At 38.8% G+C, this 281,213-nt stretch overlaps 26 protein-coding genes and 4 long non-coding RNA genes across 57 annotated transcripts; 17 read left to right on the top strand and 13 right to left on the bottom strand.

Annotated features, from left to right (window-relative positions):
- The first annotated feature begins 2,034 nt into the window (after window positions 1-2,034).
- On the top strand, window positions 2,035-3,041 carry LOC131298868 (uncharacterized). Its single transcript, XR_009190563.1, has 3 exons — window positions 2,035-2,288; window positions 2,413-2,457; window positions 2,912-3,041. It is a non-coding gene; the product is annotated as an uncharacterized LOC131298868 (long non-coding RNA).
- LOC131298864 (polygalacturonase At1g48100) lies at window positions 2,510-5,714 on the bottom strand. Its single transcript, XM_058324369.1, has 7 exons — window positions 5,415-5,714; window positions 4,901-5,032; window positions 4,565-4,789; window positions 4,122-4,166; window positions 3,774-3,981; window positions 3,446-3,636; window positions 2,510-3,246 (listed from the first exon to the last, which is right to left on the bottom strand). Exons 1-7 carry the CDS (start codon window positions 5,703-5,705, stop codon window positions 2,851-2,853), a joined length of 1,488 nt encoding a protein of 495 aa, XP_058180352.1. The 5' UTR covers window positions 5,706-5,714; the 3' UTR covers window positions 2,510-2,850.
- On the top strand, window positions 3,717-5,171 carry LOC131298869 (uncharacterized). Its single transcript, XR_009190564.1, has 3 exons — window positions 3,717-3,909; window positions 4,521-4,810; window positions 4,926-5,171. It is a non-coding gene; the product is annotated as an uncharacterized LOC131298869 (long non-coding RNA).
- A 10,299-nt stretch (window positions 5,715-16,013) lies between the features above and the next one.
- LOC131298863 (DNA (cytosine-5)-methyltransferase DRM2) lies at window positions 16,014-25,933 on the top strand. Of its 4 annotated transcripts, none has more exons than XM_058324366.1 (11): window positions 16,014-16,286; window positions 16,400-16,459; window positions 17,787-17,828; window positions 18,460-18,597; window positions 20,076-20,175; window positions 20,246-20,292; window positions 20,632-20,748; window positions 23,100-23,199; window positions 23,649-23,746; window positions 23,955-24,701; window positions 25,229-25,933. In XM_058324366.1, exons 1-11 carry the CDS (start codon window positions 16,020-16,022, stop codon window positions 25,652-25,654), a joined length of 2,142 nt encoding a protein of 713 aa, XP_058180349.1. In that variant the 5' UTR covers window positions 16,014-16,019; the 3' UTR covers window positions 25,655-25,933. The 4 variants fall into 4 exon arrangements, with proteins under 4 accessions (XP_058180349.1, XP_058180348.1, XP_058180351.1 ...); XM_058324365.1 differs by having other exon boundaries at window positions 18,460-18,603; XM_058324368.1 differs by lacking the exon at window positions 17,787-17,828.
- Window positions 25,934-29,893: 3,960 nt separating this feature from the next.
- Window positions 29,894-36,135, top strand: LOC131298867 (uncharacterized). Of its 5 annotated transcripts, none has more exons than XR_009190561.1 (5): window positions 29,894-30,035; window positions 32,398-32,531; window positions 32,776-32,862; window positions 33,113-33,200; window positions 34,414-36,135. It is a non-coding gene; the product is annotated as an uncharacterized LOC131298867 (long non-coding RNA). The 5 variants fall into 5 exon arrangements; XR_009190560.1 differs by lacking the exon at window positions 33,113-33,200 and having other exon boundaries at window positions 29,901-30,035; window positions 33,604-35,049; window positions 35,331-36,135; XR_009190558.1 differs by lacking the exon at window positions 33,113-33,200 and having other exon boundaries at window positions 29,897-30,035; window positions 33,604-36,135.
- A 449-nt stretch (window positions 36,136-36,584) lies between these two features.
- On the bottom strand, window positions 36,585-44,432 carry LOC131298495 (uncharacterized). Its single transcript, XM_058323982.1, is given in 9 exon segments — window positions 36,585-37,241; window positions 37,776-37,797; window positions 37,800-38,085; window positions 39,670-39,797; window positions 39,800-40,088; window positions 40,588-40,716; window positions 41,619-41,781; window positions 42,441-42,655; window positions 44,358-44,432. Coding segments are annotated over 9 exon segments (1,578 nt in total). The 3' UTR covers window positions 36,585-36,970.
- Window positions 44,433-70,413: 25,981 nt separating this feature from the next.
- LOC131298862 (ATP-dependent RNA helicase-like protein DB10) lies at window positions 70,414-78,808 on the top strand. Of its 3 annotated transcripts, none has more exons than XM_058324362.1 (9): window positions 70,414-70,582; window positions 71,587-71,947; window positions 72,103-72,258; window positions 72,366-72,434; window positions 72,973-73,242; window positions 74,773-75,123; window positions 75,352-75,629; window positions 76,902-77,273; window positions 77,881-78,808. In XM_058324362.1, the coding sequence occupies exons 2-9, from the start codon at window positions 71,618-71,620 to the stop codon at window positions 78,464-78,466; spliced, it is 2,412 nt and encodes an 803-aa protein (XP_058180345.1). In that variant the 5' UTR covers window positions 70,414-70,582; window positions 71,587-71,617; the 3' UTR covers window positions 78,467-78,808. The 3 variants fall into 3 exon arrangements, with proteins under 3 accessions (XP_058180345.1, XP_058180346.1, XP_058180347.1); XM_058324363.1 differs by having other exon boundaries at window positions 70,426-70,582; window positions 71,590-71,947; XM_058324364.1 differs by having other exon boundaries at window positions 70,439-70,591.
- On the bottom strand, window positions 78,044-85,212 carry LOC131298865 (phosphoenolpyruvate/phosphate translocator 2, chloroplastic-like). 3 transcript variants are annotated; one of them, XM_058324371.1, is made up of 10 exons: window positions 84,449-84,623; window positions 82,937-82,958; window positions 82,650-82,772; window positions 81,788-81,940; window positions 80,707-80,792; window positions 80,509-80,593; window positions 80,305-80,424; window positions 79,954-80,031; window positions 79,440-79,569; window positions 78,044-79,353 (listed from the first exon to the last, which is right to left on the bottom strand). In XM_058324371.1, exons 3-10 carry the CDS (start codon window positions 82,695-82,697, stop codon window positions 79,283-79,285), a joined length of 771 nt encoding a protein of 256 aa, XP_058180354.1. In that variant the 5' UTR covers window positions 82,698-82,772; window positions 82,937-82,958; window positions 84,449-84,623; the 3' UTR covers window positions 78,044-79,282. The 3 variants fall into 3 exon arrangements, with proteins under 3 accessions (XP_058180354.1, XP_058180353.1, XP_058180355.1); XM_058324370.1 differs by lacking the exons at window positions 82,937-82,958; window positions 84,449-84,623 and adding an exon at window positions 84,631-85,212; XM_058324372.1 differs by lacking the exons at window positions 82,937-82,958; window positions 84,449-84,623 and adding an exon at window positions 84,671-84,808.
- Window positions 85,213-87,391: 2,179 nt separating this feature from the next.
- Window positions 87,392-88,493, top strand: LOC131298861 (uncharacterized). The gene has a single exon (XM_058324361.1). The coding sequence runs from the start codon at window positions 87,469-87,471 to the stop codon at window positions 88,132-88,134; it is 666 nt and encodes a 221-aa protein (XP_058180344.1). The 5' UTR covers window positions 87,392-87,468; the 3' UTR covers window positions 88,135-88,493.
- Window positions 88,494-88,670: 177 nt separating this feature from the next.
- On the bottom strand, window positions 88,671-94,626 carry LOC131298860 (uncharacterized). 4 transcript variants are annotated; one of them, XM_058324360.1, is made up of 5 exons: window positions 94,440-94,626; window positions 93,129-93,254; window positions 90,317-90,810; window positions 89,450-89,694; window positions 88,671-89,300 (listed from the first exon to the last, which is right to left on the bottom strand). In XM_058324360.1, the coding sequence occupies exons 3-5, from the start codon at window positions 90,763-90,765 to the stop codon at window positions 89,053-89,055; spliced, it is 942 nt and encodes a 313-aa protein (XP_058180343.1). In that variant the 5' UTR covers window positions 90,766-90,810; window positions 93,129-93,254; window positions 94,440-94,626; the 3' UTR covers window positions 88,671-89,052. The 4 variants fall into 4 exon arrangements, with proteins under 4 accessions (XP_058180343.1, XP_058180342.1, XP_058180341.1 ...); XM_058324359.1 differs by having other exon boundaries at window positions 93,133-93,254; window positions 94,440-94,625; XM_058324358.1 differs by lacking the exon at window positions 93,129-93,254 and having other exon boundaries at window positions 94,440-94,623.
- Window positions 94,627-96,799: 2,173 nt separating this feature from the next.
- LOC131298859 (uncharacterized) lies at window positions 96,800-98,508 on the top strand. Its single transcript, XM_058324356.1, has 4 exons — window positions 96,800-96,907; window positions 97,250-97,355; window positions 97,479-97,556; window positions 98,184-98,508. The coding sequence occupies exons 1-4, from the start codon at window positions 96,833-96,835 to the stop codon at window positions 98,297-98,299; spliced, it is 375 nt and encodes a 124-aa protein (XP_058180339.1). The 5' UTR covers window positions 96,800-96,832; the 3' UTR covers window positions 98,300-98,508.
- A 2,963-nt stretch (window positions 98,509-101,471) lies between these two features.
- LOC131298858 (isocitrate dehydrogenase [NADP]) lies at window positions 101,472-115,461 on the bottom strand. The gene is made up of 15 exons (XM_058324355.1): window positions 115,097-115,461; window positions 114,653-114,696; window positions 114,284-114,393; window positions 112,730-112,767; window positions 108,904-108,981; window positions 108,280-108,333; window positions 108,087-108,188; window positions 107,875-107,963; window positions 107,685-107,788; window positions 107,490-107,558; window positions 107,284-107,399; window positions 106,000-106,034; window positions 105,763-105,905; window positions 104,722-104,844; window positions 101,472-102,124 (listed from the first exon to the last, which is right to left on the bottom strand). Exons 1-15 carry the CDS (start codon window positions 115,317-115,319, stop codon window positions 102,031-102,033), a joined length of 1,422 nt encoding a protein of 473 aa, XP_058180338.1. The 5' UTR covers window positions 115,320-115,461; the 3' UTR covers window positions 101,472-102,030.
- A 702-nt stretch (window positions 115,462-116,163) lies between these two features.
- On the top strand, window positions 116,164-124,676 carry LOC131298857 (polyribonucleotide nucleotidyltransferase 2, mitochondrial). Of its 3 annotated transcripts, none has more exons than XR_009190553.1 (17): window positions 116,164-116,618; window positions 117,015-117,170; window positions 117,266-117,436; window positions 117,784-117,909; window positions 117,989-118,150; window positions 118,308-118,427; window positions 118,955-119,092; window positions 119,219-119,381; window positions 119,541-119,666; window positions 120,035-120,165; window positions 120,470-120,689; window positions 120,800-120,883; window positions 121,947-122,026; window positions 122,158-122,301; window positions 122,849-123,340; window positions 123,981-124,509; window positions 124,622-124,676. XR_009190553.1 is itself a non-coding variant. In XM_058324353.1 (16 exons), the coding sequence occupies exons 1-16, from the start codon at window positions 116,286-116,288 to the stop codon at window positions 124,083-124,085; spliced, it is 2,751 nt and encodes a 916-aa protein (XP_058180336.1). In that variant the 5' UTR covers window positions 116,164-116,285; the 3' UTR covers window positions 124,086-124,676. The 3 variants fall into 3 exon arrangements, 1 of the variants encoding a protein (XP_058180336.1); XR_009190552.1 differs by having other exon boundaries at window positions 123,981-124,515; window positions 124,629-124,676; XM_058324353.1 differs by having other exon boundaries at window positions 123,981-124,676.
- A 394-nt stretch (window positions 124,677-125,070) lies between these two features.
- Window positions 125,071-127,256, bottom strand: LOC131298856 (putative cytochrome c oxidase subunit 5C-4). The gene is made up of 2 exons (XM_058324352.1): window positions 126,335-127,256; window positions 125,071-125,354 (listed from the first exon to the last, which is right to left on the bottom strand). Exon 2 carries the CDS (start codon window positions 125,346-125,348, stop codon window positions 125,160-125,162), a length of 189 nt encoding a protein of 62 aa, XP_058180335.1. The 5' UTR covers window positions 125,349-125,354; window positions 126,335-127,256; the 3' UTR covers window positions 125,071-125,159.
- On the bottom strand, window positions 127,185-135,170 carry LOC131298494 (DExH-box ATP-dependent RNA helicase DExH17). The gene is made up of 27 exons (XM_058323981.1): window positions 135,025-135,170; window positions 134,392-134,575; window positions 133,792-133,953; window positions 133,396-133,633; window positions 133,232-133,268; window positions 133,088-133,134; window positions 132,823-132,860; window positions 132,630-132,651; window positions 132,306-132,518; window positions 132,058-132,214; window positions 131,913-131,964; window positions 131,644-131,715; window positions 131,312-131,361; window positions 131,082-131,199; window positions 130,921-130,984; window positions 130,763-130,846; window positions 130,548-130,673; window positions 130,268-130,464; window positions 129,985-130,173; window positions 129,626-129,877; window positions 129,447-129,496; window positions 129,224-129,244; window positions 128,956-129,038; window positions 128,662-128,863; window positions 128,290-128,330; window positions 127,858-128,211; window positions 127,185-127,567 (listed from the first exon to the last, which is right to left on the bottom strand). Exons 1-27 carry the CDS (start codon window positions 135,090-135,092, stop codon window positions 127,185-127,187), a joined length of 3,504 nt encoding a protein of 1,167 aa, XP_058179964.1. The 5' UTR covers window positions 135,093-135,170.
- A 5,090-nt stretch (window positions 135,171-140,260) lies between these two features.
- Window positions 140,261-148,252, top strand: LOC131298852 (protein MICRORCHIDIA 6-like). 3 transcript variants are annotated; one of them, XM_058324345.1, is made up of 15 exons: window positions 140,261-140,373; window positions 141,858-142,223; window positions 142,797-142,871; window positions 143,006-143,040; window positions 143,394-143,472; window positions 143,580-143,669; window positions 143,750-143,825; window positions 144,302-144,380; window positions 144,828-144,962; window positions 145,679-145,777; window positions 145,871-145,972; window positions 146,067-146,210; window positions 147,343-147,435; window positions 147,766-148,001; window positions 148,112-148,252. In XM_058324345.1, the coding sequence occupies exons 2-14, from the start codon at window positions 141,866-141,868 to the stop codon at window positions 147,826-147,828; spliced, it is 1,428 nt and encodes a 475-aa protein (XP_058180328.1). In that variant the 5' UTR covers window positions 140,261-140,373; window positions 141,858-141,865; the 3' UTR covers window positions 147,829-148,001; window positions 148,112-148,252. The 3 variants fall into 3 exon arrangements, with proteins under 3 accessions (XP_058180328.1, XP_058180327.1, XP_058180330.1); XM_058324344.1 differs by having other exon boundaries at window positions 145,667-145,777; XM_058324347.1 differs by lacking the exon at window positions 142,797-142,871 and having other exon boundaries at window positions 145,667-145,777.
- A 43-nt stretch (window positions 148,253-148,295) lies between these two features.
- LOC131298854 (protein MICRORCHIDIA 6-like) lies at window positions 148,296-158,762 on the top strand. The gene is made up of 5 exons (XM_058324350.1): window positions 148,296-148,374; window positions 148,553-148,663; window positions 155,117-155,196; window positions 157,600-157,642; window positions 158,374-158,762. The coding sequence occupies exons 1-5, from the start codon at window positions 148,357-148,359 to the stop codon at window positions 158,455-158,457; spliced, it is 336 nt and encodes a 111-aa protein (XP_058180333.1). The 5' UTR covers window positions 148,296-148,356; the 3' UTR covers window positions 158,458-158,762.
- On the top strand, window positions 148,661-150,503 carry LOC131298855 (protein MICRORCHIDIA 6-like). Its single transcript, XM_058324351.1, has 4 exons — window positions 148,661-148,711; window positions 149,033-149,112; window positions 149,864-149,906; window positions 150,109-150,503. The coding sequence occupies exons 1-4, from the start codon at window positions 148,694-148,696 to the stop codon at window positions 150,262-150,264; spliced, it is 297 nt and encodes a 98-aa protein (XP_058180334.1). The 5' UTR covers window positions 148,661-148,693; the 3' UTR covers window positions 150,265-150,503.
- Window positions 150,696-154,975, bottom strand: LOC131298853 (UPF0481 protein At3g47200-like). Of its 2 annotated transcripts, XM_058324349.1 has the most exons (3): window positions 154,028-154,975; window positions 152,273-152,973; window positions 150,696-150,895 (listed from the first exon to the last, which is right to left on the bottom strand). In XM_058324349.1, the coding sequence occupies exons 1-3, from the start codon at window positions 154,673-154,675 to the stop codon at window positions 150,871-150,873; spliced, it is 1,374 nt and encodes a 457-aa protein (XP_058180332.1). In that variant the 5' UTR covers window positions 154,676-154,975; the 3' UTR covers window positions 150,696-150,870. The 2 variants fall into 2 exon arrangements, with proteins under 2 accessions (XP_058180332.1, XP_058180331.1); XM_058324348.1 differs by lacking the exon at window positions 150,696-150,895 and having other exon boundaries at window positions 151,818-152,973.
- A 1,513-nt stretch (window positions 158,763-160,275) lies between the features above and the next one.
- LOC131298492 (UPF0481 protein At3g47200-like) lies at window positions 160,276-162,204 on the bottom strand. Its single transcript, XM_058323980.1, has 3 exons — window positions 161,505-162,204; window positions 161,394-161,462; window positions 160,276-161,039 (listed from the first exon to the last, which is right to left on the bottom strand). Exons 1-3 carry the CDS (start codon window positions 162,009-162,011, stop codon window positions 160,422-160,424), a joined length of 1,194 nt encoding a protein of 397 aa, XP_058179963.1. The 5' UTR covers window positions 162,012-162,204; the 3' UTR covers window positions 160,276-160,421.
- Window positions 162,205-168,353: 6,149 nt separating this feature from the next.
- Window positions 168,354-173,664, top strand: LOC131298851 (high affinity nitrate transporter 2.7). Its single transcript, XM_058324343.1, has 3 exons — window positions 168,354-169,332; window positions 169,724-170,014; window positions 173,255-173,664. The coding sequence occupies exons 1-3, from the start codon at window positions 168,476-168,478 to the stop codon at window positions 173,502-173,504; spliced, it is 1,398 nt and encodes a 465-aa protein (XP_058180326.1). The 5' UTR covers window positions 168,354-168,475; the 3' UTR covers window positions 173,505-173,664.
- Window positions 173,665-179,571: 5,907 nt separating this feature from the next.
- LOC131298850 (glycosyltransferase BC10) lies at window positions 179,572-187,297 on the top strand. Its single transcript, XM_058324342.1, has 11 exons — window positions 179,572-180,053; window positions 181,470-181,586; window positions 181,931-182,031; window positions 182,306-182,377; window positions 182,538-182,619; window positions 182,732-182,812; window positions 183,273-183,311; window positions 183,902-183,967; window positions 185,611-185,760; window positions 186,681-186,809; window positions 186,961-187,297. The coding sequence occupies exons 1-11, from the start codon at window positions 179,817-179,819 to the stop codon at window positions 186,994-186,996; spliced, it is 1,110 nt and encodes a 369-aa protein (XP_058180325.1). The 5' UTR covers window positions 179,572-179,816; the 3' UTR covers window positions 186,997-187,297.
- A 2,134-nt stretch (window positions 187,298-189,431) lies between these two features.
- Window positions 189,432-195,669, top strand: LOC131298848 (uncharacterized). The gene is made up of 3 exons (XM_058324341.1): window positions 189,432-189,932; window positions 191,517-191,795; window positions 194,315-195,669. The coding sequence occupies exons 1-3, from the start codon at window positions 189,669-189,671 to the stop codon at window positions 195,422-195,424; spliced, it is 1,653 nt and encodes a 550-aa protein (XP_058180324.1). The 5' UTR covers window positions 189,432-189,668; the 3' UTR covers window positions 195,425-195,669.
- A 3,249-nt stretch (window positions 195,670-198,918) lies between these two features.
- LOC131298847 (zinc finger CCCH domain-containing protein 41) lies at window positions 198,919-209,228 on the top strand. The gene is made up of 6 exons (XM_058324340.1): window positions 198,919-199,199; window positions 203,104-203,913; window positions 204,644-205,837; window positions 206,244-206,594; window positions 207,303-207,792; window positions 208,824-209,228. The coding sequence occupies exons 2-5, from the start codon at window positions 203,161-203,163 to the stop codon at window positions 207,759-207,761; spliced, it is 2,757 nt and encodes a 918-aa protein (XP_058180323.1). The 5' UTR covers window positions 198,919-199,199; window positions 203,104-203,160; the 3' UTR covers window positions 207,762-207,792; window positions 208,824-209,228.
- Window positions 209,229-209,846: 618 nt separating this feature from the next.
- On the bottom strand, window positions 209,847-210,597 carry LOC131298846 (oleosin H1-like). Its single transcript, XM_058324339.1, has one exon. It carries the CDS (start codon window positions 210,525-210,527, stop codon window positions 210,054-210,056), a length of 474 nt encoding a protein of 157 aa, XP_058180322.1. The 5' UTR covers window positions 210,528-210,597; the 3' UTR covers window positions 209,847-210,053.
- An 11,478-nt stretch (window positions 210,598-222,075) lies between these two features.
- On the bottom strand, window positions 222,076-225,095 carry LOC131298845 (LOB domain-containing protein 25). Of its 4 annotated transcripts, none has more exons than XM_058324338.1 (2): window positions 224,828-225,079; window positions 222,076-222,845 (listed from the first exon to the last, which is right to left on the bottom strand). In XM_058324338.1, the coding sequence occupies exon 2, from the start codon at window positions 222,843-222,845 to the stop codon at window positions 222,330-222,332; it is 516 nt and encodes a 171-aa protein (XP_058180321.1). In that variant the 5' UTR covers window positions 224,828-225,079; the 3' UTR covers window positions 222,076-222,329. The 4 variants fall into 4 exon arrangements, 2 of the variants coding, with proteins under 2 accessions (XP_058180321.1, XP_058180320.1); XM_058324337.1 differs by having other exon boundaries at window positions 222,076-222,854; window positions 224,828-225,077; XR_009190551.1 differs by lacking the exon at window positions 222,076-222,845 and adding an exon at window positions 223,297-224,731 and having other exon boundaries at window positions 224,828-225,095.
- A 6,805-nt stretch (window positions 225,096-231,900) lies between these two features.
- LOC131298841 (mitogen-activated protein kinase kinase 3-like) lies at window positions 231,901-275,111 on the top strand. Of its 5 annotated transcripts, XR_009190548.1 has the most exons (12): window positions 231,920-232,158; window positions 233,359-233,481; window positions 233,576-233,830; window positions 234,359-234,577; window positions 234,658-234,795; window positions 234,942-235,109; window positions 235,677-235,790; window positions 237,138-237,245; window positions 237,502-237,593; window positions 237,815-238,204; window positions 238,520-239,035; window positions 275,054-275,111. XR_009190548.1 is itself a non-coding variant. In XM_058324331.1 (11 exons), the coding sequence occupies exons 2-10, from the start codon at window positions 233,380-233,382 to the stop codon at window positions 238,173-238,175; spliced, it is 1,557 nt and encodes a 518-aa protein (XP_058180314.1). In that variant the 5' UTR covers window positions 231,919-232,158; window positions 233,039-233,379; the 3' UTR covers window positions 238,176-238,204; window positions 238,520-239,109. The 5 variants fall into 5 exon arrangements, 4 of the variants coding, with proteins under 4 accessions (XP_058180316.1, XP_058180315.1, XP_058180314.1 ...); XM_058324331.1 differs by lacking the exon at window positions 275,054-275,111 and having other exon boundaries at window positions 231,919-232,158; window positions 233,039-233,481; window positions 238,520-239,109; XM_058324330.1 differs by lacking the exon at window positions 275,054-275,111 and having other exon boundaries at window positions 238,520-239,109.
- On the bottom strand, window positions 239,997-279,407 carry LOC131298491 (receptor-like protein EIX2). The gene is made up of 6 exons (XM_058323979.1): window positions 278,982-279,407; window positions 278,086-278,843; window positions 250,652-250,683; window positions 242,339-242,614; window positions 240,990-242,062; window positions 239,997-240,650 (listed from the first exon to the last, which is right to left on the bottom strand). The coding sequence occupies exons 1-6, from the start codon at window positions 279,405-279,407 to the stop codon at window positions 240,564-240,566; spliced, it is 2,652 nt and encodes an 883-aa protein (XP_058179962.1). The 3' UTR covers window positions 239,997-240,563.
- LOC131298844 (uncharacterized) lies at window positions 253,049-255,844 on the bottom strand. Its single transcript, XR_009190549.1, has 3 exons — window positions 255,446-255,844; window positions 253,703-253,978; window positions 253,049-253,616 (listed from the first exon to the last, which is right to left on the bottom strand). It is a non-coding gene; the product is annotated as an uncharacterized LOC131298844 (long non-coding RNA).
- LOC131298843 (mitogen-activated protein kinase kinase 3-like) lies at window positions 267,866-274,367 on the top strand. Of its 2 annotated transcripts, none has more exons than XM_058324336.1 (9): window positions 267,866-268,077; window positions 268,172-268,426; window positions 269,007-269,225; window positions 269,316-269,453; window positions 269,600-269,767; window positions 270,303-270,416; window positions 272,244-272,351; window positions 273,624-273,715; window positions 273,923-274,367. In XM_058324336.1, exons 3-9 carry the CDS (start codon window positions 269,205-269,207, stop codon window positions 274,281-274,283), a joined length of 1,002 nt encoding a protein of 333 aa, XP_058180319.1. In that variant the 5' UTR covers window positions 267,866-268,077; window positions 268,172-268,426; window positions 269,007-269,204; the 3' UTR covers window positions 274,284-274,367. The 2 variants fall into 2 exon arrangements, with proteins under 2 accessions (XP_058180319.1, XP_058180317.1); XM_058324334.1 differs by having other exon boundaries at window positions 269,007-269,233; window positions 269,324-269,462.
- Window positions 279,408-281,213: the final 1,806 nt, after the last annotated feature.

Raw genomic sequence — 281,213 nt, 5'->3', positions numbered from 1 at the left:
TTTTTTATATTGCTCAAATAAATCACTCAAACTTGATTAACATATCAATGGTGACTCCAACTATTATCGATTAATTTTCAGTTAGAATCCTTTGAAAAATCTAATAGGCGCGTAGAGCGTAACACTACAATTTACTAACTTGAGTGGCATATGGGTCCGAATTTCAAATTCACAATGATTCAATTTTAGTCTTTGTTTTCTGTAACGTTTGCTCAACCCGTAATTATATTGGCAATAAGCCAATTAGTAATTTGATTTATTAAAACTGCAGTACTTAAGATAAATTTTGTACTCTAATAATTCATAAAAGGGTAAGTATTGATTACTTAATTTTAACATAGAAAATCAACAGTACGAATGCAATTTGTATATATGCCAACGCATTTGATTCAATTCTTTTATCATATTTATGTTTCTAAAAATTATTTTATCAAAAATTTTATTGAAAAAATCAACGTAGATGATTCTTAAAACTTAATTTGACTTTTCTACAACTCTTTCAAATCAGATTTTGTTTGTTTATCCATAAAATATGCGTCATGCAAATCATACTCCATTGTCTGTTTGTTTGAATTTAACATTTTTATAGATTAGATTAAATTGAAAAAAAGATATGGCGTGCAAATCATACTCCATTGTCTGTTTGTTTTGAATTTAACATTTTTATAGATTAGATTAAATTGAAAAAAAAATATGGAGGGCCTGCCACATTGGTAGTCGACGTTAGGCCCCACTGCCCTCATTGCCCGTTCGGACAAATAAGCCATAATGGCTTATTTTTTGTCTTTATTCAAATTTTTTTCATATCACTTGGCTTATTGTCATTTTTTGGGGGATTATTGCATCCTCACGACAAGAGGAATCTAAAAAGTAAAAAATTTTGACCGAAATCCAATTTTTTTTTAATAAAAACGAAAAAATTGGCTTATTAATTTTTTTTCGTCTTTATTCAAAAAAAATTGGATTTCGGTCAAATTTTTTTACTTTTTAGATTCCTCTTGACGTGAGGATGCAATAATCTCCAAAACAAATGACAATAAACCAAGTGATACGAAAAAAATTTGAATAAGGACAAAAAATAAGCCAAAGTGGCTTATTTGTCCGAACACGGTGTCACATAATTCGCATGCGCGTGCATGAACGAGAGCAAAAGCGCGAGCGTAAAAGCGTATTCGAAATATATTCTAGACTAAAATTTACGAGAGCCATGATTGAGAATGCGAGCACAGAGCGAAAATTAAGAGCGGAGTAGTTTAAAGGGTCCCTCACTTACTTGGACACAAAGACGTAGCTTCACGTAATCGTGGGACACCAATCTAACGGTCAACTAGCATCTGAGAGGTTTCGAATCCAAAGAAGTTGATAGCAAAGTTTCAAACCAAAGATTTTACCCCTAAGTCCCGGACCTTTGATCACCAAGTCAACCCCTGGGATTAAGATTACACTTAGCTTGTGAACTATACTAGCAGCTGGCACATTATATATTGCACTTGTATTTTGCTGGGGTATGAATTTATGCGTAGTATTATTGATTCCAGGTGTTGATAATCTACTTAAACAGAGAGTTGTAGCCGCCTTAAATGGTGCTATCACTCTGTTCATTTTGCTAGTATGAAATCTGCAACTATGACTAAATCATAGAACATGGCCAACATGTCAGCTAATTTGCAGAAAAGAGTTGTCTCCATAAAACAACTTATCCATACTGTTAAGGGTATAAATTAAAAGTTATATGAAGTTATACCTCTCTTTTAACGGTTAAAGTTTTTATGAGTTGGTGGTTAACAACCAAAAATGGTATCAGAATTCAGAGCAGACAATAGATCATGAGTTCGACAATAGATCATGAGTTCGAATCTTGAAGGCTTATTAAATACTTGCATGAGTTTAGATAGGTTATGGAAAGATAGCCTAGCTACATGTGAATGGGCGTGTTAAGGATATAAGGAGGAAAGTTACCCGTTTGTGCAATTAAAATATATACTCATCCTGACTTGTATAAAAGCTATATACACTCCTTAGTACTTCATCTCAATCTACCATTGTTGGTACTTATTTGCAAACATCTTGGTCATTGTCGTGATTATGTATCGGCTTTGCAATGAACTAGGAAGAATTGTTTGATCGGTTCTTGCTCAAGGTACTGTCGACAAGTTTTGGGCAATAAATAGAAGAAACTATTGAAAATCTGGTCCGAGAAGATAGCTCTAGACAAGTAGCAAGGTCGCTACAGCTTTAGGAAAAATCATGAGTTCGATCTGGGCTTCAGCTGATGCTTCAGCCTTCAGGTTTCATTCTCAAGGACCATTCCCTCTCTTCTGCTTGACTGTGTCCGCTTTGGCTTCATTATTGCACTCAATTTTGTGTGATCATTTAGTATGTAAAGCCCGATGCTCAATTTATTTGATGCAGGTACGGGCAGACCAGGAATACAGATCAAGTTCAAAAAATGCAATGGTATGGGTACTTTAACTAGCCTTTGTCGTACTTGCATTAGCATTGTTTCACACTTTTCAGGTTAACAGTTTTTAGCATAGTTTCTAGGTATTAGAACCTTGGATGTAGCTCCATATCTTCAAACTATTTATTCGAAAACAAATAGGTCATCTAAATAGCTTACCTGCGGCTGCATTACATGTCCGATGACTGGACAGTATAAAACTCTTGCTTAAAATATGCTCTAGATAAGGGGAAGTCCTGCATCCTCAATGTCCTAGGAACCTCTCTACCTTTAGCAAGGAAGAAGCATAACTCCTATAAAGACTTGTGGCACACCTATACGGCATAATATTGTGCCCCATAAAACCTGTCATCTCATACACATATGTGCTAAATTACCTTTATCTAAGTTCAACATGAGTCCACATTAGACTGAATTTGATTACTTTTTGGCTTGCCCATCTTCAAACAGTCAATTGGAGGGGTCGTGACGGTTTTTAACTCTCCATATGTCTGCCAACAGAATGGTCCACTCAATTTGTTGCTTTCTGATTGAAGTGCTTTGAGCTCTATAGTGTTTAAGGTTACGCCTGTGCATGGCAAGTTGTCGCTGCATGCAAAATGTACGGGTTTTACAGTGTAAGTCCCTTTTATATTTTGGTATGATATGCCTGAGACAGCCACTGCTGATGTTTTGTTTTGGCACTTGCTCCCTTCACAGTAAAATTGATCTATCATGATTGGAATTTTAACTTCAGAAACTTGAATATTGGAGAACATGATTCCTTGCACAGAGCCTGAACCGCCCTACAGTAGCGCCCAAATGAATTTTTGTCAATGGTTATATCCAGAAGAAAGAATATCAAAGGTTTTTGAGTAAGCTCTCAAGGGAGACTAAGCCCATGCCCAAATTTCTGGGGTGATTTGCAGATTTATATGCAGTAATTTACGTAGATATTTCTGTTTCTTATGACTGGAGAAGAAGGACGAGGGGTAGTTTATGTACCTGCCATGTCTTTATCCTTACACCTGTTAACGTGTCATGAATTGCGGTGTCTCTCACAGTAATGTTTGAGACACAAGCTTTGGTGTTGTCTCTTCCTAGCCCTCCAATGCTGATTCCATGTCCAGGTCCGCAATTCACATTGTGTATGTATACACCTGAGCATCCGGTCTGGATGGAGACACAGTCATCTCCTGTAGTTACACAAATGGAAAACAGAACTTTCTTGTTATCGGGGAGATTTGCCCTGCTTCCTAGAAATGTTTGCCGCTGTGTTCTATACTGTGACATGGAAAAGATAAACACCCATATATTGCATTTGTAGAATTACCACAAGCAATAGTAGTGCTGTAGATGACAACATCTTTAGAATTCTGCAGGTGGATTCCATCTGTATTAGAACTGTCACCGGGGGATGAAACACGCACATCAAAAACCTGAACAGCCGTGCAAGCATCGAATTTGAGGTGAGTTTTTGGGCTGCTTTGGATTGTTATTCCGGTCACTGTAACATGTGAACTACCATAGAATCTGAGTGCCTGCACAACCACAAGCAAATTTCAGTGTCGTAATACTTAATGCAGATGTCAATAGGTTAATACGATTATGTCAGACGAACGAACATGATAGAATTAAAAGAAGAACAACTGTTATAATAGGTGTAGTAAGTGGTACTTACTGTTGGTCTGGTGCTTGGCATCTTTCCAGCGGCCTCAATACTCACCTGCCAGGCGTTGGAGCAATCAGAAGGCACCGTTAGTTCACTGTGCCAGTTCTTATGTGGCAATGGCTGCTTAGTTCTAGAAAAACCGTTGGCCTGGCAAGCTTTTTATGGGGTTTCATTTTTGTGTCGTATCTTAATAAAAATTTCAACTCCTTTGGGTTAGTCATAAGCATTTATTCGTATTCTGATTGACTTTTCATGATACGAATTTCAACTCAATCCTATTTGAACTGAAGAAGTCTAGAACATTTTTATGATCGAGGGCAAAAGTCATGACCCAAACAGGTATAAACTAGTTGGACTTGGGTTAAACAACTTCTATTGATCAGTTGTGCTTTTCACCCATTATTTCAGGTTCGAACTCCGTCTTAAGTCTGAACAAAGTTTGGGTAGTTTACCTCCTGTGAGCTGCTATAGTTTGATTCTTTTGCTGAAGATGCAGATGATTCTAAATCGTTTGTGGGATTGTCCACGGGTGATTCATTCCACCATACTGAACCTTGGCCGTCGATGGTACCACTACCTCTGATGGTAATCCCGTTGAGCTTCGTGAATTCAAGCCATTGCAGGAGACCAGATCCCCAGGCTGCAGAGCTTGTTGGAGCAATAATCTTACCATCCAGCTGCAGACAAATTAACCTCAGGTATAAATCTTTGAAGTTTGAAGAGCTAGATGACTTATCAAACCGCTAGAGCACATACTATGTTCAATATAATTTCCAATTAATAGACACCTGAAAAACAATGTTCGGTTCGCAGTTAGTGCCTGAGAAAGAGATGGGGTTGAGTAGGAACACATGCCCTGACGGCACCACCACCGTTGATGCCACCACTTTACAAGCATCCGCCCAGGCAGCTTCAAACGCCTGCCATGCATTCTGATATCTGTTATTACCCATGTGAGCTTTTATTTGGAGAAAAAAAGCACTCACATAAAGGCAGGTATCATCTTTAATTAGCTTCTTGTCTATTTACTTTTCCGGTAATACAGAAACTAAACTGAGTAGTTTTATTAGAAAGAAAGTAAAAATCGAATTGAGAAGAACAAGTTGGAAAGATACCAAAATGATTCCTTCAAAATTTTGGACACTATTTAGCCGGAAAATCAATTTGGCATGATTTTGTCTTCCAGAAAACAGTTCTGAGAAGTGTTGTGCAAATATTTCTTTTGAAAGAAGCTAACAAGTTGTCATTTTTCAGAGCAAACCATTTCCCCCATTTCTGATAGTAAGAAATTGTATTTGTCACCTTTGAATCATCTGTTTTACCATCACCTCTGGCCCCATGGTCCAACACATTAAAGGTGGCCGACTTGCCACCATTTTGTTGCTCCATCGTCGTCGGCTCTGCTTGTGCGGTGTCACTCTCTTTCATCAACCTCCAAACCCGGCCGCCTTTGCGGTGGCTACCGCCATGACTACGCCCTTGGCTTAAAGAAAGGATGGATTGGTTTTTGGCTTTCCCTTCTCCAGCAATGCAAGTTTCATAGTTCAAAAACCAGACAAGGAAAGCACTGAAAATCATAAATGCTGGATTCATCTTTTTATGAGAGAGAGAGGTGATTGAGGAGAGGATATTCATGGTCTATATATAGAGGTGGAAGTTGAAATGCACTATGAAGTTTGATATCACGTGAAGCTTCCTTTTTTCTTTTCTTTTTTATAATACGGGGTATTCCGAGCCATCTTACACGCATTTCGAATGTGAGGCGAATCTTGTTCTTTCTTAAACTTGTAACCCCAGCAATACATTTTAGGATAACACGCCTATAGTGCATTAAATCATTTTCCTAATTCATCTCGGTAAAGTTGTAGCGACTGTTGACGTAATCCATATGATCAGGTGATCAACCACATAAATGGTTTATTCTCTTGTGAACTTGTTTTTTTAATTTATTACGCGTTTGTATTTTACAAATTTTAACAAAAATAAGCAGAATGTGTGTGTATATACATATAGAGGAATTTTCAAGTGAGGGATCCATCATTTTGTTAAAATGAGGGACTTTCATTTTCCGATTAAATTTTGAAAATCCGAACCGTTCAATGTGTGCAAAACGTAATTTTAAGGGTCCTCACGAGAAATCAGCAAAAAAAATGACCGGAAAGGGTGTCATCCGAGCAGTTTTTTTAACCATTCAATGAAAATTGCTCGGATGAAGCCCTTCCCGGTCATTTTTTTTGCTGATTTCTCACGGGGACCCTTAAAATCACGTTTTGATCACTTTGAACGGCTCGGATCATCGAAATTCAATCGGGAAGGGGAGTCCCTCATTTTAATAAAATGAGGGATCCCTCACTGGAACCTAACTCTATATATATATATATATATATATATATATATATATATATATATATATATATATGCTTGTAGAGTACTGTGCATACACGAGCCATATAGTTCGATTGTTTTCAGTTTGGCTGCTTCTGTAGTTCTGTTTAACTATTTCCATTTCGTATGCATGCAAGCAATCCATTAGAAACCTTGACAAGTGTCAAGACGGACTCTTGCAATATACTCGTACTTATACCAATGTTGTACGTAACACATCCTTTTCCTCGAAGGAGCAGAGAGACCCTACATAATTCCTTGTGCACGTACGTACGAGACTAATCCCTACGGCTCCTTTCGAGATCTCGTTCACTTGGATATTTTGGCATTGACAGGATATTTATCGTATGCGTACAAGTTAGTTGAAGGTGTTGAGAATGTTGTTTTCAGGGCCGAAATCTGGAATTCTTTTGGTAAAGATCGAGTTAATCGGAGCTCAATTTTTAATCTTATGTCTTACATAAATCCAACGGTCCAATTTTATTCCATCTACATAAATCTCCACCTTTTATTCTACATTCCATTTAAATTTTACACATTTTTTTGATATGGGAGAATACTAAACATATCAAAGAAATTCTGTTACCTAAGAAATGCACTAATTATGAGAAATAAAAGTCTAATCCTGTTTCATATCCGGCCACACTACAAAGAGTATAAATCAACTTCGTAGGCTGGGGTAGTCAACAGTTTCGTAATTCATTTTAATTGTGTTCAGCGCAAACCCTAGTTGATTAATATTATAGCACGAAGACTGCCCTTTAATGATTAGTGGCGTTTGTTTCACTCTTAAATATTCTTGTGTGTACGTAATATCAGTCGAAAATGAATAGCTTGAAAACTAAAAAGCTTCGAAATGGATGCTATATAACTTTTGCTTATTTATGTAACTAGTAAATCTGAAATAAAGTTTTTAACAAACCGAACACGACGAGAGCCCTATTAGTGATTAGATATTTGTTTCATCTAAATATGAGATGTGTGCGTTTTCCTATTAATTATATTCAGATGTATAGAGTTTTCAAGAAAATGAAGACATACCTATATGATAAGGAATTGTATATGAGAAAAATTTATTTACAGAGGGTTTTGTAAATAAGTAATTACGGAGTCCAATTATGACTGTCCAAAAGTATTTTGGATGGTCCGAATTGAAAAGCAATTTTAATCGGTCAAAATTGAAAAACAATCTCAATTATTAATTACATGAATGGACGGACGAAATTGCGCGGGACTGTGAATAACTTATTCCGTGACAAAGTTTCTCCCTTCCAATATCTAGGTCCCTTCAAATCCGGGTGACTTGTTCATGAAAAATACGAGGGCTACATCAGGTAATGACATGTGAATCTCATCGAGATTTCACGAATATTTTAATCGTACGTGCACGGTAATGTTCAGATGTGATATAAGGAGTGTTATTATAGCACACTTAAATACTTAGGGGCCTTTTGGCTAAATAATTTAATTGGTTTTTTTTCTTAATTTGTTAGTTTCACTATAATTTATTGTGGATTATTAGTTCGACTCGACAAGAGAAATCGAAAAATAAAAAAATTATGGTCCAAATGTAAATTTTTTTGAACAAAGCCGAAAAATCTAGCTTTCTGATTGATTTTGCGTTGGTATTAATTTCCGAAAGTCTTGTCTTCGGTCCGCTATTGGGGTTAGAGAACATGCATGTGATGATTTTCGATCAGGTGCAAAGCCAAATCCTGTTTTTCAAACTTGACACGATGGTGCATGTGGAAATATTCACCTGAAAAAAGCCCATAAATGCGGCTAGATATATGGTAGGGCAGGCAAAATCTTTTGAGTAGAAGAAATAAAATGAGAGAGAAGAATGACAATTCATATGATGAATATGATCCAACCAATTACCTAAACTAGACTGGAATTAATCGTGGTTTGTTTTATTACTGATATAAAAGCTAAATACCATGAGAAATGTCTTTTTAATAATTCATTGGTTCATAGAAGAGGAGCCGTTTATTCATCTCAGTTTGTTCCATATGTCATGCCATGGCTTTGGGGATTGTCTTCTTCCTTCAAAAAACAAAAACAAAAATAGAGGGATGTATGTTAGGAAACATGACAAAGGAAAGTGTCGTCCGTGAAACAGAAATAAACGATTCAGATTCATGGTGTGGGGTTTTGAAATATCTGGTTCACCTCTCCTGAGCTTCTGGTTCGAATGGATTTAGCCCCGATCCCTTGAACCTAATTACCTACACCAAGAAGCACGACTAAAAGACCAAATTGGAGGAGCTCCGGTATGGTCTTCCAGCTTGAGGATGAGAAAGGGCAGAGAAGAAAGCCAAGGACTAGGGTTTGAACGGGAAAGATAGCTTGTACCTCTTTAGGGCTTCATCCTTTAGTATTTATAGAGTTCCCTTTACTTGCTTTCCAAGTACATCTATTTGCCTTGCACGCGTCTACTGACGTCACATTCGACATCACAGATAAAGTCCGATAACTGTTTTTGGTATGAGTTGGCACCCTTATGTGCGCTCATCATTATCCTTTGGCGGAATTGTCTGGTGTGACGTCACACTCGTCACCTTGGGACAAGGTAGGTACTTCTCACGTGGACATGCTGGCCCACCAGAGCATGGCCGATCCTAAGAGCTCAGCTCTGGGCGAACGACGCGAGTTCTGGAGAATGTGGAACACAGAGCATCCTTCGCCCGATCGCGGCTATAGCCGAACCCGAGAGTACAACGGCTAGTCGAGCTCTACGGTGGACATGAGGAAATGACCCCTGATCGTCAGCGCATAACTATTCCGGCCTAGCCCCGTGATGAGCCTAAAAGCCCGTCAATGGTTTGACCGGTCTTGGTGGTCCGAGCCACAATGTTCGGCCCACTACACATTGGACACTTTTATTCCGTTTCATGAACACTTTCATATAAAGTTGTCATGGACATTTTCGAAAAAATTAACAACCCCAGTAAAATACATTTCGTTCCAGTGTCGTTGTACACAAGTTTGACTGTTTGAGGTATGAAAAAAACGATAGAATTTCAGACCTGGACGAATCCGGATTCGTTGAACTTGGGGTTTCAAATTCATCAATAAGGTTTTATCACAAGAAAAACAATACCGTTGATTGGATACAAAAATGCTACAGGTACCGAAATTGGGGGACCGAAATCGGACCGACGGCCGCCGGCGGGCCGTCTCCGGCCACCGGACGGCCGATCCGAGCCGTCCAAAAATTCTAAAAAAAAAAACCGAGGGGGCCCACGCGGGAATCAACGTCATCCGAGGTGTGTAGGGTGCTTGATCGGAGCACCCCTTTTCGTGTGTATATACACATATACACATATACACACGAAAAGGGGTGCTCCGATCAAGCACCCTACACACCTCGGATGACGTTGATTCCCACGTAGGCCCCCTCGGTTTTTTTTTTTAGAATTTTTGGACGGCTCGGATCGGCCGTCCGGTGGCCGGAGACGGCCCGCCGGCGGCCGTCGGTCCGATTTCGGTCCCCCAATTTCGGTACCTGTAGCAACACTCGATTGGATAGTCGTCGGATTCGTTAATTATTAACCAAGTACTTGATTTTGTATACTACAGTAGTTAGGAGGAGTTTGGGCTAAATGAACAAAAAAAAAATAGATCAAAATTATTTTTGCTGTCAACTTTTTTTTTTTAACTTTTATAAATATTTGAACTTTTTGAATTCGTCTTAACGGCCCCATGCATATGGGGCGGTTCGGGGTAATTTTCGTTCTCTTTTTCTTATATCTAGGTTATACTAGTATAGTCTTTCCATATACAAAAAAAAATTCGAATGACGCTAAATCAGTGCCGCCGTTATATAACTTATATTTGCATTTTGTGGGGTAGCCAACAATCTGAGTCTTTTTTCCCCTCATCTTTACGCTCGCCGGTCAAGTCTTCAATCTATAAATGGTGGGGGCTATTTACCATGATTCCTTCAGGAATTGTGGTTTGGGATTTGCGTGGGTCAATTTCCACGGATTACGAGATCTCATTTTCCAAAGAGCGCCAAGAGATTAGTCGAGTTGGTTGGTGGGTTTGCTCTTCACATAACTCATTCTATTCTTGGAGTTAGGTCGTATGAAAGTAATTTCGTGTGAATTCTCTAATCTCGGCGTGAATGGCATATGCCTTTGACTAAATCGGGAAAAGAATTAGTCGAGATGTGCGTCAGATAACTGAGACCTTGACCATCGAAGAAAAAAAAAAGTTACAAGCTCTGAATGCCCATAATGTTTGGCATTTTCAAGAATGCGTGTCATTTTTAAATTGCATATATCTTTCAATCCATAATGTTTTAGGCAATTTTTTGAATTTTGCATAATAGAACAAATTAAACTCTATCAAACAAGATCCATATTGCTTATAAAAAAATATTATGGATTAATAAATATTGTTAATTTTTTCATAAGGCTGGAATAGTAAAAGTGCCAAACATTATGGGACAGAGGGAGTAAATAAATGCTAATTTGATCTTCTTTCACTACATAAATAATTTGATTAATTGATTACACCATTGTAATCTCCTTGGGATACTAGTTAGGAAGAGTTCGGACTAAATAAACTTATGTTTTTTAAATAATAAATTATTGTTTTCGTCAATGATAGGAGTAGTTTTTTTTAACTTTTGGTAGTAAATATTTTTAATTTTTTAAATTCGTCTTGACCCCATGCATAAGAGAGTTGTATAGTCAAATAAACGTAGTAAATGCTCTGTAACAAAAGTCTTAGGTGATGTACTATGTAGTAGAAAAATGGACGGGCACCAATTATGTAAAGCTCTGTTTAAGCCCATAATCCATTAGGCCCAAATCGGGACAGGGATGAAATTGGACTAGAAGTCTTCGTCTGGCTTACGCTTTGTTGTTAGCCAACAGGCCCATAACTCCTTTGATATCGGGTTGCATTCAGTGTAATTTTCCGGTTAAGCACACAAATTATATGTGAGACTTTTTTTTTTTAAAAAAAATTAGAGGCCGGTCCTTCTTTTTATGTTTGTTTTGATCTCAATCCTGAATATTATTTCCGAACCTAGATAGGCTTGGTTATGTTGAATAATGACTTTTTTGCCCGGTCCAACCACAGCCGGCCCAGACACAAAGCTCACAAGGCCCGGGCCTTGGGCATCCCCAATTTTTGGGGCACCCCAATTTTTTTTAGTATTTGGGTTGGGTAAGACTCTTTTTAGAAAATGCTCAGTCCAAGTTTTAAAAGCAAGGCCCAGTCTCTTGAGCATTGATACTGAAGCAGTAGAACTTTATACTTATAAAAGATTATTTGTCTCCATTGTTTCCTTTAACTAGCAATGTGGGATTATAGGTGGGAGGCTTTGTTTTGCAACTTGTTTGTCCCACATCGACAGAGGAAATGCTCAATTGGCAAAGTGAATTTAATACTATAGTTTTGGCATTCTTTGACTGTTTTTTTTTTTTCCGTAAAAATTGTCAAGCGTTTAAGACACCATTCTTAGAATAGGCCTTGGGCACCCAAATACCTTGGGCCGGCCCTGGGTCCAACCCAGACGAAGAAAATCTATTCTCTCTCCTCCCTTCCTCTCTCTGCAACCATACCCGCGCACACACACTCTCTCTCCTCCGCTTATCTCTATCCGCTTTGCAGTTCACAGTGGGCATTATCGTAGCTAACAAGATCTGCAATTCCATTCACCGGAAAACCACCAACTGCTCTGATTGTCTTAGGAGCTCGGTCATCATCAATAACGTCGATGACCAAGCGCGCATACGCTCTCTCTCTCTCTCTCATCAAACACAAAAATCCAAGAACCTCAGCTTGTAAAAGGTCAGTTGTCTAATGATAAGCAAATCGAATCGAAACCTACGCCTGCGGTAGCGGCAACATCGAAGCATTTGTTAGAATATAATAATTATATAATATCATAATCATGTGCTGATATGATTACGATAATATATGGTGGTCTTGATTTTATTTTGATTGTAATTGATTACGATTTCATTATAATTAAGATTATTCATTTTCATAGTTTGGCTCCCTCCCATTGAACGATGAACGAGTCAAAGAAGTCTGATGATGCTGAATCTTCTCCGAGGGGCCCCTCTCAACGCCACACACGGCAGCATTAGAGGATGCGAGTTGGAGGCAACGGCGGCGGGTCTGAGACCAAGTGTAGCCGGTGGAGCTGTGAATAAGGGAAGGGCAGTCGTGGCGGCTCTTTCTAAGAAGGTGATTGGAGTTAGTGGACATGAATTTGATGGGGTTTGATTTCAATTGATCCATTTGGGAGTCGTTACTGCACTGTTTCTTTATTCCCCCGTTATTTAAGTACTAGTATATCAGTGACCTCCCTTCGTCGTCGAATCCAATTGTTTCCTCGAGGAATCTAATTTTCTATTTTAGTGTGTATTCGAGTTACGTGAATTGTATGGTGGGTTATGTAGATTATGTGTGTTAGGTTTATGTAAACTGTGTGTTTTGGAGATTATGTAAACTGTGTATTTTCGATTATGTGAACGGTATAATGAACTATGTGAACTGCTTGTATTGAGGTTATGTGAACTGTTTATTTTGAACTGCGTGTATTGAGGTTATGTAAACTGTTTATTTTAGTGTGTAGTGATGTAATATCCCAACTTAAGGGGAATAATTTTGTTTTTCTTTTGTGCTAGTCACTTTAAATCTATTGTGAAGGAAAGAAAATGGGATGGTTGGAATTATAAATTTGCATAGAATGGACACATATTAATCTTTCACGTTGGTTATAGCCATACATGGATTTGCATCAGTACGTGGGCTAAAGGCCAAAGAGAGTGTAAAACAAAAACCACAAAGAAAATAAAAGAAAGAGCAAAACAAAAACACAAGCTAATAGGACAAAGTGTATAAAAAGGATTAGGTGTCCTCACCACTGGAATGCATGCACAGGCGTATACAAGAGAGGTGAACATGTGTGAAAGAGGGGCTGGGAAAGGAATAGGAAAATTTTGGGAAGAGGATAGGGGTGCTCGGTAAGAGTGGGAGAAGCCGAATATTGGGCTATTTATTAGAATAGTTTGATGTATTAGAATAGTTTGATGAGAGTATGGTAACACCTTATTTTCTTGAGATTATATGGAATTCGGTTATGGGGTGTTACAAGTGATATTATGTGAACTGCGTATTTTTCAGTTCACATAGCTTACTTCTCATAGAGACAGTTCTCATAGACAATTTTCTACGAGAATTGTGTATTTCTATGAGAACTGTCTATGAGAACTATGTATTTTCTATGAGAACTGTGTATTTTTCTATAAGAACTGTATATTGTCCATAAGAACTGTGTATTTTCTTTGAAAATCGTGTATTAGCCAATTTTCATAGACAGCTCTTATAAATAAGACAGTTCTCAAAGACAAGCCAATTCTCATAGTCAATTTTCTATGAGAAATGTCTATGAAAATTGAGTATTTTCTATGAGAGTTGTGTATTTTCTATGAGAACTGTATATTGTCCATGAGAACTGTGTATTTTCTATGAGAATTGTGTATTAAGCAGTTCTCATAGACAAGACAGTTCTCATAGAGACGGTTCTTATAGCAGTTCTTATAGACGAGACGGTTCTCATAAACAATTCTCATAGAGACAGTTCTTATGATAAATAGTTCTCATAGGCACTTCTCATACAGATAGTTCTCAGAGTCAAATGATATTATCTACTTCAAATAACCTTTTTTTTTTATCTTTACATAATTTCATATTCAATATGGATCTTGTTAAGTAAATTTTGCCGAATAGATTCTGAAAATGTAATTTAAAAAAAAAATTGAATATCTACGATAAAAGATATTATAATTTGAAATTTAAAGAATGAATTACTACTTACATAGATGGATATGTTTACACGTGTCTCTTTATTTGTAAGACGTCAAAGTCAGGAGGGAAAAAAGAGGGGAAAAAGCACTCCTGATGAATACAAGAAATTATTCAATGGTCTTGAAATATCTTGAAGTATTGTTTCAACCATTCCTCACATGCCACATATTAACTTGTTGCTCAAATAAATAAATAAACAAGTAAAAGGTTTCTAACATTAACCAATCCTACATTAGTGGTGCACCATATGACAATGCTCCATATGCATTGGATAACTTTCTAATATTTAGACGCGCCATGCGCATGCGTGTGAGGAAGTTCATTGGAGCATATTCGAAATAATAATCATTTCAGGACTATTTCGAGCACGCAAATAATTGTGCGGGGTTGATTTCAATCTAAGCCTAATTTTCGGGCCGGCCTCCACCCCCGCTCCTTTTTTTTTTTTAACGAAAGAACAGCCCTAGCCACTTTAATGGAACCGTGTGTGCAATCCAAAGCAATCACATTCCCTCATTTACTTCAGAGTATTCACTATGTGGGTAATCGAACCCAAGATCATGAGGAGTACTATCAAAATTTGGACATCCGCACAAACCACTAAGACAACCCTAAGGGTGTATTATATGTGAGACTTCATTGCGTAAATTCGCGAGATTATTAAATTATATACGCCATATGTGGTGTGAACCCTTGGTCCGGGCCTTCTGTTTAATGCTTGCAAATCCGTAATTCTAGTTAAAGTTAGAAAATCATAGTTGAAAATTTCCAAATCTACACGGGTTGGCTTCCGAAAGTTACGAATCACCATTTTAGACCGATAGGCCTTACACGGATTCAGGGAGCGTGCTGCACAGCTACGTGCTGTGCAGCGTGCTGCGCAGCCTCCGGAGCAGCCTTGCCGCATCGGCCCGACGATCGGAGACGTCCACTACGTAGAGCTCGTCGAGTACTACAAGTGTACTAAAAATCAACCCAATAAAATATCGTTAACTACTTCATCGGAATACATATAATTTGGAAAAAAATGAATCCTAATGGATATGAAACACTGGATCAAAACCACTGAATCCATTCTTTCGAATTATATGTGTCCTGATGAGGCACTTAACGATATTTGATTGGGTTGATTTTTGGTACACTTGTAGTACTCGACGAGCTCTACGTAGTGGACGTCTCCGATCGTCGGGCCGATGCGGCAAGGCTGCTCCGGAGGCTGCGCAGCACGCTGCACAGCACGTAGCTGTGCAGCACGCTCCCTGAATCCGCCTTACACACTTCAGTAAATAGCTCCCTCTCAATCGATTTCGGTTTTACCGAGTTATTTGCAACCGACTATAAAAGTCATATGCTTCGAGCTAGACACCCATAAATACTATCTTTGGTCTCAAGCATAGATCTCTTTTGATAAAATGTTAAACCCTAGCAAAAAAATTTTAAAAAATGAAAATTTAAATGAAAATCATGTTAAGTAAAATCTCTAATTAAAAGAGATTAACTTGTTTACGAAGGAGGTGCAAACATGGGGTTTGCCCCCATGCGTGGCCCCATCGACAATTTACCTCTTAATGGAACGGGTTTAAGGAAAATAAGTATGGAACACACCCTAAGTTTCTTGCACTTATTAAAATAAAAAACAGAAAATTTTATTTCCATTATCACTTAATATTGTGTTGGGAATTGATTATGGAAATTATTAACTACCATACTACTACTTTTACTATTATTGAATTACCAAATGCATGCTTAGCAAATAAAAAAATCCCAAATGTATTTATTATCACTAACTCCAACGATAAGCGAGTAACTGATTTTTCCACCCTGGCGGGTACCTTGTCTCCCTCACTCTCTCTCTCCTCTCTCTCTCACTCTCTCTCTCTCTCTCTCTTAAAAATTGTCAAGATTCCTTCACGATTCTGTCTCTCTGGCTTCTCTGAGCTCTCTCTCCAATCTGTACGTACACGTGAATCTTCTCCGGCTCTTCACGTTTTGTCGTCGTTTTTCATGCGTTTTACAATTGTGTGTTGTCTATACTCAGAAACCCCTTCCATTCTTGTTCTTTACAGTTGCAGGAAAGCTTCTGCCGGAGCGAAATTCAGTATCAGTATAGCCTGAGTCGGTCTCAGGTTCGCATTGATTCTCTGTAACTGAGATTTCCGTTGAAACAGTTGAATTTTGCTCGTCTGTTGCCAATTGTTTGAATTCAAAGACCTTAATTCATGTATATACATCCGTCTGCGTGTATCTATTTTGTTTCTGTAGGTTGTGGAATGTGATTTGTTTGATGATACGCGTTGATTCTCTTCAATTGAGATTTTTTTTTTTTTCTATCATCACTGATTGAGATTTCGTTGAAACAGTTGAATTTGGTTCGTCTATTAAGGTTTTTTTTTGTTATATCAAGAGGGTAGTTTTGTTGTTTTTTTTAAGTAACTCAGGTGTCGGAGCCACCTTACTCGCACATCACTAATCCTGTGAGTCTGTGACCAATCCCACCCGTTCCCTAGCGAGGCCCAATTATAGCTGGTGCAAATTTCAAGAGGGTAGTTGTGCTATATTAGCCATTTTTTGATGGATTGAAGCTATAATTTGGCTTGTAATTGTTCTGTTACTTTAGGTTGTGGAATGTGATTTGTTTAGAAGATCACATTGATTCTCTAGAATTGAAATTCAGTTGAAAAGGCTGAATTTGGTTCATTTATCACCAATTTTTTGATTTCAAGAGCGTATTTAAGCTATATCAGCTGTCGTTTGATAGATTGAAGCTATAATTTGGTATGTATATGTTACTTTAGTTTGTGGAATTTTCATATTCAAGATCACGTTGATTCTCCATAACTGAATTTCATTGAAACAGTTGAATTTAGTTTGTTTATTACTAGTCTTCTATTATAGAATAGCATAATTATGGTATATATGACATTGTTTAGATGGATTGAAGCTATAATTTGGCTCGTATTTGTTCTGCCACTATTGATCGTGAAATTTGATTTTGTGGATGCTTTGATAAGCGTGATATAGTACTAAAAAGAGCTGCTAGCGTGCTAATTCTTTCATTGTTATTTACTTGTTTATATTTTTGAGGTTAGTGTGTTTAATTTGGTGAAACTAACACGTAAGCTGGCTTCGACACTTGAGATTTCTTTTTTGGTGAAACTAGGTTTATGGGGTTCAAGAGAGGGACTAAAACTTGTGCAACAGCAAACAGTTTTTTGGCAAAATCTTTGGGTTGGTTTCATAATTTATATCTTTTAAACTAACAGGTGTGTTGTTGAAATTGTTATCATTGTACATGAGATAAAATATGGTGAACAATTTAGTTAAAGGAAGCATAAGCACAATTTGGTTTCCCTCCCTCAATTCGAACCCACAAAGAGAGCCATCGCTGCTTTTGTGACATTTTCTGTATTGGCTATTGTATGCCTTTATGTCCTTCATACATTTTTAACACAGGTTGGGAGCTGTTTGGTCCAAACCAGTGGTTTCTATAACATGGTATGTACTTCTTCTTGCAAGATCTATATACATGGAACCCAAACTTCGATCTTCTCCTTTTGCACAACAATATATCAATGTTGGAAGAGGAGTATTATTTGGTGTTTTATGTTGGAAAGGATTTTCAGTAGAGGGAAGAATACTTGAAGTGGGGAAGGAAGCACTTCTATTGCATTTGAACTCAAACTTTTTGGCTTGGTTCAAAATGACTAGAACCCATCCCTATTTATACTTTTAGATATTTTCATACAAGATAATATCTAGTTAGTTTCTAGATTTACACGTGATTTTTACTTACAAAATATCTAGAAATTTCTCAAGATATTCTAGATCTTTTCGAGAAGCTAGATTTTCTATAACTTCGGGAAACTAGATATTATTTCTCCTTTCATAATATTTTTAATTTTGGGCTTCTTTATTGGACTTGACTTGGGTTTTATTTTACTGGGCTAAAATACCAAATCAAGGTTATGCTCCAACAATCAGAACCTACGAGTTAAACAAAGGCCCAAAGCTTTAGTTCTTGTAATCACTGTTATGCTGGTTCATAATCAGATAAGATTGCTCGTATTATCAGAAATGATCTCTGATGATACCTCTTTTCATTCTCGGGGTGCTTCAATTTTTGTAGGATGGGAATGCCTCGGGCGAGCACAGTGACAATGTTGACTGGGATACTGACGATGAGCAAGAAATTCAGAACTTTCCGGTATCTTCGTGTTCAAGTTTGAGACAGCTTGGTGGGGAAGCTATTGTGGGTTCTGCGGAGGTAAATGTAAGAGGTTTACAGCAAACATGCAGTGTTCCTATTTTGCAGCACCTAGTTTGTTGACCCATGACTGGCGGGTGAATTGCTTACGTCTAAACAAAAAACTTACAAGTGATCATAGTCTATGTAACTGATCATTACCGTTTAAACTGATGTGGTTAAAGTTGCGTAGTTTATCTCACAAGATTTGTTGAAGTTTTTGGAGAAATATATTCCACTTGTTATAGTATATCAAGAAGAATATCACAGGAGATTTTGATAGCGGAATTTCCTTGTATGTACAACAAGTCACAGGGCCTGATAATTGAAATTCTTGAACTAAACATTCTGAACAGTAAGCTAAAAAAAGTTTTCAGATGTTTTATTTCCCTGGTTACCAGTTGTGAAGGTTGCTTGTATGTAACATGCATTTATCTTGTATCGTCTTTTGCACCAGTCAAAAAGGAAGGGGGACATAATATTACCCGTACCTGAACAAAGTTAAATATGGTTCTTTGCTGGCTTGAGGTAAATTTAGCATTGGCAGATGCTTGCCAATGCTGGTGGATCTTGTAGATGCATTTTCGCAATTCTCTATATTGAGAAGAGGCTTCTGCTTTTCTGAAATAATCTTAAATCTTTCTCACGTTAATTTTAGAAGCAAAAACACTAGTGACCCTTCTAAATTAGTATGATTATCAATTGGAAATGTAGCCATAATTGACTACCATATAGGTGGCATAAAGTAGGGATGACTTCTCTGCAATGGGAAAACTGAATAATGACAAATGCACTTGGTCAATTTCAGTCAGAACACTTATTGATTTATTTCCACAAAAAGAGGACCATCAAATTGGCATGGAATTTATAGCATTAATTTCAGATTATGTACCCTTAAACCAATTACCCCGTAACATGTTGTATTACCCTATTCCAGTTCCTAGGTTACTTGCACTTTGCTACCATCTTTGCAGCATTATTCAGTGAACATGTCAAGAGGATGCTCAAAAGATCTTGTTTCACATAGAAATCATGCATTTTCATTTGCTCAGTAATGTAGAAGATACGAAGGCCACCTTTTCCGGTGGAACGGCCTTTTCCGGTGGAATTGTTCAAAGCTTTGTTACCTTACTAGTGCAGCATTTCCTGCAGTAATAGACATCTCCCTTTAGCAATACCCTGTCGGCTTTGGTTAATTCTCCCAGTAAAGAGTCAAATTTCAAGTCTCCATAACTTGCCTATATATTGCAATTATAATTATATTGCAGGACATGGGACTCAATTGGTTCTCTTTGAGAACTCGGCCTTGGTGTTTTCTTTTCCAATTCCGTTATCATGCGTGTGATTTCATTTTCCTTTACACTTCACTTAATTCACAAATATTCTTGCTCTCTGAGTGGCAAACCCTACACTTTTGGTTTTTGCCCATCCAGTTCTCTTCCTTTAATATTACTTGCTTCATGACTATGTTCTCATACATATTCAAAAATTTGATCCAGGCAAGCTCATCAACAGGTTCTTCCCACTCCAAATTGATTGATCATTTTGTAGGAATGGGGTTTCCTGAGAAAATGGTTCGGAAAGCTACTGAGGAGAATGGTAACTGAACTGTTTCTTCTTGGAGGATATTTTTTAGCTTGAAAGCAGCTTATATTTCAGCAATATGCAGGCGAAGGAAATACAGAATCAATCCTAGAAACTTTGCTTACATACTCAGTGAGTTTTATATGCCTCATTCTCAGATTCCATCCAATATTGTCTTGAAAATAGAGTTGAACTGGATCTCCCCCTTCCAAAATATAAAATTAGTCCTACAAATTTGCTTCACAGCGAGCGTTATAAGCCTCACTCAGATTTCATACCCAGTCATTGATAGCTTTGATCATAAGCCACTCAATAGAGTTGAAATTGCCTCCCAGAACTATTTGACCTGCCTAAAACTGTCATCTTTCCTAAACTAAACTGATGTTCCCTCTTTGGAATTGTATTTTTTCGCTTAAGGAAATTGTCTCCATTTCGGCATACTTAAGTTATTTCCTTTCCTATTTCTTGCAGGCTCTTGAAAACTCTCCTCAACTGCAGGAACCTGTCAATTTTGATCACAGTTCGTCGGAATATGATGAGACATTTGTAGATGATTTCTCCGATTCAGATAGTTTTTCTGGAAATGCGGTAGATGATTTCTCCGATTAGATAGTCGTAGATGATTTCTACTATATTGAGTACTTGGTCTGATTTGTTGTCTTGATCAATCACTTTAGTCAACTAACCTACCAGTCTGCTAATATCTAACTACCAGTAAAAGTTCATTTAGTACCTGTGTTTTCAATTTGGCCGGTGTAATGTCAAGCATCTTATATGTCTTACAAAGCCAAGCACAGATAAAGGAGGAGGGTTGTGGACTGGTGACCGTCGTAAACCATATTCAAATCTATTAGGTCATGGATCCTAAGAATTATTTTGTTAGACATTCTGTACTTGAAAGTTGCAAAGTAGGGCGCTCCTTCGTCCCAAGTTCCCAACTAATAGCAAAAGAAAACCGGCTGCATTGGAACCTCGGTGTAGTAATAAAATGGTAACCGTTAGTTAGGGATTCACCGAGTGACTCCCCCGCATGTGAAAGGCCAACAAAGGATCAGGAGAAGGCTCAGGAGTACTGGGAGGAGCAAAGAGTACTCAAGCCAGAAGAATAGATGTGACAGACAAGGAGATAGATCAGATCCCTAGAAGGTGGATATGCACAAGGTAGTGACATGGAAAGATTTTATCCGCGAACGAGTAGTCAATCTGTGTCGGGCCTTAGCTGTGAAAGACGTAAATGCGAGGGTGGTCCATGATCAGTGGCGGAGTCACAACAAGACCTTTTATGTTTTAATTTTTTCAGTTCGACTTAGAAATGGTCCTTCATACTTCACTCTTTTTATAACTTCAATACCTTTTGTATCTCACTCTTTTATCTCATCTTAGTTTCTTTTTTTGTTACATCTTTGTTTCAACATTAGAGTGGTATTAATGAGATGTCAAATGCAAAAATATCCACCACTCACTTTGTAGATCTCTCTAAACTATGACTACTGTCCAAAATTCGAAATGGCCAAATCAAAGGATATTTGCATTATACTTAGTCAATCTCTGACATTAGTTACAATAGTTTCATCCATTTCTCTTTTAATAGAGCCCATAAATGCAATTTGAAAGTGACCTTTTAGGGGGAAAAAATTGCAAGCCAACATTGTTTTCAATTGGAGCAAAATTGCTAATTTTTGACGATTTAGTAATTGGGATGAGGTTATTCTTAGGCTCCATTGACTAGGACAACCACCTAAAACCTAGTGGTGGTTCATTATAACTAGTTGTGTTAGTAACTCTAGTTCATAATTTCTAGCTTTGACATAGCTTTTGGTCCACAGAAATGTTTTCATTGAAGTAAGTTTTAAATTTACCCTAATACTAATTTCTGGATCCGTCACTGTACGATGGGGTGAAAAGTGGGAGATACATCAAACCTAAATATTGGACAAGGCCGGACTGAATCGTTGACATGCAATGCGTATATGTGGTGAAACATAGGCAAGGGGAAGGGTTTCTGCACTTTAACAAGGATGCGTGTTGAAAAAAAAATTTCTGGTCCGAGAGAGTTGGATACAATTAGGAACTCCATGCCAGCAACATTTAAGAGATGGAATCAGGTAGACACAATATCAAGAAGGAGAATTACCATTCATTGTTAGCATGACGCTGCATAGGTAGGGGAAAATCACTGGAAATTACAAGTATGATATTGTTTTGACATCTTTATTTGTGGAAAAAGCGTATAGCAGGGTTCCTAGAGAGAATCAGCTTGACATAAAATGTGTGATGCAGCCATGAATAGGGTAGAATGTTCCGGAAAATAATGAATGCCAATAACAAGACATTTACATCAAGGATGAATGCTAAGTCCTTAACTGTTTTTGCATTAGCTGTGAATGAACTTGTCGGGAAGCGGGAACATTCAAGGGATACTCTCTTGTGTCCTCACCATTCAATGTGGCTGTAATGACTGGTTTTGATAGAGTGGAGGGTGGTAAACCTAATAAAGAGCATCTGATTTTACTTCTGATCTTAATGCAAAATATCATTCTTAGTTGTTACAACAAAATACAAATGACATGAAATGTAATTTCGCGTGTTACTTTATACTGCAGCGTTTCGCTTTTCATTGTTTTTTTGGCCCTGATAGAAGGATATGACGAACTTTGTTGTTGCAAATATTGGGCTGCTTGTATCCAGCAATGGTTTTGCAACAACTGCAACTGTTTGGCCACTTGTGATTGTTTTGGAACTCTAGTAGTTATTTTTCCTGAAGGCATAAGAAAGTCTTGTTAGTTTATGATGAGCATAATCTCTTCAGTTTTTGAGAAGTAGCTGCTTTTCTACCCTTCAACATGTGTAGGACATAACACCTATGGATTTCAATTGGGAATCCTTCCGGGTTTTAGGAATAGTATAGTTGGGCATTCTTAATTGGTTTCTCTTGGCAGGAAAATACAGATCCTTTGTTGGATACAGGGAAGACAATGTTATTCTTAACAAATATGGGGTATACGGTGGAAGAGGCTTCAATGGCAATGGCTAAATGCGGTGTGTAGATTACATATATTACTTCCATGCTCTGGTAACCTGTTGCTTTGTCAGATGTTTTTTTTTTTTTTTGGGTCAAACGGAAATTCGCTTTGTCAGATGTTATGCCATTGTAGTAGTGATGTTTGTTCATCCTGAAAACCTTCAGTCTCTGCATACACTTAATTTTTTGCGGTTTCCTTTCTTCTTTGCCTTCTAATTTTTTTTTCTTGCTTTACTTCCCATGTTGACTTTTTAGTTCTTGCATTTTCCGAAGGTTTTATGATTAACCGACCAGATTAATTTTTGTGTTTTGATGTCTTTTCTTACTATGTTGGTCCTTGATGGTTTAAGTCGCCATAAGAAATTGTGTTATCTAAATTGTACAATTTTGCAAAAATTATCAATACATCCATGGCTTTTCCTAACTAATTTGATTTGGTACAATAATTCATTCTCTAATTATGCAGGTCCGAATGCCTCAATCGACGAATTGGCAGATTTTATATGTGCCGCTCAGATGGCAACATCATATGCCTCTCTACAAGACCCTCCTGAAGAGATTAAGGTTTCCTTTTGTAATTTTTTTCCTTCAGTGAAACACAATGTGTTCATTTAAGCCCATTTTAGGTTGGGGAAACAATTTTTTTACATCTCTTGTACGTATTAGGGTGCTAGTTAATTTTCCAGTAATGCATCAGGATCCTTGCTTTTTTATTGATGCTGTTCAGACTCTATAAATTTCCGCAAGATTGATCATCTCCTGATTTTCACAGCCCAAGCTGGAGCATATACCCAGTGGCAGCGGTACACAGAAGAGGAAATATTTTGAGAGTGAATTTTGGGAAAGTAAAAAACAGAAGGGGTATGAGACAATGAAGATGAACGGTGATGATGAGACCATTCGTATTCCAAAACCAATGGTTGGCTATGGAGTCCCAAGAGGACAGGGCCTAATATTTAACACCAGAAGCCTGCCGGAGGCAGCCATAGGGCCACCATACTTCTATTATGAGAATGTAGCACAAACTCCGAAAGGAGTGTGGGACACTATCAAACGGTTCTTATACGATATTGAACCAGAGTTTGTAGATTCCAAGTACTTCTGTGCCGCCGCAAGGAAAAGAGGCTACATCCACAATCTCCCCATCTGCAATAGGTTTCCTCTACTTCCACTTCCCCCAGACACCATAAATGAAGTGTTTCCTTTAACAAAGAGGTGGTGGCCCAAGTGGGATACAAGAACAAAGTTGAATTGCTTGCAGACTTCAGTTGCAACTGCAAGCTTGACAGAAAAGATCCGCAAGGCGCTAGAAGGCGGGGATGGTGAGCCTTCTCCGGAAAAGCAAAAGCATATACTTGATCTGTGTAGGAAGTGGAATTTGGTTTGGGTGGGAAAGAATAAGGTTGCACCCCTGGAGCCTGATGAAGTGGAAATGCTTTTGGGGTTCCCGAAGAACCATACAAGAGGAGGTGGGATAAGTAGGACTGACAGATACAAATCACTCGGTAACTCGTTCCAGGTCAGTATTTCTTTTCTATAATTGTTCTTCCTTGCATACGTTTGTAAACTGAACCAACCTGTTTAAAATTAGGCTGCATTAAAATGTTTGGGAAAGGAAGGAAATTGAAATAAGATAGTTTCCTTTTTTTGTATGCTTATGTTAGGAAACTCGGGCACTGGAAAAACTACTAGAAAAGGCCCGGTTCGCTTAGGAAAATGGAAATGGAATTCGCGTATAAGTAGGTACAAGATAGAGCGGAAATAATTAAATTTTTTTGTTAACTTCTAAAACGTAGGTAGAGATTCTCAGATACCATCGGATTAGGTCCCATCAGATTAAGTACTATATGAACAGGAATGACGAAACCGTAGTATGTTTTCTTTGATTTGTCGATAAAGAGAAAAAACCAACTCTCTCTCTCTCTCTCTCTCTCTCTCTCTCTCTCTCTAAGAGAAAAAAACAACTCTCTCTCTCCCTCTCAAGAAGCATTTTCTTGCATAAAATTAGCGTAATTGGATGGTGTGTTACGCAATACATTCTTCCAGGTTGACACAGTAGCATATCACCTCTCCGTCTTGAAGGACCTGTACCCAGGAGGCGTTAACATTCTTTCTCTCTTCTCCGGAATTGGTGGAGCAGAAGTTGCCCTTCATCGGCTCGGCATCCCATTGAAGAATGTCGTATCAGTTGAGAAATGTGAAGTTAACAGAAACATTGTGAGGAGTTGGTGGGACCAAACCAACCAGAAAGGAAACCTTATCGAGTTTGCTGATGTGCAACAGCTAAATGCCAACGAGCTGGGGCCGCTTGTTCATGCATTTGGTGGCTTTGATCTTATTATTGGTGGAAGCCCGTGCAATAACCTTGCTGGCAGCAACCGAGTCAGTAGGGACGGGCTGGAGGGTAAAGAATCTGCACTTTTTTACGACTATTTTCGTATTCTGGATTTGGTTAAGCGCATAATGGAGTAACCGCAGTACGGTTATATACTAGAGGGGCCTCTTGCCTGATAGTAGATCCCTTCGAGCCTTCTCCTCTTATCAAATTTTGCGTATGGTGACTTGTATAGCATTTCCTAGTCGAGATAAAAAAAACAAGTCGAGAAATATTGGAATAAGGAAATTCTTGACTTTGTTTTGTTGGTAGAAAATGTGAAGAAAATAATTATGTTGGACTCAATGTATCGGAAATTCTTGACTTTGTTATGTTGGTTGAAAATGTGAAGAAAATAATAATTATGTTGGACTCAATGTCTCCTTGAACCATCTTGGACTCCATGTATCCTTGAATCTTTTCTTCCATGGCGTCAAGTTTCGCTTCATAGTTTCCTTGACCTAATTAATAAGCCCCGGTGGATAATGGTGATGGAGATGTATTGCGGCCTTTTCCTGTTCATCAAGTCGAACCTCATTCTTATGCAGTTGATGTTACGAATCAGCCTCACTCTTTAGGCCAGCAGCTTTGCTTAGCATCTTCTGCACAACTCGTTTTATTCAAGGCAACCACAGTCTGTTACCACTACTCCAGAAGATCAGCAGTACCGAATCGGAGTGGCAAAAAAGAGAAAGAGACCTAAGTTGCAGCTCTGACAAAGAGCGACGGAGGACCATGGCGAGGAGCGACAGTTGTGGCGGTGGTGGACGATGGAAAGGATTCAAAACCTGAGTAATAGTTCATGTTTAATATTATTTCTATTATTTGCTTTAGAAAGGGATCATGTGATGTGCTTTCATCTGGAACTACTGGAACAGGGGTGGTCAACTATTTTGATCATATAGCTATCGATTTTTTTAATTAAATTAAATATTTGAAGTATAGCTCGGTGCCATTATATACATGTTGCACCCTATGCTGTTTTTCTAAAGTCAGAAGGTTTGAGAATCTGATTGAAAGAGAGAAATGGAAAAAACGCGTTCAAGACCTAAACTTCGAATCCTGTGGGAGAACTCAATCTCGTTTCACTCTCAAGTTCGAAAAGTATAACTCATAACTATAGCCCGTACCTGATTGAAACAAACCCACGCCCTTTGTTTCCCTCTCAGACGTGGCAAAAAGTTGGGAGATCAAAAATAATTTTCGAAGAAGATTTGTCTATAGAAGTTTTTTAAGTCTTGGTGGCTACTTAGAAAGCATGTGAATTCGGTGTTACTCACATTCGAGTCTTGGAGATCCAAGTTGTGAATATGTGCAAGGGTCTTTTTTGTGCCAATTTTTGTTTCTGGTGGCTAATGGGAAACTTTTGGAGGTGTTCTTAGTTGGTCTATAAACTGTGATGTGCTTGTTGCAATGCAGTCAGTGTAATGAGTAGTTATGGTTTTGAAGTCACAAACTGTGCATTGTAATTTTGTTGCGTCTGCGCGTTTTCACAAAGTACAGGGTGTGCAAATGCACAAAATTGAACCTAATAAGGCTTATGCGCACATAGCCCAAGGGGATATAAGTGGAATTTGCCCAATTTAAAAACACACTTCCTACTGAGTAATTATTCAAATGGTCTTATGGCACATATTTCTATGGGATCCATACATTTAGAGGTAGACCCAATAAAAATGATCGGTGTTTGGGTGTGCATTTGTTCATGGCAGTAGAATTATTACTAATGCAAAATGAAGTCCACTGGCAATCTCATTTTTGATAATTCAATCCGTTCATTTGTAGGCTTCCATCTTTCTGTTAACTTTCTAATCAACTCACATGCCTTCAGCAAAAAGGGCAGCCAAAGTCTTGAACTCTTTGCTTGGATGATCTAAGTAAAACCACATGTAAACGATTTGAGCTCTATATATTATTCACGTGAGAGAATTCAGATTCATTTCAGGCTTATTCCTACATATGTTGACACGATGGTGTTAACAAAATACACCAACAAAACCACCATTCATTTTTGGCGAAAAGGGGACCTTCATAGAGATAAACAACTTAGAAGTAGAACATAAGACTTTCAGTTAATACACCAACAAAACCACCATTCGTTTTTGGCAAAAAGGGGACCTTCATAGAGATAAACAACTTAGAAGTAGAACATAAGAGATTTAGTTAATTATAGAACCATATTACACACAACAGAAACATAATATAACCAACAGACCACAGAAACATAGGAACGATAAAAGGGAGGAAGTTCCAGACCCTAAGAAAAAATGCAGATCTTGCCTTCGAACAAGAGCGGTTTCGCAGAAGTAAAAGTGCTTGAGCCTAAACAACCAAAAAGACAGAATACAAAAGGTCAAAAAATGACAAAGGCTTAGAAATGCTTGTACCACAACTTCCTGCAATATTGTTCTACTTGATATTCATAGTTTTGAAAGAGGTAAATATTCTACTATGGTAATATTTAGAAGTAATGAAACACAGCACAGCGTTGCACAACAGGAAATGTCCATGAACCCTTTAACTTTTTGTTCTGTACGAGAACAATCCCCCTTCTGCGTACGAACAGAGGAAATAGGAGGCTTCTGAAAGAGGCTGATCAGGAAGAAGAGAGAGAATGGCAACACGGGAGGGAGGAACATAATCCAAAAACACCACCCCAATGTGAACAAGTAGCCCACACAATGGAGAATTTGAATCAGAATGGACCAAGGAGCTGTGTAATGCAAATCCTTTAATCTCACCAATTCGAGGGGCATCCTTTTTGAGAAATCAAAAACTAGATTGAATATTGGATAAGGAGCAGACAGGTCTAAGTAGCCTGCACTTTCATCATGCAAGCCTCACGAGGATAAACAAGGGTAGAACCACAATTACACCTGAATAATTGGTTCCAAATATCAGGACGTTATATCTATGGCTGTACATGTGAATCCATCAGGTGTAACATTGTACGTTTCACAGCAACAATACTTGTGTGTGGTACGCAAATCATGTTTCGTTTTATGGATTTTGTGTGGTATATGAATGTTGGGAGTGATGGTGTGCTAACCTAGATGAGATGTCCGCTGCTCATTGTGCCCTTAGTCCTTTTAATTTTTGTAATCTAATTCTTAAAGAGTAATTTCTTTCGTTGATAGAAAAACAAATGATTGGGTATGCAAATCCCATTTGGTGGTTCATTCTAAAAATTAAGAGACAGAGCCAGAAATTTTGCTTGGATCGAGGGGGCATGTTAGAGTTCAAAAAATATTTTTTGATCAACATTCATAGAATTAAGAAACTTTTACCCCGCCTAATACTTCTCCACCCCCAAAAAAGATGAAGTAGCCGAGGTAGCAAGTAACAATATTGAATCAAAAGACTTCACAAAAACCATGGGCCGGAAAAGGACTTTCTTCAGAAGCCAAATGTCAAACACGTGGGAAGCATATACCTTGCATCGATTTCTAATGCCGTAAACCATGTAAAATCAAAACCCGAAAAGCTATTAGAATGTGCGCCGATAGAAATTGAATTAGATGCAATAACCACCCATTGTACCTTAATTCGTTCCTCACATTCTTGGGCTGCAAACACCTGTTGTTGTAGAGAGAGAGAGAGAGAGAGAGAGAGAGAGAGACGATGGATGTGGCCGCGTGGATGAGTTTACCAGCTCCGAGCGCCCGAGTCGCGGACACCCCTCCGCCGGTGATCGGAACTCGGATCGGCCACGATGGAGGTCGACTTGTATCGGCGACGTCGTTATAACAGACAACGATCAGAAGGAGAAAAAAAAAGTCTTTTAAAAGTTGTAATCAAGTGCTCCCGACTCATTTTTTTTCAATTTTTTTCGACGTATATCTTTTCCGATTAAATACCAAGAAGTATCCGATTGACTTGATATGTTACAAAATCATTGTAATTGACAAGTTCTGCAACATGGACAAATCGGATAACAAAAATAATTCGAAAGTAAGGTCGAAATTTTTAAAAAACAGAGGAGAAGGTGAATCCTTCTACTAGAGTTTCATAAGGGTTATAATCAAGTATACTCAGCTAACTTTTCTTCATCTTTTTTCGGAATCTATCTTCTCCGATTAATAACCATTTGATGCTCAATTGAATTCATACTTCACATAAATATTTTAATCAACAAGGTATACAATGAGGACAAACCGGATCATCAAACTAATCTCAAAATGAGTTTCAAAATTGCCAAAAAAGGGAGAGAAGCCTTTTTCTTAAGACTTCGCAAGTTGAAGATGAGAAGTCTGAGTCGCGTTTTGTACGAGCGCGTTTCTTATTTCTCGGACACATCGTATTTTAAAGACTTGATCTTACACCAATACCGAACTCGCGCTTACGCAACACGCTTTCCATAGAACGTATAATATTACATCGTAGTTTAATTTTGCTTTTCAAGATTTTCCTCCTCCTCGATTTACTTTCTGATAATACAAGTCGAACGTCAAAGCTTGGATGACAGGTTCATGGCGTTGGGTCGGTATCCATTCGGATCTCCCTTTGGTTAACAAATAATCCTCTGGATTATATCCTCTTATGATTCCATTTCGTTGCTGAGAAATTGCCTGGAAAAAATGACTTTTTTGGCCTCTGTTAACGGATTGAAAGTGAATTCTGGGTTACCCTTGTGAATTCTGGGTTACCCTTAACAATGGAGGAATCTATGGTACACAGGGTATACCGTATGCCTAAATTATGACAATTTGTGATTTTTCTTATGCCAATTTTTGGTTTTTTAATGCATATTTATGATTCTAGTTACGACTTGTACATTAAAATTTACCTGTTTAACAGGTCATTAGCAGGTTACCTATAATTAAAAAATATTGTTATTATGTAACCATAATTATTCGTACTGAAATCCATAATACTTGTACCCTAACCAAATATATACGTACAATATCAAAAATTAAATAATGTTACTCACAAATGTTATAACAACACCATAAATTGGCATTATCTTATCACAATGAATCGTACCAAATTTTTTTTTACTCGTATGATATTCCGTTACAAAATCAAAATATGTCGTACCAGAATCAACAATTGTTATACCCAAGCCAAAAATATTTGTAAAATGCCACAAATTTTATACAATAATCACAATTATTATGACAACACCTAAAATTGTCATTTTCTTAACACAACGTGTCATATCAAAAGAAAAAATATTTAAATACCACAAATTTTATAACAAACCATAATTGTTATGACAATACCATAAATTGACGTTTTCTTACCACAATGTGTCGTACCAAAGGAAATTAATTAAAATATTCCGTAATAACACATGTCTAAAATACCACAAATTCAGTAATATAACCAAATTTGTTTTGACAACACCATAAATTGACGTTTTCATACCCACAACGTCTCGTATAAAAAAATTCAATCAGAATGTTCAATTAACGATAGTTATAATCAATAAAATATCATACCTCAAATTCAGTAATATAACCAAATTTGTTATGACAACACCATAAATTAACGTTTTCATACCCACAACGTATCGTATAAAAAAAATTCAATTGAATGCTCAGTTAACGATAGTTATTATTAGCAAAATACCATACCGCAAATTCAGTAATATAATCAAATTTGTTATGACAACACCATAAATTGGCGTTTTCATACCCATTACGTGTCGTATAAAAAAATTCAATCAGAATGTTTAGTAAACGATAGTTATAATTGACAAAATACAATACCACTAATTATTTTCAATTCCCGCCACGTTATTTTTTTAAATTTTAAAATTTCCACCATATTATCTTAATTTTCGATTCCCTCTACACTATTTTTTCAAATTCTTATTTGTCCCTACACAATATCTCAATAATTTAAACTAAAAATGAAGTTCTCGCACAAAATTTTCATCCAAGAAATTCACCAAAAAGTAAGTATTATACCCAAATTTTTGAATACAACTACAATTTTCTCTCAAAATATTAGTCTAAATCAAATTATTTTTTTACAAAACTTAATTCAAAAAATCAAAATTCCTTCGTGGAAAAATGAGAGGTCACGAAAAAAATAATTATCCAACTATTTCAAATGCATACAATTTCAACACTAAAATGGAGTACAAAAAAATAAGTGTGAATATCAAAAAATAGAGTGTGAAAATTACTCTCTTTTTTGTAATTGGTAAAATTAATTATATTAATACCCAATATTATCAATATTCAGGGCGGTGCACTTAACAATTGGCACTATATATTTGACACATGGATCGGTGTCGAACCTTCACCCTATGCGTACCAATCCAAATTTAATGGTGATCCTTGGAACTAGGTCGTGGAAGTAAAATCTAAATAATTTTGTAAATTTATTGTCATTGTACTTTCTTTCAAAAAAAATTATTATAGTTGACATTTTGATTTACACCAATGACGTAGGCTATAATATTGATCTACAAGTGTAGGCCCAGCACTAGGATGGCGGCATTTGAGGCCTCTGTCTTTTCAAATTTTCAGCCTGAAAATAAAGCCCTTACATACAAGAAAATATTATATAATTAATAGCCTTTAGAATTACAAATTCTCAATTGTGTACCATAGTGATAAGGTGTTAGAGTTTGGACATTTATCTAAAAGATCTGGGGTTCAGTCTTAAACCCTTCGTTCCTTTTTTTTTTTTTTTAAAGAATGTTGTTATTTTTTAGGATAAACCTGTTACCTGCTAAGCCCTTTTTTTATTTTATTAATTGATTTAATAAATGGATGGTCTGGATTATTTATTTTGAAATCCAAAGGTTTAAAATCATGATGCGTACGGTACACCCCCGAATAAAAGGTGTGTACCATAGGACTACCCTTTAACAATATTTGAATTTTAGGTGATTGATGATGGTGGCTCAGAGTATAAAGGAAGACTACAGGGTTGTTTGTGTGGCCGTGTAGTATTGTTCTTGCTGAGTATGTTTGACAACAAAGATTACCCTTTTTCCGGATTAGGGTTAGCGTAGTTGAGGTGAGAAAAGTACTCCTATCTACTTGCTTGTCATTGTTTTCCGCTTTAACATTCTGTACACAAATCTATTGTGCTGAAATTGAGCCCACTATTTTTGTCTTTTCCTAAGTTGTTTAGCCTAATAATCATGGTATGTTAAATGCATTTGTAATTTTGATGGCTATTTTCGGTGAATACAATGTAGTACCACTTTTTACTATTTAATTGTGTGTGGTTTATTGGGTTATATAATTGAAATCTACAGCTTGGAGCCAGGACTTCGTTACCGGGGTTAGTTGCCGCGAAAGTGAGCTCAGATGTCACCCTAACCGATGATGCAAACAGACCAGAGGTATTATATCTCATATTCAGTTGAATCAAAGACCCCCATTTTTGGAAAACTCAGACATTGCCATTGTCACTTCAGCTATACAGAACTCCCAACTTTCGCACTAATTTTCCGTAGTATTATTGGTTCATGGGTCGTCATCTCCATTACCACCTCCTCATACTCGTGACTCGTATTATTGATTCGACTAGATTGACGATAGACTCCTACAGCAAACTTGTATGGATTTGTGTGCATGCATTGATTCGACTAGATTGACGAGAGACTCCTAGCAACAAACTTGTATGGATTTGTGTGCATGTGCATGGACAACACTATTCAAGACCCTTGACTAGTAAAAGGTGCGCGTTAGCGCTTTTTTATGCAAGAGAATTTTCTGGATCTTATTAAATTATATAAAATCTTTCTTTGAAAAGTACGCCTGAGAGGATCTTGGTTAACTTGTTTTGGCTTTACTGCCTGGTCAAATTTAGTTTTGACCATGTGGTGCTACATATAAACATGGTAAAATCAGATTTTAGTGATCTAATGTATGATAGAATGCTCAGATTTAAGGACTATTTACTCCTTTTTCACATATTGAGACCCAAAAGAAGTTGGTCTAGAAGATTTTGGCCAAATATGGCACTTAACCGGAGATTTTTCTCATATTCGCTCTACATGGCATGATGTGCACTTGTTTCTTCAGTTTTGTCAGTATGTAGTAAGTTTGTATGCTTGTCTTAGCCCTTTGTAGAATTTCAGGATGTGCCCTAAAATTCTGTGCTAAACAAATCGGAATTCCTCCCTCCACCTTCCTCTGCTGGATTAAATGTCGAGATAATGAAGTGGCTTCATGCCTATAGAGCCATCTTCTTCGCGCTTAGTGATCCACCAATTGATTAGTTTTTACGTTGTCAATCCCATTTGCAAATTGCTGAGAAGAACGATTCCAGCAGCTATTCCTTGGTCGTTTTGAGTCTTTAGCTTTCAGCAGATGCTGCAAATGGTCAGATTGGGTACTTGATGCACCTTATTGTCAATGAAGGGTCTGAAGGCCAACTTGGATGCCCCATATCTGTACTAAAGGGCTGTCAGCATTTTTCATCCTTATAGCCATGCTAGATATGCTTTCTTTCCCAGTATGGGAAGATTTAACCACGGAGACTAGTTGGGGTGTGCATCCTCAAAAGTTAGATCCTCAAAATCATCCAAGGTTTCAACTACTGTTCCACTACTTTTGTTTGGAGAACTAGATTTATGTTGTAGGTTTTGTTAAACATCTATCGACAATGGCAAGGATAGGCTCAACCTGTGGTTTTGCCTGCGGCAATTTATCTTATACCGTTCTTCCAATCGTACAAACTAGTAATCTAATTCTTGTCAACTTGGGATCCATGGGTATTCCTTACTTTCCCCGCTGCATCCATGATTCAAACACATGTGAAAACATATATATGAGATTTTGGAAATGGTTTGAGGGCATATTCTGGTCTACAATGTTTGTACAGGTATTTTTCCTGTTGCTTGCGCAAATAAAAGTTATTTTAACATTTCTCTTCCAACAAAACGTAGGAAGGAATGGGGGAAGAAAAATTGCGACCGGCAACAACGAGACTTGAACCCAAATATCATGTCCAGTAAAAGAGCACAGGGTCTAGTTGTCTATTTGGAAGTTCAAGTTCTGATGCTGTAGATGATATTTACCTTGACTCATAATTGGCTATGGATTTGGCTTGGCCACCTATGAGTATTAGCAGTGGAAGTAATGCTGCTTCAGATCTCATACATTTGTGATATGCACTTGGAAAGTTTTTGTCCCTTTCCTCTGAATCCTCTCACAGGTGAAGAACAAAACCACGTGTATCAATCCCATCCAATGGGTTTGCTGAAAATCTTATTTGTACGCAGGTATGGCCGGGTGGTTGTTTTCATCCTGTTTGCATTGCCGGAGAATGCCCCTTGCCATCACTTACCCAAATAAAAAGTGAGACAGAAACATGAGATGAGAAGTACCTTGGTTGATATTCTAGTGTACTTCTTTGGATATCTCATCTTATTCCTTGCTCAATACAAGCATGCATGTGACTATTTTTCATGGTTGAAAAGTTTTTTCCTGTGCAAGGCTTGTTTTAATGTTCTGCGCCAATTAGGTGCCTAAAAATGCTCGGCACCGGAGAAAAATGGAGGAAGTTTTTCGAAGAACAAAGAGTATGCTGTTACGGACATGAACTGCCCTCTTTGGTTCAAATAAGACTGGCCTTTGAAAAACCGCTGCCGCAATGGACTTCATACCAATAGGAACCATCTTAACCATGATAGTGAACCAAGTCTAAAATGAATTTGACTAGTTTTTCAATTTTCTCATGTTTATGCGATACAATACTTCCAGAAATCAATCATCATAAATGAATAGTTGTGGCCGATGGTTGAATTTTTATTTTTATTTTGTGGAACTTGTTTGACGTTATTGTCATTCTTGAACTCTCCAGGGTCAAAGAAGTGAAGAATGTAAATGGTAAGAGCACCTGTTCCCATGGAACTTAATGAACAAACACAAAGCTACTTGGTGAAGCAGGAGAGATACCCCCTTTGCTTGAAATGGCATCTGGAAACAGCGAATCTAAAGAGTTGGCTTTATCTGCGTTGGTTAAGCTACCAGGCTGCCATGTAAACAAGAACCGCGTCTGCACAGCTGGTTGGGTTCCTCTTCATCTGAAGTTAATCTTTTTCGTTCCATCTACGCAAGTCATATTCGCAAAATGCTCTGGAGTCCTTGAAACACTTGCTTCAAACGGAAATGGAACTATATTCTTAATTGATGAAGCCAGGGCGCCCCAACTTGAAGTACTGCCCATTATCACCAACTTGTTACTTTTGCATCAAAAGCCCAACACCTCATATATTGTGAGGAAGCCAGCCTTGCGTTTTGAGAAGAATTTGTTTAGATTTCTGTTCTCACTTCAAATGGGTTATCACTGATCATTACTCTTCTTGATGACTCCATCTTGGATCCATGAAGTTGCAATGAATCTTCTCTTCCTCTTCTCACAATAAGAGCCAGAAGGAGTTGTGGAATGCCTTCTCAAGCCAAGAAGACTTGAAGCTTTAGTCAATTTTCTAGAAAACAAGACAAGATACCATGTACAAATGGCTGCAGCTGGTTTACCAGCCAATTCACTTGGTTAAGGATTTTTAACTTCCTTGTTTGATAGGTGTGTTAAGGACGTTCGAACCTGAATCTCTTTATTGGGTGAAGGTTTTCCAAGCTATTTTCTCAATTTTCTCTTTTTTATTATGAGTTGCAGCCTGTATAAATGTGCATTCTAAAATTGTCCCTAAAGATGTTAATCTTTAATACCAATGCAGAAAACTTCATGACTGGGTATCGTACCGTTTTCGATCGTGAAGAGATGGTTCAGTGCGTTTTGCAATTGACATAAATATCCACATTGATATATTTAAAATCGTCTAATATACATCAAACGGCTCTTGAACACGTGTCTGGATCTATGTTAGGACATTTGTGTTCTAAGCATTTTCCATTCGTATTTTCTTTTCCCATGGTTTGTCTATATGACCAAACAAAGGAAAATGAAATGCTAATGAATAATGATTACTATTTGAACAACTAATTAGAAGATGCAATTGCCAAACCAAAAAAAAAAAAAAAGACCTTCTCAATCATAAGCAAGCAATTGCATGTTTGTACTAGTATTTCTTCTATTAAGCCGAACCCGAAAAAAGAATGAAATCATCTAACTTGCGTTCAAAATTTTCTCAGCTACATTGCTTAAAGATGTACTCGAGAGACAAAATCTTATAAGAAAGCTTCAACTTCTCTAGAACTTAGCTTTCAGGCTAGAAATTCTGGTTTCCAACCTATTGCCGCACAATGAAGATCCTAACATTCAGCAAATCCATTCTAGATCACTGATAAAACTAAAATACATATTACAAGAAAACAGTAATAATCTCTCTCTTATTGTGCAGCCCCTTGGTTACTTGATGCACCAGTTCCATTTCTTTTGCTTTGCCTCCATTACAAATCCAAAGCAATCATGTCTTCCAGAGTTTAATTTAGCAGAACTCCAGCCTACCTTGCCAACCAATCAAAAACATCCTTCTTTTACTATCTGGCCTTGGATCCCGATTTTCCAGTTTTTCCTGAGATCTTATTATCGGTGGGTATTTGAACTTGTTTCAACTTCGTCTTAATTTACCTAACAAGCGAAGATAGTTCATACTGCTCTTTTTTCTTTGAGGACATATCATCAGACTGTACAAACTCATTTTTCTCTGTCTTTAGGTCATCAGAAGGCAACTGAGCTTGTTTTGACCCTAGTACTTCTTGGTCACCCTTGCGTTGCTTCTGTGCTAACTGCTGAGCATAAGTCGCACTCCTGCAAAACAAAACTCAGTTCATAAGCAATAAATATGCGGTAAGGAACTCCTGGAATAGGTAGCAATGATTGGTAATTATTTATAAGTTCTTCCAAGGATCAGAAATCAAAATAGTTATTGACAAGGATCAAAATTTTGGTTCGGTCTGTTATTTCAGTTAGCTAGGAAAAGGAAATGTTTCGAAAACATTCTGATGTGTTTCAGAAATGTAGCCTGAACATAATGGAAATGTGAAAATGACTTGGGGATGTATCAACGTGCCATTGTTGAATAATTCTAATAGGCGTCATAACAGCTCAATGTTTCGGTATGTTTCACACAATTCCAACATGTTTCAGTAAGTTTCGTCACGTGTCAGTGGAAACACTGAAATTTTGCAATTCCACTTATATTTCGTTTCAGTCTCCAAGGAAACACAAACATTTTGACCCTTTTTTGGAAACGTAACTAAATTTTGTTCCTTGATTATCAGAGACCAGAGCAGATAAATGTTAAGGAAAACCAATTGTAATGTCACGAAAAGTTGGATATACCTTTTGAATTGGGGATCCGTGTGTCCAAGGCAAAAAGAGGTGAGGTGAAGATAGCTGAAAACCTTGGATCATCGTAATCAACACTAGGTAATTTCCCCTCATCGGGAATTTCTTTTTCCCTTCTTTTTTCCTTTCTTCCCTTCCTACCCTTCCCCTCAACCTTTTTGGGTTTTAAATTATATCCCTTCAAGCTGGCGTCTGCTCCATTCCCGTCTGCCAGTAATAACTCAAGCTCTGCTATGCTTGCTGCTTCTGCTTCTTTAGCTGTTTCCTCGTTCTTCTTCCCCTTTTTGTCACTATTACCTTTACCCTCTTTGCTTGCCTTAACCATGGTTCTTCAATGAAAAAATCATCCACCTCTTCTTTTGGTTCCCTATCACTATCACTACTCTCATCATCTGTTAAATACTTGGAGCTATTTTTCCTGGCCATCTTTTTTCTCTTCTCTTCCTTATTGAGCTTCCCAAAAATGTTTCCGATTTCTTATCCTTCTTTTCTAGCTCATGCTTGCTTATATCTTCTAATCCAGTGTCAAAAGTGACCTCCATATCCTAACCATCTTCATTGTCCTCATCAGAATCTTCACCAGACTGGAGTAGAGTGATAGGTGTGTAAATATGCCTATTTACGCCCCCTAACTTAAGTTTGTTATGTCCGTTTAGTGTGCTACTTGGAGTTTGATACTTGTTAATTATGTTTCAGGACTCTTTGAGCCGATGAATAACATTTGGAGCTAAAGCGCAAAGTCGAATTTTATTTCGTGTCAAAATAAAGCCGATCGTCAAATTAATTAAAGCTCGAAGCGGCAATTAATGAGTATATGGCGTGGACTAGTTTTATTTGGGTCAAAACCCATTGTGACCCAATCATGATTGACTGGGAATTGGACAATTATAAAGTGGGCCCAATAATTGAAGGATTGGTGATACTTTTAGAAGCCGAAGAAAGTCTCGGCCTTATTACTACAGCTGGAGTGGTCCACTATTAAAGGAAGAAAAAAAGGGTTTTAGGAAAAAATCTTTTCCCACGGCAGAAACAAGAGAACGGGGGCTGCCATCCTATATTACTTTTCCACGCAGAAACAGAGGAGAAGGGTGCTGCCATCATCAGGATCTCTTTCTGACACATAACAGAGAGAGCACGACAAATACGGCAGAAGCTTCAATGGGATTTTATCTTTGCACGATCATCCTCTCCTCCATGCACGGCTAATCTACTCGACTAGGGTAACGAAGATGTCTCTCCAAATAGTGTAGTTGTTAGATTTCTAGGGTTCTATATTCAACTTGATTGTATGACTTGATCGATTCATAACTTTTTATGAAGTTTTATATTTTTCCAATAATCGAATGTGTTTGTATCCATGGTTTCAAGCACTGTCATGCAATGATTTTGAATGTTTCGAGATAGGCTTTGAGATAGTTTATACGACGTGAGACGGATCGTGCCGTGGTTAAATCCAATGAGACAATCCGTGCCGTGTTGAAATAACTTATACGGAGTACGAATCTTGATTATATTTTTGGGGATTATCGATAGGAATTGCTACCCTACGGTGATCTGGTTGAATGTTGAATGTGAACCCTAGGTTTCGAAATAATTGTGTTACAAGGGGAGACTGAATCGGAAACCCTAGTCTCTTCTCTCATCAGTTTACAACTCCTTTAATTTGCATTCTAGTTTAATTTTAGGTTAATCAAATCCAAATCAAAATCCAACTTCTTTTAGTTTCAGAATTAAATTAGAAATTAATTGAAAGTACCGTAACTTAGCTTTTTACTCCCTGCGGACGTTCCTGGACTTAACCACTATTCTTCAGAATACTAGTTAATTCCTTGGTTTTATAAATTATATTTTTGGTACGAAAACGACAGACCAAATTTGTCACTATTACCTTTACCCTCTTTGCTTGCCTTAACCATGGTTCTTCAATGAAAAAATCATCCACCTCTTCTTTTGGTTCCCTATCACTATCACTACTCTCATCATCTGTTAAATACTTGGAGCTATTTTTCCTGGCCATCTTTTTTCTCTTCTCTTCCTTATTGAGCTTCCCAAAAATGTTTCCGATTTCTTATCCTTCTTTTCTAGCTCATGCTTGCTTATATCTTCTAATCCAGTGTCAAAAGTGACCTCCATATCCTGACCATCTTCATTGTCCTCATCAGAATCTTCACCAGACTGGAGTAGAGGGATCATATCCTGTTTCTTATGTTTCTTTTGAGGTTTGTCTTCTGTCGCATTGTCATTTTCATCTTCGTCAGATTCACTCTCATCAGAAGCCAGAAATTCTTTCAATTCCATTTCGGCCAGCTATAGGGAAACATAATTGGAATCAGAAAGGGAAAGAAAAGGCAACAGTCCCTCCATCCCATTTTGTTTGTTCATTTTCACTCAATACAAACAAAAAATTTGTCCATATTATCCATATTCATCTTTTCTCATATGATTTGAAAAACGACTGTCTATAGAACTAATAATGATCTTTTAATTGAAGTACTACAACAAATATTCATCGAATATGTTATTTGTTGATCCAATTAATGGCACAACGGGCAAAAAATGGAGTAACAAAATAGGAGGATAGATGATCATACATGAAAATCTCTTCAAATTAAGATCACACAAAGGTGACTATTTTGAGTTTCAAAAGTCTCTCCTCTAAATTTTTTTGTTGCTTCTTACCATTCTAGTCCTTATTTTAAACAGCCATCGATGGAAAAAATTAGGCACGCCCAGATACAAGTGCAGAGAAAGTGCAGAAATTTGGGATAAAAAACAGACACTCAAACAGGAAAAAAAAAACACCGACCTGGTCATCATTAAACTTCCTCTTCAATGCCTTCGCGCGTTGTGGCTCATCGTCCTCCCATGTGAGATGAATGTTACTTCGCTGTAATGCTCGAGTCTTGAAATCTAAACCTTCATAGTTTGCTGAGGCCTAGCCCAAATGTAGAAATGACAATGTAAATAATAACTTTGAGGTTAATCTGAGGCAGAGCAGGCTCACAATAGCCTAGGTGAAGACCGAAGAACAGAAAATATCATTAGAAAGAAAAAGAGCTGCATGAAACGTACAGGTTGCGGTGATGCCAATTACTGCCTTCAAAATACCAAATCTCGAACCGCTTGCAGGACGATTGGATATCTTAATGGAACAGTAAACAACGTGATTTCTATATACATCGGCTGGGGAGCCATATACAAAAGAAAGATTGAAGTGAGACTCGGTAACTGATTGCATAGAGGCAGTTTGATAGAAGGTTCATAAAAAGAGGAGAGTTAATCAGGAAATGAACAAACTAATTCATCATTCATGACATAGAGAAGAAGAAGGATTTTGGAAAGCCACAAATACTATAGCTATCCACCGGATATTAAGTTGACCATTTTATCACAATAGCAAAAATATGAAAAAACTTTGTATTCAGCAACTAAGAGAACGCAAAGTAAAACAAGTGTATCTAAAATGAGAATGTTAAGGTGCATGTGTGGTGAGACAAGGAGAGATAGAAGCATAAATGAAAACATCTGTCAATTAGTAGTGGTAGCACCAATTAAGATATAAAAAACAAAAGCAATTACTAATTTCTATTGGCGTCTACACATGATTGTAGGCTTGTAGCACAAGTAGCCGCCATCTACAGGATCAGACCTACATCTTTTCCAAGAATCACATTGAGAGCATTAAAAAATCAATATTCTGTCCCCAAATGGGACCCACTAGTAGCTTCGATTGCATTCCCTGACAAACTTATTCAGTCCAATCACCTAAACTTTCTTATCAGAAAATATCAATGTTCTTTTTTTCAAAACAGATCATATAATAGCTACAAAAATTACCTCAGTTGTGGCATCACGAGGAGGATGTTTAAATTCCATGGAGTCCGGAATAAACCTCAAGTCTAGCTTATTTGATGATCTTTCGAACTAAATTCCATTGTAACTTTTATAAAGATAATCTGCAGTAGCTATGGAATCGCAATCCACGACTGCATAATAGTACCTGAAAAACATTACAAGATGAACATAATGAAAGTATTATATGGTAAGCGTTGCTCAATTTATAAGATAACAAGATAAGATTATTTCCTTGCATGTATGTCAGAAAAATGATCAGGAAAAAGAGCTAGAAATTTTACGTCTCCAATTAGTAAATAGGCATAATCCATTAAGGTTCAATGAAAGGACTTCATTGAGGAATCTTTCTTAAGCATGAATCCTTCTGTAGTCATAACTTCAAAATACAAAGAAACGACTAAAAGGTTTAAACTTCCTCCAGTTAAAACAAAAAATGGAAAACCCTCCAAATTTGTAATACAATAGTTTCACCAAAGCTCTCCTCAGTTCAGAGCAGAAAAATGTCAGCAGAAGCATGATTTTGGTTAAACCTTTTTCCTATTTACATAATGTTTTTTTCTTACGAGGCCACAAAACATCAGAAAGGAAGAGGTTTTAAATTTTCGTACTCTTATCTCACATCTCATATGTCACAGATTACTTGAGCAAAAATACGAAGCATTAGTAACCATAAGAGCACAAGACAGTAGTTTATTTTCTCAGATGAACAAACAACGAAACGATGTTATGTACCAGTATGCTAGCAAAGCTAATACTAATCTATATATCTCATGCAAGGGAAAAGCAACAGCATCAGGTATTTACCTTAGCCTACTTAATTCATACTCACGCAGTTTCTAAACATCAATTTCATCATCACTTTCATTCTGCTCTTTGTCGTCATCAAATAGGAGTACTGGACCACGCACAGCTTCCTCTTCCATGCGCTTTAGTCCAAACTCAGATGGATAGACAGCAACAGATATAATCTGTCGCCCTTTAGGAAGAAATGAGCTCAATAATACTTACAAATCAACTGCCTATAGAGCAAAGCAATTTTCTCAGCAGAGGACACTGGACACCAATACATTTCTGACTACACAAGTTTGGAATTGTCTTCTCTTCACAGCTAGTTTAGTTGCCCAAGGAAAGGACAATTAGAAACTAAAGCACATAATATGCTAACTAATTAAGTGATGCTGAAATACTGCTAAGAAACTACAGCATGTCGAGTAAACAACACATATAAATGACGATAAAAAAAAGTACAAAAACCTGATTTCTACTATGGGAAGCTTTAACTCAAGTGAAACCAACATAAAGAAATGTTGGTCCTTGTAATTGCTTAATTACTCTCTTAAAGGACATATATACATGAATACATCTAAAAATGAATAAGTCTATAGAAACAAACACACTACAAATATTGGTCTCCCTAACTTGTGTTATTCAAAACCATCTCTTATAGGATTTCTAAATCCGAAAAAGATCTCTTACTATCCTGTTACTGTAAGAATGAAAAAAGCCAGGGTACTCTACCGAAATTAACTTCTACGAAAACATTTCCAACTCATAAATCGTTCTCACGACTAAAAAGTCTATATGCAAATACCAAAAGAGAGAGTTTTGCATATATAAATTCTAACCATATCACATTGCTAGGTTGTTCCCTATTACAAATCGACCTGAACCATGGTTCATTCTTCTTCAAATACTGCTGTAACATTTTACATTGCGGGAAAGGGGATAAGTTAAGAAGGCTCCTTCCAAGAAACTAGGCCCAGGTTAAAGAACAAAACCGGTATGGTATTCATATATAACTTCTAAAAATGTCAAAGTCAAGGAGGACCTCAAACAGTGGTTTCATCAACTCTAAACTCCACACAACAGGGGTTTATAATGTTCATCAAGACACCATACAACTTCAATGTGACATTTACGAAAGCACGTCAGTCTATTGCAAAAGTACTAGACCACAATACGTACAAATCTGGGAAAAGTCCATTTTACCGGCTCTTTACCCCTGAGGTTTAAACTTGACCACATAACCCCCACTTGGTTTAGAGGTCTCTATCCATTTTAACAGTTCATGAGCCATACGCAGGTAGTTTGCAAAAGTTTATGTCAATGAGCATTTTCCCTCCCAAATGAAGACCAAAAGATATCCTTAGGCTATAAACAAAAAAGAAAGCCCCAATGTTCTCCTCTTCTCCACGAGTAGCAAGATTCGGTCCCACCCACACATATTACCATGTATACTACAATGTATTCCCTCATCTCCTCTCTCTTCAAAATCGAACCTTCTATTCATTTTTCTCCTCTTCGGCCCATTCCTCTGCATTCGAATCCTTAATTTTTGAAGAGATTGTGTCAGTTTTCAAACTCGTTATTGAACCTAGTTCTTTAATCGATCTCGTTAAAGAGTATAAGGGAAAGAGAAAGAAGAGAGGAGAGGATGGTGGGGCAATCGGCGCCGATGGCCATGGCTGCCGCTGGCTTTCCCTCTTTCTTTCTTCTTTTTTTTTTAAATTTTTGATTGATAGAAATGGGGTGGGTAAAATGACGACGATACCCCTCATTTTAACAGATGGGGCTCACGGCGTTAGACCTGGGGACTTGATTGGTTCAAAATTAAAACGTTGGGGACCAAATGTCTCCAATGTTTACATTGGGGATGAAAATGAGACAAAATAAATACTTTGGGGACCAAAAAGGTTAATAAGCCAACTTTTATTATCTAACATCTCCCTTAATCCTGTAGACGAGAGCTACGCTATTACTGGTTGGGCAATCAAGGATAGGTCCACAACATACCATTTAAAGTGAAATTCGGATCGCCATTCCATATTATCAAGAAATATTTAAATATTCATCCTCTTTATCTATGCCATGTAAGAATTCATCCTGCCCTTTTTTCATGCTTATGTTTTCATCCTCTTAGTGTGTGAATTACCTTTCTTACCATTTTCACTATGATATACATATATATTTATGTTATATTAATGCTTTCCTAATTTAGTGGGATTGGATTGAATTGTTTTCCCAATTTAGTAGAATTAGATTAGATTGTTTTCCTAATTCAGTGGGATTTGGTATTAAATATAATTGATTATTTTTATTTTTTATCCTATTACTTTTATATTTCAAATTGAATCGCATCAAAACAATCATAATTCATGATTTTTTGGTAATTTTAATATGATTGATTACTTTTATATTTCAATGATAATATTTTGGGAGTATGTCATGTTTATTAAATCGCGGTTTCAAGCTAGATTACGAATGGTCATGAAACGTTGAAATCGACATGGTAATTTAACCATAAAACATTGATCACGATAACACTTGTTTTGATGGTAATTTAACCATATTTCATGGAACAAGATCAATTAAAAATATAATTTTTGGTTAATACGTGAGCATTTTAACATTATCAATACATGCAAAAATGTGGTCAACTTATCATGAAACAATTATTTCAAATTGAATCGAACCAAAATAATTACGATTTAATTAATACACCATGATTTATTTAAAACATACAAATACGAGTCATGATTTTGCACCATGATTTAAGCAAAAAACATGAATAAACCATGAATGTACAAATCATGAATAAAATAAATCATAAAATATATAAATAAATAAACCATGAAGTATATTTGAGAACCAAATAAACTGTGAAATACATTTCAATTATTGGCTCTAAGAGAGATAGAATCAAGTGGAAACGGACCCATTAACCTGAACAAAGAAACGGAAGGTTCATGGAGCAATGAAAGTGATAAACATAATAAGATATTCCATTCATCTAATGGGACCCATCTCACGGAAACTCATCGGGATCATCATCAGAAAACATTCAGTTCCAGAAATTCTCTGAGACGGTTCCCAATAAAAGCTTCTGCAACATGTTCACGGCGGCAAGCTTCTGCAACATGTTCATGGGCGCCATCGCAGGGGATCAGTTCGGGTTTTGGCCATGACTGAACCCTCTCGGAGCAGCCGTGGCGGCCCAGATCCGGTCGAGCAAAGCACCGAACCCTCTCAAAACACCTGGTTCTAGCCACTGCTCGCCACTCTCATTGACGGTGGGCCGGATGAGTTGGGCAACAGCAGTGGTCGGCGGCAAAATCCTTGGATTTGCAGAAGGGAGCGTGGACTAATTTTGGGGATTTCTTAGTTTTAGAAAAAATGGGAAGGATGGAATGTTTATATGGTGGGAGAGATTTTTGGGATTGGAATGGCGAAATTAACGGGGAACGGACGCCGAATTATCGGGGCGACTGGATTTTTATGTTGCCGTCCCCTTTTCCAATGCTATATATATATATATATATATATATATATATATATATATATATATGTTTATTTAAGGGCACTCTTGGTATTATGAAAGATTGAGGATGAAAACATAAGTGGAAAAAAATGGTAGGATGAAAACTTAATGGAAGTGGCACCTGAGGATGATTTTTTAAGTCTCCCTATTATCAATTAGAGAAGAAAAACCAACAAGAAATTAATTAGGGGGTGAATTCATGCATAGAAAGTAAAGGTCAACCGAGAATTCGTGGACAAACTACAAGTAGAAAATTAACTAATCCTGCAGTAACTTCATCAATTAAGCATTAGGAAAGTGGAGTACATTTATGTTAACAGTCGAGACTCAACGATGGTAGGAACTGTCGTGACAATTTCTTCAAGCTTGAGTTTATACAAGATGGTAGTCTTACCAGTAGCATCAAGACCTACCATGAGAATTCGAAAGTTCTCCTTCTCCATCTTCTCCTTATCCTTCTGCCCTAAACCAAGTTTGTCAGCAATCTGTCTAATCTTATTGTCCATACTTTCCATGTTTTTTGGCATCTCAGATAAATCGACATCTCCTTGTGATCCATGGTTTTGACTTTTTGTTGGATCTTCAGCAAGTTCTTTTCCAATTTGCGCGATATAATACACGTATTCTATTGCTGCAAACAGTATGACTTCAGCAAAAAGTACATCAAAGTTTCTGGAACCTTTAACTTTCTGTACACTCTTCAATTCATCTTTACTAATTTCAAAATCTATTCTAACATTCTTCATTTCAGTTAGGTAGATCAAAGTGTTTTTCCTTTCGCTGCATGCTGAGTGGAGTAGGAACGTTGGGAAAGCTTATTTTGACTGTACTTTTGTTGCTTTGCAACTCCTCTATCACTAGTTTGCCTTCTTTGTTCAACTGTCGAGCCAAACCAACAAAACCTAACAGTAGAATCAGTAAAAAAAAACAGGTAATATTCAACACCGAATTCTCTTTAACACTTGAACACTTGAACATGTTTGGAACATGCCATTTTAAACCTGTTTGGAACATGTTATTGCACTTCAAGTGTTCAAGTGTTAAAGAGAATTCGGGGTTGAATATTACCTCTCTTTTTTTACTAATTCTGCTGTTAGGTTTTGTTGATTTGGCACGACAATTGAACAAAGAAGGCAGGCTAGTGATAGAGGAGTCGCAAATCAACAAAAGTATAGTCAAAATAAGCTTTCCCAACGTTCCTACTCCACTCAGCATCCAGCGAAAGGGAAACACTTTGATCTACCTAACTGAAATGAAATGAAGAATGTTAGAATAGATTTTGAAATTAGTAAAGATGAATTGAAGAGTGTACAGAAAGTTAAAGGTTCCAGAAACTTTGATGTACTTTCTGCTTAAGTCATACTGCTTGCAGCAATAGAATACGCGTATTACATCGCACAAATTGGAAAAGAACTTGCTAAAGATCCAACAAAAAGTCAAAACCATGGATCGACTAAACAATGAGATGTCGATTTATCTGAGATGCCAAAAAACATGGAAAGCATGGACAATAAGATCAGATAGATTGCTCACAAACTAGGTTTAGGTCAGAAGGATAAAGAGAAGATGGAGAAGGAGAACTTTCGAATTCTCATGGTAGGTATTGATGTTGCTGGTAAGACGACCATCTTGTATAAACTCAAGCTGAGCTATGTATCAATTTTCCTTTGGACGCACACATCGTAAGATTTATTTAGACATCAAACATGTTCAGAGATATGAACGATTTTACTTTTAATAACATGTTCCAAACAGGTTTAAAATGGCGTAAGTGCAGAAAATGCAGAGAACAATACAATGTAATGAATGGATGCAGAGAATATTGTGTGGCCCGTGATCTCTTGTGGCTGATGAAATTTGGATCGACCCCCGGCATTTCGTTGGGGGTCCAGGCGAAGACTTCCATGTTTTCCTTGAGGTACTGAAACATTTCTTCGCGGTCGGTCTCGCTGATGGAAGAGCTGATTAGGAAAAATCGGGAACCATCCTCGTTGATTGGTATTTCGACGAGGTCCTCCTCTGCTTTGTCTTCGGCCTTCTGGCCGACGTCGTCGATCACGGCCATGTCTGGGACCTCTACCCACTGTACTTCTTTGGCTTTTGTTGAGTTGTGAACGGCCGAAACGTAGCATTTTTTGGAAGCTACTTGGTCACCTCTCAGATCTTCTTGTCGTCCGCTAGAGCCGATGAAGCGAACAACTTGGTGGTAGGTTGAAGCGATGGCTTGCATGTTGTGAAGCCAGGTTCGGCCAAGAATTGCGTTGTATGGGCTCGGCACGTTGACGACGATGAACTCGACGGTCAACGTTTTTGAACCTGCGACGACCGGAAGGAAGATTCGACCAAGTGGCCAAACTGGTGCCCCGTTGAATCCAATGAGTGGGACTTCGGCGGGTTGTAGGGCTGACTCTGGAAGGTCGAGTTTCTTGAATAAGTCGTAGTACATCACCTCTGCTGAGCTTCCCTGGTCGATGAGAATTCGCTTGACGTCATGGACTCCGATTTGCACGGTGACGACAAGAGCGTCGGAATGTGGAGTTTGTACGAAATCGAGGTCGCGCTCTGTGAAAGTGATGGTCCACTTTGGTGTTTCGTCCGGACGTGGGCGTTTTGACCCAGGTCTTACCGCAAGCACCTGTTTAGAAGTGGAGGCGCGGTCGAGGTCGGCTTTGAGATCTGCTTCGGATTCTCTGGTCACGGGACCGTGAATGACATGTATCGTCGGCCGCGGCTCGTTGGGGTTGGGATTTCCGACAGGTGGGCGGGCGGGCGTCTTTGTTCGATCAATGTATTGGTCAAGATGGCCTTGGGCTGCCAGTCGTTCCAACAATGCTTTGTATGGAGCACATGCCGTCGTGTAGTGGCCGAGCTCATTGTGGTATGAGCACTTCTTTCTTGGGTTCTGATCCGCCTGGCCGTTGTCTGTACCCAGTTTGCCTTGCGGCCACTCAAACCATGGTTGCCTCATGATTTCCTTCAGGAAGGACCAGATGGGTTCCTTGAAGTGGGTGGTTTCAGCCACGTAGTCGTGCTCCTTTGGCTGGCGTTTCTTCCCTTCCTTGATGTTGTTGACGTGTTTCTTTGGATGGGATTGTTGAGTTGCGACTGGTGTCTGCAGCTGGGGGGTTGTCGTCGGTAGGCAGGCTGTTGAGTTGGGAATACCCTGAGCGGCCCGGTCCGCGTAGAACTCTTCGAGAGCACAAAAGCGTTCCACCACACGCATTAATTCTCCCATGCCGTGCGGTGGTCGAATGGCCAGTTCATCGAGTATTTTGCTCCCAGATTCCAACCCATTTTTGAAGGTACGCGCGGCCCAATACTCATCGATTCCGGGAATTTCATTGAAAAGTTGCCAGTAACGCTCCGCGTAGTGCCTGAGTGTTTCATTTGGGAGCTTCCTCATTTGGGTCAAGGATTCAGGCTCCTTTGCTGTTCTATTACTGGTGATAAAGCGGGTGTTGAAGGCGCGTTCAAGGTCAGCCAGGTTCCGTATGGATCCAGCGGGCAATTTGTTGAACCACTGGAGTCCAAGAGAGCCGAGGCTGGATGGGAACGCTTTGCATTTGATCTCGTCCTTTGTAGTGCACAACTCGATGGTTTGACGAAAGTGAATGAGGTGAGTGTAAGCCTCACAGGTGCTTGGGTCGAACTTTGTGAATTTTGGTAGGTGGAAATTGGGTTCTGCGATGGTGTTGATGATGTGGGAGGTGAAGGGTGAGATACCGAGGTCTTTCAGTTGCCGTTCGAATCCAGGACGCGGCGGTTTGCCTAGCTCGTCCGTCCGCGGCCTCTTCGGGTGCTTCTCTCGTTCTGAGGTTTTCTCGCGTACACGACTGCGAAGCTTGTCCCGTAGGTCCGTTGTCTCCCTACGGGGGTGGCCAACCGACTTCTCTTTATCGTAATGGGTTTTGTTCTCATTCTCCGCCCCATCGATCCGTACGCTTTTGCCGTTCCGCCGAACGTCGTTTTCATTATCCAAGTTTTCTGGTGGTATCCTCCCGAGGCGTTCAGAGACGTGGCGCCTGGTTTCGACGGAGTCTCGGCTTCGGCATGAGGCCGTCGTGCGAGAGAACTCCGCGCGACCAGTCGAGTACGTGCTCGTGAATGATTCGGTGTCCCTGGTGCGGGTCCACTCGTGGTGGGACCTCGAATGGTGTGTACCAGATGTTGCAGGTCGTTTGTAGAGGATAATTTCCCGGGCGTCTCCCTTTTCTGGCGTAAATCCTAGGCGGTCTTTGACGGAGACGCGATGGCCCGCCTCGTTGGTGTGGTCCCGCGGCGGAGGGGGAGGAGAGTTTCTTCGCTTCCGTCGTCCGCTTCCGGTGGATCTGGAGGCAGCTGGGGTTGCGTCCTGCATATGTTGCTTCATCTGGGCCACTTCCGCCCTCAGCGCTGCGAGTTCGTTGTCTCTTTCGTCGTCTCGCCGTTGCAGAAGGCGGATGTAGGCCGTTGTTATGTCGTCTGCGGCCGGAGAGAGCCCAGAATCCGGTGGTAGTGAGATGGACATGTGCCTTTCTGCAAACGGTGGGAGGATCGCGTTTCCACTGGCGTCCTTGGCTCCAGAAACTGAGACGTTTGGTGGATCTCCGCCCATCGCCGCTGAGTTTTCGTTCGTCTTTTTGAGAGGAAGGCTATTTGAAAGAGCGTTTGAGCCGTTTGGATCAGAGGCTGAGAAGTTTCACGTCGGGTTCACCAATTGTGTGGCCCGTGATCTCTTGTGGCTCGTATCCTTCCTCCGTTGGTTCAGTTTTTGCCTAGCCTTCTCCACGCCGCCTGCACAATGAACGCACGACTAAGACCTGGCCGGGGGTTGCCCGGCAAGGCCCTCCGGCGAGAGGATAAGTGCGTGTCGGAGGAGAGGAAAGAGACTAGGGTTTTGAATGGGTAGTTGCGTATGAGAGTGCGTACCTTTTCAAGGGCGTTATCCTTCAGTATTTATAGAATTTCCTTGACTTGCTCCCCAAGCACGGGCACGTGTCTTGCACGAGTCAGGCAACGTCGTCATGACGTCGCAGGACGGATCTGGTAACCGTTTTGGTGTGAGCTGGCACACTTCACGTGCGCTCATGATTATCCTTTGGTGTAACCGCCTCAGCACGCGGGACGCACGTGAGTGCGCAGGTGGCCGAGCCCGACTGGTCGTGCGGGTAGCCGAGCATAAGGGTAGCCGAACCTGAAGGGACTTTGGGCCAAGCAAAAGTTCGTCTACGGGTCCACCTCTCCAGGGTGGCCGAGCTTGGCACGGTTCTTTCCGTTCTGAATGCAAGGTGACGGCAACAACCGACGACGACCAACGATAGGTGTGGCTAAGCTGTTGCCGAGCACAACGAAGCAAGAGTCGAGTTCGGTCCTCGACAATAGCCCCTCAATCTCTACTGACGCCGAGCGCGTAGTAGGGATTGACGTGAGCTCCACTGGCCGAACATACTTCTTTGCCGATCATGAAATAGGGTAGCTGGACAGAATTTCGCCGAGCCCAATATTTTACAAACCGTCACAAATCATGGACTAATGTAGGAACGCCAGGTGTCCATTTCTTGTTGGGTACGGCTGACAGGAGGACGGTTGGCACGCGTGAGGCTCTGTCAAGACATCTCATCACGCCACGCGTCGAGTGCTCATTGGATGCAGGTTCGGCGGTGCAGTGATTTGGGCGGGAAATTTGGACCCCAAACCCTACTTCTATATAAAGGGTTAGGGTTAGAGAGAGAAGCCACCGTCGCTTTCTCTCTCTAAACCTCCATTGCCAGAGCTCTGTCACACGCTCGTTCTCTTTCCAGTCTTGATTTCTCAGCGCCTTGCCACCAAACCTTGCTACAGATCTCAGGTATGAGTCCGCTTTCTGCCTCTCTTCACTTTTTTTGCTATTTCTCCAACTCTTTCTCGATCTTCCTGGGTTTCTTGGAGCGTTTCCTGTTCTATGTGAACAGTACAAGACCTGGGGGTGAACGAACTGTTCATCTTCCCTTCAACCTGTTCTTCCGAGCCCCAGCTTCGTTGTGGGCTGGGCTTGGCCGACGCCGAGCCCCAACACAAGGGCTGTAGATTCATCCGAGCTTGAGTTCTTCATAGGACAAAGATAGGGTGGGCCAGTAGGGTAGCCGAGCGTAGAGAGATCTTCATCCGTCGCCGACGATAAGGTTTCTCATCTTTTTTCTCTGTGTGATAGGTCTGGCTCACCCAATTGTAGTCATTTCTTCCGACTCCGAAAGCTCGAGTGGGGATTCTGGAGATTCTGTGTTCCGCGAGTGGCTGGAACAAAATAGACGCCGACAACAAATTTCGTCCATCGCCTCCAATATGTCTACCGACACCAATGACTCGAATGCCGAACGTGTTTTCGAGTACGGTGCCGACGAGTTTGGCACCGATCCCGAGATCTCTTTTAGCACGTCGACGCACTTTGAGGCCGAGCCTCGCCCTGGGCCAGAGGCCGAATCCAGATTCGTGTCGTATGCCGACGCTCCATCTTCCATCCACTCCGGGTACAGTGAGTCTCACTCTGAGGGTAGAGGGGTCGCCGATCTCTATGAGAGGGGCCAAGTTTGCCCCCATGCCCATTTTTTCTGTGGAGACGCTAGGGAATACCAAAACTTTTGCCGAGAATACAACATCCCCGACGATGTTGTGATCAATCAAGTGGCAAGCAACAGAATAAAGGACACAAGGGAAGACCACCCCGAGCACATCACCGTCCCTCTTATGGCGATATGTGAGGCAGGGTTGAGATTCCCTCTGCATCCATTTTTGAGGGAAATCCTTGCTCGGTTCAGCATCGTCCCTCATTATTTTGCCGTCAACAGTTACCGAATAGTGATGTCGGTAATAAAGTTGAAGGAACTGCACGACCTCGAGTTTACCGTCGCCGACCTTTTCCACACATACATCATGTCTAGGCACGGCCAGACCGAGCGTCGGTATCTGTCGACACGTAGTAAGAAACAACCCCTTGTTGACGGATTGCCCGATACTGACAAATGGGCGAATTTTTACGTTGAAGTGAGCGGTAACTTTGAGTTCGGCAACCAGTCCAACCGTAGGTTCACCGTTCCAAAGGTCAAAGACTTTAGAGGTAGGTCATCATCATTTTTTTTTTTTTTTTTTTTTTTTTGGTCAGCCGAGCATATATATTTATGCATTTCTTAATTTGTTGGTTGTCGTTATTCTGCAGATCACCGAGCCATCACAAAAACTCAACAATCTTTGTCCATTGAGGCGCACGTCGATATCCTCTTGTCTCAAGCCTGTAGGGATGCGCCGACGTTGCTTGGTTACGAGCCGTCTTACAGGGGTAAGCTCAGAAGAAAGGGAGGGGAGTCGGCGCCGAGCACGGAAGATCAGGACCGAGGAAGCCGAGGTAACCGAGGAAAAAAGGTGAAACCGTCAAAAGCTAGCAAGCAGCCGAGGGTTAAGTTGCCAACGTTCCGGAAGCCAGCAGAGTTCTGGTTCCAGGAGAGTCGCCCAGCCGAGCAACCTGGTATTCACGTTCCCCTTCAAACCGTCGTTCAAGAACCTGTGAACGAAATGGGCCGTCGCAACGTTGTTCGGGTGAACATCCGGGACGGAAAGGCCGTGCACCAGGGGTCGGGTTCTGCTGAACCTGCGGAAAAGCGACAGAAGGTTACTCACGATTTCTTTCCCACCAAGCCGCCGAGCTCTCGCCCCAGCGAGCATGAGAAAACTGAGTCGTCTGCAGCTGGTGGCTCAAAGGTAGCCGAGCACCTTTCAGGTTCGGCTGGCGGTTCTGCTGCTCAGGAGTTCGCTCCATCTTATGCGCTGGCCGAAGGTAGAGTCGTGACGGTGGAGGACTCGGTGAAGACTGAACCGGGGCTGGCATCTGCTATGCTTCAAGGCCTGGCCTTACCGAAGGACATGGCCAAAATTCCTCAGGGGCTTCAGCCGAGCTTGATCCACGCCGGCGCTTACCTTGTTCAGGTATGATCCGACCCTGATTCTTCGATTATATTCTTTACGTCACCCCAGGCCGACGATCTTTTGTTTGATAGGCTGGGCAGGCCATTCTTCGCTCTACAAAGGATGCCGAGCTCGCCCTTGCCGAGCGCGCCCGCTTTCTCGATGAGTTACGGGTCGAGCGAGAGAAGGTGAGGAGCTACAAAGGGAGCTTGAAGACTGTGAAGGCCCAGGTCGCCGAAGTTGAAAAAGAGAGGGATGAGATGGAGTTGAGGATGAAGAAGGCCGATCAGGAGTTGGCCAAAGTGCTGAGGAGAGAAAAGAGAAAGATGAAGGAGGTTGATGGGGCGGCTTATCAGGCTGGCTTTGACCGAGCCGGTGCCGAATACATGCGGGAGGCTCGGTCAATGGTCAATGACGCCATTAGGATGAGGGTCCCCATCGCCTACCGAGGGGGATACAAGGACGGCGTGACGGCCGCTTGTGGAGTTATGCAGCTGGAGGCTGATACGAATTTGATGAAGTCGATTCCAGCTCCCTCAACTCCCGAGCTCGTCCTTCCGTATACTGAGGAAGAGTGTGCACCTCTCCCCCCGGAGGAATTTCCCGAGAGTGACGACGACGTCGAAGATTTGACCGACGCCGACGTTATTGCCGAAGGTCCTTCAGCCGTGGGGGATGGTGTTGGCGACAAGGCGGATGCTGTCGCCGAGCGAGGATCGGTGAACGTTGATGAAGTTGCTCTGGCCAAGGATGCGGCTGGTCTTGGTGGTTCAGGTGCAGTTGGTGCCGAGGGTGAAGATGCTGCCCAAGTTTGAAGTTGTTGCCGAGGCTGTTGCTTTTTGCTTTTTACTTAGTGATTTTCTTGTTTTGGTTTGAACTTTTTTGGACCGGGCGGATCCGAGTTCGGATTTTATCGTGCCGGATGTAATGATTGTTGGATATTTTGCCGAACTTGAATGGATGCTCTCTTTAATGGATTACTTTGAACTTTTGCAATGCTTTCTTTGGCATATTCTTGCTTGTTTTGTAGTTCGTAGTTAACTGTAGCCCCCGCTTTGGTCTATGTTCGGCTGAATAATACGGATGTTTGGATCAACTTTGTAGTTGCTCAGTTCATGCCGAGCTTTGACCAAAGTAGTGTATGAGAATGGTATAAAGAATGTGCCGAGCATGGTGTTGTGTTCGGTTAAATTAGCGTGGCCACAGGTTTCTTTCATGTGTTTTGTTGGGTTTTGGCCATTTTTGCTTACGTGATATATATCCGTGGCTTCCACTTTGGTCTACGTTCGGTTGAAGCGTATGGATATTTGCTCGACGTTGTAGTTAATAGCTGTAGATTTGCCGAGCCTGGACCAAAGTTGAGTGGAAGTATGGAGAGGAGATAGTGCCGAGCATGTAATTTTGCTCGGTCGTTAATTAACTGATGCGGTTGTGGGTGGTTTGCTCACCAAAATGTGAGTGTAACCAGGCTTTGGCCGACCTCAGTGTCTTGCCGAGCCGAACCGGAGCCCGAATTCCAGCCAGACTGTTTTTGGGCTCGGTGGACCTGATGTCCGTTTTGCTTCTTTTGGGCAGTAATAGTGGCCGAAGCGGAGGCGTAATAGCCGTTTGTGGGTGTGACCGAGGTCATCGTTTGTGGTCGGCTGATATGTGCCGAAGAAAAGCAAAGAGCAAAGATTTGGAATTTGCAAATGACTACTGTAAGATAAGTTTCTTTGATTTCCCAAACATGGAAGTACAAGTTAAAAATAAAAAGACTTGGGCCGAAGCCAACTTAAAGGAAAACAGGATAGTCAGTTGCCGAACATGGAGTACATTGTTCGGGATTTCAATTACATGTACGCCTTCTTGAGATTCTGTGCATTCCATGGGTTAGTGAGTACTTTCCCATTCATGTCCTCCAGCATGTAGGCACCTTCACCAGCAATCTTGACGATACGGAAAGGTCCCTCCCAGTTAGGCTTGAACTTTGTTTTCTTGTTGGCTTGCACAACTTTTCGCCAAACCAAATCGTCCGGCTTGAACTTTTTGATTCTCACGCCACGATTATACCCCTTAGCCACCTGTTGCTGGTAATCGGCAAGGTGCAGGCGAGCGTCATCTCGCTTCTCCTCTGCCAAAATTAGTTCCTGTGTGATGGCGTCGTCGTTTGTTTTCGGGTCAAACGTTTCTGTCCTGAGAGTTGGAAACTTGGACTCCAATGGGATGACGGCTTCCATGCCAAATGCCATTGAAAATGGTGTTTGGCCCGTTGATCGCCTTGGTGTCGATCGGTAGGCCCATAAAACGCGTGGCAGTTCTTCAGCCCATTTTCCTCTTTTGGAGTTCAGTCGACGCTTGATGCCGGCACAGACGGTTTTGTTTGTGGCCTCTGCTTGGCCATTTCCTTGCGGGTAAGCTGGTGTGGAGTTGAAGAAACGTATCCCAAACTCGGCACAAAGGTTTGTGAGGTCCTTGCCGACGAATTGAGTGCCGTTATCAGAGACGATTGCGTAAGGCACGCCGAACCTGGTAACAATGTTTCGCCATACGAATCGTCGAACATCAGCCTCAGTTGTTGTGACGAGAGGTTCAGCTTCAACCCATTTGGAGAAGTAGTCTGTTGCCGTAATCAGAAACTTGAAGCCTCCAGGAGCTGTAGGTAGCTTTCCCACGATGTCGAGCCCCCATTGGGCAAAGGGCCAAGGACTTGTGATGGGTGAGAGATCCTGGGCTGGCTTTTTTGGGATCGGTGAAAACAGCTGGCACGGTCGGCATTTGCGGACAACTTCCTCGCAGTCTTTCTTCATGTTCTTCCAGAAGTAGCCTTGGCTTATGGCGCGTTGACACAGGGAGCGGCCGCCAGAGTGACAGCCACAACTTCCTGAGTGAAGTTCGGTCAGGATTTCAGGTACTTGGGTGGGGTGGACAACGAGGAGGTACGGCCCGGAGATGGATTTCCTGTATAGTTGGCCGCTTTCAGAAAGCCAGTAGTAAGCGGCCTTATTTCTCACACGGTAAGCTTCCTTCTTGTCGGTGGGTAGGTAGTCGTGTTTCAGAAACGCAACAATCTCGTCCATCCAGCTGGGACCGAGTTCGATATTGAGTACCTCTGGAGTGGGTTCAAAGGACGGGCGGTCAATGCTGCCGAAGTTGATGGTCCTGAATTCTGAGTCTGTGGATGCCGAGGCGAGGCCTGCAAGTGCGTCCGCGTGAGCGTTGTGCTCACGGTTGACCTGTTCGATGCTGAAATTGTGGAACTGGGAGATGAGCTTGGCTGTTGCAGCTTGGTATTTCATCATTCGAGGGTCCCGAGCTTCATAGTCGCCAAGTACTTGATTGACGATGAGCTGGGAATCGCAGTATACAGCGAGGCTGGTGACATTCATTGCGACGGCTGAGCGCAAACCGGCGAGGAGTGCCTCATATTCTGCTTCGTTGTTGGTGGCTGGGAAGTCGATGGTGAGGGAGCTTTCATGAAGTGTTCCACAAGGTGAGACCAAGACTACCCCAGCCCCTGCTCCGTTGCTGTTGGATGCCCCGTCGACATTAAGCCGCCAAGTTTCTCTTTGAAAAAGGTGCCACTGTTTGGTTGGTGGGCTAGTATCTTTAGCTTCCGTTGGGGTGGGAGCGTTGAGTGCCACTGTGTCTTCTGGGGTGAGTTCTGCTATGAAGTCGGCCAACACCTGGCCCTTAACTGCTGTTCGCGGCTCAAAGCTAATGTCGAAGTTTGCAAGTTCGACAGCCCACTTGGATATACGGTTGGAGAGATCTGCCTTTCGAAGGATAGCTTTGAGCGGGTGCTCCGTTAAGACGACAATGGGATGTGATTGGAAATAAGGCAGAAGTTTCCTGGCCGCTGTGACAAGAGCAAGTGCCAATTTTTCAAGTGGTAGGTAGCGTGTTTGAGCTGGAAGGAGCGTCTTGCTTGTGAAGTAGATGGGTTTGTCTTCGGCGCCTTCCCGCCGTATGAGCGCGGAACTTGTTGCGTGGGCGGACACGGCGAGATAGAGATATAGAGTTTCGAACTCTTTAGGTTTTACCAACAGCGGGGCGGAATTCAGATAGTCTTTGAGTTCGGTCAGAGCAGATTCGCAATCTGGGGTCCATTCAAAGCTGCGCCGGCTTTTTCCTTTCAAGGCATTGAAGAACGCGTGGCACTTGTCCGAGGATTTGCTAATGAATCGATTCAAGGCGGCTGCCATCCCAGTGAGCCTTTGTACTTCCTTAATTGTTCTTGGTGGGCGCAATTCTTTAACAGCCTTGATTTGGTTAGGGTCGGCTTCAATACCTCTTCGAGTAACAAGGTGCCCGAGGAACTTTCCTGCGCTTACTCCGAATGCGCACTTCTCTGGGTTGAGTCGAAGTTTGTGGTACTTGAGGATTTCGAAGACTTCCGCCAAGTCTCGCAAGTGGTTGGATTCCTGCTTGCTCTTGATGACCAAGTCGTCAATGTAAGCCTCCACGGTGTAGCCAATTTGTTCTTGCAACATCTTGAATATTGCTCTGTTGAACGTTGCACCAGAATTCTTGAGTCCGAAGGGCATGACGCGGTAGCAGAAGATGCCATAAGGCGTGATGAAAGCAGTTTTCTCCATGTCGTCAGGATCCATGGCAATTTGGTGGTAGCCACGGTATGCGTCCAGAAAGCTTAGCCGAGCATGGCCTGCTGTTGCATCCACAAGTTGGTCGATCTTTGGAAGTGGGAACCAATCTTTTGGACAAGCGTCGTTGAGATTGGTGTAGTCCACGCAGACTCGCCATTTGCCGTTTTTCTTCTTAACGACAACGGTGTTGGACAGCCACGTCGGGTATTGCACTTCTTGAATTGCATTTGCTTCTAGCAGACGCTTGACTTCTTCGACGACGGCGTCGGCATGTTCGGCTGCGGAGCGCCTAGCCTTTTGGACGACTGGTTTTGCGTCTTTCTTTATGTTGAGAGAGTGGCTGATGAAATTTGGATCGACCCCCGGCATTTCGTTGGGGGTCCAGGCGAAGACTTCCATGTTTTCCTTGAGGTACTGAAACATTTCTTCGCGGTCGGTCTCGCTGATGGAAGAGCTGATTAGGAAAAATCGGGAACCATCCTCGTTGATTGGTATTTCGACGAGGTCCTCCTCTGCTTTGTCTTCGGCCTTCTGGCCGACGTCGTCGATCACGGCCATGTCTGGGACCTCTACCCACTGTACTTCTTTGGCTTTTGTTGAGTTGTGAACGGCCGAAACGTAGCATTTTTTGGAAGCTACTTGGTCACCTCTCAGATCTTCTTGTCGTCCGCTAGAGCCGATGAAGCGAACAACTTGGTGGTAGGTTGAAGCGATGGCTTGCATGTTGTGAAGCCAGGTTCGGCCAAGAATTGCGTTGTATGGGCTCGGCACGTTGACGACGATGAACTCGACGGTCAACGTTTTTGAACCTGCGACGACCGGAAGGAAGATTCGACCAAGTGGCCAAACTGGTGCCCCGTTGAATCCAATGAGTGGGACTTCGGCGGGTTGTAGGGCTGACTCTGGAAGGTCGAGTTTCTTGAATAAGTCGTAGTACATCACCTCTGCTGAGCTTCCCTGGTCGATGAGAATTCGCTTGACGTCATGGACTCCGATTTGCACGGTGACGACAAGAGCGTCGGAATGTGGAGTTTGTACGAAATCGAGGTCGCGCTCTGTGAAAGTGATGGTCCACTTTGGTGTTTCGTCCGGACGCGGGCGTTTTGACCCAGGTCTTACCGCAAGCACCTGTTTAGAAGTGGAGGCGCGGTCGAGGTCGGCTTTGAGATCTGCTTCGGATTCTCTGGTCACGGGACCGTGAATGACATGTATCGTCGGCCGCGGCTCGTTGGGGTTGGGATTTCCGACAGGTGGGCGGGCGGGCGTCTTTGTTCGATCAATGTATTGGTCAAGATGGCCTTGGGCTGCCAGTCGTTCCAACAATGCTTTGTATGGAGCACATGCCGTCGTGTAGTGGCCGAGCTCATTGTGGTATGAGCACTTCTTTCTTGGGTTCTGATCCGCCTGGCCGTTGTCTGTACCCAGTTTGCCTTGCGGCCACTCAAACCATGGTTGCCTCATGATTTCCTTCAGGAAGGACCAGATGGGTTCCTTGAAGTGGGTGGTTTCAGCCACGTAGTCGTGCTCCTTTGGCTGGCGTTTCTTCCCTTCCTTGATGTTGTTGACGTGTTTCTTTGGATGGGATTGTTGAGTTGCGACTGGTGTCTGCAGCTGGGGGGTTGTCGTCGGTAGGCAGGCTGTTGAGTTGGGAATACCCTGAGCGGCCCGGTCCGCGTAGAACTCTTCGAGAGCACAAAAGCGTTCCACCACACGCATTAATTCTCCCATGCCGTGCGGTGGTCGAATGGCCAGTTCATCGAGTATTTTGCTCCCAGATTCCAACCCATTTTTGAAGGTACGCGCGGCCCAATACTCATCGATTCCGGGAATTTCATTGAAAAGTTGCCAGTAACGCTCCGCGTAGTGCCTGAGTGTTTCATTTGGGAGCTTCCTCATTTGGGTCAAGGATTCAGGCTCCTTTGCTGTTCTATTACTGGTGATAAAGCGGGTGTTGAAGGCGCGTTCAAGGTCAGCCAGGTTCCGTATGGATCCAGCGGGCAATTTGTTGAACCACTGGAGTCCAAGAGAGCCGAGGCTGGATGGGAACGCTTTGCATTTGATCTCGTCCTTTGTAGTGCACAACTCGATGGTTTGACGAAAGTGAATGAGGTGAGTGTAAGCCTCACAGGTGCTTGGGTCGAACTTTGTGAATTTTGGTAGGTGGAAATTGGGTTCTGCGATGGTGTTGATGATGTGGGAGGTGAAGGGTGAGATACCGAGGTCTTTCAGTTGCCGTTCGAATCCAGGACGCGGCGGTTTGCCTAGCTCGTCCGTCCGCGGCCTCTTCGGGTGCTTCTCTCGTTCTGAGGTTTTCTCGCGTACACGACTGCGAAGCTTGTCCCGTAGGTCCGTTGTCTCCCTACGGGGGTGGCCAACCGACTTCTCTTTATCGTAATGGGTTTTGTTCTCATTCTCCGCCCCATCGATCCGTACGCTTTTGCCGTTCCGCCGAACGTCGTTTTCATTATCCAAGTTTTCTGGTGGTATCCTCCCGAGGCGTTCAGAGACGTGGCGCCTGGTTTCGACGGAGTCTCGGCTTCGGCATGAGGCCGTCGTGCGAGAGAACTCCGCGCGACCAGTCGAGTACGTGCTCGTGAATGATTCGGTGTCCCTGGTGCGGGTCCACTCGTGGTGGGACCTCGAATGGTGTGTACCAGATGTTGCAGGTCGTTTGTAGAGGATAATTTCCCGGGCGTCTCCCTTTTCTGGCGTAAATCCTAGGCGGTCTTTGACGGAGACGCGATGGCCCGCCTCGTTGGTGTGGTCCCGCGGCGGAGGGGGAGGAGAGTTTCTTCGCTTCCGTCGTCCGCTTCCGGTGGATCTGGAGGCAGCTGGGGTTGCGTCCTGCATATGTTGCTTCATCTGGGCCACTTCCGCCCTCAGCGCTGCGAGTTCGTTGTCTCTTTCGTCGTCTCGCCGTTGCAGAAGGCGGATGTAGGCCGTTGTTATGTCGTCTGCGGCCGGAGAGAGCCCAGAATCCGGTGGTAGTGAGATGGACATGTGCCTTTCTGCAAACGGTGGGAGGATCGCGTTTCCACTGGCGTCCTTGGCTCCAGAAACTGAGACGTTTGGTGGATCTCCGCCCATCGCCGCTGAGTTTTCGTTCGTCTTTTTGAGAGGAAGGCTATTTGAAAGAGCGTTTGAGCCGTTTGGATCAGAGGCTGAGAAGTTTCACGTCGGGTTCACCAATTGTGTGGCCCGTGATCTCTTGTGGCTCGTATCCTTCCTCCGTTGGTTCAGTTTTTGCCTAGCCTTCTCCACGCCGCCTGCACAATGAACGCACGACTAAGACCTGGCCGGGGGTTGCCCGGCAAGGCCCTCCGGCGAGAGGATAAGTGCGTGTCGGAGGAGAGGAAAGAGACTAGGGTTTTGAATGGGTAGTTGCGTATGAGAGTGCGTACCTTTTCAAGGGCGTTATCCTTCAGTATTTATAGAATTTCCTTGACTTGCTCCCCAAGCACGGGCACGTGTCTTGCACGAGTCAGGCAACGTCGTCATGACGTCGCAGGACGGATCTGGTAACCGTTTTGGTGTGAGCTGGCACACTTCACGTGCGCTCATGATTATCCTTTGGTGTAACCGCCTCAGCACGCGGGACGCACGTGAGTGCGCAGGTGGCCGAGCCCGACTGGTCGTGCGGGTAGCCGAGCATAAGGGTAGCCGAACCTGAAGGGACTTTGGGCCAAGCAAAAGTTCGTCTACGGGTCCACCTCTCCAGGGTGGCCGAGCTTGGCACGGTTCTTTCCGTTCTGAATGCAAGGTGACGGCAACAACCGACGACGACCAACGATAGGTGTGGCTAAGCTGTTGCCGAGCACAACGAAGCAAGAGTCGAGTTCGGTCCTCTACAAATATGTTCCAAAACCAGCTCCAAATGCTCTGAAACCAGTTCCAAAAGTAACCGAAACCAGTTCTAAACCTGCCCTAAACGTGAATATAGAAACAGTCACAGTCATGGCCAAACAAACTGCTCTAGAGTTGAATGCACATTCATCGAATGCTCAGAACTACATAAACAGGTCAGAAACAGGATACCACAAAGTACAGAAGTTAGCTATTACTTCATCATGCCTCTATGAGAGTTTTATGCAATGGCTAGATCCTAGAGGGAATGTTGGATCTGTTCAACAGAAAACAACCCCATATTCAACTGATCAATCTCCTCTATAAGTTTGATTTCAATCAAATTATGTATTGTTTCATATCTCTATCATGTAGTATATCCCTTGTTGAGACCCATTATTCCCTTTTTTCCTCTTGAAATATCATATGAAATTAAAATACTTGCTTGCCAAAACACAAAAAGGAAAAGAAAAGAAAGGCGTAATGACGTTGGAAGCCAAACTTAATAAGTCACAAAAATTGTGCTCAACATTTCCGAAGCTAGTTACAGTAAGAACAAAACATTTTCAACAACTGAAGTTGCTAAAAAACTTACAAAAAATGTAATTCGCAAAAGGAAGCCTGTTGGAGAGCTTGATATGCCTTGTTGGGCCTATTTCTTAACAGCTTTTAAGACAAATGGTGATTTAAAACAATAATTCTAACACCACACCCAACTATACACCCAAATATCGGCCATTGTTGGAAGCTCACAAGAATTCGAGAAAATGTTGAGGCACGGAGGCGCAGCAATGGCTGGTTTCAGATTTCTATGTCAAAAGATCAAAAATGGTGAGCAACTAATTTGGACAAAAGAAATTGATAAAATCACTGGAAATTGATTTTCGCGCTCCGCTTTTGTACACAGACGCTCCACTTTGTACTGGATGTTACTAAAATCCGTGGAAATTGATTTTCGCGCTCTACGTCAGATTGAAAGATGTTGGAAAGGTAATATAACCTAATTACTTATAATATATATATATATATATATATATATATATATATATATATATATAACCATTTCATAACACAAATTCACAAAACGGACCATCAATACGTGAGCTAATTCTGGATTACAGAAGTTACCAAATCAAAGCAATGGAATTTGCATTACGGTTGTATCTAGACTTACTTTTCCAAAGACTCACATGCTATGTTGTTAATCTCCCTCTTGAGAAACCCCTAAACATGGGCTGCTGATGGTGGAAGGAAGATTTCTTAGCTTCCTTAGTAGGAAAGGAGAAATTCTCTTTCCTGAGATTAACATCGACGCGCTACATATATTTTACAAAAGAGATCTAGTCGTCCTTCTTCACATGGCGTTCAAGTCCTGTAAGGGAAACTTTTCACTAAACAAAATCAAAATTTCAGAAAACTTAAACTGAGGTAAAGCACAATTCTTCCTTTGGAGGTATGAGACCTGAAATAAGGCAGAACTATCACACCAAACTTCTCCATGTCCCAAGTTTTGTTCACATATCTACAGAAAACCTAATTCTACAAAGTAATCAAACATTTTCTATTTACGACAGTTAATTGTTAACTCACCCTTATCATCGAAGTCTGGACAATTTTCGGGCCTCTTCCCCAGAAAAAAAAACTAAAGTTGAAGTTTTCCTTAATCACGCACTGCACAATACAAAAAAGAAGATCAGATAGATGTTGTAAGCAAGAGGTTTTGCCCCTTCACACAATATGATGTAGAGCAAATATTCTAAACTAACTTAATAGAAACTCAGGATTGCGTTTGACTGAAATAAAGATTCCTAGAAAGAAATAATTTGCAATTAGAATAAAAGCATTACAGCATATATCACTTTCACTAGCCATTCCAATTGCTTCCATACTGTGAACAATTGTACCTTTTTGTAGAGCTACACAAGGCGATCACTTTTAGGGGCTTTGACAAATTAAAATTTGCACCAAAAAGGTTCGCTCCCTTCACAAATACAGCTGCTAATCTTGATCGTTTACAAAGAAAATAGAAAGAAGACATGTGAATGAGAATGTGTGTACAACAAACTGATGGAAAGGTAACATGTCAGCAAATACATCCAAGCACCAGCAGCAAAAGTGAACTACATGCGCGCACGAGAGAGAGAGAGAGAGAGAGAGAGATTAATAACTTAAACAAGCGCTTATATTACCCAACGATTGGATGGGTTTAAAGTTAAAACAGATTGTAGTGAAGAACATGCATGCGATATGCCAGACAAGTGAAAGGACGGGAAAAAGAACTCACCTGGCGGAATGGAGCCAAAACCCAAGAGCAAATCCAATTGAGGGTCTCTCGATTTGAACCCTTCCTCAATTTATTTGCAGAGGAGACCAGAAACCGTCCACCTTTATTGGAGGTGGTGATGGGAGAAACAGGAGGGTCGCTCTGGTGTCATCGTCGTCTTGTACGGTACTGGTTCAGTTCGAACCCTGACTTTTTTAAAGCCTGAAAAGGTTAGACTGGTAAAATTGGTAAAAATACCATCACCTTCTCTTAATAATTTTAGCTTTAAAATGTTCAAGTTTATTCTTCAAAGGAATTGATTCTTAAGGAATGCGACATTCAACTCACTATTTCATTTCAATTCATTTCTTTTGACGAACCATCTTGAACGCGGCCATTGTTGCTCTATACTTAGTCATTTTTCTCAAATTTCTTGATAACTAAGCATCTTGATGACTAAGTCTTGGAGCAGCAATGGCCGCGTTCAGAATGCTATGTCAAAAGAAATGGGGTTGAAATGAAAAATGGTGAGTTGAAGGTCGTGATTTGTTATTAAGTTGGACAAAAAAATGCATTTCTTAAGAATCGATTCATTTGAAGAGTAAAAAATGAATTAGTTTCAGCTTTAAATGTGGCTGCTAATTGAATGTTCAAGTTTGTTTGTTAATTTTTTAGCGATATCGAGTTCAATTCCAAAAAAAAATTGGCGAGCCGAGTTTCGATCGGGCCAAACTGGCACAAGCTTTAGTCAAGCTGAAACTTGTTCGCGAGCCTAATCGAAGTGAATACTATGAGGTTGATGTTCGACTCATTTATTAAAGAGGCTCGAGGTTGGTTCGTCAAAAGAAATGGAGTCAAAGCGAAATTGGTGAGTTGAAGGTCGTGCAATGTGTTACTAATTAACACATCCCTTAATAAAATGAATTAATTTCAGCTTTAAGTATGGCTACTAATGAGTCCAATTGAGTTAAAGGTTCAAGTTTGTTTGTTAAGTTTTTAGCGAATTCGAGCCCAATGAAATTTGGATCAAATTGGCCCAGGCTTGAGTCCAGCTCAAGCTTGTTCGCGAGCTTAATTTTGAAGCGAATATTGTGAGGTTGATATCGGCTCATTTAATGAAATGAGCCTGGAATTGAGGCTCATTTATTAAAGAGGCTCGGGGTTGTTCAGCTTTAAATATGGCTACTGATAGAATGTTCAAATTTGTTTGGATGAAAAAATAGGTAAGAATTGAAGATGCTCTAAGGGTAAGAACATATTTTAGCCATTCGAGTAACAACTCCATAAAACTAAGGTCGTGTGAAACTACATATACTCTGCAAGCACGTTAGTCATGGATTTAATTAATGCAATAGAAAATTAAATAAATCATTCATTTTCAGTACCGAGCAAGTATAAAAGTGTTTATCTCAAAACAAAGATATTTTCAGCTCACTTACAAAATAAAAATCCTACTTTTTTTTAAGGGTTTAAATAGATTGTAGTCAAGAACATGTATGCAATCGATGCCAACTGCCATTACTGTCGGTGATGTTGTATGAGATTTTTTATCAAGAGGATAGAGCGTTTGCATTCTATCCTTTTAAGAAAAAATCCCATAATTAATAATAATATCATAATATTAAAATAACAGCTAAAACCAACACCTTGTGATGCATTCACTTAGTTATGCCTTTATGTTTTATTACAAATTATTGTTCATGTTCGATGCAATTAGTAACTTACCCGGAGTTCGGGGCCGATCTCATGGATATGACAATTTTGTGACTGGAATTTAAAGTCTACCAAGACAACCATATGTCCATTGATGATATTTGGCGGACAAAATGAGAACATAAACGCCAAATTTTGAATCGATTTGTGACAAACAACAGTGGCATAGTAGGGGTTTGCTATAGATTTGATGATATTGGAGGAGTAGCAAAAGAAAGAGGCTTGATTAGTGACAAACAACAGTGGTGAGAGTAGGCTGTAGCAGTGGTGGAAGTAGAAAAACTCTGGGAGTGAACTTTCATGGGTAGGAGAATTTCTGGGCGAAGGAGCTCTTAAAAATGAAAGCCGAGGAGAAACCAGAATACGATGGAGTATTCTAAAAAATTAGTGCTCTGTTTGGAAGTTAAGGAATGTGGGAAAAGGAAGGGAAAGAAAAATGAGAGGAAAAATGTACTGTACATATTTTCTAAAATTTTCTATTTTCTCTCCACTATCTCTTCAAACCCAACAATGTGAGAGAACCTTTTTTAATTTTTCCTTTCTTTCTCTTCTTTTTCCGCAGGTTCCAAACAAAGCCTAGGTCTAATATTTTCCTTCCGGGGGAGGTGGGGGTTGTTTAGGTTTTCTTTGCTTGGTGTTATTTTTGATTGGTGTTGCATCTTGCCAACTTTCCCTTCTTGAATTTTGGGTCTTCTCATTTTTGTTTAGGGGTACATGCCATCTTTGGTTGAGATATACTTTAATTGCTTGAATGTTGTGGAGCTTTTGTACCATTATCTCGTGTGTGTTTCGAGATATTAATAATTAAACCTAAAAAAAAAAAAAACAGTGGTGAGAGCAGCGGTAGACGAAAAATTTCTTCAAAATATGGGTGTCACGCCCTCGATTTTTAACATAATAATAATAATAACTTTTAAAAGGAAAACCACCGCGGTATACTTATAATAACCCAAAAGACTTTCTCATATTCATTTATTGAGTACGATCCAGTTCAAAAGATTACAACAATGGCACTCTGGCCCCAAAGTTTCAAAGTTTAGACAAAGATAAGGTAAATAATTACAATACTTTTAAACCAAGGATTTAAATGAAAATTACAATTTATGTCTTCTCAAAAGAGTTTACAAAGATATCTGAGTTGTTTCCTTGATGTTCACTTTCAAAAGGATGAGATGATATGCACGCCAAGTACTCCATGCTAATGCTCTTGAGTTGTACCTGAAAGAATGATAGGTTTGAGCAAAACACATGCCCAGTAGAAAAATCTCTACAAACGTTATATGCAAATGAGGAGGTTTGAACATAAAAAATGAAGTCGGAGACAATGATAGAGAATGCAACCATCGTAACTTTATGAAGGAACTTAAGGCTCAAGAGCACTTCACTTGTCATTAATCGATCTATTTGCCATCCTTTTTTTTTTTTTTTGTCCCTATTGATCAATTTCATTTTGTACACTTCTACGGTTACTGGCTTACATTCCGGGTCTTAAGGACCCTGTACATCTCTCATTTACTTCCAATATGAGCTCAGATAGCTCTTCCTCCATTAACGTACCGAATAATGAACTTAAGAGATTTTCCGGGTCTTAGGGCCCCATATACCCACAATACATTTCCGGGTGCTCATGACCCCGTACATCCAATTTACATTCCGGATGCTCATGACCCCGGACATCCGATTCAAGTTCCGGGTACTCATGACCCCGTACATCTGACCACAACTCATTTCATTGTTTTTCGACATATGTAGTTCTAAGGCTTTGATTGTACGATTATAAATAAAGAGAGAGATTGATATCGAGTAAACGGTCCACATACCAATTCATATTTCCAGTTTATTTCCAAACTTGTTATTTTCGTACTATATGGCATCAAGTGTCAAATTCTCGCATTGTGTCTCATGATCTATCTATCCTCCTATCTAACATTCAATCTTATCAACACCCACATTTAGCTCAAGCATGATCACTCCGTCTATCTTAGCATCTCACATTACCACTAATAGTTAAATGAATGCATCAACAAAGCATTAGGACGATAATTTATTCCATTTGATATTTGTGTTCAACGCGACGAGAACCAACGAATGAGGATGACCAAGGGATCATTAGAGTGCGAAAGACTATGTTTGGAAGTGGTTTAGAATAGTTAGAAGTGATCGGAAACCAAAACGGTGAAAAATGAAGCAAAACAGCAAATGCTGGAGATAAGCAACAGGTATCGATACCATTTGATCAAAAATGGTTCCAGACGCAAGGGTATCGATAACAATGGCAAATGTTATCGATAACAAGTGATTTTTTGGGTTTTGGAACACAATGGTATCGATAACAAATGCTAAGGTATCGATAAAAAAGGCTGTTCGAGCAGATTTTCTGCAGATTTTCATGGGTTTCTCAACAACAACAACATCAACAACAACAACCACGGTCAAAGACACGATTTCATGCACAAAACCAACTCAAGAACATATAAAGAGTGAGAGAAATCCCTAACTCGAGTGTTAAAGCTGAAACCCAAGGATTTCCCAAGCCCTAGAACTTCAAACTTCTTAACCAAGCCGAATACGAACCACCGAGCTCTTATGAACGCGATTCGAACTCTAATATACACAAGGATGAATGATTGGAAGGTGTATTGTATGGGTTTTGTGTTGGTTTGGAGGAATTTGAGTGAGAGTGAGAGATATATAGAGAGAGCCAAGAGGGAGAAGAGAGGTTGGGAGAGAGAGGGAGTGGGATTTGGAAAAAAAAATGATTTTCCCCTCCCCCAATACACGAAACACACATACATATATAGCATATATCACACACACATCCTCAAGTTTACAATTCCAACACTTTAGCCCCAAAATCAAAATCTTCCACCAATTCCTTCATTTTACTCCACATAACACATTTTAAATTTATTAAAAGAAATTGCGGGTCTCTACAATGGGTAAAGGGGTGGAAATGCTTAGACAAAAAAGATGAGAAAAAAAAAGAATGGGGATGCTCACACGAAAGGGAGATTTCACTCAATTCGTTGATAAAAAAAAACTGTGAGCAAGGACCGGAAATTTTGATATTTTATTGTCCACTCTCAAAAAATTTAAAATTCTTTGCTTTGTTTGGTTGGTTTTTTGAAAAAAAAAAATTCAACTTAAAAAACATTCATTACCCATATATCTAATTATTATATCATTTCTCTCTTCTTTTATTACACATATCTCCAATTATTATTATTATTATTATTATTATTATTATTATTATTATTATTATCATTTCTCTCTCTATCTCTTTACTCATTACCCCTATCTCCAATCATTACCCTAATTTCTCTTTTCACTCATTATCCCAAAAATTAAACTCAATTTTTTTTTAAAAACACATCATTAAATGAAAATGATTTTGTCACTTTAAATTTAGCCATTGACACCTCACTTGTTGTCTTTATTCTTTGTGGAATTACCAAATTACTACATTTTATTTTGTTAATGTTTATCCACTTGCTCACACATAAAAAAATATTGTTGTAATTTCAAACAAGTAACAAAAACAAAAGTAGAGGGCCGATGATTAAAAGCGAAGTGTCAAAATCAAATTCCTTTTTCAAACGGAATGAGAAAACATTAGTAAGTAAAATAAAAGAGTGGTGCTACTATTACAGATTTTAAATCTGTAACAACGAGTACAAATGACTTTTTGGGTCTTTTTCGGGTCTCAAAAAAATGATCGGAACCGCTCATTTTATTTAGAATACTTTGTTTATGATATTTGCAAAAAATACGTTCAATCCGATATTGGTAAGGGCATTTACAAAACATCCAACTTTGTTATAGAATTCAGACCTGAATTCTAAAGCAAAGTTGGATATTTTGTAAACGTCCTTACCGGTATCGGATTGAGTTTATTTTTTGCAAGGACCATAAACAAAATATTTTAAACAAAATGAGCGGCTTCGATATTTTTTTTTACCCAAAACATGCCCAAAAAGGCATTTGTACACAGTATCATTTCTGAAATAAAAAGGGCCCAGTTAAAAAAGAAAAAGAAAAGGTAGAAAGGGCCAATAAAAGGGCCCATTTAGAAAAAGAAAAAGAAAAAGAAAAGGCAGAATATTTTTTTCGTAGAAAGTGTGCGCCCATATAGACCGTCCAACTTTCGATCTCCTCTGTTACGCTTCTGGACCGCCGGAAGCGCGTAGTTTTCCCTTCTCCGCTGTCGTAATAGGGGAGAGAGAGAGAGAGACGAGGTCCGTCGGAGCCCTAGACCATCTCTTGCCGCATCTTTCCGTCCGTTTCCAGCCTTTCTCAGCGGCGTCTTCAGGTACTATCCGTTCTATTAGTGTCACGTGATTTCTAGGGTTTCTTTTCAAACTGCTTCAGATCTGAATAAAACGCTTCCGTACGTGGTTGGGGTTCAACTGCAGTCGATGATATTGTAGTCTAGGGTTTTGATTAGGGTTTTGGACTTCGATCTCTGTTGTAAAGTCTACCATCCGAAGCACAAGTCTTTTTTCGGAATCATTGTATCGGTGAGCTTGAGGAATATGTTTGGGGTTTTCTCGTACTTACTATGAACAAGTTTTCCTTCGATTCGTATTCGTAGTTATTGTACTCTGGGAATCGTATTTTGGTTTGGCAGTTTGGCGTGGTGGGGCTTCTTTGTTTTTGTTTTGTTTTCTGTTATAGAACAAAGAAAAACTTGTTTGGTGAACTTATTGTCGGGTGATACATAGTTATTGCACTTTGCGAGTTACATATTGGAAGGTTCTAAGATTGTGAATTGCGTGTTGGAAGGCGATCTTCTTGATTACCTAGTATGTCATATAAGGTTCTTGAACTGTGATATTTGTGCCTAGTGTCTCTTTAATTCTTCATTCCATTGTGATTTTTTGTTTTAATGAACAAGTATCTGATTGTTATGTATAGATTTCCCTGGAATTCTCTCTGTATGCATGGGACTATTTTCCTGTAACTTGTTTACATTTTGGTCATTGTGAATAGAGACGTGTCTTGTTTCGTGTGTCAAACTAATCTATCACTAGATCACCCTCAAATTCACACTTTTGGTTTTTCCTTGTTTGTTGTTTAGCAAATGCAGGTATTCATGTTGTAGTACTGTATATATTGATTCATGACAACCTTTGCTCTAGTTAGGGTCTGCCGGATTTATACTTGATTGTTTTCGATTACTGAGTAGCAGTTCTCTAACACGTATGTGAAATGTTTGTTTAATAATAACTTTGTTGGTTAGCGAATTTGCTGAAAGGTCTTTTTAACAATTTGTTTGGCTTTATGTGCAATGTTATTTTTTTAATGTGGGTGTAGAAGATTGAGATTAAAGATCTGCCCTATTGCTATGGCATCTGCAACCGCCACTCCCCGTTATGCTCCTGAGGACCCAACTCTTCCCAAGCCTTGGAAGGGCCTAGTTGATGGTAAAACAGGTTATCTTTACTATTGGAATCCGGAGACCAACATTACTCAGTACGAGAAGCCTATTGCATCTTCACGTACAGGCTCAGCTCCACCACAGAAGTCATCTGCTGCCACTATAAGTTCTTCTGTTCAAGTTCAACAATCCTCTCAAGGAAGACATCGTGACAGTGGCTATGATGATGATGACGACAGGTATAGCAGAGGTGGCAATGCCACATCAAAGCTTGCATCAGGAACAAGGAGTTATCAGGTGTTTGCTTTACTCATGTTTAAAGTTCTAATTTTCTTAATGGAGTTGGTGGTTCTTTGCCTGTGGTCTCCACTTACCTTTATGATGATTTGGTCCATTGGTCTCGGCTACTAACTGGTGTCTCTCCTCTCTCTTTTTTTTCTTCTTTCTGTTAGAGTGGGAAAAGAGGATCAGATCATCCTTACAAAGTTCCTAATGGGGAAATAGGTGCTGGACATGTAGCTTCTTCTGGCAGAGGCCAAGGGCCTTCAGACAATGGGAATGGTCCATCTGCGGAGTCTTATCGCCGTCGGCATGAAATAAGTGTTAGTGTAAGTATCTGAAGAATTCGTTTTATATGCAAGGTTCGATGGGATGTTATGTACATTTAGTTCTCAATTATGTTTTTTGATGGTTTTTCAATTCAACTTTTTATCAGGGAGATAAAGTACCCGCTCCTTTTACATCATTTGAAGATACTGGTTTTCCTCCGGAGATTCTTAGAGAGGTATTTAATTTGGTTATTTTCATTTTGTTGTCTCTGTGCTGGCTAAAAGTCTAAGTTAGTTTGACTGACCTGCGCAAGCTGAGTGTTTTCTGTGTAAAGTTCTGTGGTTGATGGAGGTCTGCTGGCAAGCTTGAGAACTCATGTTCATTCTTTTTCCATCTGTCCTTTTTGTCGCAGGTGCGATATTTGCTCCTGGGAGGAGCTAAATGTCGTACGCTGTGCCGCCCTCTTTTGTGGGGGGGTTTTGCATGTATTTGGAGCGCCCTGACACGGTGGACCAATTTGAGAAGGGCTTTCCGAATCACCCAAGTTCGTGGCGGAGACTTCCGTTGGCGATGATTCAGTCTGCCATTGGTCCGAACAGAAGAAGGGGCCTCCTCCTGCTCTAGCTTGCATCAGCAAGCATTGTCTGCCTGCATGTGGGGGATGATGCTGCTTCTTGCATTACCACTCGCACAAGAGTTCAAAAAGAAACCAATCAGAAATCTTGAAACCGGTACCTCTGCTTATGGGGGTTGCTGGTTTTTGCTTTTTCCAGGTACACAAAGCTGGGTTTTCTGCACCTACTCCAATACAGGCACAGTCATGGCCGATTGCTCTTAAAAGTCGTGATATTGTTGCTGTCGCCAAGACAGGTTCTGGTAAAACGTTGGGGTACTTGCTTCCAGGATTTATGCATCTGAAGCGCCTCCGCAATAATCCTCAACTTGGTCCGACTGTTTTGGTTTTGTCTCCAACAAGGGAGCTGGCAACGCAGATACAGGAGGAAGCTGTTAAGTTCGGAAAATCGTCAAGAATATCGTCCACGGTATGATAATTATTTTTTAACATTTGTACCTTGTGTTCTTGACCACGATGTGATTTTGATGCATGTGTCAGAGGTGCTATGCCGTGATGTTGAAATTATTCGGGAATCAGTATTTGCCTATTTGGTTCTGCTCGTTTGGTCTTGGTTTACACTAATATAATGGTGGAGGAAAATTTGCGGTGGATTTCAATAGTGACCCTCTGATACGAATGTTTCATTTCCATTAGGCTATATGTGATGTTAATTGCTTCGGAAAGATTTATAATGTTGTCATTCTGATGGGTCTTTGTATCTTTGTTCATTTTCTCATCTGCAACCTTAAACCTTAACCCTTTTGCCGAGAAATTATGCGGTAGGTCTGCAACACCACGTCACCAGAGTGTTGTTGTGCCCAACCAATTAAAAGGTTAATGCTTTGAATATTCCAAATCATTGAAGGATGTTGATAGCCAATTTCACGCTAAACTAAACTCACCCCAAATTCTAAGAAAAGGGGTAATTCATTACTGATACATTAACTGACTAGTTTTCAATTCAAAAATCTGAGATTATTATTTCTTTGGATTATTTCTGTTTATTTCGTAACTTATTATATATTTCTAAAATTTTCTATAAAAGCAAACAGGGGCCCCATTTTCCAGGTGGCCCTATAATGTTCAGGGTCGGCCCTGTGCATGCAAGATAATAGAAATTAAGTTTTCATGACAAGTGAATACATTAAAAACTATTTTGTTTACAGGCAGGTTCATCAATGATTGGGAAAGTGAGTTACAGTTCATGATGTGAGGGTTCATGGTAATCACTTCCCCCTTTCCTGAGTACTCTGTATGGGAAACATTAGACGTGTTTGTATAGCTAATGGATACATCAAATTGTGATGGGGTTCAATATATCATCATTTAAAGAGTCCAACAAAGTTGGTGCATTTTTTCCTCTATGATATGCAATCAAAGGTAATGGCTTGGGAGGAATTATTGTGTACCAGTATTTTCCACATAAAAAATGTTAGGATAAAGATTGTACTTATTTTTTTTTGTCAATGCAGAAGGTAAAATTCACGTTGGAGTGGATAAAGTAATTAAAGAAAGGAGTTGACTCAATTGAATTTCGCACACCTTCCGTTTGCCATTTAACTTATGTGGAGCATTCACGGTAGATGGGAAGCGGGCAGTTTTTTATCGGTTGGGCACACCACCTCATTTTGGTGACGTGATCTTCCAAAACTACCTAAACATAACCTATTTGATGAGCACGGCGCAGCCTGCATACGATAAGATCTTGCTCTTCAATCCTTTGAGGCGGGATTGGAATTATCAACAATGAATTTCAAATAGTTATCTTTATTTCAAAACAAGACCAAAAATAATCTCTCCCTTTAATCAGCCGTTTGTTCTCTACATTTGTTTTATTCATGTCATGTTCAATATGGCCTTAATGGCAATGAGGCTCCAAGTGATTTGCTTTAATGTTCATTATGCACTCCTACATTATATGACTTATGTTGGTTTTTATGTGATTTTTCAATTTCAGTGTTTGTATGGAGGAGCACCAAAGGGCCCTCAATTGAGGGATTTAGACAGAGGTACAGATATTGTGGTTGCCACTCCTGGCCGCTTGAATGATATTTTAGAGATGAAAAGAGTGAGCCTCCGTCAAGTCTCTTACTTGGTGTTAGATGAGGCGGATCGAATGCTGGACATGGGCTTTGAGCCCCAGATACGCAAGATTGTGAAAGAGGTGCCTTCTGACCGGCAGACCCTCATGTACACTGCCACATGGCCCAAGGAGGTTCGCAAAATTGCGGCTGATCTGCTGGTCAATCCTGTTCAGGTTAACATTGGGAATATTGATGAGCTCGTTGCCAACAAGGCTATTACCCAGGTAACAATACCCAGCTTCATGTTCCTCCTTTCTCCTCCCACCCTCTTCTTTTCCCCCTATCATGTTGATTTCCACTTTGTTTAGTTTGGTTGGGGTGGATTGTCTTGCTGTATCTTGGTGCACATAAGAATTCTCATCAAATAGCTGCCTTCTAGATTTCTATTTTTATGTGGTAATTTGTATTGTCTGTTTATGTAGTCTAATAGTATGTTTGTTCATTGGTTGCAGCATGTTGAAATAATGTCTCCCATGGAGAAACAGAGGCGCCTTGAGCAGATACTGCGATCTCTAGAGCCAGGTTCCAAAGTCCTTATCTTTTGTACAACCAAGAAGATGTGTGATCAACTTACTCGTAGCCTAACTCGCCAGTTTGGAGCTGCTGCTATTCATGGAGATAAATCTCAGGGTGAGAGAGATTATGTGTTGAACCAATTTAGGAGTGGGAGGTCTCCAATTCTTGTAGCCACTGATGTTGCTGCTCGTGGATTAGACATCAAAGATATCAGGTTGGTTGTTCGTTACTAGCAAATGACTGTTTATACATTGTGAATATGAATATAAAGTGAGGCTGGGTGAATTGCCTGTTGAACATGACTGTTGATTGTGCTTATTGTGTTCCTAGATTATCTTTTGATTTCTTCCAAGTTCATTGCAAGAGCTCAATAAACCCACGCAGAGCTGTTCTTCTATTTTTTTCTTATCCACCAAGATCCACCGTGCTAAGAAGCGTGGATATGTCTCTGGGCCTTCCACATTCTTATCCCAGTCACGGACACATTCCTGACACGTTTCCCACACTTGAAAATGTGTCCAAAATTTATTTCGTAGTCACACGTATCAGGTACCCGACATGTAGTGGACATGTGTGGACACATTTTTTGGGTCATAATGTAATTTTTAAAACATAAAACTGGGTAATAAATATAATATTTGAAATGTGAACCGAATTAAAGCCTTATATTAAATAAACTTAAGGATAAAAATTGTAATATTCTGTGGTATTTTAAGAAATATTCTTGATAGGATTAAGAAATACGAAAGTTATAATCTATGTTATGGAGAAAAGCTAATATAAAACGAGCATGCTCTCAATGGATGCCTTACTCGCAACTCGCAAGTCATATTAATCTGATCAACGCCTATTTCTTCTAGATTCAACTCAATAGTAAAGCTTATTAATTCATTTCATGAAGTGAGGGAGAATAAAAGTGAGAACCAAGGGGGGTGTGATGTTTTTTTTTCCCCGGAAGAGCGAGGAACCTACTTTTTAGCTGGTCGTGGATAAGGGATATCAGGAATGAGGAACATGGGAATTGTGTAATGAAAATATTCTTTTCTTTTTTTTTCCTAGGATTTTTTTTCTCTTTAATGTGGAAAATCTATTTATTTGTGTGAAATTAGAATTTTATATGTTTGTGTATGTATCTGTATGTATTTAGCGTATCCCCCAACCTGCCCATGACCTTGTTTTTGGGAAAATCACGTATCCTTGCATCTGTGTCTCGTTGTGTCGTTCTTTGTCCCGTATCTGTAACCGTGTTTCTTAACTAAAAATCTTTTTTTCCTAAACTATCCTTGCTGATTGCATTGATTTTATCAAAAAGTTGGGATACAGGGGAGATCGAGGGAATTAACCCCTCTCAAATTGAGTTTGATTCAATTATTTGTTGTCCCCTTGAGAAGTTGAATTCCCAGAAGGAACAACACATATGGGATGGAAGGTGTATAAAATTGTAAAGATTCTGCAACGATGGATGTTTATTCATTTTCTGAAACAGGATGGTTATCAACTATGACTTCCCTACGGGAGTAGAGGATTACGTGCACAGGATTGGAAGAACTGGGAGGGCAGGTGCCACCGGGGTGGCTTTCACATTTTTGAGCGAACAAGATGCAAAGCATGCTTCAGATCTCATTAAGGTTTTGGAAGGAGCAAACCAGCGTATTCCAGTTGAACTTCGCGATATGGCTTCACGTGGTGGTGGAATGGGCAGGCCTAGGCGTAAGTGGGGTTCTGGCTCTGGTGGACGTGAGGGGGGCCATGGTGGACGTAATGGTTTGTCCTCCAGTGGAAGGGATGGGGGTAGGGGCAGTTGGGGGATACCAGACAGAGTTGGTGGCCGTGGTTTTGACCGTGACTCCAGGAATAGGTACATATCTTCGTTCCTTGTTGTCTATATGTATAATTCTTTTGTCTGGCATTATGCGGAACTCCAATACCTTCGCCGATTACAATTCTGTATGTGCAAGACGGTACACCTTTCCAAGACCATGAATTTTGTCATTCCAAAGTGATCCCTAAAGTTTTACAAACATCCAACGTGATTAATTTAAGATCTAGAGAATGGAGTATGCTCCCAGAAGTGTGTTTTGCATGAATAATTTGGAAGAGAATTTTTTTTGAAGGTAGAAGAGATTGTTATGCTTTATTGGTTGTTATCACTTGAGAGACACACATGTTCCAATTTTTGTTAGCGATAAAATCATACACCTATTGTACTTGCCTGTTCCTATTCATGTTCCCTTCTCATTTCTCATATCATTATGGCAGGATTAGGGTATTCCTTGAATCAAGTATTATAGCATCTGATGAGAGTTTGTTCCGATGATTGAGTGTGATCACTATATTTCTGATTGATTGCTATGTGTCATTTACTCGAATGAAATATTATTTCTACCTGACATTTCCCACCAAACTCCTAGCATTCTTATCATATTTTTTGCTAACTAATGGTGGGATGAATGTCTTCCTGACAGTGACAGGTATGGTCGCAGTTTCAATGATGATGTGGATCTTCATGGAAGCTACCATAATCGGGTCCCTAATGAAAGGTTGGTTCGAGCTCGAGATGGTGATCACAGAAGCAGAAGCCGGAGCCGAAGTAGAAGCCCAAACAAAGCCCTCCACAGGTTGGTTCGAGCTGGGGATGGTGCTGACCGAAGTAGTAGCCGTAGCCGAAGTAGAAGCCCAAAAAAGTTTCCAGGTAGGGGAGACTTTCGGAGGCGGGCCGAGAGCCGTAGCCGTAGCCGTAGCACTGACAGGTTTGATTGGGTTCTGCCAGCCCGTGAACGTTCCCCAATCCGCAGCTCTCAGAAACATTTGGCACCTTCATACAAAAGTGACACTGAAAGGGGATTCAAAAATTCTGTGGACCCACCTCCACGTTCCTCATCTGGTGGTCGTAGGAAGGAAAATCTCAAGGGATCAGATGACGATGAGTGGGGAAAAGCAACAAGAGGTGGACTGAATGGAACTGGGTCTTCGTACTTGGGGGAGGAGGGTGAATTGGAGGAAGGCATGATTCCAGCGGATGAAGAAGGCATGATTCCAGCGGATGATTAAGATCCTCGTCCCTCTTCTCCATTAAGCTGTATGACTGCGGATTACCATCGATTGGTGGTTGTGTTGTATTTTTTCTTCTCTTCTTTTTCCTTCGATTCTCAGTTGTGGTGGGGGCTCGGAGACGGGGGAGATGTAACTGTAGCAGTGGTTTTGAAGTTGCCCTTTTGGGGGGTGCATCCTGGTATTTATAGATTCAAAAACTCAATAGAGCAGACATCTGTAATGGATTAGTAGTATTTTCACGACGTTATGGTGTAACAAGATTGAAAATTATGTTGTCAAAGCTGATGTCCTTAAGTGTTCATCTTATTGAAGAATTATGGAGTAGCTATTTGACAGTAATTATGTTATCTATTTTTGGCCTCTCAGTAATATTCATAGTGGTCGGCATTGAGAATCTGAGGTGTCTAAACTGTTTTCTTTTGCTTTTTTCTGGGTGGTGCTCTCTCTCTCTCTCTCCCTCCCTCCCCGTGTGTGTGTGTGTGTGGGTGGGGGGGGGGGAGAAATTATAGCACTGATTTTGGTAGTTGATTTAAAAGGTGGGCAATTTGTCGCTAGTTGATTTAAAAGGTGGGCAATTTGTCGCAAATAAAAATCATTCTTGAAATTGTAAGGAAAATAATATGAACTATACAACATTTGCAATCAATGTATGTATCAATAAATGCTATCTCAACCAGGTAACTTGGACTTAAATTGACACCATTGATCTTGGATTGAGCAGGTGAAATAGCGGGTATATTGCGCGGGTTTGGGTTCCACTAATCACATTGGAGTTTCTGTTAACACACAATTTACACTCTTTCAACATTGAAGTCATGAGGCCTTCGGCTTTATGCGCTTTGCTCTCGAATACAAGAACACACCAGCAAGAGCCACCGCAGTTCCTGCAGTTAAACTCAGCCGGTTATTAACCGAGAAATGCCATGACGGCCATCTTTTTAAAAGCAATTATCGACGATATGGGGTTTACCAAGAGAGTTGATGGGCGAAACCGGTGTTTGGAAGAAGATAACTGAGGATACAATGACCACAACTCGCTTCACACAGTTTCCCACTGAATGGGTTACTGGGGACACCATTTGTAGAATCATATATGAAACCTGACAGTCAGAATCCAAAAGAAAAAGCACAAATAGTTACAGTACAATTCAAGTGGAATAGACTCGTGTCCACATGAGTGTCCTAAAGGTCCGATTCATCTAAAGTCGATGTCATCTAAAGTCGATGTCGGCATTGCTTGATTCCAAATTTTTGAATACTTCTCGTAATGTTTTGCGGTAAGATACTGTCTAGTGTCTTCAAACTAACAGAGGTTTTCATTTATAAAATGAGTCCGTGAATAATTTCCAAACTCTTCCATGGCATTACCGCAAACTACTACATTCATGCATAACTAATTTCAATACCGTGGTCCTTTTAAAACAAGCAAGCATGAGATGACTAATTCACAAGGTAAATGAAAACGCAAGACACAGAAAAGCCACCTGTTGATAAGTATGGAAGCAGAAACCAGCCAGGAGAGATCTCACACACAACTCTCTTACATTCAACCCTTGATTTGCCTGAAATCAGGTAGAAACAATCATATCAAGGGGAAAATTGGATAAAACCCGTAATATTGAAATACCTGTTATAGGAAAGAAAAAAAAGTTGCATTGGGTTATGAGTTTGAGGAAATGTACTGAAAGGACAACTGACAAGGAATCCAAATTAATATCTTAAGCTCATTCAATCCATTATTTTCCTATCTTTCGCTTTCCCTATATCTTTCCATCCACAATTTGGTGATCCATGCATAAAATAAGGTAATCTAGCTTGTTACACATGGAGCTTACAGCAAACTGCAGGTATGATGGACTAAACTTCACTCCTTCCGTGAGAATGGCAACCGGAGCCAGTAGAAGAAACGAAATGATCGTTATAATGGAGAAGAGATTGATATTGTCCAAAGCTTCCTGGAAACGCAGATTGCAGGTTATAACTAGAAGACATTGCTTGAATAAGAAAATAGAAACCAGTATGGTGTTAGGCATACTTACCTCTTTATTGACCATGAATTTCTTGCTAAGTACATTTCGTGATTGGTTGGTCAAATTGGAAGCCATTGCACTACTGAAACCTATCCTGTCCCAAAAGAAAATACAGCATCCCATGTCAGAGACTCAGAAACATACTTCAACTTTTCTGCCGAGAATGAGTCTTTAATTCCTTTATAGAGCCATGGATTATTGTTGTACCAGTTAAAAGACACCTCAGTGAACGACGCTAATGCCACTCCTCCAACAATTGGTACAAGGGAAGAAACTACCCAAATACTGGGCCACTGTATGCACAAGACAATCAAAGAAAGAGTTAAATAGCTCCCTTGATATGGATTATCCAGTCAAACGTCTTCAGGAAATAAAACCTTGGCCTAAAAGAAATGATCGAAAAGTCTGAATCTTCAGTAGACACAGAACTCGTAAGAATGGGAAAATGGTGTAGCAACTAGTCATTTCCTTTTTCACTTTCAGTTTAGTCACACAGGGTCATCAATTACAGGCAAGAGGCAAACACTGAAACAAGCATAAGAATAAAGCAGAAAGGAATCATTCCCATGCCAAACAAGTCCATAACTATTTTCCAGAGAGCAAGAAGCAATATACTTTCCATCTAATATCCTGACACATGACAGCCTGATTAAACTTCTAACTTGACATCGATTGTTATCCCCCACATGAACTTTGTATTGGAATACCCACTCTTAGGCCTTAATGCCACGTTTGGATCTAAGATTGGTGAGGGAAAGCAAGAGAAAGGGAGATGAAATTAGTCTGACAGTAGACATTAACGGATACCAAACAAATAAAACAAAAGACCTTCTGAAAAATTGTTATTCCTTTCCTTAGCTCAACCAAACACAAACAACTAACTAATTAGCTTCTCTCCCTCATTGACCATCTCCTTCTGCTTTTTCCTTTCCTTTTCAACTCCCTTCAAGAAATCCTATAACCAAATCAAGCTTTACATCTCCTCCATGTCCTAAATCCAGAATGTTTTGTTCAGTTACTCAGCTGTCCTGTTAATTCTTCAATTCGCACCAAATAAATGAAGATAGAGCTCAACCATCTTGCAAGGGGATCAAAGAAGTACATTAAACAACATTCTTTGCTGATCTCATGGATGCATGGAAAATTACCAATTTCTATTTTTCTATTTATTTGTTAGATCTCCAATCCAATGATATCTCATCACTTGTGTTGTTGCACTACAAAATCCACAACATTTAGCCACTCAGCCATGCCGATTCAAAGAAGTAAAAGAGCACAAAGCCCTTACCTCACCAATAAAAAGGGCAGAGAGGACAACGGTGAAGAAGGGCTCCATAGCTTTGATAGTATGAGTAAAGGAAACAGCAACTTTTCCAAGACTTATGTTGGTCAAGATATTGCCCATCGTGTGGATCACAGCTAATGGTAGGATTGCTGCAAACTGAAGAATGAATATACAGAAGTAACATGTAATAGATTATATAATCAGTGCAACAAAGAGAGGAGCATAGAGAATAAAATGGCTGATTAGAAACCTATTAACTTCAAAACAAAAGGTACCCGTGGAAAATTGGTTAACAATTTAACTGCACAAACGTCACCTTCACATTGTTCTGGTGGAAGATTTTGCAAAAAAAATTGGAAAGCACGGAAATCATAATAATAATCCCCAAAGTTTATGCTACTAGGGAACGGGCAAAAACTTAACATAAACCTAACAGTGGTCTGAGTGTTCCTTGAATGCATAAGTGCGCTGTTGCATGCATGAAAACAATCATTGTGCCTACACTGAAGCCTTAGACCCAAGGCCTCCGGAGCTTTATATATATATGGTAATTGGTAATTCACTAGGTATCTGGAAAAAAGAAACACTTTATTTACTTACAAGGCCTGTATATGATCATCGGAATAGGATTGGACTATATATCCAAGGAGACCACGTATAAAAGGTGTTTGGCTTAATATATTCAGGGACCGAATTGAACATGGGTATATCGTATACTATATCACTAATAGTAATGCCATCAATAGTTGTCCGACGGGATTACATGCCCTTCACTATTACTCCGGTCAAATAAACGGGCCCATGAGGTCTCACAACTTGCATCAAGCTAACTAAGGGAAAACAAGACAACTGGTCACTGAGATACCTGTGATCTAGTAACATTCGGTCTTGGATACAGATTAAGTCCCCACATTAGAAGAACAAGCACAGTCCCACATCCGAATTGAAACGCTGTTACAGTTGCTGGAAATGGGTACACCTTCAAAACCTGTAAACATGCATCAGTAGTAAAACTCTCTCTCTCTCTCTCTACACACACACACACCTATACATACGTATTTATTATCATAATATAAAGGAACACTCATTGGTGTGAATGTGGCTGACACCTTTTTCACCCAAATGACCCCTGTAGCTACCTAAAAAACTTACCAAGAAAGAAGAAAACCACTGTTGTTTACACCCATTTTTGGCCAAAAATCAGAAAATGAATTTATGGGTTAAAAAGAGGCCTTGAAAATCAATCTATGGCCTTGAAAAAACCTTATAACTAGTTGCCCACGAAATGGGGCTGGTTTGGAAGCCATTGATTGAATGGAGTTTTGCAGAGGCTTGGGTTATATTAATTATCACAAGCTCAAACCCAAGACAGGCCAAAGGCGTGGGTTGACCCACCAAATCTGGGCGTTTTTATCCAGGCCTAGGCCAGTTCTTAAGAAATAATAAGGCCTTCTAAATAGGTTCAAATCAGTTAAAGCCCAAGTTTTCTTTTCAAGATTGGGCTCACAAGGCTTACAAAGAGAATGGAGGCCTATGATTCACCTCAAGTTCAGGCCCAATTGATAGATGGGCCTACTTCCTTAAAAATGTCACATATGGCCCGTTAATTGGCAAGAAAAGGCCTTAAGCTGCTCACAAGCAGCTCAAAAGCCTAGAATGTTCTTGCTGGGTAGGTCTGGACAAGCTGCTCACAAACAGCTCAAGGTCTGAGTGACCACCATCCTTTAGCATGAAGCAAGGCCAAGGACAGGTGGCGTACATGCAGCCCTTGGAGCTGCTGGTGAATGACTCGTGTAGACCTAAGCAAGCTGCTCACAAGCAACTCACCCAGGTCTGGTTGATCCTTTGTTTCTTGATTCTTCTTCCATAAGAAATCAAACTTAGAGGAATAAAGGGCCCACAAAAGATGCAGGGACCAATATAATGGTGGTAAGGCCTGGAGAAGTCTCGGTCATCAGCATTGGTGGGCCTAGAAGATGTCCATTCAAGCAATAGCTTGAGTGTTGAAGCAGTTCAAAAGGCCTGAATGCTTAAAGGGCCGAAATTCCTTTTGCCCTTTTGCAAAGTTTTATGCAAGAAAGAAGGATTTTTCTGGCCTTTGCCATTTCCTTGGAGTGAAGAACACGTTTTGGTCAAAGAACAGCCTCTCATTGGAGCATTTTGAAGCAGCTCAAGAGGGCCACATGGCAGGCATGCATTGAAGCATTTGAAGTAGCTGAAGGCCTAAAGCTCCTGCCTATAAATTACAGTTTTGAAGGCCTTGGCCAGGGTCCACGACCTCAAGAGCTCAAAGCTTATGCAACTACATTTTCATTTCTTTCAAACTTTGCTTGTACTCACTTCATAGTAGTTTAAGTTTTTATCATAATCCTTGTATCCAAGCTTCGTTAAACCGTTAAAATAGTTCGTTTGATCCAAGTTTAGCCTCGTTTCATCTTTATTTCCATTTTCCTAGCAACGGTCAGAAAATTTTAAGTCCTTAGCTCGGAAAGGCAACCAACAAACCATCGCGAGGCCTTACCCTTTCGGCCAAGCACAATCACTCAAAAGGAGTCAGATTTTGAGGCACGAAGGCCTTAAAAACAACTCGGACAACAATCCTGTCCTGGCACGCCCGTAATACTAGCCGAATTGGTTTTGCACGTTTTTGTGGAAAACAACTGTCAGTGCCAATTTTTTCTCCCCTCTTTTCTCTTTTCACATCCCAAATTTCATTGCAGATTAATCTCAATTCAAGATTTTCCTCTTTCCATAACACGATCTACACATGCATCGCGTGCGCAGTGCCCGGACCCGGGTTATATATGCATATGAGATAGATATGTATGAAAGAAACAACGAAAGACCTGTTTGTTGTAGATGTTGAAGGAGATGTTCAGTAGATACCAGATTGCAAACATGGAACCAAGCTTCAACGTCCTAACCGAATCCTTCGATTGCTGCGTTTCGCCCGTGTTTCCGGGAACCGAAGCGGCTCTGACCTTGTGCCCATTCCACCTCTGGTTTGAAACAAACAACGAAACAGAGGATTTTCTGTTGAGGCTCGAATCAGAATGCAGACACAATTTTCCGCGACAAGAGACGAGACCCAGTTGAGGTTTAGTGTTTCGGCTGGTGGGTTTTACTGATTTGAGGAATGGGGTCAATGGGTAGAGAGCTAATGCGTAGGCATAGCTCTCCATTTTTCTACTCTGCTCTGAAACAGAGGAGAGAGAAACGCCTGTGTAGAAGAAAATTGGCGGTTGGGAAAGAAACGACGACGGTTTGTGGTGATTGTATAGGTGTTGTAGTGCATGATTAATTGGAGCCTAAGAAAAATGTGGGCGAAATGTTTTGGAAGTTCTGATTAAGATTAAAAGTGAGGTGATGGGTGGATAAGTCAATTGACTTCATTTGGTTTTTGGATGGAAGTAATGGGTGGTGGAAGAGTGACATAGGGGAAATGGATGGGAAATTGGCATGAATTTGAAGTGCAAAATTGCTAGGGGACCAATAGAGGGGGACCGATTGTGTACTAATCTTTTGCTGATTTCCCTTTGGATTTCCCATGAGCGATTCGCTTCGAGACATTCATTTTTGTTCACGATAATTTTTTAGTTTGACTTGTAAAAAATCAATTCATTTGAATATTGATAGTGACTTGATCAGTTTTTTCAATTTTGTGTTTACAATTATTGACATCTAGGTTTGAACCAAAAATTGAATGACTTGATCAATCACTGGGAATAAGTTAATTTTTTGCAAGGCACATTAGAAAAGTATCGTGAACAAATAAATGTCGCGGATTATTTGTTTAGGACTTGATGGACCGCAGAAGGAGATAAGTGCATAATCACTACCCTTTCATCGGCCCCGATAGTCAAATTCTTTGACTAGTCATCTTTACCCGATTCACTAAATATTATTTTGAGAAAGAACAAACACAAATTACACGGATGAAATACTGTCATAACTTACACAGCTCATAGGCCTAACAAAGATAAAAGGGAAAATTTCACTCAGACCCCCTAAGGTATCTGACAATGACAGAAAGTACCCCTCAGTTTTCAAAAATGACAGAAACCTCCCCTATTTCACAGTTTGGGTTTCATTCCGTTAGTTCCATTAGTAAAGTGGACGGAAAATGTACAGAAAATGAAATCTTCAATTTTATTTAGTTCTACAGCTATCTTAGGGCTCTCATTGAAAGTCCTAGAGCCAAAAATTAATTATGACCATTTAGGATAAAATAATTAAAAAAATAAAATCTTCGTATTGATTCAAACGAATTAAATTTTGGAGCATTTAAAATTTTACTCTTTATTTGATTTTAGGGCTTTCAATGAAGAGCAAATACTTAAAGTGCTCCAATTTTCAATCCATTTGAATCGGTGCGAAAATCTTATTTTTTTGATTATTTTATCCTAAAGTGCAATAATTAATTTTTAGTTCTAAGATTTTCAATGAGAGCCTTAAGATAGCCGTAGAACTAAACGAAGAGGAGATACTTAAGTGCTCCAATTTTTAATTCGTTTGAATCGGTGCAAAGATTTTTATTTTTTTATCATTTTATCCTAAATGGTCATAGATAATTTTTGGCCCCAAGGCTTTCAATGAGAGCCTTGAGAGAGCCATAGAACCAAATGAAGAGAAGATACTTAAGTGCTCCAATTTTTAATCCGTTTGAATCGGTGCGAAGATCTTATTTTTCTGACCATTTTATCCAAAAGGGTCATAATTAATTTTTTGCTCTAGGACGTTCAATAAGAGCCCTAAGATAGCTGTAGAACTAAATAAAATTGAAAATTTCTTTTTCCGTACGTTTTCCGTCCATTTCACTAACGGAACTAACGGAATGAAACCCAAACTGTGAAATAGGGGAGGTTTCTGTCATTTTTAAAAACTGAGGGGTACTTTCTGTCATTGTCAGATACTTCAAAGGGTCTGAGTGAAATTTGCCCAAGATAAAAATCTCAATATATGAAAAAGCCAAAAAGCAAAACCTAACATCTAATCACCAACAATATATAACAATTGGGACCTAGGTGATTAGATAGATTTCCGATCCTCACTGTTTTTTTGCAATGAAAAGGACGTCGTTGAAGCTTGCTGGATCTTCGCCGGAGATTTGTCAAAGTACTAGTTAGCTTGATGAAAACCACCTACGATATTACAGCGACAAACACTATTTTAAGGGGTAGCGGTAATCTAATAAATGAGTGAATATGTATACAGCGAGTTGTAAGAGTTGATTTGATTGACTTTTTTTTATAGACGAGGGAATGTGCATATACTAGATTGTTTTGGAGTGGGTATGAGATGAAAATACAATTAAAGGGAGATGTGTCATTTTTATAATTAAGTGTTCATTTACAAGGCGAATACAACATGGATACGGGGAGGGAGGCATTGCTATATCAGGCCACATGCGATATATACAATCCAGATATATTATATCCACCGTCTATATCCAAGTGACAAACATCCTGAATACAAGTAATTTGAATATACTACTATATGGGCTCCCCAACTATAACGGCCCCTAAAGTTGAGTGTTAGAAACGACACATTTCAAAGTACAGGGGCTAAATAGAGCCAAGGGAAAAACTAGAAGGACAATGCTCGTAATTCACATTACCTGTATTTCGTTCGAACTATACCATTTGCCCCACCAAATTCTCTCCCTCTCTCTCTCTCTCGCAGAGATGTCGATGTCCCTCGGTCAACACCCTTCGATTTCTGTTCGTACCCCACCCTCTCACCTTCTCCAAAATTGGTCCCAAATCATCCCAACGAGAAGAAGCAGAAACAACACATCAAAGCTGAACCAATTCTCCCACTTGGGTCATCACCACCATCGTCATCGACGACCACAACCATGGCTTTGCAACGCAGCAGAAAACGATAACAACCCGCCAGATGTTCGAGAAAATACCCCACCCAACAACCCACATGAAGAAGGCCCACAAGATCAAGAACCGTTTTGGTCCACCACGCAGATCATAACCCGACTCAGAAAATACGGAATTGCTGGAGTACTATCATATGGGCTACTAAACACTGCTTACTATCTTATTGCTTTTCTATTGGTATGGTTTTACATAGCTCCGGTGCCCGGGAAAATGGGGTATTGGGCAGCAGTGGATAGGTTTGTGAAGATAATGGCGATTGTGTGGGCTGGGAGTCAAGTTACTAAGATTGTTAGAGCCGGTGGGGCTCTTGCTCTTGCGCCGTTTGTGGATAGAGGGTTGTCTTGGTTTACGGTCAAGTTTGAGTTTGAGTCTCAAGGGAAGGCATTCATGGCCATTGTTGGGTGTTGTTTTGGATTGGCTGCGTTGCTGTTTTTTGTTCTGACTTTGCTTTGGGCATGAACGTATCGGCAAAGCTTTGGAAACATGTGTCCGGACATACAGACGTATTCGCACTCGTTTGATGATTGTGGGTTCCATGTGTATTGTTGTGTGAGGCTCACTTCCACCAAAGACTTTGATGATTGTGGGTTCCATGTGTATTGTTGTGTGAGGCTCACTTCCACCAAAGACTACGCATCTGTGTCCTGATTTGGGTCCGTGACACTACTCAATGGATATTTCATTGAGATCAGTTATTTGAATTGCTTTTCAATTTCGCCAGTGATTCATTTTTTTAATTCTCTTAAATGCACACCTTCGGGCTTCTTGAATTGATGCACAGAATGATATAGTCTTAATGCATATGGAAATATGTTCAATTAGTGCTGTTGTAATGCATATGGATGTGTTTCATTCAGGACAAAATATCTCAGAAGGCCGCGTATCTTGGTTTGGTCAGATCAGACTTTCGTGCTGGATGCTAGGCCTAGTCTGTAATCTATATGTTGTAGGTTCTGGAGGTATTTTGAAATACTGGTACAATGGTGTACATATTGTACAAGAAGAACGACAAAGGAAAACTTACTTGCAAGAATTACTTTCCGTGAAACAGTGTTTCTTAGCGGTTCCAAACCAGTAGTATTGGTACAACGTTGCAAAATGAATCAAACCAAAAGTGACTCTCACTTGCCATTCTGCCTCGAGAATAAATATTACATGCGGGAAAAAAAAATGGAGCCAAAAACTACACGTCAAGAATTTTATCCTATCTTTTGCCCCCTCGAGAACTCAAGAAAGGAAATTAAAGAAAAGTGATTCCCTTGCTAATAGTGAGTGAAATGGGGTGGCCTAAACTGAAACAAGTTGTCAATAGACTTAAACAGAAAGGGAATGCAAAACTGCTTTCTCATACACTAATACAAGAGTCTGTCACAGTCGTTATGAAAGGCATCTGAGTCTTGCAAAAGTTAGATAGCCAGTGTGACCTTTCGACTCAGGTGATGGTCTAGCCATGATGGTTGTGGGAGAATTGGAAACCTCCCTTCCATTGCTACCTACTTCACCTGAACGCTGCCTCCTCTTGCGAGAAAGGGACAAAATAGACCCACTTTTGTCAGCTTGGCAGCTCTCCATTTTCCCTTCTTTGACCTCATATGGGCGGAGGAGAACCTCAAATGTTCTTATATCTACAAAAGCACAAGATGATTAACAGAAGCCATCACTACAAATTTGACGTGGAACGATAATCCAATAGGCAACTAAAAACTGCAAAAGCATGATATTAATCAAGCACGCCATTGCTAGTAAAAGATGAATTAGCTGTAGAAGTGCTTACCAGTAAAATTTGCTCTGAGAGTTTCGCAAGATCGTGACACTTGCTCAATGCATGGTGAGAAGGAACATAAAATCCCATCTTGTTTCAACATTTTTCCAGCAGAAGGAATGGCCAACCAAGGTTGGGGTAGGTCAAGGAACACAGAATCGGCCTTTCCACAAAAATCATCAGGAAAACCGTCACCTTGAATATCTCTGACTCCCACAGTCACTAAGTTACTCAATCCTGTCCTTTCAAAATCTTCCCTATCTCAACAATAAGTTAACGAAGTTAGAAAGGTCGTGTATGTGTATTCATGCGGTTCGAGCATATAAAAGCAACCTCCTATCATTTTGCTAGGATTAATTTGGCATAAAAGGTGGAAGTCACACATGCAAATGCTGTGATGAGTGATGACTTTGTCTAGACAGCCAATTTTTTAAGCAAAAACAACAAAATGCAACATTACTTACTTTACAAACAAACTTCAACTTATAAGAACCAGTAGAAGTATGGTACACATTGAATTATATTATGACTTGACTCCAGTTGGGAACTTTGAGGATGTGGTCTCCTTCCATTCTTTCAGTGAGTATGTTAGTGGAAGACAAGACTGATGCCATTCATCAACTACCCAGCTACAGAAATATGCTAAGAAACAAAAAAATTGCTTAAGATCATTTTGTAATATTTGTTTTAGGTTTCTTATTGAGGCTAAAAAGAAATGACCTAGATTTGCATAGTCTTATAAGAGAGCTCTGCTCCTTCAACAGATCAGTCAACCTAAACTTGTAGAAAGAGACAAAGGTAATTTATAAAATCATATCAACCGTGTATCCAGAGATGACATACTTAAATGATTGACATACAAAAATATTGAATTCTTACCTAGCCGAAACAGCTCTCTGTTCATGGAAATCAAATGTATAGACATGTCCTGTGGGGGCCACAGCTCTGGCAAGCGAGGTAGTTAAAGATCCGCTCCCAGTTCCAGACTCGAGAACCAAACAGCCAGGAACTACTTCCAAGTACATAATAACAAGACTAATATCTGCAATGTATAAGATCTGAGTTCTGTGGCTGAGAACCAGAGTCCAAAGCTCAGGAGTTGGAGCTAACAAGTAAACAAATCCACCCTTGTCGCTTAACACCTTGGAACCAAAGGGTCTCCCTATCCAATCTGAATGTTTGAAAACACCAAAACGGTTTTGGAGAACTGAATTCTCACTTACTTTAACAGCCTTCATGATATCATGCCTCTCATACACAATAACCAAATCTCCATCAGTAATGAATCGGGTGAAGGATAGTTTTTGAGCAGGATCAACAGGCAGCATCACTGAAATCTTGTAGGCAATAGTCAATGTTGCAAAAACAGTTCCCTGACAAAATGAAAATAGTAAGATGAGTAGTAGGTCACCAAATTTCCAACATTGATTTAGGTTTGGATTTGGCAGAGAACGTTGAGGTAAATACAGGGAAACTCATTCTATATGCACCCGCCGATTCTATTGCTCTCAAGAAAATCGTTCAACATACAAAAACAGAGGGTCCTAGCTACAAAAAAAAGATACATAGGGATACAAAAGCACACAAAAAGACTGATTTCTAAACATTAGTTGAAAGTTGAAATAAAATACAAGACAGAGAGAGAGAGAGATCATATACTCAGTCACAAAGTTAAAATCAGAGCCTGAAGGACACATCGAGAAGTCTCGTGTAAGCAATGAAGCATCGGCAGGGGTATGGGGTACGAGATGCAGCAAAAACCAAAAAAAGTAGGGTACAGGTACGGCGGGGGTACGACAATTTTTTTTTATATTTTTGGCATGCTTCATTAGATATATATAACAAGTATAACATAATTTACCAATAGAAGCAAAATAACAAAAGCTAATTCCATAAGCAAAAGCACAGTAGTGCAAGTCATTAAGGTACAAACCATTGTTTTAAGCCAAGAGGAAGGGAAACACATAAAGAAGTCCTAAGAACAACTGTCATCAAGTTTGTCTCTAAACAATACAGCTTCAGTCTCTGGGTCATCAAGTGAAAGACTTGCAATTTCCAGCAAACCAGCACCTTCCATTGAATCAAACCCATCTCCACAAATGTCCCACAACTTAGTCTCCCCCTCAGTATAGTGATGACTGATGAGTCCTTGATGGGAGACGGAAATTGTTGTGCACGAAGAATAAATCTTCACATCGTTGTGGTGTCAATTTGTTCCTTCTCATGGAGTGAATAAAATAGTAAGTTCTCCAATCATTGAATCCCACATTTCATAAACTAAGTGCAGACAAGGTTTGTCGGTGTCACAAACTCTAAGCATCTCATAAATTGGCAATGTGAAAGAGAGTATATAATCTATCTTATCCCACCAAGAATCACTCAACAATTTTTCCCGCACTAATGCCGCTGTTTCCCTATTATCCTGTTCATATGAAGTCCATCTATTCACTGACCACCATAGATCAAAGGCCATGATATATGAGCTTGAACCTTTTTAGCATAATAATTGAAGCAAAGTGTGTGTCTGCAACTGAAAGCAACTTCAAGGGCACAAATTCATTAAAAATGGCCAATCTCATATTGGTTCATGATTAAGTTTTTTTATATCAGTCACATCTTGGACCACAAGTGTAATCCAATGCTATTTGCAAAATGCGGAGGCAGCAGCACCAGTTTCATTTGCAGCACATATGTTCTTAAAAGCAAGATTAAGTGCGTGCACTACACATGGTGTTCAAAAGATCTTTGAATAGCTGGTTTCAAGGATTGGTCCAGCAGCACTACAAACAGGAGCATTATCAGTAATCACTTGAACCACATTGTGAGGTCCAACCTCATCAATTACTTCACCAAATTTGGCAATTTGGTAATTGTCCTTTACCTCACCCTCACAGTTAACAACTGTCATGAACATAGCTCCCCCTGCTGTTGCTGCCATAAAATTAATAAGAGGCCTCCTTTGTGTATCAGCCCATCCATTGTTAACAACACTAAAAACCTTCTCCTCCCATGATACCTTAAAATGTTTGTCCTTTCTTTTTTGAGTAGTGTAGTTCACAACAAGCTATAACCAGGAGGAACATATCCAGGAATACTATTCTCATAAGACCAAATGGAAAGGCAAACCAGCAGAATAAAACATGCGAGCAATCAAAGAACTTAAATGTTCTCTAGCACCTATATTCATTGCCTTCTTGAAGGGGTTATTGCCCAATGGCCACTGTCTTCCTTTTCTTTGTCTCATAAACCGCACCCCCCCCAAGTGGTTGTAGATGGAGGAGGTACAGGAACATTTTTATGCTTAGCCATATTTTTTTGATTCTCCGCTTCCTCATATACTTTTCTTTTTTCTTCAAGAATTTCAGGCCTCTCCATCACAAAGAGCACAATCTAATTCTTTTATCTTTAGTTAGCAACAAATGGCTTTGAGTCTACGGTATGACCCCTTAGATTCTATCTTACACAAAATGCACTTGAGTTTTGTGTCCCCACTACCCTTCACCCCTTTCTGTTATTTTAGTCACATAATTCCAAAGGGGAGTATTATCATCTTGATCAGCAGAAGGGGTACAGGTAGCACTTGAACTTGAACCCATACTGCTTGAAGAACTAGGAAGATCTCACAGAGTAACGAGAGAGAGAGAGAGAGAGAGAGAGAGAGAGAGAGAGAGAGAGAGAGAGAGAGAGAGACTAACGAGGCAGGGGAGCTGTGGCTGCCGGAGTCAGAGTCGCTGGAATCGTTGGAGGAAGATCGGTGGAGAACGACGGACAAGATTCAGTCGCTGGAGCAGCTCCTGCTCTCGTTTAAGCCCTAGATCTAAGTATTGGTATTGAGTTAAATACTCCATGTCAATGAGGAATTCATATTAAGGACAACAATTTGAGTTTATGCACCCAGAACCTGTGAAGAATTAAAAGGAATATGCTCAAACGTACCAAGAAAAGTATTGCCATACCCACAAACCGTACTCAAAAACTTAAAAGTACCCAGTGCAGGGTTTTTTTCGAATGGTGCCATACCCGGTAATCGTACGGCATCATTTTCAGAGTACCCGTTTGGCGTGAGAGGAATTCGAGATGTTTCAAAAAGCCTTTGTTTAAAATTAAAAGTTTCGTGGTTAGTAGTTTGTATAGTTGGGACTTGGGACAAGGGAGAATGTAATCCCTCCCTTGATCTTTTTCTAGATTGGTTTGAGTTGTTCATTTCACTTGATGGTGTATAGGGCCTTTTTGTCTTGGTGGTCTTTTTTTGTATATGGGTGGCATTCCCTTAATGCCCTTTTTAATATAATTATTTACTTATCAAAAAAATAAAAAATTCAGAGTACCCATGCTTCATAGCATGTAAGCCACAAATTAGGCATCAAATTCTCTATAGAAACATGGCATTGGAAGGAAGACGATCCCTTATATTTTCCCTAACTAGTCATCCAATGACTGGTATTTAAATATGTAACAAAAAGTTGCTCAAACTTCACCTGTTGTCATTCATCCTTTCAGTAGTTTACGATTGCTAATATATAACACCAACGGAAATCCTGTTAAAATTTCTATGATACGATCAGGGCGAATGCTCTGGCAGCTAAACGATAAACAAACTGTTCAGCATCATTCGAGCACTTAATATGCTGAATAAAAACAACCATACATGAACAAGTCAACAGTTCATGGCACTTAAACCATCAGGAACGAGGGTTCTGCTCCCTCTTAGATCTCAGGTTTGAAACTTTCTAGGTGCTATCAATAGCACCCGCGAGTCCATAAGGGCCTCCGTCCAACATTAATTGGGACCGCAATAGCACGGTGGGGACACTTGTGAGTTTTCAAATAAGTATTCAGCATTAGGTTATTCCTACAAGTGAGAAACTACAAATTGACAAAGCTACGAACCAATACAGACATTACAGCTACATAAAAGGATTATAGCTCCCACAAGTTCATACAATCAGGTACATCAATCCATTATCAAAACATTATGAGCCCAAGACAAAGAGACACTTACTCCGAATGCAGCGTTAGTTGAGTCGATTTAGAGAGAGAGAGCGAGAGAGAGAGAGAGAGGCCTTCTTGTTTTCCTCTCAGTGAATTAGGGTTTATGAGAGGTTCTGATACTGTGGAGTTGATTTTGGTAACGAGTTCTAAGAAGACGTCACGTGTACCATAAAGGCTCCACGAAAATTATTCGGGTTCCTCTGAAGTTTGGTTATATGACAAATCACTACCCTTATGTTTCGAATATTACATGAAAGGTGCGTTTAGATTAAAAAGTCAAGTGACTTATTTTTTTTGTCTCTATTCTTTACTTTTTCTTTTTTGCATTTTTTTGTTGTGACTTATTGATTCTTCTTGTCAAGGGGAATTGAAAAAGTAAAAAAATATGATTGAAACTCATAATTTTTAAAATAAAGACAAAAATAAGTCAATAAGACAACTTATTTTTGTCTTTTTTAAAAAAATTACGAGTTTCGATCAAAATTTTATACTTTTTCGATTCCTTTCGCTGAGACGAATCAATAAGTCATAAAAATTTTATATAAAACTAACAAATGCAAATTTTTTTTGAATAAAGACAAAATAAGTTACTGTTTGACTTTTAAAGCCAAATTAGCCCGAAATTCAATAACTTCTACTTTAGAGATTTGTTGGGGTCATGTACGTTTATTTTATAATCAGGTATTCGAGCCAACTTACATGTATCTCGACTAATCTTAAGGGATCAATCCCACCATTCACTAGAGGAGACCCCATTTAAAGCTAGAGCAAACTCCATCGGAATAATGTGCGTTCTTCAATTCATCCTTGCTAAAATAAGGAACATAAAAATAATTTTCAACCAAGAAAAAAAGTAAGTAATATTTAAAAAAAAGAAAAGAAATACGCATCCAAATTCTCAACTTACATTATCTGCATTTTGCGTGGTTTTTTGGTTATTACTCACAAATTGGCCAAAAGTCTTCCAGTTTGATTATAAGTCAAATATTGGGCTTCTTGCTTAATTGACCACTCTTGCACATCCCAGTCATTCATGAGGTTGTCTTATTCACGGAGGGTTCGTAAAAGAGATTTCTGCGCGTGCCATCTCGCCGTTTATTTTGGTAATCGATGGTTCAGATTTTAAAGAAACTATTCGAGTTTATTCGCTTGAATAGTTTATTTAAAATTCAGACCGCCCAAAAAACTTTTGGACGAGTGAGATCATTTGTCCCCGTGAAAACCTTCTTTACCGTAAAGAAGTTTTTCTCATCATTCATAATGGCAAAATTTGTTCGTTTTTGCATACTCTATTAACATGAAGTTATCATCACTTAGCTTGTAGTAATTAAGATGGATAAAGTCGTAGTTTGTTGGACTTATCTTAATAAGTTGTTACGTGTCGATGAATTTTCATATATAGCTCAATTTAACGTAGCTCCCATGCACATATATAAAAGTGCTTTTTTACTGGTTGACAAGGATTAATTCGACTTCCTAGTGAGAAATTTATCTGAACACTAGATTTCAGCTAGGAGGTTCGGGTTAAAATGTTTAATTATTTCCGATCAATAAATGTTTAATTACTTCTCCCTATAATGGGAGTTCTTTCTTGAGCTATATTTAAAAGAAATTGATTTCTATACTCTCTTTTTTTAATATTCACACTCCTTTTTTGTCTTTTAATAAAAAAAATTACAGACACTTTCAACATTAAAATCCAAAAAAGGGAGTGTGATTATAAAAAAAAAATGGAGTGTAAAAATCAATTCCCTATTTAAATTGAATAAAGTTCTAGTTTATGGGGTTGTTTTGTATATAGTAAATTTATGTTGTCAAGACTTCCTTACATAGTTCAATGTCCAATTTAATGTAAGCCAAGTAGCCAACCCAAGCTAGGTTTCGACCTCACTCACATAATTCTTCAAATGCATTGCGCTCTCTCGCTCTCATTAGTTTTAATAATAATAATTTAGGATATGTTTTAAGGACCGTTTTCCCATTCCTGACGCACACCAATGTTCATTGAATTAATAAGGCCTTCTTCATGTGGCCAGGTACTAAGGCCAATTTGAGTAGGTGAAAGAATTGATTATATGGGGTACACATTTTGCAGGCATAGAATAAGGTCACCGTCTTTATTTGCCCATATAAAGGAATGCTCACAAATGTCTTATCACTTTGCGGATGAGGTGAAGCCCTTCCTTTTGGATTTCTCATGCACTTTTGACCCTTCACTTAGATATCTGTGGATAATACAGCCAACGTCCACCACTTTGTATATAAAAAAGCACCCACAAATATCTGGGGCACAAATATCCCACAATTTACGTGACTTTTCTTGTACAACTCTTTTTGGTCCAAGTGAGAAGAAGAAGAAGAAGAAGAGAGAGAGAGAGAGAGAGAGAGAGAGAGAGAGAGAGGATGATGGCGTGTGCATGTGATCACCAGCCTCACCTCCCCTGTTTGCATTGCCAACCACAGAGCTTCATTACAATGGTAATTAGTCGTTAGCCAACACATGAAATTAAATGCTATATCGATCGAAAATAATACGGGAGAAGAAACTTCGATCTTACTTCGATTTATCGTTTGTCACTTACGAGTTTAGAATTTCAACGGCTCGGTGATTGTGGGAAACAATTTTCTTTTGCTTGTTTTCGCGCTTCACCATCATCTCCAAAAACATGGGAATTAACGTAGTAGTACGGTACCCATGTGGGCCATGTGCTACATATTAGTGGCTAAGTTGTTTGCTGCTGTTGATCTTCTTCTTGTTGTGATGATAATTCAATACCAATGGAAAGCCTAAGAAACTTTTTCTCGTGGTATTGAAATTAGGTGCAACATATGATAGAAAGGTGCTTGCTCTTTCATATGACCAGAGATGACTGCATTAGAGCACTTGCCAAGAATGCTGGCATCCAGCCACTCGTCACCAGTACCGGTCCGATACTCTCTCTCTCTCTCTCTCTCTCTCTCTCTCTCTCTCTCTCTCTCTCTCTCTCTCGCTCTGTGTGTGTGTGTGTGTGTTGTGTTTTGACAATTTGGATACTGCTTGTGCTTACAGTTTGGGAAGAGCTAGTTAAAGAGAACAAGGGCTTCTTCCAAGCATACCACCAAGCTCTTTCTCCCAGGAACTTCAACTGTAAGCCCCCAAACTTTCCATGCAAATGTATCCGGCTATTACCAAGGGAAGGTGACAAAATCAAAATTACAAAAAGGGAAAAAAAAAAATATACGAGTTGGCCTTCGTAAAAGAGATTTCATGTGATTTATAAATGTTTTATTCTTTGCACTCTTTCCAGTAGTTGCCAAGAACTTTTTTTTTTTTTCCAGTAGTTGCCAGAAGTAGTTGGCAATATGGATCAAGGTTGATAAATGACAATACTGTACCACAACCAAGTTTCTACGATTGTTTCTTACTACATAGAGTGAAAATACAGCTACCGCCGTTACAGATGTCGCCTAGATGGAACAAGTAATGCTCCATTCCGCTAAGGTTCTTGTTTTTTAAGTACTTATTTCCCTCCTAACGAGACAGATTATTATCTCACAATACATCACATTTTGTTCAAAAAATAAGTACTTGTTACTTATTTTCCTTAGCGGGACGGGCCCAAATATGGTGTTATTGCGTGATATTGGTTTTGATTTCTAGATTTTGTGGATTGCCATCAACCAAGATCCTGTCTCTGCTTCCTGGAAAATCTTTACAGTTGTATATTTGCTTTCGGTACAATGTATTACCTGATCTCAATTTGCTTCCAGACAGGTCAAACGAGCTTACGAGAGGGTACTCATGAGTCTCACGAGGCGGCCGCAGTGGAGGTGAACGAAAAAAGTCCCGGTCGAATTCATATCGTCCAACCAGAAGAATCTCAGTTGTAATTAGATTTAGGGCTTTTTAGGGCACATTTACCTTGTCAAATTAGTAGATACAGTAAGTCTCTTAACTCTGTCTCAAACATAGTAGAGAGAGTACTCTGTCTTCACTATAGTACAAGGCTTCTTAGAAGATTAAGGTAGTTTCCATTACAAATGCCAATGCCTATGTTGCTGAGTACCATTCAATTGATTGACATTACTACACTTTTAAAGTTTGAGGTCTCAAATTCATCTTCAGTAGAATCAGTACGTCGAGTGGTGATTGGTGTGGTGAACGTTAAATACGCGACTTTCACCTGCACAAAAAAATATGCTGCACCGCGATTTTTCTAAAACTAGTGTGGCACAACAAGCTGCATAATTATGGCTCAAGGATTCTGCCTTTCTTAAGATCTCAATACTCTGTGACCTCAATGGCATTTCCAACTTATGCCGCCAACGAAAACTAGCCCTCACAGAGCACACAATTACAACCACCATGAAGGCTAAACTCTTCGATCTTTCCCCGCGAGGCCCTATTAAGACCCATTATATATCAATAAAACGCACATATGTCCCTCATTTTAAAAAAGATCAAGACCCATTATATATCAATAAATAGAGTTTTTGAAGTACTAAGAGATGATGGTATCCAACGATACAAATATTCAAGTTTCGTTTGTGAAAATTGGGTAGAAAGTAGACCACTACAAAAATCTTCAAGGCCACCAAAGCTAAAACACGTTCTATGTTTTATTCGGTGATCAAATCCCTAGTTTGTACGTATTTCTTCATTGTTTAAGTGTTTCAAAGTTCATAGAGCATCTACACTTCATCGAAGCATAGGAGAAACCGTTTCATCATCCACATTTGCTCAAAGCAAGGCTTAAATAGTTTTAAGCCAAATTTTGGAAGGTACGACCAGCAACACAATGTAAAATTGAAATGTTCCTATCCTCGTTTGGAAACATTCTCATTTTGCTGGTAGTAACTTCCAAAATTTATCTTCGAAACTATGAACGTTTCTTCTGCGGTCCAGGAGCGTGGTCTGAAAGCTTTTTGCATCTTTAGCTTTGATGGCGGAGTGTGTAGCAGTTCTGGATCCTTTGCGATGGGCGCGAGACCGGAGATTTTCTAAAGTTGAAATTCTCACTGATTGTCTGGTTATGGTTCAAAGATTAAGAGCTATGTTTGTGGTCGTAACTTGTGTCATTAGAACTTTTAGATTTGGTCAAGTACAAGACGAAGATGCAAAAAGCTTTCTGAAAACGTTCTCAATTTTACGTTACGTTGGTGGTTGTAACTTCCAAAATTTGACTTCGAAACTATTTAAGCCCTGCTTTCGGCGAATGATGAAACATTTTTTCCAACGGTTCGATGAAGTGTAGATGCTTTATGAACTGTTTGAAACTCACTTAAGCAAAGAAGAAATACCTACAAACTAGGGATTTAATCACCGAGTGAAACTAAGAACGTTTTTTAGCCTTAGTCGGCTTCACAATTTTTGTAGTATTTTCTTTCTACCCAATTTTCATGAAAGAAACATACATATTTTTATGGTTGGATTGCACCATCTCTTAGTACTTTAAAAACTCTAATTATTGATACAGAATGGGTCTTCATTCGATTTAAAATAAGGGACATACAAGCGTTTTACCAAAATGAATTATTTTTTTGACCCACTGAGGGTAAAATGGTCACATCTCTCTATATACAAATGATTTTTTTTATCAAACTACTTGGAGGAAGAAAATTGAACAAGCTTTTCAACGATTCAAACCACGCGCAAATAAGAGTTTGGGAGTGTTCAAGACAACCCTTCAAAGTTTGACCTTTTTTGAAGTTTTATTGCTCCTGAGGTGCAATTCAATGCGCCCAGGCGCACTTCAATGCGCCCCAGACGCATCCTCCACATTCCAAAACAAGTCAAACTTTGCGAGCTTCATAAGGACACTCCCGAAATCCGATATGCGCGTGATTTGAACCATTGAAAATTTTATTCAATTATCTTTCTAACCCAATGAGTTTGGATAAAAAAAACCATTAGTATATGAAGAGATGTGACCATTTTACCCTCTGTGGGTCAAAAAAAATTATTTCAGTAAAACTCTCGTATGTCCCTATTTTAAAAAGAATCAAGACCCATTATATATGTCAATAAATAGAGTTTTTGAAGTACTAAGAGATGATTGTATCCAACCATACAAATATTCAAGTTTCGTTTGTGAAAATTGGGTAAAGAAGACCACTACAAAAATCTTCAAGTTCACCAAAGCTAAAACACGTTCTATGTTTTATTCGGTGATCAAATCCCTTGTTTGTACGTATTTCTTCATTGCTTAAGTGTTTCAGAATTCATAGAGCATCTACACTTCATCGAAGCATAGGAGAAACCATTTCATCGTTGACATTTGCTCAAAGCAAGGCTTAAATAGTTTTAAGCCAAATTTTGGAAGGTACGACCACCAACACAACGTAAAATTGAGAATGTTCCTATCATCATTTGGAAACATTCTCAATTTGCTGGTTGTAACTTCCAAAATTTTGCTTCGAAACTATGAACGTTTCTTCTGCGGTCCACGAGCATGGTCTAAAAGCTTTTTGCTTCTTCAGCTTTGATGGCGGAGTGTGTAGCAGTTCTGGATCCTTTGCGATGGGCGCGAGACCGGAGTTTTTCTGAAGTTGAAATTCTCACTGATTGTCTGGTTATGGTTCCGGGATTAAGAGCTATGGAGTCGGTTGATGTTTTAGTTAAACCTGTGTCGTTAGAACTTTTAGAATTGGTAAAGTATTTTGAGTTTGTGGGAGAGATGCTATCTCGGAGTGTGTAAAGGCCGCACGGTCTCTGGCAAACTCAGTAATTACTGATCAGTTATGTGAATGAAGTTACGTTGTTTGTTCCTGAAAAAAAGAAGGCTGGAGCAAAATTTAGGGAGTTTTACTTAAATTTTGGTCCCGAGTTTAAAATAGGGTAAGGGCTAGAGATGCTCTTAGAAGCTACTCCAGTAGTTGTAGTTCCATTACAAATGCCAATACCAATGTGGCGTTCACTTGGCTGTACAATACCTAAATTTCGAGGTCTCAAATTCATCTTCAGTAGTGGTGAATGATTGGTGATCAATCACCAAGACTTCCAGAAACTGAATTAATTCTCCTAATAATTGCAAATTCTACCCTAGAAGATGATAGGGAAAAATTTAAGCGAATAAACTAAAAGACAATGGTGGAAATTATTATAGTCATGTGCCAAATCCATGCAAGGCGTCTAACAAAAGTTTTCGGTAGATATAGAATCGATTAGCATGCAAAGTTGCAACCACTCTTTGATAGACAACCATCTATTGAACAACCCAAGTCCTTTGTCTTCACAACAAAAACTACATCTCAGATGCACTTGGGTAGTCTTTGGTTCACCGGAATGATTTTGACAAGGAACGAAATGGCTATTTCCTTGCCACCCAATGGGATGACCAGTGAATGGTGATTCCATCCGAAAACGTACATCCTGTCATTTTCAGCGAACAAAACGTCTGAATGAGCATTTAACAAGAATGACCATTGCATTTGAGCTTCATTCCAATCAACCAAAAACTGTCTAAGCAATTTCCTCACAGGCCAGGATCATTTCAGTCCTTTCGGATGCCTTCGCCAAACCTTGTGTGTACTAATACAAACTATACCTGATCCCCATGGAAAATGTTTTTCGAAAAGATCTGTTCTGTAGAGGTTCTCAGCAGAATGTACAGCAGATCAACTTAAACAACTGCCGGCGTCTGAAGCTTTGAGATCAATTCCTCTGCAACAGCATCAATGAACTCTTCTGTGTTCAGGTAGAACTCCCTGGATGCCCTGCATATATCAAAAAACATTTGAAAAACAATGGATGATAGCCTAGAAATTCCGAAAAACTACCAGAAAAAGTAAATATTTGGAGCTAGTCATCAAATTGTATCTTGAAAATAGTACTAAATATTAAATAGTTAACACATAGGATTGACCATGAAAATAGGAGCCAGTTCTCTAGTTGGTTCAACCACCCGAAACAGATATGAACCCATCTAAATAGCAAAATCATTGTTATATCTGTTTGAGTGTTCATTGAGTCTTCCACTTCTCATTGTACACATTCACTTCCACTATATGACATTATGACTTCTTGCATTTTAGTCTCCTTGCAAAACTCCATATGTTGAAGCTTTCCACAATTGTGTTCATTTGCAAAGTTATACTATTGCCTTTGAAACACTTATTTATCTCAACACCCAGTTTCAGATACACTCCTCAGAGGCACCATTTTGTGCAACCAGAAGTTCAGCTACTAATATCCTTGTTTTCCAGAGTGGATAGAAACCATGGTTAGTGTGTGCCACCAACTAAAGAAGGACCAGTTGCAGGAGTTAGTCCAGCATAATCATTTTTGACACAAAGCAATTATTCAGCGGAAACCAGAGCAAAGAATTATTAATTTAATGGTTGCGAGTTTAAGAAAAGGGACATAGTGTACTACTTAAGTTATAGGCAAAATACTAAAGGTACTTTGTTTCTCTTTTCACACTAAACTCGACCTTTTGAAACAACTGTACAAGACAATCTGTGAAATTCAAAAATTCATTTCCCACATTGAAAACATCAAAAATTACTTCATTGATAATTTGACGCAAATAAAGAAACTTCTGATGCTAGTAGGTTTTTCTTATAACCATTCGAAGTCTAACCTCAAAAATCAATACATCTACCATAAAAAATAGAGGGCTTCAATTTCCCCGTCCTGGCCAGCAGCATTTGACAAAAAAACTTTCAAATGGGAATTATACCTTGTTCTAGAGGCGCAATTCCTTGATACGTAAACGTTACATATCGAGGACATGGCAGACATGTGAAATCGGAGGAAGAACTCAAGTGTTGCAATCCTGCCAATCTTCTTCCAATGGGGGGAAAAGCAGTGCATGTTCAAATATTTCTCCAATCCTAAGGGTTACAATTGGAGAGGGCAGGAATGATTTTTAAAAAAAAATGGAGCTGCAATGTTCTAAAAATCACTAGGCGCTAGTCAGGCAGAAAAAGGCCGCCTAGCGCCTAGGCGGTGACTAGTCGCTCACTAATCAGTTGCCTAATCTAGGCATTGAACTACCGCTGAGCGCCTAGGCAGGGACTAGTTGGCCTAGGTGACCGACTTTTAGAAGGCCAGAAGCAGAACAGTAAGTGCAACTCTAGGCTTCCAATGGAGGCCCATGTGGTGATGGACAACATAAAAAACTTCAGCGTCCAGCAGGAGGAGGTTCACAGCAAAGAAGCTAGTGCTTAAACTTGTAATATTGTCCACACTGGAATTGCATTTTCCGGACATCACCACACAAGTAGTCTCGAGCGGAAATTTGTTTTCTTTTCATTCGACCCCATTGACGGCTGTTTACCTATGGTTCTACACACGGGCAAAACATTATTAGCAAAACATTATTAAATTGGTTAGCTTGTCCTGAATACTCTTTGGATCTATGATACCTGGAGCTTTCTAAATGTTTCTATCGGACACTCTAGGCAATGAATGGAACATGTCTATGATATGTAGTTTGTGACAAGTATGTCTATTAATCTGAGTTACTCTAAGCATGCAACTTCTATAAAATGCATGAAAATGAACTGTCACCTTGTAAACCCCATTACACTCTTAAAACAGAAATGATGTTAACAACAACAAGTCAACAACAACAACAGAACTCATTTAGTCCCGAATCACTTGGGGGTATGGGTGTGGGAGGAAACATGAAATTTAATCCTTGCCTCATGTCCTTAGATGATTGACAGCGTTTTGAATCTAGTTCAAATATTATGAATCAGATACAACTGTGATCATTTGTATTTCATTGGTTGGTAAGACTAGTCAAAGCTGTCCTACCGTTAGGGGAGCGAACGTTCGTTGCCATCCCCAAGAGTGGGGAAAATAGTACTTTGTTCATAAAATTAAAAAACCCCACTAATAACAGGAAAAATGGAAATAGCTGTTGAGTTACCAAATGCCCCCAAAACTTTACATTTTGAGAAATGGGCCCAATAATGTATATCAAGCTATCTAACACACTCCCTCATGTGCAACCCGTCTTGCACATGGATATACAAACATTCATAAGAAAGCAAAAGGGAGGAACATAATGCAAACGGAGAACAAACGCAAAAACTAGAAAGAGAGACTTGAACCCAACACCTCTCATAACTTGAGCTCTGATACCATGTTAAGTTACCAATTGCCCCAAAAGCTTAAGCTGTTAGGAAATGGGCCCAACAATGTAGTATATCAAGATATCTAACAATTGGAAGAACAATCAAGTTGGCAACAAAAAGGGAAAAAGGAGGGGCTGGGGGTTGGAATTGCACAGAAGTTTAATTCCGTTTATAAGCACAAACACTCAACTACTCAAGACAATAGTGAAATGGAGCATGCCACTTACTTGGGCCCATGGACCAAAATGGCAAGATCCTTCGTCATTCTCCCAGACTCCACCGTTCCAATGCATGCAGCCTCTAGCTTGTGAGCGAAAGCCAACAACCTTTCGTCCTTATCAAGTTTAGCCCTGACAAAGATTTTTGTGCCAAATTCATGTATCAGGATAAGCTACCTTACAAGTAAATATGTAGCACTAATGCTTCCAATATGCTGTAAGACCAAAAAAATCAAAAAAAAGGGGTGGGGTGGGGGTGTGGTTAAGAAAATGCCTTGCAGCCGAATTAAAAAAATAGATAGCAAAGCAAAAACACAATAAAACGAGTAATGGTCATTGTACTGTAACAAACAACCTTGTTTCTATTTATCTCAAGGATTCTGCCTTTCTGAATATCATAAAAAACATTCCAGGAAATTCATATGCTCCACAGACGGAGCAAAAAGTGCAGTCTTGGTTAGACCAAGCCACTCTCTGTGACATCCAAAGCATTTCCAACTTGTGTCAATTGCCAAAGAAAACTAGCCCTCAAAGCACATAATTAAAACCACAATTACTGCTAAACTCTTTTTTCCCATAGAGGCCCTATGACTTCTCAGTTCTCTTCGCTTTAAACACGGGTAAGTTTATGATAATTACTCAGTAAACAAACAACTATGACAAACATGAAACCAGTAAGATTATACTTAATATCATTTTAAATACCAAGATATTATTGATTCATAAGCGTCAGTGTTGAAATTCACTGGGAGGTCAAAGGTTCGAGTCTTGCAGTAGGCAAGATCCCCTTCCTCGGGCTACGGCCTCCCATGTAATGAAAAGGAAAAGAAGATTTATTATTGTTGCTGGTCAGCATACATCCATAGACCTTCTTACTACTGTATGACTCAGTTCTTTGGTCCAAATGAACAATATCATAGAAAGCTGTAAGAAAAGAAGATTCATTATTGTTGCTTGTAAGCATAAGTCCATATACCTTCTCACTACTATATGACACCAGTATTTGAAATTAGTTACCAATTCAAAAACTTCTCTTAGAACAAAGTTTACCTATGTTCTAATCCACGTGTCCATGCAAATATGGAAGCAATACTGTTTGTACTGGTTTCTTGTCCCTTCTCATGCTGCCGATAATGGCGGGTTACAGTTCCATGAGCTGCTTCAGCTTCTAGTGTCTTCCCATCAGCAGCTAACTGCAGCCATTAATTAGCGAAATTGATTTCAGGGTCACCAAATAAGAAAGAGGTTATCATGAAATAAACAACTAAAGAGTGAGGCAACACTCACCAATACAGAGGTCATCAGACCCAAAGAACCAAATCCTGCATAAAGAAGAGAAACTTTTAAGGATAAGTAAACATCCCAACTGTATGCGAACTTGACTTGAGTTTGCATTCCAAGAATCTATCTGTCTATTATCTATTATAAAGGGAGAGCCCTTTTTGGTGTGAACAAAAAACTGAAGCTGGCTCACACTTTAACTATCCCAAAATACCCAATAAAAACAGTTTTTCCTCACTCCTAAGGCTTTTTTTATTTCAATTACTGTCAAGGCTAAAAACGGATAAACAATCACACCCTCAAATCCCCAACTGCCTTCATGCGGTTACCAAATTTTACAGTACTCCGAAAGCCTTCTTTGTTCCTCTCTCGGCAACATTCCCAACCTTATCCCTGATAAAATTGCACACACATCGTGTGTGCCTCGGACACTGGTTATAACTAAGGCGGAGTACATGAGCTATCATGCAAGATAACAAATACCAGATTCACCAATTATCCACCCACCTCAGAACTTCAATTTTATATACAAACATTACCCCATGAAGATGATGCCCAAAAAGTGTATACAACAGAAATATTGCAAAATTACAGCAGCACATATCAAAGTAACGCTGGGTCTAATCAAATCAAGTTATTTTTCCCCCCTAAAGCATACCGTGTATGCTAAGATGCCAAAAAAGCCGGACTGTCAGGGGATGAGTTAAGGTGTCCATTCTACATTCCCTTGGAAGGCTATTTTGGGTGGCCATGTCCCAGCCAGGGTGGCATTCTTTCTGTGGTGTGTGGTTGAAGTTAAGATTCCCATGATTAAAACCAATCATTTTCCAGTAGCAGGGGAGCTTTGGAGCTCAGTTCTTTGTTGGTTTATGGCGGTCTAGGTAGCCCTAGTTGGCATGGAAGAGTTTCAACACGATTAGCAAGGGACCAAGCTAGGAAATATAAAGAAAAAGGAGATTTGGAATTTGATTCCTCTTTGTTTGATGCGGCTCAATTTCCCTGAAAGGAATAAGCGCCGCTTAGATGGCTTGAATGTCCGTTGTACACATTTAAAGGCCAAGAAATGTAATCCCTCCCTTTTGATATGATAGACCTTCTTGACACGTGAAAGTGTTTAGGGCCCTTTCGCCTATTGGCCTCTTTTTGTATACGGTGATACTCCCTTAAAGCCTCCCTTTTATACTGAAATTTCTTACAGACAACTATACAAGGAAAAAAAATTCCTAGAAAAACATATGGTCACAACATATTCCATGACAAGTGTTCCCAGAGTTTAGGCATCCCCATCACCTTGAGCAAGTAAATCACTCTGGACATCTCCATCGTAGTTCTTGCAAGCCCAAACATATCCGCCTTCACTTTTCATTGCATAAGCCACCATGTCATCAATTAATCGATGTTCATACCTGAATGTTACCAATAGCATTCCCACAAGCATTTCAACAAACTTGAAGAAAAAAATATCACTCTACAATTTGCTACACATGCCACCTAACCATATTGAATGTTCCTCAAACTTCTGTTTCCACTTCTCCTCATAAATCTCCTGAAATATATCTTTAAACCTGTAACATGCAAATTGATTAAGAAAATGTGGGCACTGCATCTCTCTCCCTGAATTGAAAATCTGCATGAATAAAACTTCAAAAATTACAAACAAACCTTCTTCTGAAAAGAAAGCCTACAATTACCTGCCATCATACTTCTTGAGTATTGTATTTTTGGTGCTCAAGTAAAGTGGCCATTTTTTGGCAAATGCCATTGACATTGATGATTCGGCAAAAGTCCTAATAGACTTACAAATTACACTTGTGTCAGAATAGTGAGATGAGAAAATGCAATTTTGAAAGCTGACTGAGAGCCAAAATTAACTAGACAAACCTCATCAACATTGTACATAGCAAGTGCAATGCCAGGTCCTTTAAAATCATAAATATCTAGTTCCACTGGCATGTCACCACTTTCTGGGACTGAACAAAAAAAACGCACAGGTTGGTAACCATTCACACTTTTTCAGTGCTTTGAGAGAGAGAGAGAGAGAGAGAGAGAGAGAGAGAGTGAATTCAGTCTAGTTGACATATGAATCAGCTCACCAAAGACCAGTTTTAGCTTTCCGGGCCCTTTAATAACCGTATCAGTGGCACGATACTGATCTCCAAAGGCATGCCTGCCGATACAAATGGGTTTCTTCCAACCTGAAAATTAAAGAAGTCGTCCAAAAACTGATCCATAAACCTCATGCCTGATGTCCACTAAAGATGACAGATAATACTTCACAAGGGTTACCAGGAACAAGTCTTGGAATATTCTTGCATATGATAGGTTCACGAAAAACGGTGCCTGTAAGAAACAAAAGTTAGTAACAAAGAAAAATAGATTGGAAAACATTGAAGAATATAAAAATAAAATATAAGGAAATGGATAAAGAAAAGCAAATCCATGCCGAATAAACACAGGTTTGTCTGCCAGCATCTACATCTGACTAACTTTAGAAAACATACCATTGTGATGAATCCACACCAAAACAGATTCTCAAACAAACAGAATCAAGTATTTTGTTTTATCGATACTTTGTTTTAATGCTAGAAGAGTTGATGTTAATTGACCAAGCAAGAATTCAATTAGGGACATGCAAACTCAGGGATGGCTATAATCCCCATCTCCTAACTATAGAACGACATCTTTGCAAACTAACACCCCATTAAAGCACAACATTACTGCCGAGAATACTATGCATAGAATAAAGAGCTGTTTTGCCACTTAGAGACCAACTATTAGTTTTCCAAAGGAGGAGGAGACAAGGAGTGAAAACTAGATGGAACAAAAATTTCAAACATGCATATCAACAAAATCAACAGCATATACGTTTTGCCATTCTAACAGAGTAAACCCAGCATATCAAACACCAACCATTCAATATATTTCTGATTGTGCCGTTAGGACTTGGCCACATGCTCTTCAGTCCAAATTCCTTGACTCTGGTCTCGTCTGCAACTCGAGCAATATATTCCACACAAATTAGACAATGCATGCAATAGCCCACAGGCAAATAAAGGACATAACAAATCAAATATCTAGCACAAATACCAAAATCTCAAAAGTTAGCTCTAGGGCAGGCAAGATATTTGTAGAGGTCAATTAAGAAGTAATATTTCCTTGTAATCCCTTCAAAACTCTCACTTTCAAAATCAATAACCCAGTGGCTCAATCTGAAGTAAACTGCCCAAGCATGTGGGGAGCACCAATTGTAGAGAAGTATTCATGACTCAAGTACTGATGCAGTTATTCGTATCTACAAACTGTTCAAGGTAATTACCCGACATCATGAACATAAAACACAGAACTAATAAAGGAACAAAAACTTCAACCTCCACAAGTTGCACATCCTCCTCTGAAGTCTCTCACAAGCACTAAACTTCAAGAAATAACCCCTGCCTAGAGACTGTAATGAAACTAAGACCTAAGCAAAAGAAAAGTCCAGAGCACGATAGGGACGGTGGCATGGTAGTGGCCCTTTTCATTGGATTGACTGGCTGCCAACTCTTTGATCATTAAGAAAAAAAAAAAGCGAGGAATGACTGCAACCACTGTGCTATCAACAGTAATTAAAACTTGATAAACTATTACACAAATAATTCATGCTTTGCTGGTTATATAGCCAGACCTCAAACCATGTTCCCAGCAAGACAATGGAAACCTAATACCCTCCTCAATGACTCAGGTATAGCTGTATAGGTACCCTTCCGTTGAAGGTCGTTCAAGCTTTTTCTGAGGGTATGGCATGGTTGCATCAACGCCGTAGTTCCTGGCACTTGAACATTGGCTCGAGGCATTTTCTCGACACCTTTCTTAATAGAGTAGCTCTAAATTTTTCCATTCATGAGTTAACTTCCATAAAGACTTCTTCCACAAGTGATTCTAGTGTTGCTTGTTTGAATAGCAAAGTAGCAAAAGCCGTACTCTTTGTACTAAAAATAGGTTCTTGCAGTACAAACAAATATTACTGAAGAAGAAACGATGCTAAAGAAGGGTTTGGAAAGATTGCAAAGTTTGAAGAGATTAATTGGAGACGAAAGTCTAGAAATTTGTGGCTAAAAGAGGGAGAAAGGAATACCCGTTTCTTCCACAGGATGGCTAATTGCAATAGGAGGAACAATTTCATTGGAAAGATCAAAATAGGAGATACTATTCTGGAGAAGGATGAGGAGAAAGAGTTGGAATTGCTAATTTCTATGAGGGTTTGTTTACAGAGACGGGGGCGAGTCGTCCTCGTGTTGATGACATGAATTTTGATGTTATTTCAGTAGAGGCGTGTTGGTTGGAACGACCGTTTGATGAGGTAGAAGTAGTGGCGGCATAGAAGTCTTTGAATGGAGACAAGGCGCCTGGCCCTGATGGTATGTCGCTGGCCTTTTTTCAACACTGTTGGGGTGTGGTGAGGGGGGAAGTGATGGGGATGTTCCAACACTTCTGGATGTATGGGGAGTTTGAAAGGAGCTTGAATGCTTCCTTTGTGGCTTTGATTCCGAAAAAGGGAGAAGCGGAGGACATTCGAGATTTCAGGTCTACCAGTCTTTTAGGGGGAGCGTACAAGTTGTTGGCCAAAGTGTTGGCAATCTGTTTGAAGAAGATGACGGGGAAAGTCATTTCAGAGTCACAAAATGTTTTTGTTCACGGGAGGCAAATTTTGGATGCGGTCTTGATTGCCAATAAATGTGTGGATTCGAGGTTGAAAAGTGGAATTCCGGGAATTGTGTGTAAGCTGGACATCGAAAAGGCATATGATCATGTCAATTGGGACTTTTTGATCTATATTATGGAACGGATGGGTTTTGGGGAGCGGTGGAGGAAATAGATTAAATTTTGCATAGCTTCAATCAGAATGTCAGTTTGGGTGAACGGACTCCAGCTGGGTTCTTTCAGACATCTAGAGGCATACGCCAGGGTGATCCTCTGTCCTCTTTTCTTTTCATTCTAGTCATGGGGGTGTTCAGTAGGTTGATTCAAAAAGTTATGCAATAAGGTTTTTACAAGGTTTTGAGATGGGAAGAGAGGATGGTTTGGGTTTGATGGGGTCGCAAATTCTATATGCCGATGATACTTTGGTGTTTTGCGATACGGATCCGACACAAGTGGGTTATCTCAGGTGTGTCCTCTGCTTTGAAGCGGTGTCCGGCTTGAAAGTAAATTTGGGAAAGTCAGAGATGATCCTAGTAGGAGCGGTGGAGGATATTGGTGCTCTTGCCCAGGTTTTGGGTTGCATGGTGGCGCAATTACCGGCGTCGTATTTGGGTTTGCCGTTGGGCTCATCCTTCAAATCAAAGCAAGCTTGGGATTCAGTAGTGGAAAGATTTCAAAAGAGATTGGCAGGGTGGAAGCGCCAACATATTCCAAAATGAGGTAGATTGACTTTAATCAAAAATACGCTCTCAAGTTTACCCACCTATTTTATGTCTCTCTTTGTCATCTCAGTTTCGGTTGCTAAGAGACTTGAGAAGATACAAAAAGACTTTCTTTGGGGGGGCGAGCGGCGAGATGCGATGGAAGTTGGCTAAATCAGGATCGTTTGAGGTGAAATCCTTTTACCAATTGTTATGTGATTTAGGTAATACTTCTCTCCCTTGGAAAGAAATTTGGAAAACTAGGGTGCCTTTGAAAGTGAGTTTTTTTGTGTGGTGTGTGGCCCAAGGCAAGATTCTTATTATAGACAATTTGATTCGAAGGGGGAGAATCATTGTTAATTGGTATTGTATGTGCAAAAGGGATAAGGAGACGGTCGATCATCTCCTCATTCATTGTGTGGTGGCATGGGAGCTTTGGTACTTGGTGTTGTCATGGTTTGGGTTGCTATGGGCTATGCCGAGGAATGTAGTGGAACTCTTAATCGCGTGGAAGGGCTTCAGAGTTGGGAAGAGTAGACAGCATGTTTGGGTCATGGTTCCCCTTTGCTTGATGTGGATTATATGGCGGGAGAGAAATTCGAGATGTTTTGAAAGAATAAAAAATTCATTGGTTAGACTTAAAGTTTTTTTGGTGAACAGCTTGTATAGCTGGGAGAAAAGAGGGTGTAATCCTTCTCTTGATCAGTTTTTAGATTGGTTTGTTCTTTTCAATTTACACGGTGGTGTATATGGCCTTTTTGTCTTCGGCCTCTTTTTGTATATGGGCGGCATTCCCTTAATGCCTCGTTGCTAATATAATCATTTACTTACAAAAAAAAAAACTAAAATATCAATTAATAGCATGGTAAGCCTACAACTTTACCTATCACTTTCCACCACAAAAAGAGAAAAAAAAAAGGAAAAAAGAAGAAGATGATTTAAGATAACGAGCCCCCCACTATCTGGGTAGCAACCCTAAACTCACCTTGCTAGTATTCATTTCACTGTCTTTCATAAAATGAACACTGGTGAGATGTATACGTCTGTCTCTGAATGCAATATGACTGATCTACATATCAAGGGACTACAGTTACGACATGCTATAAGAGAACTACATGAACTTACCATTACTATTGCTTCAATGTCTCTACTAACCTTCCCCCTTTTTCAGATAGTAGTTACAACAAGTCAAAACTATCAGTCTAAGTGTCCCTTGTTACAAATCAGTGAGCATAAAATCAGTAAAATGAAACACATTCATCTCTCAGCAAACCCTGCACTCCGATTTACTATGTCTGTGGTCTTCATCATAAGACATACCCATGAAAAGTAAGAAAATGACTGGAACAACTAACCAGGAGTTATGGTAGCACATTTCACAGCAACATTGTACCTGCAAAACACTAAGGGTTAGAATGACAATATAACGAGGTTAGATAAAGTTTTGATTCAAATTTTTCCTCGGGGAATGAAAAGAAATAGAAAATTGCCATGTAGGACCATTACAAGCTGCCATTTTTCATTTTTCTGTCTCCATTACATACTAAAAGAATCCTTCACAGATTTTCAAAGAACACAATGCATTACCATTATCTTGTAAACCATTTTAATAGGTCTTTTTTAAATAGATATGCATTACCGACATATCTACCATTGCTCTCATAACTCCAGTCTCCATATAAGAAAACTCTCCACATTTGAAATCCGAAACTCTTGGTTAGCCCAAAAAATGGGCTAGATCTAGGAGGTGATCAAGCCGGAATAGGTTTGGGTAATAGTATCCAAATTGTTAACTCTGTCTATAACTCATTTGCATCAAAATTCTAAAATTCTGTCTGCATTGGTCTGAATTTGGGCAAGATACAACTTTTCAGTCAGTATAGTCTATCTCGGAATATTTATCGGCTCTTTTTCTGTAAACCTCTTTATTCATCTTACCAAACTTTGGAATAATCCAAGGCACCTCCCAACTATGTCAACCTGGCAAGACAAGTGCTTGTTGCCGGGCTAAGCAAGGCATGACATGACTTGTGCTTGGTTTTTTTTTTGTAACTCAACCATTTCATTGCACGCAAACAAACTCAAACACAAGGCATACCCTTTACAAGCAGTCAGGCCAAAGCAAAGTAAAAAAGCAAACAATGCTACAAGAAGCAACAATACTCAACTCCTAGGCAAGACTAACTCGAAGCCAGAATACTGGAATGCACATTCCACCTCCTGACCAGCAGCCTATTCTCATCGTTGGACTTTATCTTCCACCAATAACGCATACAAGCTCTGACTTCATCTGCAATCTTGGACCACAAACTTTCATCAGAAGTGCTAATTCCTTGGAACACCCCAGCATTCCTCTCCCTCAATATCCAGACAGAAGGCCATGCCCCATCTAATACTATCTACTCATCGCTGGAACTATTATTCTTGCAGAAATAGCCACACTCAGTGGTACCAGTTGGGACACTCATATGAGCTTGATTTTTTTCCCATTGCCGCTAGTACAAGTAAATACATTATCAAGCTACTTCCACTAACCACCTAGACTAAGCACATTAAATCACCAATTGTATTCATACTCCTGAAATCATAACACCTATGTAACAAATGCCCATTTTGAGTCTACAAGTTCCACCAGATCCAACACTCCAGTCTGGTAGGAATGTGAATGAACCCCACCTTCTGCAGTATAAGCATAAAGGGGTTTCTACATTCATAACAAACATGCTCATGCTTCCCAATCGCAATCTCTTGCCGTGGAACCAAGAAATTCATTCTAAATCCATATCCAACCCTCAAATTGAATAGTTTAGCGAACCAATTACAGAATTTTACAAAAGAAAAACATACATCCACGGTGAAAGGGATGAAAAAAGAAGATAGAAAGTGATCCAACTCCAAACAAGTCTTACTTGAGAGCCGCTAAAGCAGCTTCTACAGTGACTCTATCATCCGTCGCATCACGATTCAGTATCCCTAAATCAAAATACTTTATATCCAATTCCAAATGTGGAAAGATAAGCTGCAATCATAGAGTACAAACACAGCTTCCATAAGCATCAATCGAAAATGTTCTAAAAGCCGCTAGGCGCTAGTTAGGCGGAAAAGGGCGCCAACTAGTGGGCTGACTAGCACCTAGTGGACTAGGCCCCACCTAGTCAGCTGCCTAACCTAGGTGTTGGACCATCGCCTAGCGCTTAGGCGGGGAATAGTTGGCCTAGGCAGCACTTTTAGAACACCGATCAAAATATTTCAAAAAATATTGAATTTGGAATACATACTTTGTCTTTGATCATCCACCATATGACTCTCGCCATTTCATCGCCTGTAATTGGAAAACGCAAAGGAGTGCAAATTAAAGTTCCATTAAGGGTGAGTTTGGCCAGAATCAATTTTTCAATGCAACAGACGATGATATTATTTACTTTTAGTGATCTTTTATTTAGCGTTACCATATAGTTTTTGGACTAATCATTCGTCACACTTCAAAAAATTTTAAATAATATATGGACAGAAATAAAAAAAAATAACACAAACAACAATAAGAACAAAATTTTGATTCATCCTTAAACTTCTTTTACTTTTGGTCGCAAACTTGATACAAATCCGATAAAAATTCAGAAAAAAAAAAAACCGAGCGAAAATAACAAAAGTAAGCCCAGAAAGCGCCTAATTATACAAGTGGTGTGTGTGTGTGTGTGTCAGTGTGTGTGTATGGGTAGTACCGTCCATTTCGACGATGGGGTTCTGGACTTTGACTTTCTCCATTGCGGCCGAAGAAGCGAAGCAACGGAGGGATGATTTGGCGAATAGAGAGAGACGGTTATTGGGGTGAACGGGAGTGAATGAGAAGATAGGGTTTCTGAGGGGTAGGAGTGGTTTTGATGACGTTCTGGGAGATAGGATAGCAGCGGCAGTGGCGGTGGACATGGCGCGGTGGCGGAGCATGCTCGAGTGTTGGACTTTCTGGGGACTGCTAGTATAGTACAATCCAATGACTTATGACGGTTAACCCGGCATTTTGTGCGTTTTGTTTTTTTGACTTATTTCAGGAAGCCGGCCGACTGCCGACAGAAAAAGAAAATAAACAAACGCGACCTTCTGTTTGGTTTGGATTGGATTTTTAAGGAAAAAAATTTTGAATAGTGAGTGAGAAAAGATACTCCGTATATAAAAAAAAAAAATTGAAGAGAAATTTTATTGGAATACGTTGTCAGAGACTCAGAGGGAGAAGTTGGTTTTACACGTCTAAACCGAACACAGTATTTTGACTTGACAAGCTTGGGGGATTGAAACACTAATGTGGTTGAGCTTTATAAGTGAAGGCCCGAGCATCGCTGTAGTGGCCTTTTTTACCATACATTTTTTTGAGGTGAGTCTCAAAAAAAAATGTGGTATGGAAGTTTCCTAACACAAGGTGAAACACCTAAAAAAAATCATAGTTCACCGCACATTAATTTCGTTGATACAAGTTGCGCACAAGTCCAATCTTATGTGCCCTGCTTCAAACCCTTGAGTGTCACGCGGTGCCCTTGACCCATCTCAATTTTCTTTTCACAAATTGTCTTAACCCCAACCACAGTACGAAATGTAAAAGAACATCATTGAATAAATTTTCGTGGAAAAGTCAACATATACAATTCTGAATACAATTGAGTTCGGAGACATTCGATGCAAATGAATTGATGTACATCGAACACTTTCAAACGCAATTGCACCATAATTGTAGTCGAGAGTTGTACATGCAGCATTCTGCTCCCGGTTGGTAGCATTTACGCCACGAACGAAGCACCAAATCAAAACCCTTTAAACTGCTACTAGTGCCAAAAATTTCCAAAGCTCACACTCACTCCCTCTCTCTGGCGCTAAAACCCCTCCCTTAAACCCTAAACCATCGTCTCTCTCTCTCTCTCCATGTTATCCCTCGCAACCAAGAGAACCCCCGTCCTCAAATGGACAAACCTCGGCCGCCGCACCATATCCACCAGTCGTCTCCACTTAGCCCCGTCCGCGTCGGAGTCGCGGTCGCTGCCGCCGTCCGATTACGCGACCCCCGTCGCCGGCACTAAGGTCCTTGAGTCGTTCACCGAGGAATTCGAAATCGGGTCAAAGAAGATCACTTTCGAGACGGGAAAGATGGCTCGGTTTGCCAACGGTGCTGTCGTTTTGGCCATGGAAGAGACCAAGGTTTTATCCACTGTTGCTTCGGGTAAAGGCGACGCCGTTCGTGACTTCCTGCCCCTCACTGTACGTTTGACGTTTCCTTGTGCACTTGCATATTCATTCATTTCTTATGTAATGAGAGGATTGTATGTTTTTACCCCATCTAGAAACAGAATGGCAACGGGCGGGGCGGGTTTTGTTGCATCTGATTATATTTCATCTATTGATAAGTTAATTTCCCGTCTCACATTCGAAGATGTTGTTTGGCAAGCTCCTGAATTAGTTAGTGTTATGTCTCTTGGGTTCGATATGATTAAGACACTGCCTCTGTTCTTCTCCGGGCGTGCTCACATGGTCCTTTTTTGTCTGTTTACTTGTATCAATTGCATTTTGAGTGGTGGGGCGTAGGTGCGGGATTAATTATTTTCTTTCTTGGTTCCTTGCCTTCGACGAAGTTTTATGGCTTTTGCTTCTCTAAAGGTTGATTACCAAGAGAAACAATTTGCTCAAGGTGTGATTCCCACCACCTTCATGCGAAGAGAAGGTGCACCAAAAGAACGTGAACTTTTATGCGGCCGCCTCATTGATCGACCCATACGACCTCTTTTCCCGGCTGGATTATACCATGAGGTCCAGGTATGGTATTGGTTTTTGGTTTCTGTGGTATTCTGCTTGATTTTTGTTCTCTCTTTTTTCTCTTACTCTCTCAATCACTGTTGATTGATTCATAGGTGATGGCAAGCGTTCTTTCTTCTGATGGGAAGCAAGATCCAGATATAATGGCTGCTAATGCAACATCTGTTGCTCTTATGTTATCAGATATCCCTTGGGGTGGCCCCATTGGTATGATTCGCATAGGGCGGATTTCCGGAGAATTCATTGTTAATCCAACCATGGATGAGGTAACACTCCCTTCTATTTGGTAGAGGTGCCTATATGTTCTTTTTATTGAAAAAAAGTGGTTAGCCGATACATTTAGTGGTAAATGTCTGCTAGATGCGGCTATGTAAGGTTTTCTTTTTTGAACTTACATATTAAGTAATAGCTGAAAGTTTGGTGTTTATCTATTCTGCGGCAGTGGTTCTTGAACTGATACTGATGGAAGTCCCTTAATACTTTGCTTCTTTGGTTCCTCATTACTGCTCATGGCATGGTTATATGTTGACCGTCTTAGTGATCTGAAACGCCTCAAACAGTTAAAGTGTATATGAATTTGACTAGTACTGGCAACATGTTAAATTTCATGCAGCTCAACATGAGTGATCTCAACTTAGTATATGCCTGCACAAAGGATAAAACCTTGATGATTGATGTGCAAGCTCGTGAGATATCAGAAAGAGATCTGGAAGCGGCCTTAAGGCTTGCTCATCCTGAGGTAAGTCATTAGCCTCGTAACAACTTTCAGGAGTGAACTACTTGTAAAAGAATAATTTTAAATGTCTTCGAATAATCAGGCAGTTAAATATCTTGAGCCTCAAATCAGACTGGCGGCCAGAGCAGGTAAGCGGAAGAAGGAATATAAACTGTCCATGATGTCAGAGATGACATTGGAAAAAGTCAGGAACTTGGCTGAAGCACCTATTGAAGCTGTCTTTACAGATCCTACGTATGGGAAGGTGTGCACCATTTCTGTACAAAACCTGCTGAAGATCTAATTGGTTTTTAACTTCCTATGTACATGCCTATGTATGAGATAATACTTCTGCATGTGGTTATGATAGTGTATCTCTACATGCCTTGTGTTAATTTTGTTGATGTACTATTTACATCCAGTTTGAACGTGGAGAGGCCTTAGATAGGATTACACAAGATGTGAGAAGAGAACTCGAGGAAGAGGGTGATGAAGAAAGCTTGAAAGCTCTACCAAAGACAGTTGACACAGTGAGGAAAGGGGTATGCATCCGTGAGTTTATTATTTGTGTATGGTATTTTAAGTTAAGTTCTTAGGTATATTAGTGTTTGCAGAAAGGATTCTGTATGGTTAAACATTTTTATTGATAAGAAATGCATAAACTCCTCTGGCCCATGATCTGTCACTGGGTTATGTAGGCGTCTATGACTCTATATCCTATTTTGTACGAAGTTAGTAATGTAACATCTTTCTTGATTGGCAATAAAAGAAAATATTGTTACCAGCGATGTAGCTTTCTTATTTGGCAAATTAAATAAGAAATATTTTACAGCTGGTGTATATTTTTTCTGTCTTTAAAAGAATTCATGATGTGCACAGCATCTAAGTAGACCATTAAGAGTTGAACTTCTTATATGGCAAATTGCTTGTAAATGAAATGGATGATCTTTTGTTGACCATTCATTTTATATGTTTGCCATTTTTTTGGCGTTGAATCTCATCTCTATATATTTAGTTTTTGCAATTTCCAATGAGCTGTGTCTCTCAAGTTTGTAATAAATAATGGCAGATTGTTCGCAGAAGAATTATAGCTGAAGGACTTAGAGTTGATGGGAGACGTCTTGATGAAGTTAGGCCTTTGTTCTGTGAAGCTGGTAATCTTCCTCAATTGCACGGATCATCACTTTTCTCCCGTGGAGATACTCAGGTCAATGCTATTTTTTTTTACCTGGCGTTGGTCGATTCTGATTAGTTTGTTATGGCGACTAAATCTGCCATATGTCTACATGTTTAAGTTCCAACTCTCTAACCATATGTTTGATCCTGTCTACAGGTGCTTTGTACTGTGACCCTTGGAGCACCCGGAGATGCCCAACGTTTGGATTCCTTAGTTGGTCCCTCAACTAAACGTTTCATGCTTCATTATAGTTTCCCACCATTTTGTATAAATGAAGTGGGTAAAAGAGCTGGCCTGAATAGGCGTGAAGTCGGGCATGGTAAAGCAAGATTTTTTTTACTTTATGTATCTTATGATGTCATGTCAGCACCGAATCAGGATTGGCTGTTAAGTTTGACCGCTAGAATATGCTTCCTACTGTACTCCAATGACCCTGTTCCTTGATTTTAACTCTTTCTGTGTTGGCTACTGCATTTAGGTACTCTAGCTGAGAAAGCTCTGCTAGCTGTCTTACCTCCTGAAAATGAGTTACGATATACAATTCGAATTAATTCGGAGGTCATGGCTTCTGATGGTTCAACGTCAATGGCAACTGTATGTGCAGGTATATTTTTCTAGCCTAGTGCACTTGCTTCTATCAAGCGTTCCACTCTCCCCTTCCCATTCATGAAGAATGATTTTCGTCATTCTTCGCACTTTAGTTCCTGTACTGTACTAGATTGTCTATCACCACTATTTTCCAGTGGTGGTTGACTTGTTTTTATCGGGTGACATATTGAATGCACATTTTCCTATATTCATTATTATATGTCTGGGGCACTTGAAGGTCGTGAAGACAAATTATATATTTAATTGGATCATCATACCTTCAGCTTTGATAGGGCCATGCTTGAAAGCTGGTCATATTTTAGACTAAGATTCATATTTCATTAAGCAGGCTTTTATATGCTTTTTGATTCCTGTTTACTGCAGGCAGCATGGCTTTGATGGATGCGGGAATTCCTTTACGTGAACATGTAGCAGGTGTTTCAGTGGGCCTTGTGACTGATGTTGATCCCTCAACTGGCATCATCAAGGATTACCGCATATTGACTGATATTTTGGTAGGAGTTCACTTTGTGCTTTTTTGTTTGTTCTTTGTTTGAGTCATTTTTACGATCAACGTTGGAATGCCTTCTGTAGTTAATGGAAACAAATAAAAACGAACAGTGGAATGTTAGTTAATTTTTAGTATTGTCTGTTTAGAATGTTTTCAATTTTACTCTTTTGATAATCATTTCTTTATTTTTTTGGGTTTTTTGGGGTTCTATCTTGCTATTTTTCCAGCACTAATCTGGTACTATGTTCTTCTAATCTATTAGTTATAGGCACTCTTTTGACACCTTGACTTGTCTTACCCTCTCTTAGGGCCTGGAAGATCATTTGGGGGACATGGACTTTAAAATTGCAGGCACGCGGAATGGAATAACAGCAATCCAATTGGATATAAAGCCTGCTGGAATCCCTCTCGATATTGTATGTGAGTCTTTGGAACCAGCATTTAAAGCCCGGCTTCAAATCCTTGACCACATGGAACAAGAGATAAATGCACCACGTACTCTGGATGAAAGGAATTCTCCTCGAATTGGTATGATGCTGCTGTCATAAGCTATGTTCTGTAGAAGCTTTGTTGTCATGAAACTTCTGACCGTGAGTTGTACTTTGTGCATTTGTCTATCATTGTGATTGGTATTGCAGTTACCTTGAAGTACAGCAATGAAGCTCTTCGCCGCTTGATTGGGCCTCTTGGTGCCTTAAGGAGAAAAATTGAGGAAGAAACTGGTAATACTTGAGTTTGGGAATACTAAAGACTTCTACTACAACGTTTGATGTCACTCTCATGAGTCATGAAGGACTAGAATTTGTTCTATATACAGCTGCTCATTACCTTTTTGTCTTGGATCAAATTGTTAAGTAAAATCTTGTGCCTGTTGCTGATCTTGACATCTCTGGAGGTTCTTGCTACACAATCCTTTTCTTCACGTGATTTGGTTCACATGGATCTGGAATGGTAGTTGGCTAGTTGCTGCTGGGACTTCCTGTAAAATTGTGGTAGATGACATTCTCTGTGGTCACCATTTTGACTATTGACTTTGGAATTTGGATATAGTGATTCGATAGGCACACTTGCCACCATTTTTACCACTTCTCAGCATCCAAATGTTATTTTTGATTACTATATAGTTCTTTTAATCTGAGTCTCGTCTACGATCTAACTAAGTTCCTTTGTCCATTCATTCGTTGAAGACGGAAGTAAGTTCATGTCTGAGTGATGATTCTGTCTGCTAGATTTGGTTTTGAGCATTGATCACTTTGGCAGACACGAGAACGCTTCTTGTGAAGATTAGAATTACAAGAAGTTGATTGAATGCAGGTTTAAGGTTTGGTTTCTATTGAGTGGATACGTGAATTGCTGAAACAACTGTCACATGCCAAACTCGTACAAGTTGAATTTTTCATTATCCGGAAATCAACCACCCACCCACACCTATATCAAGGGCCGAAGAACTCCAAATTGTCACATATCGTACTTAAAGGGCTTTGCTTTGGCCTACTTTTGGAGTCTTGATGGAGACTTGGGAGGGTCTCTTCTCTTGGGCGGAACTGGATTAAGCAGCCTGGCCTCTGTCTGGCCCATTATTTAACTGACATCTCGTATTCATGCCCACCTTTGACTGTCACTCCTGTTATAGTTGTAGATACAATAGTCTTAGTGGGTTGTTGGCTGCATCTGTTTTCTCCTTCTAGGACATGCTGTTGTCATTATATGCATTTTTTGGATAACTTACTGTGGTCTACATGCATAACCCTTCGCTAACAAACTCTATGAACTTCTTTAACCCAGGTGCACGGATCTCTGTGAATGATGGATCACTTACAATAGTTGCTAAGAACCATGGGGTACTGGATAAAGCGTTAGAAAAGGTAATCCTTCTTTTTGTTGATCTATTCTATTTCTCTGTTGTATTTTTGTGTTTATCATCTTCTTTTAAGCATTCTTAATGATCAATTTGTTCTCCGAGAAATCCAATTTGCTTATATTGTGTGGTCCTCAGGTTGATTTTATAATTGGTCGTGAGATTGAAGTTGGAGGGATCTATAAAGGCGTCGTAACATCGATCAAAGAATATGGTGCTTTTGTGGAGTTTAATGGCGGCCAACAAGGCCTTCTACACGTATCTGAATTATCTCACGAACCGGTATGTAGTTAGTGGTTCTAAGATAGTAAGCTTTTCTTTTCCCTCCATCCAGAATTGAACAATTTCATTGTGTTGTTATTGGGTTTGAACAGTCCTGTTGCCTATCATATCTAACACGTAGTTAGTGGCTTGATCGCTTCTAAGCCTCGTTGTTGGAGCATCCATCAATGACTGCTGGGGAAAAAAATAGGACGGCGTCATCTGGTGTGACAAAAACCACCCCAAGACTGACCTTCTTGTTGGGTTCGTCTCTTTCTCTGATGTGATTAAAGTTTTGGGACTTCGGCAGATGGAAAGAGCTTTTAGTCATGCTGCCTTTTGACTTTATGGATACCTGTAGATCTTGTCTGTGCATTTGCTTGTAGGAGTTAACTACAGGTTTCATTTGATTGTGGCATTTAAAATTTTTGCATCTAGCTTCTTGATACTCTTTGATTTTGGGTTAATTGTCACTTCTTGTGGTGACTTGGGCATAAGTTTATAGTACTTTTATCCAGTCGTTTTCTATTGTTTTATCACTTCACGAAACTATTTCCTATTTCTACAGGTTTCCCGAGTTTCAGATGTGGTATCTATTGGCCAGCAACTGCACTTGAAGTGCATAGGTCAGGATATTCGCGGTAACATTAAACTCTCTCTTAAAGAAACTCTACCAAAACCAAGATCTGGAACAAATAATGTGGTTGAAATCGAAGGATCTTTTTCACAAATAAAACAAGCAACTGATTCTTGGGCATCGGTTGGGAGCATTCCTACTGAGCAAGAAAAGCAGCACTCCGCTGTGAGTAGGCATGAATCTAGCGGGGTGGCATCTTCTTCTTACTCATCACCATCTATTCTAATTCGAAGTGCTGCACAGTGTGACGAGGAGGAAAAATCAGCCGGCTTGAAACGGAATTCAAAAGGTGGCTTTGAGGCTCCAATGAATGCGAAAAGTCTAAAAATTGGGGTGGAGGCAACATCTAAGGTTCATCAAATCCGTGCACGGGGATTAGTTCTTGACTTGGGTGGTGGAATTCGTGGGATGTATCGGTTTGAGGTACATGTTCACCCCCTTGTGTTTTTTTCAGCATTTCTTTTTTTAAATAGTTGTTCCTTGCTCTTTCTGATGACCAACTATTTATCCACTTGGAACTTGGAATCGAAGTTTTTGCATACAAGGGGAGCAGCTTGGCTGTTTGGGACGGTATAAAAGAATGAAGATGAAGAAACGTTGCGTGTAAAAAAAGGAATCCGAAAAGAAATACGATGAAGCACGGACGAAGCATGATTTTCTTTTAAACCTTATTTATATACATGATTTTCTTTTTCTATGTACGGGTCAATTGGTGAAATACAAATCGGTGAAATACAAATCGAGCTTTTACTTAATGCTATTCTTTGAAAGAATGTTAGAAAAATTCATGGAGTTTGAGGAACTCCTCTTGGTCAAAATGACTGAGTATTAGCACATCAACATTGGATTCATGGAGTAATCAACGAAAAAAGATCCAGTTGGTCAAAATATAGAATGGGGATCGTATCCATTAAATTTTACACTCTCGACAAGTATAACCTGTTTCATTTTCGATAGTGGTTATTATATTCTGGGTAATATAGAACTAATGAGTCAGTTTATTGAAGCTTACTCATCAGTTCGTTGTGTTAAAGATATTGGTGCTGTTTTTTGTGCCTTTCAGACTAATGGGAAAAGAGACTTTGTGGTCGGAGACGAGTTGCGAGTTAAGTGTTCGAGTTTTACAAGCAAGAGAATTCCGGTAATGTCTATGGCAGAAGATGATTAGTCTTGGCATCGCTTAATATCCTTCGTGAGAATAGAAGTTGCGTGCCAGTTTCAACAAGTCAGAACATTTCTGAGATGGAATATCACATACGAGACGCTCATAGTTTGTTGAAAATAGTGTGCTAACTGTGCGGAACGTGTGCATGGATCGAGGCATGTGATGCGGAACTTGGTGGGCAAATGCAGCTTTGGTTTGACCTAGGGTTTTGCGGCCGCTTCTGAGTAGAGGGTTCGATATTAAGCACATCCTGAACTTCCCCTGGAATTTCCTGATTATTTATGCAGGACACATGCTTCACAATTTTGATTAGCTAAGCACATGCGTTCCGTATCGTCACTGTATATTTTGTGGTTTATTATTTATTTTCATATTATTATCGCTCACTTGTTTTAGAAGGCACACCGATAGAATTTACCAACGCAAAGTTTCAGTTTTTTTCTGGGTTGAGGAATATAAAGGCTTACCAACGCAAAGTTTCAGTTTTTTTCTGGGTTGAGGAATATAAAGGCAGGCCGATAGAATTTACCAATGCGAAGTTTAGAGTTTTTTTCTGGGTTGAGGAATATAAAGTGTGTCGCACATTGTCTATTATCAGTGGCATTTTGTCTGTGTATATGTGATAAAATACTTGATCAGAATTGTAAATGTTTTAGTCAAAATTGTACATCGATTCTCTAGTGATATCTGATCGAATCTGATGTTTGTGTCCGATCAAACACCGGATTGATCGATCGAACAAAGCTATACAAAAACTTCCTAAAGAACTCTTGCAAGAGTTTAAGATCGAACAAAGCTATACAAAAACTTCCTAAAGAACTGTTGCGGAGCTTAAACTCTTGCGGAGCCGTCTTTAAGCCTGCTAGAAGCAAAAATGCAACAGCAAATAGAAGTGCATAGATTTGGACACAGATATGTCTGGAACCTGAATGATCCCGAACACCTATACCCGGATCTGTGCATGCATTTCTATCTGTCTGTAACTACATTGACATCCAATGAAAAAAACTTAAGCTCTCAAAAGAGTAGTTCATTACCTCACGTACACAAATGTTCTATATTTACATCAAAACCATCCTACTCATCTTCAACGACGACGGTGATTACACCTTTCTCAAGCAAATCATAGAACTCCTTGGTCCTCTTCTTGTTGTTCCAATGATGCATTTTCCAAAGGCCACCGGCCGCGAGGCCAAGGGTTATTCCGTAAAAGATCTCCTTCAATATACTTGGACCATGATATGCAGCATGTCGAGCGGCCGCCATTCTCTCCTGCACAAAAATTATCTTTCCATTTCAATCCAAAAACACATCCATAGTTAATTCTTCAAACTTTTGCAACATCATAATCGCCTAGTGCTCAAAAAAATTTGAGACCACACGTATAAGTAACAATCGTGGTAACGCGCAAAAGAATGCTAAAAAGCACATGCCAAAATGAATTCGATACTCTGATTCCATTTAAACGACAAAGCACAATCTGCACCACAAAATTCTGATGAATTATAAGAAGAACCCATTAAACTTGATTCAATCATTTCCTCCATTTTGCGCATAAGATTTAGATTTGTTTTGTGCTCTTTACGCATACTAGCTGGAAATTTCCTGACGCTTAACTACTAGTTTCATTTTTGCAGCTGGAAATTTCCTGCAGACACTTGACTACTTTATTTTTCAACGTTAACTAGCGAATTTTTTTGGCAAGTTAAAATTCTGTTAATAAACCACAAGCCTACAAGCAAAACGGGGGCATAACGCTGAGCGTGAAACAAACAAGGCCAAGGAAGTGATTTATTTTAAGCATGATTGATGTTCTTGATGAATTCTAAAAAATTAACGGACCCAACGAAAAACGCGGACACGAATAGGGCCCAATGATGACCATGAAATTGACTGAGGAAGTGAGGAGGATACTTTTAAAAACTCAAACGTGCAGAATGCATGTGCATGAGCAATGTTTCTATTTTTTTCAGCAAAAGGAAAGGAAAAAACACATGCAGACAATTAGGAGTATTGTTTGCCTGTTTGGCTACTGAGAAAGCGCAAGAAAAGAAAGTGGACTTAGAATTTTAGTATTTCATGGCGCAATAATTGCCTCATGCAAACGATCCTCCACTGCAAGCGCATTTCTGCTGTATTCTCAATTTCCTCCGCTTTCTCATGAACCACACAAAATTCAAAAGGAATAAAAAGAATTCCTATATTAGTAATATTTGATGGAAATTTATTGTAAGCGTTAAAAATGTTAGTACCTGGATCGCTAAAACAGCAAACAATTAAGAAACCCACCGAAGCTTGGCGGGGAGAGAGAGAGAGAGAGAGAGAGAGAGAGAGAGAGAGAGAGAGTACACACACTGGACAGCTGGATGCTTCGTGATTTCAGGGTAATAACGGTGGAGGTGGCGGTGGTGAAATAATCCAGTGCGGTGCAGCATACGGATACGGGTATAGCATACTTGCGTGGCTGTTATTTTCTACCGTTGATTACGAAATATAGTGCAAAAAACGCCATTTGATTTCGTTCTGCAAGATATGCAACGGCCCACATGTTACGCAGTCAAGCTTGCACGACATCGTTTAAATACACTGAAACTTTTGCAATCTTTTTCTTTAATGTCAAGCGATAGAAGATTTATATTAATAGCGATAGAATATTTATATTAAAAAATTTAGTAATAGAAAAATATTTCAGTAAGTAATAGGGTCATTCCTGACGATTTGGGCACCTGATACGAGCTTTAAAGTTGAGACATCTTACGGTTCGGTTACGGTTACTGTTCGGTTCGGTTATCACCTAAAATCCGAACAGTAACCGAATCAGTCTGTTTTTAAAATTCAATAACTAAAACCACGGTTAAAATTCTGGTTAAAAACCGTATCAAGTGGTTCGGTACAGTTGAGTTAACCAACGGTTCGGGCGGGGTTGCCATCCCTACTCTAAAAGCACTGGTTCTTTGACTTTCATGACACCGTTAGAGTACTGCACAACTTAAGGCAGTGCAGAATGGTGAAATATTATTACAGACTAAAAGAGATGTAACCAACAGATGAGAAACCCTTATAGAAAATGTTACTTCATACACCAAATGATAGGTTCAAAAATCAGAGGAAGGAAAACACACTCTTAAACCCAAGAAAGGAATCCACTTCCCCAGTTTCCCTCACAGTAGACTCAGAACTTGACACACTGGGAGAGGACGGCTGTTTACCGATACCTTCAGTTGAGCTTCCAAGGATTTCTGAGCTGAAACCAATGCGAGACGTTTGATTCGAAACCTTCGGCTCCAACAAGTCGAAAGCAGCATTCCTGGACTCGAAGTGGTTCTTCCAGAAGAGTTCTTTTGCCATGGTAAATGCTTCAGACTCCACGGATTCCAATTTGTTTACCTGTGGGAAGTTTTTCGCCTTTTTCCGTATGTGATCAAATATCTTTTCTTCAGTTGAGGTTTTGGATGAGTTCTCTTCAGATACAGGAGGAACCTCACCTGCAATACATAATGGAAGAGCTCAAAACCCCAATAAGAAGCAAAGATTGATAAGTAAATAAGCATATCAGCTACTCCCTTCCTCCTAGTTTATCTATCAGATTTTTGAAAATTAAATTCTTTGATCGGGTCAAGAGTTAAAAGTTTTATCTATCAGCTACTTCCTTCCTCCTTCTCTTGAGAGGTCCCCTTCTTGGAAAGTTCCCAAAGGAAGAGATATAGATGATCTTTTGAGATTACCTAAATAATGAAATGTTATAAACAAATTGGGAGAAAGAGTTAAAGTTTACCTCTGCAATTCACTGCGTAAATGGTTTCAAAAGATTTAGAGGGATTTGAAGGTGAAGCTTTCCCAATGTCACTCCTACGTTCTTCTCTTTGATCTGAAGATGTAATAAGCCCACTTGAATGTTGAACTTTATTGCCTTCTGTTTCTCCCATCTCTTCAATGCCATTGCTGTGTTCAAGCTGCTTCTCACAAGTCTGTTTTCCGATACGGAGCAAGTCCTCAGATGATGGGGAGAAAGCATTACATGATGTAGCCAATGACGGGAAACTCTTTGCTTTTTCACGGATGTGGTCAAATACTGTTCTTGGTGTTATGATTCTGCACTCACTTTCTTCAGTTTCGAAACTAGGCCTTCCTTCAGTAATTTAAGACAGGAGCAGGTGAGAAAAGGCATAAGCTTATGGGAAATGCTTCAGAATGTCTTGGTCTATACCTTCTTCCAAGTCCTCTTCGCCTAGAAGATTGAAATTTGGCCTGGATTTAGAAACAAAATTGGCGTAAGTGTCAGATTATGTAACAAGTTTCCGGGTTAAAAAGAGACTTATAACAATACTAAGCAAAAGAAACTAATGATGACAATATGGATCCATTCGGATATATGTGGATTTCAAATGAAGAGCTTTCACATAATTATTTGACAGGAATAGGAGATTTGACAATAGCATAAAATGGAAATAGCTCAAGTCTAGAATTGATAGTCTGCGTGGCAATTTTAATATTAATTTTGAGAGCTCTATCTAAAACAGTAAACCAAAACCTGCTAGAGTACAATATGTAGTCGAAAAAAGAAAGAATAAGCACTTACATGAGATCACATTCACGTGAGGATTTTTTCGAGTAGTGAAGCTGTTCAGTTGGGGCACAAGATGTGAAGTCATTGTCATCCTCTATAACACACACATCCTTGGGCTGAGGGAAACGGGACAGATGCTTTTTTCCGTATTTCGGGAACACATTCGAGTCTATAACCTTCTTCAGTGTGTAATTTTCGTGCAGGTCAATTCCAACTGCATGAATATCAGTTTGTCACAGATTAGACAAATAAAAACCAAGAACAAAAATTGAAGCTCTATGGTCGCTTATTATGACAGAAGCTTACTGAAATCTTCAAAAATCAGATCTGCCTTAGCAGTCAGCTTTTCTTGCTGAGGATTTGACATCAGAATGGTTGCACTATAAGGGCTGCAACAGTAACCACCAAATTTCAAGTGCAAAAAGACTTAGAAAATTACATTTTGGATCCATCTATATGAAGAAAACATGATGAAGTTAAGACCATTGAAAGTTGAATACGCCATAAGAGTACCCAGCTTTCTAATTGCTGAGGTGAACAAAAGGAAATGACCATGGAATTGAAGTTTTCGTACCTGGAAAACTCATCCACTCTGCTACAACCAATGAAAGGAGTGTTATTTCAGTACATAGACAGAGAAATGCCGAAATATTCAACAAAATCAAGTAAAAATGCTCGTGGATCATTTGTCAGACAACCAAGTAAATGCAAATCATCTAGAAGTTCACTAGGCCAAAGAGCCAAAAATATCAAAACTATTTCTTAGTTTGGGGGTTCTTGGCAGAAGATAACATCACCTTATTTTCTCATGAAACAGAATCAGGTTATCTTCTTCTACAGCAACAACCTGTGAGGCGAAAAAAAATCTTATTATCAACTTTTATAAAGAAGGAATCAACAAAATAAAAGCAATAAAAACGTATGTTCAAATATAATTCTGAAAATCAAATGCTATGAAAATTGTCTGCCTACGCACCATATCAGCATAATGTCGTTTGGTTGATTGAGCAGATTCCGATAGCCTAGTCAAAGTTACCACTACCATGGAGTTTCCTTGCCTTTGGCATTGAGTTTCCTCAAGCTTCATTTCAATTTGAGGGGGTAGCAATAACAGTGCCTCCTTTATATGATTCCCAAATGGATATTTTCTCCCAGTGACTATCTCTATTTTCCTTGGATCAGCTTCACGAAGGGTTGCAAACGATTTTACTCCCATGGAATGCAGTGCCTGAGTACAGCACTTATTGTGTTGGTGAAAGAAAATTTGGAATTTGAGTAATCAGCAAAAAGATAACAAATGTTGTCAAATAGCTCGTTAAAGGAAGTAAATGGAACCTTAGCAGTCACCATTCCAATGCCAGGTAATTGCTTCAGCAAATACGGGCTGTCATCCCAGAGTTTTTGATGTAAGGATTTGGCTAGATGAGCCGAATTCAAAGCTCCTTTGTAACTCTTTCTGCAAATGAAATACTCCTTCATGCACTTGGCAATTCTACATCCATTTGAGCATATAGAATTCATGTCCTGTGACATGGCACACAAATTCATTATCAGCTGAACAAAGCGTTGACCGAATTAAACTAAATACGTACTCTACAGCGACTAAAGTTGGTGAAACCTGGTTCATGGATAAGTCATGCAATGACGGATCCCCAGTCAAGCAGTCATTCGCTAAAACAAATATTTTCTCCTCTCTGGTTTGGATACGTTTTTTCCTTTTCCCTTTTTCTCCAAGGATGTGAAAGCGAAGCTTTCCATCTTTATCTGTATTTGTGTCACTTAAAAGCTTCTTCTCATTGCGCCTGAGCTGTATCCCTTCAAGTCCCAGGAAATAAACAGTCACTCTCACACCTTTTAAATTCATCTCCAAGTAGTGCCAGCATATTGATGATACATACAGGAAACTTCTTCAGCCCGGCAGACAATGTGAAGAGCATCTTCCATACTGCAGTCTGCATGTGCCTGCATAATATTTTTCATTGTGTTGAATCTCAAATAATACTTTGTCATCAGTCTCCCAGGCTCTGTACATAGGAAGAGCAAAAGGTTCAGTTTGGCAAAATTTATGTCAAACCTGAAAACAGAAAGAAACTTCTTTACAAGTACAAGGTACCAAGTGGCTTCAAGAGGAAACCATCTTCATCGGTCCAGATCATTTGATTTCTTGATAACTCATTAACTTTCTGAACACAAATCTCTGCCAGTACATGCGATGAATCAAGCAACAGAACACCCAAAAAAAACTATTTTATCCAATAATTACTATACTACCTTGCACGTGCTTCTCTATACGGTCACCGGGAATCCCTTTCTTTATTGCGTAGTTCTCAGGGTTCTGATTATGCAAAAGAAGTTTCAGATACGAAGTTAAGAAGAAAAAAATGTCCAAAAATAAGTATCCAAAGCCCAAAGGTGTCTCTACTTGAACATGCCTTTGTCATTCTGACATACAAGAAGGAACACTTCATCCATTCGATTGCCCGTGTTATATCAGATATTGTAAGTTGTACTATCTCAGCTGTTAGATGCTCCGTCATGCACGAAAGCAATCTGAGAAGGCAGGAAACCATACAATGTAGTTAGCTGGTAAACATAACATTTCACAACATATATCAAATTTTTATGGCACTACATCAGTGTGAGTTCAAAGTAAAAGACATACTGTGATTCTACCATTTCACAACCACTCAGGAGATTCTCATACAAATGAACCTGACATCATTAAAAGAGACGATAAGAAGCTACATTGCATCTTCCTTTATATCATTGCGCAGGGCATATAATATTATGAGCTTTTGGCAACCCCCAACACTATTTTGAAAAGAACTACTTCAACTGCGAGAGAAGTAAAACAAAATATGAGCATGGTTAACTTATGTTGTGCATATGTTGCAGTTTTTTACCCTTCATTTGTGCTTGTGGGGTGTGTGTGTGTGTGTGAGAGAGAGAGAGAGAGAGAGAGAGAGAGAGAGAGAGGAGGGGGGAGGGAATAACTGTTTCTCTTCTTGTCATAATTATAACCATTCCTGTATCATCAAAAGGTGGACGACCTGCTCTCCCACTCATCTGCATAGAAGAGAGCCAAAAGTAACCTTCAGCAAATGAAATAAATAAAGAAGACAAGAATGTACGTGTAGGAGCATGAACTGTATGAACTTAAGTGCATGTTCATTGAGTAAGAATTTGAGTCTACAAAAATGTCTTTGGAAATTTTAACTAATTGCAAAGGCTATTAAAGAGAATATGAGATACGAATAAAATACCTGCAGTACCATTGATCTTTCATATTCCATATAGAGCCCTTTTACCTTGTTGCTGGCAAGAAGCAAGTTACATTGCATAAAACACGAAAAATATCACTATAACTTTTCTAAAAGGATGGTTATCAGCAAAACCGGTTCGACGTACAAATACTGTGTTGATTTGATCACAACTGTATGAGCAGGTAGGTTGATTCCATGGGCAAGAGTATTTGTAGTGCACAGAACCTGCAGATCACCTTTAAGGAAAAGGCCTTCAATGAGGTTGCGATCCTTCAGGCAAAGCCCACCATTATGAAAACCAACTGCATACAGGAATCAAATTAAAAAACAGCAATGTGGACATCATTTTCAGAACAACTCAAGGAAAGATTTGTAAGATAACGTAGCGCATACTTCCATAAAGGATATATGACTGCATTTGTTTGTCGCTGCATGATAATGAAGCTTCCCTTAGCCTTTCCTGTTGCTCTCTGTCTTTGATGAACGGATTTGAGTGACCAAAGGTCATGGTGGCCTGAGACAGTCGCTGGGCTGCTTCTTGTGCTCCTTTTCTAGTTGAGCAAAAGATGAGAGCAGATTTTCCTCTAGAATATTGCATGAGAAGATCTGCAATCCAGTTTTGGCATCTTTAAGTACTTACTAATACTTCAATTTTGAAAATCCAAATTCAATGCAGAAAATATTGGTTGTCGAGTTTGTCCAATAGTTCTTGCTTACCAAAAAGATAGTTCTGAAGGCGCTGGATAACGGAAAGAAAGGGTAAACAATCAGATTGAGAGTATGTAGAATGCATCAAACAATGACAAAAACTTATTGTTTCTCATACATAATTAGTTTAACACAGAGAAGAGATTTAAACTCCAAAAACATACTAGCCACAATAAAGCATATGCAAACTATTAGCACTTACTTTTTCAAATAGAAAGTCATTCTTCGCAGGTGTGTAGCCTGCAAGCATGAGTTCCCATGATAGGCAAATTGAAAAGAAAAAAGTTCAGTAAATTGTACACTTAAACAAGTATATCATGCTCTTAAACAATTTCCACAATCATTTAGATTGCAAAAAGTATGGAACCATCTCAATATGAAACCCTCTACGGCTTACATAGTTTATCGTAACCACAAACTTAAGGAAAACAAGAACAGGAGTGGAGATACTGCAGACTAATGCATACCAAAGACTCTGGTAGTCAACTTTACTGGTCTCATTTCTTCACCAAACCTGTAAAAATGTTTTGGGAGCAGATAGAGCTGAATGGGCACTAACATCAAGGATTAAAAAAAGGCAAATTATCCCAATGAAATATATCTAGATGTACCTTTTGATTCCGTGGATAGGAACCGCAAGCCATTCAGCTGCAAAAGTTAAAACAGTAGGGATGAAAGTTAAATTTAAGTACTCTGAAATTTAAAGGTCCGATAGCGACATTGTCATCACAATGCCTTGTGTGATGGACTGATACAAATATCATCAGGAAATTACCCAGGTCACAAATATTTGGGATAGTGGCAGAAACGGCTAGGAAACGGACACAAGCCAGAGTGGTTGATTTCATTTCAGGATTACAAGCGAGCATTTTTATTCTGCTAACTATTGCCTCCAAAGCTGCTCCACGTGGGTCATTCAATAGGTGAACTTCATCAATTAGCAGAAGTGCTATATCACTGAAAAAGCTCAAGCCCCCATCTTTTACACGGTATCGAGTCACTGCATCAAATTTCTGCATAAAGGAATGGGCAGCTTACTAAGCCATGCCTCAACAATAACTCTCTCTTGTTTTCTATTGGTTCCCCTAACAATTAGGTTCAGACACAAACAAGTGAAGAAAATGATTGTTATTCCGAGTAGAAGATATGGATTAATCGTCTGCATACTGACTTCAGGAGTTGTCACAATAATGTCTGCTTCTTGTATGTTCCTTATGTTGTAAGATTCATTGTCCCCTGTCAGTTCTAGGCAATTTATGCCCCACGACCCAAGTTTCTGGTTCCAATCCCGGAGCTTCTCTTGTACCAGAGCCTTGGATGGGGCTATATAGATCTGCATAGCACTTCACATTAAGGAGAAACACAGTGTAACAACAAACTCACAATGCAGAGAGACAAGTAGATCTATTTCTAGCTTTAGGAAACTCAAAAGATGGAGAAGAATGGAAATATCTATAGGTGGTGACATCACTTTGACGATCAGAGTGCAAGAATATAGGAAAGGATTTCCACAATTGGAGCAATTTACACAGTTATAACTTTCATAATGAACCTCATCAGCAGATAATGAAGTATTACATGCCATCAAGAGTCTGATCCCGCCCACCCCACCCCAACACCTCCGTACACCAAAAAAAGAACAAGAACCACAAGATATGTATACATGTATGCGTGTACCAGGATTTAGATCACAGTAAATCATTAACAAATGCAAGTGAAACACATGAAGAGTATTAATGGTTGCTTGGTGCAGGGGTCAATGAAAACCTACTGTTTTGAGAGTTCCCTTAGCGTGATGAAAGCTTCCCTCTGCAGAGAAGAACCTAGAGAGCAGCCTCAAAATGCAAAGCTCAAAGAGTACTGTTTTTCCACTTCCAGTTGGTGCCGAAATAACCATATTCACATCGGAGAGGAAACAGGAAGAAAAACATTCGCTCTGCAGAGAGTTGAAGTACCTGTCCGACAAATACAGATTATAAACGTTGATCACACCACTTATAGCAAGATATTCGTATAATCGGGCAATTTAGGAAGCCATTTTCCTAAAGAACGTGCCTGATGATATTAATGGTTAGATAGCCACCTTACGGAAGGCGAAACTATCATGTTACAAGACAAGATGCGCGCAAGCTGGCCCGGGACATGGTGCATTACCGGAAAAAAATTTGATTGAACGACAGAATTAACCAAATGTAGATGCCACATACAAGCTCGTAGACATTAAAACCTAAAATCTCTTCGAATGATTAAGGAACTCATTTCGCGTAGGGCAAAGGCAATGACCACATCTGAACTCTCAATCCATCGAATTGAAGTGGTAAAAGAAAATAACAGTACAAATATAATCAATACTCCATTAAACTACAGAACTGCCAGATTACAATTTACAAATTGATTCGATTACCTGAAACTGAAGAACGAACGAAATGGAGGGGGTAAATCTGATACGGACTTCAGTCCATACGGATCCATGATGCAGCTCCTTTATCACTCCGCCGAGGAAACAAAAGACACAATCTCCACGATCAACTCCTATACAAGCATACATACATATATATGTATAATACAAGAGTAAGACTGTAAGAGTACAATTCTATGGGGTAATTGCTGCAGAAAATAAATCAGAGCAATTCTATGATTCCATTGGTTGAGGTAGAACGCGTCCGTATGTGTGTAGATATATCGATCTGATGCTTATATTCTCGTAACTCATAGATTCAACTGGAGAGAGAGAGAGAGAGAGAGAGAGAGAGAGAGACTTACAGTGGAAACGAAATTTCGTAGCAGGACTGGAAACGAAATGGGGGATATTTATAGGTGGGGTCGGTTCTGCTAGGATTCTTTGGCGGGAGATCGATGTCGAAACGATGACGTTTCATCGGGGGTCTGGACGCTGACCGAGGAATATATGCCAGGCAGTGGGCCTGCTCGACCAGCCCAGCCCAGTGTACTTATTTAAGGTTTTTTTTTTTTTTTTGATCCTCGTACTTATTTAAGGTAGTGTTGGCATAAATAATTCTTAAGAAAATTACCAGAGAGAGAGAGAGTGCGCGTGCTCGCTGGGGGAAGATGGAGTTGAGTGTTTGTGTGTTTGCTCACGCCCTACAAGTGTTGCAGAAGAAGGGTATTATCGTCGTTAAAAATGTCAAAATCCTTACTGGTGCTTTTTGGCGTCGTCCAGAAGCTACTGGTGTTTTGATCTAGTTTTTTGGACCGGCCGGTTAGTCACTCATAATTCTTTCAGAGTATTTAGGATGTAATTTTAGGACCATGATTTTAATTGTTTTTTTTTCTATTTCTATAGCTTTTTTCTTTTTTTGAAACAAACTACTAAAACATAAAAAAAAAAATCGCCTCAAAACGAACAAAAACAAAAATAAATATTGAATAAAGAAAAAAAAACTTAGAATAGATTCAAGGTGTTTGGACTCCCTAAAGGATGGATTCTTCATTTAGTTTTGTTGATATCCAGATGTGAAAATATTTTTAAATATTAAACTAGTGTTTATTTAGGTAATTATTTTAAGTTATTTTTGCCTTGGTTTCTATTTTTATTTCTTTATGGTTTTTCTTGTTGAGGCGAACTATTAATTTTAAAAAAAAATTGACAAAAATGTAGAAAAGGCAAAAGAGTTTGGATTATTGGCCAAAACACCCCTAGGATGAATTCAGATGTGTTTGGAATCTCTAAGAGATGGGCTTTTGGTGTAATTCCTTGCTATCCCGAAGCGAATGTCTTTAAGAAAATTATTTAGCTTTATATTTAGATAATTTACCTTTATGCACGAAAAAATAATTATTTTGGAATGAAACTAAAAAGATTATTCAAACTGTATGTACTACTTGTACTTAAAAATAAAAACTCATTTCTAAAACAATATTTATTTTATTTTAAAGAATTTTTTTAGAATTATAAAAAAGATTAGATGCGTTAAAAAAGATGCACTTTATTTTGTGAGTCCATTCCAATCAAAATAATAATTCAAATAGTTCACCTTGTAGAATTTTAAAAAAAAATGTTTTTAGAAAAATGCTATAATCATATAACGATAAGCATGTAAACAAGTTGCACCAAAATAGAAATTGAAGAGATTAAATTTTAAGACTTTGTTTGAAACTTGGGGAAAAGAAAAAAAAATTTAAAGAAGATAAAAATTTAAAAGCTTTATTTTTAGTATTTTTCTAGAGAAAGAAAAGAGAGAGTTTAAAAAACAAGTTGATTTTTCTCTCAAATTTCTTTTTAACTTTTCCTCTAGGTTTTTTTTATGTATTATTTTTCCTTCCTTTCTTTTGCCAAGTTCCAAAATACTAAAATTGTCCAATTGCGGGACTAGTTTTGGGTGTAATCTTGCATACCTTACAGGTGAACAGAGGTACAGACATTGTGGATACAGTTTGGTTGAGGTGGCTCAACTGCAAATGAAACGAAAGGAAGAACAAAGTTAATAATTCTATGGATCCCGAAAAATTTCTCTGAAAATTTCTTTAAAAATGAAATTAACAATGATGTATGCGGTCCAAACATTTAATGAATTTGAACAATTGATTTCACAAACTATTCACTTAAATGGTTTTTTTTTAAAATTAAATCATTAATTATAGCAACGAACGGCTGAAATTTCACAACTCCGTAAATAAATTATTTGTAGCCGCTCCGAAAACAAGTTTCCCCAAACTTTCCTAAACTTTTCGTCCCATGCATTCCTTTTAAAGTTGAGAGGAACTGATGGGTAGTCCTATGGTACACATCCCTTATTAAGGAGTGTACCGTACGCATCATGATTTTAAACCCTTGGATTTCAAAGTAAATAATCCGGACCACCCATTTATTAAACCAATTAATAAAATAAAAAAATGGCTTAGCAGGTAACAGGTTGTTCTCTCTTCGTTGACTTTCTCTCCCTCTCCCTCATGTGTAAAATACTACAAATTATATAATATAACCACAATTGTTATGACAACACAAAAAATTGACACTTTCTTACCACAATGTGTTGTACCAAAAGAAATCGATCAAAAAATACTAGATACAAGACCAAAATATATCGTTGCACAATCAATAATTATTATACCCAAACAAAATACATGTCTAAAATATCACAAATTAAATATTGTATAACTTAACATCCTAACAGTCCTGATCGATCATTTTAAAAATACAATCACTAACGACATTTAGATTGTACAGTCAATTTATATTTGGTATGAAACCTAGTCCTCTATTGTAGTTGAATGTAATGTAGTCATGCGACTGTGACACAATAATGACGATCAAATCCGTTGAATTTTTTATGTTTGTTGATTAAGTCACCTACGTAATTTTTTGTCTCAATCAAGTTTAGGAAACTCCATCATCGGCACGCAAATTGAATAATAGAATGATATTTTTCATCCAATTAAGTGTCTAGCTATAAGCCATCAACTTCATTCTTGATACGAATGACCTAATTAATATTATGTAAAAGATAGACGATTTTGATAAAATAAAATATAAAATAAAATAAACACCTTACGTGGGGCTCAGATGGTGCATTATTATATTTTAATGTTGTATTGAAATTGAACGATGAGATTTGTTGAATTATGAAACTTCAAGGACTAACTATATGATTTATTCTAAAAAATAATAACATTCTTTTAAAAAAAAATAGGAACGAAGGGTTTAAGACTTGAACCCCAGATCTTTTAGATAAATGTCAAACTCCAACACCTTATCACTATGGTACACAATTGAGAATTTGTAATTCTAAAGGCTATTGATTATATAATATTTTCTTGTATGTAAGGGCGTTATTTTCAGGCTAAAAATTTGAGAAGATAGAGGCCTCAAATGCCTCCGTCCTAGTGATGGGCCTGCACTTGTAGATCATATTATAGCTATGTCATTGGTGTAAATCAAAATGTCGATTATAATAATTTTTTTTGAAAGAAAATACAGTGACAATAAATTTACAAAATTATTTAGATTTTACTTCTACGGCCTAGTTCCAAGGACCACCATTAAATTTGGATTGGTACGCATGGGGTGAAGGTTTGACACCGATCCATGTGTTAAATATATAGTGCCAATTGTTAAGTGCACCGCCCTAAATATTGATAAGATTGGGTATTAATATAATTAATTTCACCAATTACAAAAAGGAGAGTAATTTTCACACTCTATTTTTTGATATTCACACTTATTTTTTTGTACTCCATTTTAGTGTTGAAAGTGTATGCATTTGAGACAGTTGGATAATTATTTTTTCGTGACCTCTTATTTTTCCACAAAGGAATTTTGATTTTTTGAATTAAATTTTGTAGAAAAAGAATTTGATTTAGACTAATATTTTGAGAGGAAACTGTAGTTGTATTCGAAAATTTGGGTATAGTACTTACTTTTTGGTGAATTTCTTGGATGAAAATTTTGTGCAAAAACTTCATTTTTAGTTTAAATTATTGAGGTATTGTGTAGGGACAAATAAGAATTTGAAAAATTAGTGTAGAGGGAATCGAAAATTAAGATAATATGGTGAAAATTTTAAATTTTGAAAAAATAATGTGGCGGGAATTGAAAATAATTAGTGGTATTGTATTTTGTCAATTATAACTATCGTTTACTGAACATTCCGATTGAATTTTTTTTATACGACACGTTGTGGGTATGAAAATGCCAATTTATGGTGTTGTCATAACAAATTTGGTTATATTACTGAATTTGCGGTATGATATTTTGCTAATAATAACTATCGTTAACTGAGCATTTCAATTGAATTTTTTATACGATATGTTGTGGGTATGAAAACGTTAATTTATGGTGTTGTTATAAAAAATTTGATTATATTACTGAATTTGAGGTATGATATTTTGTTGATTATAACTACCGTTAATTGAACATTCTGATTGAATTTTTTTATACGACACGTTGTGGATATAAAAACGTCAATTTATGGTGTTGTCATAACAAATTTGGTTATATTACTAAATTTGTGGTATTTTAGACATGTGTTATTACGGAATATTTTAATTAATTTCCTTTAGTACGACACATTGTGGTAAGAAAACGTCAATTTATGGTATTGTCATAACAATTATGGTTTGTTATAAAATTTATGGTATTTAAATATGTTTTCTTTTGATATGACACATTGTGTTAAGAAAATGACAATTTTAGGTGTTGTCATAATAATTGTGATTATTTTCTAAAATTTGTGGCATTTTACAAATATTTTTGGCTTGGGTATAACAATTGTTGATTCTGATACGACATATTTTGATTTTGTTACGGAATATCATACGAGTCAAAAAAATTTGGTACGATTCATTGTGGTAAGATAATGCCAATTTATGATGTTGTTATAACATTTGTGGTAACATTATTTAATTTTTGATATTGTACGCATATATTTGGTTAGGGTACAAGTATTATGGATTTCAGTACGAATAATTATGGTTACATAATAACAATATTTTTTAATTATGGGTAACCTGCTAATGACCTGTTCAACAGGTAAATTTTAATGTACAAGTCGTAACTAGAATCATAAATATGCATTTGAAAACCAAAAATTGGCATAATGAAAATCACAAATTGTCATAATTGAGACATACGGTATACTCTGTGTACCATAACTTCTTCCGGAACTGATCCCACGAAAATATGGGGAGTGCACTTGTGAATGAGCGGGGGCAGACTTGTTTCTTCTATACGTATCGACCCGAAAATTTGTCAATCCCTGTGTCATTGGGTTTCTGTAATTCTCGTTTAGAACGGGTAACAATGTGTCGTTTGCTCAAATCTTTGCTGATTTCTGCTAGATTTTGCTTCTAGGAACTTGCATTTTGTTGAAACCGTCTCAAAAATGGGTAAATGGGTTTTGGATTTGTTGTGCATGTGAATGGTTGAGTAGACTGGTTTTAGTTTTCATGTTAAAATTGTTGATGGGGAAATTGAATTTCTGGCTGTGGGCGCTGAAGTTCCCATGATCAGCTAGTATTAGTGGATTTACGTCTTGGGTTATGCGTTGTATTGGTTTGATGAACTCATATAAATGATTCAGGCAACTCAACAAGCAAATTATACTCCTATTTTGGTAGCCGATGTTACACCGTCTCCGTATAATGCTTCAGTATAGTCCTTCCAGTCGTCAAATGTGGAAAAACCCAATCGTCCAATGTGAAAAAAAAAAAAAATGGTTATGGATGTTAGGTTTTTTTTATAACTCAGCATCCGGGTTAACTTATGCACACTAATTTATCCGGGTTAACTTATGCACACTAATTTATGTGCACGACTAATCAAGGTTTCGACCTGAGATCTTGAGGGGTTTCGAGACCATAAGAGTGAGCAAAGCCCTAAATCCCAGGCCTTGATTACTAGGCCAATCCCATTGCCGCTTGGGGATGCTAGTTTTTGTTAAAGTAGTTTGTTAGGGTTAGACTTATGGGGTGGAAATTATGAAGGAAAAATCCTTTTCAGATGCTAGTGTTTTGTGTTTCATGGCTGTGCATGTTAGTGGTTAGTGTGGGTTCTTTAAAGCCTTTGGACTAGTGGCCAGCATTCGATGATCCAACTCCGTGATCAGTTGACGGAGTTGCAGGGGTGAGTTGACGGAGTTGTGCAGGAGCATCGCCTTGTTGAAAACTATGAAAAAACACAACTCCAGAAACAACTGTATCCGAAACCGTATGAAACAACACATCTCCGGAAACAACTGTACCCGAAACCGTATGAAATAACACAACTCCGGAAACAACTGTATCCGAAACCGTTCGATGCATAGACCCATCAAACGGTTCCCGACATAGTTGTGTGTGAAGTTGTTTTTTGAAGTCGTGTCCGGCATTGTGTTTTGAAGTTGTGTGCATAGCATTGCTCATGTGATGTGAAAATGGGGGGTTGGGACGAAATTGCCTTTGGATACTAAGGGAACTGTGCTCTTCTTCTTGTTCTTTTTCTATCGAAAATATAGTGAAATCTCGTATGAGCCTAGGCATTTTTGCTGTACCACGTACATATATGTTAATGTAGTGTTTTTTTTGGGTATGGTTTGTAACCCAATGGTGTGGTATAGCAACAGTTCTTCTGTAGGCCTGCTGGCTTTGATTCCTTGGAAAGCTCTTTTTGTATTTTCGTCCTCTACTTCTATATTTGTTTTATTTTGAGCTGTTTTCACTTCATTACTAGCTGTAATCATCTACAGTATTTCAGGATTTTCATTTTCTTGCCATCTAACTCATATTCCCATTCTTTTGCAGTATCCAAGATGAGCTCTGCCAACGTTGTAGAGTTGTCTGCTGATGACATGATTGGCAAGTCAAGAGGGAAAAAAAGTAAAAGGAGGCTGGATTCTGCCTTGGGAACAATCGAACATGAATGGAATACCCAGACTAAGAGCAAGAAAGTTCGCCGAAAATCTAAAATGCGACAAGAACCCGAGGAAAACATAGTCTCAGTTGCAAGTAGTACAATTCAAAATGACTCAAGTGCTTTAGATCAAGGGCCTTCACCGGTTGATGAGTCAAGCCCTTCTATTCCTGCTTTTGGTCCAGCTCCAATTTGTCGGCAATTTTGGAAAGCTGGGAACTACGACATGGGAGAGGGTTCTAAAACCCAGCATCAAAGTATGCAGCAGTTCAATTTTACATATTACTAGTATTTGGCTTTCCATTATTCCTGCACTATATTAGGCACTTATGCAGACTGAAAAATGGAGGATTGAGTAGGATTTTCAACATTGTATTGGCCAACCAATTAATGTGACCTTTTTTTACTTTTCAAATTGCTAGGAAAAGATAAGAAGCAAGAGTAGGTAAATGAGTTGTGAAGGTGACGCTAGTAAAAACTGTAGGTACATTTTTTTTGATAACTCATGTGATTCGGCCGGCTTACGTGCACCCTTGACTAATCTTGGGGGACCAATCCCACCATCTACTAGCAAAGCCTGGAGTCTGGACTGGGCCCAAAGGAGTTGATAGCTCTTTAGAGGTTTCGAACCTGAGACCTTAGGATAGAGCGAACCCTTAAATCCCAAGACATGACCACCAGGCCAACCCCTTAGGGCTAAACAACTATAGGTACATAGGAGTAGAAGATACGGTAAACTAAATAAAGCAGCAGTATAAGCAATTTAGAACTATATAGTTGTGTCTGTGTTGGCTACTGATTAGATTGTTTTCTGAGTGAACCTTTTACAGAAGGGGCGAATCATTTACATGTCCACCCAATGTTCCTTCACTCAAATGCCACCTCACATAAGTGGGCATTCGGTGGTACGTTCCTGCTTTGAATCTGTGACAAAATGTTAACCATTATGCAATGTAAATCGTATTTAATCTATTTACCCCCCAAAAAATAGTATTTAATCCACTATTTTGCACCTTTTCTTGTTGATCCTTGCTTGCAGCTATAGCAGAGTTGCTTGACAATGCAGTTGACGAGGTAAGTTCATATTTGTTCCCGCTCAACTGCTCCACTATATCTTGAACTGTTTAGATTAAGTCCAGTATCTCATTGAGCTATACAAATCCAGCTGGAACTGTATTGTATTAGATGTTTTATTTAGAACCTGAGAGGGTATTAAAAGTTTTTCAGGCCAGAGTTTCTTTTCAGACAATAACTCCTGGGATATGCAATGTTTAACTCCAAGTTCGCTCTTCATTTGCTTTTACTTAATTGCTATTCTGTGTCTTCATAAGAACCAAAAAAAACATGTTATCTAAGAGGTCATGTCATATCATACACGTGCTCGTGATGCTGTATGTCTATTCAATGGTGTTCTTTCTGTGAAGCAGGTACGAAATGGGGCTACTTCTGTTGTTGTAGACAAGACTACAAATCCACGAGATGGAAGCCCAGCTTTGCTCATTCAAGGTAATTCCTTTGAAACCTCCTCAACCATTTTGCTGTCCCACTAAAATGAACGTAAAATTTCCCTTTTAGTTAACTTTACTTGCGGTGTTATGCCTTGCATGTACAAGATGATGGTGGTGGAATGGATCCGAAAACTATAAGGCGTTGTATGAGCTTTGGATTTTCTGATAAGAAAACGAAATGCTCCATTGGGCAGTGTATGAATACTATCTTGTTAACTTGCTTTCCCAAAGCTTTCTTTCTTGTGGTTACTAACTGGGTGGCTTGAGCCTTTTAGATGGAAATGGGTTCAAGACAAGTTCTATGAGACTTGGAGCAGATGTTATTGTGTTTGCCCGTCGCTTGAAAAAGAGGTTTGTGCATAGTAACATAGTTGTTTACCTCCATCTGAATTTTTCTCAGTGAGTTATTCCTTTATCCTTCTGTGTCCTGTGTCCCCCTAATTAATTCATATATGAAAGGAGAGCAAGAGAGACGCTATTGTATGATAAAGATAGGATACTTTATGGACTGTAAACCTTCTTATTTGGAATAAAGTTTTAAACTCTTACTTGTTTCGCAACATAAGAGGGATTTCCAGGTACTGCGTAGTGGGTACTCTCTCTTTCTCTCTGCTCTTAAATTACTCAAACACATTGTAATTTGCGTCCATGGCTATTAGACATGTCCATGAAAGCATGACTCTCTATCCAACTTCCTTTAGGTCAAGAATAATTGCTTTTAGACCTCTCCAATGTAGAAGTTTGTGGTCATCTCTGGTTATAGCGTTTGGTTATATCTTGTGAAATTGGAATTCTTCCATTCATATTTATACTGCACTAATGACCAGGACAGTGTCTCAAAGCGTTGGACTCCTCTCATACACATTTTTAAGACAATCAGGACACGACAGAATAGTAGTGCCACTGGTAAGTTGGACATTTAAATAATTTTCTTTCCCCTAAAGATTCTTTCATTATGCCTTTATCCAGTTCAACCTATTTCCAGAAATCTGTGTTACTATTGTAAAATATGTTCTTCTGCTACTTTAAATGACTATTACACATCTGGCATGCTTTGAAACAACCTTTTGGGGAGTTCTTCTCTCTTGGAGATCAAGTATAACTGGCTGATAGCTACTTATATTGGTTGATTAGAATTTGCGCCCGGTTTCCAAATTCACTTGGTCAATTTTCTTGTTGAGATTCACATTTTCTTTGCTTTTTGCGGTACCTTCTCTGGGATCTGCTGGAGATTTTTTTATCAGATATAGCAATGTGTCTATTTGTATTGTAGCTGAACTGTGGTCTGCTTTGACCACCATAAAATTTGCCACCTCTCTACTCAGTCATGAATTTTGCTCAATTTCATTGCAGTTGGATTATGAGTTCAATCCATCAACTGAGAAGTTGGGACCCATATTTTCTTACGGCAAGGAACATTTTTCGTCCAATCTGTCGGTTCTGCTGCAGTGGTCTCCATATTCAACGGAAGAAATGCTGTTGAAACAGGTAAATTAAGAAACATTTGCCTCTGGACTGAACCAATGCTCGTAGCACTTGTAGTGGTTTAAGTTTCTGATTTGTATGGTGCTTTTGCTGATGACAGTTTTGAAGTTGCTAATTTATCTTCCTTGCTTAATGACACTCAGTCCCCCTCTCCTCTCCTTCTTCATGTCTGTTTCCATTGAGTCTAGATTTCACTACCAACAATCACTTACCCTGCCACAGATGGGCATATCATATCTGCAATGGCTCCTACTCTAAATTAGGTTTTCGAATTCTATATATTATTTCAAAAGTAAAAAGCAGAAACATGCGGAAAAGTGAAAACATGCTTTCTAAGTCCTAACTTACTCTAAATTTAACTTAAAACATAGAGAACTTTTTTGCCTGTTCATTGTGGTATCAACTACTTCAACAAGGAAATTGTCAGCTGTAGAAAACTTGTTATAAGTCCTTCCAGATTAAGAGTGAGTATGTTTTTGCTGTCATTTCTTGCTTATTTATTCCTTATACCTGTTTACTCTTAATATACCCCAATGTAGATGTTCTTTTAGGTTACTAGCTACCTATATGCTTTAAGTGTTGAAACTCTTCCATTAGGGCACTATGCAAGAAATTTGTTTTTGTTTCTTGATTTATCTCTATGACTCTATCCCTTGTGTCTTGCACCTTTTTGAACTTCATTGTGTTCAATTTGGTATCCTTATTAGTCCAGTGGGCAGTTTGATGACATAGGGCATCATGGAACAAAGATCGTTATATACAATCTTTGGTTGAACGACAATGGAGATATGGAGCTAGATTTAAATTTTGATGTGGAAGTACCTTTTATCGTTTTTCTGCTACTTCTTTTAGTAACACTTTTTTTGTCATATTTACCGTGTTGGTTACCCATAATTAACGCCGTGTTGCAGGATATTCGTGTGAATGCAGACTCAAAGCTGCTTCAGGCTGGTTCCTTGAAAACTTCAGCTTCTGACCACCATATAGCTAACCTTTACCCTTTTTCACTCCGTGTAATTTTACTGTTCACATTGTGTATTTGATTTACCGATTAGTCTCTCCTTTGCTCCCTAGTTTTTATGGTAGATATTTTTTCGAGCTCCACAGGTATATTCCTCCTTTTTATACCTAAGGCTTCCTCAAGAATTCAAAATAATTCTTCGGGGACGAGTTGTGGAACATCATAATATTGCCGATGATATCAAATTTCCTGAGTTTATACTGTACAAGCCTCATGGTCAGAGCAAGGAGGTTTGTGTTTACTTGGATATGAATGTCGATTATAAGTAAACTGGTTATAAATGCTGTGAACTTTTTGTGTAGCAGCATCCTGTATGGCTCCATGCATAGTTAATTAAGGATTTACAAATCTGATTGATTCCAAGTAATGTTCTTAGAGTTGAGTGTGGAAGTTAGTATTGGAATACCTGATATGGCCTTCCCAAAATATGGCGGACACAACAATAGCTCGAGACCACCGGAAGTGGAGGAGGAGATAGCTCCAGGCAGCCTTGAGAGAGATGGATGGCAGTGGAGAGTGGTTGATGAGAGATTGATGTACTATTGTTCAAGTGTAGTTGTATGCTTGGACCTATAGGAGGGTACAGCGCATCTGAGGACCGGTGGCCCCTCCTCATTGGTTCAATAGGTTCTGCGAGTCTTGGGGCCAGACCTGAGCTTGCGAGGTTGTGGAAATTCGTATCACAAGCTACCAGACAGTAGGTCTGATACGTGCTCCGAGATGTCTGTGTTGGACATATTAGTCGGCGCCCCCTCTTTGTATGACGGGCTCAACCCCCTTGATAAACACTTTGCTCTGGCTTCCAAACTACATACCTATTTTGGTCAGACGTCTTGGCCTTGGGTGATGTTGGAGTTGCCTTTGATAGCTACCTCTGAACTCTGAAGGTTCAGGAGTTTGGCAATGCCTTATGGATTGGGCAGAATTATCTGCAAAAGCAGGCTTGCAATTTCTAGAGATAAGTGAGCACATTTAGAAGCAAGGTAGGAGATTGAAGTTCCGCGGGCAATAGCTGCATTACCATGTGACGGAGGACTTTTGGATACCCACATTTAGAAAACAGTTTAAGGGCATAAGTACTCATAGGTGCCTTCTGATTCTTCTCTTTGATTTTCAAATATAGAGTCCTTTTGTGCATCATTTTTTGAATAAGAGCAACAAAGCCTTTTCGATGCATATGTGTAATGTAAAATATGCTACTTTGCTGAAAATAGCTGCTGTCACAAATATTCAGAGATCGGACATAGAATGGACGTATAGGTTGACTAGACTAATTACGTTGTGTTGTTGTTAACAGATTAATAGTTCGTTTTCTCCACAGGAAGCCCCTTATCTAACATTGCCTGTTTGGTTCATTTTCAGGCTGCAGTTGTTACTACTATTGGATTTTTGAAGGATGCTCCTCGTATGAAATTCCATGGGTTTAATGTCTACCACAAGAACAGTCTTATATTGGTTAGGATTATTCTTTGACAAGTTAAAATATAAGATAAGATTCATTTGAATTACAAGTTCCTTTATGTGATTCTTTTTTTCTTAATTATTATCTTTATTCTGGTGTTTTCATAGTGTTACTAGTAATTTGTCTTCACAAGTTTGAAAGAGAGTAACATAATGTCATGTGAAGGCAAAACATGCAAAACGAATAGGACACTCGAACAGGATCTATACTCAACACCATTCTATTGATTAAGCAATTTTGGGATAAGGGATTTGTTATCGCCCAATGGTAAACATTTTGGGAAGGTTTTTGTGCTTAACTTGAATTGTTATCTTCTTTGGCAGCCATTTTGGCGTGTCAAGCATGCAACCAACAATACTGCGAGAGGAGTTGTTGGTGAATACTGACTAAGCCTTAGTCCATTTATCCTGTTCGATCACATTTTTTGGTTTCCGAGTTATATTTTGTTAGGTTTTAATGAATAGTCCATTTAGCCTACTCACGATAAACAAGATTTTGAGAAGACACCCATTTTCCAAAAGCTTGAAGCGCGATTGAAAGACATGACAATGGAATATTGGTGAGCTTCTATTTTTAAGGTCTTATCCGGGTGAAAATTGTGGTTATTAATAGTCAAAGTTTTCTTTAATTCATGCAATATCTGAAGCATTTATCCTTTAACTGTGGTAGGCATTTCCATTGTGGATTGATTGGTTATCAGCTAGTGAAAAAAACTCAAACAAAGCCCAAGCCTTCTCAGGAACCCCTTTTGTCAAAAGCTAATGGGTTTCTCCAACCGTTGGTACTGAATCAGAGGTCCTCTGTAAGTGTTGATGCACAGCCAGTTTCTCCTTCTGTTGAATCTTTTGAAGCTGTTGGGGCCACTCCTTCATATATTTCGACTAGGAGGCCAGAAACATTTATTAACAATCACAATGTTGGATCCTGGCAAGGTATAATGTTGAATAACTTATTTTTTTCTTGAATATCGAGAACCTTCTCGATTGGTTCTCTGGTTGGTGTTGCTTGAATTTCTGTTTCTGGAACCAATTCCTCAGTATAGATGAATGAGGACTGAATCTTCACATACCTTTTTTTTTTTGTCTTTTTCTGCTCGGTAATTTTGAGAAGGGCCAAAGGGAAGGAGGAAAGAACGAAACCCTATGGTGGAACTCGAGAATGGAAAAATTCACAAGGTATCAAGGTCTTATTCAAGCGACACACCAAAAGGGAGTAAAACAGGTCTGCTAAAGAAGTCAATCCTTAGTTCTTATGAATCCCATCTTATGCGTCAGTACTTGACTCAAAATACTCCCTCCGTTCCCATTTGTTAGTCCTTTTTTGACAGTTGTGCCTTTTAATCGTGTCAACAAATAATGTATTTTCGTCAAGACATTACAGTATTCTTCTACCAATAAAAGGCTCTCACTATGTTCTTGTAGATAGAATTTCAGAATCATTTATACAAAAATAAATTTGAAAGCATAGACATTCTTTTGGTGCAACTTGTATGCATAATCTACAGTCAACCTCTCCCTCTCTTTTTTTATAACTATTTCGGCTATCTACTGTAGCATCAATGTCTCCAATACTTGCTTGCTTCTATAATAGGCTCCACAGAGCAATGAAAATCAGTTGCAGGAGCTAGAGTTTACCAGCCTGATGCAAGAAAATAAGAAACTCCGTTCGAAGTAAGTGCAGACCAGCTGTAGTTTACATTATTGGTTTTGGAGCTTGGAGTAGATTGGGTTATTTTGTTTGTAATGTCAACTTGATCCTCGTACCTTGACAAACTATTTGTAACAAGAAGTACATGGAGCAGGAGACAGAGACAGTAATTAGTAGCCTCTTCTGAGGTGAAACAATCACCTTTTTTGCTCTTTTAGTAGTGAACCAGTGGTTGAAATAACCCTTTTCCGGATATCAGCTAGGGGCGTGCCTGCTTATGTGTAGCTTGAATTAGCTTCAGTTTTTGCTTGTTAAATTTATCTTTGCATAGAGCCCTGATGGATTGCATTAGTGAAAAAAGGAGTTATGTAGTTGACCACCTATAAATAAGAGACTTTGGGGCAAGAGGTCTACACGTCTCTCCCCTACTTCTTTGCTCTAGTAATACTAGTCCTCTTTGTGTATACATCTCCTCCACCAATCTAGTATCTCTAATAGCTTGTGTCTAGTACCTTGATCCTGTTTTCCAATTGTTTCCTTGGGACATAGGGCGCAGAGCCTTATACTAGTCATTGCTTGTGGAGAGTGTCTTCAAATACATATATCAAGAAAAATACTGTGAACAAATACTCGCGTCAAATTATAGGACAAATTCTCAGCATGGCCCGCAACTAACTTGATGACCTCTTGTTCTATATTTTGTAGATACACACACCCTTCCTTCTGTATCCTTTTATTTTGTCAATTCTTCATTTGTGCTTATGTATTTCCCAGGTTACTGGAATTGGAGAGAGGGGAGGAAGATCTTAATCTAAAGGTACTTCACAATGTTCACTCTGTAAACAATAAATCATTGATGAATTGCAAATCAAAGAAATTTGAACTCATTTTGATCTGCTTATCAGCAATGTTTTTTCTCACATGGTATTTGCAAAACCAACCTAACTTTGGTGCTCCTAGAATGGGAACTTCATTAAATTTCTTGTTCTTCATTCATCAGTTCCTTTGTTTTGCGGCAGGCGCAACAACTTTGGAGCGGACTTGGTGATCTCGAGTCTGAGTACATGGGAATGTTGGTTGAATTGGGCGTTATACAACGATTAAAGACGCAAGAAATACAATGGATGAGTCTCTCTTCTTCTTTTTTTGCATCTAGAGAGCATGATGTTTTGTAGTTCATGATTTTGGGTAGTGTACCACGAAATCCCGCAATCCTTTTGGAAGAATTAGGTTGTAAAGAGCAGGTCAGAGTTTTTGTTGCAGGAATCTAAGTTCTGTTGTGGTGTGTAAATGTGGTAGTCTTGTGTAAATCATGGGGTAGAACTATAATTATGTGACATATGACATTTTGTTTGGACAAGTTCCATTGTATGTGCAAATTTCTTTGATCAAGTTTACTACAATTGCACACACTGGCTCTTTGTTGCCCCATAGGATATATGGTGGAGATGTCCTTTTCATTTGAGGGCATCCTTTGTTCTTCTTCACAATTACACACGCCAGTACACACGGGGCGCTTATATTAAACGAACACAAACACAATCACACACAACACCAAAATATATGTGGTTCCCCAAAATTCGGTTACTCCAAAGGGGCAGCAGATTATATTGGTTGGAGGAGGATTACACCATCCGCTCAAACAATCACAATACACAGCCTCACTAACAAGTGTATCTCTCTGTCCCTGATTTCTGATACTACAAACAAGAACCCAGAGCTTCATTTTGTAGGACCAAACTCCATGATGCTGAGAGCTGAGCTGATTTTCTCCAATTATATCATCTTCGGTGTGCTTGTGAATAGCTGAAGATCGAGATAGGCTGAGTAAGAGAGGAGGGAGCCACAAGTCCCATGAGTCAACAAGAAATGCTCCGATTGATTGTATTAGCACACATATTGAAGTATGTGGTTCCCTCTCCCTTTGTGAGTGAGTCTAAGTTTGTGTGGTTGAGTTTTCCCAACTTACAAACTCGTTTTCACACACGCTCACATATTTTATGAGGTCCCCACACACTACGCGATGCAGTATGTGTGGACCCCGCAAAACATGTGAGTGTTTATTTAAGTAGATGTGCAATTTGTGTGTGAATCTGAAGTTTTTTCACAACTTCATTGGGCTGGCCTAATGGTCAATGCTTGAGACTCAGGAGTTTGCTCCCTTCTTGTGTCTCATGTTCTAAATCTCTTAGGTGTTATCAACTTATTTAGGACCAGTTCATAGAGAGTTTTGCTCTAACTTCAATTGGCATCCCTTGCACCCTCCCGTAAGTGGGCGGCAAGATTGGTCTCCAAGATTAGTCGAGGTGCGCGTAAACAATTCCAAACACTTGAGTTTGAAAAATAAAATCAGAATTTTTTCTTGCTGATGTACTAGAATTTGGAGGTGGTATGCATTTACCCTTTTTTTTTTGAAAAACTAATTTAGCATTCCTTGCATAGTGATGGTGTTTCTTGTCCTCTCAAAACTTTCAGGCCGGATCAAAAAGTCACTCATATGGCATAGCTATGATGCCCTAATTGAAAAGGCCATTTTTAGTCACCTCACCAAAGTCTAAATATTCAACCAAATCTTCCAAACATCAAAATATTATTGGCGTACATAATAAGCTTTAATATTTATACTTACCTTGACGCCCAACGGAAGATTAGCATAAATGAAGGATATTGCCAAAAATGGAGGGATGTCCATTTGAAACCAACCAGAATTAAGCTCATGATGACCAGGGAAGAACACAATAGTATACAGTAGCATTTTGTGGACAGAAATGGAAATGATAGAACAACAATACACATGTCTTTGCTCGGCTTTATCCTTTTTACAAGCAAGTAATCATGCAGATACATAGAAATTAGTACTCCATCCCATAAAGTTGGTATCGTACGAAATTACGTTCAATTTTCAAACTAAAAAATAATGTATCGTATATATTAAAATAATTATTTATTTTTTTTTTCATTTTTCAAAACATCTCATCAAAATCTATCAAATAAGATTCATATTATAAAAAAATTATTTGGATAAGTACATTATTTTCAAGCTTGAAAATTACACGTAATTTCATAGAGTATTAATTTTACTGGATGGAGGAATGGTATATATTAATGAAAGAGTGACGAAGCAACCAGTTCTCCGTCAATCTCAATTATTTGCGTGGACGGTAATATGGATAGATGGTGTACCAAGTTTGAAGAAAGGAGAGGATGAAAAGGAGAATGGCGGCAAGGATAGACAAATAAGCCAAGGGACTCCAATTGGTACTCTCGTGGTAGGCCTGAACAAGATTTGCACGGAGTCTATTCTGTGGCTTGCGGCGGTAGTCCAGGATTGGTTCATACACATCATTAAACATTTTCGAAGTAAATGGGTTGAGGATCGGTACTTCCTTAGAGAGCGAGTCGAAGAGTTGGATGATAGCTTCGTCACTTCCGATACCATTTTCTAAGATACGACTGGATATCAACAAGCGGACATCTCTAGGGCTTTGTATCAACTGCCGCATGAAGTAAATAAAGGAAGTCACTTCGCCCTGAAAGCCCCAAGCATGGAGGCCGTCAAAAGCTATCAAGTTTAGAAATATTGATTCCGTGGCATGGTCCACCTCCAAGCGTGGGAGTCTCAGGACCCCATCGTCCTTGTGGAACGAGATTGTCTCCCCCGCTTCCAACCTGATCCCGGCTTCCGTAAGTTCAATTGCTGACGAGAATGCATGTGTTTGGCCAGAAAAAGTCGGGGGGTTTTCGGAGACATATCTCACATCCCAAATTAGGGTCTTTCTATACATGTCCAATACGTGCAAGGCTTTCCCCACTGGCCGTGGCCAAATGCCGAAGTAACGTACGGCGACACGATTTTGGATGAACTCCTGGCGTAGCTCACCACCCTGCAATTGTTATGATCGAACGTGAAACGATATTTAATTTTATTTAGGACAAATTTTCGTAGTCGTCCCTTTAGTTTTACGGTTTTTTCAATTTTGTCCCTCTAGTTTCAATTGTCTCAATTTCGTCCCTGTAATTTGTTTTACGTTCCAAATTGGTAAAATTGTTAACACCGTTAATAAAACAAACGGAAAAATATGAGTGTTCCAATTTTCAATCCGGTTGAACCGGTGTGAAAATCTTATTTTTTTATCATTTTATCCTAAATGGTAGTAATGAATTTTTGGCAATAAGGCCTTTCAACAAGCACTCGAAGACTCCTTATTTAGTTTTCGGGTTCTCTTAGGATGCTCATTGAAAGGCCTTATAGCCAAAAATTCATTATGACCATTTAAGATAAAATGATCAGAAAAATAAGATCTTCGCACCGGTTCAAATAGATTAAAAATTGAAACAATTAATTTTCTAACTATATTTTTTAATATGTAAATGGTGTAAAAAAATAAATATTCCAATTTTCAATCCGTTTGAACCGATACGAATATCTTATTTTCTGATCATTTTATCTTAAATAGTCATAATGGATTTTTGGCTCTAAGACCTTTTAAAAGAGAACCGTGAAACTAAATAAGGAGTCTTCGGGTGCTCGTTGAAAGGCCTTAAAGCCTAAAATTCATTACGACCATCTAAGATAAAATGATCAAAAATATAAGATTCTCACACTGGTTCAACCGGATTGAAAATTAGAGTACTTAATTTTTTAATCATATTTTTCTATTAGTACCATTAATGATTTTACCAATTTGAAACGTAAAGCAAACTATAGGGACGAAATTGAGATAATTGAAATTAGATTGACGAAATTAAGACAACCGTAAAACTAGGGAAATGACTACGAAAATTTGCCTTTTATTTATCTCGTAGAGTTAAGCAATCAAGCCAGAAACATTAAAACAGAACACATGAATTTTTTTAGAGAGAGAGAGAGAGAGACTATAGAAAAACACATTTAGAAAAAAGAGAAAGAAAATGAATGAGATGAATCTGTCTTCTTACGTTTTGCACTTGATCGATCTTTGCGAGAACAAGCATGGGCAGTTGATTTTCAAGAAGGAGCATGTCGCGCTTGAAACCAGCAGTTTCCATGTCACCAAAAACTGGTCCAGGCCAATATTCCGATAAATTCCCACCCAAGATACGGAGCATGAAGCAGCCATCTAGGACCATTAGCTTCAAGAATCCGCAGGTATCCGCATTCCAAGAAGGATGGAGTGCATCGTAAAAGTCTTTCAAATCTTGGACCACTGGGACCAGAGCATTGAAATATGATTCGAGAGGCTTCTCTGATCTCTTGAGAAAATGGAGGAGCGTGTTGAGCTTGCGCTTCTCCATTGGCATCAAATGTTCCTTCCCATAATGGTAAGGACCAAAGGACACCATTTGAGGTTCGTAGGCTTTGTCGTTTAGGTTTTTCAGGAGAGCCGGCACTTTGAAGATGGATCGCTTCTTCGAGTAGCGATCCAGCGCTGTCGAAATCGAACCATCATCCAAGAGCTTGACTCGCTCGGATTCGTTTCTTATCTGTACGACCCACTCCTGATTTGCCCGATTAGTAGTCCACTGCTGCACATCCAGCACGGACTCAACTTCACTCGAACTTGAACCATCATCCAAGAGCTCGACTCGTTCGGGTTCGTTTCTCATCTTTACGACCCACTCCTGATTTGCCAAATTAGTACTACTACACTGCTGCACGGGCTCAACTTCATCAACACCACCTGCATGCTATGATTGAATCTCCCGGCATTTTGCAACACTCAAGGATTCACCAATGTGTATTTAATGAGATATATTTTTAAATATTTGTGCCCTTCTTCTCTCTCTTTTCTTCATAGTATTAATTTATGCACCAAACAAATCAGAATGACTATGAGGGACTCATAATCTCCTCTCTGAAACAGAATAACTTTGTCCTTGTATCTTTTCCCTTTGTGTTTCCTAAACAACCAAGTAAGGTACTCTAATTAAAAACAGGAGGAATCCATGATGATGGGCCATAGTTTTGCCCCCCCTTTTTTATTAATTTTTATAAATATGAGTCCGGGTAGCTTGCGGCACCTTGACTAATGCTTGCTTCTATAATAGGCTCCCCACAGCAATGAAAATCCGTTGCAGGAGCTAGAGTTTACCAGCCTGATGCAAGAAAATAAGAAACTCCGTTCGAAGTAAGTGCAGGACCAGCTGTAGTTTACATTATTGGTTTTGGAGCTTGGAGTAGATTGGGTTATTTTGTTTGTAATGTCAACTTGTCCTCGTACCTTGACTAAATATTTGTAACAAGAAATACATGGAGCAGGAGACAGAGACAGTAATTAGTAGCCTCTTCTGAGGTGAAACAATCACCTTTTTAGCTCTTTTAGTAGTGAACCAGCGGTTGAAATAACCCTTTTCCGGATATCAGATAGGGGTGTGCCTGCTTATGTGTAGCTTGAATTAGCTTCAGTTTTTGCTTGCTAAATTTACCTTTGCATAGAGCCCTGATGGATTGCATTGGTGAAAAAAAGGAGTTATTGTTTCTCCACAAAAAGTGCAAAAACGGAATTGGCTTGGAATCGCGGGCGTGCCAGGACTGGATTGCAGTCCAAACTGTATTTCAAGGCCTTCGTGCCTCAAAAATCTGACTTCTTTCAAACGATGGTGCTAGGCCCAAAGGGTAAGGCCTCGTGATGGTTCGTTGTTCGCCTTTGCTGGATAAGGACTTAAATATTTTCTAACCGTTGTTAGAAAATGGTTAAAAGAAAAGGAAAGGACTGAAAGGTAATGAAGGAACGAAAACAAACTTTATTAATCGGTTAACAAAGTTTGGGTACAAGGAAATAAAATGACATAAAATCTAGTCCGTGCTAGATTGAACAGCAAAATAAAGACAATTGAAAGATAAATTGGGTAAGCCGTGGGCTTGATTGGTCGTGGACCTTGGCCAAGGCCTTCAGAACTGTGATTTATAGGAGCTACAGGCCTTGAGCTGCTTCAAAAATGCTCCAATGCATGGCTGCCAAGTGGCCTTCTAGCAAAGGCTTGGGCTTGAGCAGCTCCAAAATGCTCCAATGGGGGGCTTCTTCCTGAACAAAACGTGCCTTATACTCCAAGAGTATGGCAAAGGCCTGAGAAGTCCTCCTTTTCTGTGCAAATCTCTGAAAAAGGGCATAAAGAATCTCAGGCGCCCTGCAGCACCCAGACCATTTTGAGCTGCTTCAATACTCAAGCTACTGCTTGCATGGCCATCTTCCGGGCCCACCATAGCTGCAGGCTAAAAATACCCCAGGCCCTCCCATCATTTTATTGGGCCTTCAACTCCTTGTGGGTCCCAAAAAACCCTTTGAGCTTAATTCTTTACGGAAGAAGGATCGAGAAAAAGATCAAGCAGGCCTGGGAGAGCTGCTTGTGAGCAGCTTGCTTAGGTCTGCAGGAGTCATTCACTATAATCTCCATGGGCTGCATGCTCGCCACCTGTTGCTGGCCTCTGCATTATCCTGAAGAATGGGGTCCCGCCACTACAGACCTTGAACTGCTTGTGAGCAGCTTACCCAGCCTTGTCCAGCAAGAATATTCTAGGCCTTTGAGCTGCTTGTGAGCAGCTTCGAGGCCTTTGAGCTGCTTGTGAGCAGCTTGAGGCCTTTGAGCTGCTTGTAATCAGCTTCGAGGCTTTTGAGCTGCTTGTGAGCAGCTTGAGGCCTTTGAGCTGCTTGTGAGCAGCTTGAGGCCTTCAAGCCGCTTGTTGAGGGCTTTTAAAGATGTTTTCTTAAAGCAGTGGGCCTATTCATCAATTGGGCCTGGACTTGTGGTAAATCATGGGCCTTTGTCTATTGTAAGCCTTCTGAGCCCAAGCCTGGTGAGAAATCCAAGGCTTCTACCAATTTGGGCCTATTTTGTAGGCCTTGTTACTTATAGGAATTTGGGTTAGGCCTGGACGAAATACTCAGGCCTGGTGGACTGATTCAAGCCTTAGGCCTTTGACTGATTTAGGCCTATATGGAAGGCCTTTGACTGATTTAGGCCTATATGGAAGGCCCATCATTTCTTAAGAACCGGCCCTAATTCGTGGGCAACTGGTCATAAGGTCTTTCAAGGCTAGGGCCTCGACCCTCGAGGCTACCTTTTAACCCGTAAATTCGCTTCCTGATTTTTGGCCAAAAATGGGTGTAAACAGTTATGTAGTTGACCACCTATAAACAAAAGACTTTGGGGCAAGAGGTCAACACATCTCTCCCCTACTCCTTTGCTCCAGTAATACAAGTCCTCTTTGTGTATACATCTCCTCCTCCATAATTCCATTCTAGTATCTCTAATAGCTTGTGTCTAGTACCTTGATCCTGTTTTCCAATTTTTTCCTTGGGACATAGGCCGCAGAGCCTTATACTAGTCATTGCTTGTGGAGAGTGTCTTCAAATACATATATCAAGAAAAATACTGTGAACAAATACTCGCATCAAATTGTAGGACAAATTCTCAGCATGGCCCGCAACTAACTTGATGACTTCTTGTTCTATATTTTGTACATACACACACCCTTCCTTCTGTATCCTTTTATTTTGTCAATTCTTCATTTGTGCTTGTGTATTTCCCAGGTTACTGGAATTGGAGAGAGGGGTGGAAGATCTTAATCTAAAGGTACTTCACAATGTTCACTCTGTAAACAATAAATCATCGATGAATTGCAAATCAAAGAAATTTGAACTTATTTTGATCTGCTTATCGGCAATGTTTTTGGTCACATGGTATTTGCAAATTCGGGAAATTTATCTGGTCAACATTTTTGTCACAAGCAGAATAGTGCTCAAGCCGAAAGTAATAGTTTTCACAATTCTTTCCGTTCAGCAATGAAGAAATTATTTGGCCGACTTTTTCTCGCAGCAAGTTAAAAAACTGTACGTGTCGTTTGCATCCCGACAATTTAAGAACGATTTTAATCTTGTCTTTTCCATTAACATGATGAACAATGTTGACATGGTTTACCATTGGCTTGTGTTGAAGATGACATGGACTTTTGAAACTCGAAACATTTCGTAAGGACCAAATAAAAAGATAAGCATATGCTTTATAAAAAGTCGAAACAAACGAAAATCACTGTCCAAGTCCCAGCCGAAACCACGTTGGGGAAAGAGAAATAATGGCTATGTTTGATATCTGATTCATGGAGGGATTTGTGGAGGTAAAAAGAAAACCAAAAGGTAAGGAGAGAGGGGAAAAAAACCCTTCACGAATCACTCTCCTTTTCTTTTCCCACTGCAAGTCCCTCCATAGTGCCGAAATCCAAAACCAACCTAACTTTGGTGCTCCTAGAATGGGAACTTCATTAAATTTCTTGTTCTTCATTCATCTGTTACTTTGTTTTGCGGCAGGTGCAACAACTTTGGAGCGAACTTGGTGATCTCGAGTCTGAGTACGCGAGAATGTTGGCTGAATTGGGCGCTATACATGATTAGAGATGCAAGAAATACAATGGATGACTCTCTCTCTCTCTCTCTCTCTCTCGGTGTCTAGAGAGCATGGTGTTTTGTAGTTCATGATTTTGGGTAGTGTACAACGAAATCCCGCAATCCTTTTGGAAGAATTAGGTTGTAAAGAGCAGGTCAGAGTTTTTGTTACAGGGATCTAAGTTCTGTTGTGGTGTGTAAATGTGGTAGTCTTTTGTAAATCATGGAGTAGAACTAGAAATGTGTGACATCTGACATTGTATTTGCAAGTTTCTTTGATCAAGTTTCCTATGGTGGAGATGGCCTTTTCATTTGAGGGCATCCTTTGTTCTTCTTTACAGTTACACACATACTAGTAAGAGATGAGAGTCCCATGAGTCAACAAGAAATACTCCGATTGATTATATTTGCGCACACATTGAAGTGCGTGAGGTTCCCTCTCCCTTTGTGAGTGTGAGTCTGAGTTTATGTGGTTGAGTTTTCCCAACTTACAAACTTATTTTCACGCACGCTCACATATTTTATGAGGTCCACAAACACAACGTCATGCAGTATGTGTGGATCCCACAAAACACGTGAGTGTTTATTTAAGTAGATGCGCAATTTGTGTGTGAAACTAGAGTTTTTCCACAATCCCATTGGGTCGGCCCAGTGGTCAAGGCTTGAGACTCATGAGTTTGCTCTTTCCTAATGTTTCAGGTTCAAAATCGCTTGTGTTATCAACTCCTTTAGGATTAGTCCATATAAAGTTTTGCTCCAACTTCAATTGGCATCCCGTAAGTGAGCGGTGGAATTGGTCTTCAAGATTAGTCGAGGTGCACGCACGTAACCAATCCCAAATACTTGAGTTAAAAAATGAAATCAAAATTTTTTTTCTTGCTGATATACTAGAAATTGGAGGCGGGTATGCATTTACTCCACCTCTTTTCGTAAAAATAATTTAGCATTCCTTCCATATATAATGATAGTGTTTCTTGTCCTCTCAAAACTTTAAGGCCGGATCAAAAAGTCACTCATATGGTATAGCTATGATGCCCTAATTCAAATGTAACCCATTTTTAGTCACCTCACCAAAGTCCAAATATTCAACCAAATCTTCCAAACATCAAAATATTATTGGCGTACATAATAAGCTTTTGGAGTAATATTTATACTTAATTACCTTGATGCCCAATGGAAGATTAGCATAATGGAGGATATTGCCAATGCCAAAGATGGAGGGATGTCCATTTGAAACCAACCAGAATTAAGCTCATGATGACCAGGGAAGAACACAATAGTATACAGTAGCATTTTGTGGACAGAAATAGAAATGATAATTGATAGAACAACAATACACACGTAATTATCGGCTTTATTTTTTACAAGCAACTAGCAAGTAATCATGCAGATACATGGTAGAAATTAGCACTCTCTCCTTTCCATAAAGTTACGAAACTATGTGCAATTTTCAAATTAAAAAATAAAATGTATTTACTAAAATAATTTTTTGCACCGTTCAAAATATCTTGTTGAGATATATAAAATAAGATTCATATTGCACAAAAAAATTACTTCATTTGTCCTTTTTTAAGTGTCTACTACAGTTTTGCGTGCAATTTTCAAAGACTTATATCTCTCAATGTATATTATGTTTTATGTTTTTAAAATTATCGTCTTATCGAAACAACTGAGATTTATCAGAACAAGATCTATATTGCATATTTTTAACACTATACGTTAAGAGATATAAACAATTGAAAATGACACGCAAAACCGTAGTAGAAAATTAAAAAGGAACTGAGAGAATATTTTGGTAAGTACATTATTTTTAAGCTGAAAAATTACACGTAATTTTGTATATTACTAACTTTACGGGACGGAGAGAATAGTACACCGTATATATATATATTAAAAAAATGAGGGTGGAGATCTCGGAGTAGATTGCTAATTCCGGTACAGAGAGAAATGGCAATTCTACCCCAAAGGCCCAGTTATTTGCGTGGGTGGTAATATGGATAGAGGGTGTACCAAGTTTGAAGAAAGGAGAGGATGAAAAGGAGAATGGCGGCAAGGATAGACAAATAAGCCAAGGGACTCCAATTAGTACTCTCGTGGTAGGCGTGAACAACATATGCACGGAGCCTATTCTGTGGCTTGCGGCGGTAGTCCAGGATTGGTTCATACACATCATTAAACATTTTCGAAGTAAATGGGTTGAGCATCGGTACCTCCTTAGAGAGTGAGTCAAAGAGTCGGACGATAGCTTCGTCACTTCCGACGCCATTATTTACTATGATGCCTCTGGCTATCAACACGCTGACATCTCTAGGGATTTTTATTAGCTGCCGCATGAAGTAAATAAAGGAAGTCAGTTCACCCCGTAAGTCGCCAACGTGGAGGCTGTCGAAAGCTATCAAGTTTCGAAATATCGATTCCGTCGCATGGTCCACCTCCAAGCGTGGGAGTCTTAGGACCCCGTCATCGGCGTTGAACGAGATTCTCCCCTGCTCTACTGCGATTGACGGTTTCAACCTGATCCCAGCTTCCGTAAGTTCAATTGCTGACCAGAATTGAAATGCTTTGCCAGATGAACCAGTATGGGAGACATATTACTCATCCCAAATTAGGGTCTTTCTATACATGTCCAATACATGCAAGCATTTCCCCATTCTTAAGGGCTGCGGCAGTGACCAAAAGCCCCAGGGACCTAAGACAAGCTCTTGGATGTACTCCTCGCGTGGCTCACCACCCTGCAATTGTTATGATCAAACGTGTGAAGCAATATTTAATTTTAATTTTCTTTTAGAGGTAACCAATCAAGCCAGAAACATTAAAACAGAACACATGATTTTTTTCTAGAGAGAGAGAGAGAGAGAGAGATCATACAAAAATTAACTACAGAAAAACACATTTAGAAAAAAACGAGAAAGAAAATGAATGAGATGATCAATCTGTCTTCTTACGTTTCGCACTTGATCAATCTTTAGGAGAACAAGGATGGGCAGTTGATTTTCAAGGAGGAGCATGTCCCGCTTGATGCCAGCACTTTCCAAGTCTCCAAGAAAATAAACTCAGTTAAGTCCGTAATGAGACTCACGATCTATGAAATGGAGCATGAAGCAGCCATCTAGGACCATTAGCTTCAAGAATCCGCTGGTATCCCCATGCCAACGAGGTTCGAGTGCATTGTAAAAGTCTTTCAAATCTTGCACCACTGGGGCCAGAGCGTTGACATATGATTCCAGAGGCTTCCCTGATCTTTGGAGATAATCGAGGAGCATGGTGTGCTTGCGCTTCTCCATTGGCATCAAATGTTCCTTTCCGTAATGGTAAGGACCAAAGGACACCATTTGAGGCTCGTAGGCTTTGTTGTTTAGGTTTTTCAGGAAAGCCGGCACTTTGTAGATCATGGATCGCTTCTTTGAGAAGCGTTCCCGCAGCGCTGTCGGACCATCATGCAAGAGCCGATCGAGTTCGTTTCTTATGTCTACGACCCACTCCTCATTTGCCCAATTAGTACTACCCTTCTGCACGGGCTCAACTTCATCGACACCACCTGCTGTGATTGAATCTCCCGGCATTTTGCATGCAACACTCACGGATTCACCGATTTATATTTGGCGATTGAGATATATTTTTAATTTGTGCCCTTCTCTTCCTCCTTCTCTCACTTTCCTTCATATGTATATGTATATATTATTGTATGCACCAAACGAATCTGATCAATGACTTATGAGAGACTCATAATCTCCTCTATCTCTCTGAATTAAACCAGAATAACTTTGTCGTCCTTGTGTCTTTTTCCCTTTGTGTTTCCTCAACAACCAAGTAAGGTACTCGAATACCCCAAAACAGGAGGAATCCCAAGTATGCGCAGCTTCTGTCCCGCTTCTTTTCTCTGTTTACGTGCCCAAGTGTCTCAAAACACAACCCCTTTGCTGCCCTTTTATTAAGTTGTCACCTTATAATAATAATAATTTGAACACCACCGTAATAAAATATGCGTTGAAGCCCAAATCCCCTTTAAGCAGAATTACGTACTACTCCACTTATAATAATAGGCTACAACTTTGGGGCCATATTAAAATACAAGTCAAACCCAACCTTTGCATCCTTGGATTAATTAAGTGCCATGCGTAATGGCGTAATGCCCAATCCATTCACCTTCCAATACCAGCTAATTTCTATACCAAATTAATCTCTGATGGCCTTTAACCACGTGCATGGATGCTAGCTTCTGGACTTTATATTTTGACATGTAGTAACCCGGCCGCAAGATTATGGATATTAATTGTTTGTTGTGCACTTTTATCTCCAAATGCTATCCACTTGTTTTTTTTTCTCGGCAAAAAGAGATTTATTAATTAATCTTTGAAAAAAGATACAAAGATTGAAGGGACAATGGCAAGCACAAGCAACCCGAGACCCAAGAGAAAAAGTTGGCAAGAAACCAACAAAAAAGAGACTAAAAGACTAAAAACAACCATACCAACAAAACTCAGCCACCGAGACCAACAACAAAAAACAAACACCAAGAAAAGCAATAGCAGCAAACCAGGCCAACGTGTTTCGACTCTAGAGAAGATTTGTTGGTTTAGACTCTATTAAGTGTGAGAAAAGTTAAAGAAGGAAGGTTTAAACTCTTTGGATTGGCTTGGATCTACATATAAATTGTAATTATATATATTTTTAGTTGTTGTTTGTTTTTGTCGTTTAATAAAGGGTTAAACTTATAAACTACAAAAATATTAAAAATTACTTATAAGACCAGAGAGAATTATTTCTTGTTTTTGTATAATCATCATCAAGAAAAAGAGAGATAGGAGCAATTGTGTCCTTTTCAACTAAAAAATTCCACAAAACAGATATTAAGATGGCCAGAAATCATGACAATGATAATATTTTATTTCCTTGCCGCTGCATAGAGATTTCCCATATTTTTTCCTTGGCTACAAACCTGCAACGCCCTGGACTTTGGAAAGTCCCCGCCAAATTGGGAATCCTTAATTCTCCATCCGTCTCATTTTCGTTGTTTGTGCCGATCTTTAAACGCTTATATCTCTTAATCTATAATATTTTTTATAATTTCGAAAATTTTGTATGATAGACCTAATCGAATACTATCAAATACGATCCATATTACATATTTTTGGATATTCATATTAGAAGATATAAGCGATTGAAAACTGACACGAATATCAAAAAAATGACAAAGAAAATGGGATGGATGAAGTATTTAGACACTGAAATATTGGAAAAATCATGAAAGTACGAAATGTTGGTGATATTTCTCTATTGACCAGAAATTCCACATTAGGATATAGTTTTGGAATTCATACTGCTGTTTATGTGAGTATATATATAGTTACTTCTAATCTAGCTCGTTGATATGATCAGTGACTTGAATCTTGATTTTGTCTACTCATATTTGTTATATACTTTTGGGAAAATGACGGCCAATGACGTGTTTTGATAATTAATACCCCCGGCAAGGACATTTTCAACATTAACAAATGTTCTTAGTTTGTCCTTGACGGGTATTAATTATCAAAACGCGTTCTGAGCCATCATGTTCCCTATACTTTTTTGTGAGTAAAAAGATCATCCCAGTTATGATCTCCCGGCCCATTAGTTCAAATCCAGTTAGGTATGGAATATTTCTACAATGTGAAATTTAAAATCTCCAAAATGTAGCAACTTTTAAGACCACACAAGAGCCTCATATAGAATTTTGTCGTCCTTTTACTCGAGATTGGTCATTGTAGAATGTCTAAATAGTTTATGATGAGATCAAGTCATGCAGGTAGAGTGCCTTTATCGTATAAAATTTTTGCTTGTAAGATTCACATTAGGTAGATATACGTACGTACGATAATGAAATTGAAGTAAAATATAGTGCATAAAAGGGATTGATGCCGGCCATCACATGTATCAGGATACAATAAATCTTGATCAATCAAGATTTCATGTGAATACTACACCAAATAAAAACGCATTCAAGTGATCAATGCCTTGTTCGGATTCAAATTTGAGTTTTTTTGGCTTTGATTTTTGGATTAATAAATGGAGAGAGAAATTATGGTAATAATTGAAGATATGGGTAATGAGTGGAGAGAGATATAAAAAGAAATAAGAATAATGATTAGAGATAAGAGTAATGAGCGGAGAGAGAAGAAATTAGAATAATAATTGAGAGTAAAGATAATGAATGTTTTTTGAGTTTGAAATTTTTTTTTTTTCAAACTAAGGCACAAGAAACCCTAAATGGGCCAAAACTAGATGGTTTCGTCGCAAAGTGTCTCTTAAATGGGTCAAAAACTGGATGATTCCGTCGCAAAGTGGATCTCAATCACTGTCCAATTGCAAAAGATCTTCTCAACAACCTTGTCAGTTTAACTTTAGCAAATTAGGCTTCTAGTATATGGACATAGGTACATTAGGGTCCATGTGCAATCGGGTCCATATAAAACCATCACCAGGAGAGCCACATAGCAGCCTGGCAAACTACCCCACCTTGCAACAAAAAACAGGACGATAGAGATGTTGCATGTGTGTCTCTTTGCTTCTATTATAGAGTGGGCTTTGGTCTATTTTTGGTGGTCAGGGTCGGGTTAGCTGACGCGCACCTTAACTAATCTCCTCACTGTTCTGCTCAAAGGGTAGTTCATCGATCCACGACAGGGCTAGGGTATTCGCAAAAAATTACCTTCTTGCTGCCGTAGTACTTCTCGAACGCTGATCACCTGTGTGGAGAGAGCAAACCCACCGACCAACCAAACTAACCTTCGGCTGGCTTTGATCTATTCCCATTGCTGGCTAGTGAGCCAAAATGCATATGTGGTGTGTGTGGCACATTATGACCTAAGAGACAAAAATGTCGTTTTAGCATGAGGAAATCATGTCTTGGACGCAAAATGGTTGGAACAGAGACAATTAACCGAAAAATGGAAAAAAAATTACATATTGTCTCAGTTGTGAATTATTTTTTCCCAAAATAGAGTAACCCAATGCATCTAGAGACTTTTGTTCATCGTAAATATAGTAGCTAGAGTAGTTTTATTAACTTCCTATCGGCTAATCCATGTTCCTTTGGCGTTTTAAAGCTAACTTGGCTTATGCTTTGTTTGGATTAGAGTTTGAAATTTTTTTTTAAAAATAGTAGGAAATAATAAGTGGAGAGAAATAGAGAGAGAAATATTGGAAGTAAGAGAAATTTAAAGAGAATTTTAGAATTTTTTAAAAAATTCTTTTTGAATTGTGAAGAGAACAAGGCATTAGTTTTCCTAAAAAAATCAACTCGGTTTTTCTTTTGTCTTTATTCAATTCTTTTTTGCGTCCGCTAATTTTTGTTAAACTTTTATAGATTATCGGTTCGTTTCAACAAAAAAGTAAAAAAAATTAGAACGGAAACCCAAATTCTTTTGAAGAAAGTTTCTCCTTTTTGTTACTCCATTAATCAAAAGTGAAAAGATGAAGTACACCTTAATATGCAGATAATATATATATATATATATATATATATATATATATATATATATATAGAGAGAGAGAGAGAGAGAGAGAGAGAGAGAGAGAGAGAGTACACCTTAACACGTACTGGGGGCTCATTAATTCCGAAACTCTACACAAATTGATTTTAATTAGTTTTAAAATACATAGAGTATACCGAATTGTTATATATTCTGGAGATAAACACAAAAAAGAAGCCTCGAATATAGACGTCAGGATTGTTATTTGATTATCTATCTATGACCCCTAACAAACGGGTTTTTTCTCTGTTTTGTTCTTTTTTTTTTGTTTTGTTGTATTTTCTTTTATTATTGTAATTGTAATCTTTTCTTTTTAATATAAATGGGATAATCTTGTTCGTCAAGAGGGTGGGTATGTTAAATGTGGAATCCAAGGGTGGAGGTGTGTAGGGGCCGGGGGCAGCTCCCCCGCCCCGACTCCCTAAGTGTCTGAGTTTTAAATTTTTTATTTTATATGTACTTGCTTTTAAATATTATTGATAATTATTCGTGTATAGTTACTTATAATCTTAATAATTTCGCTTCGACTTGATAAAAAACTGATTATTTTACATTCTCATTTCTGAATTTCTTTCATAAATAAATAAAAGCATGTGACAGTTGAAATAACTTAAAGAATCAATTCAATGTATAAACGTAATGAACTGAAAAGTAAAAATCTTATGATAATATAATTATATGTTCCGATAAAAAATACATGTCTATTAAGCCGACCCTTGATAACAACATTCTAGCTCCGCCACCGTAAAAATCTAAGCAAAAAAGGTATGCCACTGTCACCCAACTACCCTTTGTCTCAAAGAATGATTGATTAGGATTATGAATTAGAAGATGAACTATAAAGTGAGCGTCATAACCCAAAAGGTTGGCATGATGATCAAAGTTTGGGACGAGTTTGCTTCTTTCTAAGTATGAGGATCGGAATCACTCAAGTGTTATCAACTCTTGTGAGATTAGTTTATGCCGAGCTTGCACTCAACTTTAAATGCCCCAAACTAATCGATCAATCGGTGCTCAAATATATTTTAATCGAAGCACGCGTAAATTGACATAAAATAATACTTGAGTTATATAATAAATATAACGTATAACTTTATATTAGAAGTACTGCTCATGCGATGGAATATCTGGTTCAATCATGTCTCATGATTAATTTCCAATAATGTTATTCTACTATGAAGTGATACTCCAACATGAATTAGTATCCTGCTTGTACTAGTATATCGTTAGAAGTGTTCGATATCATTTGAAATTATATACCTTAATTTCCTCAAATCGATCTGTTGAGGAATGGCTCAACCCCTCCGGGGCGAGGGCCTCTTTTCCTCTTAAAAGTCCTCCGATTATATCTTCCAAATCGTCAACACTAATAATCCATTCTTCTCCCCCCAAAATTAACCACATGAGAAATTAGAGCCCACATATCATACTGTAGATGTACCTGAAAACCTGAGACCAAACAATTAATACACTAATTTACATAGCACACCCACACATATACAAAGGTTTTGGGTTTGAGATTTGTATGTATTTATTGGTATAGTTCATCCGTTTTTGTTGAATGCGAGATTTGGTGATTTCTTTCTCTTTATTTGGTTTCTTTCTCGAGGAGACTTGTGTTGGATCAATTGGAGGATGGTGTTGTGCAGTAATGTGCGCAGCACCATGTTGCGCACTTTTAAGCAATCGGATCGTGCATCCGACTGTTTAAATCTTATCTCGGTAATAAACGACTCTCGATCATTGATTGCCAAGATGAGATTCGAGCCGTCGGATGCACGATCTGACAGTTTGGAGGGCCGCAGCATGGTGCTGTGGCACCAACCCGAAATCCGTGTTGGACTACGTATGGGTCCAATAGACGAAAAGAACTAGATCCCAAAATACTAATGGGGGGGAGCATAATGAGTCTTGATTGTGGTGAAAACCTAGTCCAGACTCACATCCCCACGATCATCGGTTCTACTATTTGGTTGAAATTGGAACTATTCCAAAGTGTCCAAACTTCAAGCAGTCGTCTCCTTGTTTTTTCTTCCAAATGCATGTCAAGAATGTCAGTTAAGTTAATTAAGTAATGACAACGAATTTCGTTGATATTCTGTCGGCACAAATTCAAAAACTCCCAGCAATTAATACGCAATCAACTGGGACCAAGTTCTGGTCTAGTTTCAAACCTCCGAGTCCTCTTTTGTGCCCTTGTGGGCTCACCCTGGTCCACAACCGTGATAAGAATATTTGTGTAAAAGTTATTTTTTTATTTTTTTTTATTTTTTTCGTTGAGACGAAAAAAAATTAAATAAAAACTTGTTAATCGGTGAAAACGCTCCTAAATATTAAATTACAGTCGTGTACGTGTGACAACATATGGGTTGGAGACGAGTGGAGAAATAAAATTGCTCATCCTGATATTCAAAGCATGCAACAGAGATAAACAAAACATTTTTCCAACTCATGTGCTAATACACACTCTCTCTCTCTCTAAATACCGCCGCCGCCGCTTCTGCACTGCATCCACCATGGAAGAACCACCACCACCCAAACCCACACTCCACTTCTCTCTCCCGGTCGATGCCGACCACAAAGCCACCGAATTCCGCCTCTTCTCCCTCTCCTCTCCCCACATGCTCGCCTTCCACCTCTCCTGGCTCTCTCTCTTCTCCAACTTCTTCTCCACCTTCTCCATCCCCCCTCTCATCTCATTCATCCGCTCCGACCTCCAACTCTCCTCCACCGACATTGGCCGCGCCGGCATCGCCTCCTTCACCGGCTCCATCTTCGCCCGCCTCGCCATGGGCACCGCCTGCGACCTCTTCGGCCCCCGCATCGCCTCCTCCACCCTCTCCTTCCTCACCGCCCCCGTCGTCCTCTCCGTCTCCTTAATCCAATCCCCCCCTTCCTTCATCCTCGTCCGCTTTCTCATCGGCTTCTGCCTGGCCAACTTCGTCGCCAACCAGTTCTGGATGTCCTCCATGTTCTCCCCCAACGTCGTCGGCCTAGCTAACGGCTTCGCCGCTGGCTGGGCCAATGTGGGATCCGGCGTGACCCAACTGCTCATGCCCCTCATCGTCACTCTCCTAACCGACTATTTCCAAATCCCGACGTCAACTGCCTGGCGCGCCGCCTTCGTGGTCCCCGCGGTGTTCCAGTCCGTAACTGCCCTTCTGTTACTGATCTACGGCCAGGATCTCCCCGATGGAAACTACAGCAGTAAAAAGAACTCGCCTAAAACTTGCGGCAGCGGTAATAACTTTTTCACCGTGTTGTTTAGGGGGCTTAGGAATTACCGGGGGTGGATACTGGGGTTGACGTACGGGTACTGCTTCGGAGTCGAATTGACCACGGATAACATAATTGCGGAGTACTTTTACGACAGGTTATTTCTCTTCCGTTGTGATGCCGTTTTTTTCCTCAGAGGTGCGATGTTCACCGCATGAGTCCGTCACTTGGTCCACGAACCGCACGCCTATGTGAGGCCCACCCTGGGCCCGTAACTTTTTCTCTTACGAATTCAGAAAACATACCTACCGATATGCGATTGAGCTGATTTTTACAACGCTTCATAAAAAAAAAATTTAAAATTTCTGGATTTTTTAGAATTTTTTTTGGAATCAGAGTGGGTCCCACGTAAGCATGCGGTGGACTCGTGGTGCAGTGAGTGTGTAGACTTAATGTTTTTTCCTTTGTGTAGACTTAATGTTTTTTCCTTCCTTTTAATAATTGTATCCGTTACAAGTGATTGATAAAAATTTCTTTCTTTACGACAGGTTCGGGGTGGATGTGGACGTGGCGGGGGCGATAGCGGCGAGTTTCGGGCTGGCGAATGTCGTGTCGAGGCCGGCGGGAGGGGTGGTGTCGGACGAGATGGGGCGGAGGTTTGGGATGAGGGGGAGGCTGTGGAGCCTCTGGGTGGTGCAGACGGTGGCGGGCTTGCTCTGTGTTTTGCTTGGGAGGGTTGACTCGCTGTGGGGTTCTGTCGTTGTTATGTGCTGCTTCTCGGTGTTCGTTCAGGCGGCTTCCGGGCTTACGTTTGGAGTGGTGCCTTTTGTTTCCAAAAGGTATGTTCCTAACTTCCTACTTAATTAAAGACAAACTCAACTTTTGCTTCTTCTTTTTTTAACCCTTTTTTCCTTTTTAGATTTTTATATGAAAATTAATAAATAGTGAAAAAAATTATTATGGTCAGTGAAATAGGAGTATGAAAATACTAAAGTTAAGTCAAGACTCTGCAAATTCAGTCTTAGCACACTTCACAAAATGAACTTTATGAAATATTCATCTGTCCAACCATTATAGTCTGTTACAGAAAGTCTTTTAATTCTTGAATAAAAGATTAATTACTTTTTTGTGCAAAAAATTTTCAACTTTTACACCAGTTTAAAAATCTAATTTAAACTGATTTTGCACAATTTTAGTTTTTGATATCCAAAAAAAAAAGAGCGCGAATTTTTACAATACAACAAAAGTTTAGACAATTACTTACCTTTTCTTTATGGAAAATTCTAAAATCAGCTCAGGTGTGTGAATGTGTATTAAAGAGTATAAATAAATAAACAAAAATTCATATTTTTCTTACCTTTTAGTGTACTTATCGTCAGCTCAGTGAACTGATAATAGCAAGACCGTTTCTTTATTGGAAAACAAAGTACACAAGAAAGGGGGCAAAAACTAGAGAGTCTGTTTGTATAGAGATATTAAGGACTATTCTTCTCCTTAATTGGATTCTTAATGAGAGAACAAAAGAGAGATGAAAAACATAATTAATTAGTTTTATATGTTTTCTTGGATCTTAGTTCTTTTACTAGCATTATTTTAATGGTTGACAAATCACGTATAAACGGACAACAAACGTGTCCAAATGACTGATCCGTACGTTGGAGACAACAAAATTGATGTTGAATAAATAGCTAACAAATTACAGTAAATAACATTTGTCTAACTTGTTTGATGATGCTACCTCGTTTACCTAACTTGTTGGATATTTTATAAGGGAAAGACTCCAATCTATAGAGATCTATTGTCCCAAACTCCAGAAATTTTTGGGTGCCGAGCGGGTACTACGTAGTGGTATTCATCTGCAATTTCAGCCATCTAAACGTGTTTTGGACAGTTTAGATTTATTCTTTCTTTCTCTCCTCATTTGATCACTCTCTTTTCTTTTTCTATCTCTAAAATTCGGACCATCAAAAATAAGTTTGAACGGCTAGGACCGCCGACGGGATACCACGTGTGTGGTACCCGTCTGGCACCCAAAAACTTCTCCCCAATCCCTCTTCTCGGTGCCGGCCAGATTTTCTTTTTTGGATAACTTGCGGAGCCAGATAAAAAATATGTCGGGTGAAAATCTATTCTTCACAGTGGTAATTCTTTAATATTTCTTGAATCAAATATCAAAATACCGGCAAAAACATTTGTTTCAGAAAAAAAAATTCCTACGCATCCGGGTTGCTTGACCCACTTTTCAACATCTGATCCCCCGCCTTTGCTTTCCCCTAAAGAGATTAAAATTGCATGGTAGAGAAATGATTTTGTCCCTTTTTCAGGGAAAAAAATCATGATTTTGTCTATCTTAAGAGTGTGTTATCTTGATGATCGAAATTGTTCACTTTTAAACTTCGTTGAAAAAGACAGTCATGCCAAAATCATGTCGATTGAAGATTGTTTGATATGTCTTCGAAAAAAACATACACTATATTTTATAGAAATCCGCACTAGTATATATCTAAATATAAAATCAAACAACATTTGTTAAAACATGATTTGCGCAGTGTCTGATGTTTTTAACAAGATTTAAAAGATGAACGTTCGTAATCACTAAAGTAGATTTTAAAAAGACCCGCAAGCGAACCAAACCAGACCGCGAACCCTATTACGAGACCGGGGAGGAATCAAATCCTTGAAGACAAACACATGGAGCCCGCGGAGTTTTTATTTTCAAGGATGATGATAAATTTCAAAGATGCAAAAATTCCACACGTGTCTTTAGATATTTCCGAGGTTGATCTCAAAATGTGAAGATATTTAACTTTGAGATGCTCCTATATTGATTGAGATGGTCTCAGTCTCTCAGACCACATACCCATGACCGACGCTACACGTACAGTTACAAGTGGGGATTAATCCACATTAACTTTAAAATGTCACTTGAAAAATACTGATTCCTACTTCTACTTTTACTATTTGACCTTATCTTAAAATTCAGATTTCTATTTTCCGATTCGTCTCTACAAGATGAATAATAATCTACAAAAGTTTGATGCAAAACTAACAAATACAATATATATATATATATATATATATATATATATATATTTCGATAATGCAAATTAAACTCAAAAAGCCGAAAAAGCTCTTAGAGGAACAATGACACGGGGGAGTTGTTGTCCCTTTAAAGGGCAGCAGCCTGTTGTTCCGGCCGAGTGGGACTCGATCCGGTCTCTTTTCGATGATCGAAAATGTTCACTTTGTAGAGCTCATCGAATAGAATAAGTGTACCAAAAATTAGCTTGATCGAATATCATTAAGTGTCTTATCGGAACATTTTTATCATGAAAAGAATGGATCCGAAACACTGGATCAAATCCACTGGAACCCATTATTGACAAGTTATATGTGTTTCGATATTCAAACACTTATGATATCCGATCGAGTTAATTTTTGGTACACTTGTTCTACTTGACAAACTCTACGAAGTGAACGTTACCGATCATTGGAGCGAGACCAGAGCGAGCCTCGATCGACCGAGACAACAGGCGACTACCCCTTAAAGGGACAGCAGCTCCCTGCCTCCGAGGAATAGGGCCAGAATTGCTATCAACAACTTTAACTACCAACTCTTTTGGGGTCATTTCACGTTAAGCTTTCCTATGTCTTCAAATGCCCAACTAATACTAGATGGTGGGATTAGTCCCACAGAATTAGTCGAGGAGAGCATAATTTTGGCCTAAGCAACTGGTTATCCAAAATATAATATTGACTTTGTTCACTTACAAGTTTTGAAAAAAAAAAATTTACTCTATGCACAATGCTCAATAACCATCCAAAATATAATATTGTCTTTGTTCACTTACAAGTTTTGAAAAAAAAAATTACTTTGTTCACTTACAAGTTTTGAAAAAAAAAATTACTCTATGCACAATGCTCAATAACCATCCAAAATATAATATTGAAATTTACTCCATGCACGATGCTCAATAACCAAACAAAGTGACTGTACTCTTCAACTAGTTGCTGTGTTTTATTTATGACGTTTTTTTATTTTTAAAATTTCATCAGATTTTTTTTCATTTTTTTTACAGGTCAATGGGAGTGATATCAGGAATGACAGGGAGTGGTGGGACTGTAGGAGCAGTGGTGACCCAACTTCTCTTGTTTTCAGGGTCCAACCAATTCTCAACCCCAACCGGCATTTCACTCATGGGCCTGATGATGATTGTCTCTACTCTCTCGCTGGGCCTCATCTATTTCCCAAAATGGGGTGGCATGTTCTGCGGCCCATCTCTTGAGCCCAACTCCCAAGATGAAGAAGATTACTTTTTGCTTGAATAATTAAGCCTGTGATAGATATAAGAAATTGATTTTCGCGCTTTACTTTTTACTGATGGCGCTCCAATTTTAACGTGAAGTTACTAGAAACTTCATGAACAAAGTGTGCTTCGTTCGCTCCGATATAAGGAATAACGCCCCAAGCGTAGGGCTTAATACGTCAGTTGAAGCATAATAATCCGGAAGACCGAGATCGTACCCAAGGGAAAAATTAATACGGCTTTGCTGGATTTGTAGATGCAAGTAAGGGCTTTTGGCTTTTAGGCAGCCAACTGAGTTTTATGTTTGTAGTGGAAAGTAAATGGAGCTAAATTGAAAAGCGAATAAACTAAGATAAAAAGCAGGTTAGGTCTAGGAATTACTAACACTCACGACTCAAGTTAAGCTACATTTTTCACCTAATTACGCAGTTCAGGGTACACAATTAAGGTCCCCAAATCGAAAAATAAGATGGTTCGATTACCAAGCTAGCTCTAGAATTTATTTAGCAAATGCCTCGGGCGACAGAGCTCCAAGCATCATGTGTGGTAAGTAGGCGAAACTCTTACCTACACATGATCAAGAAGATTAATACCTTAGCGATTTGACAAATAAACCCGAACCCCACATCGATTCTCGAACCAAAGGTTTAAACTGTATGGTGAAGAACGCAATTCTACTTAAGCCATGAGGTGCTAATCACCCCATGACCTAACCTTGGAAAACTACTCACACATATCTATTGAGATAGGAGCAAGTAAAAATCTACTTAGCATTATTGAATTAACAACACTAGAAGAAAATTAGATTAAACGATAGATCGAGTAATTTGCTACAACTTTAATAAAGACGACAATATCAAAAACTATCTAACTAAGACAGAAAAATAAAGATTCAAAACTGGAAAATTGAAGAACATTCAAGAATAATTCAAAATCTAGATCTCAATCTAAAAATAATGTAATCAAATCTATTCTACTTGTTTGTACAATGACATCATGGGCTTTTATACTCCAAGGGTCGCGCACAGAATATTCTTAAAAGATGCTCTGAAAATCTGCTCTAAGTCCCTCGGTATCGATAGCAAAGGCCTTACGTTGCTGTGCTAAGAGCTTCGGTACCGATAGAAGGAATTACTTGGTATCGGTACCGAGTTGCTTATCTGATGTCGCTGGAAGGGGTCTCGGTACCGATAGGAGGAATTACTTGGTATTGGTACCGAGCTGCTTATCTCCAGCACTTGGCTTTTGGTCCTTGCCTTGGCCTTTCGTGCCGTCGGGTCCTCTTCGGGTCTTTCTAGCCTAAGCTTTGGGACTTCATTATCCTGATCTTAATCATCTTTGCACTTCGAATAATCTTGACAAGCTTTGACTTTCAACAATCCTGCTCTGCATGATTTTTTCTACAAAACTAAACTAAACTACCTTTCACGCAAAAGCAATTAAAAACCACTAAATTAACGGAAGAAACAATTAAAACTAGCCAACTAGCGCACCCTTAATGTCATTGTCGGGTGCTTATCAAAGTGGAGCGCCATCAATAAAAAATGGAGCGCGAATATCATTTTCCAAGATACATAGTACAGTTGGGTAGGTCAGTGTCAGTCAATCATTTCTTGTTATGCTGTCTTAGGCGAGCCGTCTTAGCCGCGAGATCAAAACAAGAATCGAATGTAAGTTGGAGGAAGAGGTCGGGAACAATACTTTAAACGGAGAGTGACAAGAAGGAAAAACCTTATTGATTAGGGTTTTCAATCAAGTCATAAGAGATAAGTATAATTCAAAAATAAATAAGAAATATAAGCAAGGGCTACCAAATATGATTGAAATTTCCCCTCTTTTGCAACAAGTTTTGCTTGAGTACTTGCTGCTCTCTAACTAATTGTCTACCCTTTTCGAACGTGATTTCTATGGCCCTCTCAAACACAATGGTATGACTCCAACAAAGCCGCTGCTTAAAGTGCTTCCGTAGTCACGAGAACATGATCATGACAGGTTGATCGAGACTTCCATTCCGAATTGGGTGAGATGACAGGGTTGGTCCATGGATATCTTTTCTTTCCTTTTGCCGCATTTTCACTCAAAGAGTTGAAAGCTTGGAGTGGTGGCCCAAGATGGCATTTTTGGGAAGCCCGTTTCCACTGCGCTTACGGCCCGTCTAGCCTACCAGAGAAGGCCTTTCGTTTTCCCTTACGGCCCGTCTAGCCTACCAGAGAAGGCCTTTCGTTTTCCCTCCGTTGTCGGCCCTTGCCAGACTCAAAAGCTAAATAACTTGGGAGCTTGAAGAGTGAATACCACTTTCAAGTAATTGTCATTTACTTCTTTTCCGAACAAGAAGACGAGGAACCCTTCCAAAATCTTCGTTGATAATTAGAATAGATTCATAGATCGTCAGGAGCAGTGGCGGATCCAGAAATATGACACAGAGGGAGCACTAATTCATATACTATACTGCACTAATTCATCGTAACTTAGAATTTTTTTTTTCCATAGGCAAACATAAGAGAATAATACTATACGTATACTTTAACCGGTATCCATTTCATGTAAAAGGTTTACAATGTTTATAAAAATACGCACAACAGTTGAATATTTATTCGTCAAGTTCTTCACCTTTTATAATTGACCCCTAATTTGGATATCAAAAACCTTAAAGCACATAATTAAACGCTCTAATGACTAACTAAAGAAATCCTAATTATAACATATAATCGGCATATTCAACTCACATTAACGAAAGAGTTCCCTTAAGAATTTTAAAATATTAAGGGGTAGTGTTATTTTTCAGGGATTAAATAGAAGTTATATTATGTAACTGGTGTAAAACTGATGATTGTTCAAAGGCCAGGGGGTCACGTGCCCACCCTGGCCTTTATGTAAATCTGACCCTGGTCAGGAGTTGTAATTGTGATTAAAATATCGAATAACATCTTCATATTTGCTCTTTCGAGGCAGCTATGAATTTTCGTATGCAATTCTAAAAAGTCTATTGAGACTGCTCTACGAATTGATATGGAGAGCAAGCTAAATTTGGCCTACGTTCTTACTAGATGCTAGCTAGTGAAACGGCATCACGCAATCAAAGAAGCACCAGCACAAGCAAAGGTTCAAGTGAAGTGTAAGTATCAAATTGTAGGTGGAGGTTGTTTTTTTTTTTTTTTTTTAAATTTTATTATAAAGGATTTGGACCTTTTTACCTTCAATTTGAAGAAGATTTGAGCTGTGTTGATTATCCAAAATCACAGACCCTAACTTCATGCTTCGTTCCATGGCATGGCATATGAAATAAAACTTAAATCCAAAGCACATTACTTGTTAGTGATGAAGATGCCATAATCTTAGGTGTGATAGTAAGCTGCTGCTACAAGATTGTGATCAAAGACGTCATAATCCCAAGTGTGATGGTAAGCTGCTGCTACGAGACCGATCAAATCAACGAGCTAAAAAACCACAAACTTGGAAAATAACCATCTATCCCGGTGTGTCTGGAATGTGTGTTTAAGTGAGCCAAACACGTATATTTAGGATGAGAGTAGGATCTCTTCTTGCGTCTAAGGAATTTGCCCAACCTATTATGATCGAATCCAAATTAATTAACAAAATAGCATCCTACCCACACTTAAACAAAACATTATTAGGTGGTCCTGGACACTAACCGCAACACTTTGTATAATGAAAAAAAATAAATAAATTTTAACCAATAAATAAATAACCTTTCATTCAGTTTTTAATCTACTACTAGAAGAGCCTCGCCGGGATCACTTGCCTCACTGTAATCTTTTATTTTTCTTTTTGAAGTTTTAGGTAGCTTTTGGTTTTTATGCAATTCAATTTCTCGCAAAAATACCCACATACTTAAGGATGTTTTGTTCACTCACTTAAAGTGGTGATCATTTTACTTTATTTGACATTCTTATCAGGTCTCAATTCAATTATCAAAACAATTTTAAGCCTTAAACTCTTGTTCGTCCTCAAAATGTTAAATGCAAGCCACCACCACATCACCAAAATTAGTTATGTGTCAAAGGGTCCTTGTCGGAGTTTGACTCCTGCCGAAGTTTTTGTTTCATAACACCATCCTCGATGTAGTATATTTTTTCTTTACCACCGCATATATCTAAATATAGTTGTAAAGGATATTAAGGCACCGCGTGATCACTTTGCCGAGCAACACCCAAAAAAAATTTCGAGCTTGGCAAAACACATACTACAGTGTATAATTTTTGTTTTGTCAGTTGCTTTTTCTTTTTTTCCCCTTGCGTCAAAGGTCAAAGGAGTACAAGGTGGGTTTTTTTTTTTTTTTGTTTACGCTCATTGAGGATATTCTCCTACTAAATTATCAAGTCAACGAAATTATCAAGTCTGATGCAACCTTCCACCAGTATTTTTTAGTTGGTTAATGATTGCGATGTACACTTAAAAAATTACCTAACTACTTATAATAATTATATTAGGTGAGTTTGTTTCTTAGCCCCGTTCCAGAACATCTTCTTAAAAAATAAGTACTTATTTCACATTTTCAAATTCAAAAATAACGTAAATAAAAAATAATTTTTCAATTTTTTTTTGCACCGTATTAAAAATCTCAATGAGATCTATCAAACAAGATCCATAGTAATAGGAGAATTATTTACGTAAGCACATGATTTTTGAGCTTGAAATTGCCTTTTTAAAAAATAAGTACTTATTTATCGTTCCGGAACGGGGCCTAAAAAGTCGCACAAATATTGCTTATTCTAATCAAGTTATGCAGAATAAAATAAGAATAGTTCAAAAATATTATGTAGAGTAAAATAAGAATAGTTTTTTTCTAAGTGAGTATGAGAAAACAAATAAGTATTTGTCATCTATGATATCGTATGTTCACATTCTAAGGAGGCCAAACATTCCAAACCTTGAGACCACCTGACGATTTGTCCGTTTGTTAAATTCAGAACTCCGAAATCAATTGAGACGCGCACAATTTAGCCTGAATATCCGGTTATAAAGAAAAGAACATAGTCCATGTAAGCCGTATATACAATGATGATAGCAAAACCAGGTTGTTAGTTGTTGATCTGGTCCTGTCATATATGATCTGGTCTAACCCCCCATTTGTGATGCTTTTATTTAACAGCACGCTACGAACATGTTTTCAGCATTACTCTTTCTGCTTTATTTCCTTTTAGTCTTTTACTACAATGGCCCACGTTTTTTTCCCACTTAATAGATGTCCGTGGTGGTAATGAGCTCAAGTTTGTGCGGCATGTCCATCCAAGAGAGTCTGTTTTGTGTCCATACTTAACCACTAGTTCAACCCTCCTTCCCGAGCGTAATAGATGGGTCCGATTCCTGCGTCTTAGCTCCAGGCAGCTTTTGATTTGTTTTGTTTGTTTGTTTTTTTTTTTTTGTATTTCATTTTTTGTTTTCTCTGTAGTTTCAGACCAGTAGTATCCCCTTTTGTTGTAATGCTTTCTTATATATATTATCTGCATTTTCTAGTTAGTAAAAAAAAATTGATATTTGAGCGTCGATTGTATGCATCCAAATACTGTAAACAATTTGTACTCTAGCATCTCTCTCTAGAGAGATCTATGTGAGACCTTAATTAGTTACATATTTTTTCAAAATGCTCTACGTTTCTGCTCCTAATCCTCACTCTTGCGATATTTAATGGATGTGTTTCAAAGACGCTTTTATGTTCGCGCTTTCGCTCATGCACACACAAATACGCGAATATGTGACTTAGGATAGCGTCCCTAGGGCACCTAATTAACTTTTCCTCTCCTGAGTTGGAGGAGTTATTTTATTTTATTTTTGTGATCATTGGGTTGGAGGAGTTTAATCAAAAACTATATAGCCTCCCTTCAAAAATAAAAATAAAAATAAAAATATCTATAGCCCATGTTGCAGTAAACATGACGACGGGCCCACGTTCATCACTGGAAAAGGTGGATCTGATCCCCTGCATCATACGCAACTCACCATTATTTCCATTTCAAGACACGCCATTGTCCAAAGCTCGTTCCAGAGAACGACTCCCCTCAGTCAGAGTCAGTCTCCCCAATTCTTCCACTCGAAACTGCGGTAGAGAGAGAGAGAGAGAGAGAGAGAGAGAGAGACAGACAGACAGACAGACAGAGGGAGAGCGACCGATTGTGAAGTTTTTTCTGTAATTCACTGGCTTGCAATTACTCTAAGCTTGAAGGTGAAGAATTGGAGTTTCTGGAGTAAATTTTGGTGAAAAGCGGGATTATCGCTGAGCTTAACTTACTCAGTTGAGCCCCAACATTGGGGTAATTCTGCCTCGGAATCAGCTCGAAATGATTGAGCATCGTTAAGTGAGGTTGGAAACTAGATGAAACGAAGGGTTAATCCGTTGAAGTCGCATCACCAATGGAAGAGAAGGCTATTATTAATCGTGCTGTTCTTGGGGTTTTGCTGGGCGAGTGTGGTTTTACTGGAGTCGCAGTCCAGTCGAATCAGGACGTTGGGTCTGTTTTCTCCTCCTTATGTTCAGAAGCCGAAAATCGCGTTCCTGTTTATCGCGAGGAATCGGCTTCCGCTGGATATGGTTTGGGATGCTTTCTTTCAGGTAATCTTTTCATGTCAGGAGCTTTATACGTATTTGGTATTATTCATTACTGTACGGATGATCACTTCATTTACAGTGTATGTTGACAATTTGTTTGAGCTGCAATTTAGGCTAGGGCTGCATATGAACCGAGATGCTTGTGGCTCGGCTCGTTAAGTAATTGAGCCAAGCTCGAGGTTGAGTTTAAGGCTCGTTAAATAAACGAGCCGAACTCAACACTCAAAAGCTCGGCTCGGCTCGTTTTGTAGGCTCAACTCATTTAAAGAGGCTTGTTAAGTAAATCAGACAGGCTCGGCTTGTGAAGGGCTCGGCTCATATATAAACAAGCCAAGCTCGAGCTTGAGTTTTACGCTCATTTAATAAGCCAGCAGAGCTTGAACACTATAAAGCTCAGCCCGGCTAATTTGCACCCCTAAATTTAGCATAGGACGGCTTGTTATAATGCTAGGAAAATGCTAATCTCAGCCCTTAGTGCGGTGGATAATGTGCAAAAGTTGTATCGGTGGATAATGTGCGAAGGTTGTATCGATATCCGGAAAAAATTGTTTTAATATACGGGAATGCCTATTGATATCGATATGTTTGACATTATATGCATATTATCTACCATCCAGTGGGCGGTTAGCAGTACCTGGCCGCCACGCAAATATCTCTCTTACTCAAAGGCCTTCGCCTAACGTAGAGGAATCTTTTCCTCGCTTGAAGTCGTTTATCGGGTGGTAGGCTGGTCCTCCTCTCATTTAGGACTCTCGTTGAGTGGTAGGGGAGTCTTTCCTTAGTTGAGCTAGTTGTCCGATTTGTATGTTATTGATTCTGTGTTGGTAAGGTTGTGAGTTTCTGGTTAGATGTGATTTACGTACTTTCAAATCTTATCCATTTCGAAAGATGATTGATTTGGTTTCTGGATTGGTGCATTGTAGATGATGTTACTTTTGCCTATCAAAAAAAAAAAAAAAGTATTAGTGGAATACGGTTATCTGGTGGGGTCTCGTTATTGAGATGTTGTAATGATATAAACTAGCTACATGCTGAATTTAATCTTCGCTATGTTCAGCAGATCTAGAATTGCTTTTTGTTTGTTAAATTGTAGACTCCTATTACACTGGCACAAAAAGTGCTTCACATCATGACTGCCTTCAGTGCCTTGTGTGAGCTGCTGTTAAGTAGATGGGCAGATTAGTCATTTTTGTTGCAGAGAATGGGAAGGATGGTGATTGATGTTGTCCTATATATATACATAGTATGGCAATCAAAATCATTTTTTTTTTCAGTATGTGTCTTCGTTCATTCACATTGTATATGCAAGTGAAATGTTTTCCATTTTCCATATCATGGGGGCAAGGTATGGTAATTCTTATGGTTCACGAGTGTTACCTATTTATTTTTGTTTAACAAGCACTTTTTGCGGGTTTGTAGGGAGATAAAGAGAACAAATTTTCAATCTTCGTTCACTCTAGGCCTGGGTTCCTCTTCAACAGGGCAACAACAAGATCAACTTATTTCCTAAATCGTCAAGTTAATGACAGCATACAGGTTTGTGTACTGGACATCTATTATTGGAGTGGAGAGTTGACAGTTATCTTCTTCACGTTTGAGGTCTCCTTAAGAGAAGAATGTAAAGCTCCTGCAGTTTCAAGATATTAGATATATTCACGTGGATGCTTTCAAATAGTTAACATCGGAAAAAAATCCATCTACTGTTGGAAGCCGAAAGGCTGTAATGTGAAGGAAGACGACCTTGATCGTTCAGTTGTATAGGCAGTCAAATATTGTCTCAGCCCTCAACTATCAAGTGTTCTTAGAAAATAATTTAAGAAATGTTGCTTCCCTTCTATTACAGAGGCATACCTATAGTTACTGAGTGTTTTTCTTTCCAGGTAGATTGGGGAGAGGCGAGCATGATTAGGGCAGAGCGTATTTTACTGAAGCACGCATTTGCGGATCCTTTTAATGTTCGATTTCTTTTTCTTTCAGACAGGTGCGCTTTAATCTCCTTAAAGCTGTTGGGAATTATGATATATTGTTCTCTACAAATGTTCTAAACATACTTTCATTGTGCATAAAGATGAAGCCACAGGGGGAAAAAATTAAAGAAAGAAGACAAAGTCAAATAGAAATGTTTTATACTTTTATTGTATGTGTAGTAAAGTGGTATCAAGTATTTGTTGTGCCTCACTATATTGTCTGGTAGAAGTTATTCTTTTGGTGCTCTTTTTATCTAGTCTTATTTTGGCTACTTAAACTTGTTTCAGCTGCATACCGTTGTACAACTTCAGCTACACATATGACTATATTATGTCTGCACCAACTAGTTTTGTGGACAGGTCAGTACTGCATTTCTTGATCTCCCCATTGCTGATACAATAAGCACTCAGTGTTTTCATGCTAGATAAAGATCGGTATTATAGCTCTTTTGAGTTTGAAAGTGCAAGACTTTGAGTCCAAAGTTTTTATCCTTTCTCTCTAATTTTGATGTTGGAGCAGTTTTTCTGACACAAAAGAGGGCCGCTACAATCCAAAAATGCATCCTGTGATTCCTCTTCATAACTGGAGGAAAGGATCCCAGGTAAGAGTTAAATTTTGGTTTTGCTACTTCTTGTAGGCCAATAGAAAACCAAGAAATGTTATCTATAGTTCAATGTTTAACAAATTCTAGCGGTCTATTCATCTTCTTGCAGTGGGTTGTTCTCACAAGAAAACATGCAGAGATTACAATGAAAGATGACACAGTATATCCTATGTTTCAATGGCATTGCAAGGCAAGTTGAATGCAATCAACGTCGTAGAAGGGTTTTATCACTTCAAAATTATAGTTCTCTTGTTGCACTGTGCATGCATTCTATACTGATTCTGGAAGTAGAAACTTTTGTTTAATTGAATATATCAGCATCAGAACCATATTTTCCTTAGGACTCCATCCCACCCACCTGGAAGGACGTTCTTACTTCTCAACCTACTACACAGTGATTGAAGATTCAGTTTGAAACTTGATATCAACATCCTTACTATTCTCGTAGGAACAAGTATGCTCAGTTGCAGTATGTTAGTTTCCTAAATCTCTGGGTCCTGATCCATCTATTGCTGTCTGATCCTACTTCTTTATAGTCTAGGATGAATAAGAATAACTTCATGTCATAACAGAGTTATAGAAATTGTTTGTTTGTTGAGGACTTATTTTTTGCTGCTTAGCTTGCTGACCTATTTTTAATGATTATACAGAGGAGGCCGCTACCTGAGTTTTGGCGACAGCATCCCATGGTTTGTTTCCTGTTTTCCTTTTCCATTTTCCTAGTGTCTAGTGACATATATTGGCAGTATGACGCCTTCAAAACTGAAACCACAGTGGAGTATTGTAAATGGAATGTATCTTGGTGTATCATATTGTAATCAAATCGTAGCTATTTATTATTGATTGTTATTGATACCATGATAACAGACATACGTGAGAGACACAGAGAGAGGAGAAACTGGTATGTATTATTGATCGTTAGAAGATTACAAGGCTGGGTATATATAACCCTAAAAATGATACACAAATGGTAAGGCTAATCAAGCCTAATCTATGCCCTAAATAGTATGATATGATTATGCCTAATCTTTGCTATAAATAGCTACGATTTGATTACAATATGATACACCAAGGTACATTCCATTTACAAGTATATGTGCAATGAAAGGTTTAAACATGTAAAGGCATCTTGGCTCTGCGTTTTTGTGGTGATTGGTTTATTATAGTATGGTCTTGAAGTGATAGCCAACATATCTAGACTAAACTGCAATTATACTTGGGCATGGTTTGATAGATGGAGTTTTGATTCTCAATTCTCAAAGGTTTGGGCTATGTGCAGCCTGCTGATGTATCGAAGGAGCATAATTGTATACCAGATGAACACTACGTTCAGACATTACTGGCGGTAAGTTGATCTTTCTTTCAACTCTGCTGACCCCTATTTTAGGGGGAAAATAAATGAATTGCTTGTGTTTCCCAAAACAGCAAAATCAATATAGTTTGTGGTAAATTGGACTTAGGACAAGAAAATCATACTGTTGAAAGATGTTTTTTCCTCTAGGACTATCTTTCACATCACAAACTTTCTTTGATAGTTGGACACAATTTTCTCCAAACCTGTGTAAAACTAAGTTTTGTGCGAGCTGCTAAGTTGTTTCTTAGTCTATATAATTTAATACTAGTTTGGCCCAAATTGTGACATGAAATTGCCAGATGACTCATTCTATGACCTGTATTTTGGGTGTTTCTACGCAATTACTTTCGGTACTTAGTAGTTTATCTGAGTTTTAATCCTTTTTATAGACAGACAATTAGGATATTATATCATCAGTTTTGGGGTTTGAAAAAGGTGATGTTTCAAAAAGGGGAACGTAACATTCCATATAAATCACTGGCTCAGTAACTTCTTGGTGATGAATAGCTTGATAAGCATAGTTGGCCCATTTCCTTATAGTTTAAGCTTTTGGAACAATTGGTAACTTAACATGGTATCATAGCTCGGCGGACCCTACCACGGTTTCAAACCTCCACGTGCAAGATGAGATTGCACTTGAGGGATGGTGTTTTGGTAGCTTGATAAATACATTGTTGGGCGCAACAGTTTGCTCCTTATGAGTTCCAGAGGTGACTCGTATGGGTACATAATCTAGAGGTGGACCCTACCACATAGGCCAAGGTTGTGCTTTGATATAATGTGTAAAGACCCACCCTTTGCAGGCCTAGTAACCTGTGAAAATGGCCTACCAACATTGCCCAAATGCTTTAGTAGTTACTTGATAACTTAACCTGTGAAAATTTTTCTTTGTATATAACTTAGCCTACGCATTTCCCACCAATGTGGGATTGCCTTAGTATGGGTGTTACAGGAGACTTAGGTTGTGCTTCAGGGAGGGAAGTAGTCATGCTGTTGAACCAAATTACCATTGCTTTTAATTCGAGTCTTTGGCCCTACCCTGGCCAATCCCTGATGTTGATTGACTTCATTTGTTTATGTTTAACTCATGTACCTGCCAATTGATATATATCAGAGCAAATTTCAGAGCGAAGTTGTCTGAAAGAAATGTTTAGGGTCTGTGTAGAATAGAAAGATCTTGAGATGTAAAGAAGCTAACCGCCACGAGATCTTTTGGTTTGGCATTTTCGCTCATTGTCAGTGCTGGGTATCTGGAGCTAGACATTTCAGAAATATCACTAGTTTGGGGAAAGTACGCTCCTGTTGTTTGACCAGAAAGTACATAGAGCCCTTTTGGTTTTACACTTTTACTAAACTGCAAATTGGAAAGTAACATATGTTTATAACTGAGAAATTTATCTTGGTCTTTCATGACCGGTAGGAGTAGAGAAAATTTGTTTATTCAAGCTCCATTTTAACAGTTGCCATTAGTTTTGCTGTTTTCCCATAATTGCTGTTTTGTCCACATCACAGGGGGGTATGTGTTACTTTTTATACCATGACAGGTTATATGTCTTCAGGCAGCTAGCTGGGGTAGAATGTATCATTAGCTTTAGTTTCAATGTTGTTTTCTAATCTTTGCTTCTAAATTTCAGCGAGAAGGACTTGAAGGCGAGATTACACGGAGGACGCTGACTCATACATCATGGGATCTTTCATCCGTCAAAGACCCTAAACGGCAGGGATGGCATCCCGTGACATATAAGTTAGCAGATGCTACTCCCACAGTGATCCAATCTATTAAGGTGTGTTGTCTTGTTTTTTTTTTTTTTTTTTTTTGGGGTTTTGATTATTTAGTGCAAGGAGGTTTGTCTTCCCTCAGCTGTTACCTTTTTGAGGAACTATACCTTCACAGCTCTTCAGTTTCTTATGTTTGTGTTTGAGGCTACATCTGTGCTTTGATAGAGTGGTTTTGCAAAAAGCTCAAGCTTGTGAGGAGATCATTTCTTAGTCCATACAAAATGCTACATTTGAAGAGGCCTCTTCTGGTAAACAAATATGTGATATGTCCCCTTCAAGATTCATGATTAAATGTGAACCGAGCTTAAAATTTACATAAACACCTCGCCTCAACCTGCAATGAGCTGATTAATCTCAGGTTCATTGATTTCATCTTCTTGACACGCTCGAGGGAGCCCCGATGCTCTCAAACCGCTCCCAAATAAACTAGAGATCAGAATGTTCATCACTCATGAAAAACCTCCGTTATCTTTGACAAGAGCTTTTTCATCCTTCCCTGCGTAACATTAGTGAATTTTAAGGTCTTTGGAAGACTAGAGATTTAGTTATAAAAAAAGAAGAAGAGAGGCTAAAGATAAGTTTCCTTTTATGGTAGATATGATGTCTATAATTTCAAATTTCAATTCGTGGTGTTCTAAATTTTGTTGTTTTTGTAGCCAACTTATTTGTTCAATTGAGGCTATAAAGATATTCGCTAGACATTTATGGTCTACTGGAGCAGTTTGGTTTCCAAGGGAGGGAATGCATTAGTTTCTTTGCTTAACCGCTTGTTCTAACCAAAGTCGCAAATTGAAAACTTGTTAATATAGCTTAATATCCATAACCTACATTCTAGTTAACGCTGGCTTGAGAAATAAGTTGCTGAAGTTGACAACCGCGAATGATTCGAAAGCTTATGTATCCGCATGTTTTGGTGACTTTGCAGGGTATAGATAATATCTATTATGAGACAGAATACCGAAGAGAATGGTGCACTAGCAAGGGGAAACCCTCTCCATGCTTCCTTTTTGCTAGGAAGTTCACTAGGCCAGCTGCTCTTCGGCTTCTTAACATGGTAAGTTTTTTACTTTCTTGTTTAGAAGGCAAATGGCACCTTGTGCAATTATTTGATGATAGTCTTAAATTGCATTATGCAGATTTCTGTTTTTTCCACCACAATTAATCTCAATTTTCTGATTCGCTGATTTTATGTGTTCTGTCTACAGTCTGTGTTGGGAGCTTCGCATAGAAGCGACAAGTAAATATCAAATTAATATCAACTATAACCGGGATAAGTGTTACCAAGCACGGAAAAGATTGTGTAATTTGTGATGCAAAAATAGAGGGACGGGAGCTGTAAAAAGGGTAGGGGAGAAGAAATTGAAACCCCTGTAAGCTGTATATACTCGTGCTGTTGTTCCTTGCTCTATGTTGAAAGATGCTGGGTCTTCCATAGATGATATACATTCTGTCTAGACCAGAATGTAACTAGAGGAGACTTCTGCAAAACTTAGAGTTTGCGTCACTTGAACATTTTGTATGTTCAAACACGGTTTGATATTATGGATAAAAAAAAACACCGGTTGATATTGAGCTTCGAACTATGCCCCATTGACTCTTCCCAAAAAGTATCAAGAACATTGTATGTATTTCTTTTGGGTAAAAGTATTATCAACGACGACGTATTTTTTGTATGTATGGTCAATAAGGAGGGTGATGATGTATAATCGCTGAGCTTTTCTTTTGTTTTTACTCTTATACACCCAGTTATTGTATTTCCCTCTCTCTCAAATGTAAGTATAAAAGGTACAAGGATTTCCTCCTTTTCCTTGCTAATGTGTATGTAATCTGCCAATTGATTGATTGTTGTGGCGTCAGCCAGCCACAAGTCTTGGTGTTTTCTGTATTTCGTTTATTCGTAGTGGCTGGATTTGGGTTTTGCATATTTACAGTACCCATTACATGTTAGTTTTCATTACGAAAACAGCCTTATTTCTAAATCGTTTCCTCGAGACTTGCAAAAAGAACTCTCGAGGAACGCACGAAGAAATGCGACAAGCTTCGTTGTGATTGAAAGAAATTTCTGACTCAAACTTGAAAATTAGTTGAACTTGAAAATCAATCAACCTATTGCTCCAGGAATTTAACATTTGTTTACTTGATTTCCTCACTGTTTGGAATGCTAACCTAGTTTTTAGTAGTACTATTGTTGTTTTATTTCTTGTTCAATGCAGAATGTCAATGAGTTCGGACCCATTCTAGAAACCTTCTTTGAAAATAAGCAACTTATTTCATATTTTTAAATTCAAAAATAATGTAAATGAAAAATAATTTTTTGACTTTTTTGCACCGTATAAAAAATCTTGATGAAATCTATCAAACAAGATTCATATTGATAAGAAAATTATTTGTATAAACATATTATTTTTGAGCTTGAAATTATTTTCTTAAAAAATAAGTACTTATTTATGGTTTTGAAACGGGGACTAATAGCTTAATGAAAATTATTACTGTACAGTTAGACATGTCGTCGATGTCTATGTGGATGTGGATGGTGCCCTCGTCGATGTGGATGTGGATGGTGCCCCCTGAGTTCGAACTCGAGACTTCCTACGTGATCATGAGGCCAGACTGCCAACGAGTATTGCTAGTATATTAAACAAGGACAACTTGTCAAAAAAAAAAAAACAAGGACAAGAATATAAAAATTAAACAAGGACAAGAATTTTAACGGAATTGAAATTATTAAAATTAAAACAAGGACAAGAATGTTATGGAATTGAGATAAGTGAACATTTGAAAAGTCATTTTCTTAATAAGATTATTTGCAACAGAGCCTGGTTGTCGGTTTACATTTTTGCATTTGGAATTTTGAGTATGGGGGAGTTGATTATTAGGAGTATAAAATGGAATCTATCAAAATGAATCAATTCTGGAGAATGTAGAAACAGAAAATCACCTCCGGGCGAGTTTTTCGAATCCTGGTTATAATAATCTCACTCGCAAAACCTTTTATGAAATCTTTTGATTCTATTCTGCATCTACACACTTTAATAAATTTTCATTGTGATCCAAAAATTCATAATCTACATTTCATTATTCAGAATCTTAAAAATAATTTGCTCACGAACTCCCGTATTAGACTATAGGTACGAGGTTTTTTGGGGGCAAAAATTACATTCCCGGAATGTGAAAACTGGAACTGGGCGAATATCTATTGCTTCTCATTCACTCAAAAAGGTGAAAATTCATACCAACACAAGCCGGATTAGTGTGCAGAAAGTCTAGGAACATAATCTCCTAGTATATCCAATAAAAGAAAATCTAGGAACATAATTTTAAAATAAAATTATGGAAATAACTGCATTTGGTGATGTACGTGGATCCATGCGCATCCAACGACTCTGGATACGATTGTGTTCGGAGTTATGTTTTAAAATTGTGTCTGTAACATTACTCGAAAGGATGGGGCCATTTCAGCCTAGGCCGGACATAATCAGGAAACATAAAAAGTTTACCCCACCGTTCTGTCTCATCGCTCTCAGTGAAATAATTTTTTTGAAATTCGAATCATTGATCGTTGAAATGAACGGTGAAATTGAGCGGAACAACGAAACAGAACGGCGGAATAGTGTTGCTGGTCCGGATATGCCCAAAGGATATATACAACACTCCCGCTCCAAGGAACATCTATCGTGCACCAACACGTCATCGTTTTGAAACGCTAATCCGCCGTGACAATCGTGACGTGAAGAAGAAACCAGAAGTCTTTCTTTCGGATCGGTTCTTCTCGTAAAGTAAACACATATGTAAACCAAAACCCCCTACAAGGAACGAATTGAAGTAAATCCCCAAATATACTCTCTCTCCTCTCTCTAGAATTCTACTCCTATATATCTGCGTAGGGCTACGACAATCCAGAACTGGAAGCCCCATGAATACGTCGCAGTTCATGGACAAACAGATCATGGATCTAACAAATTCCCAGCGGAGCGACAACGATATCATCGATCTGATGAACCCTCCTCAAGAAGACCTCATCGGGAACAAGGAAGAGATCGTGCCCAGCTATGATTTTCAGCCAATCCGCCAACCAATCATATCGTCCCAGCAGCAGCAGTCGAATCTTGATTCGAGTGGGGCTAGGGTTTGGAATTCAGCTGATTCCAAGACCAGTGGTACTGCTATTGCTGGCAGAGTAAGATCTCTCTCTCTCTCTCTCTCTCTCTCTCTCTCTCTCTCTCTCTCTCTCTCTCTCTCTCTCTCTCTACCTGTATGTATGTATGTGTATGAACTTTGTTGGGCAAGGGTTTTCCTCGGCTTTCATTGGGCCCCGCTAGTCGAGGATGGAATTGGTGCCCAGGACTAGTTGAGGTGCACACACTAAATGTGTGTAGTGTGTGAAAGGCCCACACATTTGTGAGTGTGAGTGGGTAAATGAATGTGTTATTGGGTGTGGTTCTAGTATTTTTGGACAACTTTTCTCCCTCAAGGAAAATTTAAATGATAAATACTCCTCATTTATTTACATTTATACGGAAGTGAATGAAATAACAAACGACTCGTTAGGTAGTTGATAAAAACATATGATGAACACACTGTAGTGTGTGAAGGGCCCACACATTTGTGAGTGTGATTGGGTAAATGAATGTGTAATTGGGTATGGTTCTACTATTTTTGGAGAACAAAAGTGCTACAACCACTCCCATTTACACACACACAAGTACAGAACTCATATTTGGGTGTGTAAATGGATGTGGTTGTAGCATTGCTTGCTCCTGAAATACTAATCTGTTAAAGAAAACTCGAAGTGAGGTAGTCTTGGAGAGCTTTGATATGCTCCTCTAGTTTCTCCACTCTTGCCCTCACCCCACTTGAACCTCACCCCATCTTCAAGTGGAGAGACTGGAGGAGCGTATCAAGGCTCTCCAAGACTACCTCACTAGTTTCGGGCAAACTTCCTTTTGGTATCCATGTGAGTTTGGTTTTAGAGAACCTCTCCCATTTGTAGAGCTCAAAAACTGACCAGGACGGAACATGGAAGGAGGGGAATTTCCACTAGTCCTTGTAAGCAAATATTTCTTTGATATGTCCCGCCTTGATCAATTTTAAGATTTTCTGAAAGCAAATCCACATGGGTACCAAAATCCACTAGTCCATGTGAAAGCAACACCCATACCATACCAGCCTTCCAAACCCTAAGAGAATATTTCATCCCCATTCCCTTGGTCCCTCATTCTAACCTTAATTGTGTGAAACGGGAGTGGACGGGTTTGGAAATGGGAGGATATAGAAGGATCCAAGGTTGGGAGCAGCAACAAAATCTCATCTAGCCCAGGAAAAGGTAGTGACCTGCAAAGGAAGGTTCATCTTCTGATGAGGCGACCCATTCCCTTTGACTTGCATTGATTCGGTCCAGTGCCTTTTTGGTCAATTGCGGGCCTTAAAGGCCTCACATGCCCTAGTGTTTAGCAACACATTTTTGCCAAATTTACATTTTTGCATAAGCATGATAAAGGATATCTGTCAAGAATTTCAAGCTTATTATGTTTTGAGATTATCGTATTTGTATTGAGTTGTTATTATACCTCATGAGTCTTGGGGTGAATGTAATTTCTTTTGGTTAGGCCGTTAGGGATGTTACTGTGGTAACCAAATGTAATTTTCCTTATGGCAGTACTCTCCAATGTTCAACCAAATTATGTTTACGGATGTCTGCTTTTGTCTATGTTTCTTTTCATTCTGTAACTAGTATGTGTGTGGTGCTTCTTGATCTATGCAGAATTATGGTTCTCTCGACTCCATTGAACCTGCAAATGTTATTTTAGAGAAGGATCGTAATGTTAATAATGTAGAAATAGTGTCCGCGATTGATCGAACCATGAAGAAACATGCTGATAGTATACTGCATGCATTGGAAGGTGTTAGTGCACGTTTATCTCAGCTGGAGAGCAGGACTCGCCACCTTGAGAATTCAATGGATGATTTGAAGATATCTTCTGGTACCAATCATGGAAGTACTGATGGTCAGCTGAGGCAGCTGGAAAATATTCTTCGAGAGGTATTTTTTCCTCTACAATGCACTAACTGTTTTGTAAAAGTTTCTGCTGGATTCAGTTCTAGGGGAATCTGATGCAGGAAGTGGATCTAATTTAACTGCAGCTGCAGTTTACTGTTACTCCGCTAAAATGTTGCTATCGAATTTCGTTTGCTGAATGATATGCACACTGCTTTTGAAAAATCAGGATGTGATGGCAGTCCCATCCTTCTTAACTTGATATGATCAATGTTCTAAATGGCGCTTGGCGGTAGTCGGGCGGAGACCCACCTCCAAGCACCAAGCCGCCTAGGCGGCGCCAAGCAATTCGGCGGATTTTTTTATTTTTTATTTTTTTTTAACAAACCATTATCCAATCAAACTATATTCCATGTATCCATAATGCAAATTCAAACTTCAAAGTACAAACCCAAATTAAATTAAGCAGTAGCAACCAGCAAATAAGTTGAATGAGACAATAAGTAGCAAGGCTTCGCTCACCTCCCTCGTATTATTTTTTTTTATATATATTTTTTTTAGGCCTCCAAAGACGCCGACGCCAAGGCCCGCCAAGGCCGCCGCCAAACATTGCCAAACCTCCCTGGGCGCCAAATCAAATGCCAAGGGCTATTGGCGTGGCGGTAGGGCACCTCCAAGTGCCTAGGCAGCCGCCATTTAGAACACTGGATATGACGCATGGCAATAGTAGCATAGTTTATCAACGTTGCAATCACATCATTTATGGCCGTCCATCGTGATGATATTCCTCTCTTTTAGGTCTCCATATACTTTAATTCAGTATGCGTCAACCAACACCTTTCGTAACTAGATAGATAGAAACAAAGAGAGACAAATGGTGCAATACCAAGCTGCCTGTGAAAGCAAGTCACCTCTCCTTGCTGAGATGCAGCCTTTTAAATACTAAATGTTGGAATTAGTATGACAAAGATGACGTAATAAAATAGGCCAGAAGTTCATTATTCCGGTAGGTTACACTATAGCCTAGAGTTGTTATTGTAAAGGTTTAGAATGATGATCTTACCGGATGAGTTTCTCAGTTTCTCTGATTACTAATCCCCTGAGTCCAAGTTCGCTGGATGCATAAATCCATTCCTTTTCATCCTATCTGGATTTTGGACCATACTTCATCTGGAGAAATATACAGCCATCTATTTCCTTGCTACCCTAACCTCTGTTTGTTATGGTCTTCCCTACCTTGTGCAACCGTCCATATGGTGATCAATTGAATAATGCACACTAAAGTTTTCAAGTACTTGTTTTGAAGGAAGCTTACATTGTTTTCTCTTCTTTTAAATTTGTTGGTATGGGTGGTTAAAATCAAGAGCACTATCATCGAAAATTATTGCCCCCCCCCCCCCCCCCCCCCCCCCCCCCCCCCACAATCATTTCAGCATGATTCTAGTCCAAACGTTGCCACGCAGGTTTGCTCTCATTCCCGGATAAATAGACTGAAGTTCAATTTCTTAACTTACCTGCCAAAAAAGGTTGCCACATTGTCTTCTTAAAATGCAGCAAATATGGAACCTCTAATGTTGTCTTTTTGATGTTGAGATTGCCCTGTGAATTGTGATAGTTGACCTCCCCGGATATTTTTATCCTGGTCCTTTGGTGAAGGATGGTCTGTACCACGTTAGGTCCCAGGCTGTAGTGTTAGACCATGATACTTCACCAGCTAAGCTGGCTAGTATCCCAGGGGGTATTGGTTTGGTGTAAGATTCATCTAGGATTGTGAAGTTTATCAAGTTGGAAATACCTTACCCTAGGAGAGGGGTGATGAGATGGGTGCGTCTTTGGTTTTAGTGGTCTCTCACATCAAGTTAAGTCAGTAAGGGCCCTTCCGTTGACAAGATTGCATATTAGTGTTAACATTCAGACAATCTCAGCCATAGGGATTCTTTGATTCCTTATGTTTGGTTTGTAGGAAAAGCCAAGTTGTTGTGCATATTGGTCTACTTTTTATACTGGTTCACTGGTCATCTTTTACACTTAAACCGTTGTGAAGTCCTGTAGACAGGCAAATCTACTGTGCAACCAGGGGGTCATCGTTCTGGATTTTTAACCCTACACTAGCACCCTTAAAACCTGCACTACTGCCCCTTTTGTCTTTTGCAAGTATCAAACAAACCACTCTTATACTGCCCAAAGTAACTGTAGCAGCCCCTTAATCTCCTTTCTCCTCTTGCTGGCCATGGTACAACTCTTTCTCAGCCTTTCAGTTTCCTCATGGAAGCTTGTTTCAAGGGTCTTATAATAGTTTTTTTCGATGGACATGATAAATTTTCTATGTTCTTACATGATTCTTGGTTGCTCAATTTTTGTTCAGAATCTACTGGTTGTAATTTCTTGTGAATGGTAGGGCTTTTGCTTCTAATTCTAGTGTTAGGACTTTTCATGAACCCATCTGTAAGACCTATGAAACATGGACTCTGAATGGCATTGTGCCTGATGGTGGAAATTCATTTTCAAGGCTATGATTAACAAGTGCTCCCATACTGAATTCTTGGATCCGCCACTACCTGCAGGTACAAGAAGGTGTGCAGGGTGTAAGGGATAAGCAAGATAGAGTAGAGGGTCAGCTTCACCTTCTGCAAGTGTCCAAGATAGAGCCCCAACCAGAAACCCCACATAACACTGCCCGACCAGATAATTTGCATCAGGCACCACCGCTGCCTCAGCAGTTTCACCAACCACTCCCACCAGTAATTATACAACCTCCTTCCACTCTCTCTCTACCCAATGCTCCTCCAACTGCTTCGCAACAGAATCTGGCCCCTCCTGTTCAGATTCAGCTTCAGCACCAGTACCCTCCTAATCAGATTAGCACCGTACCTCAGAGGGAGCCTTACTTCCCCCCTCCGCCTGGTCAAACACAAGAAGCCTCAAATCAGCAATACCAGCACCCCCCTCCTCCTCAGCAGTTGCCGCCTCCTCTTCCAGCACCACCACAACAACCATATCAGCCACCACCACCTCCCCCACAGTACAATCAACCGCCACCACCGCCACCTCAGCAGCACCCATCTCTCTCAGCAGTTAATCCTCCACAACCTCAACTTTCATTAGGGCACCATCTAGAAGAACCACCTTATGGTCCCCCACAGAACTACCCACCAAACCTCCACCAACCTCCTCCTCATCCACCCAGTGGGACCCAGCAGTATTATGGGGCTCCACCCAACATGTATGAGCCACCGTCTAGCAGACCCAATTCAGGATTTTCTAGTTCCTACGGGCCGGGCCCTTCATCCGGTTCCAATGAACCATATTCTTACAGTGGGTCCCCTTCTCAGTATGGTGGTGGCTCTGTGAAGCAACATTTGTCTTCTGCCTCAGCCCAAGGTGGTGGAAACGTTTACCCCCAGCTCCCCACCGCTCGTGTATTACCACAGGCATTGCCCACTGCTACTGGGGTGGGTGGTGGTGTTGGGTCCGGTTCTGGTGGATCGGGTAACAGGGTTCCTATTGATGACGTGGTTGACAAGTTATCGACAATGGGATTCACGAGAGACCAAGTGAGAGCTACGGTTAGGAGGTTGACGGAGAATGGACAGTCTGTTGATTTGAATGTGGTATTGGACAAGTTGATGAATGAGGGTGAAGGCCAGCCCCAGAGAGGCTGGTTTGGCCGTTAATTCTGTTTCTGATCTTGGTTGTGTACAGAAAGTCTTGGGTTCTTTGTTTTGGTTCAACTTTTGCTGTTGCTTGGGTATTTGGGTTGTGTATCCCTTAGAATTGCTTTGTTTAATTTCATTTATTTTGTTTCACACTATATTCGCGTGCCTGGTGGAACATTCATATATTTTTTGCCTCTGTATTTGTGGGTGCCTGTTTGTTTGAGGCATTAATAAGACTTTGAAGAAGGATATTATGAACACAATTCATGTGGGAGTAGAGTGGAAGACTTGTTTCCAATGGCTTGAAGCACCAAAAGTGAAGAAGCGACCATTGTTCTATATCGAATTCTGGATTACAGGCTTTCAGAGTCTCAAACTTAATGACCTCTTCTACCCCTTTATGTCTTGTGAATTGGTATTGTTTTCGGCTTCATGCTTTGAGGAAAGAAGGGTGACACTTGTTTTGTAACATGCAGATAGATGCATGTTTCTTTGTGCTATGTAAGCAATGCCAATGCTCATGAATCATGCACACTTTTTAATCTTTTGGTTTTGCCCTTTTCATTTTCTCATCTATTCAGACATTTCGATTGCAATTTGAAGTTCAATCTCTCTTCGAACTTGGTCGAACGCTAAACCAACTGGGCTAGCTGGCAAGTTCTGCTTGCTCTACAAAACAATTGACGATCACTAGAGCAAATCAATTATACTTAGCAAGCCATAGTCACAATAACTTGGGTTTGTTGCATTTATCCACTTCCCACCAATTGGCTTTATAAGGTGTTGAATGGTACTCCTATTTGATAAAAGGGGCGGCTATTCGCAACCTATTATTTTCTCCATTGCCCTTTAAAATTTTACAACTAATTACAAACATGACCCTCAATGCAAAATGACCTAATTGCCCTCATCTTCTTCTTCCCTTCCCCTTCTTCCTTTAACAATTTAGTAGATCAAAAAAAAAAAAAAACAGCTCAAGTTTGCAAAAAATTTCCAATCGACTCCTCCCTGTCAAATTCTCTCGGCTCCTCTCTCACTCTTTATCATCTCTTAAACTTTTTAATTCTTCCCTTGTTCATTTCAATCTCAATGAAGAAGCAAGGATTATATATTGTATCAATGAAGGGTTCCTCTCCTTCCTTTGAAAAAGAACAAGATGACTCACTTCTAGGTTTTGATATGAATATAGAAATTGAATCAAATTCATCGTCATCTTCTCTCTTCTCCTCTCTTTCAAGTTTTTTCAACATCTAAATCTCAGTCGACTTCCTCCTTCCCCCATCTAGATTATTTCAATTTTTCCGACCAAGATTTTTTGGATTTTCAGGTCTGAAAAAAGTGTACTTTTTTTGACATTTAACTACTGAATATTACAGTACTATTATTTTTGACAATCATGTTCCGAAATTTAAGTCATAAAACTTATATTTTGTGAAATATAAATTCGGTAATTAGTTACCGTAATGCCTACGTAATTTCGGTAATTACCTACCATATAGTATTAACTTTTTCGACATTCAGGTTCTGAATTCAAACGTAAGTCAAAATAAATTTGTGAAGTAAAATTTCGGTAAGCAAATACCAAAATATACTAAAATTTGGTTTTTAAATATCGTTTAATGCCAATAATTTCGACATTTACAGACCAAACGTCTTCATCGTCAGCACAATTTTTTTATTTTTCAATTTTGAACTGATTACGTGGGCTTCATTTTCAATCTCACATGCTCATAGACAAAAATGGTTTCACAACCATTTTTAACCTATTATTGACAAAAAAAAAATTGAAAATGTTGTTGTGGTGGTGGTTCAGTGGTGGCGGTTATGGAGGTGGTGGTTCGGCAATGGTGCAACGCGGTGCATGGTGAAGACACAGAGGAGGGAGGGAGGGAGAGAACAACGAGAGAGAAGAGGTCAATGGTGGTGGTTATGGGTCTGTGGTGGCGGCGATGGAGGTTTGTGGTGGTGGTGGTGGTGGCAATGGAAACTAGGAGAGAGGGAATGGAGGGAGGGGTATACTAGGAAGTTTAGGTAAATTTTGTGGGTTATTTTGGAGTAAATTTTGTATTAAATATATGGGTGGCGGGTTAAGTGAAGGAAACGAGTTAATGGAGGAAATAGATGGCTGTGAATAGCTGCCCCCTTGATAAAAGGTTCAAGGTCTACTTAGTTAAAGGTTCATGGTACTAGGTTATTTCCATTGTACGGGCAAAAATTATAGTAAAGGGGATAACCCAATTCGGTGTTTGGGTCTCTATCACATGAATTTTCTTGCTTTTGCTTGGTTGAGTTAGCTAAGAAATATGAATAATCTCATTACATGTTTTTTTTTACAAAATGACATTGTTTTAAACAAGCTACGTATCGAGATCAACAAAATGAATGACTTGAATTAAAAAAATACAGTCATTGATTGACTCTGTGAGCCCCTCAAGTTTGAGAGAAGCCAAGTCCTTCTATGAATTTCAAAACCTAAATCCAAACATAACCAAACCCAATTCCATACTACAGTACTTCTCAAGAAGTGCCGGCAGTAGATGCTCCATTCGCCCCAGCATGTGGGGGCAAAGCAAGAGAGGAAATTAGAAGGATATTTTTGTAATTTGTGAGACAACTTAGGGACTTGAATGCAATACAAAGTTTCTATTTCTAATAGATTCATCAGTACCTTGGAGGCATTTTTCCTCTCACTTTTCTGTATGTTTCAATTTTATCGAACATGTTTAAAAGAAAATTTTCTTTTTTATCTCTCTTAGGTATGGTGAAGATTTGAAACCAAAAGGACCGTCCAAATCAAATCAATTAGTAATTTTTAACCAATTTTTTATTTGTTTTGTTGTGTCTGGTTTCGAAAAGACAATTCCCGGAAAAATCTTCCATTGTCATAGAAAGCAAATTCTTGCGCTTATTGCAATGACATAACCGCCAGAGTTGAGTTTTGTTCACCCTTCACTTAAGAGGATGGACATTACCTTCCTTCCTATTAGTCGAAATGATGTAGATTCCACCACAAAGTGCTGTCATGATTACCAAAAAGTGTATTGCATGGTAAGCAAAGTGATATCGCTTTGTGGTGGGGTTCACACCATTTCAACCAATAAGAGATAGGGCTCTTTTAAGGAGGGTGAACAAAATTGCACTCTAACCACCATGCATCGAGTGGCTTGATAATGCTTTAAAAAACCTACCAAGCCGAACCGTTTGCGTCCCTAATTCTGGTCTCCCGCCAGAGGCAATAGCGGTCAAGTATGTAATTTCATCAAAAATAAAATTGGGAATGATAATGTCAAAACCATTTTTGTTAGTGTCAAAACTCTAGTGCACAAAAGGTTTGTACCATGTGCAGTGTACAAGACTTTTATGCATTAGAGTTTTTGACCCCAACAAAAATAATTTTAACATTATCGCTACGGTTTTTATAATACTGCTACTATTAATAGCTAGCTAGTATTAATTATTATTTGATCTGATTATACTAGCTAATATATTTGACTGTCGCTAATATCGACTGCGAGTGCCAATAGTTTCTATATTTTGCAAAATGAGGGGTTTCACTTTGTGATGTTGGAATTGGCCATTGTATCGCATCGCAAGCTTCTGTAAAACCCTCCTCCCAGCTGTTCTAGAGAGAGAAAGTGAAGTTTTTAGATAGAGAATCATATACATACATTTCACAGAAGAGAGAGAAGGAACAATATATGCATCCGTACACACGGGAAAAAAGTACGATGCCAAACCGAACTCTATAGTGAGAATCGAAACCCTAAAAGAGTACGCAAATCCGTACGGCAAGGTTGGTCTATCTGTCTTTCTCCTTAATTTTTGCTGTTGAAGTTGATCATCAGATACGTGTTTGCGTTAGATTGCTATAATTCGTTGCTCGATTTGAGTCACGTACGTAGCGTGTTTGACGTTGGTTTCGATTTCTCTTGGGTTTTGTTTGGGAATTGGTAGCTTGTGTTTGGAGCGTGGACGGTGTTTGTTTAACGTTTTTCTTTTTGTGTCGATTGTTGGCAGAAATGTTAGAACTGTTGGTTTGATTGAGAATTGGGAAAATTTAGCAGTTCCAAGTTTCTTTTGTTTTGTTTTGGGGGATGAGAGTTCTCTTTCATTTCTCGAATTACAGGTCAGAACTGTCTAAATGCCATTATGAAGTTAGAGATGTGTTTCTGTGATATCATAGTTATTGCGTCATTCTGGTTGAATGGATTTAAATAGTTGCTATTATGTATGCGGATTGCTGAATGAATCATGGGTTTTGTGTGCAAAGGTTGTTTTATGGCATAGTAATGCTAGTTTTAAGAATGAGTGATTGCCCTTGTCTGACCTTTACTGCCCAACCTGAGAGTGGACAGTTAGGGGGACAACGGGTAGGAGAAACGGAGGTTTTGGCTCTAGAGGGATTTGGTGTTGCTCATATTTTACACACGATGCTTACTTATAAATCTGATCATATTAGAGCTCACCGATGCGGGAGGATGTGGAATCAACTAGGTGGGTCGGGAGTTGAAACTTCGGTGCCATTTGACTTTTGAGTGGGATAGAACTGATGTAATTCAAAAGTTCATACCATAAGAGTTATCTTACTTTTCCCTTTCAAAAAGGGAAATAAGTGAAGAATTGCGCTGCATGTCACCCAGCCAGGAAATATTGCAATATTATTACCACAATAAGCAGTCTTGATTAAATTAGATGTAGCATATTGTGCTCTGCCAAATCATATATGAGATATTATTTGAATGCCATCTGTTTTTCCTTTGGAAACCATATTTTGAGTTCTTAATAAGGACCATTTGAACTGGCAAAAGCATGAGATTCACATTTGTTATAAGCTGCAAAATTCCAGTCATCCCAATATTCAAGTCATGCATATCATTCGTGGTGAGTTTGGTAACTTGTGCAGCTGTCCCAATTAAATTCGACATGGTAAATGAGAAACCCGTGGTTTGACCCAAAAGAGTTGTTCGGTTGTTCCATTACTCATAGTTAGTAGATTAACTTTCCACTTATCCAAAACAAAAAAATAGTAGATTAACGCCCCCAGGAGGGATTGTCATAAAAAAGGTTGTATGCCACTATTTCGACTTCTATGAGCAGCAGAGATACATGGTTGGCGGAAACTGCTTGGGCATCCTCCAAAGCCGGTTGAGTGTCTGGAAACGGCATTTTGAAAGCCTAATGGACTTACTATTGTTAAACTACATGCAACTCAAGTGGAAGAAAGATTATAACTCAATTAAGAGTTTTCCACACGAGATTGGCAGTCTATATTAGGTGGGACTCTTGGTCTTTTCTAGCAAGTTGGAACATACGATTCATATAATGTGGACTAAGTTGTTTACTTCTTGACAATTCTTCTTCATTGATTAATGTGTGTTGCATTTTGAGCAATGTTCTAAAAGTTGCTAGGCGCTAGTCGGGCGGTCGGCCACCTTCGAGCGATTAATCGGCTATTAATCAATGCATATTGATTAGTAATTAATGATTAATTGTTAGTCGGACCTAATCGTATAGGCCCATTAATTTCTTATTTTAGAACACTGATTTTGAGTTTATATCCGTTGTAAGACATCCCGTTTTGGGGTGGGAGGACACCCTGTTTCTTGTTTTCTAATGAACTTAGTTTGATTAATTTTGCATTTATTTGTTTTTGGTGGTTAAGGATTAGTCCCAACGTTGGGATGTTTGAAACTATTATGCTAAGAAAGCCTATAATGTCGTTTCATATATAGAGGGCTCTGAATCACGGCATCAGGATATGTACAGGTAAAGGTGATACGGCCATGCATCAGCAGATCTCGGACATAAATGTTGAATATTAATATGTATGGTAGGTCTAAAATCCCGTTATTGATGGCCGATACAGAATGTAACGGCTGATATTTAGAAGCGCTTGTATGAATGTTGTGCAAGTAATATTACCTGCCTTCAATAAGGAACTCTGTGATTTCCATATCCATGCCGTAAATGTCAAATTATGTTTACTGAGTATTATCTAATGCAACTTTCTTTGTATAAAAGAATGTTGTTTTACTTTTTGACATAGCATGTTGGTATCTCATGGTTCTCACTTATGTGTCACCTTCACGTGTTTCTTTTTCTGAGAGGTTCTGAAGTAAATTAAACTATTATAAACAAGGCAAGTAAAATATTAGTTTGATGTACATTCTTTCTCTGGAAAATAAAGGGTTAAATGGTTCTTCCATCATAGATGTAACTTCCTAATTGAAATAGTTAAATATTTTAAAGAAATATCTTTCCATCACAATCTTACAAATGCACCAATTAAGGAAGTGCTAAAGGCCCACTAGGGCGTGGCACTGTGGTTGGAGTTGAGCCTCAAGTGATGGGGTGAACTGTACCCAGAGCTTGGGGTACATTCAAATCCCTGTCCCTGCGCAAGTCCTGAGCTTGTGGGCCGGTTCATGGGGGAGGGGTTCCCTAACAAAACATGTGTTAGAATAAAGTGCATAGTGTTCATGAGCTTATTTCGTCGCCCCACCTGTAATGGAATAGAACTTTATTTACAGATATGCATGCATAGGTTTGGTGTATTAATTTTGTCGGTATGCATATAGTTACGCAGTTTTCTTCCAGGTTTTAAATCCCTGCGTTGTCCAACTTACATATCCATTTCTGTAAAATTTCACCTTTAGTAGTTAATTCTTCGTTTGCCCCAATAGCTTGGCTCTCCTATGCTTGTAGAAAACTCAAATAACATGCTGTTGGATTTAAAACACAGGAAAGAAGATGCTTCACCTCTTCCTTTTCCTCCTGTCTTTCCCCGTGGAGGGGCAAAAGAAAGCAGATAGGAGGGATCATATGGTTTTCTGACCGTCAATATTCTTTTTTTCCTTAAATGGCTTTGAAGAGTTATGAAACATATGCGAAATATGTACTTTGCCAATTCCTATTATAAAAAGATATGTTTGGAGTTCTTTGTTCGTTTTACAGACTGGTGAAGAGATAGAAGGGTCTAGCTCATCACGTTTAGTGAACAAGGGCTGTTATTTTTGTAGTTTGTCATATTTTTTTGTCTGTATCTTTATGTACAACTAAACATGATAGGTAATTCAACTGTGGCACAGTGGATTCTGGGATATGGATGGCTAGTCCTACTGTCCTTCAACAGGCATCTTCATCTTTCAATCGTTGACTCTATATTGAACCTACCGTGCATGGGGATTTTGAATTACTGCATAGAATCTGCATTGGAATATCCTACTATACTTGCTTTTAAAAGGCACGTTTAGGCATATTTTACTTCTTAACTGGGGAAGTTAGAAACGTTGTAGCTTTTGACATGAGAAGGAACGGGTTTTCTGCAATCCAAATGAGTCCATGAAGCTTCCTTTTCTAAAAGTATTTTGTTGTAGTTCTCAATCGAGTGAGCCTTGATGTGTTGTCTGCTAAGTTCAACACTATCATTTCCTTTCTCATTGCCAAGCCCTATTTCTTTTGCTCTCTCTTTTCCCAGAAAAGAGGAAGCTGTGGTTATTTAAGACAAGGTTAGGTAAGTTTGGCTCCCCCATTTTGAACCTATGGGTAAGCTGCTGAATGATTGAAGAAGTTCATATTTGCTTGATTATGGAGTTTCATATCTTATCCTCCTCAACAATTTTACATGCCAAGGCAGCAGTTTGATAGACCTTGATATTCTGATTCATTAGTTTTAATTGTGTTTCTGTATGATGTAGTGATATGCAAAGCTGATTTGGCCTATGAGTAACTGCTGAACTGTTTCTCTTCCCCCAATGGAGCTAAAAGTTTCATCTCCGAAGGATGGGCGTCTTTCACCTTCTGATTGTCTCAGTGATCCTGAAGAGAAAGAAATTACTGATGATGAAGATGATGACCGTAATCATAAGCATCGTAGACGGGAGACACGATCTCAGTCAATGGAGAGAGATTCCGTGGAACAAGTTCTAACAAGGCCATATAGAAAGAGAAACAAACCTTTTGAAAATGGCCATCTTAGGGAAAACCATTCTCAGTCAAATGAAACCTGGAAAAGTTATAATATGTCCCCTCTGGAGAAAGACCTGTCTACAAAGTTTGACAAACGACGCCCTGGGTTTTCCACTTTTTCTCGAGCTCCAAACAGGGTTAATCAATCATCATCTGCTGAGCCTGGCTCTGGTAGGGGTAGAGGTAGGGAATCAGGTTTCTGGGGCCCACGTGATCCTAGGTTCAGCAACGTTGATATTGCTTCTCAAATGGTTTCACAGGGATCAAGTCTGTTTGCAGGGAGGGGGTTACCAAATGTTTCGAACTCACAGGGTGGATCCTGGAATGCATTTGGATTGATTCCAGGAATCCCTAATGGTGGTATGGATACACTTCATTCCCTTAGTTTGCAAGGAGCACTTGGACCATCAATCAGTCCACTAAATATAGGTCTTCCCCGCCAACGGTGTAGAGATTTTGAGGAGCGTGGCTTTTGCCTAAGGGGAGACATGTGTCCAATGGAGCATGGTGTCAACCGGATTGTTGTTGAAGATGTTCAGGTACGTGATTTGTTTCCCTCGTGTAAGTTCTCCAGTTACCTTTATGACCATTCCTGTTATGTAATTGACACTTGAAAATGGGTGCAATTCCATGCTGAAATCCAACAACCTGCCTCATATTTCTCACTTTTAAACGTAAGTAGAATCTTCTACTATCACGCATAAATTGAAAATGTAAATAGCTCCACATAGAGAAGTTGGGGGGATGACAACTTCATTGGTTGTTGCATTTCGGTTACTTGACCTAATTTGAGGTTCAAGGAATAACATTTGTATCTTTGGTTGATCCCATCTGCTAGATTATTGTTAGTTGTGGTAATTTCATTTTACGATGGTGGTAAGTTGGTAACCACATGAATGGTGGGGCTTTTCCTGGATTGGCTGGATATATCCCAACATGTTAGCTTGCTCATTGATTTGCTGTGGACAATGGAGCCATCAAATGATCAATGCTATGTGACCTCTACAACCAGATACTTGTTACTTCCTAGTTTGACCCACCAAACAATGTTGTGCCATGGTAGAAATGGTGTGCAGGGATTTCTTTTATGATCATTTGCCTTGAAGTCATGTTTTCCTGTTAGTGGATAGTTTTACACTAATCTAATGTAAACAAATTGCAAAATTTTCAACTGTACGATTTATCACGTTCTTAATTCTTAATGTAACACTTTGTTGCTTGGGCATATGTTTAAATTGCACTGACCAAATACTGTTTTCGGGGTTACAGAGCCTTTCACAGTTCAATCTCCCGGTCTCACTTCCAAGTACACACCTTGTGGGAACTCCCTCTGCTTTACCTTCTGTTAATGCTCCTTCGAGCACATTGATACATGGCAAAAGTCTACATAACAAAAGCAGCAAGCATGGAATGGCAGATGATGGATTTAGCATGAATGGTGTTTTCACTGGTTCAGCTGGTGGGGCTGATTTTTATGATCCTGATCAGCCTCTGTGGGCTAAAAATGGTCCAGAAAATTCAACAGCATTGCTAGGACTAAATTCATCTAAGCTTGATGAATCAGAGTCTTTGTTAGATGGACCTGACAATGAATACCTTGGGAGGAGTACTGCAACTGCTGCTGGTTCTTTAAATGCAAGTTCAAATGTCTGGGGAAGAATTGGTGCAAAAACTAAATTGGGAATGAAAAAGAAAATTGATTCTACCATGAGCTCCTCAAATACCATGGAAAACGATGCAAAGGAAGGTCAGGAGGCCTTAACCAATCTTCAGGGACCTACCCGCCAGGAGAAGCGGATCATTGCAGAAGACGTTGGCTCACAAGCCAGTGATTTATCTGCAAAGGTGCAAGGTGATACTGGGCGTATTACCCGGAAACCTTCTCAAAAAGCGCTACGTACTCTATTTGTCAATGGTATTCCCCAAAAAGACAATAGAAGAGAGTCCCTTTTTTCTCATTTCCGAAAATTTGGGGAGGTTATTGACATTTATATTCCAGTTAATAGTGAGCGAGCTTTTGTTCAGTTCTCCAAGAGGGAGGAGGCAGAAGCTGCTCTGAAGGCACCTGATGCTGTTATGGGTAACAGGTTTATCAAGCTATGGTGGGCTAATCGAGACAGTATTCTCGATGATGGAACAAGTAGTGGTAACAATGTATCAGTAGCTCCTCGTGGAGTGGCAGCTGTTTCATTGCCACCCCATCTATTTGTTTCTCATGGAGGAAAGGATAGCCTCCAATTGTCCGCTCCGAAAGTTGGTGTTTCCAATGCTTCTGTTGCTGCTGTGCTGCCTGCCTCTGATCATCCTAAGCCTGTGATGACCAGCAGCCCGAAAGCTCCACCTCCTTTGCAAAAGAAGCAGGAGAGTTTAGAGTTTTTGAAGGAGGAACTCCGAAAGAAGCAGGAATTACTTGATCAGAAGCGCAATGACTTCCGGCGTCAGTTGCATAAACTTGAGAGACAAGTAATCCTCATTTTTCCTGACTTGTCATTTTTAAGTTTACGTTTCCTTTATTTTCTTGATTACTTAATGTTTTCATTCTTTTTTCAAATTTACCTCTGTGGAACCTTCCATTTCTCGGTGCTATATTGCATGAGCATGCTTTTTCTAGATATATTAAATTCCACGATGACATCGAGGGAAGCCATGTTGCCCATGCAAAGTTAATGAATGCTAAGATTACAGTTTGCCCAAGTAAGAATCTTGTATGTGACGTCAACCCCGAGAAGATTGAAAATGGAAAGGAAAAGAGGGGAAGAGACTGTCTTGCAAGTGGTTTGCTTTATGTCTTTGTGCATTGCCAAGTTCTAGTTACTTGATGTGAAGTTATTTAGTTTAGCTATTCTGAAATTTTTCATAATGCCATCAGACCTCAGGTGTGAGAGGTGATGTACCATCTGAGCATGGTGCAAAGAGACATAAGCCTGCAACTGTAGCTGATGTTGGAAAAGTTGCTACTCCCAGGTCTGCTGAATCTGGTACTGTTGTAGCTTCGCCTCTAGCAGAAGTGATGTCTGAAAGGAATAAATCTGCAGAGAATGTCGATCAGCAAAGCTCCAAACAAAGTACATTCGTGGCCCCTCAGGAACCTTCAAGTTTGAAGCATTCAATTCGTCCTTTGGCACCTGCAGGGGCATCATTTGTCATGAATAGATTCAAATTGGACAACCGTCCCACGGCGTTTAAAATCATTCCGCCTTTACCTATAGGCCTTGCAAATGTGAGTCTTTCTTAACTCCCCCTGTCCCTCCTTTGTTTGCGCGTAGGTTAGTTTGGTTTAACCTTTTTGGTACATGGTTAGCATCCCTTTTTGATGCTCGTTTGGTAGTTTGCGTTGGATATTCTAGCCATGAGTTCTACTGTTTCTCATACAAAGCATCACGCATCACTATACACATGATCCAACATAGAGCACTTTCCCCTACTGAAGAACCCTCAATATGCATCTCATGATTGTGAAATATACTTTCTTAAGGGATTGAGTAAATTCTATGGACATATGTTTTTGTTAATATATACTTACGATCTACCGAAGGCAACCAAATTTCTTGATGATGCTTAGGTTGCTGAAACTGAAATTCCACTCCAAGAGGTTTCAATTTTTAGAATTTCCTCAGTTTTGAATGACTGCCCCGTGCTCAGTTTCTTGAATCTCGATTCTATTTGCTACTCAAAATTCTCAGTTTCATGAAACTAGCAAACTTTCTCATTTTTGATTGGGAGTTGATTTTGGAAAAATAGACTTTATCGAAGACGCATATCATGGAAGCTATAAAACGTTAAGTTTGGAACCAAAAAAAGGGAAAATTTCCAGAAGCACTAAATGTTGTTTCTGAAGGGATTGAATAAATTCTTGCACCCTATTCTTGTTTTGTTCTCCCTTTACTTCCTTCTATCGTGGTAAAACTGACTTCTTGATTTTGCTTAGGTTGCTGTTTTGAAGGAACACTTCTCTGATTACGGAGAACTTTCTGCTGTAGAGATAGAAGATGTAGAGTCTAGTGACTCTCTTGCATCCCAAAATTGCTCAGCTCATATCTCTTTCACTACACGCCTGTCAGCTGAGAGGGCATTTTTGAATGGTAGATGTTGGCAAGGTCACAATTTGCAGTTTACTTGGGTGGTGTCTAGTAATTCTAGCAATGGCAATGGTGTTCGAGAAAATTCCCCTTCTGCTTCAAAGATGCCTTCAGATGCTAACCTTCAGCCTGCAGTTGAAGTCACACCCATTGATTACCATAATGAGGCAGCCTCAAAAGATGGAGAATCTAATATTTTGGATAGAAAAGAAAGTGGTGGAGAGCATATGGTATCAGATGAGCATCTGCGGTCCAGTTCGTCTGCAATATCTTGCGAGAAACAGTCTCCTAAAAGGGATGTTTGTTGAGGATGGCCTAATTGTCGGGTTGTACAGTGAGGTAAGTAATAAAAGGAATTTGAATTTTAAGGTGTTTTATCAATTGCTAATTTCTGGCTTCCAATTTTCTGATCTCATGCTTTTGTTATGTAAAGAGGGGATTTTGTAATTTTCAACTGCCAAAACTGGATATTCGTTGGCTGTTTGCAAATTGTGTCAAATGTTTAGTTATGTTTAGAACTGAGTAGAGTTAAAGAGACCATTGGAATAAATTGAAATGTTACCTTAAAATGTCTCAATCTGTTCTTTTACTTCTTTGTTTTTCCATTTAGAATGCTGTTACATGTATTATTTTCTGATTCTGGCTTTGCTTGTCTGTAATTTTGTGCTGCCCACCACTTCATTATTCCATTCCATGGGCCAAAAAACAAGTTGCATTTTTGTCATATAACACTAAAACACACAACCCACTAGAGATGCTCTTATTTGGTTGACTGATTGAGGTCTGACTAATTATGTGCTACATGATTACTATTGTCAGAAAGCCAGAAAGGGGTTCTCTTAGAATAGAAGTTTGCACCATGAGTACAAAGTAGAGACCAATAACCTTTGATGTTTTTTTTTTTATTTTTTAAAGTGCTTGACTTTGTTCACTAGCCTCTATCTCCCTTGCTGAATCTTACAACGATTGAGCCCCTTCTCCTAGTCTGAAACGGAGGATTTTTGCATGTTTGATTTCAAAACGTATTGAAGTTCTTCCCTTTTTGTTGCTATTTTTCCCCATAGGTTGCGGTAGTAGGTTAGCGAGTTAGATTACTAAAAAATGAACATGTCAATGCTGCTCCATTAGCTCGAACTTAGAATCGCCCAGCGCGTAACTCTCGGTTCAAGACCCAGGTCAACGTATTTGAGTTTATGCTGCTCATCTTTGGTGTTAATATAACTGCATGATTTGCACACCGTACAGACCAAACTGCATGATTTGCAAACTGCATGATTTGCACACCGGACAGACGTTTGTACACTCCTTAAATGCCATCTCAAAGTTTATATTTAGAGGCTATGGAATCAGAACAAACTGTAATATTTCAGGTGCTAGGGCACTTTCTGGATTTGTAGAAGGCCCAGTATCGTATCTTGAAAATGAAACTTTTTGACGGAGCGAGCCTGTAGAAGAATGCAGAGAATTTGTTCAAAAAGGTCCATTGACTCAAACCTTACTCTCCTTTTTTTGTTCTTTTTTCCTTTCAGCGTTTTCCCTCTTGCATTCATCAGAAACGTTCTTATTACGTGTATCGACGTTGCGTTAGAGACATTATTTGTCAATTATTTTCATCGTGTTGGAGCCTATGGTACAAGTACTTTGTTTAGTTACTTTGGAAGGGCATAGAAGATGAAGGAACTGCAACTGAATTGTAATGGAATTCGAACCTCGTTGACTAATGCTGAAAGCACAAATTTTGTACAGTATTTTTTCCTATGAAATACTGTTTCTCCTATTTTGCGCACGTGGGGTAGGGACCAATATGTACTACCCTTTATACAACACGCTAATATGGCATTGCAGTGCGGTGTTAAATTGTTGTATACATTGTGTTAGTGGACTTGACCGTGTAAAATTGTTGTATACATTGTTGTGTTTAGTGGACTTGCCCTTATGTTAGTAGACTCCCGAATACTACACACAACTTTAAAATACAAATTTGGACACAACTGCGTTCGGAACTAGGACCGTTCAAAGACAAATCCGAACACAATTATGTAATTGTCCGGAACTGTTCAATGCACGTGTTCGAAGTTGTGTGTAGACTTTCTAGAAGAAGAATTGACAATGAAATTCTCATGTATCCATTGAAGCATTAGGTTTAAAAATTCCAACTCAAGCCATATAAAAGAGAGATGTTTGCTTCAATTAACGAAGACTAAGCTTGGGATTGTGGAAAGCACGTGAAAACTTTTTCCGTGAGAACGCATCGATCAGGCAACTTTGAAAACATACGCCTTCGAAACCAAATCTGGATGTCTTCGAACACAATACGGTTCGAATCCAGATGATATCCCGAAAGAAGATAGTCCAGACCGATTTCGTAGGTCGATCTGCCGATATGAGCTATGAAGATAAAATGCGGCAATCCAAACATAGGAAAATGCAAAAACAGAGACAAAAACACGTCCATAAGTAAAGCAATGCAACCGAACCAAACAGAACACAACAACCCCTCATTGTTCTAACTCCTATACACGCACAAGCCCCGTAATTAAACGACAAGCAAAAAAGAGATTATTCCAAGGCCCATTGCCCATGTCCAAGGCCCATTTCTACTACTTCCCAGCTTCCTTGGCCTTCTGCTGGATGGCCTCTCCCACCTCCTTAGTCTTCTGGCCCACAGTGACAGCCACATCCTGCATCCTTCTCTTGGCCTCATCCAACTGCGGCGGCCCGGCCTGCCTAAAGTACTTCATGACCCACGAGAGCGACGTGAGCCCGGTAAGCCCGAAGAGGCCGGAGGTGAAAAACCCGGCGAGGACGAGTCCGGCGACGAGGGCAGCGGGGACGAGAACGGGGCTGCAGAGGAGGAAGATAGGGGTGGCGACGGCAAGGCCGAGGAGGGAGGCAGCGAGTGTGAGGCCCGAGAGACCAAGGAGGCTGCCGCCAACAGGGAGGAGGGTGGCGACGGCGAGGATTTTGCCCTTGGATGGCCCACCGCCGTCGCCCCGTTGGCCGGCCTTGAAACCGCCTTCGTAGCGTTGTTGGGGGTGGACTTGGAGCTGGTGGGGGTGGGGGCGGTCGGCCATTGTAGTCTTTGTAGAGTGTGAGTTTGTTTGTTTTGCGAGAGAGAGAGAGAGAGAGAGAGAGAGAGAAGGGGGAAGTGAGAGAGTGGGGGTGGGGATGGGCGGTGATATAGGGAGAGAGGGGGGAGGTGGCAAGGTGGCGACACGTGTGAGTAAGGCGGGGTGGAAGGGTTTGCATGAGAAACAAGTTTCATGGGGGGATTGTTTCGGCAGGTATCCGCTGCCACATTTCTCTTGGTTTTCTGTGTTCTACTTAGGCTCCGTTTTTATTTTTAAATACTTATTTTTTATTTTACGAGACTGATTATTCTTTCACAATATATCATCTTTAATTCTAGTTAGCGGAACGAGGCTTGTTTGGCTCGTTTGTTCTCTCTCTCATGGAGGATTGTTTCTATGTTTTACTCCTTAGTCCTTATTAGTCTAGCTTTTAAGTTCGGTGTATTTGGGTGTAATTGGCCGAATCCGAACTCTAGGGTGCTCGAGCTTGGCTCGTTTGTTAATCGACAAGTCTGAGCTCGAATCATTTCAAATATTCGAGCTCGAGCTCAATTGGTAACGAGAGCTTGGGCTCAATTCATGTACTAAACATTTGAGCCTCTGTAAACAATTCCATACATAACGAGCCAAGGTTATCTAGACAAGTCAAGTTATAGCTAGCTCGAGTTTTTCCGCTTAGTAAGCGAGCTAAAAATTATTTTTTACTAAAAATTATTTCCTCTGTTCGTATTTGTTAGTCAATTTTGGGGTTTCCAATTTTTTTAGGGAACATCTTTGTACAATTCTTTTTTTTTTTTCAAGCTTACCCTTCAATCTATTCATTCATTATTCGAATACAAGGGTAAAAGAGTATAATTGACACAATTTGCTCATTGACTTTCAAACATGGACAAACATTTTGGGAAAAAAATATGTTTATGGACTAACAAATACAGATAGGGGGAGTATGTTCGGGCTTCGGATCCCCTGTCCCAATTCCTCTGTCCGACCTCCTTGTCCTAGTTCTCATCAAGCGACACGTGTCACTCTTACCAAAACCCAAAAGGTCACACCACACCTAATCCCTCCCCTTCACCTTGTCTTCTCCCTTGCTACCTCTTTCCAAAAACCTAATTCACACAGCCTCTCTCACTTTGTCACTCATCGGTGCCCACATCTCATTCAGCCCCCACGAGTCCAAGTAGAAGCAACAAAAATCTAATTCATAAACTTTAGAACCTAACGAAATTAAAATCAGAATTGGAAAACAAAAATACACATTTGCACATGTACTGTTGGATGTGTGTATATATTTCTATACATATTTTTGTGTGTGTGTGGAGAGAGAGAGAGAGACGTATCAAAAGAGGAAAGGGTTCAGATTTCAAAAAAACGATAGGCCGCTCAGAGGTGCGTTTACCGTTTGGAGTGGCATGGTTGGGTTTTGTAGGGTTGGAGGAGTCTTCGACGCCACCACCGTTAGTGGGGTGAGAGTAGAAGGCGGCGATTTTGGAAACGTCGTCGTCGAGTGTGTGAAGTCATGGTAGCAGATGGAGAAGACAAGGGTGAAAGGGAGAGAGATAGGGTGTGATGTGACCTTTTGGGTTTTGATAGGAGGAACACGTGTTGCTTGATGAGGATTGGGACAGGGAGGTCGGATAGAGGGATTGGGACAAGAGATCCGAAGCCGTATGTTCGAGTTCAATTCATTTAGCTTGATTTGCTAACTATACTAACCGCACTGAGGCCTTAATGGGTGAGCTTCAAGCTGCTTGTGAATAACTCCTTTCGTTTGCATGCCAGCTGTGCTAGGTAGCGGTAAAAAAGTTATATGATGACAACAAATTTTAGATTTCGATACACATCACACATGTGAAATATTTTAACACATTTTTACACACTTTTCACAAGTTTTAAGACATGCTTTTGAATTTCAACCACTACGACTCACTAGATTCACAGATTCTGGTTGCTATTTTCGTTAATACGAAGTTTCCATTGGCAAGATATAGTGATTGTTGATATTTAGAATTAAAATTTTGTGAAAAATGGAACACTTTTCACGAGTATACTAGGGGCATTTATGAGTTCTGGAAGCATGAAATGCATTTCATGAAATGGGGTCCTCACATCAGTTCCAAAAACACAAAAGAGGAGTCCTCACATAATGTGCGTACACGAGCGCGAAAAACATCTTGCAAAATATAGGAGTACCAAATTATTAAGACTCATGAGAGCATGCCTTAGAGCGTGAGAGGCCCACGGGAAGAATCTTAACATGAACAGAAGAACATAATCTACTCTAACATGCCGACGTCACAACAAGCTTAGATATTTATAAAATGGGAAAATGATAGCCCATGACGTGTTTTGATAATTAATATCCGTCAATGATATGTTGAGAACATTTGTTAATGCTGAAAATGTCCTTGACGGGTATTAATTTTCAAAATACATTCTTGGCCGTCATTTTCCCTTATAAAATCTTTATGGGCCTGTGTTTTTGTTGTCAAGTTTAACGGTTTAGTTTTACATTTGGACCGGACCTAAATTTTCTTCTTTTTTACCCCTTCCTACAAGTTGGCGGTCAAGATGAATGTTTAAGAAAAATGTAAGTTTTTTAGTGTTGGTTAATAAAATTTTCTAGTGCAGTTGGATTATGTGGGTTCCATGCATAATAAAGTTGTGCGATGCACTTTTGTGGTTGGTTAATGGTTAGTTACTGCATTAGAGTAGTGTTATATATACATTTTTTGGTTTCTTTTTTCGAGAAATCATAAACTTATCATAGGTAGAAAATAAATCGTACAACCACATGAATACAAACTCCATGCATTAGCCAACACAAAATAACCTGATAAAACAAAAAAAAGATCCAACAAAACCGAACAACCAAACAAGGCCAATTGAAACACCCCCACAAAACCCAAGAGAATAACATAAGCATGCCATCAACGTCGAACGCACGAATTACTATACCTGCAAAACAAGGATAAGGAACAGGAGACGAAAATAAATCAATGTAAAGTACATCGTTGAGGGATACGATAAGTGTGAGGGTTGCCACAACTCTCTTCAGTAATCCTTTCCCGTATACGCTTTCTCCAAGCAGGGTTTTGTATATTCTTGTCACAACAACCCCCAGCTTTGACATTGTTTATGCCGAGATGCTTAACAGTTGCCACAGACCTCTGATCGGTATTGCCAATAAGCCATAATTCTCTTAGATCACAAATTCTGAGGTCCGACAGAAGTGTCTTGGAGAACATCTCCAACTTGTTCTCCAACCCGATCAGACGAGGAATCCTCAAAGCTAAGTTGTTAAGGTTCAGGCATTGGGAAAGTATACACACAAATAAACAAGGTTTGACACACTAACCATTGGCACATCAATGTCCTGGACACAAATACAAACCTCCGGAGGCATAAAAGGTTTCGGGTATGCTAAGATAATTAACAGGAGAGGGGCTCCTTCACTTCAACTTCAACAACCGAGAGACTCGGCATATGGAAGAACTGGAACTTCCCACCCGTATCCAATTCCAAAAGACAGTTGTGGTTAACAAGGAGAAAATCTCGACCCATAACCTTCTTATTGCATTGACGTCTGACAATACTAACGAGGCTGATTCACACTAGCAAGAGAGACTTAGCATAGAACTTTATGCTGTTATAAAGAACTTGGCCCTTCTGGTAAATTACAAACCGAAGTCTGAGAAAGTGAAACTGGGGCGTGGGATCCTTTGTCCGTAACGGCTGTCCTCACCCTCTTATTTTGTCACGTGATATGGCAAAACAAGAGGGTGGAGACAAAGCGTTTGCCACTTGAAGACAGGCGTCAAGGACAGAGGATCCAAAGCCTGAAAGTGGGGTGTTGGAGACCTCTTGACGGCGAGATTTTATTAGAGGAGTGACGTCAACAAGTAATGAGTGGAAGGAAGGAAAGAGTAGAAAGTGAGGGTGGAGAACTAGTAAAGTGGGTGTTGTACCTATGGAGGTGATTGGTGGCTTAAAACCTACTAGGACACATGACCCGCCAATGACTAGAACATCACTAATGCAACTGGGTGCACTGACAACGTTAATCGACTGACTGGCACTCCAACGTGCACTTGATTCATAGTAACTGATTAGCATTCTCAACTACAGTAATACTTAACTAATTAGAGAGTTCAACAAATTTTTATGTCGGATTTATACTTTGCTTAGTTTTCATACCTAGACCATGCTAATTTTGAGCATCATTGAGTCAAAGCCATTGATTAGTAGTTTTCTCTCTTGAAAACGAAAAGAAGAAGGAAAAATTAAATACTCAGTGTCCGACTATTGATAGAGAATTTATGTCACGGTTGTTATTATATTGAATAAGCGTGTATGGCCTAGTTTGTATTTTTGACATACAGAGAATAGGTTTTTATCATTTGTAAAAAAAATTAGTTCAATCAAATATCAATAAATAAATTCATTTGTTGAATTTTATTTTTAGAATTTGCAAAGCTAGCAGATTCGTTATCGCAGAAGTTAGACTCCTCAGAAATCATAGACCTCCGGCTACACTAAGCTCTCTCCTCCGAGCCTCCCCTATTTTTTTCACACGACTAGTTAAAAATTTTATTTCCCGCGTAAATTGTACCCCACATTATCTGAACTCATGTGGTCGGTACCCGTAGAATTATTGAGAAAAATAACTCCTCGTAGGTGAGAGAGAGGGCCCAAGGGTGAGGCAGTCCAATCAGTCAGATAGGATTAGAATATGGTGTAGTAATTGGGCTATGATGGATGGACCACAGAGTCACTTGAAAGAAAGTGTTGAGGTAGACAGTATGGGCGGTTGCGGTGGGCCTTAGCCGGAGAGCGACGGATGTGACCCATTCTCTTTTTAGCCAGGCCTAAATACTCCAATCAAAATTTGCAGAGCTAGGTTCGATCCTCGCAGTCTTTTCTTTTATGGTCGGGAACGTCCAGGCCACCTCACGCGCATCTGGACTAATTTTTTTTTTGGTTCGGTCAAAACCAAGCCATCCAAATAGGGACTAGGTATTCATAAGAATTTTTCTTCTTACGACATGGCTTCAAGAATTTAATCCTGGTTGATAAACCCATTAACTAACCGGAGTAACTCTTTGGCGTAGATAGCAAGCCTCTTTTTTTTCTATGCTTTAAGCTTTTCTTTCTTTCTTCCACTGCTTTGAAGTGTGCCCGTGCGCGTGCCTAGCTTGGCCACTTTTCATGAGAAGGAGAGACAAACCCGTTTCATGTCAATTATCAAAGACTCCTTTCAAAAGGACTTGCCTCGTCGGCAATCCCTCACTTGCCACTTGCCGTATTTAGGTTAAGTTCCGCTAAGATTTTTGGGTTTCTTTCTTGTTTTGTCTTGACGAGACGAATCAATAATTTACAAAAATTAGGCGAATAACGGAACTTAGCCTTACTTCATAAGCGGTTGCGTTCGTGTTGTAAATCTCGTTGAAACACTTAAGAGTAGTTCAAAATTATGTTAATTGGATACCGATTGTTATGCGACCGGAATACAAAGAAAAATTTATGGGTTCTGCACACTCTGAATCTGAAGCCAGCAAAATTCAGTTCTGACTTGTTTTTAATTCGAATCACATATTAATCCGTATCCAATTAACATAATGCCGAACATCACCCCGTGCAGATCTCGACCAACTGCCGACGAACCAAGTTCCCCAAAAGTAATCAATCCATCCTAATTTATTGGTTCATTTTTTGACATATTTATATGTTTTAAAATGTTTATTCATTTGACTTTTGAATGAACTAAATTTTCTTTTCATATTGTTTAAATAAAATAATTTCCAAATACATTGAAGGGTAAAAATTACTAGAAAATTATATTTCTAAATGTACTCATTGTGTTCCCTAAAAAAATTAAAAACAAATTGGGACGGATTAGATAGAGTATACATGATGGAAGAAAGCTAATCATGGGGATGATTAACGATAATTTTTGGTAGAACCTGTAAATGTCATATCTTAATTAAGAAACTTAAAAGTTAACAAGGTTTTAAGTGTTACAGCTGACTCTGTGAATAAAAAGGTACACTTCAAGTTCTCTCTCTAGGAGTACATATCTGACATACGAGTAGAGTAGCATAATTTCAAAAGCCAAATTATCCTATAAAAACTAAATAGATGTGTGACCAGTTTGATGGAGCACACAGTCAAGCTAGTAAAGTACCCTACAAATTATAACGTAAAGTACTGAAGTACACAAAGCTACGCGTAACTGGCATGGACACCTGTTTATAAATAAGAAAGATACCCGAAGCACACTCTTGATGCTAATTCTTGAAGGTTTTGCTGAGATGTTTAAGATGTTCAAAACAAAAGGCTAAAAACTCATCGAAATTTTCGCACGCAGTCTCATTCACCGGTATAGCACACTCCAATATTTATAGTCCCCCAATGCATGTGAATGTGTATGTGCAAGTATGTGTAGTTTTGTGTGCCACCACTATTATTTGGGTTCAAAATGGACGTTAGAATTATTAGAATAACTAAAAAGGGTAAAAGAGACAAGGAATATTGATTTGTGGGAAGTTCCAAATATAAAGTATTTTATGATTTTGTTGTTTGCATTTTAACTATCATTGAATGAGTAGTTGTTAAAATGAAGGAATCTTAAGTACTTGGGCTTTTCTTTTCTTAATCCTCGCCCCACCAAACCATTTTTGGCAAAAGCTCTTTCAATCTATACCATGTTTTGGGTCTAGTTTTCTCAAATCTCATAGTCGATTTTGAACACTTTTCACTTTTGTCTTCCTCAAAACATTTCAGTCGTACTGGGAAAAAGAGAAAAGAATAGTTTTAAACTGTCTCATTCACGTATAGTAAAAGTTAACGCGGTATTATTCGTAACGACCCCGCACATCTATTGATGCGGTCAAGCCGTGTCAAGCCGTGAGTCTCACAACTCAGTCCAAAAGATTGAAACTCGGTTGATTGATAATTTGATAGTAGATGAGCGTCTTTTTATATATCAAACCCTAATTAATTCTATTTTCATACAAAAGATTGAAACTCGGTTGATTGATAATTTGATAGTAAATGAGCGTCTTTTTATATATCAAATCCTAATTCGATTTTCATACGATGTGAGACTGTACCATATCAATCGGACGTCGATTTCCCTTCCATAGTAAAAGTTAATGTGGTATTATTCGTAACGACCACGCAAATCTATTGATGCAGTCAATCCGCGTCAAGCCACAAGTCTCACAATTCGGTCTAAAAGATTGAAACTCAGTTGATTGATAATTTGATAGTAGATGAGCGTCTTTTTATATATCAAATCTTAATTCGGTTTTCATACGATGTGAGATTGTACCATGTCAATCGGACGTCAATTTCCCTTTAACCTTAGGGGACATTTGTTTGGGAATGGACTCTGCCAGTCGGACGTCCTCTTGAATCAGCTGGACGTCTGGTCCTTGTAGCCACCATTCTTCTTGCTAGTCACAGCATTTATGGGGAGCCTAGTTATATTCCAAGCAACTCAAACATTTTAATTCGAAGAAATATATAATTGAAATTAGGTAATTCAGTAAGTCGTACGAATAGAATGCCTCAAAGTTATCACCGGAGGTGGTTGCCAAGATGGTAATTGGTATGAGGGTGAAACTCCCCCAAAGCACACAGTCGCGAGCTCGAATCCCGCTTGCGAATAGTAATTTTCGTGAACCAGATGTTGCTGTACTGGGCACTATTTATCTAGCTTGCAACTTGGTGGGTTTCTGTTGATAGACTACCCTTCCACGGGTAGGGTTACTCTAAAAAGGACGGCCAAGTGAGCTTGGCTCTTTCAATGGGTGGTACTGACTTGCTCACTGCTCAACATGCTATGGTAGTTGAGCTCCTCTTTCCTGAGGGAGATTGCAACTTTGGTCTTTCCATCTCAATTTTTTTTTAGGGGAAAAAAAGAGAAGAAAAATGCCTAAAAGTTATGCATGTTTATATATACATGTATATATATGTGGAGCGAGATAAACTTATTCATGGAGTAGCCGTGAATAAGTTATTCACGAAAAATGCGCAATCTCACCCTTTCATTTCGGTAATCAACGGTTGAGATATGTTTATTTTATCTTTGACTAGTAATAAATATCTCTTACCGCTAATAATTTGTCTTTAATCTGGATCATCCAAAACACTTTTGGGGACCAAAATTGATCTCCGTAAATTTTATTTACAAACCTCTATAAATAAGAATTTTCCCATGTGGAGCATAAGTGAGCTAGGGAGACAGAAGTACCACACTACTGTTGCGCACTGCAAATTAAGGAATAGGAACAGTGAAGAAGAGGAGGACGAGGACAAATTAAAGGTGAAAAATCCAACAAGGATACGCCCCTCGAAACTGATGGAGTAATAGTTTTGTAGGGTTCAAAGTAGTGTACCCTGATCAGTGCCCTCACATGGCAAAACAATCCCTTTTCTGGATCCTAAAAGGCTAGGCATCTGTTCAACACCACTGTTCAAGACTATTGACCATTTTTTTTTTGAGGAATGTCATGACCTTAGATGTTACCATAATCTCTCTTGATTCATGTTACTGTGGTGAATTTTATATATTCTGGTGTTAAAAGTTAGCTGTCCGGCTCGTTGCTATTCGAGCCTTGGAAAGGGCGATCCGACTTACATATTGGATTAAGATACTTGAAGATATACAATACTGATCATATAAGTGAGTGAAGCCGAACTTAGTTAGCTGTCCCATTGCTATTCAAGCCTTGGAGGGAGCGACTTGACTACATATTGTGTGGTGGAAAAGCGATCTGACATATTGGATTAAGATACTTGAAGATATACAATATTGATAGGTGAGTGAAGCCGAGCTTCCAATAGATCACGCAAGTACTAAATAATGATTTTCAATTTAACTGTTAATTTCTGTTGCTTATATGAGTTTATGGGGTTCATGATAAGAGAATAAATTGGTTCACTATCTCAATCTCAATTCGGAGACATGAATTGGTTCACATTCTTTGAAAATACTGCATTCTGGTAGACCTATTTGTTTAGAACTTATTTCAGTATTTTTTACTTTTCATAAATTTTTATTTAGTTTTTCATCAGAAAAATATGAAGAAATGGACTGATTTTAGAAAAACTTTATCTAAGACTACAATTAGACAAAAAAAATAGCTGATGTTTTTTTGTCTTTAGTAATTTTTTTTTTTTCCTTTTGGTTATACTAATTTTTTACTTTTCAGACTTTTGTCACTGAGGCCGATGATTAATCCCAAAAATGTAATGAAAATCTAACTAAAATTCAAAAAAGTCAAACGAAACACACAAAACGGGAAGAAAAAGAAGAAAAAGTTCACAAGTTAGAGCTCAAAAAGTAGAGGATTTGTTCAACAAGAGTACACTGTTTTTTCAAACCCCTGAGGTTCCCAGACAACAACATAATGGCAAAAGAAAGACCAAAATTCAATGGAGGAAGTCAACAAATTTACAGTGTTGCAGAACTTTTTTATTCTGTCTGTCCTGGGCCTTGACTTGAACAACGACAAAAGCTTAATTGGATGTTACTTTCAAAACATTAAATGGAAATATATTTGGATTTGGATGTTGGAAGATTGCATTTGCATAATAATATTCTGAATCTGATAACCCCACTTTTCTTCTGTTCACAATCAGGCCTTACATTTACTTTTATGAATGGGGAAATGTCACTACTATGCAATATTATATTCATTCGGGTGTGTACAATAATAAGATGTACGCATCCGTTGATTTCATAGTAATTTTTTTTATAAAAATTCACAATATCAATTTGGTATTTCTATCAATTGGGACTAGCTCAATTTGTCAGGATTATTGTATCTCTCACTTGGAGTTCTATTCTTTCCACTTGTGTGTGAGCATTCTTTCCACTGTATTTGTTGAGATTATTTCTCTCCTTAATGGAGCTTGTAGTTGAGTTGGGCTTATCATGTTGGTTCAATTGTTGGGTTTGGTTATCTCGTAAACCCTCACATAATAGATATACTGTCCCGTGATTTGTACTTTGTATTTCATAAATGATGCAATAATCTCTCTTACTGATTGGAAAAAAAATTTGTATTCCTTAACTTTTGTATAAAAGTTTATAACATTTGATTGTAAATTCGTGACATCGTTTTTTTGACACTCACATGTTATGAGATTGTCTCGATGCTACGAATGTTTAAGCAAATGCTATGAATTTCTATGAAAATGTGATGGATATTAATACAAATTTCATTACTTTTACATGAAAGAATATATATAATAATTCAGATCATTTCAAGAGAGGTATATATGTGCATGTATTCACCTTACACACTTAAGTAGGCACCGAACGAGTTTCGAACACAATGAGACTACTTGATTTGGTAATATTAGATTAATCTACAACGTACGTTAGCGTGCTCTCCCAAAAAGGTGGAGTTGAATATGATACTAGGAACGCCTCAATCAATCTAGAGATGCATATACATGTGTGTGCATGTTCTTTATTTTATTTGAATAGATCTCTTGGATCACATGATCAGTAGTTATTCTCTGACCACCGCCCCCTACCAATTAGCTAGGGTCTCAATTATTTGGTCATGGGGATTCCTTTTTCCTTTGGTACATCTTTAGTCACATTCCTTTCAATTTTGTGCTCTCGTTTTCAATCTTTGCACTGCGCTCGCGCTTTCAATACGCATTCTCTCAAATTTTAGTACATTGAATGTGTTTGAAAGACGTTTTCTTCATTCTGGTGCTTGCGCTTGCACTCCCACTCACGCACGCGAATTACGTGACTTAAGACATATATATATATAGGGATTCATCACTTAGAAGTCATGTAACCTAAATATTCTAAAAGTTTGCCGGGCTAGAGGCCTCATAACTCAAAAAAGATGCGTATGCTCTAAAATATAGGAAACCAAAAACAAGGCCAGTACAATGAACAAAGAGGTACATAATCAAAGGAAGTCCTGGACTGGTAGACAAGTGATAGGTATCATGTACAGCTTGATTTCACGTATTTGACGGATAGAGGTTTACTTTTTGCCGAGAAACAGAAAGGTGGTTGTATTGTTTTTGTGATTTTTACTCCCCCATAAGAGATGCGATCCAGCTTCGATCTGAAGCTAAAACTGAAGTTCACCGGAGGAACTAGTTGTGAAGAAAAATGCTGTAGATAGATCACCAGCTATGTTGTCAAGAATTTGGATATATCGATGACTTAATTAGTTCTCTATAGAGAAACTTTTTCTGTTAAACGTTGAAAATAAATATCAACATCTTACCATGTGCCCGCGCAGTAACGAATTGCGAAAACTCCGGTCGATATATTTAGCATTGCTGGTGTTATAAATAAAATAAAATAAAATAAAAGCACTCGTCCATGTCTATGTAGAGTTTTGGTTTTATTTTAATCAGGACCAACTCAATTTGGCAGTGAGATTGGTCCTCGATGATTAGTTAAAACGTGCGTAAACTAGTCTGGATACTTGATTATCAAAAAATAAAAAAAGAAGGTATTTGTCGATGACCAAATGCACTAGAGTTAAGAACAAGACAGTTTACATACACGAAAGTATATGGCGTATATATAAACAAGACTAATAATTGTTCAGAAGTACCCAACTCAAAATACTGATATAACCCACGACTCTACACCATGATATACCTCTCCCTTGCATATGGGGTGAGAAACCCTAGCCTAGACGGGCATATACAGTGATAATATGCATACAAAACCGAAATTTCGTACAGAATTTTCATACACAATGATCAGGTGGCGATTCATCGTACGTACTTTTCTGGCATGGGTATAACATATCACATGCCACCATTTCCTGCATCTTCCGGTCCATCGCCGGAATCGTTATTGTTCCAAGGAGTGGTATTATAAGGAAGCGAGAAACCGTAGTTATGATCCATCCTTCTACCATATCCTGGATTATTAGCAATATGATCACCTCCCCCGGGAAACACCGGCAATTGATCATTGCCGGTGAACCGCATGAGATCCGCGTTGGTGGCGTCCAACTCCTTCTGGAGGCGGACAACCTGTCTCTGGAGAACGGATATCGCGCCAACACAGCCGTAGACCGGGTCCTTCAGCCGCGCCTCTGCCTCGTAGGCGAGGGAGTTCACCGCGTCTTCTCGCTGGTGGGGGGGGATCTCGTTGAGGAGTTTGCTCACGTTGCTTGCTCCGAATATTTTGTGGACGTTGGCGAATTTATTGGGCTCCTCCGGGGGAAAGTACGGTGAGAAGATGCAGCCCGGGAGGCATTTTCGCCTTAGGAACTTGCAAGCGGCACAAGGAGAGTTGGTGTAGCTGGATGAAGCCATCTGCAAAAACTTTTTTATTTGAACGGCGAAACAGAAATTTATTAATCTTTGAAAAAAATTACAAAGCTTATTCGAGAAGAGCAAAACCTACAAAAAAAAGGCAATAACAAACTTCAACGATAGCAATCTGAGGTTGGTAAGAAGCCGACAATGACAAAACAACACCGCTCTAAAAATGACACCTAACACCTAAGTCTCAAAACAACACCCAAAAAGACACTCAAGACTCCAAGCACCACCCGAAGAGACACATCCCTAAATTAACTCCTCAAAACAGAAAAAATTAATCCGAAGCCAACATGGCTCCATAACGCTCCTCATCAATTTCCTCCATTTGAGCAATCTTTTTGATCACATCCTCCTCCTCGCCATCATAGCCCATACTTGTAGTCTTCTGTAAGTACTCCCAAACTTCTCGAGCCTTACGAAGAGCCCAAATTGCTTGAGCCTCATCTATAATAAATTTATTCCTATTATAGGTATAGTACTGCAAAAACGATATTCATGTTCACTGCAAAAACGATTGATTACTCATGTTAATCCTTACAAAAAGACATTCATCTTGCTGGTGGTGATGACATTAATTCACAATAAGATATCAAGAAATTGTCTAAAATGCCCTATCACAGCTTTTCGTTAATCTTTGGAATAAGCATTAGAAAGACCAAAGGGAACAATGATAAGACGGCCATTTGCAGTGTTACATTTTTTGTTTGATAAACTGGTAACTTATGCTGAATAAATTGCATGCACTAGACACAAAATCTACTAGCCAGCTAGTAGCTTCCAATAGCTACTACTAGGTTTCCATAATGAGCAAAAGAATGTGAATGTCATGGTTAAATGTGTAGAAAGAGAATTTCAAATGTTTCTTTTCAGGCTACAATTACTAGGTAAAATTGTTCTACTAAGGATTGACATCACCGAAAGTAAAAAGATGCTACAAGCAGTGACGACTCCAAAAAGTTATAGCACGGGTTATCATTGTAAAGTCCAAGTTTGATGTACAAAATAAAAAAATCACATAACTAATCATAGCTATCAGTTAAAACTGACCATTAACACGAGGAATAATCTATACTTTCTAGTTAGTACAATTTTAGGGAAAAAAATATTCAATGAAAGGGGGGAGACGATTAGCGCCCTTGTAGAAGGCCAATGGGGTTCAAGTTGCGAAAATTGCTTCAAAAACAGGTATGATAAAATTAAACATTTAGTCCCAATCAAGTCCCAAGAAAATGATGCAGTTAATTGAAATCAAGAAGACAGGAAAAAAGCCATGCATACTAGGCATTGCTCATAAATAGAGGCTTATTACATAGAGTAGTGATCAAATAAAATCTTAACGCGTCGAATTACAAAATGTATATAGAAACTAAGAAAATCATAAAATTTAACATGGCGACTTATTAACTTCTAGTTTTCGGATCGAAGTCGTAATTTAATCGTATGCATAACCGGCTGATAGTTATATTCAAGGGCCATTTATTTTTTATTTTTTTGAGACAATTGATTTTATCGTGAAAAAATTTTCCGACTAAAATTGAAGTTTAACACAGACACGCACAGAGAACAACCTAGTACATACCCAAACACAAAGAAAAGTCAAACAACTTGTTTCTTAATTTCCTCATATGGGTGGTTGTCATTACTGCTCAGAAATAATCAGAAAACCTTTACAAGGAAAAAAAGGAAAAAGAAAAGAAAAATAGAGTCATGCCGAAAGATATAGTACTACTGCTAACTTGGCGGCTTTATGGTTTCATTCAGTGTACTCTCTCTCTCTCTCTCTCTCTCTCTCTCTCTCTCTCTCCTAAAAGATCCATTCTTTCAAACTTAAGTTAATTATATGTTGCCATGGCCAGACCCTGATTCAAACCCTGCAACTTAAAGTGGTGATGAAAATAAAGCCTACAAACGAAAATAATTAACACGAAAAAAGAAAGAATTAAAATTCGAACTATGACGGAATTTTGAATTACCTTTCCTTTAAGCAGTGTCTTTTGAGTACTCTCCAATAGAGAAAAGTGCTGACGCCATGGAAATCCAGACGATGATCAGGAATCTTTCGAACTGTTCGTGGTTTTGAAAACCCTAGCTAGATGATGCAGCAGAAACAGTGCTGTCAAGAAAGTAGGGGAGATGAGGAGGGAAGAAAAGAAAAGGCAAGTAGGAGCAGCATTTGTTTAGTGGCCAACGGAGAGGAAAGAGTGGGAAAGCAATAGGACGCCAAGCCTAATAAATAGGGCTAGAAGTAAACAACAAGTAAGAAAGAAAAAAAAAAGGTCATGACCCCACAACCGTGTCTGGAACATCATTTCGTACCGTGTCTTAGTCGTGTTTCAAAGAGCAATGCTAGGGACAAACACTCTGAAACACGACTGTGACCGGAATAGTGCATGATGAGCCCATACGTGCACATACTCGATCGTTCTGGACACAGTTGCGTTCAGAATTGTGGTTCTAAACTTTTTTATATTTCAATATGTTGGAAAAAAGGGGTCTACGAACACAAATCCGACCAAAAATGTATCTAAAATTATTTGATGCATGAAAATTCTATGCACTAATGAACGTTGGACATACAATATTAATCGCATGTCTCTAGACACATTTGTGTCCGTATTTTCTTGACAAAGTTTGTTATGATTAGTATGGCTATACAAGATTGTATTTTGCTCGAATAAAAGAAAAGACTGTAATTTGATCGGGAACAAAAATTATATTCTTACGAAATGATTGTAGGTGATTTTTTTTTATCTAAAATCCCAAAAGACCGGCCGATGGGTGACAATGCAATGTCATTTTATCCAAACCAACAAAAAAAGAAAAGAAAAGAAAGGGATATCGTATCTACGTGATCACAATCAGTTAGCTTTTTATAATTTGCTTGTTTTCGAATCAAAGATAACATTTGTTTGTAAGCAAATAAAACCATAACAAAAGGTTTTTAATCGGCTATAGCCAAGTGAATTGAGGGGAGAAAGTGAATTAGATTTCTCCTGATTGATGCGTGCACTATCCTAGTATTGTATCGTGCTTTGTCTTCTCATCAGCGAACGAAGATCAACTTCATATCTTCTAAAAGAAAAGTGTATTCATGCCTAGTATCTACTCGTATGGATCGATTGAGACGCTCATGTGCAATCTTGTTTGGCTCCAAATTAAAAAACCCGTCGACCACAATCGCAAAATCTTATGTATGTTAATGCTTCGTGATATCACAATATTTATATACTAACATATGAAATATTGTTTTTTTTTTACCTAAAGTGAGTAGAGTTAAAGTAAAGTAATTTTTGTACACCTTCTATGAAATCCTAAAGTCATCGCTGCAGTTGGTTCCATTGCATTTAGGGTCAATTTGGCTGACTTTTTTGGGCAGTATTTTAGTACTTTTCTTACAATTGCTTTATCTTAATTCTAATTCTAACTTTATTCGAAACAAATTTTCTTATACCTATTCTTTGTCTCGACAAGAGAAATCCGAGAACTATAAAAATATAGTCCAATTAATTTGAAAAGTTTTCATATTAGACGTCGCTAAAGGTTCCATTTGTTGTCACTTATAACTTGAATTTTTATTAATTACTTGAACTTAATCACAGCAGATGCTAATCACAACCCATTGTGCAGCGGTAAATGTAAAAAAAACAAACAAACAGAAAATCTATGCAGATTTTGTAATAATAATGCACCTGTTATTATTGCATCTACTATTGTTGTTGCACTATTTATGAAACTTTGGAACACAAATTCCGAAAGATTTTACTGTTTGCCTCCATTATTGAATTCTCACCTTCTACAACTACACAGTGACTGCTACAGTTACGTATTTGTTGGCAATCGTGAATGTCAGTTTTGTGTAAGAAAGTAGTACTCTCTTTTTTTTAACCCATGAGCAACCTAAGACCGATAAATAGGTCCGATTGTGTAATTCAAATCTTCGAAAAAATTAACGCGGCCATATTAGTCGCGACGTAGCAGGGTCGCTATCAATTTATTTTTACCCCACCGATTTTAAGTTTTTGCTCTAATTCGTCGCCGACATGTCTACAACTTGGATGTAATAAAGTAGGTGTCAGTACTAGCTGAAAATTCTTTAAAATGCCATCTGATCATGACTAGACTTTTTATTTTATTTTTTCGTTTTTGGTCGGAATCTGATGACTAGACTGGACTAGTACTGCTGCTGAAACATGCACCAAAACTTTCATCTGAAAGGCCTCTTAATATATATCCACGAATTTCGGCAAATTAAAGTGAAAAGGAGGAGGAAAATGCTAATCATAATTCATTGAGAATATACTCCGTGTGTGTATATATATATAAAAGTGTATTAAAGTTCGTAAAAAGTGCATTAAATTTTTAATTTTTATTTGACATTACCCGTGCATTAGTCAAGCCAAGTGAATTGAGGGGAGCTGAACCATTAAAGAAATTCAATGCATTAGAGTAAGAGCAGCTTCAATACCATATGCAGTATTTTCGTGCTATTATAGAGCAATGAATTTCTAGTAAAAACATTTGCTATACAACATGCTCTACTAATATTCGCATTGTTTATGGGGCTGTCTCAATTACAGTACTGCGGGAAATCAATAGTGCACAACATGACAGGGAAGAGAACGAAAAATGGATCACGGATGATGGTCGTGGTAGGTTTTGGGATCGATCTTACGCGGTAGAGCACAAAGTTGTCAAAATTGTAGGGGCTTTCCTGAAATTTGATGCTTTGTTCGTTTCCCTTTTTGAAAAAAAAAATTCAACTCAAAAAATACTCATGACCACTATTTTCAATCATTATTTTCATAAAAAATTTCTCAAAAACTCATTTAAACACAACATGAGATTTCTTGAATATGTATAAATATACGTTAAACTTGGAAAAGTGGAATTTCACCATTCCAAGAAAAGGAAAAGCAAATAGCTAGGTTCCGTTTATTTGTGGTTAAAGTTTCTAAATTCGCTGGTTGATTAAAAAAGGCCTTCTAAATTCTTTGATTCAATACTATGACATCAAAGCCTTCTAAATTCTTTGTTTAAGAATTTTTTCACTTGTTTTCTTTAATTGATTTTTCAATTTTAAATCTAATTAGTGTCTAACACTTCGATTCCTATATCTTAACTTTTCATTAAAACCGTGTAAAGTACTGAAAGTAGAGTGTTAATTTTTTTTTTTTTTACTGTGCCTACATCTAAAATCCGGACATATAATTAAGAAATTGATTTACACACTCCCCTTTTCGATGCGCACACGTTCTTTTTTTTTTTTTTTGTGGGTCCTTTAACACGTGAATTTACCAAACAATCCTTGCAATTTATGAAAAGTGTATTGTTTCAGGGACTGTTTGTTAAATTCAGGTGCTAAAGGACAAAAAAAACAAAGAGTGTTTAATTAATTGCATGAAAAAAAAGGAGTGTAAATCAATTTCCTATAATTACTGACAAAGTAAAATTTTGGCCCATGGGTAGGTTATTGGCCCTTGAGTACTGGTGGGGCTTAAAATCCAGACCAAAAAGAAAATAAAGTGTGGGGCTTAATTAAATCAGTTAGGCAGAAACTTTGTCAGCATTCAAATGCACTAAACTCCATTAATTGCTTATTTAAAATATTAATTAAAATTGTAAAGGGACAAGTGTATCAAAGAATCGTATCATAGTGTTGATTGGAGAATATTGTGCTGATGGTAATTTGATCACTTTCAGAGAGAGGGAGATGATCATTCTCTGTCCCTCGCTATCAAAGAACCTATAAAGCTACTATTTATCTTTCATAATTCATGGTGTTTGGGTTAATTTGTGCGAACCTGACTACTCTCTGGGGATCAATCTCACCGTTCACTAGCGGTGGGCCTAGTTATATATAAAGTCGAGGCAATTCCCTGTATGGAATGGGCCAATAGTTGTTATCAATTAACTAGAAGGAGAAAATTAACTCTTAATTTACGGGCCTTAACCAACAAACTCTTGAGATTAACATATAAAACTAAGACCCTAATGTACTAATTAAATAAATAGAAAAATGATGGCCAATGACGTGTTTGATAATTAATACCCTCCAAGGATATTTTCAGTATTAACAAATGTTCTCAGCATGTCATTGGAGGATATTAATTATCAAAACACGTCCTGGGCCGTCATTTTCCCTAAATAAATCTGTAGTCGGCACTCCAAAAGGTCATAGAAAACTAAGGTTATCTTTTTTGAGTTATTGATAGGCTAATAATTAGTTAATTGCATGCCTATGGTGGGATTCCTTATACACATATAATCATGGGGGCAAGATCTCGTGACGGTTCAGAATTTAAACCTCATGATCAAGTGTGGCCCTAATGATCAGAGAGGTGATTATAATTGGTTGATAAAAATATTATTATATTCCTAATACACTAACAAGAACCTCTTAATGCCACATGTGTGGCGTATTTGATAGTACTTTTAGTCATGGGTTCTTTTAACACCCAAATTTCATGTGATAACCCTCTTAAGGAATAAGAAAACGATCGAGTTTTTCTATTCAAAACAAGTAAGGCTGATAAACGAATTGAACAAGTCGTGAGTTCAAGCTCAGTTCAAGTTCAGCAAAGACTTCTGGCCGAGAGTAGTTCGTATGGTGTGGATGCAAGTGTAGAGGATTAAGTTTCTATTGTAACAGACTTAGTTAGTGGAATGTCGGTTTAGTAAAGTAGTTAGGGTAGTCGGTTTAGTAAAGTAGTTAAAGGGTATTCTGTTATGTGGTGTTGTTGTGGTTTAATAGAATATTGAATCTCATCTGTATGATTCATTCAAGAATTCAATGAGAGATTTACGTTTTCTATCAAGTTTGAAACTTGGCTAGTTTCAAGACTATGTCCGAACTTGACTTGTCTATTGGGTGAGGCAAACTCAAGTGAGCTTTAATCGAGGTAATTTCAAGTAGTTTAAGTTTTTGACACGCTGTATGCTGAACGAGCCAAATAATTGCTTATTTTAACTTAATTTGCAAACTTAATTTTTTTTAAATGATGTTCAACTTTATATTGTTGGTTCATGAACCCTAAGTCATGGTATCTTAATTAAAGATAGTGTAGTTAACAAGAAGTGATCAGAAGGAACCCAATGGGGTTGACTTCACGATCAATACTTGAGAATTAAATGTTTGTTCTCTCCTATGGTCTCAAGTTCGGCTTCATAAACTTTCAAGTGTTATCAACCTCTTTGGGACAAATAAAGCTTTGGCTCTCTAAAGATTAATCGTTCGAGGTGCATGTGTGTAAGCCACCCAGACATCATCGCACACTTCGCAAGGCAATGTCATGTGTCAATAATCAATTATTGCCGGATACAACACTTGGTTATTTTTCTTCTTCAGTTCTACTATACTAGTATCAAGTATGGTTATGGATTGTACTGCTGGAAAAATAGTAATTTTGATTTAGGGCTTATGCTTTTCCTATGGCCCAATGATCTGAAGCCCAGCATGATTATGTTCGAACTCCAACGTGAAGCCCAACGTTTTATCTATGGGCCCAATAGCTTTTTTGCTTCCTTTTCATTTGAGCTTGAGCCTGATCTTCAAATATAAAACTGAGAGACTGGGCCTATGGCCCGTAGTTTCTGATAAAGCCCTGGTTCTATGGCCCAACACCTTTGGGAACTTTCGTAATACATCCTTACCGTTAATAAATGACTTTTATTTCATGTTATTTTTTCTTCCCTTGTATGTTTCTTTCTAGGTGGAGTAATATATAAGGTGTCCTAGGCCAGTTTGGTTGTACTTCTAACTAAAATTCTACATGATTATGTATCGTATGAGGTGACCCAAGAGTTGACAACAATGAGAGTTTACTTGAGATTTCGAAAGAAAACAAATGCTAAGTCTCAAGTCTTGACTACCAGACTAAGCTATGGAGTTTACTAAGTAGGCCTTATACATTGGCCAATGAGCACTAACCATACAAATTAGAATTGGTAAGTTTGGACTTGAGTTTTCACCGTAGCAAACAGTGCTCAAAAAAGAAGTTATTTTCCTATTTAGAGAGTCACTTTCTTAACTAGTAACTTACTAAACATCAAACCATAGCCCTGTGTTTTCTCTATAATTATGTACGTATTCTTTTCTCAATCAACCGACACGCCTTACAGCCTTGGAGATAAAGCTATATATAGATGTGTATTTCTATTACAATCTTAAATACAAAAGAGGATGCATGCATGGGATGTTGATTGAAATTAAGTTTTTAATAGTCATGTTAGGTAAAGTGTTTATCCGATATTAAATGACTTAGCAAAGTACCCAACAATGATATTGTGCTAGTATATATACACATAATAGAAGTCAAATCTATGAGAATTTACGTATACAAACTAGATGCATATAAGAACTTGTTTTTTAGGTTTACAAACCCATTATTATAATAAAACTAGACAAAACTAGAGATCAACATAAAAGTAGATCTATACTAAATACAAACAATAAGAGCATCCGCATCACATTTGCTTATTCCCATTTGGCACTACAATAACGAGTCAAATGATAAAAATGGCATTGCATCAGTCTCGATACTTGTTTGGTCAAATAATGAGTTGCTACAGTTCCTCGCTTTTGGAAGCGAGCTACTAATCACAAGTTAACGTATATTTTATCAGTTTTCCTTGACTGTCGTTGCTCCAAGTGGGGTCTTCACGCCACATGTTTCTCAAACCAGTACACCTTTGCATTGCACCAGATAATAAAGTATTGAATTACATTTTAAAGCAATGAGGCTAATGCGTTGGGTTGTTCAAAAATGACTAGGCAAATTAATGAAGGTGACTTTTGTAGCTATAATTTGACTTAAGTTTAGTGAGGCTAGCGTGGATGCTCTGAAAATAAATTTAGATATTAAATTAAATTATCGCACGGCCTTATTCGTTTTGGAATCTCAAAAGTCAAAATCTCTAAGCACGGTATTTAATAAATTTTCTCTATCTGTCTCTCTACATATTACTCTCAAAATTCTCCCTAAAAATCCAAACTGAACATTGCATCGAACGAAAAAGCGTACAAGAGGCTGCCATTCACGCCACAACTTTTCCAGAAAGATGGTCCCAATCAACAACATCCCAAAATTTAAAGGTCTAAATTGAACTAGTAATAAAAACAACAGGGATGTTTCTGGTACAGGGGTCAAATCATGGGCTTATTTTGCGACTTCGCCTTCTCTTTTCTTCCTCATCGTAATAACGAGCCAAATTGGCAGTGAAAACCTTTATATATTCTCCCTGTTTTCTCTCTCTTCCCGTGTGTTTTTCAACCAAAAGCTCGACTTCTGCAACTGATATTTCTCAGGTACTGACTTCCAGTTGTATTGTAACTCGAAATTTCCTTCGCTTATTTAATCTGGTTGTTGAATTTCCGCAGAAAAGGTAGCTGTTTGTTGAATTTGTTTCGCTGATTGGTTGTTTTGTAGTAGTTCTGTTCATTAGGGTTTTCAATTGGTGACTATAGTTATTCTCAGTTGGTATTTTCTAAAGCTCAAGTCTTAACCACTCTCTTTTTGTCTCTAGTAGATCAGTAATCCTTTAGAAGGCTTTAGGTACTTGGTTTTACAATAATTTGGATGCTAGTGATTAAAAATTTATGATACTTAAGGTTCTTCAATCCACATGATGCTTTCCGTATGATTTATTTTGGGCTTTTTTCCCTTGGGATATCAGTGACTGTTTAATACTCGTATAATTTTTGTTTCCAGTACATTCTTTGTGGTTGTTAATATGTGAAGGAAACTTTTTGAGTTTAGTTGGACATACCATGGGATCACATTGTCAATTGTGCTTTTTTTGTCTAATTTTATTCAAAAGCATTTGGCGACTACCAGGTTTACTCGTACTCATATCAAATCTATCGTTGGATGAACTCTCATAAAAAGGGGAAAAAAAGAAAAAAGAAAAAAAAGAAAGTACTAATGCGCCTCTTAGAGTTGCCATGACCTGGAAGTGTACTATGAGCATAAACTCAATCTAGGGAAAATAAATGAAGCTAATGTGATTCAGAGCTTTTTATGTTTTTGGTAGTTTTTTTTTTTTTTTTATCGACATTTTTTTTTGGTTAGGTTATTCAGAGCTGTATATGTTATTCATTCAAGACACACTTGCATTATTAATTGTGATCACAATGTCAATCGTGCTTTTTGTCTTAATTTTAGTTAAACGCATTTGACAATTACCAGGTTTTAACGCTCATATCGAGTCTATATTTGGATGTAAATCTCATAAAAGGGGGAAAAAAAGATGTGAAAGTACAGATGTCCCTCTTGGAGTCACCATGAACCTTAACGTTTTATAAGCATAAACTGAAGCGAGGAAAAAGAAATGAAGCTAATGTGGTTCAGAGCTGCATCTATTTTTGTTAGGTTATTGAAAGCTGTATATGTATTCATTCAAGACACTTGCAGTTTTATCTGAAAGAATATTCTTGCAGTGTTTTATTTATAATATGGAGCTGATGAGTTGGTCTTGATAGTTGTCTTTTGCTTTTTGCTTGGAAAAGGATGTTGTAGAGTTATTTATCATGGCGGGGTTGGAAGAATTGAAGAAGAAGCTCACGCCATTGTTCGATGCTGAAAAGGGTTTCTCCTCTGGGTCAACCTTGGATCCTTGTGATTCTTATACGGTAAGGTTTCTGCCTGATAAGTAGCATGAGTTGTAATAAAAGATTTTAACGCGCAATGAAAGATTTCTTTAATGTGTTGTTGGTTTCTCTGAAGCTATCGGACAGCCGGACTGTTAACTTATTAAGCAGATCTTATGGGGTATACAACATTAATGAGCTTGGGTTGCAAAAGTGTACCTCATGGCCAACAGATGACTTAGACCATGGGGAGAAGACATATAAATGTGCATCTCATGAGATGAGGATATTTGGAGCCATAGGTAGTGGTGCAAGCAGTGTTGTCCAGAGAGCTATTCATATACCTACTCATCGAATCCTTGCCTTGAAGAAAATTAATATTTTTGAGAAGGTTTGCCTGATTGTTTTGTTCTGCTACTTGTGCTATTTCTTCTGCTGTTCGATGGATCAGTTTGGGCAATATGTTTGTCGATTTACTTTTAGGATTGAAAGGATCCACTAGTTGACGTACTGCATGAAAAGTTGAAAACCCCTTCGCACCATTGAGACAAATTTTTTTTTTTTCTGTGTATAAACTAGTTTTAATTACTCCATGTTTGGAATGAGGAGTCAATTTACCAAAAAATGTTGTGGGATTCTATCTGTTATGAAAGTTTCACATCTGTTGACTATAGGATGTCCGCATCTACCATACAGAGAAGCAGTCTTCTGCTTGTACAGCTGATTTTTGTCAATTTTATTGTGATACTCAAACATCCTACATCGTTGTAATACTCACAGATCAGCGATTTTAGTTCTGAGGAGATCAATATTTGCAGTTTATGTTGAATAAAAAACTTACAGGGTGGAGTGTGTAATATGAGAAATAAATGCATGCTTTAATTTTTTTCTTACATAGATATTTCTATGTTTGGACCAGGAGAAAAGGGAACAGCTGCTCACAGAGATCCGCACGTTGTGCGAGGCACCTTGTTATCAGGGTCTAGTAGAATTCCATGGAGCATTTTATACTCCTGACTCAGGGCAAATAAGCATAGCTTTGGAGTACATGGATGGAGGGTCCTTGGCAGATGTAATACGAGTGCAGAAGTGTATACCAGAACCAGTCCTTTCATCAATGTTTCAAAAGCTCTTGCATGTAAGGATGTCTTTTTTAGTTTCACTTTTCTCTTCTACGCATGGTCAATTATCTTTACAGGTGTGTTGTTTTTCTTAAAGGGATTAAGCTACTTGCATGGAGTTCGACATTTGGTTCACAGAGACATAAAGCCTGCGAATTTGCTTGTAAATCTCAAAGGGGAGCCAAAGATAACAGATTTTGGTATTAGTGCTGGCTTAGAGAATTCGATGGCAATGGTTAGTAACATATGATGCACTAGATGGATGGTTTTTTATGTTATTTTGGCTCACCATTGTTGATTTCTCTTTCTATTTGGTGTAGAATGATAAATTTACATCAGTTCAAGGTTCTTCAGTGACTAATATTAAAATTGGTTTACCAGTGCGCTACTTTTGTTGGAACTGTCACATACATGTCACCTGAGCGAATTCGAAATGAAAGCTATTCTTACCCAGCTGATATTTGGAGCCTTGGGCTTGCTCTCTTTGAGTGTGGGACCGGAGAATTTCCATATACTGCCAACGAAGGACCTGTAAATCTTATGCTGCAGGTATTTCCCTTTGTATATTTCTTGGTTCATGATTGCTTTCCTTTGCCTTCTGTTCAAATGAAGGTATTGTATTTGTATAGTTTCAAGATATGAATGATTTAACCTCTGAACTTTCGAAGTTGTACCAGCTTTAAGTGATTAACTATTAATGGATGTTACTTGAATTTTTTTGGTAAATGTATTGACACCCGTAATTGTCCTCAATGCATATCCATGGAAGAATCAACTATCGTAGGACGCCTTTCTTACCATTAGAAACTGTAAGAGAGTGGGAGGGAGGGAAAAGGAGAGCTACCACGTGGTCCCTTTTTCCATCTCTCTAGATGCATAGACTTATTAAGGTGTATCTTGTTTATTGTAGTCAATTATAAGATCATAATTTATGAATTGACCAAAACATCAAAAACTGAAAGGATTTGTCTCTGTTTTCTGGTTGTTTTACATAATGACTATCTTCATATCCAATCAGCTATATTTTCTTTTGGTTCCATTTGACTTCTAGTGAGGTACATGTCCACATATGCCTATGTTTTGTAACAAAGCCAATGTTGTGGTTCTTCGTGTCAGATTTTGGATGATCCATCACCATCGCCCCCAAATCATGTCTTTTCACCTGAGTTCTGCTCATTTATTGATGCTTGCCTGAAGAAGGATGCAGATTCAAGGCCGACGGCTGAGCAGGTGAGCAAAAGGCATATGCGAATCTTACATGTACAAGTTGAAACTTTCAGCATTGGAACATCCCGGCTAACTAGAACTAAGATATGAACTTTGGTGAGGAATAAATAGGCATTCCAATTAAATACAACTGTAGCATATTTTTTGGTTATTTTGAGGGGTTCTGAAGTTGTTCTCAGAATTATGACCAAATAAATTCAACGAGTTTAATCGTGAGATGGGTATATTGTTGCGAAATCAGACATACTTAGCGTAGGCATTTCTGATTCAATACCTTTCATCTAATGTTCTAAGACAAACCAAAAGGAAATTCTTGGCAAGTATATGTTTTAGCTGATGGTAAGCAGGTTCTCTCGATTTTTGTCAGCAAGGAACACTACAGCTAGGGATCTGATACTGCTGCGAAACAGAGTCACAGATTCTTTAAAAGTCTGTGGACATTGCAAAGTAATTGGAGTTGCCTTTTCCTGGAAATTCCCTGTCCATGTGGATAGAGTTTAGAACCTTTTGAGACTCAGGGAGGAAGTACATGTGGCAAGTCGATTCAATAGGGAAAATGGATGCTGTAGTCGATTCATTATGTTCTACTGTAGTCGTGAAAATGGCTGCATTGGACATCCCTTGATTGAGAAGAGGCATCTGTTTCAAATCGTATGTCAAAAATCCAAGTTCCCTGTTATCAATAAAAAGCTTGTCCTGCTAATTGGCTTGACCTGTAATTCCACAGGATGTTTGAATTTGAGGTTTGTATTGTAACATTGATCCTGCCATTTTTCCCTCACCTGTGTTTGGAATGATTAATGCACACTCTAATTATACCAAAAATTTAGTAGAGAAGGCTTGGATCCATATATTAGAATTGATAATGGGGTCACATTAAAGCTCGCTTGGAAATATAGAGTTTGACCAGGGACTTCGTTCTGGAAGAAATTATTCATCGAGAGGCAAAATTCTGGCTTCCATTTGGACGTCATGGAATGACAAATCACCTTGATGATGCCACGCTTGTCAACCAGCACTCAGCATGATATTCTCATTTAGGATTGAGAGTCCCAGACACAAGTACAACCAACCCCCCTCCCTTCTTTCCCAACAACACACACACACACACACACACACAAAGTCACTCATGCAGTCATGTGTTTCTCTGGTATTTGCAAGCCGTTGTTGCTGATGTAACTGTGCAGCGAGAGACACAATGTCAGTGCCTGGTGGCTGGCTCTTAAATGTGTGACATCTAATCAGAAAACTTACTGTAGTTTCTTCACTTCTTCATATTAAAGGGACTTCATCTCAAAAGATGTAACGGTCTGAACATGGCGTTTCTTGACATGCTTTTTACTACTGCAGCTGCTTTCACATCCATTTATCACAAAATACGAGGATGCAAGGGTGGATTTAGGAGCATTCGTCCGAAGCGTTTTTGATCCAACTCAGCGTATGAAGGATTTGGCCGATGTGAGTTACCAAGTCTCACGCTCTGTCTTATCAAATCGTGCTAACTTCACAATCGCAGTTTGAAGCAGCCTTGTTCTTCCTATTTGAAATGTAGCGTTCCATATCCTTTGTTATTCTTTCTTTCGCTATGCGCATAAACTACCTGGATATGGATTCAGGATGTTAAGTTCTCCTCACTCCGCAATAACTCTAAAATAAACCTGATAACTTATTTCTTACTTTTTGAAATCATTGCTGCTTTTGTTTGCTTGACCAGATGCTGACAATACACTATTACTTACTCTTTGATGGACCTGATGAACTTTGGCAACACACAAGGACATTTTATAATGAACGCTCAACTTTCAGGTAATCTTTTCAAATATCTGAAGCTTCGTTTTCACATTTTGGATAGAAAATCAAGAAAATATACGGTTGCAAGAGTCCTGAAAAGTTGGATCCTGGCCTCATGAAGTTGAAAACATAACATTTGTTGAATAACGGCCAATTAGAATAATTTACACGAAGTTTAATGCTTTTTGGCTGCGATTTCTGTTTTCCCTGCTAATACCCACATTTACATTTCCTAGTTTCTCAGGCAAAGGTTATATTGGTCCAAATGACATATTTGCCTCATTGTCAAATATTCGGAGTACATTAGCAGGTGAATGGCCCCCAGAAAAGCTCGTGCATGTTGTGGAAAAAGTTCAGTGCCGTGTTCATGGTAGAGACGGTGTTGCCATACGTGTATCCGGTTCCTTTATTGTTGGTAATCAATTCCTTGTATGTGGAGATGGTGTACAAGCAGAGGGATTGCCAAATTTTAAGGATCTTTCGATTGATATGTCGAGGAGGCGAATGGGAACATTCCAGGAACAGTTTATTATGGAACCGGGAAATGTTATTGGTCGGTACTTAATAGCTGGACAAGAGCTTTATATTATGCAGTAGGAATTGACAGTGACTTTTGTCTCACAAAGGTTTGTATGATCTTACACTTGTTCACAAGTTTTTTTGACTCGTCAAGTTACTGTTTCTTCCAGTTTGAACTGGATAGTATTTTCAACTAGACTACTGAGTTGTTCTAACCATTTGAGTGCGCCTTAGTATATTTTATTCCCTTTTCTGCAAAACTTTTCCTTCATGTTTATAAATGACGTGGGTACTGTATCATGTGGTAACAGATTCATTTTGTCATATGTGATAGTACAAACCCTTAATTTTTTTTTCCCCTTTTTGCTAGAATGTGCAAGTCAAGTAGTTACTATAACTAACATCTTGGCTTGTTTTTTCAGGGATCTTTGCGAAGAAGGTAAGGGCCTCTTGAATTGTGTTGGTTGTGAAGCACTTGATTATGTATTTACATCCCCCACCACTTGAACTAGTATTATCGATTCAATTGTGATCACACTATCTATTATTTTGTAAATTATGTAAGTCACAACAATTGGTATGGTAAGTGTCAAATGCTACCGGCACAACGGCAAGGTTGTAACCTAGTACTCATGGGTTAGATGTGGAAATAGCCTCTTTGCTTGCAGGGGTAAAGCTGCATACATCAAACACTTCTCCAGACATTGCAACAGCGAGAGCCTCGCACACGGGTAGCCATAGTGTTAAATGCCAATTGCATGAAAATGTGTGTTGGGAGTGTCACAAAGGGGAGCTAAGAAGCTTTAAGTTCTAGGAAGCACAAGTTGTGCCCGTAGATATTGATGTAACTCAGTTGCTCCTCTTGTAGCATGTCTATGGAGGAGTTGAATTTAGAGATGTTCTTTCTACCACTTGTGAGGACATTAGTTGTTCGTAAGGTCGTATGTATATTTCCTACGCAATTTTTAATTTACCAACCTCTATTGATATTGAAACCTTTCATTTTAGCGCACTGAACTGCTTTGGTTGTGGCTGGCTTTTCCAGGGTCTTTTAGCTTCCCCTTATAGCTTTCGGGAAACGGGGCTCTAGTGGTTGTTTGCTTAACCCTGCTTTTATAACTATTTTTAAGCAATTTTTCTTCATTATTAGCTATTAGTGCAAGTTGTACTTTAGCTCTACCACTGTATAGAACATGAGGGAGCAGATGAGAGTAGTTGCTCCTCAAGCACCATTCCACAACCATTACGAAAATGACACTATTATGATGGGGACTAGCTCTAGCTCTCTCCCGCTATGAATTAACAACGCGAGCAAGTAGGCCACACCAACCTGGAACCCAATAACTTCTCATTACTGCACTGGACGCGACGATGGACACGTTTCCGTTATTTGCAAAATATTATGAAATGTTTTAGTAGTCATCTAGTTGAACTAGAAAAGAAGGATGTGAACGGATATCATCAATTGCTGCTTTAACTTGCCTAAGTGATTAGTTGCAAGCTGCAGTTTTATTTCGTATTGGGAAAGCATGAAAGTAGGAGCTAGCAAAAACTCCTGTCCATAGTCACTGTCAACAACAAAGAGAAAATCTCTTCACTCCTTGCAAGTTTCCAAGTGAACTTCTAATTTGTACACACATAGTGCCCATATGTCCAAACTCATTTTGTTTATGAGATTAGCTGATGTAAAACAAGCTTTAATTGAACTGATCTTGAGTAACTTGAAATTTTTTTATGCATTGGAAGTTGCCGAATAGTACCTTATTTGAGCTCAGTTTCACTCTTTATAATTAGTTTCAAAAAATGTTCAAGTTCGACTTGTTTATCCAATGAGCAAACACGAACTCGAACCCAAGTAGCTCGCAGCTCTATTTCATAAGACAACAAGTACATCGACCATAAACACAAACAAATTCACTAGCATCCTTAGTTTTCCTTACATGAGGAGGTTCAAGGACTTGAATACGGAAGCAACATTTATCAGGTTTGCCTAACAACACAACACAAAACAAAACCAAATCAAACCAATCAAAGCCTTACGTCCCAATTAACTGGGGTTGATAAGCTTTATCCTCACATGCATAGTACGAGAGAGAGAGAGAGAGAGAGAGAGAGAGAGAGAGAGAGAGAGAGAGAGAGAGAGAGAGAGAGAGAGATATTGATTGATTGATCTCTCTCTCCCAATCTACCTCTGCGGGTGAAACTTCCGCCTCAGCCAATTAGCCTTCACTGCTATGGCTACAAATATCCTATCATAGGCATCTTCGATCAACTGAAAGTATGCATACCTCCATTTCCTCTTGAAATACAAAGTGCAAAAAACTCCCGAGAGTCCCACCACAAAGCTAGGTCCAATACCAGCATAGAACCACATTAGTTCATCATCATCATCGTCCCTATCACCCTCATTGACAAGTACTTGACGATCACCATCATCAGCTGATTCATCACCGGGGCAACTCTTCGTTAGTGGCGCTCCGCAAAGCCCGTCATTTCCCACGTAAATAGACTGATCGTCGAGGGTCTGAAGTTGATTTCCGGTTGGTATTCGCCCTGATAAATTGTTGAATGACAGGTTTAAGTGACTGAGAGAGAGGTTAAAGAAGACAGGCTTTGAGGGATTGAGCCAAAGAGTTTGTTTCTGGAAAAGTCAAGTGATTCCAATTGCTTGAGATCACCAATCTTCTCAGGAATCCTTCCTGTTAGATAATTTCCAGATAAATTCAAGTTCAATAATCCGGAAAGATTCGTTAAGCCTTCTGGAATCTCCCCAGTAATGCCATTGCTCGAAACATCTATGGAGGTGACAAATTTGAGCGTCTTGGTGTATTCCAGTTCTCTTCCTTTAATCATAATAAGAATTTTGTCTACGTAAATTGAAAAGGGATTTACCTGATACTCAGAATTGCCATGTTCCGATACTGCCATGGTAGTGAAGTTGTGAAAACAACTTGGAATATCTCCAGTTACGTTATTTTGTGCCAAGTTTAACAATTGCAGAGCAGATAGATGGCAGAGTTCTACGGGAATACCACCATAGAAATTGTTTGATTGAAGACTGAGGATGACCAGATTATGTAACTTATCTCCGATCCAACGCGGAATAACACCAGTGAATGCATTTTCATTGAGATCAAGGGTGACCATATCCGTCAAATTCTGCAAGGACAAAGGAAGCTCCCCATGAAAACTATTGTTACGCAAGTGTAAATATTGAAGTGTCTGTAGGAAACCCAAAGAACTTGGAATCTGACCGTGTAGATTGTTGCTCGATAAGTCTAGCACAAATATACGACCCAAGTTCCCCAAGCAACGAGGAATTTTTCCTGATAAACGGTTTTTTGACAAGTCAACAACGTAAATTCCCTCTGCATTGCACAAAGACATAGGAATGCCACCACTAAAGTTGTTATTTGAGAGAAAAAGAACTTGGATCTTATCATAATCGCCCGCGGGAATAGCTCCTGAAAACAAGTTGTTGGAGAGATCTAGTCCAAAAGTAGATGACGGAAATGCCGATAACGGGCCATCAAACTTGTTAGAACTCAATATCAACATCCTGCCAACAAAACTACCAGAATCATTGCATTTCATTTGAAATTTTGGCAGCTTCCCTCTGATATGGTTGTTGGATATATCCAAGAGCCAAATGCAAGAAGACATCAGCTCGAACCAATCGGGCATGATATCCGAGATGCTTGCATTAGACATATTCAAGTGTGTAACATGTCTCTGCGTTTGAAGCCACTGAGGAAATTGAGGTCCTAGAGTGCAGGACGCCGCATATAGGAGCTGGAGTTGAAAAGGAGGAACCCATTGGGAGCTAACATTTATAACCAATGCGTTGGAAGACAAGCGGAGTTCCTTTAGACTCGTGAGAAGGGTGAAGTGTTGTTCGGATACATTGCCATCTAATGAGTTGTTCGACAAATCCAGCATTTGTAGATTGGAAAGTTGTCCGAGACCTACTGGAATGCTCCCATTCAATTGATTCGAGTCAGCATACAACTCTCTCAAATACGACAGCCTTCCAAGTGATGAGGGTAGTGGACCAGAAAAGTGATTATTAGAAATAACAAGACACTCTAGATTCTTAAACTCACCTACTAGAATGGTCCCATTCAATTTATTCCTGCTGACATCCAACTCTCTCAAATACGATAGCCTTCCAAGTGATGATGGCAGTGTACCAGAAAATAAATTATAAGAAATAACAAGACGCTCTAGATTCTTAAACTCACCTACTGGAATGCTCCCATTCAATTGATTCGAGCTAACATCCAACTCTCTCAAATACGACAGCCTTCCAAGTGATGAAGGAAGTGGACCAGAAAAGCTATTATTATGAATAACAAGACGCTCTAGATTCTTAAACTCACCTACTGGAATGCTCCCATTCAATTGATTCGAGCTAACATCCAACTCTCTCAAATACGACAGCCTTCCAAGTGATGAAGGCAGTGGACCAGAAAAGTTATTATTATAAATAACAAGATGCTCTAGATTCTTAAACTCACCTGCCAGAGACGATAAAAACTCTCCACTGAACTCATTTATGGACAAATCAAGTACACGCAAGCTGTGAATGTTCCTCAAAGAGTTTGGTATTTCACCTTTGAACCCATTCCAATGGAGGTCAAGCACCGTTAGTTGAGTCATGTTGCCCATGCAACTTGGAAGTGGACCTTCAAAACCATTACTTCTCAATTTGAGGAGGGAAAGAGAAGTCTGATTCCCAATGAAACAAGGAACTGAACCCTGAAGGCTATTATCGCTAAGATCCATATAAACAAGTCTGTTCAGGTTACATAAAACATATGGCTCCTTGACAATATCATTGAAGTTGTTCACAGAAAGGTCAAGGAAAGTGAGAGACGTCAAACTTCCAAGTGTATTGGGAATTGGACCAAAAAAAAAATTACGATTAATGTCGAGATATTGCAACCTCGAAAGATTCCCGAGATTATGTGGAACCTTTCCACCGAAACCTGAAGAAGAGAGGTTGAGATATCTCAAGCTTTTCAGGGAGCCCAAGAAATCCAAACAGGAATTGAGTTTGTTCCCGCTCAGATCTAGATAACTCAAATGCTTCAATTCCGCAAGAGATGGAGTGATCTCACCTCTCAGCTGCTTGATTCGGTAATCTGCACAATCGTCAAGAATTGGGTTGGGAAGATCAAGCTTGATCACCCGCTTGATTCGGTAATCTGCACAATGGTTGCGAAGATCAAACTTGATCACCTGCTTGATTTGGAAATCTGCACAATCGTCAAGAATTGGGTTGCGAAGATCAAGCTTGATGACATGGCCTGTTCTCCTGCTGCAACCGACTCCTTTCCATGTGCAGCAGTCTTTCCCGACCCATGACCGCAAGCGGTGTGCTTCATCTGTGAGATTTATCTTGAAGTCAATAAGAGCTCGTCTCTCGTTCTCCAGGCAGCTTACATTTGACTCGATACTGCCACAACTGAACTCAATTCTTAGAATGAAAAGGAGAGCAAATAGCATCACCATAGCACGCATGGTGGTTGTGGCTAGCTATTGCTTCTCAATATTCAAGTTAAAATTTGCAGTAGCAGCTAGCGTTGAAGGGTAAAGAGTTTTAACTTTCTTTTGCAAAGAGTGTATACGAACTACGAAGAGAAGATTTGTGGATAACTTTTTAAGTCATGCATGGCCGGCCAAAGTCTTTCAACTTAATTGTCGTTAAAATATTAGGTGGCACATGTAACTCATTCTTAGAAGAGCTAATACGAAATCTATTCCATTAAATTCAAACTCTTTCCCTATTCCGTATCTAATTTATTAATTATTTGCATTAATCTCTCTACCTATCTATATCTACACACAAATATATTTAGCTATATATGTATACACTGAGATTGATTTTCAAGATGAAAGTACAAATTAATAAATCTTTTGTATTCTCTTACATATAAATAGATTTTTCATTATGACTTCGGTTGTTTAAAGAAAAGCAGAAGCTCATGATTTTTCAATTTCCTTACTTTTTACAAGTGCATTCTATGAGAAACAAATTCGAAATATGCTCCACCTTTGAAATTTGATGAGTTTAGTTTTAATCTTTCAGATGGCTTATTAGTGTGTTAGCGAGAGAATAATAACATATATATACCCTTTTTTCGTCTTTTTTTTCATTTCTTTTTCCAGAACATAACATAAATAAGGGGTCACCCATTGTTTAGAACACAAATAATAAAGAGATGGGAATCATGGGATAGGTTTGCTTTTGTACTTATTTAAATGGAGTGATTATCGTGGTGTATGGGAATTTGTCCTAATAGTATAGACACGGTGGGTTGGGTTAGGTAATAGGTGGGTTGTTCAATTTTATCCGCACTCATATCAAGCCAATACATCCTCTCAACGTACTCACTAATTCAGTCCAGCCCATTTCACTAGATCTGTGATGGGCCAATTGCCGTCATTCCGATTCGCATTTTTCTAGAACCTTTTAGTATCTTTTCATATCTAACATATATATGAGCTACCAGTTCTAACACAATGGATATGTATCATTTATTTATTAACTTGCTTTTACATAAATGAAAAGAAAGAAAAAACAAAAACAAAAAGCATATAAGAAGAACTTGAACTTGTGGAAGTCTTTCAACTTGCATAATAATTTTCCTGAGTCTAAGTCTCTACCCAAAAGTGGGCAACACACGTATTGAGGAACACAATTAACAAAGCAATTGCAAGATAAAGAGAAAAACTTTTTTTAAAAAAATTGTAGAAAAAGACTTGTGGATGTCTTTTTAGGTCATGCGTGGCCAAAGTCTTTCAACTTGTAAATTCAGTGGCGATACCACTCTTTCGGTTGCGGGGTCTGGTGACCCTATGGAAAAAAAGAAATTTATAAAAAGACTTGTGCATGTCTTTTAGGTCTTGCGTGGCCAAAGTCTTTCAACTTGCAAATTTAGTGGCAACGCCACTCTTTCGCTAGCGGGATTTGGCAACCCTATGGGAAAAAATAAATTATTATGACTATACTAATTTTATTTTTAAAGTTATAAATGACCCCATCAAAATTATAGGTTGATATCACATTAGATGATTTTTCAATCTTTGAAACACACAAAAAGTTCCGAGAGAAGGCAAAAGGGAAGGGGAAAACCCATTTGCTGGTGTCACCACACTAGATAATTTTTCAATAAACTCTACAGAATAAAGAACAAAGGGCTAAAACTCATTTAATGGTGTACCACATTAGATAATTTTCCAGTCTTTGAACCCCACCAAAATTGAATCGAAAAGAATACCAAACCAAAGACTAAAAATCAGTTCCTCTTGACTGAGTTCCCTCGTCGTCCATTCATCGCATAGTTGATCGGAATCCTCGCCAGTATTTTATCGCCTCCCTCTTGCAGATTTAGCATCCAACACTAAAGTGCTCTCACAAATTCTAGTGTTTGCTTCTCTGATTTGCTTTAAGTATTCTAGGGTTTGGTAGAATTAAATGCACAAAATTTGAGTTGGGATTGAGAAAGTACTGTTGTTTAAGTAGAGTATAATAAATGAATAACATACATATATATTGCTTTGGATAGCAACGTTACGGGAAGAAGACCTAAATTGACATTAGATGTTGTGCGCAAACATACGAGTCTAATGGATTTGATTGAACAAATGACACTTGACAGAGCGCAATGGAGAAAAATGATTATGCAACCCACCCCAATTGATTGAGACATAAGCCTTAGTTTGGTTTGGTTATGTAAAGCTCTAGGAATTGCATATATTCATGATATTAGTTGTTTGATTGTGGGGTTAAATATTTTGGTAAGATTGTTGGCGTTATTAATGAATGACCCCATGCTGTCAAATTCCTGAAGTCGCCATTGCTTGCAATATAATTTTCCGGAGTTTTTCTCTCTACCAAAAGTGAACAACACACATTGATGAATACAAGAAATTAAGCAATTGCAACACAATTATTACACATTCATTTGTCTAATAATAGCCTCCAATTTCTTTGCTCATCAACTTCGAAGCCCCTTATATTTCTTCTTCCCAGAAGCAACTTTATGTATGACTAAGCTTTGTATAAAAAGATGTCATACTTTATTTTGTGCAAAGGGGAGTACACTGGAAACCAGTTAAGAAACAGAATGCCAGAATCTCATGCCACTCCTGCAAAAATCATGCAACTGCGTCTCAAAAGTGTAAACCGAAATCTCAAATACAACCGCCTATGCATATGCCTTTGGTTTTCTGATGATTGTAATCGTCTAGAAAGAGAAATGCTACCTACATACCTAACACGGTCTGAGCGTTTCCTTCAATTCTTAAATTTTCCCATTAGAATTCACAACCACAATTGCATATCTTCTCATCTCTCGTACTCAATTTCAAAACGCTAAAATAAAAAAAACTTGTACTCCGGTTCTTTCCGCACCCCATTGAAATATTTATCTTAACCCAAAATACCCACACCTCTGCCAAGTTCTAAACCTATATTTCCTATACAACATCCCTTCAATCACCATCATCAGCTGCCACCTAGCTCTCCTCCGCGCGCAGGATCAGCTCCTCTCCATACTCCATCTCTCCATTCCCCTCCATACTCCTATTTTAAGGGCTTATTTTGGGCGCACAATCATAGTCTCGACCATTCGTCTCTCAGAACACCCAAAGAACATGCTTCGCAAAAAATAAATTCAATTCAATTGAATATTGATAAAAACATGAACAAGTTGCATTTTTTTTTAAAGTGAAATGAATAGCAAATATGTTAACTTAAAACTAGCATTTTTTACATAATAAAATGTAAGTTAGTCATGTATCTACAGGAATCCAATCGAACTGATTTTTCGCAAACATGGTAATTGTTGCATATTCTCCAAAATAAATGTTTGGATCATGACTGTAGGCCCGGTATGCCCTACAAAATGAGAGTTGGAGGGGTAAGGAGAGACGGGGTATGGAGAGGAGCTTATCCCCTTCTCCGCAACCCTACACGCAACCCCAAACATTTCAAAATTGGATTCACTCAGACAACTTGCTCCTTATTGTTTTGAAAAACACTGAATTGGGTACTTAGGAACCCCTAGAGAACAAAAGAAACTTTACTCTTTTTTCCAAACACAGGTGTCTGGACCAAGCACACCCTCAACTATTTTTGGACCATGCCCATTGTCTCCAAGCTTGGAGCCCAATTAAAATCTGCTACAAAAGTCTCGTATGGACTACCTAATAACCACCAAGGTTGATGCCATCAGTTTGGTACCATTAAACAGAACATTATTTAACCATCACTTGCTTCCGACATTTTTTCCAAACCGGTGGTGCGTACTCATTTTTCATACCAGAGATGACTCATGATATTTCAATTATACACACAAAGTAAGAACAGATTCATGACAAACTAAAGAAAAAACAAAAAACTGAGATTGAAACCAAACACAATTTTAATTCACCAACCTCTATTGAGAATTTGAGATTGAGAGTTTGAGACCTTTCATGTTAGCACTGAACTGCATTGTTTGTGACTTTTCCAGATGCTTTTAGATTTGTATTATAGCTTTTGGGAAACGGGGCTTTACTGCTAGTTGTACTTTAGCTCTATTGTACTTTAGCTCTACCACTGCACAGAACATGAGGGAGCAGATGAGAGTAGTCGCTCCTCAAGCACCATTCCACAACCATTACGAAAACGGCACACTATTACAATGGGGACTAGCTCTAGCTCTCTCCCGCTATGAATAAACAACGCGAGCCAGTAGGGCACACCAACCAGGAACCCAATAACTTCTCGTTACTGCACTTGACACGAGGATGGATACATTTCCGTTATTTGCAAAATGTTCTGAAATGTTTTAGTAGTCATATTTAGTTGAACTAGAAAAGAAGGATGCGAACGGATACCATCAATTACTGCTTTAACTTAACTAAGTGATTAGTTGCAAGCTGCAGTTTTAATACGTTTAGTGAAAGCATGAAAGGAGGAGCTAGCAAAAACTCCTGCGCATATCCACTGTCAACAACAAAGAGAAAATCTTACTCCTTGCATGTTTCCAGTGAACTTCTAATTTGTGCGCACATAGCGACCATAAAAGAGTTGAACGAGCGGGGTTATCAAGCTTGGTTTGCAAATCTAACAAGCTTTAAAAATATGTCATGAGATTAGTCGATATAAAACAAGCTTTAATTGAACCGCCCTTGAGTAACTTGAAGTTTTTTTTATACATTCGAAGATGCTGAATAGTACTTTGTTTGAGCTTGGTTTGACCCTTTATAACGAGTTTCAAAAAATGATCAAGTTTATCTTGTATATCCAATGAGCAAACACCAGCTCAAAATCAAGTAGCTTAGTTGTTTAGCAGCTCTATTCATAAGAAAACAAAAACACCAGCTCGAACTCAAGTAGCTTAGTTGTTTAGCAGCTCTATTCATAAGAAAACAAGTACTCCGTACAGCAAAAGGGGAAAATTCAAAATAGACTGTAAACAGCAACAAAGTCACAAGCATCTTTAGTTTTCCTTACATGAGGAGGTTCAAGGACTTGAATACGGAAGCAACAATTTAACAGGATTGGCTAAGAACACATAACAAAACCAAACAAACTCAAATCAAACCAATCAAAACCTTACGTCCCAATTAACTAGGGTCGATAAGCTCTATCCTCACATGCATAGTACATGAGAGGGATAATTATTCCATACGTAGTAGTTACGCAGAATGACTAATGCCCAATATGAAGCAGAAAGAAAACCAAACACACACACACACACAGATTGATTGATCTTTTCCAATCTACCTTTGACTTCCGGCTCAGCCAATTAGCCTTCACTGCTATGGCTACAAATATCCTATCATAGGCATCTTCGATCAACTGAAAGTATGCATACCTCCATTCCCTCTTGAAATACAAAATGCAAAAAACTCCCAAGAGTCCCAGCACAAAACCAAGTCCAATACCAGCATAGAACCACATTAGTTCAGCATCATCTTCGTCCCTATCACCCTCATTGACAAGTACTTGACGATCACCATCATCAGCAGATTCATCACCGGGGCAGCTCTTCGTGAGTGGTGCTCCGCAAAGCCCATCATTTCCCACGTAAATGGACCGATCGTTGAGGGTCTGAAGTTGATTTCCGGTTGGTATTCGCCCTGATAAATTATTGAATGATAGGTTTAAGTGACTGAGATAGGTTAAAGAAGACAGGCTTTGAGGAATTGAGCCAAAGAGTTTGTTTCTAGACAAGTCAAGTGATTCCAATTGCTTCAAATCACCAATCTTCTCAGGAATGCCATAACCCCATACTGTTAGATGATTTCCAGATAAATTCAAGTTCCATAACCCCAAAAGAGCCATTAAGCCTACTGGAATCTCCCCAGTAATGCCATTGCTCGAAAGATCTATGGAGGTGACAAATTTCAGTGTCTTGGTGTATTCAAGTTCTCTTCCTTTAATCGTAAGAAGAATTTTTTCTACGTACTGTCCTGAAACAGGAGTTGTCATATAGTTAGAACTCTCATGTTCCAATGAAGCCATGGCAGTGAAGTTGTGAAAAAAACTTGGAATATCTCCCCTTATACTGTTATGCGCCAAGTTTAACAATTGCAGAGCAGATAGACGGCAAAGTTGTGCAGGAATACCACCATAAAAATTATTTGATTGAAGACTGAGAAAGACCAGATATGGTAACTTATCTCCAATCCAAGGAGGGATAACACCAGTGAATGCATTTTCACCAAGATCAAGGGTGACCATACCCGTCAAATTCTGCAAGGACAAAGGAAGCTCCCCATGAAAACTGTTGTTACGCAAGAGTAAATGTTCAAGTATTGGTAGGAAACCCAAAGCACTTGGAATTTGACCGTGTAGATTGTTGCTTGACAAGTCTAGCACAATTAAATCACCCAAGTTCCCAAAGCTACGTGGAATTTTTCCTGATAAACAGTTTTTCGACAAGTCAATAAGGGTAATTCTCCCTGCATTGCACAAAGACATAGGCCACCACTAAAGTGGTTATTTGAGAGAACAAGAACATTGATCTCATCATAATCGCCTGCGGGAATAGGTCCAGAAAACAAGTTGTTTGAGAGATCTAGTACAGAAGTAGATGATGGAAGTGCCGATAATGGGCCGACAAGCTTGTTAGAACTCAATATCAACTCCCTGTTAAAAAAACTACCAGAATCATTGCATTTCATTTGAAATTTAGGCAGCGTCCCTCTGATATGGTTGTCAGATATATCCAAGTGCCTGATGCAAGAAGACATAAGGTCAAACCAACTGGGCACGACATCTGAGATGCTTGCATTAGAAATATCCAAGAATGTAACATGTCTCTGCGTCTGAAGCCATGCAGGAAATTGGGGTCCTAGCTTGCAGGATGCCATAGATAGGTCCTGGAGTTGAAAAGGAGGAACCCATTGGGAGCTAACATTTACAACCAGTGAGTTCGAAGACAAGCTGAGTTCCTCTAGACTCTTAAGAGTCGTGAAGTGTTGTTCGGATACCATGCCATCTAATGAAATGTTTGACAAATCTAGAATTTGTAGATTGGAAAGTTGTCCGAGACCTACTGGAATGCTCCCATTCAGTTGATTCTGCCTAGCATCCAACTCTCTCAAATACGACATCCTTCCAAGTGATGAAGGCAGTGGACCAGAAAGGTCTTCCAAGTGATGAAGGCAGTGGACCAGAAAGGTAATTATAAGAAATAACAAGACGCTCTAGATTCTTAAACTCACCTACAAGAATGCTCCCAGTCAATTGATTCCAGCTAGCATCCAACTCTCTCAAATACGACAGCCTTCCAAGCGGTGATGGCAGTGGACCAGAAAAGGAATTTTCAGAAATTAGAAGACGCTCTAGATTCTTAAACTCACCCGCTGGAATGCTCCATTCCATTGATTCCTGCTACCATCTAACTCTCTCAAATATGACAGCCTTCCAAGTGGTGATGGCAGTGGACCAGAAAAGGAATTACAACAAATTAGAAGATACTGTAGATCCTTAATCTCACCCACCACAGACGATAAAATCTCTCCAGTGAAATTATTGTTGGACAAATCAAGTACACGCAAGCTGCGGAGGTTCCTCAAAGAGTTCGGTATTTCACCTTTGAACAGATTCTCAGAGAGGTCAAGCACCGTTAGTTGAGTCATGTTGCCCATGCAACTTGAAAGTGGACCTTCAAAATCATTCGAACTCAATTTGAGGATGGATAGAGAAGTGTGATTCCCAAAGCAACAAGGAACTGAACCCACTGCTCAGGTTACATAAAACATGTGGCTCCTTGATAGTATCATTGAAGTTGTTCCAAGAAAGGTCAAGGACAGTGAGAGATGTCAAACTTCCAAGTGTATCGAGAATCGGACCATCAAAACTATTACCATTAAGGTCGAGATATTGCAACCTCGAAAGATTCCAGAGATTATGAGGAGCCTTTCCAACGAAATTTGATAAAGAGAGGTTGAGATATCTCAAGCTTTTCAGGGAGCCTAAGAAATCCACACCGGAGAGGTTGTTCTCGCTCAGATCTAGATAACTCAAATGCTTCAAGTCGCCTAAAGATGGATTTATCTCACCTCCCAGCTGGTTGATTTCGTAACTTCTAATATTGTATCCATCATAAAGAATTGGGTTGCGAAGATCAAGCTTCATGACATGGCCTGTTCTCCTGCTGCAACTGACTCCTTTCCATGTGCAGCATTATTTTCCGATCCACGACCGTAAGCGGTGTGCTTCATCTGTGAGATTTCCCTTGAAGTAGATAAGAGCTCGTCTCTCATTGTCCAGGCAACTTACATTTGACTCGATACTACCAGAACTGATATCAATTCTTATAATGAGAAGGAGAGCAAATAGCATCACTAAAGCACGCATGGTGGTTGTGGCTAGCTATGGTTTCTCAATATTCGAGGTATAATTTGCAGTAGCAGAGTTGAAGGTAAAGAGTTTTTTATTTTTCTTTTCCAAAAATGAAAAGAACATGAAAGAAAAGAGTGTACAAGAAGAGAAGACTTGTGGATAACTTTTTAAGTCATGCATGGCCAAAGTCTTTCAACTTACAGTGTCATTTGCTGTTCAAAAAACCATTATGGAGTCAAGTCTCTAGAAAAAGTGTTTAAAGTGGACAACACGCATTGATGAATACAAGAAAGCAATTGCAGCACATATTCAGTGTACATCCATTGTCTAATAAGGGGCAACTTCAAAGCCTCTATACTCTTCTACAAGGCAACTTACATGATTAAGCTATCTATGAAGGTTCTCCTCAATTTTAGCTTTGATATCTATACTATGTAGTATTGCGGGGGTGGTGAGTATGACAAGTGCTCTGACCTAAATTTTCTAAGGAGTTTTTAAATATTCATCCTCTTTTCCCATCTCATGTAAGTATTCATCCGGACCATTTTAAACCATTATGTATTCATCATTTTGATGTGTGAAATATCCTTATTACCCCACTAGTAAGATATACAACGTATAGAAAGATATATACACATATATAGAGATATATAATGTAAGTATTCAAACAGTCCTGCAATTTTGTGAGTAATAGTACGAGGATTTCAAATACCTTTAATTTCCGTTTCAAATCCCTTTGATTCCTAAATTAAAGGGATTAGGATGCAAATCAGCCATCATAATCCTGCAATTAACTGAAGAAATAACAGAAGGATTTCAAAGTTTGAAATTTCGAATGTGAAGATTACCAAATTCCACTGATTTCTGTTACAATCTACTACGGACCAAGTTTGAAATTCCGAACGGATATATAAGGTCCCCGGGATGGAGTTTAGTCCTCTCACAAACATTTGAACTATGGCATTTTCGTTCCTTCCATCGATCTTCGTAATTCTACATCCATCATTTTCATCGTAACATGGCTTCTTTAGAACATGATTTTCATGATTTCAAGGAACATGGCATACTTAAAACATGGCATGTTTACAAGACAAAATCATAATTTCCGTAAGACATGAAATCATAATTTTATGTAGAACAAGACCTATTTAATTGGAACATGACATATGAATTACATAAAATCATGAACACATGATTTTGGAATCATGTTATACCAGTTGCAAATTATCCATCCGAAAGTAAATTGAAACACCAACTTGATACATGCAAAATAAGGAATTATCCACCAAACAACTGATTATACTTGGCTAGTCAGTACCGCAAATGACAAAACATATATTATCAAGAAATATGTCTACTTAGTTCCAAAAACTAGAAACATATGTAGTACTATCCCAAACTTTTCCTTAAAGGCATGGGCTGAAGACTGGTAGCATCATCCTGTGGGGACATTTCTACACCAGCAACATTCGGTTCGAGGAGTTATTTTCCTGTAGATGGCTCACAATGCTCAGCTTCTTCAGGCTGTGCTTCGTTCCACGGATTGTTTTCACCGCTAATGAATGCTTTAACTATTTCGGACCGCATTTTTGGCAGTCTACTCTCCATAGCATCTTCAGAATGGGTTTGTTTCAATACTATTGCCGAATGATATAACACCGCAGTCAAGGCTAAAACCAACAAAAATATATACCTATTAGATATCCCATTTTTACGACCCAGTGTGTCATGTGGATAGGTTGAGTAAACAACTCACCTACTATCGCCCTGTTGGGGACAGTCTTGGACTTGCACGATGAGTTGGCAATCCTGTGTGGTTAGCAATCCATCTCTGACGCTCTTCCAATAACTTTCGACCTGGTTTTTCTGATAAAAACCCAAAGTTCAAAATATGTGGACCTATTTCTCGAACATAAAGTGTAAACAACTCCACTCCCAGATGTCATACTAGATTTTGAGTGACTTTTCGCGCACTTCTCTCCATCTTTGTATCCAGCAAGGATACCCCATTTTTTTTCATTTCTAGTCCTTCCTGCATAATCGACACCTTGACCAATTGCTCATTACTATAACGCGGATAATTTTATCATCCTACAATTTCCATATTTAAGAACATGGTTTATTTCAATAACATGACCGTATTCGAAAGACTAAACTGTGAAAACATGACTTATCTCATTGGTGTTCTATTACCATTACTAGTTTCGCCAACTTGCTTCGATGGTGTTGTGTCATCAACTATAGCATAATCCAAATTCATTTCTCTCTGCTTCAATGTAGCACTCCCTTCCACATCATGAGGCGTAACTCGCAGCTGACCCAAATTTAATTGACCAACAATGATTTGAAACAATAAACCAAATTAATTTTTCCATGTTTCATCTACTCCTAACAACTGACCCATAAAAACATGACCATTAATTATAGAATATGTCGTATTTCCAACAAAACATGACCAATCTTGTCATGGTTCCTGGTTATATAATCTTTTGGCATTTGCGGTACTGACTAATCGAATGAATCGACCATTAACACAATCACACAATCACACAATCTGGTTGATTTCATGTTGCTAAAGTAGTCAATTAAACGAGCTCTAATCCATCCTACTAATGGTACAAACAAACATGACCATCACCAAAATATGACCACAACCTAATTCGAAACAAACGTTTGCCAAATGAATTTTTCCTATTAATGCTACAAAAAAACATGACCATCACCAAAATTATGACCATGACTGTCAACAATAAACCAAATGAATTTTCCCATGTTTTGTCTACTCCAAACATCTAATCCATGAAAACAAGGCCTATTCAGTACAAGACATAATTCCAACAACAACAAAACGATCAACCTTCATTCCATACAAAGATGACATATTTAATACATTTTTACTAACTGTCAACAAATGATCTTGATATTCATGGCATATCTTCGGGGAAAAAAAGAAAGAGATATTGACATGACATATTTTGAAACAAGAAACTTTTAAAATCAATGAATATTCGTCCATCATGTATACACATAATCTTGCTCTGTTAGGCAAAACCAAACAATGATGCAAAAAAAATTAAACGACTTCAAAAACATGGAATATTTCCCATCAATCACCCAACCTCATATTGTCCTGCTACATCCATTCCTAACATATATTCCATAAAAAACATGGCATGTTAAGAACATTACAAAATTAGACAGACAAATCCTTACGTCAATTCCAAAAAAACATGACATCTACAACATACCATCATTCATGAAATCGGCAGCATATCCATGGCACATTTTTGGAAAAATGGATAAATTTCTTGAACGTAACCTATTTTGAAAAAAAAAAAATCAGATATCAGAGAATATTATTGATCCATCAAGCCGATTACCAAACACAATCAAGGCATATTGCAGCAAACAACAATGAACTTATAAACATAAAAAAAAATGCAGCTTTTTATATACGTAATAGAGCCAATAAATTAAGGGATTTGACAGAACGACTTACGAAATCTAGCCATGTCGGTTTTGGTCCAATTCTTCTCCGCCGGTTCCTTCAGCTACGAAGGACTGGATCGCTTTTTGCCATTTGGGGGAGTTTTGGTAAAAACCCCATCCCGATTGAACGGGAGAAATGCATGCGTTGTTCTTCGCCGAATTTTGCACGAATGGAGGACGGACGGCGCTGGGTTTTGGGATTTTGGACAGCTCTCTGTTTTGGCGTTTCAACAATTAGGGTTTCAGAAATTTTGGATTGCTCTGTGTTTTGGGTTCTCGTAAGGATCTGTGTTCTCACGGTTCTTCCGGGATGGAAAGCGAAATCGACGAAGGAGGGGCGATCGGCGGGATCATCGGCGGGACGGGGGAATTTGTGTTCTCATCCCCTTTTTCGATTCTCATATATATATATATATATATATATATATATATATATATATATATATATTGTATAATACTAGCACAAGGGCACAAATAGAAATAAAAATGCTTGGGGATGAAAACATAATGTGGAAAAAAGCTTTGGACAAAATCTTACAGAGGGAGACTCCTGAGAATGATTCTTTAAGTCTCTCTAAATACATATAGGTTCTAACTAATTTAACTGGAGTGATTATTGTGGTGTATGAGAGTTTGTCCTAATAGTACAGACACAATGGGTCAGGTTAGGTAATTGGTGGGTTGTTTAATTTTACCCACACTCATACCGATCTAGTACATCCTCTCAACATACCCACGAATTTTTGCAGTGGTTGGTCGGCTGAAATTGGGTCAGTTTGGCTGGTTGACAATTTTATTTTTCACGTTCCTAAATGGTAATTTAGCAGGGAGTGAGAGCTGTATTTTGTTATTGCGTATATCCTTTCGTAAAAGAATCAAGACTAAGCATAATATGACCCACTATTCCAATGTTTCAATATAATCATCAACAAATTCAAACTTCATTCTACATCTTATCAAATAAACAATGAAAGTTAATTTGACAAGCTTGCTGTTGAAATCTACAAAAGGCCGCCTCATGATAAACAGGAACCGATCAGTGTCATTTTGCATAGAGTTGCAAAGTTTTATTGAGCTTTTCTATGTTGGTTTCTATGTTTAGCCAGTACTGAAAACCAACAATTCAAACCTATGAAGCACAGATACTCCTTTCGTAGCGGCATCGCCTCCTGCATCCATGCTTCCACAATGTATCCAAAATAGAAAATCCATGATTCAGGCCGCATAGCTAAACTTCTATGAAATGGAAATTTTGGCATTGATAATAGAACATTTGAATGCAGTTGCTGGTAACAAGTACTCCCTCTGTCCCAAAATGATTGTCCGGTCCGCAAAACGGAGTGATAAAAATAATGCAATTTTTTCAAGAAAAAATTCAAACTTTTTTCACAAATTAAAAATACTCATTGATATCTAGTAAGTTGTTAAAAAAAATTTGATTTTTTCTTGCAAAAATTATATTATTTTTAACACCCCGTTTTGCGGACCGGACAAATATTTTGAGACGGAGGGAGAAAGAATACTTTTTCAATAGTTAGCCTACTGCGAGAAGCAAATAGTGAGTAATGTCGTACAATCCTATTCTGAAATTTCTCGAATTGACACATATCTTTACTGTGACATTTGTGTGTTCCATAACCGTATGCATGCTTCATTTGTCAATAACAACAATTTTTTTTTGATCCGCGTCAATAACAACAATTTACTCTGATATTCAAATGAAGCTTTTATATCACCAACTGAAATTAAAAGGTCTAGTTCTACTAGATTGATATCTTACATAAGAAGATTACAACCATTTCTCACAATACTAGAGTTTTTCTAGTAAAATCACTAGTGCTTACAAATTTATGTAGTTTTTCATCTGCAGTCTTGCTAACATTTGCCCACTAGGCGGAGGATAATATGCCAATAAATCCAAACAAGTTTGGAAATCGATGCATATCTCATGGATATTAATACACTTTCACAAACATAAATACACATTTTCGAATATCAATGCACTTTTTACCTATTATCCTGCACCCTTTGGACGGATGTTAGAATAATTTTTTTACCTGAATTGAATTTCGAATCCTATCCATGCTTAGTATATTCAAACAAAACCAAACCAAACCTTTATTCCCAAACAAACGGGTTGGCTCAACAACTTGGCTTCCTCCATTGACCTCAGTCAAGAGCATCATATTCCCTAATATTCAAATTATATATATAGATAAACTAACGTCTCAAAAGTCAATTTCTACCCCTGCCCTTCCCCTTGCATCATTGTTCCTAACTACCGCATTGGCCAATCTACTACAGACATGACTAAACCTTCGTCACATAATCCTTCAACGAGAGACGTCGCTGGCACTCTCAATTCAATTCTCTCTCTCCAATCACGCTCTCAATCGTTGCTCTCTCGTAAATTTTAGTAGTTTGAGCATTTTCATGTTTCCCCAGTTTCCCACTAAATATTCTCAAGAAGCAAACAAATCTGTCCGTTCGGACAAATAAGCCACAGTGACTTATTTTTTGTCCTTATTCAAATTTTTTTCGTATTACTTGACTTATTGTCATTTTTTTGGAGATTATTGCATCCTCACGACAAGAGGAATTTAAAAAGTAAAAAATTTTGACCGAAATCCAATTTTTTTTGAATAAAGACGAAAAAATTGGCTTGTTGATTTTTTTTCGTCTTTATTCAAAAAAATTGGATTTCGGTCAAAATTTTTTACTTTTTAGATTCCTCTTGACGTGAGAATGCAATTATCCCCAAAAAAAATGACAATAAATTAAGGGTGTCAAATGGGCGGATTTGGGTCAAATTGGGTAAGTTGTAAATGGGTTGGGTCTTTAATGGGTCATTGACCCATTTAGACCCATTAATTATGAGGTCAACTACCCATACCCAACCCGCCCATTAACCCAATTACAATTTTAATTTTTTTTTTGTTTATCTTAGATAAAAATGTAAAATTCAGATATACCAATAATAATTTTATAAAGCACACAAAAAAATTGAGTGACTTATTTTTTTTTGTCCTTATTCATTTTTTTTGCATTTGTTTGTTTTGCATTAAACTTTTGTGACTTATTGATTCGTTTCAACGAGATGAATCGAAAAAGTAAAATTTTTTTGATCAAAACTCATAATTTTTTGAATAAAGATAAAATAAGACAACTTTTAATATTCCTTCTCCAAATCGATGAATTGAAAGACAAAACCTAGCTGTTAATTGGAAAAAAATGAAACAGAAGCGAAAACTGTACAATAAACATCTATAGGGTCTCATTCAAATGACTATATTCGAGGAAACGTTAAGTAACTCCATTAGTAGAGAAATTTTTCGGTGCTGGGTGGAAATATCTTACGTGGTATTCGCTCGACACATCCAAGCCGTCCAATATACTTTTAGACTGCTCGAATTAAAATCCTCCTTCTCCTCTCATCCCAATACTTTCTCTCTCTAAACACGAGCCGTCCGAAAACGCAATAGATTGCTCGGATGCGCCGAACGGATACTACGTGGTACTCACCCGGCACTAGAAAATTTTCCATATGAGTAACGATGAAATTGATTTAGAAACGAATAATCAATTTACGTACCTGTAATTGGACCCAGCAAACGAGACCCAGCACAATGGGCTCCTTTCTAGAAAAAGTCGAAGACTCCTCACAAACAGTAGTCTCCGTGCATTTTTTGTTGGGTAATCTTTATGATTTATTGGACATTTAAGTTGACCCAATTGAGACCCAATTAAGACCCAATAATAAATGGGTTAGATGGGTTTGAACCCATTCTAACCCAATTAATAAATGGGCTGGGTTGGGTCTATTTTTTAATAGGTGGGTTTGGGTTTCTTAATGGGTTTTGGTTTAATTTGTCACCCGTACAATAAATCAAGTGATACGAAAAAAATTTGAATAAAGACAAAAAATAAGTCAAAGTGGCTTATTTGTCCGAACGGGCAAAATCAAGTACTGTAACATTGATGAACACCCACACACACACATAGAGTACCAATATCAAAAGCGTTCAATTTCTGACTCCCAATGCAATTGCTGCCCTTGTAGATCTCCCTGCATGTGTGGTCGAACCGCGCACGAAGTAGGATCATAGATCCAGTACTCTCCATCCGAGTAATCGCAGCCTTTATTTGGTTCGGAGTATTCTGAAGTTGAGGTTTTGATGTTGTTGAGGAGAGGGGAGAGAGGGAGTCTCTCACTGTCACCGGCATGGGAGGACGACGGTGGATGCTCGTTCCCTGCTAATTAAACGGAATTAACCAAACGCTCTCTCTTTTTTCAGTATATACGACGAAAGCGTGTTTCTCAATCACGCAAGCTAATCCCATGGCCGCAAACTTTTTCTCACCTCTGGCCGCAATTTTTTCATGTTGGCCGCTAACTATTTTTCTCTGGCCGCACACTTTTGCTCCTTGTCCCATTTTAAGAGCAAACCGTCTTCTCCATTAACGCTCTCGGCCATATGCTTGAAATCAGGTGCTTGGCTTCTTCCCTATGGATCTTTTCCCTTAAACTCTCGTGTAGCAATACACTTGTTGGATCTGGGAACCCTATCATGAACTATAGGGCCTGCACGATAAACCTATGTGGGGGAATCAAAATAATACATAACGGAAAAATTTCTTATCTTTTGTCATAGTATTTAAGTCTAGAGAAATTTGAAAGCCGTTTCGAAATTGAACCAATATGCTCCACCAACACAAAGTCTCACTTGTAGAATTCAAAGAGGAATAGGTAGGATTTTCAATCTAATCTATATAAATGTTTTCACACACGTAACTTGATGGTAATTACTAGTCTTTATATAGATAGATTGGAACTCTTTCCTAATAGACACAACCCTTCATAATTCCTTCCATCAAAGAAGTAATAAGGCACATTCATTAATAGTTGCAACTTTATACATGAATGGTCACTAAACTCATTCATGGATAGGCATCATATTTATTCGTGAATAGGCTCCAAACCTTTTCATGAATAGTTACAAATTATTTAGGCAATATTTTTATTTAAATCTAATACCTATATTTTAGTTATGAACATAAATATTATAAAATACAAAAAGGATTGATGTGGCATGTGACTTTGAAAACATTGTCAATTTTAACAATATAACTTATTCTTTATCCGATTATATTTGAACGAGGAACAATTAAATGGGAACGGATAGAGTATTTTACACTAGTGACAAAGCCGGCTTGTCCATTAGGCTCAAAATTGAGAATGCCCCAAATTTTTGGTGGATGCTATATATATATGCTTATATTTATGGAAAAAATAATTTATTTCCTTACTGTATTAAAAAAAGTTCTACATTCAATAAAGTAGGTCCGAAATGATGGGACAAAATTGGAAGAGAAAAATGCAAGATATATCTTCTCAAACGATATGATTATTCTACTTTTCTGATGTAAATTTGATCTTTATTGGTGACAATGACAGATTAGATTCTATTCATTTGTTGTATATTTAAAAGTGTTCTTTTTTTTCCACCTTAGTATTTCAACATTCGCTGATGCTGCGTGCCTAGAAGAACTTCTTCCATTATCTGTCTATGAAGTGTTTAAACTTTAGTCACTTATTCTTGCCTCTTGACAGCTACCCACATTCTTTTTCTGCTTAGAGGTCTTACATTGATTGAATCTTGTGTAGCTCTTTTACTTGTCCACTGCTCATGCCCCTTGTTAATTTTAACATTATGTGAAATGTGTGTGAACTTGAACACGAGAATCATGAAATGGACAAGATACTGCAATCAGATAATTTTGCAAGTAACTTTGTACAAGTAATCGTTCGGATCTCATTCAAGCCGGACAAATACACACCACACTCAAACGTCGTAAACTAAGCACAAAGCGAAATCGCACGCCCCTTCTCGATTTCTTATTTTGTATAAAACCAACCGTCATGTGGTTTTAACTAATGGAGACTAGCTATTTTGGTGATGTTGGCTTCAGGTGAGAAGACTTACAGAGTGATGGCTTTCTTCACCTTGGCAAGTGAATGCTTGACCTTTGATCCAACACCTGAAAGTATATTGTGATGATGAGGTTTCTTATGTGCAATTTTGACATCCATATCTCTTGATGCTTCTACCATGACTGGAGCGTCAGAGCCCGAGTTTTCTCTTTTCAGTTCATCTCCTTCCTCTTCTTCATCTTTCTTGTCATGTACTGCTTCTTCTTCTGCTTCAACTGTTTTTGCGGTCTCATTTTGCGGCTCTTCCTTGATTCCCATCAATTCTCACTCTTCAGTCACGTCTTCACCCACTTGCACATTTCGTTTTGTGGATCTCTGCTAGAGGTCAGATAATGACATCTTAGCTCACTCTGATCATTTGGGACTCTTCTGTTAGTTCTTCGGATTGTTCACCCATTCTATTTTCTTCTCCACATTCCATTCCTTTGCTGTGTTGTACGTTCTTGCTCTCACTTGGATCTGTTTTGCTTGCAATCTGCTCATGGGGTATGGCAAAATAAGAGGATGCAAGGGTGGACTTAGGAGCATTCGTCCGAAGCGTTTTTTATCCAACTCAACGTATGAAGGATTTGGCCGATGTGAGTTACCAAGTCTCACGCTCTGTATTATCAAGTCGTGCTAACTTCACAATCGCAGTTTGAAGCAGCCTTGTTCTTCCTATTTGAAATATGGCGTTCCATATCCTTCGTTATTATTTCTTTCGCTATCCGCTTAAACTACCTGGAAATGGATTCAGGATGTTAAGTTCTCGCAACTCCGCAACTCTTGTACGAGTACTTCTTGTGCCAAGTGTCAACTCTAAAATAAACCTGATAAGTTATTTCTTACTTTTTGAATATCATTGCCGCTTTTGTTTGCTTGACCAAATGCTGACAATACACTATTACTTACTCTTTGATGGACCTGAATCTGAAAATTGCATTAAAATTTTTAATTTTTATTTGACATTACCCGTGCATTAGTCAAGCCAACTGATCGAATTGAGGGGAGCTGATGATAAAAGAAATTCATTGCATTGGAGTATTTGTAGTAGTCTCATAAAAAATTACTCTCATAAAAAATTTCTCAAAAACTCATCCAAACACAGCACGAAATTTCTTGAATATGTATAAATATATTACGTTAAACTTGGAAAAGTGAAATTTCACCATTCCAAGAAAAGGAAAAGCAAATAGCTAGGTTCTGTTTATTTGGGGTTCAAGTTTCTAAATTCGCTGGTTGATTAAAAAAGGCCTTCTAAATTCTTTGACTCAATACTATGACATCAAAGCCTTCTAAATTCTTTGTTTAAGAATTTTTTCACTTGTTTTCTTTAATTTGTTTTTCAATTTTAAATCTAATTAGTGTCTAATACTTCGATTCCTATCTCTTAACTTTTCATTAGAACCGTATAAAGTACTGAAAGTAGAGTGTTAATTTTTTTTTACCGTGCCTACATCTAAAATCCGGACATATAATTAAGAAATTGATTTACATACTCTCCTTTTTGATGCACACTCTTTTTTTTTTGTCCTTTAACACGTGAATTCAACAAACAATCCTTGCAATTTACGAAAAGTGTATTGTTTCAGGGACTGTTTGTTAAATTCAGGTGCTAAAAGACAAAAAAGAAAAGAAAAGAAGAGTGTTTAATTAATTGCATGAAAAAAAAAGTGTAAATCAATTTCCTATAATTATTGACAAAGTAAAATTTTGGCCCATGGGTAGGTTATTGGCCCTTGAGTACTGGTGGGGCTTTAAAATCCAGACCAAAAAGAAAATAAAGTGTGGGGCTTAATTAAATCAGTTAGGCAGAAACTTTGTCAGCATTCAAATGCACTAAACTCCATTAATTGCTTATTAAAAATATTAAGTAAAATTGTAAAGGGTCAAGCGTATCAAAGAATCGTATCATAGTGTTGATTGGAGAATATTGTGCTGATGGTAATTTGATCACTTTCAGAGAGAGGGAGATGATTCTCTGTCCCTAGCTATCAAACAACCTATAAAGCTACTATTTCTCTTTCATAATTTATGGTGTCCGGGTTAATTTGCGCGAACCTGACAACTCTCTGGGGATCAATCTCGTCATTCACTAGCAACAGGCCCGGTTATACATAAAGCCGAGGCAATGCCCTGTATAGAGTAGACCAATAGTTATCAACTAGAAGGAGAAAACTCTTAATTTACGGGCCTTAACCACCGAACCAACTCTTGAGATTAACATATAAAACTAAGACCCTAATGATATTAGGAATATTCTAAAATTAACCCAATGGGCTGACAATAATAAGTGTGTGAATGTGTATTAAATGGTGTAAAAAGTACACAGAAATACGTATTTTTTTTATCTTTTAGTGTACTTATCGTTAGCCCAGTGGGCTGACAGTAACAAGACAGCATAAATAAATCTGTTATCGGTACTCCAAAAGGTCATAGAAAACTAAGGTTATCTTTTTTGAGTTATTGATAGGCTAATAATTAGTTAATTGCACGCCTGTGGTGCGATTCCTTATACACATAATCATGGGGGCAAGATCGTGACGGTTCATAATTGAAACCTCATGATCAAGTGTGGCCCTAATGATCAGAGAAGCGATTATTGGTTGATAAAAATATTATTATATTCCATGTGTGGCGTATTTGATACTCCCTCCGTCCCTTTTTTTGTGTCCAGTATTCTATTTTGGGCTGTCCCATAATAAGTGTCCATTTTGTAAAGTTAGGGGGATAAAAGTTGGTGTATTGTCTATTTTGTCCCTAAAAGTAGATTTTATTTTGAAAAGTTAGTGAGTAAAAGTGTAATGATGATGGGTAAGTAGGGAAAGTGGAGGAAAAAGTTGATGTGAAAGGTGTAATGATGATGTCTTTTTAATAAGTTGGAGTTACGAAGCAGAACACTTAAAAATGGACGGAGGGAGTAGTACTTTTAGTCATGGGTTCTTTTAACACCCAAATTTCATGTGATAACCCTCTTAAGGAATAAGAAAACTATTGACTTTTTCTATTCAAAACAAGTAGGGCTGATAAACGAACAGAACAAGTCGTGAGTTCAAGCTTAGTTTGAAACTTAGCTAGTTTCAAGAGTATGTGCGAACTTGACTTGTCTATTGGGTGAGGCAAACTCAAGTGAGCTTTAATCGAGGTGATTTTGAGTAGTTTAAGTTTTCAACACCCTGTATGCTGAACGAGCCAAATAATTGCTTATTTTAACTTAATTTGCAAACTTAATTTTTTTTTAAATGATGTTCAACTTTATAATGTTGGTTCATGAACCCTAAGTCATGGTATCTTAATTAAAGATAGTGTAGTTAACAACAAGTGATCAGAAGGAACCCAATGGGGTTGACTTCACGATCAATACTTGAGAATTAAATGTTTGTTTTCTCCTATGGTCTCAAGTTCGGTTTTATAGACTCTCAGGTGTTATCAATCTCTTCGGGACAAGTAAAGCTTTGGCTCTCGAAAGATTAATCAATCAAGGTGCATGTGTGTAAGCCACCCGGACATCATCTCACACTTCTCAAGGCAATGTCATGTGTCAATAATCAATTATTGCCGGATACAGCACTTGGTTATTTTTCTTCTTCAGTTCTACTATACTAGAATAGTTACGGATTGTACTGCTGGAAAATTAGTAATTTTGATTTAGGGCGTCTTACGCTTTTTCTATGGGCCCAATGATCTGAAGCCCAACACGATTATGTTGGAACTCCAATGTGAAGCCCAACGTTTTTCTATGGGCCCGATAGCTTCCTTCCTTGGAAAAATGACGGCCAATGACGTGTTTTGATAATTAATACCCGCCAAGAATAAGCTAAGAATATTTTTTAATGCTGAAAATATATTTTGACGGGTATTAATTATCAAAACACATCATTGGCCGTCATTTTCCCTTCTTCCTTTTCATTTGAGCTTGGGCCTGATCTTCAAATAAAAAACTGAGAGACTGGGCCTATGGCCCGTAGTTTCTGATAAAGCCTAGCTCTATGGCCCAACACCTTTGGGAACTTTGGTAATACATCCTTACCGACGTTACCGTTAATAAATGACTTTTAATTCTTGTTATTTTTTCTTCCCTTGTATGTTTCTTTCTAGGTAATATATAAGGTGTCCTAGGCCAGTTTGGTTGTACTTCTAACTAAAATTCTACACGATTATGCATCATATGAGGTGATCCAAGAGTTGACGGCAATGAGAGTTTACTTGAGATTCCGGAATGGAGCGAATGTTAAGTCTCAAGTCTTGATTACCAAACCAAGTCCTGGAGTTTACTGAGTAGGCCTTATACACTGGCCAATGAGCACTAACCATGCAAATTGGAATGGGTAAGTTTGGACTTGAGTTTTCACTGTAGCTAACAGTGCTTGAAAAAGAAGTTATTTTCCCATTTAGAGAGTCGCTTTCTTAACTACTTAGTAATTTACTAAACATCAAACCATAGCTCTGTGTTTTTTCTATAATTATGTACGTATTCTTTTCTCAATCAACAGATATGCCTTACACCTTTGGAGATAAAGCTATAGATGTGTATTTCTATTATTACAATCTTAAATACAAAGAGGATGCATGCATGGGATGTTGTTGAAATTAAGTTTTCAATAGTCAAGTTAAGCAAAGTGTTGGTCCAATATCAAGTGACTTTATTAGAGGAGTACCCAACAATGATATTGTGCTAGTATACACAATAATAAAAGTCAAATCTATGAGAATTTAATAAGAATACGAACTAGATGCATATAACAACTTGTTTTTTAGGTTTACAAACCCATTATTATAATAAAACTAGACAAAACTAGAGATCAACATTAAAGTAGTAGATCTATACTGAATACTAACAATAACCTCATTGAGAGCATCCGAATCACACTAGCTTATTCCCATTTGGCACTACAATAATGAGTTAAATGATAAAAATGCATTGCATCAGTCTCGATACTTGTTCGGTCAAATAAGTAGTTGTTACAGTTCCTCACCTTTGGAAGCGAGCTACTATTCACAGGTTGATGTATATTTTATTAGTTTTTCTTGACTGTCGTTGCTCCAAGTGGGGTCCTCACGCCACATGCTTCTCAAACCAGTACACTTTTTTGTTGCACCAGATAATAAAGTTCGTATTGAGTTTCACTTTAAAGCAATGAGGCTAATGCACTAGGTTGTTCAAAAATGACTAGGCAAACTAATATTAATAAAGGTGACTTTTGTAGCTATAATTTGACTTAAATTTAGTGAGACGGGTGTGGATGCTCTGAAGATAAATTTAGACATTAAATTAAATTATCGCAAGGCCATGTTCGTTTTGGAATCTCAAAAGTCAAAATCTCCGGGCACGACCTCTAATAAATTTTCTCTATCTATCTCTCCACTCATTACTCTCAAAATTCTCCCTAAAAACCCAAACCGAATAGAGCATCCAACGAAACAGCGTACAGGACTGCCATTCACGCCACAACTTTTCCAGAAAGATGGTCCCAATCAACAACATCCCTAAATTTAAAGGTCTAAATTGAAGTAGTAATAAAAACTACAGGGATGTTTCTGGTACAGGGATCAAATCATGGGCTTATTTTGCGACTCCGCCTTCTCTTTTCTTCCTCATCGTAATAACGAGCCAAACTGGCAGTGAAAACCTTTATATATTCTCCCCGTTTTCGCTCTCTTCCCGTGTGTTTTCCAACCAAAAAGCTCGACTTCTGCAACTGATATTTCTCAGGCACTGACTTCCAGTTGTATTGTAACTCGAAATTTCCTTCGCTTATTTAATCTGTTTGTAGAATTTCAGCAGAAAAGGGAGCTGTTTGTTGAATTTGTTTCGCTGATTGGTTGTTTTGTAGTTCTGTTCATTTGGGTTTTCAATTGGTTACTATAGTTATTCTCAGTTGGTATTTTCTAAAGCTCAAGTCTTAACCACTCTCTTTTTGTCTCTAGTAGATCAGTAATTGTTTAAAAGGCTTTTAGGTACTTGGTTTTACTATAATTTGGATTCTAGTGATTAAAAATTTGTGATATTTGAAGGTTCTTCAATCCACATAATGCTTTCTGTATGATTTATTTTGAGCTTTTTTCCCTTGGGATATCAGTACTCGTATAATCTTTGTTTCCAATCCAGTACATTCTTTGTGGCTGTTAATATGGGAAGGAAATGTTCTGAGTTTAGTTGGACATACAATGGGATCACATTGTCAATTGTGATTTTTTGTCTAATTTTATTCAAAAGCATTCGGCAGCTACCAGGGTTACTGCTCATATCAAATCTATGGTTGGATGAACTCTCATAAAAAGGGAAAAAAAGAAAGACACGAAAGTACTAACGCGCCTCTTAGAGTTGCCATGACCTGGAAGTGTACTATAAGCATAAACTCAATCTAGGGCAAATAAATGAAGCTAATGTGATTCAGAGCTTTTTATGTTTTTGGTAAAAACCCTGTGAGGTCTTTCAGCTATATAAGCTGATGAGACGTGAAAGTACAGATGTGCCTCTTGGAGTCGCCAATATGGAGCTGATGAGTTGGTCTTGATAGTTGTCTTTTGCTTTTTGCTTGGAAAAGGATGTTGTAGAGTTATTTATCATGGCGGGGTTGGAAGAATTGAAGAAGAAGCTCGCTCCATTGTTTGATGCTGAAAAGGGTTTCTCCTCTGGGTCAACCTTGGACCCTTGTGATTCTTATACGGTAAAGTTTCTGCCTGATAAGAAGCATGAGTTGTACTAAAAGATTTTAACGCGCAATGAAAAATTTCTTTAATGCGTTGTTGGTTTCTCTGAAGCTATCGGACAACCGGACTGTCAACTTATTAAGCAGATCTTATGGGGTATACAACATTAATGAGCTCGGGTTGCAAAAGTGTACCTCATGGCCAACAGATGACTTAGACCATGGGGAGAAGACATATAAATGTGCATCTCATGAGATGAGGATATTTGGAGCCATAGGTACTGGTGCAAGCAGTGTTGTCCAGAGAGCTATTCATATACCTACTCATCGAATCCTTGCCTTGAATAAAATTAATATTTTTGAGAAGGTTTGCCTGATGTTTTGTTCTGCTACTTGTGCTATTACTTCTGCTGTTCGATGCATCAGTTTGGGCAATATGTTTGGCGATATACTTTTAGGATTGAAAGGATCAACTAGTTGATGTACTGCATGAAAAGTTGAATACACAATCGCACCATTGAGACAATATTTATTTTTCTTCTGTGTATAAAATAGTTTTAATTACTCCATATTTGGAATGAGGAGTCAATTTACCAAAAATTGTTGAGGGGATCCTATCTGTTATGAAAGTTTCACATCTGTTGACTCAAGGATGTCAGCATCTACCATATAGAGAAGCAGTCTTCTGCTTGTACAGCTGATTTTTGTCAAATTTTATTGTGCTGCCCATTGTTGAGCACAAACATCCTATATTGTTGGGATACTCATGGATCAGTGATTTTAATTCTGAGGAGATCAATATTTGGAATATTGATTTAACAATCTGTCAGGAACATTCATGCAGTTTATGTTAAATAAAAACATACAGGATGGAGTGTGTAATATGAGAAATAAATGTTGTTGGCTTTAATGTTTTGCTTACATGGATATTTCTATGTTTGCACCAGGAGAAAAGGGAACAACTGCTCACTGAGATCCGCACGTTGTGTGAGGCACCTTGTTATCAGGGTCTAGTGGAATTCCATGGAGCATTTTATACTCCTGACTCAGGGCAAATAAGCATAGCTTTGGAGTACATGGATGGAGGGTCCTTGGCAGATGTAATGTGAGTGCGGAAATGTATACCAGAACCAGTCCTTTCATCAATGTTTCAAAAGCTCTTGCATATAAGGACGTCTTTTTTAGTTTGGCTTTTCTCTTCCATGCATGTTTACTATTGGTCAATTATCTTTAAAGGTTTCTTATTTTTCTTAAAGGGATTAAGCTACTTGCATGGAGTTCGACATTTGGTTCACAGAGACATAAAGCCTGCGAATTTGCTTGTAAATCTCAAAGGGGAGCCAAAGATAACAGATTTTGGTATTAGTGCTGGCTTAGAGAACTTGATGGCAATGGTTAGTAACGTATGATGCATTAGGGGGGATGCTTTGGTAGTTTGTTTTGTTGATCCCCATTGTTGTTTTCTCTTTCTATTTGCAGTAGATAGATAAATTTACATCAGTTTATTCTTCACTGACTAATATTCAAATTGGTTTACCAGTGCACTACTTTTGTTGGAACTGTCACATACATGTCACCCGAGCGAATTCGAAATGAAAGCTATTCTTACCCAGCTGATATTTGGAGCCTTGGTCTTGCTCTCTTTGAGTGTGGGACCCGAGAATTTCCATATTCTGCCAACGAAGGACCCGTAAATCTTATGCTGCAGGTATTTCCCGTTGCATATTTCTTGGTTTATGATTGCTTTCCTTTGCCTTCTGTTCAAATGAAGCTACTATATAGTTTCAAGAAATGAATGATTTAGCCTCGGAACTTTCGTGGTCGAACCAGCTTTAAGTGATTAACTATTAACAGATGTTACTTGCGAATTTTGGTAAATGTATCGCCACCCGTAATTGTCCTCAATGCATAGAATCATCTATCATAGGACACCTTTCTTACCATTCCAAACTGAAAGAGCCATTCCAAACTGAAAGAGAGGGAGGGAGGGAAAAGGAGGGCTTCCACTTGGTCCCTTGTTTATTATGGTCAATTATAAGAAATGATGACTCATAATTTATGAGTTGATCAAAGCATCGAAAACTGAAAGGATGTGTCCCCGTTTTCTGGTTGTATTACATTATGACTATCTTCCTATGCAATCAGCAATATTTTCTTTTGGTTCCATTTGACTTCTGGTGAGGTACATGTCCGCATGTGCCTATGTTTTGTAACGAAGCCAATGTTGTGGTTCTTCGTGTCAGATTTTGGATGATCCATCACCATCGCCCCCAAATCATGTTTTTTCACCTGATTTCTGCTCATTTATTGATGCTTGCCTGAAGAAGGATGCAGATTCAAGGCCAACGGCTGAGCAGGTGAGCAAAAGGCATATGCTAATCTGGTACATATACAAGCTGAAAGTTGAAACTTTCAGCATTGGAACTTCCCGTCTAACTAGAACTAATATATCAACTTTGGTGAGGAATACATAGGAATCCCAATTAAATACATCTGCAGGATATTTTGTGGTTATTTTGAGGGGTTCTGCAGTTCTCAGAATAATGACCAATTATATGCTACGAGTTTTATCATGAGATGGGTATATTGTTGTGAACTCAGACGTACGTATTGTAGGCTTTTCTGATTCAATAGCTTTTTGCAAAATGTTCTAAGACAAACCATAAGGAAATTTTTAGCAAGTATATGTTTTAGCGGATTGTAAGCATTAGGGGCAATCCCAAGAGGGTGAAAGGGGGGACCCGGGCCCTTGGACTACTCCAAATACGCTCACATATTATACTACTTTATAGATTAGTTAGGAAATATTCTATGGGATTGGTCCCTGCAAGTCCTTTCAGTGAAAAAAAAAAACCTTAAAAGTTCTATATGTTTGAGGTAAAAATTCCTAAAATTTCAAGTTATCAATCATTTTTTGGGTTGCATGTATAAAATTAAACGGTGGCTGCGCACATACACACAATATCTTCACTTCCTTAGACCTCGTGAGTAGTAATATTCCCTCCGTCCCAATTTACTTGTCCCAGTTCTATTCTAACTGGATAAAAAAACTAGTTATATCTTTAAATTGGTAATGAATTTTATATCCAATATGGATCTTGTTTGATAAATCTCGATTTGTTCTATAATACAATGTTTTCAAAATCATTTAAAACATTATAAATTACAAGATATAATCAATTGAAAAGTGACACGAACTCCCAAAAGTGACAATTAAATTGGGACGGAGGTAGTATATACATATAAAATATATTCGTTATTATCAATATGAAAATACATGTGATTCGGGCCCCTGATAGATACAAATCCTGCGTCCGCCACTGGTAAGCTGGTTCTCTAGATTTTTGTCAACATGGAACACAACAGCTAGGGATCTGATATTGCTGTGAAACAGAGTCACAGATTCCTTAAAAGTCTGTGGACATTACAAAGTAATTGGAGTTGCCTTTTCCTGGAAATTCCCTTTCCATGCGGATAACGTTTAGAACCTTTTGAGCCACAGGGAGGAAGTACCTGCATTGGACATCTCTTGATTGAGAAGACGCATCTGTTTCAAATAGTATGTAAAAAATCTAAGTTCCCTGTCATCAATAAAAAGCTTGTCCTGCTGATAATTGGCTTGACCTGTAATTTCGTAGGATGTTTAAATTTGAGGTTTGTATTGTACATTGATCCTGCCATTTTCCCTTCACCTCTGTTTGGAATGATTAATGCACTCTCTAATTATCAGGAAAATTGAGTAGAGAAGGCTTGGATCCATATATTAGAATTGATTATGGGTTCACATTAAAGCTTGCTTGGAATTATAGAGTTTGACCAAAGATTTCATTCTGGAAAAAATTATTCAATGAGACTAAATTCTGGCTTCCAATTGGACGTCATCATGGAATGACAAATCACCTTATGATGATGCCACCCTCATCAACCAGTCCTATTGTTCAACCAGCACTCAGCCCCCGACAACCCCACAACACACACCCACACCACACCACACCACCCCCCACCCCCAATAACACAATGACAAACTCACTCATGTGCTTCTCTGACATGTTTCGTAAATGTGTAACATCTAATCAGAAAACTTACTGTAGTTTCTTCACTTCTTCATATTAAAAGGGACTTCATCTAAAAAGAGATGACGGCCTGAACATGGCGTTTCTTGACTTGCCTTTTTACTACTGCAGCTGCTTTCACAGCCATTTATCACAAAATACGAGGATGCAAGGGTGGACTTAGGAGCATTTGTCCAGAGCGTTTTTGATCCAACTCAGCGTATGAAGGATTTGGCCGATGTGAGTTACCAAGTCTCACGCTGTCTTGTCAAGTTGTGCTAACTTCATAATCGCATTTGAAACAGCCTTATTATTCATACTCCTATTTGAAATGTGGCGTTCCATATCCTGTGTTATTCTTTCTTTCGCTATCCGCTTAAACTACCTGTATATGGATTCAGGATGTTAAGTTCGCCCAACTCTGCTACTCTTGTACGAGTACTTCTTGTGCTAAGTGCCAACTCTAAAATAAGAGAATAACTTCTACATGGACCCTCCGTGTAGAAGCCATTGTCCACCAAGCCAACTCAGCACCAAACCGAGGAAGTCGGCCCACCCTTTCCACTGTTCAACATTTTTTGGTGCAAAATGGCACCGTTTTCCCTTCCCTTTTGGTGTCAAATAAATGGGCATGATTTTGTGGGGCCCTTTTCAGGTCTTACAAAGATGATTCAAAATACAAGTTATTCATTTTGAACAATTATCTATCAAGAGCTTAGTCTCTTTTGTATCCCTTTTGGGAGTTTCTCTCTACATTATCTTTGGGTATTTGGGTTTGCATCATTTGGTATCAGAGCTGGGTCATGCTCGAAAATCAAAAACGAGTGCAGATCTTGGTCAAAAATGGTGATTTGAACACTGGGTCGAGTGTGAACAGCGACGAAATGGACAGATCGGTAGTCGAGATGGGTTTTGATGTATTGATAAAAGAAGATAGAGAGCTTTTGCTCCTTGTATCCCATTTTGGGATTTATCTCTCTTATGAATCTATCCATTGATTTGGTTTGCATCAGGCTCGTAACGAGTCGTACAGAGATGATTGAAACCGCAAGTTATTCTTAAAATATTTTTGTATGAGTTCTTGAAAAAAATTAGCTTAATCCGATATAGGTAAGGGTTGTTCAGAATTCGTAAGGCGCCCTTCGAATTCTGAAACAGTCCTTATCGATATTGGATTGAGTTAAGTTTTTTTAGAAACTCATTAAAAAAATATTATAAGAATAACTTGTGTTTTGAATTATGTTTGTAAGACCTGAAATGGGCCCCACAAAATCATGCCCATTTATTCGACACCAAAAGGGAAGGAAAACAGCACCGTTTTGCACCAAAATGTTGAGCAGTGGAAGGGGTGGGCGGACTTCCTGGGTTTGGTGCTTAGTTGGCTTGTTTTGATTGGCTTGGTTGACAATGGCTTCTACACGGAGGGTCCGTGTAGAAGTTATTTTCCTAAAATAAACACACACTTATTTCTTACTTTCTTAATATCATTGCCGCTTTTGTTTGCTTAACCAGATGCTGACAATACACTATTACTTACTCTTTGATGGACTTGATGAACTTTGGCAACACACAAGGACATTTTATAATGAACGCTCAACTTTCAGGGAATCTTTTCAGATATCTGAAGCTTCGTTTTCACATTTTGGATAGAAAGTCAAGAAAATTATACGGTTGCAAGAGTCCTGAAAAGTTGGATCCAGGCCTCAAGAAGTTAAATAACGGCCAATTAGAATGATTTACAGTAGGAAGTTTAATGCTTTTTGGCTGCGATTTCAGTTTTCCCTGCTAATACGCGCTTTTACATTTCCTAGTTTCTCAGGCAAAGATTATGTTGGTCCAAATGACATATTTGCCTCGTCGTCAAATAATCGGAGTACATTAGCAGGTGAATGGCCTCCCGAAAAGCTTGTGCATCTTGTGGAAAAAGTTCAGTACCGCGTTCATGGAAGAGACGGTGCTGCCATTCGTGTATCCGGTTCCTTTATTGTTGGTAATCAATTCCTTGTATGTGGAGATGGTGTACAAGCAGAGGGATTGCCAAATTTTAAAGATCTTTCGATTGATATGTCGAGGAGGCAAATGGGAACATTCCAGGAGCAGTTTATCATGGAACCGGGAAATGTTATTGGTCGCTACTTAATAGCTGGACAAGAGCTTTATATTATGCAGTAGGAATTGATAGTGACTGTTGTCCCACCAAGGTTTGTATAATCTTACAATCGTTCACAAGTTTGTATGACTCGTCAAGGTACTGTTTCTTCTAGCTTGAATTAGATAGTATTTTTGCCTAGATTACGGAATTGTTCTGACTATTTGAGTGTCTTAGTATATTTTGTTCCCTTTTCTGCAAAACTTTTCCTTCATGTTTATAAATGACGGGGGTGCTGTATTATGTAGTAATGGATTCATTTTGTCATGTGTGATAGTACAAATCTTTTTTTTTTTTTTTTCTTCATTTTGCTAGAATGTGCAAGTCAAGTAGTTACTATGACTAACATCTTGGCTTATTTTCAGGGATCTTTGTGAAGAAGGTGAAGGCTTCTTGAATTGAGTTGGTTGTGAAGCATGTGATTACATATTTATTACGTCCCCTACCACTTGAACTAGTACTCTTTTTATGCTCGATTCAATTGTTATCACATTATCAATTATTTTTTTGTAAATTATGCAACCACAACAATTGGTACAGTACGTAAACGTCAAATGCTAGCGAGAGCCTCGCGCACGAGTAGCCCCAGTATCAAAATGCCAATTACACGAAAATGTGTGTTGGGAGTGTCACGTAGGAGAGCTAAGAAGCTTTAAGTTCCGGGAAGCACAAGTTGTGCCTATAGATATTGATATAACTCAATTGCTCCCCTTGTAACATGTCTATGGAGGAGTGGAATGTACTGATAATTACGTTCTTTCTACCACTTGTGACAACATTAGTTGTTCGTAAGCTCATATGTATATTTCATACGCAATTTTAATGCACCAACCTCTATTGAGATTGAAACCTTTCAAGTTAGCACTGAACTGCATTGTTTGTGGCTTTTCCAGAGGCTTTTAGCTTCATCTTATAGCTTTTGGGAAACGGGGCTTTGGTGGTTGTTTGCTTAACCCTGCTTTTGTAACTATTTATAAGCAGTATCCTTATTAGGTACTAGAGCAAGTTGTACTTAAGCTCTACCACTGTACAGAACATGAGGGAGCAGATGAGAGTAGTTGCCCCTCAAGCAACCATTACACAACCATTATGAAAACGACACTCTTTTCCCTTTATGAGTTAACAACGCGAGCAAGTAGGGCTCGGTACTGCACTGGACACGAGGATGGGTACGTTTTCGTAATTTGCAAAATGTTCTGAAATGTTTTAGCAGTCATCTAGTTGAACTAGAAAAGAAGGATGTGAACGGATACCATCAATTACTGCTTTAACTTGCCTAAGTGATTAGTTGCAAGCTGTAGTTTTATTTCGTCTTGGGAAAGCATGGAAGGAGGAGCTAGCAAAAACTCCTGTGCATAGTCACTGTCAACAACAAAGAGAAAATCTCACTCCAAGTGAACTTCTAATTTGTACACACATAGCGACCATAAAAGAGTTGACCAAGCGTGGTTGATCTAGCTTGGTTTGAAAATCTAACAACCTTTAAAAATAGGTCCAAATTAAACTCAATTTATCTATGAGATTAGCCGATGTAAAATAAGCTTTAATTGAACCGATCTTGAGTAACTTGAATTTTTTTTTTTTATACACATTCAAAGATGCCGAATAGTACCTTGTTTGAGCTTGGTTTGACTATTTATACCGGGTTTCAAAAAATGTTCAAGTTTGGCTTGTTTATCCAATGAACAAACACAAACTTGAACTCAAGTTGCTTGGTTGTTTAGCAACTATATTCATAAGAAAACATGTACTCCATACGTACAGCAAAGGGGGAAATTCAAAATCGATCTTAAACAGCAACAAATTCACTTGCATCCTTAGTTTCCTTACATAAGGAGGTTCAAGGACTTGAATACAGAAGCAACAATTTAACAGATTTGCCTAAGAACACAAAACAAAACCAAATCAAACCAATCAAAGCCTCACATCCCAATTATTAACTGGGGTCGATAAGATTTATCCTCACATGCATAGTACACGAGAGAGATAGTTATTCCATATGTAGTAGATACGCGGAATGACTAATGCCCGATATGAAGCAGAAAGAAAACCAGAGAGAGAGAGAGAGATTGATATCTCCCAATCTACCTCTGCGGGTGAAACTTTCGCCTCAGCCAATTAGCCTTCACTGCTATGGCTACAAATATCCTATCATAGGCATCTTCGATCAACTGAAAGTATGCATACCTCCATTTCCTCTTGAAATACAAAATGCAAAAAACTCCCAAGAGTCCCACCACAAAACCAGGTCCAATACCAGCATAGAACCACATTAGTTCAGCATCATCTTCTTTCCTATTACCCTCACTTACAAGTACTTGATGATCACCATCATCAGCTGATTGATCATCGGGGCAGCCCTTTGTGAGTGGTGCTCCGCAAAGCGCATCATTTCCCTCGTAAATGGACAGATCGTTGAGGGTCTGAAGTTGAGGTCCGGTTGGTATTCGCCCTGATAAATTGTTGAATGACAAGTTTAAGTGACTAAGAGAGGTTAAAAATGACAGGCTTTGAGGAATTGAGCCAAAGAGTTTGTTTCTGGAAAAGTCAAGAGATTCCAATTTCCTTAGATCACCAATCTTCTCAGGAATCCTTCCTGTTAGATAATTTCCAGATAAATTCAAGTTCAATAACCCGGAAAGATTCGTTAAGCCTTCTGGAATCTTCCCAGTAATGCCATTGGTCGAAAGATCTATGGAGGTGACAAATTTGAGAGTCTTGGTGTATTCCAGTTCTCTTCCTTTAATCATAATAAGAATTTTTTCTACGTAACTTGATGAAATGGGATTTACCTGATAATCAGAATTGCCATGTTCTGATACTGCCATGGTAGTGAAGTTGTGAAAACAACTTGGAATATCCCCTGTTATATTATTATGCGCCAAGTTTAACAATTGCAGTGCAGATAGATTGCAGAGTTGTACGGGAATACCACCATAGAACTTGTTTGATTGAAGACTGAGGAAGACCAGATTATGTAACTTATCTCCGATCCAACGCGGAATAACACCAGTGAATGCATTTTCATCGAGATCAAGGGTGACCATACCCGTCAAATTCTGCAAGGACAAAGGAAGCTCCCCATGAAAACTATTGTTACGCAAGTGTAAATATTCAAGTCTCTCGAGGAAACCCAAAGAACTTGGAATCTGACCGTGTAGATTGTTGCTCGACAAGTCTAGCACATTTAAGTAACCCAAGTTCCCAAAGCAACGAGGAATTTTTCCTGATAAATGGTTTTTCGACAAGTCAATAAGCCTAATTCCCCCGGGATTGCACAAAGAAGTAGCAAGGCCACCACTAAAGTGGTTATTTGAGAGAACAAGAACATCGATCTCATCATAATAGCCCGCGGGCATAGGTCCTGAAAACAAGTTGTTGGAGAGATCCAGTACAGAAGTAGATGACGGAAGTGCCGATAACGTGCCATCAAACTTGTTAGAACTCAATATCAACTCCCTGTTAAAAAAACTACCAGAATCATTGCATTCCATTTGAAATTTCGGCAGCTTCCCTCCGATATGGTTGTTGGATATATTCAAGTATTTAATGCAAGAAGACATCAGCTCGAACCAATCGGGCATGATATCTGAGATGTTTGCATTAGACATATCCAACTCTGTAACATGTCTCTGCGTCTGAAGCCATGAAGGAAATTGGGGTCCTAGTGTGCAGGACGCCGTTCTTAGGACCTGGATTTGAAAAGGAGGAACCCATTGGGAGCTAACATTTATAACCAATGAGTTTGAAGACAAGTCGAGTTCCTTTAGACTCTTGAGAGTGGTGAAGTGTTGTTCGGATAGCATGCCGTCCAATGAGTTGTACGACAAATCCAGCCATTGTAGATTGGAAAGTTGTCCGAGACCTACTGGAATGCTCCCATTCAATTGATTCGAGCTAGCATACAACTCTCTCAAATACGACTGCCTTCCAAGTGATGAAGGCAGTGGGCCAGAAAAGAAATTATCATGAATAACAAGCCTCTCTAGATTCTTAAACTCACCTACTGGAATGCTCCCATTCAATTGATTCGAGCTAGCATCCAACTCTTTCAAATACGATAGCTTTCCAAGTGATGATGGCAGTGGACCAGAAAAGAAATTATCAGAAATAACAAGACGCTCTAGATTCTTAAACTCACCTACTGGAATGCTCCCATTCAATTGATTCAAGCCAGCATCCAACTCTCTCAAATATGACAGCCTTCCAAGTGACGAAGGTAGTGGACCAGAAAAGTTATTATTAAAAATAACAAGACGCTCTAGATTCTTAAACTCACCCACCACAGACGATGAAATCTCTCCACTTAACTCATTTCCGGACAAATCAAGTACACGCAAGCTGCGGAGGTTCCTCAAAGAGTTAGGTATTTCACCATTGAACGTATTCATAGAGAGATCAAGCGCCGTTAGTTGAGTCATGTTGCCCATGCAACTTGGAAGTGGACCTTTGAAATCATTCCAACTCAAGTTGAGGATGGAAAGAGAAGTGTGATTCCCAAAGCAACAAGGAACTGAACCCTGAAGGCTATTACCGCTGAGATCCATATAAACAAGACTGCTCAGGTTACATAAAACATATGGCTCCTTGAATACGTTCCAAGAAAGGTCAAGATATTGCAACCTCGAAAGATTCCCGAGATTATGAGGAACCTTTCCAACCAAACTTAAATAAGAGAGGTTGAGATATCTCAAGCTTTTCAGGGAGCCCAAGAAATCCACACCGGAGGCGGAGAGGTCATTCTCGCTCAGATCTAGATAACTCAAATGCTTCAAGTCGACTAAAGATGGACTCATCTCACCTCCCAGCTGGTTGATTCGGTAATTTTTGATATTGTCATCATCGGAACTAGTTTCAGATTTAATTGGGTCGAGAGTTGGGTTGCGAATTGGGTTGCGAAGATCAAGCTTGATGACATGGCCTGTTCTCCAGCTGCAACCGACTCCTTTCCATGTGCAGCAGTCTTTTCCGACCCACGACCGTAGGCGGTGTGCTTTATCTGTGAGATTTTCCTTGAAGCCGATGAGAGCTTGTCTCTCATTCTCCAGGCAGCTTACATTTGACTGGATAGTAGTACTGCCACAACTGAAATCAATTGTTATAGTAATGAAAAGGAGAGCAAATAGCATCAGTACTAAAGGACGCATGGTGGTGGTTGTGGCTAGCTATGGCTTCTCAGTATATATAATTTGCAGCAGCAGCGTTTTAGGTTGAGAGTTTTAACTTCGCTTTTGCAAAAATTAAAAGGGGCGTACAAGAACACTTGTGGACGGCTTTTTAAGTCATGCATGCACGGCCAAATTAAGTCTTTCAACTTGCAATGTCATTTTCTGGAGTCAAGTCTCTACAAAAAGTCTTTTACAGTGAACAACACGTATTGATGAATACAACAAAGCAATTGCAGCCAGAGGGAACATATATACTTGATTAAGCTATCTCTCTATATTTTATACGGAGTAGTTATTTTAGCTTTGATAATATCCATCCATATACTTGGATAATTAATACACATGTTAGAATTCGAAAGAGCCCTATAGTTAGGGATTAATCAAATCTATTGACCCTATCTCGATTTAACAAGTTTTATGACTCATCAAGTTACCTGTTTCTTCTAAGCTTAAAGTACGTAGATAGCAGTTTGGATTATTAGATTACGTGAGTTGTTGTGACCATTTGAATGCATCTTGGTATAATATTTGACATTGCGGATAGAAAGTCAAGGAAATTATAACGAATCCTAAAAAGTTGGATCCCAGGCTTCAAGAAGTTGAAAATGGGCTTTTTGACTTTTTTGGTCCCCAAAGTATTTCCGTCGTGCCACTTTGGTCCCCAATATTCCAATTGCTAACATTGCATCCCCAAAGTATCAATTTTGTGTTTAAATGGTCCCTGCGGCTCACGCCGTTCCTCTCCTCCGTCAAAACCAAGGGCAAAGTTGGTATTTCACCTCAAAACGGCGTCGTTTGGTTGGAAACGGCTTTTTGACTTTTTTGGTCCCCAAAGTATTTCCGTCATGCCAATTTGGTCCCCAATATTTCAATTTTTTGAACACTTAATTTTTTCACCATATTTTTTAATTTATAAACAACCTCGAAAAATCAAGTTTTTCAATTTTCAACCCGTTTGAATCGGTGCGAAAATTTTAATTTTCTGATCATTTTATCCTAAAGGGTCATAATTAATGTTTTGACTTTAAGGCTTTCAATGAGAACTCTAGAGAACCATAGAATATAAAAAATTGTTATTTCACCTCTTTAGGATAAAAAAAATAATTATAATCTTTTAGGATAAAATGATTAGAAAATTAAGATCTTCGCACCGATTCAAATGGGTTGAAAATTGAAACACTTGATTTTTTTAGACTTTTTATATATTAAAAAATATGGTAAAAAATTTAAGTGTTCAAATTTGCAATCTGTTTGAACCTGTACGAAGATTTTCATTTTTTGATCATTTTATCCTAAAGAATCATACTCCCTCCGTCCCTTTTTAAGTGTCCTGCTTCGTAACTCCAACTTATTAAAAAGACATAATCATTACACCTTTCACATCAACTTTTTCCTCCACTTTCCTTACTTACCCATCATCATTACACTTTTACTCACTAACTTTTCAAAATAAAATCTACTTTTAGGGACAAAATAGACAATACACCAACTTTTACCCCCCTAACTTTACAAAATGGACACTTATTAAGGGACAGCCCAAAATGGTATACTGGACACAAAAAAAGGGACGGAGGGAGTAATTTTTTTTTGACTTTAAGGCTTTCAATGAGAACCCTAAGAGAACCATGGAAAAGAAAAATCTATGTTTCCAACCAAACGACACCGTTTTGAGGTGAAATACCAACCTTGCCCTTGGTTTTGACGGAGGGAAAGAATGGCGTGAGCTGCAAGGACCATTTAAACACAAAATTGATAATTTGGGGATGCAATGTTAGCAATTGAAAT

Source organism: Rhododendron vialii, chromosome 8a (assembly GCF_030253575.1).
Source record: "Rhododendron vialii isolate Sample 1 chromosome 8a, ASM3025357v1".
Classification (NCBI taxonomy): Eukaryota; Viridiplantae; Streptophyta; class Magnoliopsida; order Ericales; family Ericaceae; genus Rhododendron; species Rhododendron vialii.
This window is presented reverse-complemented; position numbering and strand designations above follow the sequence as displayed.

Coding starts and splice junctions, on each gene's coding strand:
- LOC131298864 (XM_058324369.1), bottom strand. CDS start 5,705: ATGAATCCAGCATTTATGATTTTCAGTGCTTTCCTTGTCTGGTTTTTG. Junction 4,167..4,564: donor ACTATAGCAGCTCACAGGAG/GTAAACTACCCA, acceptor AACGCCTGGCAG/GTGAGTATTGAGGCCGCTGG. Junction 3,637..3,773: donor CAGCACTACTATTGCTTGTG/GTAATTCTACAA, acceptor GTGTAACTACAG/GAGATGACTGTGTCTCCATC.
- LOC131298863 (XM_058324365.1), top strand. CDS start 16,020: ATGGAAATTATTAACTACCATACTACTACTTTTACTATTATTGAATTA. Junction 16,460..17,786: donor ATAGCCTGAGTCGGTCTCAG/GTTCGCATTGAT, acceptor TTTTTAACACAG/GTTGGGAGCTGTTTGGTCCA. Junction 23,747..23,954: donor ACCCTCCTGAAGAGATTAAG/GTTTCCTTTTGT, acceptor TGATTTTCACAG/CCCAAGCTGGAGCATATACC.
- LOC131298862 (XM_058324362.1), top strand. CDS start 71,618: ATGGCATCTGCAACCGCCACTCCCCGTTATGCTCCTGAGGACCCAACT. Junction 73,243..74,772: donor CGTCAAGAATATCGTCCACG/GTATGATAATTA, acceptor TTTCAATTTCAG/TGTTTGTATGGAGGAGCACC. Junction 75,124..75,351: donor CCAACAAGGCTATTACCCAG/GTAACAATACCC, acceptor CATTGGTTGCAG/CATGTTGAAATAATGTCTCC.
- LOC131298865 (XM_058324370.1), bottom strand. CDS start 84,966: ATGGAGAGCTATGCCTACGCATTAGCTCTCTACCCATTGACCCCATTC. Junction 80,425..80,508: donor AATTCATGGTCAATAAAGAG/GTAAGTATGCCT, acceptor CTGCGTTTCCAG/GAAGCTTTGGACAATATCAA. Junction 79,570..79,953: donor GCTTCCATACTTATCAACAG/GTGGCTTTTCTG, acceptor TCTGACTGTCAG/GTTTCATATATGATTCTACA.
- LOC131298861 (XM_058324361.1), top strand. CDS start 87,469: ATGTCGATGTCCCTCGGTCAACACCCTTCGATTTCTGTTCGTACCCCA.
- LOC131298860 (XM_058324357.1), bottom strand. CDS start 92,375: ATGGCAGCAACAGCAGGGGGAGCTATGTTCATGACAGTTGTTAACTGT. Junction 89,695..90,316: donor CAGAGAGCTGTTTCGGCTAG/GTAAGAATTCAA, acceptor TTGTTGAGATAG/GGAAGATTTTGAAAGGACAG. Junction 89,301..89,449: donor TCTCAGAGCAAATTTTACTG/GTAAGCACTTCT, acceptor GTGCTTTTGTAG/ATATAAGAACATTTGAGGTT.
- LOC131298859 (XM_058324356.1), top strand. CDS start 96,833: ATGATGGCGTGTGCATGTGATCACCAGCCTCACCTCCCCTGTTTGCAT. Junction 96,908..97,249: donor CACAGAGCTTCATTACAATG/GTAATTAGTCGT, acceptor TATTGAAATTAG/GTGCAACATATGATAGAAAG. Junction 97,356..97,478: donor GCCACTCGTCACCAGTACCG/GTCCGATACTCT, acceptor TTGTGCTTACAG/TTTGGGAAGAGCTAGTTAAA.
- LOC131298858 (XM_058324355.1), bottom strand. CDS start 115,319: ATGCTCCGCCACCGCGCCATGTCCACCGCCACTGCCGCTGCTATCCTA. Junction 114,697..115,096: donor CCCCATCGTCGAAATGGACG/GTACTACCCATA, acceptor TTCCAATTACAG/GCGATGAAATGGCGAGAGTC. Junction 108,334..108,903: donor AATCAGAAATATATTGAATG/GTTGGTGTTTGA, acceptor TGTTTCTTACAG/GCACCGTTTTTCGTGAACCT.
- LOC131298857 (XM_058324353.1), top strand. CDS start 116,286: ATGTTATCCCTCGCAACCAAGAGAACCCCCGTCCTCAAATGGACAAAC. Junction 122,027..122,157: donor TGGATAAAGCGTTAGAAAAG/GTAATCCTTCTT, acceptor TGTGGTCCTCAG/GTTGATTTTATAATTGGTCG. Junction 123,341..123,980: donor GTGGGATGTATCGGTTTGAG/GTACATGTTCAC, acceptor TGTGCCTTTCAG/ACTAATGGGAAAAGAGACTT.
- LOC131298856 (XM_058324352.1), bottom strand. CDS start 125,348: ATGGCGGCCGCTCGACATGCTGCATATCATGGTCCAAGTATATTGAAG.
- LOC131298494 (XM_058323981.1), bottom strand. CDS start 135,092: ATGGATCCGTATGGACTGAAGTCCGTATCAGATTTACCCCCTCCATTT. Junction 131,200..131,311: donor TGTGAAATGGTAGAATCACA/GTATGTCTTTTA, acceptor CTGCCTTCTCAG/ATTGCTTTCGTGCATGACGG. Junction 129,878..129,984: donor TTGGAATGGTGACTGCTAAG/GTTCCATTTACT, acceptor TGCTGTACTCAG/GCACTGCATTCCATGGGAGT.
- LOC131298852 (XM_058324344.1), top strand. CDS start 141,866: ATGAGCTCTGCCAACGTTGTAGAGTTGTCTGCTGATGACATGATTGGC. Junction 145,973..146,066: donor TTTACCCTTTTTCACTCCGT/GTAATTTTACTG, acceptor CGAGCTCCACAG/GTATATTCCTCCTTTTTATA. Junction 146,211..147,342: donor CTCATGGTCAGAGCAAGGAG/GTTTGTGTTTAC, acceptor GTTCATTTTCAG/GCTGCAGTTGTTACTACTAT.
- LOC131298854 (XM_058324350.1), top strand. Junction 155,197..157,599: donor AATAAGAAACTCCGTTCGAA/GTAAGTGCAGGA, acceptor TGTATTTCCCAG/GTTACTGGAATTGGAGAGAG. Junction 157,643..158,373: donor TGGAAGATCTTAATCTAAAG/GTACTTCACAAT, acceptor GTTTTGCGGCAG/GTGCAACAACTTTGGAGCGA.
- LOC131298855 (XM_058324351.1), top strand. Junction 149,113..149,863: donor AATAAGAAACTCCGTTCGAA/GTAAGTGCAGAC, acceptor TGTATTTCCCAG/GTTACTGGAATTGGAGAGAG. Junction 149,907..150,108: donor AGGAAGATCTTAATCTAAAG/GTACTTCACAAT, acceptor GTTTTGCGGCAG/GCGCAACAACTTTGGAGCGG.
- LOC131298853 (XM_058324348.1), bottom strand. CDS start 154,675: ATGAGAAACGAACCCGAACGAGTCGAGCTCTTGGATGATGGTTCAAGT. Junction 152,974..154,027: donor AGATCGATCAAGTGCAAAAC/GTAAGAAGACAG, acceptor TAACAATTGCAG/GGTGGTGAGCTACGCCAGGA.
- LOC131298492 (XM_058323980.1), bottom strand. CDS start 162,011: ATGCCGGGAGATTCAATCACAGCAGGTGGTGTCGATGAAGTTGAGCCC. Junction 161,463..161,504: donor AGTCTCATTACGGACTTAAC/TGAGTTTATTTT, acceptor GCTGGCATCAAG/CGGGACATGCTCCTCCTTGA. Junction 161,040..161,393: donor AGATTGATCAAGTGCGAAAC/GTAAGAAGACAG, acceptor TGGGATGAGTAA/TATGTCTCCCATACTGGTTC.
- LOC131298851 (XM_058324343.1), top strand. CDS start 168,476: ATGGAAGAACCACCACCACCCAAACCCACACTCCACTTCTCTCTCCCG. Junction 169,333..169,723: donor GCGGAGTACTTTTACGACAG/GTTATTTCTCTT, acceptor TCTTTACGACAG/GTTCGGGGTGGATGTGGACG. Junction 170,015..173,254: donor GTGCCTTTTGTTTCCAAAAG/GTATGTTCCTAA, acceptor TTTTTTTTACAG/GTCAATGGGAGTGATATCAG.
- LOC131298850 (XM_058324342.1), top strand. CDS start 179,817: ATGAAACGAAGGGTTAATCCGTTGAAGTCGCATCACCAATGGAAGAGA. Junction 180,054..181,469: donor TTTGGGATGCTTTCTTTCAG/GTAATCTTTTCA, acceptor GCGGGTTTGTAG/GGAGATAAAGAGAACAAATT. Junction 182,813..183,272: donor TGTTTCAATGGCATTGCAAG/GCAAGTTGAATG, acceptor ATGATTATACAG/AGGAGGCCGCTACCTGAGTT.
- LOC131298848 (XM_058324341.1), top strand. CDS start 189,669: ATGAATACGTCGCAGTTCATGGACAAACAGATCATGGATCTAACAAAT. Junction 189,933..191,516: donor GTACTGCTATTGCTGGCAGA/GTAAGATCTCTC, acceptor TGATCTATGCAG/AATTATGGTTCTCTCGACTC. Junction 191,796..194,314: donor TGGAAAATATTCTTCGAGAG/GTATTTTTTCCT, acceptor CACTACCTGCAG/GTACAAGAAGGTGTGCAGGG.
- LOC131298847 (XM_058324340.1), top strand. CDS start 203,161: ATGGAGCTAAAAGTTTCATCTCCGAAGGATGGGCGTCTTTCACCTTCT. Junction 203,914..204,643: donor TTGTTGTTGAAGATGTTCAG/GTACGTGATTTG, acceptor TCGGGGTTACAG/AGCCTTTCACAGTTCAATCT. Junction 205,838..206,243: donor TGCATAAACTTGAGAGACAA/GTAATCCTCATT, acceptor TAATGCCATCAG/ACCTCAGGTGTGAGAGGTGA.
- LOC131298846 (XM_058324339.1), bottom strand. CDS start 210,527: ATGGCCGACCGCCCCCACCCCCACCAGCTCCAAGTCCACCCCCAACAA.
- LOC131298845 (XM_058324338.1), bottom strand. CDS start 222,845: ATGGCTTCATCCAGCTACACCAACTCTCCTTGTGCCGCTTGCAAGTTC.
- LOC131298841 (XM_058324331.1), top strand. CDS start 233,380: ATGGCGGGGTTGGAAGAATTGAAGAAGAAGCTCACGCCATTGTTCGAT. Junction 233,831..234,358: donor AAATTAATATTTTTGAGAAG/GTTTGCCTGATT, acceptor TGTTTGGACCAG/GAGAAAAGGGAACAGCTGCT. Junction 235,110..235,676: donor CTGTAAATCTTATGCTGCAG/GTATTTCCCTTT, acceptor TCTTCGTGTCAG/ATTTTGGATGATCCATCACC.
- LOC131298843 (XM_058324334.1), top strand. CDS start 269,205: ATGTTTCAAAAGCTCTTGCATATAAGGAC. Junction 269,768..270,302: donor CCGTAAATCTTATGCTGCAG/GTATTTCCCGTT, acceptor TCTTCGTGTCAG/ATTTTGGATGATCCATCACC. Junction 272,352..273,623: donor GTATGAAGGATTTGGCCGAT/GTGAGTTACCAA, acceptor TTGCTTAACCAG/ATGCTGACAATACACTATTA.
- LOC131298491 (XM_058323979.1), bottom strand. CDS start 279,407: ATGCGTCCTTTAGTACTGATGCTATTTGCTCTCCTTTTCATTACTATA. Junction 278,844..278,981: donor ATGACCTCTCCGCCTCCGGT/GTGGATTTCTTG, acceptor GTATTCAAGGAG/CCATATGTTTTATGTAACCT. Junction 240,651..240,989: donor ATGGCAATTCTGAGTATCAG/GTAAATCCCTTT, acceptor ACAATTTATCAG/GGCGAATACCAACCGGAAAT.